This window comes from Armigeres subalbatus, chromosome 2, assembly GCF_024139115.2.
Source record: "Armigeres subalbatus isolate Guangzhou_Male chromosome 2, GZ_Asu_2, whole genome shotgun sequence".
In the NCBI taxonomy this organism is placed as follows: domain Eukaryota; kingdom Metazoa; phylum Arthropoda; class Insecta; order Diptera; family Culicidae; genus Armigeres; species Armigeres subalbatus.
The window spans coordinates 325,836,870-326,125,227 of NC_085140.1; the positions used below are offsets into that span (position 1 = coordinate 325,836,870).

General features: G+C 39.7%; 9 protein-coding genes, 1 long non-coding RNA gene and 1 pseudogene across 14 annotated transcripts; 3 read left to right on the forward strand and 8 right to left on the reverse strand.

The window, feature by feature from the left end:
• Nucleotides 1-1,691: 1,691 nt before the first annotated feature.
• Nucleotides 1,692-3,410, reverse strand: LOC134216873 (uncharacterized). 2 transcript variants are annotated; one of them, XR_009980857.1, is made up of 3 exons: nucleotides 3,396-3,410; nucleotides 1,943-2,462; nucleotides 1,692-1,878 (listed from the first exon to the last, which is right to left on the reverse strand). It is a non-coding gene; the product is annotated as an uncharacterized LOC134216873 (long non-coding RNA). The 2 variants fall into 2 exon arrangements; XR_009980858.1 differs by lacking the exon at nucleotides 3,396-3,410 and having other exon boundaries at nucleotides 1,943-2,592.
• A 12,315-nt stretch (nucleotides 3,411-15,725) lies between these two features.
• LOC134216874 (uncharacterized) lies at nucleotides 15,726-16,645 on the reverse strand. The gene is made up of 2 exons (XM_062695655.1): nucleotides 16,340-16,645; nucleotides 15,726-16,276 (listed from the first exon to the last, which is right to left on the reverse strand). The coding sequence occupies exons 1-2, from the start codon at nucleotides 16,556-16,558 to the stop codon at nucleotides 16,193-16,195; spliced, it is 303 nt and encodes a 100-aa protein (XP_062551639.1). The 5' UTR covers nucleotides 16,559-16,645; the 3' UTR covers nucleotides 15,726-16,192.
• A 30,391-nt stretch (nucleotides 16,646-47,036) lies between these two features.
• LOC134209937 (uncharacterized) lies at nucleotides 47,037-48,778 on the reverse strand. Its single transcript, XM_062685953.1, has 3 exons — nucleotides 48,469-48,778; nucleotides 47,553-48,422; nucleotides 47,037-47,506 (listed from the first exon to the last, which is right to left on the reverse strand). The coding sequence occupies exons 1-3, from the start codon at nucleotides 48,776-48,778 to the stop codon at nucleotides 47,037-47,039; spliced, it is 1,650 nt and encodes a 549-aa protein (XP_062541937.1).
• A 2,866-nt stretch (nucleotides 48,779-51,644) lies between these two features.
• LOC134209938 (uncharacterized) lies at nucleotides 51,645-52,356 on the reverse strand. The gene is made up of 3 exons (XM_062685954.1): nucleotides 52,222-52,356; nucleotides 52,013-52,130; nucleotides 51,645-51,942 (listed from the first exon to the last, which is right to left on the reverse strand). Exons 1-3 carry the CDS (start codon nucleotides 52,354-52,356, stop codon nucleotides 51,731-51,733), a joined length of 465 nt encoding a protein of 154 aa, XP_062541938.1. The 3' UTR covers nucleotides 51,645-51,730.
• Nucleotides 52,357-54,813: 2,457 nt separating this feature from the next.
• LOC134209939 (uncharacterized) lies at nucleotides 54,814-56,251 on the reverse strand. Its single transcript, XM_062685955.1, has 2 exons — nucleotides 55,639-56,251; nucleotides 54,814-55,404 (listed from the first exon to the last, which is right to left on the reverse strand). The coding sequence occupies exons 1-2, from the start codon at nucleotides 56,134-56,136 to the stop codon at nucleotides 54,814-54,816; spliced, it is 1,089 nt and encodes a 362-aa protein (XP_062541939.1). The 5' UTR covers nucleotides 56,137-56,251.
• Nucleotides 56,252-56,432: 181 nt separating this feature from the next.
• Nucleotides 56,433-58,558, reverse strand: LOC134209941 (uncharacterized). Its single transcript, XM_062685956.1, has 2 exons — nucleotides 57,944-58,558; nucleotides 56,433-56,832 (listed from the first exon to the last, which is right to left on the reverse strand). Exons 1-2 carry the CDS (start codon nucleotides 57,997-57,999, stop codon nucleotides 56,433-56,435), a joined length of 456 nt encoding a protein of 151 aa, XP_062541940.1. The 5' UTR covers nucleotides 58,000-58,558.
• Nucleotides 58,559-67,893: 9,335 nt separating this feature from the next.
• On the reverse strand, nucleotides 67,894-70,758 carry LOC134212720 (septin-interacting protein 1). The gene is made up of 2 exons (XM_062690806.1): nucleotides 68,728-70,758; nucleotides 67,894-68,552 (listed from the first exon to the last, which is right to left on the reverse strand). The coding sequence occupies exons 1-2, from the start codon at nucleotides 70,595-70,597 to the stop codon at nucleotides 67,960-67,962; spliced, it is 2,463 nt and encodes an 820-aa protein (XP_062546790.1). The 5' UTR covers nucleotides 70,598-70,758; the 3' UTR covers nucleotides 67,894-67,959.
• Nucleotides 70,759-71,954: 1,196 nt separating this feature from the next.
• LOC134209942 (general transcription factor 3C polypeptide 3-like) lies at nucleotides 71,955-74,761 on the forward strand (annotated as a pseudogene).
• LOC134216875 (protein gustavus-like) lies at nucleotides 74,559-77,502 on the reverse strand. 2 transcript variants are annotated; one of them, XM_062695658.1, is made up of 3 exons: nucleotides 77,483-77,502; nucleotides 76,284-77,190; nucleotides 74,559-75,103 (listed from the first exon to the last, which is right to left on the reverse strand). In XM_062695658.1, the coding sequence occupies exons 2-3, from the start codon at nucleotides 76,987-76,989 to the stop codon at nucleotides 75,075-75,077; spliced, it is 735 nt and encodes a 244-aa protein (XP_062551642.1). In that variant the 5' UTR covers nucleotides 76,990-77,190; nucleotides 77,483-77,502; the 3' UTR covers nucleotides 74,559-75,074. The 2 variants fall into 2 exon arrangements, with proteins under 2 accessions (XP_062551642.1, XP_062551641.1); XM_062695657.1 differs by lacking the exon at nucleotides 77,483-77,502 and having other exon boundaries at nucleotides 76,284-77,271.
• A 17,771-nt stretch (nucleotides 77,503-95,273) lies between these two features.
• Nucleotides 95,274-234,663, forward strand: LOC134212721 (neuroguidin). Of its 3 annotated transcripts, none has more exons than XM_062690808.1 (5): nucleotides 95,274-95,603; nucleotides 95,934-96,501; nucleotides 216,092-216,320; nucleotides 216,384-217,007; nucleotides 233,151-234,663. In XM_062690808.1, exons 2-5 carry the CDS (start codon nucleotides 96,493-96,495, stop codon nucleotides 233,294-233,296), a joined length of 1,008 nt encoding a protein of 335 aa, XP_062546792.1. In that variant the 5' UTR covers nucleotides 95,274-95,603; nucleotides 95,934-96,492; the 3' UTR covers nucleotides 233,297-234,663. The 3 variants fall into 3 exon arrangements, with proteins under 3 accessions (XP_062546792.1, XP_062546791.1, XP_062546793.1); XM_062690807.1 differs by having other exon boundaries at nucleotides 95,274-95,520; XM_062690809.1 differs by having other exon boundaries at nucleotides 95,276-95,436.
• Nucleotides 234,664-274,303: 39,640 nt separating this feature from the next.
• Nucleotides 274,304-276,145, forward strand: LOC134209944 (uncharacterized). The gene is made up of 5 exons (XM_062685962.1): nucleotides 274,304-274,610; nucleotides 274,670-274,880; nucleotides 274,941-275,292; nucleotides 275,353-275,451; nucleotides 275,885-276,145. Exons 1-5 carry the CDS (start codon nucleotides 274,304-274,306, stop codon nucleotides 276,089-276,091), a joined length of 1,176 nt encoding a protein of 391 aa, XP_062541946.1. The 3' UTR covers nucleotides 276,092-276,145.
• The last annotated feature ends 12,213 nt before the right edge of the window (nucleotides 276,146-288,358 follow it).

Consider the following 288,358-nt stretch of genomic DNA (forward strand, 5'->3'; position numbering starts at 1 on the left):
TTTAGTAAAGGCTTCCTTACACCTCGGGAAAATTTTCCGCCGAATTTTTGTCCCTGTGCATTTTAAATGGGGCCGGGATTTTGATTTTCCGTGTCCAAATCCCGAAAACATCGCATAAGTAAATTCCGCGGACCAAATTGACGAGGTGTGAGGCTACTTTAAATTCTGTCCATACACATGAAAGCAACATTTGCAAACAAGCTTCTGATGTGTAAACTTACCTTAAAGTACGTGAGGACCTTTAATCTAGCCTTTAATCCGACCAAATTTTCCCTCGGTTTGAAACCGACTTAAACTTGATTTTGTTCCGTTGATTTATAAATAATTTTTTAGGTCTCTCTTTTTTTACAGTGGATGATTTTGAAATATTTAAAATTATCCAGAAATACTTTGAATGTTTCTAAATGTTTCAAAAAGAATTATATGATTGAAAAATATGTGGTATCTAAAGCAGATTAAAAAAAAATATTACCTACTTCGGAAAATTCACAAACAATAATCGAACATGAACTTAATCTGAATATTAGAATGTCTGTCCCTGTGCTTTATTTTATTGACGTTGAGGCTTGATCTGATTTTCAGGAAATACTTGCCTACCTTATTCCGTTCAATCTACTGATGAAATTGGCCAAATTTTATTGCCTCCGGAATAAGCAGATAAAATCATTAAAATAAAACTATATGAAAAAATCTTCCAGGAAAGCACCTGTTGTCATTAAGTGTTAAAAATCTTAAGAAAAGTCGATCAATGGAAAATACAAAACGATGTAGAATAGCATTGTTTTAAAAGCAACACTAATTACATAACAGCTCACACAAGCCGAGGGTTGCAAATATCTCTAATAAAGACAAAACCTTTCTTTGTATTTGATTTTAGATTGCTGCCTGAAATTTTGAATTTGTTTGAATAATGTTTTTGAGCTCTTTGTAAGAATCAATGAAAATACGGGACAAATTGAGGATTTTTTAGATTACGACGGGACAGCACAATAAGGTCTAGAAAACGGGACTGTCCCGTTAAATACGGTACGTATGGTCAGCCTAGCCATTTGGGGCCACACATTTTGGCGATCTTGCCAGGTTATTTGTTGGATCCTGACGCTTATGTGCTGACGGTAATGTGCTAATGTGTTAAAATATCTGATGATTAAAAAAACACAAGGCAATGGGTTTGTATTGCTACAAAGCGCGTCTGGAAGAAAGCTGCGAAATGGATTGTGGTTTGGAAATATGGATCCACGACCTCCTGCGTATGAGGCAAAACTTCCTTTAAAAAACAAAACAAAACTTTAAAAATTTTCCAGCCTCCATCATACATATTAAAAGCGTACTAACGTGCACTGATTCACTTCAGTAGTGCTTTGAAACACAAAGGATCACTATAAATTGAATATGAATCCAAGCTGCAAAAGCTTTGACAATTTAATACACCAGGCTTCGAACAAAGAGGTAAATTTTGAGATTACAACAGCAGACAACAGTATATTAGCATGCACGTTACAGAATGAAGGTTGTATCACTCACGAAGAGCGATGGACACTGCGAGCTTTCTTGCTGGACTTGAATTGAAGATACTGCTACTCGTCGCTACTGCGGCATTTTGTGCTGCGACGATGACTATTGTCAGCCATGACTATAACACAGAAGAATTATATTGAAGAAAAAAAAACTACCCAGACTACATAAACATCATAATTACATCATAGTAAAAATTACTATATTTATTAACGCAAAGTTGAGATACAATTAGTAATACTAATAGTTATTAGCACCCCAAGCTTCTATCGATTCCTATCCGCTCCAAACAGGGCGACATTTTCCGTTATGGTCTGGCTTCTGTCCCTCGGGGCAAACGACGGGAGCATCAATAATGTTAACCTGTAGGAAACAAATCGTTAAATAAATGGAAACTTTTCTTTATACGGAATACCGAGAAACCAACCGGATCAATTTTATTTTCGTTTGCAGCTTCTTCAAAACCCTGCTCTGATTTGACCAGTGGAAGCTTCACGACCTTCAAAACATTTTCATCCGGAACTGCCAATGGGGCTTCTTCGGCGCACTCCTCACAGACAGGTCGACCTTGCACGGCCAACGTTACCAGGAAAATTCCGCAAATCAAAAGTAAAATTTTCATTGTTAGAGATCTTTTATCACCTAGCGGGCTGCTTCCTTTCACTGCTGGAATCGGTTTGATATGCGGAACACCTTCAGTCGGTCTATTTCTAATCGATTCGCAATTCTTGTTTAATGAGATAACGATAAGCGATATCCAAATAGGCCGGATGTATATAGGTAATCAAATCGTAAACCTAATCCCTTGACAATCAAACTCAGTAAGTGGTCAATCCTCTCCAAAGTGTCTCTTTCATGGACTGGCTATTTATTTTTCGCCCAGGGGTTCACTTCTCTAACTATGCTATCTTATCGTTAGCGTCAGCATTCATTGATAACAACCATTGCTGGAGCAATCGGCAGTAGAATAAAACAGATAAGATAAAATGTATTGTTCGAAAACAAAATGTGAGCTTGCAATTTGATGAAATGAGAAGGGAGTCAAGACTCAAGAGCTCCGTATATAGATCACGAGGTATAAACATCATTACAAACTGTGGGCTGCAGGGTTTGAATCCAAAGGAGAATGAGAAAATCTCTCACTTATCATGTCTGCAGACATGTATGTACATGAATACACGCATACCGTGACAGACGTTTTTCGGTAGCTGATTGGGGGGGGGGGATACGATCCATGATAAATTTCTTTTAATAGCCCTAATGGAACGTACACACGGTCAAGCAGTTTTGACCAACATTGACTCCACCTCTCGTTTGTTCAAACATCCATCAAGTTTTACCAACAGCGTCACGAACAATCAATTAATTCGACCAACAATATCACACACGAATGACCGAAGCGCCAACTTCAGCACCAACCATCGAAAAATATATGGTGGTTTGTGCAACTTCACTACAAATGCTCAAACATGTTCGGTGAACCTTGACTCCACCCCCGAAAACTCAAACCAAAATCAAACTGTTTTAACTTTTTCCAACCGAGCCGCCGGAAAAAATTAAAACGGTTTGATTTTGGTTTGAGTTTTCGGGGGCGGAGTCAAGGTTCACCGAACATGTTTGAGCATTTGTAGTGGAGTTGCACAAACCCCCATATATTTTTTGATGGTTGGTGCTCAAGTTGGCGCTTCGATCGTTCGTGTGTGATATTGTTGGTCGAATAAATTGATTGTTTCTGCCGCTGTTGGTAAAACTTGATGGGTGTTTGAATAAACGAGAGGTGGAGTCAATGTTGGTCAAACTGCTTGACCGTGTGTACGTTCCATTAAATGAGTGCAAAAGTATTATAAGATTGCTAATGTCGTTGCTGTTCGCATGACTACCGATGTTGGTGATGAAACAAAACATGCTCTACAACATGTTGCATGATAAACAGCCAAGTGAAGCTCGTTGAGAGACATTTTGGCAAAATACGTTTAATGACTAGCGCCACGTTGAGATCAGAACCAACAATAGTGTATTCGTGTTATGCTTCCGGTGTACTAAGCTGCTATCCAGCAATACCAGCAAACATCATCCCCCGTTTGAATTTTCCGCATATTAAGCATGCAAAAAGTAATATTTTTGTTTGACGTGATTGTCAACTTCATGGTTTATTTGGTTCGGTTAAGTATTTAACTACACTGAGATGAGGTTCCGCTGACCACTTGCAATCAATGCATTCTTTGTCGAGCGACCGTGCGAGACTGTCGATCGGTTTTGTATTGTCAGGATCACGTGCGGGTTGGAGTGTTTGTTTCCGAATATTAAATTTTGTTTCAGAATATAGGATAGAAAATATATCGAGATTCCAGGTTTTTGAAGTAGTGTAAAATACCGGTTTCAATCGATAACTTAAGATTAAATTAAGGAGATTAAACTAAATCAATATGAATACAAATCCTATTACATGTTTAGATATGTGTAAAGTTATAGAGTACATGATTAAATTTTGCAAAACATCCCTGATTTGCACAAATTTTACCCCACTAGTAGCACAATTTCAAACAGCAAAAAGTACGCATTCCATAGCCAAATCGGCTGAACATATGAAATTTTCGCAAAGAAGGACAATTTGCCCAAATCATGGTAAAAAGGGAAGACATGGAAACAAAATATCGAATACAAAACTTTATATTTATTTATTATCATTTTTTTTTCTACGGACTACATTTCTGAGGTAGGATAGAGGATAAAGAAACCAATAGCAGAATAAAAATTGTTCAAAAGATCGATACTCCAAACAAACTTTTCTTTAGTTTTGTTTTGTATGAGATATTGAATTCAAATAGCTCCACAAAACACCATTCGCTGTTCTGAACCTGTCAAAGATTTACCCAACCATCAGTGGAACTTCAAACCTTACTTAGATTCGTATCTTGAAGGCATTTATGGCCAACAATGTGATCTTCCGGATATTCCTCCCCTATTATTTGGTGGCAAGGCGGACAAGGAACAATAAAATTGTGGAGAACAAGATTGTCTTTTCAAGTAGTTTCCAAACAGTCTTTTCAAACTTAAGTTAAATAAGACAATTAGGGATCAGCAGGGCCATACAACTTTAATAAAACTATTTTCAACGTACCTATTGGATTTCACTGGGATTTCATATTGTTCAGAGAGTTGATTCAAGAGTATTAGATTGCTAATGTCGTTCCTGTTCGCGTGACTAACATCTTGGTTACTTCGATCTGGCAGCCAAAGTACCGGTACTACAAATGTCAAACCAATGTTGGTGATGAAACCAAACATGTACTACAACATGATGATTATAATTGTTGATGATTTTCATCAGGTAGCTGGGAAGATTGTAGCGTTGTAGTTTGTACACCAGGCCATCATGCCATACATTGTCAAATGCCTTCTCGACATCGAGTAAGGCCATGGCGAATGTTATTGAGACAAACTTGTTCCGTCTGAGGACGTTGGTAACTCGAGTCAGTTGATGTACAGTTGATCGACCGCGTCGGAAACCAAACTGTTCCTAGAACAAGATGTTGAGACTTTCGGCAGACTCAAGTAACCGGTGATGAATAGCTTTTTGGAATAGCTTGAATAATTCTGAGAGAAGGCTGATGGGACGATATCTTTTGGGGGAGGAAGGATTCTTCCCAGGCTTCCGGATGGGGATGACTTTCGCTGAGTTCCAGGACGATGGGAAGTAGCTGAGCCGGAGACACTGATTTAAAATCAGCGAGAGGTGCTCAAAGAACGGAGCAGTCATGTGTTTGAGCTCGAGATTCAGGATGCTATCGAAGCATGGGGCCTATACGTCAATTCGCCAGCTGAGATCTCCAACTCCTCCGAGAAGTCGTTGAGAATCAAATGGATGTTGCTAGCATGCTCGTTGACGGCTGCTTCGTGTGGACTGACGATGTTCTGCCCAAGATTGTGTGAGCTGACGAAGTGAAGACCTATTCAGCGACCTTCTCTGCAGGAGTTATCAAGCGATCCATAGAGCCATTATTGTCTAGTGGGATCAAAGGTGGAATGGGCCGAGGCTTGGATTTTACACGCAAAAAAAGCGTTCCCGAATTCAAGAACCATCAAAAATAATTCTTCTTTTTCTTCTTCTTCTTCTTCCTCTTCTTCTTCTTCTTCTTCTTCTTCTTCTTCATTGGCATTACATCCCCCACTGGGACATTGCCGCCTCGCAGCTTAGTGTTCATTAAGCACTTTCACAGTTATTAACTGCAAGGTTTCTAAGCCAAGTTACCATTTCTGCATTCGTATATCATGAGGCTAACACGATGATACTTTTATGCCCAGGGAAGTCGAGACAATTTTCAATCCGAAAATTGTCTAGACCGGCACCGGGAATCGAACCCAGCCACTCTCAGCATGGTCTTGCTTTTTAGCCGCGCATCTTACCGCACGGCTAAGAAGGGCCCACACCATCAAAAATTTACCGTGATTTAATTCATGGATTCGGGAACACCAGTCACGTTTTCCAGAACGTTCCAGAAAACGTGACTGTATTCCCGAATCCGTGACTATTGTTCCCGAAAAAATACACCGTGAACTCGTTAGTTCACGAATTCATGAACGCTTTTTTTGCGTGTAGAATTTTGGTCATTTTCCAGCACGGCTTACCTTAAAACAACCTACTCGTGCGTGAGGGACTTTTTATTTGATTCGCGTTGAAAATGTTGCGTGGATTTTGCAATAAACCCAATACAATTTCTTTTATCTATGGTAAGTTTTTAACAGTGAAACGGGAAAAAGTTCACTAGTTTTATCAAGCTTTGTTATGTGCTAAGACGCAAAGTCATGCGCCAGGGAAAAAAAAAACTTGGGCTACGCTCCACTTGTGTGCTGTTCAACATGTCACACTCTGATATTTCTCTAATTTAACAAAACAATGGATGAGAAAATTTACGATGATGTTACAAAATGTTTAAGTTTCAACTTATTGAAGAAGTGCTTGAATGTATTTTATTAGTCAATGTTGCTTGAATGCTCTGGTAGAGGATCTAGAAGAGGATTAGAATTTGTTCAAATTGCAATCCGATCTGTTTACTTGTTGATTAAAAGAAAGGAACTTTCTGGATCATCATGTTCGCACTATATTCTAGCACAACACAATTGCAACATGATAACAGATTACGTGTGGTTATTGGAAGTTGATCGATCGAAAAAAAAAACAACCAGAAATCGAGCAGAATAACATTTTAGGAGGAGGAGAAATGTTGAGCATAAAATGAAAAAAAAATGGATATTTTATTAAAAATCGAAAGAAATATATATTTACAAACTGAATAGTATCTCTATACTTCATTCAACATTTTCATATCCTAGTTCCTCTGGCCGCATGTTGTTGAATTTTTGGTGGCTTCGAACCACCCCCCTGAAATGAGATGTAGTTCTTGAAGCTGTCTACCGATTGGGTGGCGCTAGTGTTGCCTTTCCTATTTTAAGCTCCGTTCATACTGCCGCGAGAGAATTGGCGATTGGCGCTTTAATGTTGCATGAAGAAGAAGAAGCAGAAAGATGATAATCAAAAATATTCGCACGGGAAAACATACGAAGAAATTTTTGAAACTCTTCTTTAAAATTCTAGAAGCAATTTAATTAAAAACGGTAAGCAGTACGGGGTTAGGCTTGTTTTCTACTGCACAATAAACACAATATTTCAATTTCAATTTTTACTCTGTGATATCATACTTAATACACAGTACATATAAGAAAAGTCCAACCCCGTACTGTTTACCGTTTTTAATTAGATTGCCTTTAGAATTTCAGAGATATCTTTGTATGTTTTCTCGCGCGAAATTTTTTAAATATCATCTTTCTGCTTCTTCTTCTTCTTCATGCAACATCAAAGCGCCAATTAATCACGTCGAGAATCACGCAACAATGCAATACATCTCGTTGAATATAATTTAACAATACAACACATGCCGCTTACGCATCCGACTTCGACATTCTGACTTCGTGTGTTTATTGCCGTTTCATAGGGGTGCTTCGAACTGGTGGTGATGGCGTTTGCATGCAATTTTTTGAAACCGACTTGCATGGAATATTTTTAAATTAAATTCACTGAAATTAAATTCAAGGAAAACCGAATAGAAAACAATTGTAACGTGCAAATCTGATGGAAACTCATTAGATCAGATGTGCTTATACCGTTTCGGGTATTGCTTGACCAAAAATTATGTTTATATACTTCATGGAAGACCTTCGAAAAATGCCAATTTCTTCAAATGCTTCAAAGCTATATCTCAAAATTTGGACGTGTTAGACATATCTGAGGACAAGTTCGGATTCAGCGAGCCAAAATCTACTGAAGACACATCAATTGGTTCTGAGGACCCGCAAAAGGTTAAATTTTATTCCCCTGTGTAATTGTTTAACTTATGTACATACAAGACCTGACGTTCTTTTTTTCATTTTCAACGATAGGAGCAGAAAAAATCGCCAATGTTATAAAGTCTTTGAAATCCGGGGCAACAGTGGTTGTAGATAATATCTCAGTAAAATTTCTTCAAAAATGTACAAACATCATCACGCCGAAAATTACGGAGCTTGTGAATAATATGATTTAAACTTCGATTTTGAAATATTTTGAAAATGGCAAAGATTGTTCCGCTTTACAAATCCGGAGATAAGTCCAAAAAAACAAACTACCGACCCGTTTCTATTTTACCGGCACTTTCGGAGATTCCTGAATATATTATTAATGAACAAATAAAAAAATATCTTTTACAGCATGATCTTTTGAATAAAAGCCAGTTTGGCCTTTTACCCAAAAAAAAGTACTGAGACTGCTTCACTGGAACTCTTGCATTTCATAGTGACTGGTTTAGATCAAGGAGAGTACGTAGGATGCATTTTCATTGACTTGCGAAAGGCTTTTGATTGTATTCCTCATGATCTATTGTTAACAAAATTAGATATGTACTGTTTCACTTCATCAGCGGTAGATTTGATTAAATCCTACCTTTCAAACAGAGAGCAACAATGCCAAGTAAATGGCCTCGTTAGCGAACCATTAACAATAAAGTCCGGCGTGCCTCAAGGGTCGATTTTAGGCCCCATACTTTTCAATATTTTTATAAATGACATATTTAATGTGCCCCTAAGGGGAAAACTACAATGTTACGCAGACGATGCAGTATGTAAATATAAAACAAAAGATTTAAATATTCTACGATGCAATATGACCTTAACTTACTTCCACATTGGTTTCGTATGAATAAAATGGAGATAGATAGCAAAAAGTCTAATTATATGATATTCACTTTACAAAATGTAAATCCGTTTATTGAATTGTTTATAAACAATGAACCTTTATCTCAAGTTTCTGAAGTAGATTATTTAGGTCTTGTTATAGATAAAAATCTAAACTGGCAAAAACATATTAATAAGGTAAAAAATAAAATCACACCAATCGTTTTTGCTCTTGGGAAAGCAAGGAACTGCTTAAGTACAGCTAGTTGCTGTACAATTCTTTCATTTTGCCACATCTATCTTACATGATCACAATTTGGGGATCAGCTGCAGCAACCAATCTAAACGTACTAAAAGTTTTACAAAATAGAGCGATAAAAATTATTCGTGATCTTCCCCGACTTTCGCCCACTGTAAGTTTATATTCAGCAGAAGTCCTGTCATTGAATTTGCTACATATGTACAACACTTTACTAATTAAATGCAATATTGTTAAATCGAACATTAGATTAATTGAATTACAAGATATACATACTCATAGTACGAGAACGAGAGGAAATTTCTATGTAGCTAGACCAAGAACTTACTTACTTACTTACTTATGGATCCTGTACACCTCCGGTGGTGCAAAGGGCCGACTTGAAAGATCACCATACTGAGCGTTGCCCGGCTATCGCTTTAACCTGTTGCCAGGTTAGATTTCGGTCGACTTCTTTTATTTCTTTATTGAGGCTTCGCCGCCATGAGCCTCTGGGTCTGCCTCTACTGCGATGTCCCGCTGGGTTCCAGTCTAATGCTTGTTTACAGATTTCGTTTCCGCCCCTACGTAGAGTGTGGCTGACCCAGCCCCACTTCCGATCCCGAATTTCTGTTGCTATCGGCCTCTGGTGATAACGACGATGGAGCTCTTTGTTTGAGATCTAGTTGTGAGGCCACCAGGCCCGAATTATATACCGCAGGCATCTGTTAATGAACACCTGCAGCCGTTGAGTGTTCTCCACTGATACACACCATGTTTCGCTAGCGTATAACAGCACAGATTTCACGTTAGAGTTGAAAATTCGTATTTTGGTGCATTCACTTATCTGCTTGTTGTTCCAGATATTTCTTAAACTCGCAAAGGCAGCCCTTGCTTTCTTGATCCGTGCGCCTATGTCGATCTTGGTACCGCCGTCTGACGCCATTTGGCTACCAAGATATTGGAAGCTTTCAACATTCTCCACTGGTTGACCGGCTACTGTGAAACTGGAAGGAGTCACCGTGTTTACATCCAACGATTTGGTTTTGTTGACGTTGATGACTAAACCTGCCGAGGAGGAGCGCTCGGCAAGGTCGTTGAGCTTACTCTGCATATCAGAGCGCCATTGCGCGAGGAGTGCAACGTCATCAGACAATTCGAAGTCGTTTAGGTGCTCCATGGTTATAAGATGCCATAACAGCCCGCGGTTTGGTTCACGGTCAATCGCATCTACCAGAATCTCATCGATTACGATGAGGAACAGTAACGGTGATAGAATACATCCTTGCCTCACACCAGCTACGACCCGGATAGGGTCGGACAGGACCCCATTGTGCAGCACTCTACACGAAAAGGCCTCGTATTGTGCTTCGATGAGGCCGATAATTTTCTCAGGAACCCCCTTACGTCTCAGGGCGCCCCACATATTCTCGTGATTGAGACGGTCGAAAGCTTTTTCGTAGTCAATGAATACCAAGTAAAGGGACTCTTGGAATTCGTTGACCTGCTCCAGAATTATGCGGAGCGTGACAATATGGTCCACACAGGATCTTCCGGCACGGAATCCGGCCTGCTGCCGCCGGAGAGTCGCATCGATCTTCTCCTGAATCCGGGCTAGGATAATTTTGCACAGAACTTTGAGAACGATACACAGCAACATAATGCCTCGCCAGTTATCGCATACAGTCAGGTCACCCTTTTTGGGCACCTTCACTAAGATACCTTGCATCCAGTCGACCGGGAAAGTTGCTGTGTCCCAGATATTACGAAATAAACGATGCAGTAGTTGAGAGGATGTCATGGGGTCAGCTTTGAGCATCTCGGCTGATATGCGACCCAACAAACATTCACTAGTTTAACCAGCATCAGTGTGATGATTCAATTCAGCACTGTGTTGAATAATGTCTGTATTATTTCTTATCGCAACTTCTGTTCAGGCTTTGTTCACACAATTTTGGAGAAGTTATACAGCTACAACATCTAATTTTGGAAAACAACTTTATTACCTGATTTGTTAAATCTTTAATAAGCACTTTACTTAGCCTTAATTCAGCTACATGTAAATATTTCGAAAATAATAACGTATTAAGTATAACATCATCAAGATCTTTATAGAACGTATGTTGATGAAATTTGCTATTTTCATATAATCATTTTAAAATTTTCCTAAATCGGGTCTCGAAATGTTGACATTTGATCATCCGCCGGTAACGTTGTCATCCGCGCCATCCTTGATTTGTAAGTTATGGCCTTCTCGACGCAAGCATAAATAATCGTATGGCTGAATATGAATCATGATTGGACTCTTATTCAACTAGTCAATCTGTCAAACTACAGTTTGTTAATAACTGTAGAAGATTTTTATTTCTACCATTGTTCAGCCAGTCATAACCATCGAACACTTCGGAAAAATATATGAAAATAACGTCAAAACGATATTGTAGATCCAGTTGAAAACCGAACTGAGCTCTCGCGACAATCGTATCTTCTCCCATTTCCGGATGTCGCAACTGCATCGCGAGTAGTGCGCATCTATGCCACAGCCGTGCGCCATCCTGCGCACCACTCGCGATGCAGTTGCTACATTCGGAAATGGGAGAAAATGTGATTGTCGCGAGAGCTCAGTTCGGTTTTCAACTGGATCTACAATAAGTTTATGAAAATTTAATGGACTTATTTTCGAACTTGCTCGGAATCTCTGAATAACCGGCTGCGATATGATTGTGCCATCAATACCACACATGCAGCAATTAAATAACTACACATATCGAAATTTATTTACATTTAGAAAAACAACTAGTACATATAAAATCTGTAACAAATATGCAATATGGTCGATTTTATATGAATTTGTTTGTGTTCGTTTCCGCACAACTTTAAAACAACTGCATACATTTTTTTCATTGCTCCAGCAATTTTGTTGGTTATAATCTCCAACACCTTTATAGATCAGGAATTAATTATGTATCACGAAATAATTATGAATTGCCCCACGAATATAAAAAGCCTGAGTGTTCTTGAAAATAAATCATTATTTTCCTGTCCAAATATCATCAATTCCAGCCATCGCGATTTTCTTTCAAACGGAAAAAGCATAACCTATTACCTATAATGTTTTCTTCCACTGTGCGATAGATCCGACAAAGGTGAAATCCAATGGTTAAGAAGGACAAAGGTTAAGAAGAATGTCTAATGCTTGCTTATTAATCTACTTCTCAAACTCAATTCGACCACCCTTTTAGAGCATCACATCATAGTCGAACAGAGAATTTAGAAAATCATTAGTTCAGCACATTGATGAACTTCTCCAATCTGCTGAAATGTGATAAAACTAAAACGTTAGTTCGACTTCAAATAAAGGTGGTAAATAAATAAATAGGCCAAGTCGAATATTAGTTGAATCAAATGCTGAAATGAAACCTGTCTAGCGAATTATTCAGGATCCATTTTATTCATCTATGAAGATCATAAATAAACAATAATTCAACTTAGATGCTTATTTGTAGCTTGTCGTTGTTTGTTGGGGATCGACCCCTGGGGTTTTATTCGATTTCATGCTTTGGATGGCTGTTTGAATCTCTAGCAGTGATGGAGCTTCGGTATTGAGGCGTGTTATACGTCGGATCCTAGGCAGATCATGCCGAGGTGGTGATGGCCTGGCTGGCACTTGAAAAAGTTGTTCGAAGTGCTCGAACCAGCGTTTCAGCTGGTCAGTTGGGTCGGTCAATTCATCTTCGCCGCGCTTAAGCGTCGTGAGATATCGTAGAGGAGACGAATGTCTCCGGTTGCGACGGCTCTCTCTCCTTCGTCGGCCAGAGAGTCTGCCCACGCTCGCTTGTCCCGTCGACATGAGCGTTTTACTTCCTTCTCAAGAGCCGCGTATCGTTGACGGGCTAAGACTTTGGCTGCTCTGGTTTTCGATCGCTCTATCGCGGCTTTGACTTCTCTTCGCTCCTCTATCTTCCTCCAGGTCTCATCGGTGATCCATAGGGGAGGAGAAGACCACCAGCTGTCATCGAGAGAAAAAGTAGAATCATTGAAATTTCACACCGTGTGGTATAGGAAATGAAGTATATTTTTGTTATAAAACAAAAATGAAAGACGTTTCTCAAAAAAATCTTGGTTTACGGGGTTAGAATTTTAAAAGCACACAAAATAGACATGATATCTTGATTTTTATATTTTTCTCGAAAAAGCAGATAATCCTTAAGATTGTTGAATTTCTAACCCCACAAACTAAAAATTGTTTGACAAAAAATGTCTTTAACGTTCTAGAGACATTTTAATTCTCATTTTCTATATCATGCCATGTCAAATTTCCATGGTTCTACTTTTTCTCTAAACTTTTCCAGGTGGCAGCACTGATGAAGGAACCTCCCCCATTGTTTTCTCTGGGTGCGCAGTTCGCTCAGATTGTTCTCGACGTCAATCATCTAGACGTATGTGCTATGGAGTGTTGGTTCGATTCCCGCCCTGGCGAGGAGAAAACTTTTCGTGACTCGTAAATGCCCTGTCCATTGTCTCATGCTAGATGTTAAGTGTTCAGTCAGTACGACCTCTGGTCGAAGACGGTGATTCTCTCTTTTAATGTTACAACTCAAACATTGGGTGGCACGCCCACCTACGACGCTTGAATACTCCGTAAGGCGTATTCACTGAGTACATCTCGCTTTATTTTTCAAGAGGACCTAAGTAACATTTTTCCCATGAATTAATTTGAATAGCGCAATCAACAGAACAACATGAAAGCTTTTGATTGCAGTACTCAAACTATTTCATGAAAAAAATGTTACTTAGGTCCTTTTGAAAAGTTAAGCGTGACATATATGAAGCACTGGTGGGTGGAATAATCAGTTAAAGATTCATAAGGTGCTAATTATGAACTTCTATAGTCCAGTTCACTGAGTGTATTTATGGCGAAAATTAATTACGCATTTAAAACCGTCCAACTCCTATATAGTATTAGTACTAATACCACGTTGGATTTCGGACAGTTCGATTATGTTCAATCGATTTGTCGACATTTCATCAATTTGGACGTGCGCTTAAACATGCTGAAAGCAGGACATCAACCGGACAGATTTAGCTGTCATGTAAATGGATTGTCTCCGTAGTTTGAAAAAATGTTTGAAAATCGCGTTGGAAGATGGGTGATCCGATATGAAACCATATACATTATTCCGAGTGAAAATCATGTATGAACTTTGAGATCAAGTTACTCAGTATCATATGATAGGGCTCATAGTCTGAAAGGTGGGTGAGACATTATCCACTCGCTCATCCTAGACATATGATAAGCAAGTGTGATAATGGTACGCATTCTTAAAAACCACGATGTTGGGGATTCATAAGGTCAGATAAAAAATAATGAGGTTCCTATAAATAGCAAAAGATGTATTTCCCATATTTTAAATTGCACAGTTTATTGCAATCAATCATACTTTCAAAAAGTGATGCAATTTCTTCTGGTTTAGTCACAATTTGCTATCGTCCCGGTATAGAAATATATGCTCGATCAAAGTTCAGTACCTGATTCCTCCTCGATCAAACACCAATCGCGTGACCGAGATTTCCCCCCTGAAACCGACTGATAAAAGTACACATCGTATCTGCCCTACTTGAACTTTCAAGTTTAGTCGCGACGGGCCTCAATTACTTAGCATTTTTGTCTTTTTAGTACACCAAGGTGTAACGAAAGGCTGTACAATTACTTCAGAAACGAAACTGGAGTAGCCTTACAGGCAAGAACGTTAGATTGCCAATCCGGGGACGGTGTGCATGATTCATGATCGGGTCCTAGCTTTCGTTCGGATGGAAGGGATTTTCGACTTTCTAATCAATACGATCGGTACACAAGACATTAATGCTTGCAATGACAGACATAGATCGATTTTTTAAATTTCATAATGCGTTAGAAATAGTATATTAAAAAGTTTACCAAAGTAAAAAAATAGACCTTCGAAAGGAAATAAAGAAAGCAGATGGTAGCGAAGGTAAATAAGCATGAGTGTATGTACTCTACTTACAGCTTATATGATCCATGTGAAAGGCATCACCATCGCTGGGTGGATCAATCTGGATTTTTTTGTTTATTTTTATCAAAATATGCGGGAATCACCGTCCACGTTGTCTAAAATTATATTTGCTGCCTCATATATAGGTAGTGGTTTAAGAGCTTCATGTGCACGCCTTTTATAATTGGTTGCCCAGATGTTTGATGAATCAACATTTATTTTTGGGGCAGGATTTGCGGGGCTCCAGTGGGAAGATAGCGTGGCGCTCGATGACGCTTTTAAATTTAGGCACCCGTCGATCTTATCTGTCATGGTCCTAAAACCAGGTTCTGACTAAACTGGATTGGGAACTATCCTCAAATTTTTATCGAATTCGCGATTCATGAAGTGTCACGAAATGTTTGTTTTCTGATGTGACGTAGACATTTAACCACCTTCAAAGTTTTATGACGCTATAGATAGCTCAATACAGTTCGATTTTCGTCATCATTCTTTAAGTAAATATTAGCTATCGTCGATATGGCCGGAGCACGGCTCCAATATAAGTGGGTATGACTTGGGTAACTCAAATCAGTACAACATCAACTGTGATAAACACAACTGAATTGGAAATCAAACTTATCGATTAATTAAGTAATAATTGCTCTAGAAATGAAAACCGTTATCGTGGTTGTGGTCAGTGTCCAGCTGTTATTTGGATATCAGTGCTTCGTAATACCTCAAGCCAGTCAACCCGTTGTACCTCAACAGTATCATCACTACGTGCGACCAGTTGTATATCAGTTTAGCTATTATTACAACATCTATCCACAAGTGGAAAGCAGAACAACGGAGTCTCCTGACCTTTTGGAAGAAACACAAACAACAGTGTCACCTGAACGTGAAGCTGCGTCGGTTCAAACTGAAGACGAGACCTCAAATCTTCACATCCCAAAACCATTTGCACTATTGGACGGACCCGTCGTGTGCCCTACAGGTCAAGCACCAGACCGTAAGGGGAGATGCAAAGTTAAACACTAGGCCATTTGCTTCAATTTGTATTAAGAATCATTTGAAAGTAATCTCATTATGTGTAGATTTAATAAAACCGAACACTCTGATCCACGTCTTGCTTCTCAATGTAATCGAATGATGTCACACACTTGCCCATTATTAATTTTTTTTTTTTGAGGTCACGGTCATGAACATTAAATGAATAAGAAAATAAGCTCGTCGTGCTTTAAAACACGCTGACCTTCCTGCAAACGCCTTTTTGGTCGAGTTTATACCCCGTAGGACACGGAGCAGTTAAGATGTTAGTAACCTGGAAAATTAATTTATTAAAATGAAAAATAAAAACTGAAATAACTATCAAGTTCAAGCTTACCGCAATCCCATTCTCATTTAGTTCCCCATTCGTTTCGTCCGGAATGGTGGTGGTTGGCGAATCCAAATCATCTGAGACTTCTTCCGCGACAACGGTTGGATTCGTCGTGGTCAGTGCTTCAGTGACGGTTTCGTCCTCTTGTGCTAGACATTCCGGAAGCACTGTAGAGAGGCACAACAGCAAGAGCAGATTCAACACTATGTTCTTGTGGAGTTTCATGTTTCAACTGTTACAACGGCATAAACCAACTCTATGCTCTTATCTGTTAGGCATTCGAGGTGTTGGTGAACTCAGACACTTTTGTTTGAGAAGATAATTCATCGGCTTTTGGAAATTTGAGTGTCATTGGCTGTTGATTATTGAGTTTGCATTTTTTTTATTGGTAAGAGACGAATCAGCCTCGGTATAAAAATCTCTTTAATAAAGATTCATTTTGACGTAGGACTTACGTCTTTCTTTACTATACTGGGTAAGGTGGCTCAAAAAACACTTTTTCGAATTTTTTGATGGGCCTTCTTATTCGGTTTCATTTGATGCCCTGATGCTCTGGACAAAATTTCAGCCAAATCGGTCAACGTTTGGGCGGTGCTAAACTCGTTGGAAGTTTATATGGAAAAATGTATGCAGAAACATCGGAAAACAGTGCTTTGCAGTTAAACGGCACAATTTAGAATGCAGAACTATGACAGTCATTCAGAAATACAAAATGTTATGCTGAAAACCGCGAGAAGATTAGAGTTTATTAGGCAAAGATATTAGCATTTTACTAGAGTGTTGTATGGGTGAATTTATTTCTATTCAAAGGTAAAAATAACGAAATTTGCGAGAGAGATATACTAAAGAGAAATACTAATAACTTCGACGGGAAAACACTAATCTTTTCGCGGTTTTGAGCATAACATTCTGTATTAAATTCTTCATGATCTGAATGAATATCATAGTTCTTAATCTTAAATTGTGCCGTCTAATCGCAAATCACTGTTTATGGATGTTTCTGTATACATTTTTGCATATAAACTTCCAACGAGTTCAGCACCGCCCAAACGTTGACCGATTTGGCTGAAATTTTGTCCAGAGCATCAGGGCTTCAAATGGAACCGAATAAGAGGGCGGCCCATCAAAAAATTGAAAAAAGTTTTTTTTCATGCTGATTTGAGCCACCCTAATACTGGGTGTCATTTAGATTTTTGGAAATTGAGAGCGTTACGCTTAGGGTGGTCTAACCGGTACTACCGAAACCGGTAATACCGGTATTACTGGCCAATTTTGGGTACCGAAACGGAAAATACCGGTATTTTCGGTATTTCAAATTTTGCTGTCAATATAAAAAATCTCAAATTATTTTCACCTACTTTTATCAACTCAACTGCCTGTAATCGCATATCTGTCCCATATAAACAGGAAATCCAGCATAGATGAGGCAAATATTCGTTAACAAGCAGTAAAGACTCATCGAGCATAAAATACAGCAATTAAATGCGCGCATGAGCAACTTTGCCCAAGTAAGCACCATTGACGAAGTTTACGCTACAACAAAAATCGATCAATATCGTCATTAATCATACCTGTTGCTTTATTATCTTAGCCATCTATCAAACTGTGAATGACTTTTTCTTCAATGAACATTGTTGATATCGTCGAGAATTTTCCCGCAATGTATGAAACTGTGGAAAGGGTACGAGCAGTAGTAGTTTTTTTTTCAGAGACCTGTTTTCCTGTGAAAAACGATTTTGTCCGTTCTGAATTCGGAAAAGAATTTGAATTAGTGACTGATGCCAAGGCACGCTGAAGTAATTCAAGCCCTCGAACCTGTTCAAGCTGTTGTGGAACTGCTCTGTGAGTTCTGCACTCTATATGAAGCCGACGTGGCGTTCCAATTTACGTTGGAACAATTATCAAATCAAGCCACTATTTCGGACCTTTTAACTTTTAAGGAATATATCCAAGAGAGACGATCCAAATACGCCGATCTTTTTTTCTTTTTGAATAATTATGCCGTGAAGCAATTAATCAGAAACGATTTTGGCATTTTCTTCGAGGCATCCAGAGCTACTTTTATTAAGCAAGCAAATGGGATCTTGAAGCGTCTTATGATTCCTGATGCGATCGTTGAAACAGAGACAACGATCATACCTGCCAATCGGTACGAAGAAGATGCCTCTATGGATTTTTTTCTGGTTTATCGGTTAAAGAAAAAGTAGTGAAGAGACTATAGCAGAGCAAAACACGTGCGTTGCTGGTGGCAAATACGTTGACGCCAGGATCCTTGCATCCGTAAATAAGAAATTCTCCTACTCTAAATCGGAAGGGATTAAGGGCAAGTATTTGACACTGATTTTTGACAGTCTTGGAACCATTCGTCCTACTTTGGTTGAACCAGAGGGGGCATTCTCAGTAGTTGGCAACATTGCTAACAAAATCCAATGCGGATTGGGAGATGAGTCGCTCAGTATGTAATGTCTAAATACTTAAGTTTCGCTTTGCCCAGCTCAATAAGCAATGATATAAACATTTGAAGTTTGTCAATAAATATTGTTTTTCATCCAAAAAAACGGGCTTGGTGGTCATATGGCTACCGCTTCTGCCTCATACGCAGGAGGTCGTGGGTACAATCCCAGGCCCGTTCCATTCTCCTACTTTGTATCTTTTCATATATTTCTCGTGTTCTAGCAATCGCTAGAACTGGAAATGGGCTTTCATACCATTTCCATCTTCTATCCCCCTATAACTACAACTTGATTAGTTCTAGCAGGTAACTGTTAGAATTCGAAATGAGCGAAAAAGTTCGTTTCGGCATCGAATTAGAATACTACACCACCCTTTCATTACTATCACATTGGCAACCCGTTAACCAAGACGAACCTCTGCCATAAAAAAAAACTTAACCCAAGTTCCAATAAAATTCCGCAGGAACTCGTGGCGAGTGCAGAGGTGTTCTCGGCTTGCAGTGGGCGAGTGACTACATCATCAATTCCTTCCCATCCCCGATGACCGTGAGGACGTGGCCAGCGCCGTTATCGACCTTCCAAAAATACTAGAGCTCTCGGACTGTGCACATTGAGGTTGGAGTGCAAATCCCATGCTTCCATCCATTGGTTCCCTGTGCAATTGCGATTGTTCTGGTCGATCACGGAGTAGCAACTACGAAATGCACGGTCATCATGCTCATGCTCATGCTCATGCTCAAATATTGTTTTTCATCCAAAAGTCCAAATCGAAAGTTTTTCTTTTACTACCTGAAATTTTCACAAAAATCGGTATTCTACCGGTATTACCGGTATTGACTCCATCAAATACCGAATACCGGTATTTGACAAAAATGGCCAATACCGACCACCCTAGTTACGCTGTAAGGGAAGATTTTGAACGTTACTAGCGCCTTCATCTTTCGGTGGATTTTTAAGATTTATATATCAATCGACTCGGACACTCTCCAGCAATTTGTCAATTTCATTGAAACTTAAGGTTATTAACGATAAGCTATTGGAATTTTCAATGCTTGACAAGACCAGCAAAAATGTCATATGTAACCAATCCCGTACATTCCTAACACGGACATCAGAATGCGGTATGTCACGGGCCTTCGGGTCTACCGCAAGCTTTTCGTTGTGTATAAAAGAAGCAGTGCCTGCCGTGTGCGAGTCATTACAATTGGTGACAGCAGCATTGCGTACTGACGTGCTTTTTGCTCGCGAATTTTTCGTTCCATTCGTTCGTTCGCTGTGTTTACCTACTCAGCATGCAGTCGTCAGCGGTAGAGCTAACGGTGGGTCTGCGAATATGTATGAAAGATGTGGGCGCATTTTTTTGTCATTCTGTGCTTGATGATGGTCGGATGCAGTGGTGTCGGTTGCGATGGATTCAATCGCCCATCGCATCGCTCGGAGTTCACGGCTAGAGGCCGATGATGGCTGAGGCAGCGAGGGCAGCGGTGGTGTATGAAAAAGAATAAACTTAGAGAGATTTGGTCTGCTCATCCACGAAAAGTAATTGGTTCCATAATCCGCATAATACCTAAATGAGTACGAGTCATGTCATATGACTGACCATATGTTAAGTTGTGCTTGGTACTAAACGACACGTACATAAAAACATGGTTATACAATAACAGCTCTGATTCCCAGCAATCAACTACACTGATGAAAATAAAATTTTGATTAAAATAATTACTTATAATCAGCAATAGTGTTAATTGAATGTTAAATTAATGTTGTGGCCCTGCAAGTGGATTACCAAGGACGCGACCAACGCCATATACTAAACGAAGCTAACGTCAACACTAAAGCCCAGCTTGTAACATGCGAACTTCAACAACTAATGCAACGTCACGTACCTGAGCGGATAATTATGGTCAAGGATAAGCGGACACCATGGATTACCCTCGAAATTGAGCAGGCGATAGCTATAAGGGACTTAGCACATAACCTGTACAAACGTAACCCAAACAGGAGTAGGAGTAGCGAGCAGTGGAAGGATTACACAGTCAAAAGAAATCGAGTGGTGTCGCTAATTTCGGTTGCTAAAAGACGTTATGGCGAGAAATATTTCGGTCAGGATCTCCCAGCGAAAAAGTTGTGGAACAACATCCGGCGTGAAGGTATATACAACAACAGCAAAGCGAACCTGCAAAACGATCAAATAGATGTTGAAGAACTGAATACCTTTTTCTGCGTTGGTCATCAGCAGATGAGAACCGGTAATCGAACTAGCTCAGAATCTGCACATCCACCACCATCCACGGTTCATAACGAAAGGCAGGGTGAAAGATTCAAATTCCGCCGAACAACTGCTGCGGAAGTGGCTGTGAAAGTTATGGAAGTCCAAACAAGCGCAGAAGGAACAGATGAGATAACCATCTCTTTTATAAAAATGCTATCGCCTTTCATCTTTCCTCTGCTTGTGCATCTTTATAATGCTATAATAGATGCACAAACCTTCCCGGATATTTGGAAGAAAGCACATGTTACACCTATTCCTAAGGTCGCGAACCCCGGGAAGCCCAAAGACTTTAGGCCGATCAGTGTGCTTCCTGCTTTCAGTAAAGTACTTGAGAAGATTTTGCTAGACCAAGTAATTAATCACATCAACGGAGATGAAGCTAGACCAACTCTACTTGCCGATAACCAGTCCGGATACAGAAAAGGGTACAGCACGGTGACAGCTCTTGCTAAGGTTACACATGACATTTTCCATAACTTTGACGACAATCGCGGTCTAGTTCTTCTTCTTCAACTTCAAGGAAAGCTGTACGACGAGTTCCACTTCGATCGTGAGGCTTGTGATCTAATCCGCTCTTTTCTTAGCCAGAGGTCTCAAGCTATTAAAAGTGGTGACGTACTATCATCCCAGCTCCCAGTAACTGATGGAATACCACAGGGCTCCTGCTTAAGCGCACTATTGTTCAGCCTTTACATTAACAATCTTGCCTTAACACCCCAGTGCAACTATCAGCTATATGCAGATGACTTGCAAATTTACTTATAGGGGCCTATTCAGCAAGTTGACCAGCTTATTGCCATGATCAACACAGAACTCCAGCATATTGCGCAATGGGCCACACTGAATAATCTCTTTCCGAATCCTAATAAGACCCAGGCAATCATCTTCTCAAAAGAAAACAGTGCAGTTGTACCTACCGTCGACATTGTTTTCTGTGGATCTGTGATAGCTACTTCGGACAGTGTTATCAATCTTGGACTACGAATGGATAAACACCTCAAATGGGTTCCACTAGTGAACGACGTAACGGCCAAAGTCTTTGGAACGCTTCGTACCTTCCGGAGATTTGCACTCCCAACAAAAATGAAGCTCGTTCAATCGGTGATCCTGCCATATTTTACCTACTGTGACTGAAAGATCAACTTGACCGCTGCTTTAAAGCATCTGTACGCTTCGTACATAACATCAAGCGCAGAGAATCAACGTACAGAGTAATCAACACAATAATTGGTCATGACATACGAACGAACTACCACGAAAGGATCTGCTGCTTTATACGACAAGGCTTTGTTGGTAATCTGCCTGACTATCTCCAGCAACACCTTCTACGCGGACAACTGGAACGTGCTCGTGCTTTTGTGATTCCACGACACACATCATCTATGAGGAAGAGTGTCCTCATCGCAGGAACTATAGCCTGGAAACGACTCCCGTTGTCGGTAAAACAACAATACTCCACCAACGCATTCAAAAGTTCACTTAGGGCAAGCTTTCGATAAAATAGAACAAATCTATGTAATTCCAATTTCGCTGTATTACATGTAAATGTCTTAAAAAAGTCCGCAAAAAATAATTTCCAGAAGAATACTTAAACTTGAAGTAGACTCGGAGTTTGGAATCAAAACATTAAATAATTTTTCGTTAGCGTATTAGCAGTATCTCCTCTATTTTAGTAGCGTTACTGCTCATTGACTCATTTCTTATTGTTGTGATTTTTTTCAGCAGTAAGCACGCATGTTAGCAAAAAGAAGCAACGAAATTGATGCCTTATTTCTTTGTTTGGAAAACGGGACAGTTCCCCTTAAATAGCACATTTTGCCCAAGTCTGAAAATTTTATAAATAGAATTTTTAAACTTCAAATACTATCATCAATAAGAAATCTATAAATTCCCTATATTTTCTTGAGTAAATAAGGGCTTAATAATTAGAAACGAAGCAATTCTAATTATGTATTTAATTATTAGTTTTATTTTTAGAAGTTTTGACTAAACAATTTGCTAATAATTCTACACAGCATGGAAGTTGTCGTTTTCAATATGAATACCTATAATCAAACTCCATAGATCCAAAAGTTAGAAGTTAAATGTAAATATGTTACGTTTATACAAGTCCTACCTATACTCGCGGTTATGTTAAAAACATTACCCATTGCTCGTTTTTACTTTATTTGACCGATTTTATTTAAAACTAGTTGACTCAGAAAACATTGTCCTACTTAGTAGAATGCCTGGAAAAATCACAGGATGAGATAGTAAAGAAATTCCTGAAGAAATTTTTAAAGGAATCCTAGGTGAAATCATGGTATTCCTGAAGGATTACTTAATAGCTTACAATATATGCTTATTGCCATTAATGCACGAGATATTGGTATTGAGAGAGAAAGGTATTGTTCGACGAAATGATAATTTTGAATCGCGCCGATCCGAGCCGCCGCCGTTAGAAAAATGTGTTCACGCCGCCGCCGGTTCAAAGTGCATCGGCGCACAGGTCTAGTCTAGAGTACCCTTACCGATGCGCCGATACAAACGAAGAATCCTACATAACTGCTCGAACGCGTCCTCTGGGATATACTCTTAGCCTATATAACCCAACGGGTTTGTTATCAATACCAGAGTCTATTATATAGAGTTGCGCAAAGAGGATCTTCTTACACTTATTCTGAATGATCCTCTTGTTATTGTGTTTGCAAATTTCATTTTTGTTCAACCCTCAAAGTGACTTCTCGGGAGTGTTTACTGCTAAAGCTTTTTAATTCGATAACCAAGTTGAATATTGTCGTGGCCGAGCGAATATCCTTAGGACATCCGTCGAATATCTGAATTATCATGGGCTGTGTACTCGCAAGTATGTTCTGACAGAACGAGTAGCTCTAGTGATACATAGACGATGACCTAATATTCGGATTAGTATCGTCTCTTTCTTTGTTTCGTTCTGTCAATCGAGCTCATATTCGTGTGCTAATGGGCGCCTACTATTCGAACGCCGATTGCTTCGATTTAGAAATTCAAATCTCATTCAAATAATTCATGCTTTCATTTCGTATCTTCAATAATTCTTTAAACACAATCCACTACTACCACAATCCCGCTCACCTCTACTCTCTTCTATGATTCTATTTGGTTAAAAAAAATTCGCAAAACAACACTTTGTTAAATTTTCAATTCTTTGTCATGTTAGTTTTCCAGTCCCAAGAACATCAATCAAACTACAAAATCAGAAAATTTTCAACCATCGTTCTTTTTCATTGCTTTTTCATATTATTTTTGAGGCTCTACGTCTAGCTCAGCCAAAGACCAATTTTTTGTTCTTCTGTCCATCACTACCAAAGTTCAAATTGTTTCTTTTTCATTTGTTTTATTTTTCAGATCATCTTGTACTCTTGCTTCTCCTTTCATCACATTTTTCTTTTTTTTTTTGCTTTTTCTCATATCATCTTGTACCTTTGCTTCTCCGTCTATTTCCACCGGAGAGCATTTCTCATCTCTTTTTTTTCTCCTCCTACTTTCTCTCTTTTACACAAAAAAAATACCTCGAATCATGGCCAGCTACCAACCGCGCCATGTCGTGGCCGAGCGAATATCCTTAGGACATCCGTCGAATATCTGAATTATCATGGGCTGTGTACTCGCAAGTATGTTCTGACAGAACGAGTAGCTCTAGTGATACATAGACGATGACCTAATATTCGGATTAGTATCGTCTCTTTCTTTGTTTCGTTCTGTCAATCGAGCTCATATTCGTGTGCTAATGGGCGCCTACTATTCGAACGCCGATTGCTTCGATTCAGAAATTCAAATCTCATTCAAATAATTCATGCTTTCATTTCGTATCTTCAATAATTCTTTAAACACAATCCACTACTACCACAATCCCGCTCACCTCTACTCTCTTCTATGATTCTATTTGGTTAAAAAAAATTCGCAAAACAACACTTTGTTAAATTTTCAATTCTTTGTCATGTTAGTTTTCCAGTCCCAAGAACATCAATCAAACTACAAAATCAGAAAATTTTCAACCATCGTTCTTTTTCATTGCTTTTTCATATTATTTTTGAGGCTCTACGTCTAGCTCAGCCAAAGACCAATTTTTTGTTCTTCTGTCCATCACTACCAAAGTTCAAATTGTTTCTTTTTCATTTGTTTTATTTTTCAGATCATCTTGTACTCTTGCTTCTCCGTCTATTTCCACCGGAGAGCATTTTTCAAATCCTTTCATCACATTTTTCTTTTTTTTTTTGCTTTTTTTCATATCATCTTGTACCTTTGCTTCTCCGTCTATTTCCACCGGAGAGCATTTCTCATCTCTTTTTTTCTCCTCCTACTTTCTCTCTTTTACACAAAAAAATACCTCGAATCATGGCCAGCTACCAACCGCGCCATGTCGTGGCCGAGCGAATATCCTTAGGACATCCGTCGAATATCTGAATTATCATGGGCTGTGTACTCGCAAGTATGTTCTGACAGAACGAGTAGCTCTAGTGATACATAGACGATGACCTAATATTCGGATTAGTATCGTCTCTTTCTTTGTTTCGTTCTGTCAATCGAGCTCATATTCGTGTGCTAATGGGCGCCTACTATTCGAACGCCGATTGCTTCGATTTAGAAATTCAAATCTCATTCAAATAATTCATGCTTTCATTTCGTATCTTCAATAATTCTTTAAACACAATCCACTACTACCACAAATATTAGTCATTGAATATTTATGCACATTTTACAAATTGATAAATTATCTGAAATCTGAACACATTTCAAATGAGTAAAGTGATTTATCACACAGGACTGAATCCGATTTTCATCCGCGAGGCACTTTCAGTGATAAACATCAACATAAACAATGATAATAAGGTACCAGTCAAAACGATTAATGCAAGAGATGGCGTTTTTTCAGTGGTAGTAAAATCGAAATTTCATCACTATAAAACTACTAATCAGTGCAAACTAAGTGCAGGAGATAATCTTTTCACCTCATACTTCATTCCTTATCACTACTATCTTCTAAAACACTTCCATTTTCCATAAATTTGCAAAATACTTGATTTTCCCATACATTTTTTCGATTTCCAACTACCATTCTTCCATGAGCTCATGGTGGAAAATGTGAAAATCTCAGAACATAGAGTAGCAGGCTTAACAACACAGATAGAAACGCCGATATCGCCACTCAGTGACGAGTACCGTAAACATGGTGCACGGAAGGTTGTTGTCTACACTTTTTACGGCTGCTGCACCCTGGAAGTAAATGTCATCGAAGTAAACAGTCGGTCCCTTATTATGTTTTTTTCTGTACATAGTAAACACATTCAGTGACAGTCGAATGAATAGTGCTGTCCAATGAGAGCTTGAAGTAGCTCGAAGTTTCTTCCTGTCCTGCTCATGCCCATTTGTTTACAGGAAAGAACGAGCAGAACGGGAACAACTTCGAGCTACTTCGAGCTGCTCATTGGATAGCACTAATGAGTTCGTGGAGTAGTCGTCTGACTATGTCATTCTATGTTTTGAATATTCATGCGATGTTTGTCAAAATTCGGACCGAAGTTGCTTCATGAAGATGAATATTTTAAGCTCTGGTTAGAAGTTAGATGTAAATATGTTACGTTTATACAAGTCCTACCTATACTCGCGGTTATGTTAAAAACATTACCCATTTCATTTATTTAGTTAACATCTAAACAGATAACACTGAATCAACAATTTGACGCCACAATGCACGGTTCGGGGCCGCATCTCTCCATCCTCGGATACGCCCCACGCTCGCCAAGTCGTTTTGCACCTGGTCTGCCCATCTCGCTCGCTGCGCTCCACGCCGTCTCGTACCTGCCGGCAGAGATACATCTGAACACGAGAACGCGTGTTCGTGTTCAAAACGTTCTGAACACTGCACACTGTTCAAGAGCAGCACAAATTCAAACGACGGCATGCTACACATTTTTCGGCTGTTAATGGAACACGTGGGCATCTAACGGATAGAAATTAAGCATGCTCGTATATTTTTGCATAGTTCCAAATCTAAAAGATCTTAGTTACCATGTTCCTTTTGCTTGCGTACCAACCCAGTGCACACTGAACTGTGTTCAGAGTTCAAAACTAAGAACACCAAGGCACGCTCTTGGCTCATGTTCTGTTCAGGATGCATCTCTGCCTGCCGGATCGGAAGCGAACAGCGGTTCGCCGTAGAGTTGGGCGAGCTCATGGTTCATTCTTCGCCGCCACACACCGTCTTCTTGCACACCGCCAAAGATGGTCCTAAGCACCCGTCTCTCGAATACTCCGAGTGCTTGCAAGTCCTCCTCGAGCATTGTCCATGTTTCATGTCCGTAGAGGACAACCGGTCTTATAAGCGTCTTGTACACGAAAAAAACATTAACCATTGCTCGTTTTTACTTTATTTGACCGATTTTATTTAAAACTATTTGACTCAGAAAACATTGTCCTACTTAGTAGAATGCCTGGAAAAATCACTGGATGAGATAGTACAGAAATTCCTGAAGATTTTTTTAAAGGAATCCTAGGTGGAATTTCTCATGGTATTCCTGAAGGATTACTTAACAGCTTACAATATAAGTTATGCTAATTGCCATTAATGCACGAGACATGCTAATAATATTCAAAAAAAAAGGTATTGTTCGACGAAGCACTTTCTTTCCCCGCAAGAATATCCACAAGGCCACATGGAAATCACCTAATCAAGTAACGGAAAACCAAATCGACCACGTTCTAATCGACGGTAAATTCTTCTCTGACATCACGAACGTACGCACTTACCGCAGTGCGAATATTGAAACCGACCACTACCTCGTTGCAGTCTGTCTGCGCTCATAACTCTCGACGGTGAACAACACGCATCCGCCGCGTCTAAACATTGGGCGGCTACAAGACGGTAGACTAGGCCAAGACTACGCGCAGCAGCTGGAAGTGGCACCCCCAACGGAAGAGCGGCTAGGCGCAGCATATCTTGAAGATGGCTGGAGAGATATTCGATCCGCCATTGGAAGCACCGCAACCGCTGCACTAGGCACGGTGGCTCCGGATCAGAGAAACGACTGGTATGACGGCGAATGTGAGCAGTTAGTTGAGGAGAAGAATGCAGCATGGGCGAGATTGCTGCAACACCGCACGAGGGCGAACGATGCATGATACAAACGGGCGCGGAACAAACAAAACTCGATTTTCCGGAGGAAAAAACGCCAGCAGGAAGATCGAGACCGTGAAGAGACGGAGGAACTGTACCGCGCTAATAACGCACAAAAGTTCTATGAGAAGTTGAACCGTTCACGTAAGGGCCACGTGCCACAGCCCGATATGTGTATGGACATAAACGGGAACCTCCTTACGAACGAGCGTGAGGTGATCCAAAGGTGGCGGCAGCACTATGAAGAGCACCTGAATGGCGATATGGCAGACAACGGTGGCGGTATGGTGATGAACCTAGGAGCACGCGCGCAGGACATTCGACTTCCGGCTCCGAATCTCCAGGAAATCCAGGAAGAGATCGGCCGGCTGAAAAACAACAAAGCCCCTGGAGTTGACCAACTACCAGGAGAGCTGTTTAAACACGGTGGCGAGGCACTGGCTAGAGCGCTGCACTGGGTGATTATCAAGGTTTGGGAGGATGAGGTTCTGCCGCAGGAGTGGATGGAAGGTGTCGTGTGTCCCATCTACAAAAAGGGCGATAAGCTGGATTGTAACAACTACCGCGCAATCACATTGCTGTACGCCGCCTACAAGGTACTCTCCCAAATTTTATGCCGCCGACTAACACCAATTGCAAGAGAGTTCGTGGGGCAGTACCAGGCGGGAATTATGGGTGAACGCTCAGACCAGGTGTTCGCCATACGTCAGGTATTGCAGAAATGCCGCGAATACAACGTGCCCACACATCATCTATTTATCGACTTCAAAGCCGCATATGATACAATCGATCGGGACCAGCTATGGCAGCTAATGCACGAAAACGGATTTCCGGATAAACTGATACGGTTGATCAAGGCGACGATGGATCGGGTGATGTGCGTAGTTCGAGTTTCAGGGGCATTCTCGAGTCCCTTCGAAACGCGTAGAGGGTTACGGCAAGGTGATGGTCTTTCGTGTCTGCTATTCAACATCGCTTTGGAGGGAGTAATACGAAGGGCAGGGATTGACACGAGTGGTACGATTTTCACGAAGTTCGTCCAGTTATTTGGTTTCACCGACGACATTGATATCATGGCACGTAACTTTGAGAGGATGGAGGAAGCCTACATCAGACTGAAAAGCGAAGCTAAGCGGATTGGACTAGTCATCAACACGTCGAAGACGAAGTACATGATAGGAAGAGGCTCAAGAGAGGTCAATGTAAGCCACCCACCACGAGTTTCTATCGGTGGTGACGAAATCAAGGTGGTTGAAGAATTCGTGTACTTGGGCTCACTGGTGACCGCCGATAACGATACCAGCAGAGAAATTCGGAGGCGCATAGTGGCTGGAAATCGTACGTACTTTGGACTCCGTAAGACGCTCCGATCGAATAGAGTTCGCCGCCGTACCAAACGGACTATCTACAAAACGCTTATAAGACCAGTAGTTCTCTACGGGCACGAGACCTGGACGATGCTCGTGGAGGACCAACGCGCACTGGGAGTTTTTGAAAGGAAAGTGTTGCATACCATCTATGGTGGTGTAGCATCCCTTACATCTTTCGCCTTATTCAAATCTGTTTCACATTAACATCTTGAAATTCAATCCTAGAGAACGAAGCCTTAAATTTATAGTTTACATTCCGTTCTCAGTAGGTCATAAAATTCCATTACAAGGTCGCCTCGAACCTTTCTCTTGTTTACACACTTTTGCCTGTTGAATAAGCACAACTGTTTTTAGCCTTCCGCATGGGCGCAGCTATGCTTACGCTGCAGGGTCATATGGTTGTAATTAAATTGTTTTTGGAAACATCGCTGGTGGCTTGAGTTTGGGCAAGCATGAGCAAGTAGCCTTTAAGATATATGGTAAGCGAAATACACGAGCAGTCGAATACTGAAGCTGAAACAGAGAACGTGACATGTTATGCTATCATCCGAACTCCAAACTTTAGTTGGCATACCGTGACAGAGATCACTGAAAGTGTGAATAGTGATAGATTAACTTAGCCACTGAAAAGTGAAATCGAATCAAAGTCGCAAAAGTTGAACTACTATTGGTGAACAAACCTTAGTGGCAGTGCAGTGCACACACGGTGAAACGGATCGAGCAAGTGTTTGTTTCTTTGCCCAACGAAAATTGAACAATCGAAATGGGCTGGTTTAGTGACACATTTATCACCCACAATGAAGTAAGCACCACCGAAATACGTATCGTCGCTGGAACAGCAGTGATTCTGCTAGTAGTGCTGTTGGCGTACCTGTGCTTAAGAATGCATGGCAAATTCACAAACGCAAAAATACAAGATAGAGTGCAACGAGAAATACGACTCAATAATTTGAGCGCTAGTAACGTGGTGTAATGCAGAAATTATGCACGAACATAAAAACTCTCAATGTCAAAAACTAAACTCTTTGTGTAACGTTAACGAAAACCAACGTACATATAGACAATAGTGCAGTGCGTTAAGTTCAATGAAGACGAGTATTAGACAAAAGTGAAGTGCTGTAGCCAAAGACGAGCTAAATTATTATCAACAACAAGAAACAGGCGAAGAAAGAGCCAATTATGAGTTAATACGCAACGACGAAGATTGAACAGGGATGTGCCAAAATATCATCAACAACAAGAAACAGGCGAAGGAAGAGCTGATTATGAACGACGAAGATTGGCCAAGGAAGAGTCAAATTGTCATCAACACCCGTGGATTTTGGAGATCGGTGCGCTATGACCCAGCGCTATAGACGACGTTGCTGATGATGTGCTGTACACTGCGAGCGGTAAATTAAGGTACTGTGAATCTTGAAATGTAAATAGTGGATCCAACCTTGAATTGATTACTAGATTATATACCCAAACTAAAAATCATGTGCGATTTCAAGTGTAATGGACATAATAGAATGTAATTTAGCTCAATTAAAATTATTCAAACGAATTTTAGAAAAGCTCTAATCGGAAATATCGCAGAAGTACACTACTGAATAAACTTGCGGAAGTTCAAACTCTTAGAAATAATATAAATAATGAATTAATCGCCATTGAAAACACTATTGATATTGGAACATTTGATCAAATTAGAAAATAGAAAGGTCGATAACTGGGGAATTGCAGCTTACTATTGAACAAAAAATTAGCTAACCTGGGTGATAAACCTGATATAACATTAAAAAGCTTAGGAAAACTTATTGTCATTAGTTATCGGTTAACCAAATCTGCAAAATGGCAACGCTTATAGAAACAGTCAAGACTGTAACCGCACTTTTGCCTACGTACGATGGCACACCTAGTAAACTGAGAAATTTTTGGACGCACTTGAAGTCGTCAAACAGATTGCCACAAAAGCAGATCAATTACCGACGGTAATTAACATTGTTTTAACAAAATTGGAAGGGCGAGCAAGACATGCTTTCCGGCAGCACCTGCAACTATTGATGCAATCATCACCAAACTAAAAGAGGTGTCGTCACCGATTCCTCCCGAGGCTATCATTGCCAAATTGTCCTCTTGTAATCAGAGAAATAATATCGCTGCATACACTAAGGAAGTAGAAGAACTAACAATGCAACTTGAAGCGGCGTATATAGCGAAAGAAATTCCTACGGCCGTAGCTCAATCAATGGCTACGAAAGAAGGAATTAAATACTTAACTGCGGGACTGAAAGACGAAAAAACTTCCATCATTATTAAAGCGGGCCAGTTTAAATCAATTACAGAAGCAATTAACAAAACTCTTGAAGAGTCTCCTCAGAGCTCAAATGTGGTAACAGTACAGTATGCAAGAAGCCACCCTAGACAATATCAGTCTAGATGGCAAGCATCTGGAAATCAACAGTCCAATCGATTCCATAATTCAAACTACCGTGGTGGACGCTATAATTATCGCACCCAAAATAATCAGCGCTACCATGATCGCCCACAAAATAGTGAAAACCGTGAAAATCGAGATGGCAGAAACGAAAATTTTAACACTCATCGGCGGTATGGTAATAATCAATCTCGTGGGGAGCAGAGGTCGAGGTGGACCTCCTCCTCAACGAAACGTGTATGTTTCGGAAAACGGCAGAGGGCCTTCGGAAAATCCCCAAGCCGAGGCACGACAAAGCAACGGGGAGACAACATTTCCAAACAGGGAGTAAATGTGTTTAACTGTGACTTAAATTACTCCAATTTCGTTCAACTTAGACTAGATATGTGTGAGAAACCTGTAAATTTAACTGTAGACACTGGTGCGGATGTGTCCATAATTAAAGAAAATTTGTTAAATGAATTCCAAAAATATATATTAAACAAAAGTGCACCATTAAAGGGGTGACCGATGGGAAAATTGAAACTATCGGAAGCACGCCCACGAACATAATAATTGATAACACTTCCATACCACATAACTTCCAAGTTGTTACAAAACATTTCCCGATTCAAACAGATGGTATACTTGGAAGGGATTTCTTAGCCAAGCATGGATGCAATATTTGTTTGAAAACTTGGCTTATAACATTTGAAATTGGTCGAAAAGATTTGAAGTACCAATAGAAGATAAATTTAATGGTAATATAGTTATTCCTCCAAGGTGTCAAGTCATCAAAAAGTTAAAATTATCCCACGTAAAGGAAGACAGTGTAATTCTGTCCAAGCAAATCAGACCAGGAGTGTTCTGCGCCAATACCATAGTTGGTCCTGAGGCACAATATGTAAAATTTGTAAATGTTAATAATAAAGCCGAAGTAATTCCACATAATTTTGACGTTTTGAAAATTGTACCAATCAGAAATTACTCCACATTACCGCTAGATAAACATGAAAATAATGACAACGATAGGGTTCAACAGTTAATGAATGAACTTAATTTACAAAGCTCATTGCCAGAAGTCAAGCGGAAGCTGGGAGACTTTGCGCAAAATTTAATGATATCTTCGCATTGAAAAATGACACACTAACAGCGAATAACTTTTATAAACAAAAAATTCATTTGGAGAAAAGTAATCCAGTTTATATAAAAAATTATAGATTACCGGAGGTTCACAGGCAAGAAATAAATAACCAAGTGAACAAAATGCTTCATGATAAAATTATTCAACCATCCATTTCACCTTTTAATTCACCAATTCTTTTGGTGCCCAAAAAATCCAACACTGACGAAAAGAAATGGCGATTAGTCGTTGATTTTCGTCAGCTCAATAAACAAATAATACCGGATAAATTCCCACTTCCACGCATTGACGAAATCCTAGACCACATTGGACGAGCAAAATATTTTACTACTTTGGATTTAATGTCCGGGTTTCATCAAATTGAGCTCGACAATAAGTCAAAACGATATACAGCCTTCTCCAGTCCTGATGGACATTACGAGTTCAATCGCCTACCATTCGGATTGAACATATCACCTAACAACTTCCAGAGGATGATGACGATTGCGCTCAGTGGACTACCACCAGAGTGCGCGTTTCTTTACATTGACGATATCATTGTCATGGGTTGTTCCGTCAGTCATCACCTTAAAACCTGGAATGCGTGTTTACCAAACTACGAGAACATAACTTGAAACTTAATCCTCGAAATGTGTCTTCTTTGCATCAGACGTTACGTATTTGGGTCATCATATTTCTGAAAAAGGCATCCAACCAGATAGGTCGAAATTCTCCGCAATAGAAAATTATCCCACACCGAAAGATGCAGACGAAGTTCGTCGATTTGTCGCGTTCTGTAACTATTACAGACGATTTATTCAAAATTTTGCAGAGATTGCCTACCCTTTGAACAAACTATTACGGAAAAATGTAAAATTTGATTGGACCTCAGAATGCCAACTTGCATTCGATTCTCTGAAAAAGAAATTAGTATCACCTACCATACTACAATTTTCCTAATTTTAAAGAACATTTTACCCTGATAACCGACGCTTCGAAAATTGCATGTGGTGCAGTCCTTACTCAAAAGTATGATAATATTGACTTACCAATTGCGTTTGCGAGCAAAGCATTCACAAAAGGTGAAGCCAATAAATCAACTATTGAGCAAGAGCTCACTGCAATTCACTGGGCTATTACTCATTTTCGTCCCTATCTTTACGGTCGTAAATTTACTGTGAAAACAGACCATAGGCCGTTAGTATATTTGTTTTCAATGAAAAACCCTTCTTCTAAATTAACCAGAATGAGAGTAGATCTCGAAGAGTTTGATTTCGATGTACAATATGTGCCTGGAAAGACAAACTTTGGAAATGATGCTCTGTCTAGAATCAAAGTTGATACCGAAGTCTTGAAAGACATGTCTGTTCTTATGGTACAAACAAGAGCAGCAGCAAAGAAAAATGAAAATAATACCGATAATGACATACAAGTGAATTCCGGCAATGAAGAGACTGATCACCTCAACATCCGAGAGTCACTCAACTACTATGAAACATACAACCTTCCTAAATTAGTCATTGAGCGCTCAGCCACACGAGATGGCATTTTAATCAACATAATGGATAAAAGCTATAAAAGGGAGTTGACTCAAGCGTCAATCATCCACACAAAGCTATCCGAAGTAAATGAGAATCTAAGTAAAATCGTGAAACAAATTGAAGCAATTGCAAATAAGCTGAAGGTAAAGTTGTTAGCTCTAGCGTTGACTAACGAAATCTTCCGAATAACTGATATTCAAACTTTCAAGCAAGCTTGTAACAACGAATTGAAGAATTTAAACATCTTGATTTATCAACCACCACAGTTGGTTGTTAACAAAGATGAAATAGAAAACATAATTAAATCATATCATAATACGTGTATTGGAGGCCATGTTGGTTCAAACAGACTTTATCAAAAGTTAAGGTGCCAATACACATGGAAATATATGAAGAAATCTATTTTTGATTTTGTCAAAACATGTTCAAGTTGTCAGAAAAACAAACACACAGTTAAAACAAACGAAAATTTTGTCCTAACACCCACACCGCATAAACCTTTCGATTCAATTGCCATGGATACAATTGGACCATTTACAAAATCTAATACAGGAAATAGGTATGCACTTACAATACAATGCGACCTATCCAAATATATAATCATCAAGGCAATACCAAATAAACAAGCAGAAACTTTAGCTAAAGCGTTTGTGGAAAGTTTCGTTTTGATATATGGAACACCTTCAATCATTAGAACGGATCAAGGTACCGAGTATAAAACGAAATTTTGACAAAATCGCTGAACTATTACATATGAAGCAATCTTTCTCAACACCTTACCACCCACAGACTATTGGAAGTCTTGAAAGGAATCACCGTTGCCTGAATGAATATATAAGACAGTTTGTCAATGAATCACATAGTGATTGGGATGAATGGTTACCTTATTATTCATTTTGCTACAACACGACTCCACGTCCAGATTTTCAATACACTCCATTTGAACTAATTTTCGGTCATCAAGCAGTTCTTCCTCAAAATCTAATTGATCCAAAAGCAATAGAACCAATTTATAATTTAGATCAGTATCAGTTTGAACTTAAACAAAATTGCAAGCAGCTAGAATTAAAACCAAATATTTAATAGAAAAGGAGAAAATAAACGAATTCAAAAGCAAGGCATGAATAGTAACCCCATCGAAATTCAAGTAAATTATAAGGTAATGATTACAAATGAAAACCGAAATAAATTAGATGCAGTTTACAAAGGACCATATACAGTGGTTCAAATAAATCATCCAAACGTTAAAATCAAAAATGAAAAATCAGATATACAAGAAGTTCATAAAATAGATTAATTAAACTTCACTAAAAATAATATCAAAACAGGAAAAATGTTAAAAAAATATAATAGTTATAGCAATGTTATCTCAAATTCAAGCCAGCAACTTTTATCGGAACGCTCTGGGCATTCCTTCTCAAAGGGGATGGTGTAGCATCCCTTACATCTTTCGCCTTATTCAAATCTGTTTCACATTAACATCTTGAAATTCAATCCTAGAGAACGAAGCCTTAAATTTATAGTTTACATTCCGTTCTCAGTAGGTCATAAAATTCCATTACAAGGTCGCCTCGAACCTTTCTCTTTTGCCTGTTGAATAAGCACAACTGTTTTTAGCCTTCCGCATGGGCAGCTATGCTTACGCTGCAGGGTCATATGGTTGTAATTAAATTGTTTTTGGAAACATCGCTGGTGGCTTGAGTTTGGGCAAGCATGAGCAAGTAGCCTTTAAGATATATGGTAAGCGAAATACACGAGCAGTCGAATACTGAAGCTGAAACAGAGAACGTGACATGTTATGCTATCATCCGAACTCCAAACTTTAGTGTGGGATGCAGATGGCGGACAGTACGTGGAGGAGGCGAATGAACCACGAGTTGCATCAGCTGTTGGGAGAACCATCCATCGTTCACACCGCGAAAATCGGAAGACTGCGCTGGACCGGGCTCGTAGCCAGAATGTCGGACAGTAATCCGGTGAAAATGGTTCTCGACAACGATCCGACGGGAACAAGAAGGCAAGGTGCACAGCGGGCAAGGTGGATCGATCAGGTGGAGGACGATTTGCGGACCCTCAGCAGACTGCGTGGTTGGCGAAGTGCAGCCGTGGACAGAGCTGAATGGAGAAAACTTTTATGTGCATCACAGGCCACTCCGGCCTTAGTCTGATAATAAAAAATAAAAAATTGTTCTACAAAATGATAATTTCGAATCGCGCCGATCCGTGCCGCCGCCGTTAGAAAATTGTGTTCACGCCGCCGCCGGTTCAATGTGCATCGGCGCACAGGTCTAGTCTAGAATACCCTTACCCAGAGTGTATGTAATTAAGAGTGACGACACTGTCAGAATTGGAACAAAATTCATCTGTCATTCCCATACAAATTCGTGTTCCAAACGAGCAGGAGACCTTTCAAATTCGGCACATTACGCCACTCTTAATTACATACACTCTGCCCTTACTGATGCGCCGATACAAACGAAGAATCCTACATAACTGCTCGAACGCGTCCTCTGGGATATACTCTTAGCCTATATATAATCCAACGGGTTTGTTATCAATACCAGAGTCTATTATATAGAGTTGCGCAAAGAGGATCTTCTTACACTTATTCTGAATGATCCTCTTGTTATTGTGTTTGCAACATTCATTTTTGTTCAACCCTCAAAGTGACTTCACGGGAGTGTTCACTGCTAAAGTTTTTTAATTCGATAACCAAGTCACTCACAGAGTGCAAACACGTGAGTTTCTTGTTGCTACTTTATTGGGGGGTGTATTGAAGTTTTTTGAAGCTGTTTCTAGAACAAATCTAATACATTTCAATTCATGCGTTTTAATTCGCTATAATAATCATTAGGCGATAACAATACTTCCGCCTTACCAACAAGCATTTGTTTGCTTTGCTCTATAGGTAGACAGTTTGACAGTTCAATAGGTAGATTTGGCTTCACTCTTTGCGTAACTCTATAAGTAGACCCTGATCAATACATTTTTGAGGGTTGTTCGATTGATGGAACCATAAACTGAAGCACCGGCGCATACTCGTTTCTCAGCCGAAAACTTGGTTTGCACGGTTCTCGGTCCAGCTTTCCAGTATTAATCGTCATCTATTGCCATTCTGCCTGCGAAGTGCTACAACCAAATGTGTTTGGGCAAATTTTTCATTGTAAATCTTCAAATCCGCTCATAGTTCGCGTAAGAGGAAGAACAGTCACAAAAATAATCCGGTTGCCAGGGAAAAGTGCATCAGAATGAAAACTCCGGTGCTGGTGATGATGAGTTTCCGGACGTTGGCGCATTCCTTGACGATGACTTTTCTGATATTCACCAGGAACTGATGGTGTCGATAAGAATCAGGATTCGCCAATACTGGGCAATGAATCTACCGATGCGACTGGAACACTGGCACTTCAAATACGAATCTGAACTTGCGTCTCTTATGCCAAGGATTATTCTCTTGTCCGGCGTTCAACGAAAAATGAAATAAAAATAAAGAAAATAAATAAATAAAAAATAAAGATATAAACTTTGCACATAGGTTCTGTATTGATTGTTTTCAATAAAAATAAAAATGAAAAGTCTACGTGGACTCTTGATAAACCCCCCTGTCCCCCTACGTAGACAAACGTAGCCTTTTCGGGAACCCCTTCCCACCTCGAGAGTGTACGTGGTTTATGGACAGCCCCCTACCTCAAAATATAAAAAAAAAACTGTTTAATCTAAGGACTTTTCTAAGTTTCAAAAAGTGTGTCTACAAAAATTATACGCATACACACATACAGACATCACCTTAAAAACACTTAAAATCCTAATTCTCTTATCAAATTTTGATAGATCCCCTCGAAAATTCTTTATTTTCTTTCTTCTCGCTTCTCACTCATCACTATGCTAGTTCCCATCTCGTTGGCATTGCCGCTAATATTCTGTTCATGACGTGTCGAACATCCTTTCCAATGTTGCAATTTTTGTCTTACGGTTCGTACCAGTTTTTTTCCTGTTGATAAGAATGACAATAAGCCCTATGAATCAATTTCGAAATATTCCGAAATCCAATTCTCCAACAATAAACTTACTTTGTTAAGATAATCAAGACCTAATGTAGGAGATCTGTAAACAAATCGTTTAAGCTATATGTTGGTTTCGTACCAAAACATGCAAAGGTCACCCGCTTAACGTTCTGGAAGCCATACGAATCATTTTGGAAAATGAATACAATTCCATAACGGTCATCATTGCCATAATCGTAATCCGAATCAACCTCCCACCCGTCATCATATAGGTCGTCACTTGGATCGTCATGTGATCCACTTCTGATCAATGGAATAAGTATGACAAATTGCTGCAGTACGCTTACACAGATGAAAGTGAATAATGTTTGGTGTGGTGCCACGGAGATACGAAGCACACGGACGTGACAAATTATTCCCGGTTTCGACGTCGACCTCGTACACATAGGGCTACCCAAAAATGCAAGAATCAGGAGTACAGCAATCGACGGACGCAGAGGTGTAGAAATTGAATTGAATAACCGTCTCAAGTATGCGGTTTTAGCTCTAGGTGTTCTGCGTTCTGGTCGTGTATGTTGTTTGTTGGTAAAACGCACAGATTTTCAAGTGGCAATCATCTCGTTAAGATCCAATCAGAAACGTATAGAGGTATCTCCGTGCTCGGGTAAGTAAGGCGCAATGTTCTTGGTATATTCCAGATGTTTGTGGCAATAGCGTTTCATTCAGTTATTACTTTCGGTGGCGTTCACAAGTGTTTCTCTAAATCGTAATAATATTGGAAAATATGAAGAGGGAGATAATCATGTGGTTAACAGTGATGTTAGGAGTTCTGATGATCTGCGTGGTGGATTCGGTAGAGGCGAAGCGAGCATTCGCTATACGAATGCGTGGAAAAACGAACAGTCAAGGAGGAGGTGGCTTGTCCAGATATTCGAGAAAAAATTACCATCAATCAAATGTACAAGACAGTGCCGTAGTGAGGAATCCACCTGTGCCGGAGGTATCCCATGCGAGATCTATTGGAAATACGGGACCAATGGGACCGCCACCGGCATATCCCGGATTGGGTCATCAACCAGTCCCTGCTGGAGGGGCTCCTCCAGCGTACTCCAAAATCGCTCCACCTAGCTATGCTGAAGCCATGGGTTATTCGAGCTATGCCCACAACTACGGTTCATCTGGATCTCCCGGACGGCATTACGATTATCACTCGCATAACAATAACCTTCAGAGTGTCTATAACGACCACAACGTTGCAGGATATGGCTCCAACTACGGATATCATAGGGGCTCTAATCCTTTCAACGTGGGAAGTATCGTAGCCGGTGTCGGACTTTGGCATCTTGGACAAGGTTTAATGCACTCAGGGCACGACCATCACCATCGTCATCATCACCATCACGATGAACAAACCCCCAATAATCATCATCATCGCCATCACGTAGAGGAAGAAGGGCCTGCTCAATCTACACTTCCCCCGGAAATTGAGAATCCACACATTCAGGTGAATGCTGATTTCGACTTTGGTCCAACTGTTGCTCCAGCTGCAGAACCCGCTCAAAAGGTCCCAATAGAACCAAATCAGCTGTCTTCCCTAGATGGAGAAACAACGTAGAACAATAGTTGGAAAATCCGTGACCTCAATTCGCATGTGTGCTACATTTTCTGTATTATAAACTCAACTTCTCTACTATCTTCGTGGTAACATCATACAGCAGATAACTATTATATTTATTCACTCTGAAGAGAAACCAAGTGACAAACCGACAGACTGCATCCTACATAATAAGCGAACCCAAACAACAATCAGCTGAAATGAATCCAAATTTATCACAACGGCTCCTGTTGCTCTGATGGTTTGCACGCCATTCCATCGTGTAAGAAGTGCTGGGGTACATGCGACATTCTGGGACATCGAGGCACAAATCTCGAGAAAATCATGTCACGTGGATAATACAGATGGAATGGCAGCATCCCCCTTATAGAGGCAGTGGCGCGTAGTGAATGGATAGACCGCGTGCTCCCGCAGGCCCATTGTTGATCGTAGATTTAAATGCTAAATTGATTAAGTGCTATTTCACTTTTGTGTAGATATATTTTGTGACTGTAACTAGGTCTAAGTAGCGATAATAATAACGTATGTATAACAATCGAAATTGATAAATAAAGAGAGAACGCTCCTTAACTTATGATGATAGCGATTGTGGCGACTTGCATGAAGCGATGCCTCGGTTTCAGTTTCGACGAGTTGATTTAGTGGGTGATTTGTGGAACGATGTGTCGCTATAAATTTACGAATAAGAAAAATGTCATGAGTAAGCTTTAAGTGGCATTGCAACGTTTATATTTCTGAGCATTATTCAACCAAAATTGATTTGTTTGTGGACAGCTTCAGTCCGGTTTCAGGGGCAGTGTGATTTCTGGAATTAAAATGTTTTGTTGTAGGGTGGGTGTACCAATTGTCGCCATACATAAGGACTTTATATATCAAACAAAAGGTTTTATTTCCTGCATCTTAGAACAGCTGTGAAAACCACAATAAAATTTGTTATTATCCTTAAAATTGATTAATCCATAATAGGAACGCATGCACCAGTTGTGGCACTATTCTTAATTTTGGTTCCTTATTTGGCAAATCCCATTGTTTTCTTATGGGACTGGCCAAATAGGGACCACTAGTGCGACAACTGGTGCAAAGGACGTCAAAAATTAAGCAAAATCAATTTTTACAATTATGCTTTGCTTGTTTTGGAGGAAATAAAAGGTGTTATCATATCATATGAATATGCTTCATCGATATGAACTTGGTTTACGGTGATTTGATTGGCCATTTGGCATATAAAGCACTAGTGCGATAACTGGTGCTATAGCCACAACTGGTACACCTAGCCTAGCTCCGTAATTCAATTTACCGATCTCTATGTTTGGCGATAGCTCGGTAATGCACTTTAATATCCAGTTCAGGTTTTTTGGTAATATACATCATCTCTTGAAGTTTAATTCAGTTTAATTACTTATTTTTATTTATTTACTTACATTTTGAGTGTTTTTAAACTTCCCTCTATAATATAAGGGAATTAGTTTAGGAGAAAAAGTCTTGCATTCCGAGAAACCAATAAAACAATGTTGGTTTACGAAATAAGTTACGTCCAAATCGTAAAGTTCAGAATTATTGTATCCAAGCACAAGAAAATCAAAATACAAGGAGACCATTTGGATCGCTTTAGTTACCCGATCTACAGATTTTTCATGAAAGCGATAGCCCAATCTCACCCCCAGGCTCATTGTCACCTCCGTTGACAGTCTCATTTACATGTTAAGTGTTCGATCTTATGGCCGATTATCTATGCGTATTTATTTTTATAGTATTACATATGTTTCATATTCATATGGGATAATTAATATGCGATTACAGGCAGTATAGGTCTATGCATTCAATACTGGGAATAAATCTTACGATAGAGCCTACCATATCCATCACTTTGGTTTTTGAAAAAGCTTAAAACTACAATTATATAACATAACTGCTATGTACAATTGATCTGGTTTGAGCAACCTAGTTTGGAACTTGAGCTCGAATTAAGGCTCACCAAAGCGTTAATGTGAGGTTTTTTTCCTGGCCAGATGATAGGTGGGGCCAAGAATATCGAGTCCTAGATATTGAGAATCATCCTCATCCTTAAGGCGAAGTCAAAAATGGCAACCTAAATGGCCACCATAACCCGTATGGTCCGTTTACATATTTGCTAATCGCTAGTTCTAGCGAACAATGCACTATCCGACAATGTAAAGGTAGCCCCACACCTCGGGAATTTGGTCCGCGGAATCTTTCCCCAAGTATTTTTACCTATGCGATGTTTTTAGGATTTGAGCACGGAATATCAAAATCTCGGCCCTATTTAAAATGCACGGGACCAGAATCCGGCGGAAAATTTTCTTGAAGTGTAGGGTAGCCTTAAAGTGTATTATATAGGGCAACGGTTCTCTCTTGAGTGGTACCTCTTTGAACTTTTGCATAAATGGAGGTACCCCCTATGTTTTTATTGCTGTAAATGAAAATAAGCGTAACTCATAAGATATATAAAACATGGACCTGAAAACTAACGTAAGATATGGCTATTTTCATTTTCCGTGAAACTTCCCAAATCAAATTAAGTTCATGCATCGAGCATTCTACAGAACTTTTTTGACTATTGGAGGCTTCCAAACCTCTTGAAAGTACGATTCTGCGCCCCTTGAAAAAAAATTTCAGAGCCTTTTGAAGGAAGGCTTCCGAGCCTCTTTGAAAGCGGTTTTCGAGCTACTTGAAATGAGGCTTCTGAGCGTCTGAGCCGTATCCAGCTTTTTATTATAGCAACGGGTCAACTATGGTAATTCATTTTGACACATGCTGTGTACGTATTTTATAAACTGAGAAAAATTCCATGGTAACGGTTACTATTTTGTAGACTACGCCATGTTTTTAAAACAACCACAAATTTTCAGTTAAGTTAACCACGCATTCGGCCAAATTCACCACTGATTCAGTTCATGCAACAACATTCCACCAGAACCACAGTTGATTTTTACTGCGCGCATGGTAAAATCAAACGGGTTTGTTGTCTGCTGAAAATCGTCAGTGCGTATTCTTAAATTAACCCTCGGAATGGTAGTTTCGACCGCAACATTTTTTTACGTGTAGTATTTATCATCCTAGTAACCTTCGTAGATTCGTTCGGGTTTTGCTGAACAACTAAAACGTCAAAAAAGTTTTGTTTTGAAACCTGATGACCACCTATTTTACCAATTTTTTATTTCTTTTATATGATTTTTTAATATACTAATTCAAGACAAAATTTTCAAAACGACTTATCTGCTTTTGTAAACAAAGATTCAATCGACGATTTGACGAATCTGATAGCTCTCCCACCCAAACCAACACCACCAATAGGTAGGTGAAGGTTTCCGCTACCTGTTGATGGTGTTGGTTTGCGTGGGAGAGCTATCAGTTTCGTCAAATCATCGTTTGAATCTTTGTTTACAAAAGCAGATAAGTCGTTTTGAAAATTTTGTCTTGAATTGACTGTTTATATTTTAAGAGGGATGCTCATTCGTGGGCCAAAGAAAAGGTCATAGGTCACTTAAATACGGGCAAAAGGTCAATGTACAAAAAGGCAGAGAAAGAATGCATTCACGAAGTATAATATGACTGCTTGAAGTTCTGGATTGAGCGTCGCAAAGATTTTTTATGTTTTTGGCCGGATTTTTTATGTTTCGTGCCGAAGTCACCTAAATCCTGATGCCTCTTTGAAAATGTTTGATGCCAAATCTGCGGACCAAGTTCTCGAGGTTTGCGGCTACTTTAAGAGCCATTCAACAAATACGGACTATGACTCATTGATTGAAGACCTCCCTAACTTTCCTTTAGACGAATCGTCTCTGTGTTAATTTGTTTGGTAACATCTTACTAGCTCCGATTGTACCGTTTTGTAGTAATTAGGTTTTTTGCATGCAACACATACACGCGTCTTTTGACCAACTCCACCATCTCTCTTCGGTTTTTTTAACGATCCCTGATCCTAGGTGTCCTACATTTCAAGACAAAATTTTCAAAACGACTTATCTGCTTTTGTAAACAAAGATTCAAACGACGATTTGACGAATCTGATAGCTCTCTCACGCAAACAAAAGATATTTTAGTTACTAGATAAAGATTGTCGCTTCGGTTCCCTTTGTTCTGCTGTCCGAAACATGTGTGGTACATACCTATCAAATCGTATGGATTTTCCTTCTTTGACATTTAGCTCCCCTATCCTCGCCAGCAAAAGATGTTCCGGACAGCGACGACAGCGACAATCTTTATCTAGTAACTAAAATATCTTTTACGCAAACCAACACCATCAACAGGTAGCGGAATCCTTCATCTACCTATTGATGGTGTTGGTTTACATGGGGGAGCTATCAGATTCGTCAAATCGACGTTTGAATCTTTGTTTACAAAAGCAGATAAGTCGTTTTGAAAATTTTGTCTTGAGGCTATCGGGCCTCTTGAAAGTAGGCTTCCGAGGCTCTTGAAAGAATGTTTCCGAGCCTCTTAAATGGTGACTTGCAAACCTCTTGAAAGGAGTCCTCCGAGCCTCTTTAAAGGTGTCCTTCGAGCTGCTTGGAACAAGACTTCCGAATAGCGTAGAAGGATGCTTTCAATTCTCTTGCAACGAAGCAACTGATCTTTTCGAAATAAACCTTCATGTCTTTCAATTAAGTGAAGGCTTCCGAATCTGTAGACACCAAACAGAAAAAAAAATTCCGTGGTAAAAACTACTTTTTTGTAGACTACGCTCTGTTTTTAAAACTACCATAAAATTTCAGTAAATTCTACCATGGTTTCAGAGAAATTCACCACTGTTTCAGTTCATGTGACAACATACCGCATGGGCCACAGTTGATTTTTACTGCGCGCATGGTAAAACCAAACGGGTTTGTTAGCTGCTGCAAATTGTCGGTGCAAATTTTAAAAATAACCCTCGGAATAGTAGTTTCGACTGCAAAATTTGTTTGCGTGTAGATATAAGTTAAGAAGCATATTCTTAACATATTTTTTAACATTCTGTTTCGATCAAGCAGATTGCACAGCAAATTTTTAAAATCTGTTTACTCGGCGTTTTGTCCGTCTGATCTTTTGTCCCACAGCCTTTCATTCACTGTGCTGTTTGTGAATTTATTTATTTATTTATTTATTCAGACTAAGGCCGAAGTGGCATGTGCGGTATATAAGAGTCTTCTCCATTTGGCTCGGTCCATGGCTACACGTCGCCAACCACGCAATCTACGAAGGGTCCACAAGTCATCTTCCACCTGATCGATCCACCTTGCCCGCTGCGCACCTCGCCTTCTTGTGCCCGTCGGATCGTTCTCGAGAACCATTTTCACCGGGTTATTGTCCGACATTCTGGCTACGTGCCCGGCCCACCGCAGTCGTCCGATTTTCGCGATGTGAACGATGGATGGTTCTCCCAACAGCTGATGCAACTCGTGGTTCATTCGCCTCCTCCACCGACCGTCCGCCATCTGCACCCCACCATAGATGGTGCGCAGCAAGGAGCTAGACTTTACTCAGGTGGCGCAGATCAGCGCTGCGTGCCACTAGTTGTCACTTTTACTCTCCCGCTCCGTGACGTCACTATCTGCGTTGCATAAGATCAACGGATCAAAGTCTAGCTCATTGGGTACGCAGCACTTTCCTTTCGAAAACTCCAAGTGCGCGTTGGTCCTCCACGAGCATCGTCCAGGTCTCGTGTCCGTAGAGGACTACCGGTCTAATGAGCGTTTTGTAGATTGTCAGTTTGGTACGGCGAACTCTATTCGAGTACACAAATTCTTTTACCACCTCGATTTCGTCACCACCGATGCAAACTTGCGGTGGGTGGCTTACATTGTCTTCTCTTGAACCTCTTCCTATCATGTACTTCGTCTTCGATGTGTTGATGACTAGTCCGATCCGCTTGGCTTCCCTCTTCAGTCTGATGTAGGCTTCCTCCACCTTCTCAAAGTTACGTGCCATAATATCTATGTCGTCGGCGAAGCCAAATAGCTGGACGGACTTATTGAAAATTGTACCACTCGTGTTAATTCCTGCTCTTCGTATTACTCTCTCCAAAGCGATGTTGAATAGCAGACACGAAAGACCATCACCTTGCCGTAACCCTCTGCGGGTTTCGAAGGGACTCGAGAATGCCCCTCAAAACTCGAACTACGCACATCACCCGATCCATCGTCGCTTTGATCAACCGTGTCAGTTTATCCGGAAATCCGTTTTCGTGCATTAGCTGCCATAGCTGTTCTCGATCGATTTTATCATATACGGCTTTGAAGTCGATGAATAGATGATGTGTGGGCACGTTGTATTCGCGGCATTTCTTATTATTATTATCGTCTTTATTTAAGAGGTTTTCAGCCCTTGGCTGGCTCACCTATGGTATCAGAAAAAATATATAAAGGGTATTACATATTATTTTTACAAATTTGTTATTCTAGTTGTTGTTTGCGGCCCGGAGGGGTGCCGTGGCTAATTTTATCTTCTAGTGATGGTCGAGTGGCCCGGAGGGGTGCCGCTGCAAGATATTTAATGGCTTTCGGACCTGAGGGGTTCCGATGCAATTTTGTAATATTTAATAAAAAAGGAGATCTTCAGTGTTCCATCATGGATGGTGCGTATTCCGGAGGGTGTCCATTGTCGTTGCGGGGTCTATTGGGGTTCCAGGGTTAATTCGATTTGTGTTCCATTTTTTTGAGAGAGTAGTCCAATTTCGTTGCCGGGTCGGTTTATTTTCGAGGGGTTCAGGTCGTGTTCCGTGGTTTCTTGAGAATAGTCCAGTTTCGATGCGGGGGTCTTCATTCGTTGGGTTGTCGTGGTGTGATGCCAGGTTTTCTGTTATATTCTAGTGTAGAGGTAGGCGTCTTTGAGGAAGTTGATTGTGTTCCTCTCGTCCAGCGGGTTGTTTTGCAGGGCCGAGTAGGCATTGGAGATGTTGTTGTTGGTGCGGGCTGTGTGGTAGATCGGGCATGTGCCGAAGATGTGGTTGATGTTCAGAGTGCAATCACACTCCTCGCATCTGTTATGTAAGCTGGTGCCACCCAAGTTATGGGTGACGTTGGTGTGGCCCGTTATCAGTCTGGAGAGCACCACTTGCTCGCGACGGTTGTCGCTATCGTTGCCTGGTAGGGTCGAGTTCTTCAGCATGCGACAGAAGTTTCTCTGCCGTCGCCAGTCGTTTGCCCATGCTGTGGCGATTTCTGTTTTTACCCACAGTTTGGCGTCCGCTGCCGGGACTTCTCTGCTCATAAAGCCGTCGGTTCTTCCGAGATTGGCCAGTGCGTCTGCATATTCGTTGCCGGGTATTCCTGCGTGGCCGGGTACCCAGAGGAGCGTGGTGTTGCGGTTGGCTACTGATTCGATCGCTTGGATCCATGGATGCTTGCTGGCTGGTGACGCCAGGGACACTAGCCGAGTCCGAAACGATGAGGATCGGCAGTGTGCTGGGTATGGCCATGGCCCTGTAGATTGCGGCTGCTTCAGCTGAGTAGACCGTGCAACGGTCCGACAGTCGGTACGATTCATCGAGGGTGGAGGAGTAAATTCCGATGCCGACTCTGCCGGCAGCCTTGGACCCGTCCGTGAATCGGATGTCGTGTTTCTGGTACCTTTCCCGGATGCGGTTTTTGAAGGTTTCCTGTGCTACAGCTGGGTTTGGGTTTCTTGAGAGGCGTTCTTTGAGCTTGAGGTCTACTTTGGGAGGGGGGGTTTGCCAGTGTCTCGGTCCCAGGCGTCGGAGGCCGGCGATCTTGGGGATGTTTTTACCGCAGAGGTTGTGGAGAGCCGTGTTGGCGTTGTCGTTGAGGTGGTCGTGGTTTTGGCTTGCTTTTGTTCTCTCGGAGTGACCGATGGCCCTGCTGCAGAGGGCGGCGGTGGCTTGGAAACGGAAGGGTAGCACACCGGCCTCGGCGCAGGCCACATCCGCCGGGGTCGACGGGAGCAGTCCGGAGACTATCCGGATAGTCCTGTTATATGTTGGCCCTAGCAGGGCGATGAGGTTGTCAAGGTTGAGGCTGCTCATCTCGATGCCGTAGAGGAGTCGGCAGCAGATGATTGTATTCGCTACTCGGAGCCTACTTTTTGAAATGCTCTTTACGATATTGATTCTGGATGCACATTCACCCCGTACTCGGTTGCAGTGGTCACTGAAATTGAGTTCCCTGTCCACTGTGACACCGAGGATCTTGCAGGTTTTCTTGATAGGGATGGGAATTTTGTCGATGGCTATGGGTTGGGTTGGAACCATATATATGGGTTCGGGAACACTTACCCGCAGACATAACGTAACCAGCTGATTTGGCCCATTTGGCTATGTCGTTGACGGCCGCTTGTAGTTTCCGCCGCGTAGCCTTGGGGTGCTTTCCTGTAACCACCAGCAGGACGTCGTCGGCGTACACCAGGATGTATATCCCTTTCGGTAGTCGGTCGAAGACGCCTTCCATCGCGATGAGGAAGAGGGTGACGGCAATTACTGAGCCCTGGGGGACCCCGGTTTCTTCCTTGGTTGCTCTTGATGTTTGGTTTCCTACCAGGACCCTAAAGGTTCGGTCTGATAGGAAATTTTTGATGAACTGCAACATGTTGCCGGTGATCCCCCACGACTTCAGTTTTTTTAGTACACCGGGTGTCCAGGTGCGGTTGTACGCCTTCGAGAGGTCCAACGATGCCATTTCGACGTGGTGCTCTTTCCTTCTTGCGTCATCCAGTCATCATCCTTGCCTGGTCGGAACGCGTGTCGCCTGTTATCCAGGTGGCCGCCTTTCTCCAGTAGCTTGATGAGCCTTCGATTGGCCATTCTCTCCATTATCTTGGAGACTACGCTGGTGAGGGCGATGGGTCGGTAGTTGTCGACATCGTTGGGAGAGCCGCGGCCTTTCGGAATGGGCACGACGAAGCTGGACTTCCATTGTGTCGGGAGCGTTCCTTCTTGCCACTCCTTGATGATGGAGCTGAGGAGGGTGGTTTTCCCGTCGACGGGCAGATGCTTTAACATGGGGTAGCCCAGGTCGTCGGGGCCGGCTGACTTGCCCTTTCCCTTCTGGAGGGCGTACTCCAGCTCAGCGAACGTGAAGGGCCTGTTGAATTCTTCTCCGCTGTCGGGTGGGATCTGGATCGCGCTGATTTCCGAGGATGGGTCTCGGTGTGTTTTCCGGAAGTGATCCGGGTACTCCAGGTACGATGCGTGTCTTCCGAATTCGTCAGCCAGGGCGTCCGCTACGGCGGAGGGGTCGCGTTGTACGGTGCCGTTGATCTTGAGGGAGATGCCTTTTGCTTTGCGCTTGCCTTGGAAGCAATTCACTCGACGCCAAAGCTCGGCGGAGGGTTGGTTGCTGTTGATTCCGTCCAGAAAGTTTGTCCAGCTCTTCTCTTTTTTTCCCTGATGGTTTGCCGGCACTCGTTGCGGGCGGCTTGGTAATCCGTACGGAGTTCTTCGAGGTCAGGGTGTCCTGCTTGCAGTCCGTCTATTCCCCTTTTTAGCGCTCGAAGAGCTTTGCGCCTACGCTTGACGGCTTTCTTGGCGGTGTCGTTCCACCAGTGTACCGCCTTTCGTCCTGGGTTGTGGCTCGATTTTGGTATGCAGCTTTCGGCCGCTCGGAGGATGACTTCGGATAGCTCTGTTGCTGATGTTGGTGGATTTGCTTCCAGCTCGGCCTCGACTACTCGTTGGTAGCCGTCCCAGTCGGCGCGATCGTATAACCACCTCGGTCTTCTGGAGATTTCTTCAGGTTTGCCATTGAGCGCCAACATGATGGGCATGTGGTCGCTTCCTCGCGGGTCATCGTCCGAGGACCAGAGGAGCTTGCCTACAATAGCACTCGACGCTAGCGATACGTCGATGGCTGACTCCGTTGTTCCACGCCGGAAAGTGGGTGAGCCATCATTGAGAACGGTTAGACCCGTATCCGAAGCAGCGCTGAAAACTAGTTTGCCGCGGGTGTTGTTGGAACGGCTACCCCAGGAGTGGTGGTAGCCGTTCACGTCTCCGAAAATAAGCACCGGGGCTGGTAGGCTTTCGAAGGTACCCACCAACTTGTTGCGTAAGTCGTTGAGTTTCCCATTCGGAATGTATAGGGATGCGATGGTCAGTGGAAAGGGCCATTCAACTCTGACGGCTACCATCGGGATTCCAGCGTCGACGAGTATTTCTGTGGTGGGGATGTATTTTAGCACGCCAACAGCAGCCGATTGGTAGGCGTTCTGGTTTACGTCCGCGAACCACTTATAGCGACCGCCGAGAGCGCGGTCCATGGCAGTCGGCGTGGTCCTGTGGATTCCTGGAGTGCTATGGCCAGAGGTTCGGAATTGGCTACTAGCAGTTCCAGGTCGCAGATGTTGTTGAAAAACCCGTTTAGATTCCACTGCAGTGCCAGAGTGGTACGCGGCGGGCTGGTGCCGCGCTGGTGCGCTGCTCTGTACGGTGTTGTTCTGGTACGGGGCGTTGGTGGGTTGTTACCGGATGGAGAGGTCCGAGGAAACGTTGTGGGTGGCGTTGCTAGTCCGGAACCCGCAACCGGCAGAGATGGGGAGGGCGACGGGAAAAATGGGGTGATAGACCAGGTTTGTGGCGGGGGTGTGCTCCCCCCAGAGCTCTTCCGGAGGCAGGTCCCTCGCCATGGTCGTCTGTGGTAGCCGTACTTACGTGGGAAGGACCGGGCAGGATGACGGCGTTGGGGCCTGTCGTCATCTAGTGTCGAACTGGACTCCATCGCCACCGCCGTCAGTCCGTGCCCTTTTCGTACAACTCGATCCGGTTGGTTCGAGTCAAGGCCGCTTTCATACGCGTTGTCTGGTCTAGCTTCGTCCGGCTACCCGATTCGTTCCGGTTGGAATCGAATACTCCTAATCGCTCCGTCGACCAATTCGTTCCGGATGGAAACGAATTATTCACCGCTAAGCCCAGGTACTCCGCTGCCTTGGTGTTGGTGCGTCTCGATAATGCTGCCTCTCAGTACTGCCTCACCTCGGAGCTGGTTCGCTCCGGTGCCGCTTTGCTTCGGTGCTGCTTTGCTTCGGTGCTGCTTTGCTTCGGTGCCGCTTCGCCTCGGTGCTGCTTCGCTTCGGTGCTGGTTTGCTTCGGTGCCACTTCGCCTCGGTGCTGCTTCGCCTCGGTGCCGCTTCGCCTCGATGCTGCTTCGCTTCGGTGCCGGAATTACCGCCTTGTAAAATGCGTCACAAGAAATCGGTCCTAGTGAGGCAAACACGCCAGTTTTATATTTCTCAGACATGGATCCCTATCGATGCGTAAGCTAGAACTTCAGAAACTGAGCAGTGAGCATCTCAAGAAGACGAGAGCAAGAGAGAATGGGTGGAGAAATCTATTTTGTATGCCAATTGCAAATGTAAGCTTTTTTTGTTGAACAAAGCTTCGGATATTTCTTTCAATCATTCAGGGGTGTACTTAGGGGACGAATGAATGCTATTAATTTATTTTTTCTTTTTTTTTATTCTTTTATTCAATAACATAAAATTTGTTTTGTATTTTCTTTTTATCTTTTTTATCTGCTTCTCTACATGTCACCCCACCTCTACTCTCATTCAAAAATTGTATACAGCACCATATCATCAAACTTCCGTGGTTTTTGATGTGCACGTTTGGGTCTTTCATTACGGCCATCACTACTCGTCGAACTATCCCGATCCATAGCCTTATCGAATCGATCTTCTGGTGGAAAATCATAACCAGTTATCTGATTTTCGACATCATTTGTTGGATTGATCGCCAGATCGTTGTCCGTATTGAGTTCTGTATTCATAATATTGGGAAAAAACATAGTTTTACGATCGTACGTAATGACAAAAATTCAATTTCTTACCTGTCGCTATCTGCTTTTCTGTTATTTCACCTGCCCGAATTTCACCATCATTATCAACATCTTCCGTAATCCGTTTAGCATCTGCTACGTTTCTGGTGAACAGCACCCCTACGTACCACTATTTTGGCTCCGTCTCTTGCTACAATAGTGAACCTCTCGCTACCGAACATTGGGTCGGATTTAAATCGTTTCAGTTGAGTCAAAATAACTTTATCTCCAACGTTCAAATTGGAAATCTTGGCACCCCGCTTCGAATCAGCATAGTGTTTGCTTACCAATTTAGATAAAGCATCTTTTTCAGCAATTTCATCTCGATCCAAAGCTTCGGGTGTGCTCGTCCACATACAAGGAAACGTGCCTCTGAATTTCCTTCCCACCAGAAGCTCAAATGGAGTTACTCCCAACCTTGATAGCGGTCTAACTTTGTTGTGCACATGTACGTATTGTTCTAATGCTTGCTTCCAATCCGTATTATCTAGCTTAGATGCTGCTAGTGCTCTTTTGATGCCTTCGTTTTGCCTTTCCACTGCCCCGTTGGACTGTGGGCAGAGCGGAATCGACTTTCGGACTTTTATTCCTTTGTCTTCCCAAGTTTTCACGAATCTTGAACTTTGGAAAGGGGGGCCGTTGTCGCTTTGCAAGATCAACGGGTACCCCCAAACCAGAAATACTTTGTTGAGAGCTGCGTTAGTAGTATCAGCATCCATGCGTGACATTTCAATTACATGTATGTAGCGAGAATACGTATCTACTATTACAAGGAATTCTCCAGTGCCAAAGCTTTTATCCGTGAAAAAATCTATTTGTAAGATTTCCCAGGGACCGCTTGGGAGCTCTCTGCTACTCAAAGGGATAGGTCGATTCGATTTCGACAAACGCAGACATGTTTCACATTGCTTCAAACGGGTTTCCACATCCTTTGTCATTCTTGGCCACCAAAAGTGATCTCTCAATATTCTTTTAGTTGAGCCGACTCCCAAATGACCTCGATGGGCGGAATCGATGGCCTTTTGCCGCAAAGTACTTGGAAGTACTATTTGATTGCCTTTGTACACCAGAGATCCAAAAATGTGCAGTTCCTTTGACTGACTTTCATAGTGTCGTAAGTCTGGCTCCCATAATCCAGTTTCAATTGATTTTTTAACTCGAAGTAGCTCATCATTTTCTTGTGCGTTTACTTCGATGTCGTTCAATGATATTTCCATCATACCTGTATCCAAAAAATACAGCAGACGTTTTTCATCTGTGTCGTCAAAAGATTCTGCTACTTGAGATTTCGCAACTAGTCTCGAAAGGGCATCAGCCACGTTTAATTCTCCCGGTATTCGTTTCACATCAAACCTGTATGGCTGGAGCCTTAATGCCCAGGCTTCGGCTCTGGATACCGCCCTCCTACCGATCCTATGTAGTCCTCCGAAAATGAATTCGTTGGACTCAGCATCGGTTCGTACAGTGAAATTCAAACTCATCAAGTACATGGAGAATCGCTCAATACCCCATACCATAGCCAGAGCTTCCCGTTGTGTCTGCGGGTATTTTTGTTCCGTTTCCGACAACGTTTTAGAGGCGCATCCAATCACTCTTGGTACAGAACATGCATCAAATTGAACTAATACTGCACCTAAGCCATAAGGAGATGCGTCCACGTATATTTCCGTTCGATCATCTTTGTTGAAATACCCCAACTTACTAATGGCATCCAATGCTCCTGTCTTTAGATGTTCAAATTCGTCCTCCAGATCATGATTCCAATAAAAACGATCTGATTTTGCCAGCTCTCGAAGTTTTTGTGTCTTATCTGCCCGGTTATGGATGAAGCGATCCACGAAGTTTATCAAGCCCAAGAAGCTTTTAACTTCGGCTATTGTTTCAGGATTCCTGAAATCTTTAATAGCCTTGATTTTATCTTCCGTTATTTTCCATCCATCTGAAGAAACCGTGAACCCTATGAAAGTAACGGACTGCTTCCCGAAAACACATTTTTCATCGTTTATCCGAACGTTATGATTTTTTAAGCAAGCCATGACCTTCGATAGGTTCTTGTCATGTTCCTCTTTGGTTTTTCCTGATACCATAATATCATCCAGATCACGGCATACAAAAAACAAGGCAGGCTCATCACGTATGTAAACAATCAGTTTGAATGTAAACATGTGACGTCACTGCTATCTTCGCACAAGCTGGACCGCGACGATGCTCTATGGTCGTAGCATGCTTACTTTTGTACTCCAACATGTGGCGATAAAATATGCGTCACATTCGAAGTGTCATTTTTCTAACGAGTCTACCTTGTTTTCTGTATACCGTGATCCAGATAGTTAACCGTGCCCTCACATTCGGCCAGCACTACGGTTTGTAGCGTCTCCTGGAAGATATCAGGGGCATTGCATAGCCCGAATGGGAGACGTCGGTAACGGTACATTTGATCACCAGCAAAAAAATTGGTCAGATGGCGAGAATCTTCATGCAGCTCTACATGAAAAAAGGCACTACACAGGTCAATGGTCGAAAACCACTGTGCACCATGGAGCTCCAGCAAAATTGACTCAAAAGTCGGCATTTTAAATGGCGTCCTGTGAATGCATCGATTAGGACCACGGAGATCTGTGACTAAACGGATGTCATTTCTACCTTTAGGGACAACAAGTAAAGACGAACAGAAAGATCGATCCATATCCGTAGTAACTTTCTCAATAATGCCAGCCTATAGAAGATCATTCAATTTCTTTTCGTCAGTTCCTTGAACACAGCTGGTATATGAGTATATACATTTCGTGATGGTGGCATGCTTTTATCGCACTTCAACGAAATCGGGGTACATTAAATTTCGGAAACTCAGCCGTACAGTCTTGAATTTGATAACAGAAGCCTGTGTTTAGTTCACATTTCCATGGCGAATTAATATGAGGACCCACAGGAACATCTAATCCCACGGCAAGCACACTGTACCGGACTGCCGTATTGAATCCCAGAAGAGATCGAATTTCGTCGACAACATAGAACTTTTCAATCGTAGCGGGCCTGTCTTCTGAAATAAACAACTCAGCCGAAAAGTTTGCAATCACATTAATATCGACTTCCGAAGCGTAGGCCTTCAGCCGTTTATCCGAAGAATATTCCAAAGCTAGTAGACTGTCCTTGCTATGTGCGTTATCCAGATTTTTTTCAAAATCATGTTTGGTTACGGTGTTGACCTGGGCACCCGAGTCTATGAACAACTTGATGGGTGTCTTCGCTACGTAAGCTCTTATGTACGCTTTGTTTTCGGCAACTATACTCTGAATTTCATTGGTCTTCTCTTTCTGCTCCTCATATAGAGCTTGACTGTATTTTCCCTCATAATTCATATTCTGTTCTGAGCATGAAGATTCTGGCAACAACACAATAGTAGCCTGTAATCAATGAATTGTAGTTTATTTTAGTTTTTTTCTATGACTTAGTGCTATATTTATGTATTTTCACAACATCTTTGAATACAGTAAGACTTGTTAAACAATTCATTTGAAAAGAAACATCAACAAAAAAGTGATATTATTTCAATAATCCATTTATTACCAAGTATTCTTGATGTTTGAAAACACTAAAGAAAAAATAAATCAAGATAAATCATCAATATCTTCCCGTACCTCATCTTTCATCTCTCCATTTTTCTCGATAACAGCAATTTTCAAATCGTTAACCTCTTCTTTATGGTCATTTCTTCGCTTACGAGGTCCCGACTGTAATACCTGCTCTGAAACCTTCGAACATACTCGTGCGATATGGCCTAACCCACCACAGTTACGACATACTTTCTGAATCACCGGACAATTACTGGGCTGGTGGTAAACACTGCCACATCTCCAGCAATTACCGACAGATCCACTTGATCGGTTGTTGAGCGATCCACGATTCGACATTCCACGTCCTCTTCCACGGTTTGATCCCTGACGTCCTCTAACCCCGTAACGCCAGTGTTCAGAATTTTGATGCCAGTTGCCACGGAACTGATTCGGCGCTTCGTTAGTATACTGCGAGAAAGCAGCAATCGTTTTCATTTCCTTGTGAGTGTGACTTCTTTGAAATTCGTCTTCATTCGCTTTTTCCAGTTCACGATCTCTTACTAGATCGATGAGATCCTTCATCGATCCCTCCTTCACTCAATTCCTATGGGCCAAAAAACGAACCCTTCCGTCTAATGCTCCTTTGGTAAGCACTCTCACGACGGCTTCCATTTCCTCGTCCTCTGTGTAATTGCACAGTTTGGCTGCAGTTCCCACACGTCTTACAAACTGTATGCTGGTCTCTGTTCTTATTTGGGTCATGTTCATAAGTTTCCCTCTCTGCGCAAGGGTATACGTTCGAGAGCCGAAATATTCATCGAGTCGTTCCATAGCATTGGAAAAAGGGCTCGTGATCTCACTTGACATTCCGATGGTTGTTACTGTCGTTTGGTAGATTTCCCGCAATTTGGGTCCAGCCTTGACTTTAAAAGTCCAAACAACGTGTCTTCGTCAGTGGAATTAACCAACTTTATGGATGATATGAATGTGTCTTTCCAATACTCAAAGGCACTCTTATCGATATCAGTCTCTCCATCCGAAGGAGTACACTCTGGTATATTAATTGTACTCAAAGTCCAATTATTCATTGTAGCGAGCAAATTCGAATCATCTCTCAAGGCAACAGGACTATTCTGAATATCCTGTTGATGATTATCTTCATCATTCTCAGGCTTATTGCAAACTGATGCTTGCTCGAGTTGAGCAAGACGTGCTCTTAATGCGTCATTTTCTTCCAGAGCTGCTTTCAATCGCTTCTTGACTACTTTCTTCGATTCTCTGTAAATAAATCCAGAAACAAGAAAACGTCCTTTCAGTTTTTTTTTTAACTTCAAGCATTATCAATGTATTATTAAAGCAAAAAGATTCAGTCTTGCTTTACGGAAATCTTTCCAACCGAAAAAGTCTATTTGGATTCTTCGTTTCCGCCGGAATCTATGTCTCTTTTCCATCTGATTTCAAAACTTTTTAGATCAATTCCATTTATTGCTAACGAAAATATTATTCATGGTGATCGTCTTTGCTAATCGAAAACCAAATTGTTCATTATTGATTCTGTCTATGTTCCTCAGAATCAAATCACTTAGCTAGATTTCGTCCTCTGCCACCGAAATCTTTCAGGCAAAAAAACAACTATTGCTATTTCTGACTTAATGTGATAATATGTTTCGTCTATTACTAACGAAAATCGAATTTATGGTGATCGACTAACCATGACCGGAAACACCAAATGTTTATAGATGATTCCATCTCTGTCCATTGGAATCAAAGCCATTTAAACTTTTAGGTGATCGTCCTTTTCTACCGAAACACCAAATGTTTACAAATGATTTCGTCTATGTCCATAGAAATCAAATAACTTAGTTAGATTTCATCTTTTGCCATCGAAATCTTCCACTTGAGAATCACAAACTTCGTCTCAATAAGCCAATGGATTCCAAAAAAAAGTAATTAATGGTGATCGTCTTTCTCCACCGAAACACCAAACGCTTACAAATGATTCCGCCTATGTTCATCGGAATCAAAGCAATTTAAAGTTATAGGTGATCGTCCTTTTCTACCGAAACACCAAATGTTTACAAATGATTTCGTCTATGTCCATCGCAATCAATTGACTTAGTTAGATTTCATCTTTTGCCATCGAAATCTTTCACTTGAGAATCACAAACTTCGTTTAAGCCAATAGATTTAAAAAAAAATCTAATTAATGGTGATCGTCTTTCTCCACCGAAACACCAAATGCTTACAAATGATTCCGCCTATGTCCATCGGAGTCAAATCAATTGAAACTTTTAGGTGATCGTCCTTTTCTATCGAAACACCAATTATATATGGATAGGACATTCTGTCTATCTCAACCAGAATCTCCCACTACGTATCTTCTACTCACCTCACAACATGGATGACTGCGCCATTGTCGTCATCTAGTGTCGAACTGGACTCCATCGCCACCGCCGTCAGTCCGTGCCCTTTTCGTACAACTCGATCCGGTTGGTTCGAGTCAAGGCCGCTTTCATACGCGTTGTCTAATCTAGCTTCGTCCGGCTACCCGATTCGTTCCGGTTGGAATCGAATACTCCTAATCGCTCCGTCGACCAATTCGTTCCGGATGGAAACGAATTATTCACCGCTAAGCCCAGGTACTCCGCTGCCTTGGTGTTGGTGCGTCTCGATAATGCTGCCTCTCAGTACTGCCTCACCTCGGAGCTGGTTCGCTCCGGTGCCGCTTTGCTTCGGTGCTGCTTTGCTTCGGTGCTGCTTTGCTTCGGTGCCGCTTCGCCTCGGTGCTGCTTCGCTTCGGTGCTGGTTTGCTTCGGTGCCACTTCGCCTCGGTGCTGCTTCGCCTCGGTGCCGCTTCGCCTCGATGCTGCTTCGCTTCGGTGCCGGAATTACCGCCTTGTAAAATGCGTCACAAGAAATCGGTCCTAGTGAGGCAAACACGCCAGTTTTATATTTCTCAGACATGGATCCCTATCGATGCGTAAGCTAGAACTTCAGAAACTGAGCAGTGAGCATCTCAAGAAGACGAGAGCAAGAGAGAATGGGTGGAGAAATCTATTTTGTATGCCAATTGCAAATGTAAGCTTTTTTTGTTGAACAAAGCTTCGGATATTTCTTTCAATCATTCAGGGGTGTACTTAGGGGACGAATTAATGCTATTAATTTATTTTTTCTTTCTTTTTTTTTTATTCTTTTATTCAATAACATAAAATTTGTTTTGTATTTTCTTTTTATCTTTTTTATCTGCTTCTCTACAGGGCCGTATCTTCTCCGATGGAGTTTGTCATAGAGAGAGGCAGACGTTGATTCAGCTCCTTAATGTTGGAATTGCCGTTAATTTGGTGGGGAGTGAAAAGGGTAGGAAAAGGATTATGTTATGGGTGGTGGATGGGCACAAAAAGGCAAACTGAGGCTATTAAACCTATTATTTCACTTTTGGGATTGCACCACGCTTCGTCTTTGGGGCACCCATAGAAGAGTCGCTACTTACACATTGGTTTCGTTGTGCGCGGTCTCTCTTCGGCGTCGGATTCGGTGCGGTTTCCATGTCGTCGCTGCTGCTGAAAATGTCGTAAGCGATCTCCTTGACCTTGCTCTGCTCTTTTGCTTTGCCTTGCTTGTCCGTCTGGTTACCTTCGTTCTTGGCATCCTCCTTCACCCTCCTTCTTAGCCGCTCAATGATCTTGTCTTTGACCTCCAGGGATTCTTGCAGCTTGGTGATAGTTTCGGTCAGTTTGGCCACTTTACTCACCAGATCTTCGATTGTCCCGTTTTGTTGCACGGCTTCGATGCGGTTGGCTACCACCGTTTTTCGCTCTTGGTTGGCCTTTTGTAGCTGCTCGATCTTCTTCCGGAGATCCTCTATTTCGCGGTCCTTGCTTGCGACCGCCACATTGGCGAAGGAAGTTGTTGGACCGTATCCGGAGCGGGTCTCCACCTCCCTACGGACTGGGGGGTAGGAGATGCCACGGTCAATTTTTACGCGCTGAACCTCAACTTCCATCAGGTAGAGTGGGCATTTTCTACTTGATGTTGGGTGGTTACAGTTTCGACAGAATTTACAGGCTTGGGTGTCGGTGCAACGTTGGCGGGATGTTGTGGAGTTATCGTCAATGGTCATTCCTTCGTCCACCGGGTGGTGCTTACCACAGTTGCCGCAGATATCCACGGCGCTTGGACACCGCTTCCCGGTATGGCCAAAGTCCCAACAGCGGAAACACCTCATTTGGTTTGGGTAATAGGTTCTTGTTGGACATCTAGACCATCCAAAGTTGACGTGGCTGGGAACGACTGTGCCAGTAAACGTGAGAACGATCGCGGGTGTATTCTCCAGCTTACCCTCCGGTGTTCGTTTCTTGATTCGGTAAACCTCCTTGACCCCTTGGTCTTTGAGTTCCGACAGGAGATGCTCATCCGACAGCTCTATGGCGTCGACACATGACACCACGCACTTTGAAACATTTAGGAACGGGTGCTCAACTACAGAGACCGAGGTCCCGTCGCCAAGTTTGCTCATGGTCAGCAACTTTTGGGATTGCGCTTTGCTGCGTACATTGAGCGCGTACGTAGCTCCGCGGTTTTCTCTACTGGCTCCGTCTATGGTGCCCCCGAGGAAAGCCTCAACGGATTTGCGAATGACGAAGGGGTTCGCAGGTAGAGGCCCGTTGATGCCCTGCAGACGCATGACCTGCAGCGGACCGGACGTACCAGCTGGGTCCATGTAGCTTGGTAGTCTTCGACCGGTGTACTCGCCGTCGCGGCGATTGGATGCAGATTGGTTGCCATAATCGGGGCCCCCTGGGTCCCCTAGGCGATGGGAGTGGCCCGCGGCCAACTCCATTTCTCCCCCACACGCGCCGCCAACCGGCACGGGCGGTTATTGTTATTTCCTGTGCGAGACGACTACTTTCGGGTTTGGTCCCGAAAATCACCGAAAAATGGCAAACGGGGTTTGTCCTGAAAAAACCGAACTAACGCCTGTACTTTTCCGTCGCACTGACGAAAAAAAGTTCGTCTCACTTCAGTCGTTCAAGTCACCGCGTTAACGGACGGAAAAAGTTAGTCTCACTCCCGCCGCGCAAGTTACTGTTTGGGTTCGCCACCAACGCAAACGCACGGGGAGGGTCCAGCCACGGTTCAATTCCGCCTCTCTGCGAGGGGAAGAACCGGCCTGAATGGCCGAGCAGAATCACAACACCACCGTATCTCCGGAATCCGTGGTCGGATCGGCTCACGATTTGGTATCGGCCTAAAACGCACTGACCAGAACCAGTCCACCAAATATGAAGGCAATAACTCGACTTTATCACCGAAATAAACCAGCTCTAAAAGCACTCGCACACTCAAATAAATCTTTGAGGAAATTTCATAAGATTAGTCATTTAAAATGTACCATTTGTTCACCACATTTGCTTTATAGGGATCCCTATAATACACATTATGTGTAGACCATTTAAGAAAAACAATGATTAAGGTACAGTGGGGTAAGTGGGTAAATGGGGTAAGTGAAAAAAATGCAAGTATTTAATTGATGAAGCACAGAATTATTCAATTTCACTTCACAATCATACAAGGCCATTCAAACCAATGCGTTGAATAAGTGAAACATGAAATAATGAACCATTTCAACATGCGAGAGTAAAAGTTTATTAACCTTTCAAGTTTATCTTTTGCACAAGTTGTTTTGCGTGTCAATAAATACAAATATTTTTCTATGTTGGTTTCCATAACACATTCAATTAGTGAATTGATAAGTTGGTTTTCTTTGTAGTTTTGAATTCCAACCACAAAAATATTGATATGGACATCATAAATTTTGAAAAAAATGTTTTATTGCGTTGCCTGTTTTTTACCATGGGTGGGGCAAGTGAAAATTTTCCGACACTGAATGCATTTCTATATTTTTCCAAACTCAAATAATTTCTATTAAGCGTAGATAAACAAATGATACTAATTCGAACTCATTCGAAGGCTTTGGTTATTACAGTGATACGTGGTAATACTAAATCAGGAACCCAAAGTGCCAAGCGTGTCAGTGTTTTAAATTAGCCATGTTCGATAAACAATTCGTGAAAAAATGTTATTTATATAGCTTTAATACATGTTGATATATTTGCACTACTATTGCAAATATATCAACAATTATGATTTATTTAGTTGAAATTTATAATTTTGTTTTCTTTATTTGTTTGGTAATGTAGACTCTTCTACTGAAACCATAAGTGGATTGTTAATGAAACACAATATGATTCCAGGTTTGATGGATATTTCAAAGATAATTTCTCTGCATTATCGCCAAGGTTCATTATCTTACTATACACCTGAAATAGAAAGTAGTGTTAAACACAAATGGAGATGAGATATTAGATCTCAAAAAATTCAAGTAAAGAAAACATAAAAATATAAAAATCATTCAATGGAGGCACTGTAGTGCCCTTTGACTTACATGAAGTGTCAAAAAGCATCACAACAGATCACAGTTATGCTCTATTCAGTATAATTATCATTTGCATGAAATATATGAACAGAAAATGTGTTCTTATATTGAAAAATCCTCTTTTAAAATTATTTTTTCACTTACCCCACAAGTGGGGCAAGTGAAAAATTCAAACAGATTTTTTGGTTTTCCAAATATTTTGTATCCAAAAAGTATTTTTCAAAAATCTTGTTCGCAGGCATATAAAGATTGGATAGATGATTCGTTATGTCATAAAAACGATCGATTTCAATATTGTTTTCAACTTTTATGACTTGATGAACATGAACTATACGATTTCCTTTACCCACTTGCCCCACTGTACCTTAGTTCATATTGCTATTACATGTTATTTTCTAATAATAGATAATATATAGTTTGCACATAGCTTAGATAAGCATTACCATATTTATTAAAATAAATTGTTTCCTTAAAACATTATTGTAATCTTTTTTTTGCAGAAAATGAATTGTCCAACGTTTTTCAACCGCTGCAAGATGATTTCCATTCATTTGTCCGGAACCTGATGTATACCTTGTGCACATTACAAAATATAAAATAAAAACTAAATACAAAAATGAAAAATTATATTTCAAATTAATAATTGTTTTTAGAATTATTTAATTTGTCTTACTATGGATAACCATATTACACACCACAATACAGGTCGGACTCGATTATCCGGAGTATCGATTTTATTTTCACTCCGGATAATCGAATCCTCCGGATAATCGAATCACCAGAAAAAAAATCAAATCTGCAATTAAATAACGAAAAACTAATGTTTTTTACTTGCAGTGATGTTGTCAGAAATTATTTAGGAAAAACCCTGAATAATCCACCTAGCGGCATCGGTGACTTTCTGGTGTATTATAGAAAAATAGTAAATAGTAGCCATTTTTCAATATGCAATGATAAGACAGAATTCCCATTTGAATGCAACCTGTTGTTGGTTGAAAATACGTGTCAAAAAAGTGACAGGACTATTTACGCGCTTTTAGTACAAAAATATGATTGTGGCCGATATTTTTGATCCCAAAGTTTGATCTAGTCAATTTTCAACAGAAAGCTTTTGAACAAAACGACAGAAAGCAGAAACTTTTGAGTCCATTGTCCGATCCATAAAACTTTCAATAGGCAACAATGTAAAGGCACCCCCAGACCTAAGCGATTTCATCGCCACAACGCTCGATATTAATCGCCGGGAATCTATCATTGGGTCGCTGCAGGCAATGTTCTATTTACGCATCCACACCAACGCAACGGCGACAGAATCGCATTCGCTATAATAGCGTCGCGATTGTCGCGTCACTTGTGTTCGGAGGAACCTTAATAGGATTTCCCATTAAATGCAATTAGTTGGAAGCAAATCGAATAAGGATAAGTGCAAAAAAAATGGGTTAGATTTTGTGCACTCCAACACACAGACATCACTTCAATTCACCGAACATAGAAGGTCGGTATATAATTTAATGGTTCTATAAGGTACATTTTTGTCCGAGAAATACAAAAAGGGGTCTTGAGAATATAAAAATAAAGCAACGGACCGATAACATAACCATGGTTGAAAATGGTCGAGTTTTGCGTTACGAAATTAATAGATTATAGCTTAAGTAGGATATTCTGCAAGAAACCTCCAATTGCAAGAACATCGGGTCAAGTACGAGAAACTGAAGACGACCTTACAGTTGAGGACGAAATACGTATATGTAAAAGTGTTACGAGGTGGTGGAATTAAATGGAATTGTGCTAAACTCGTCGTATGACAGTGAAAACATTCCACTAAAAAAGAGCTAAATAATTTTCAAGAGAACATCGGTACTGATGACGAATTTCGACGTATTTTACACATGGTCCTCAATGGCAATTGTACAAGAATGAAGCGTTTTATCACAACGTTTATTTATCTGCCCCTTTTTTCGCTTGTGTATCAAGGGCGAGCATTTTTTCCTGTCTGGATATGATCAAAAAGCCTTATGCTTCTCGTCTATCGTCGTAAATTATCAATTGAGAGCGAAATCTGCGATACTTGTTATGCACGTTCTATGGTGGTGAGGTTACGTTTTCATCTTTCGAATGAGCGACTGCTTTGTCAGTTTTTGAACCACAATCTTCTTCTTTTTATTGGCATTACATCCCCACACTGGGATAGAGCCGCCTCGCAGCTTAGTGTTCATTAAGCACTTCCACAGTTATTAACTGCGAGGTTTCTAAGCCAGGTTACCATTTTTGCATTCGTATATCATGAGGCTAACAACGATGATACTTTTTATGCCCAGGGAAGTCGAGACAATTTCCAATCCGAAAATTACCTAGACCGGCACCGGGAATCGAACCCAGCCACCCTCAGCATGGTCTTGCTTTGTAGCCGCGCGTCTTACCGCACGGCTAAGGAGGGCCCCTGTTTGAACCACAATGGATTGATATAAATAAAAAAACTGAAGATTTTGTCTTAAATGCAACAGCTTAATTGACAAACGATCAAGTAATTGCATGGAAGAAAAAGAGAGGAAACGGACTACCATGTGAAAGTTCTTAAAGCGAGATGTTCGTGGACATGTTCTTAGAAAATTATTGATTCATGGAATTGAGATTAAATATTTAGAACACCTTTACTTCAGTCCCTCCAATTCCAGCTGGGTTCATGTTTCTTTATATAATCATATTTTGTATCAATATAATAGTAATATATTAATTTGAATTAGTGAATTTGATATACAAGCCTAGCCTATAATCAAATTTATATATACAAAAAAAAACCTTTTTCAACCCTTCCCACGCCCTAGATACGTCCCATATTGTTAAAATAATCATTGAATAGTATAATATTGAAATTTAAAAAAAAATAAAATTTAAAAAAATCGAAGAAAAAAAATACTTCGGATAATCGAGTCTAAAATTCCGGATAATCGAACCCCGGATAATCGAGTCCCCGGATAATCGAGTCTCCGGATAATCGAGTCCGACCTGTAACTATATAGTATTCAAATCAATAGCGTAAGGAGATCCTATGAAACTTATTAGGTTTGCATATAACTGGTCTAATGTGCTATGTTATTTTCTATGTTATTAACCAATAATCTTCTAGTACTGAAATTGTGCATAAAACTGATATAAAACACACATAATTTAAACGTGGTGTTCAAAATGTTTTATTATATGCTTTGCATATAACTTGTATCTAACTTTTTCAGTTTGTGATAGATGTTATGTGTGAATACAATAGTGCAAAAGTATATGCGTACCATATAGCATCTATCGCAAAAATTGGCTCAGTGCAGGTAACAAAACGACCGTCACGCTTGCTTGCGGCATTTCTGCAGTACTTGGCGAATGGCAAACAGCTGGTCCGTGGTGGAGCGTTCGCCCATAAAACCCGCCTGGTACTGCCCCACGAACTCCCTTGCAATTGGTGCTAGTCGACGGCATAAAATTTGGGAGAGTACCTTGCAGGCGGGTTTCAGCTATGTGATTGCGGAATAGTTGCTACAATCCAGCTTGTCGCCCTTTTTGTAGATGGGACACACGACACCTTCCATCCACTCCTGCGGCAGAAACTCATTATCCCAAACCTTGGTAATCACCCAATGCAGCGCTCTAGCCAGTGCCTCACCAACATGTTTAAATAGCTCTCCTGGTAGTTGGTCAACCCCAGGGGCTTTGTTGTTTATCAACCGGCCGATCTCCTCCTGGATTTCCGCAACCGTTGTTTGCCACATCACCATTCAGGAGCTCTTCGTACTGCTGCCGCCACCTTTGGATCACCTTACGCTCGTTTGTAAGAAGATTCCAGTTTACGTCCTTACACATAACGGGCTGTGGCACGTGTCCCTTACGTCTTCTTCTTCATTGGCATTACATCCCCCACTGGGACATTGCTGCCTCGCAGCTTAGTGTTCATTAAGCTCTTCCACAGTTATTAACTGCGAGGTTTCTAAGCCAAGTTACCATTTCTGCATTCGTATATCATGAGGCTAACACGATGATACTTTTATGCCCAGGGAAGTCGAGACAATTTCCAATCCGAAAATTGTCTAGACCGGCACCGGGAATCGAACCCAGCCACCCTCAGCATGGTCTTGCTTTGTAGCCGCGCATCTTACCGCACGGCTAAGGAGGGCCCCCTTACGTGAATGGCTTAACTTCTCATAGAACTTTCGTGCGTTATTAGCGCGGTACATTTGCTTCGTCTCTTCACGGTCTCGATCTTCCTGCTGGCGCTTTTTCCTTCGAAAATCGAGTTTTGTCTGTTCCGCGTCCGTTTGTATCGTGCCTCGTTCGCCCTTGTGCGGTGTTGCAGTAATCTCGCCCATGCTGCATTCTTCTCTTCCACTAACTGCTCACATTCGTCGTCATACCAGTCGTTTCTCTGATCCGGGGGCACCGTGCCAAGTGCAGCGGTTGCGGTGCTACCAATGGCGGATTGAATATTCATCTTCAAGAGACGCTGCGCCTAGCTGCTCTTCCGTTGGGAGTGCCACTTCCAGCTGTTGCGCGTAGTCTTGGGATAGTCTACCCGCTACCGTCTTGTAGCCGCCCAATGTTTAGCCACGGCGGACAACTCCGACGCGTGGTGTACACCGTGGAGATTTCTGAACGCAGACATACTGCAACGAGGTAGTGGTCGGATTCAATATTCGCACTGCGGTAAGTGTGGACGTTCGTGATGTCAGAGAAGAATTTGCTGTCGATTAGAATGTGGTCGATTTGGTTTTCCGTTACTTGATTAGGTGATTTCCATGTGGCCTTGAGGATATTCTTGCAGGGGAAGAAAGTACTTCGGACTACCATTCCGCGGGAGGCTGAAAAGTTTATGCATCGTTGGCCGTTGTCGTTAGATACGGTATGCAGACTATCCGGACTATCCGATGACCGCTCTATACATTTCCTCCCTCCCTACCTGAGCGTTCATGTCACCGATGACGATTTTGACGTCCCGCAGTGGTCATCCATCGTATGTCTGCTCCAGCTGTGCATATAACGTTTCTTTCTCTTCGTCGTGTCTCCCTTCGTGCACGTTGATGATGCTATAGTATGCTATAGAATCGGCCTTTTATCCTCAGTTTGCACATCCTTGCGTTGATTGGCTGTCACCCAATCACGCGTTGGCGCATTTTGCCTAGCACTATGAAGCCGGTTCCCAGCTCGATGGTGATGCCACAGCTTTGGTAGCCCCTCGATGCCCACTTTTCCACACTTTCTGTCATATCTACCAGATTTCCTGCGCTACAACGTCGAAGTTGCGGGGATGTAATTCAACGTAGATTATCCTGTCCCAACCTGCGAAGCCTAGCGATTGCAGTACTGCTTGCTAGAACTTGCAGTTCCATGTTCCAAGCTTCCAATCGGGATTTTTTATTCGTCGCCTAGGTGGTTGCCAATTGTATCGTTAATGAATACAGAGATGATAATTGAGAATTTTTTTATACTCTTTTGGATTCAAACTTCTGTTACGGTTCAGAAGAAGTACTGACCTGAAGAAGGCGAAAGATAGTCGACAGTTCAAGTTCCACTAGCTTCCGCAGGGGAAGCTTTCAGCTGCAAAAATCTCTCACGGGAATACCAACTACCATGATCTCACAATAGGCAACTAAAGTATTATGCCAAACTACAGCAAATAAGTTTGAACTAAACCGCCGTTCTTGAAATGGAATCTTAAAATGTGCTGCCTTCTAGTTGATTTCTTCGCAACGGTAGATTCGAGACTCTTGCACCATGCAAACAAAACAAAAATACTGATCAGCTATTAAGCACGCCGGTAACGCTTTCATGTTCCTATCCACTTTGTGGATTGTCGGAGACGGTTTCATGTCTTCTTGAAGCAAATTCAAGGTTGGTGATATGAAAATAAGTTTTAAGCGAGAGTGATATTAATCTGTATTAATAAATTACTTTTTCGAACAAACTTTCTCCCCTTATTTACTCACATTTTATCCACTTATGGCCCGTTCGATCAACGCCGTCAGCGAAATCGGCGTCCAGTTGACACCTCCGTCCAAGCTGACGATACAAACCGACCGATCGATGTAGCAAAACAGTTTGCCCACTCGGTACACCTGCTTCCCCATCTCCCGTCGGCCGGGCATCGGCGCAAAGATGATTCCCCGCTCGGCACACTTCTGCGACACCAACTCCTTGAACTCCAACGTTGGGGACGCATCGACGTGAATGTCGGAAATAATGGGCGGTTTTGGAGGTGGCGGTATCGTGTCCATCGGTTCCACCGTGACTGATGCCGAGGAGGAAGACGTAGACGACGATCCGGTTGTAATGCCGATCGAGCGCTGCATCAGTTCCAATGCCTTGCGGAAGCTTTCTTTGATGTTCGCTTGCCGAATGATGTCTTCGGTGAATTGAGACTTCCAGCCTTGGTACCATCGGGTGACTTGGTCGAAGTTGGGCGATTGATTCAACCAAAGCACTAAAGTTTGGATCCATTTGGGGAAGAAGAACTTGTCCAGAATGGACGCCATCTGGATGGTGGAGATCAGTTCGCTCCATTCCCATACTTGATTGAAGATTTCTGGAAGAAGAAAGAAGATTAGATCAGCATCGGCTGTTATGGAAAAATCAATTGATTTCGTAATGATAAGCAAATTAGTTTATCACTAGAAATCAAATGTTGTTCACAACTGTTAAGGTTTACCATACTGAAAAAGATATTTGTAAGATAAGTTGTTTTATAGCTTTAAACTCACCCAAGTCTTGCTGCAACGGGTTAATCACCAGCTCCGTCAATCGTAACTCCAGCTTCGGAATAATGTTCTTTGTCAAGAACACCTGCAGATCCTCGTCAGCCATAACACCTTTCCAGGGGGTGATCATCGCCCGTGCCGAACGATCCTCGGGATTCCAGGCCTTCAAAGCCTTGCTCAGTTTCTCTCGAATGGTCGGATAAATGTTGGATTCCATCTTCGAACCCAGTATTCCAGCCCATGGCTGAATCCAGATGTGAATCGGAATGGTGTCCGTCAGCGGATCCCACTCCCCGACAGCCGTAGTCAGCTTATTCATGACAATCTGTTCCAAGACATTGTCCAAGATCCACGACGGCAGTAGAGGAGCCCAAGCGTCCAGAAGAGCAATCATCGGTTGATGAATCCGGGGATCCCAAGTTGTAGCAGCAGAACGAATGCTTGGAATAACTCCAGACCAAATCAAACCCGAGTAAGGATCCAGAAGGTTACGTTTCTCCGTATCTGAAGAACCCAATATGGAACGCCATCGTTTGAACAAGTCTAAATGGAGAGTTGGGTCTATGAATGGATTCCATTCTTTGAGACGAGCAGCTATTAGAGGAGCAACAACTCCTGGAGCCAAATCTGCCAAACCGAATTCCCTATACTCTGCAGGGAAATCGCCTTGAATTCGTACGAAAATCCTTTCACACTCTTCCAAAGAAACGGAACCGCTTTCAGGTTCGACCAACGCCTTCACCAAATCCAAAGCTCCTTCCAAGGTTTGAATGTAATCTTCCTCCAGCTGTGTGATCCGAATCAAATTTTCCTTTTCTATTTCCAGCTGCTCCTCTCGATCTTTTGCTTCACACTTCTGCTTGTCTATAGCAATTATATCTTGTTCGCAATATTCGACGATCAAGTTCAAGTTGTGCACCAATTCAGGCAACCCAAAATTGGATGTTTCCTTCGTTGCTTTGGAATCGTAGAGATCTTCGTCCACCACTTTCGCCTGTCCCAGGGCATGATATCCGCTCAAAACTCTACTCTCTGGCCCGGTCATATCAATTACCTTTACATTACTTAGCTTCGAATTCTTATCAAATAGAGTGTACGTTCTCTTCCCTTTTTCAATCACATCCTCCACGCTTTTATAGAAGTATCGCCCTTTGTGCTTATCCTTCCTCCACTGTTGACTGGCATCTTTGTCCTTAATTTCCTTCGTATCTTCCTTCTCCTTCTTCAACTTCTGATCCATGACCACCGTTTTCTTCTCCGGACCATACGCTCCAATAGCTCCCCGGCCCTTCCTCAAGTGAGCCTCGATAGGAGCTGCAATTCCCTGCAAATCCTTACCCAAACCTTTTCCAGGCTGGTAACCCATCTGCAGTAGAAGCTTCGCCCCAATTCCTTTTGTGTGCTGCTCCCATCCGCCAACTCCCTTCCCAACTGATGGTCCACCACTTCGAGCCGGATACTTCCTAAATCCAGCCATCGATCGGAAATCGTTTGCCCTTGCCACCACTTCCGACTCGGATTCCGAACTGGTCCCGCTCGGGGCCCCTCCAAACCGCGGCCGATCGTCCTCATCATCATCCTCCTGCTCGCCATCGCTTTCCTTTTTTTCCTCTACCTTCTTCTTACCCGCCTGCTGGATACCACCGGCCACAAAACCAATCGGGGCCGTATAATCTTTTGGTTTCTTACCGAGGCGGCCACGACCGCGTCGCGAAGACCCTTCATCGGGATCTTCGTTTTCCGAATCCTCGTCCGCCCAAATGCCGTAGATTTGCTGGTGCTTGGTTGGACGCCGATTGCGGCGATTCGGATTGAACTCATTGTCCAGATCGTAGTCGGTGATCTCAAAACGCTCGTACTCCTCGTCTGCCATGGTGAAGATTTGAAGTTTATACCAAAATAATAATTATTACACTATCGTTACAACAATCTGATTTCCGATGAGATTGAATCGATTTTCAGCGTTTTCAGATGATGACAGAAATAAAATAAATTTTGGTTTGCTTTCCAAATTTTGTTTGCCCTCTGTTTACCTCGTTTACCTGCACGAAACCTGACAAAACGTCAAAACAAAATCGAGGAGTTGAAATATTTCATCGTGCGTGGCTCCATTTTTCCACAGACAAAAAGACGCCAGACTATGCCAGTCTTGAAATTGACCTTTGGGTTTGTTCAAAATATTACACAGAAAAAAATGTTGCGGTGGAAACTACCATTCCGAGGGTTATTTTAAGAATATGCACCGACGATTTTCAGCAGATAACAAACCCGTTTGATTTTACCATGCGCGCAGTAGAAATCAACTGTGGTCCTTGCAAATGTTGTTACCTGAACTGAATCAGTGGTGAATTTCTCAGTAATCATGGTTAATTTAACTGAAATTTCATAGTCGTTTCAAAAACAAGGCGTAGTCTACGAAATAGTAACTTTTACCATGGAATTTTTTTCTGTGTACGTAATGCAATAGGGGGTGGGGGTTTATTTATTTTTTGTTACGCTTTGTAACGCAAAATATGGGGGTGTGGGTCTCTCCAAATTTTGTTACGCGTAACAATAGAAAAAAATATTTATATATTTTTGAAAAGTATTTATTATTTTTAAATTAGCATGAAAGATATAAAAAAAACCCTGATAAATCCACCTAGCGGTGATGGTGCCTTTCTCGTGCATTATAAAAATAGTATTTTGGCCATTACTCTTGAGCCCATAGAGTAAATCGGTTAAGGATAAGTGCCTGAAAAATGAGTGACATTTATTTGCTCAATTTTTCTATAAAAAAGTGGTATTTTGACCATAACTTCCGAGCCCATAATCCGATCTGACCAATATTCAATAGGAAACAATGATGGAGTACCCTGCGTCGAATGCAACTTGTTGCGAGTAAATCGATTAAGGATAAGTGCGAGGGGGACGCCACTTTGCGATTGCACACTTAATCGCTGCGAGATCTTATAAAATTCTGGTCGAAAAGCCATCGTTTTTATTATCGCAACTAATCGCTAAGTGAATCGCATAATCGCGTCCCATCGCGCTTCATCGCAACTGCTTATTGCTCGAATCGTAAGTTGCGATCCATTGTTACCAGAGTAACCAACCAAACTTGTTTTGTTTATTTCGAGTAGGTGAATTCAGTGGCATCGGTGACAACTGAAACTTTTAATCCCCCGCAAGGACGTTATCACGTCCTTGGGCTTCGGCTTCTCGCTTTTGCCGGTAAATGCCCTAGCATCATGGTGACAAGAAAATTCGCCTTTGGAAGCGCTTTCGTAATCGTCGGTGGTATGGACTGCATGGCCACAATCGTCATATGTCAAAAGATGTTCCGGTGGATCTCGTACGAGTGAATCATATGTTCGGACACGGGCGATTAGCGAGAAACGATTTATTCAATTAACAATGTAGTTTACGTGATGATATGGAATAAACATTATGCTCAGTTAGCTTGCACTTTTTTTCAATTCACGCGAGCAATTCTCTAAATTATTTCCAAGAAGTTCTTCGGTAATTTCTCAAAATTTTCACTGTAAATCATTCGTACTTTCCACAGAACTACAAATTGACTATTTCCCATTTAAAATCTTGGACATTCTTAGGTAAACTTCCCAAAAGAACCCCTTCAAATTTCCAGAACGCACCGGAACCAGGAACTAATAACCGGGACCCGACACTCGGAATTTTTCGGTGTTGCGCTTAATTCTAAATCGGTGTGTATGAGTCCTAGGTATACAATTGAAAAGACACTAAAGACGCTGTCAGTTATCAGTTTTCCCCATATGTTTTTCTCACCGTGCATTATTTACTGACAGCATTGATGTTTTTGTTTTTCGCTTGTCATTCTCGTTTCTCATAATATCTCGGGTACTTATTCAAAAGGACGTATGTGATTTTGTAAACAAAGATTCAAACGTCGATTTGTCCGATCTGATGGCACTCCCACGCAAACCAACACCACCACCAGGTAGTCGAAGCCTCCCCCTATCTGTCTATGGTAATGGTTTGCGTGGGAGTGCCATCAGATCGGACAAATCGACGTTTGAATCTTTGTTTACAAAATCACATACGTCCTTTTGAATAGGGATCCTATAATGAGAGATATGCAAATACTTTTCCAGACGATTTAGCAACGCTGTTACTTTTGTTAGCAAACGCTTCCAGCACTTGCCGCAGCGCAAAGTGTTGAAGCTTGTATATGACTTTACATTTGATAACAATTTGGATTATGTTTGTCTGTCCACTAACAGTGTTTAAATAAGCTTTATCACTAAAATAAAAGTGCAATACAAACAGGCGAAACACAATACAAAAACTATATTACTTCTATTCGCGAAAGTAAAACAAATTATTTATTCGATGAAACTTTTCTTAAAATTTATCTCAATACCTCTCAACCTCGTCTCAATCTGCAACAATAACAACGTTCATTTGGCTCACGTTTTGACAGTTCTCAATAAGGGTTGCTGACGTTTAATCACCTTTCTCTTTCAAGCGCATACGAAGTATAGGGTTTGTTTTCATCGGGAAACGTTTCCCGATGAAAACAAATCCCTACCCTTCCTAGGCGCTTGAAAGAGAAACATGATTAAACGTCAGCAACCTCTATGCTCGATTGGCTTACAATGGCCGCTTTCGCATATCTCTCATTATAGGATCCCTACTTTTGAATAAGTACCCGAGATATCATCTGCTGCCGATCAGTCCGAGGCGGAAAGTGTCGTTGAGGAACTGGACTGGACGAGTTACAGCTGGACCCGCAGGAACTAGCCCAATTCGTCGAAGCCAATGAAATTCCCCTGCCGGGTGAACCGAGTACATCCAAAATATGGCTGCCACTCCCCGAAGATCACGCAGGCCCACGGTCGCGTCGACGTCGTTGTAGGGATTGAGACGGAGGAGACGGCCAGAACACGACAGTCGTCAGCCCTCCCGGAGTCGGAAACGGACGATGAAAACCCACAGCGGAACGAAATATTGATCAATAAATTTGTCGCCGGTGAGATCAGCTATGCGGAATATCAAGCCCGTATGCAGCAGGGCGGAGAAATGGACTTGGAAGAAGAAAAATGGGCGACACGGCGAAAGTTGGCCAAGAAGTCTTCCTGATTCGAAAAAGATTTTAAAGCGGATTGATGCGTTGAGGGGAAATTTGCAAGGTGAAGGTTGACGGCAAAACTCCGATGAAACGATACCGAAGGTTTTTGCCACCGGCTTTGCAAGGATCGATGGGACAAGCCATTTTTTGCTACTCGCGTGGACACGCCGAGGTGGCTAAAAAAGTTATGTTTGGAGATTGTGCGACAAATGCCGTTAGTGCACGAGCCGTTCGTCACGTTAGCTTAAATATATGAAACGAAAGATCCGAAAAAATTCCTACAGTTTTCGCTAATCGCGGCCATTGCAACCTTCAACATCCAACAGTAGGTTCGCTTTACGGAGATATCCGAGAATCTAGGTAATCTTAGCCGGGCGTTGATGTGCTACGCCCGGACCATCAAATAGGATCCGAAAAATTTTGATCTACGAATGAAACGTGTTCAGTTGTTGGAAAAGAAGGGTGAAGAGAAGCAATCTTTCAAATGCCTTTTGCTATGCTGCCGTCCATTTCGAAGGAGCGAAGGGGAGAGTTTTTGGTGGAAACGGCCTAGAGGCTGGCCAAAAAGTTTCACGAAGAGTAGCTATGAACACCATGGATCGCGCTTATGGAACATTAGACGTTCTAATGGCGCACACCAACGTAGAGGTTCATGAGATGGTCAACGAGGTAGAAGAGAATGATTCCAATGCCAACAAAGCGATTTATTCTGTGATCATTCCGAATAACATGGTACTGGACCAGTGGCTTAAAGTTGTTATCTTGGCGAACAATCTCAAGGCGGTCATGTCGAACCCGTTTTGCACCTTGTTTGCAGATGTCTACTACTTGGCTAGCCGTGCCCTTCTGCTCAGCTTACTGCGGGTCTCGTGTAAGGTCAGTTCACTGATGACGAGACTTGCCTTGGCCGCATCCGCATACTTGTGGCTTGTTTCGATGCTGCAATAGAGCCCTAGACTGGATTTGTTCCAGCATTTGTTTGTACCAATCCTTTTGATAGACCGTATCGGGTCATCTTCCTATCCGGCTGTACTGATCTCATCCGCCGGTACATGCCTTCACAACTTGAAGGCAAAAGAAAATAATAGCAAAATGGCCTGTACAAAAGGAACGCGTCTCCAATCTCATAGCTTATAAGGGCTTTTAAATTTCTGATGTGTTGAACCACTGCAACGATGATTGCATTCAAAATGTCGGATTGCCTCCACTTCGTAAATGGATTGGTTGCACGACTGATTTATCAGATTAGAGCTGAATTCATCTATGGTGGATTGCAGGAAGACGATAAAGCTGCAAAAAGAATAAAGTGTATGTCAGATGGGTTATGGATGTAGTTTAATAGTCAATAGTTTAGGGTTTTTGACTGCAACTTGTTGCGAGAAAACAGGATAAGAATTACTGTATGGAAAGATAGCAAATGTATTTCGGTTTTCGCATGCACACACGTTCAGATAGACATTTGTTCAGCTCGGCGATTGGTTTATAACATTATGGGTCTCCGAGCCTTTTATAAAAAGTTTGATTTTTGAGTGGAATGATAGCTTTTCGGTACAACGTTGTTGGAAGAGAAAAGCAAAAACATCAACCGAGGATTCTTGATCCAAATAACAAAATTGAGACTCGCCTTCTCTGGTAGCTCCGGTAATTTCCCATCACCGCAGATGTTCGTCCGTTTGGTTCCGCCTTATCCACAAGGCACGAGCCTTATACCGATTTTATTTAATTATGAGCTGATATGGTATGCATTTGGATTCGATTCTGTTTTTTTTATTTTCACTCCAAACGTTAAGAATCTCAAAGTCGCATTTAAATTTTCCAACTATTCGAAAAGCTATCCAATCACAACTATAGTTACGGAAAACAACTTTCAAAACTCGGTTTCTGAAGGACTTTTACCAGAATTTAGGATATATTTAGCTGACATTGATGCATTACAATAGTAATGGTAACCGTTCACCAAAATATCCGCATCACTTTCCCAAATCCGTCATTACCCACCGCGCAAGGATTACAACTCGTTCGTGCAAACCATTCCAACCGACGACGCCACCTAACTATTCCACCTATTTGTTTACATTGCGATCGGTCAACTCAAAATAAAAACAAAAATCAGAAAGTTATCCGACGCCCAAAAAGGATAGTTGCTTGACCACAAAAAATTAAAACCCTTTCGTTAAAGCAGCAAAAAAGTGATTCTAAACATGCTCATAAAGGTATCGATTGTTTTTGGTTTTGATCGATTTCGGCAAAATCAATTACCCACAAAAGCTTAACCTTGGATGACGCGAAGGCTAAGGTTCAGTCCGGCTCTCAATAAAAAAAACAAATGGAAAAACTGCTGCGCTCCGCCGGATCGCGTTGGTTGTTTGGGTCAGCCTGCGAATGGCGCCGCTCGAATCGAATGTCAAACTTTTGAGTAGTCGTTTTAAATTTCCAACGGCAATTGAATAAAAAGGGAATGGATACTTACGATTGAGGCCACCGATGTACTCCATGGTGATTTCGCAGTGCTCCCAGACTGCGGACACGATCGGGTAGAGCTTTCGTCCCTTGAGCCCCCGGAATGCCACCCCCGGATACTGACCGTCGACGATGAAACTGAGCGTTCCCTCGTCCATGTCTAACGCTACTAGGAATTTGTCCTGCACTAGGAAGGTCTCGTCTGGCTGAAGTATCGCTGGGTACGTGACGCCGGGGCAGGTTTTCGAATTGTGGTACAGCATATTGCGCCCCAAGTCCCAGCCCCAACTCTGGTCGTTCGAACCGACCAGACTTTGATAACCTACGGAGTGGAGTGGTGCCTCGGATGTGGAAACACCGATCACAGCATGCGTACCTCGCTGCCGCGTCGACCAGAACACTTCCCACACGTGCAGTCCCTTGGTGAAGCCCACCTTGCCCCGTATGCAGTCTGTGCTCTGTGCCACCGGGTGCCGGTGGAATGTCATCTTGTCGTCCTCCTTCACAAACACATTGAGCGAGCGGTCCTCCGAGTTCCAGGAGTATTTGATCGGCGTTTCGCGAGCGGCTGGTGGCATATCGAGCAGGAGATCTAGTCGGGCCGGACGCTGGAAGTGCGCCGCCAGTTCGCGCGGGATCTTCGGGATAAAGGGCGATGGTTGGTCACGGCTGCTGACCGTTTTGACACCTCCACTGATCTTTTGGCCCATGTTCATGCCAGGATGAGCCCCGCTATTAGTACGACTGCTGCGGTTGCTTCGGATGGCAACCTTGTACGAAACTCGAATGCGCTCAAACTCATGGGGATCGATGCGGTTCAGGACCACGCGGGGCAGTAACGTTGAGGTGGATGGCGATATACTCTGTGGACGGCGGCGATCGCTTGACCTTAGCACCGGACCCGGCTACTTTTGTATCTGCAAGGAGAACAAAACGGAAATGCTGTTAGTGATTTTTGTTAGCGTGGAAGTAATAAATAATAACAAAAAACTTTGTAGGAATTTTAGCGATCTAATTTAAATATTGCCATCCTATCGCAGATCGTCAGACAAATTAAAACAGGTTGATATTGGGTCCCAATTAGGAGTCAGTAAGCGTAGCCCTTGTTTACGGAAATTGAATTAAGTTTTAGCTTTGAAGCCATATAGAATTAACATTGAACAGCCTGGCGCAAATCAGGCAGATTAAGAAATGTTGATATTTATATACTTGCTTGAGATGGCCGTATGCTGAGACGAGACCTGCAAAGAGGAAAAAATGTAACTTCAGCTGCTGCCAGTCAACTGCTGTCACGAACTGTCAGGTGCAACCAGCAGCTTTTTGAGTGAAAGTATTGGTATCCCAAATAAAATATTCCACATCATTTTTGTTTTACCAAGACTTTTTTACTTTAACGAGTATTCCAAACCTTCCGTTTAGCTTGTTAATAATCAGTAATAAAGCTGTGTTTTGTTCCCGGTATAAAAATCCTTATGAAAATGAATTAACTATTTCGTGAATTGGATACACTTTTATTGTGCTCAGAAGGGTCCACCTGGGGCTTAGGTGAAACAGTCAAGTAAACAGTTGAAACTCGGTGGTCAACTGTGATGAAAAGAAGAACAAGTGTCAAAACAAGAGAAAAGAAGCAGCGTCTTTGCAGGTCTCGTCTCAGGCCGTATGGATTGCAGTTTTTACTTTAAACAACAAAAACAATTGGACAGCTTTGGACAGAAAACGTAAATAAAACGTGACGTGAGGAATCTGTCAAAACTCACAGCAAACACTTTCAAATAAATTTACCATAATTTGAGTAAAATACACTAGCGCCTCTGGCGGTGCTGGTCTCGTCAGCTCATCTGGGTTGCATGAATTTTAAATCGGTTCTTCGGGACTCCGATGTCCCGGTTATTAGTTCCTGCCGGAACATAGAAACTGACAGAAGCTTGCATTTTCCGTAGAGAGCCAAACAAGGGACTAACGAAACGCGGAACTGCAGACAAGCAGCAGAGAACACACCGGAAGGACCCGGAACTCCGTCAACTCAAGTAAAATTGCTATTGAAAAGCGAAATTGTTGTGAAAATATACTCACAGAGAAACAGACGTCTCACTTAGAACAAATTGCAATCCAAATCATCGTCACGAAAACAGTGTCGCCCAATGCTAAAATCCCGGTGAGTGGCCAAGCGGCAACCAGATGGCGGTAGTGTGCAAACGTCAAACACAAGCAAAATCGATGAAAGCGCCATCGGTGGCCGATTGACCACCTACAAAAAGTTAAATAAACCGTTAAAAAGGTGTACGATGGAACATATGTTGAGTGAGACGTCTGTTTCTCTGTGATATACTGATCGGATATCGGACAGCAAGAAATGTCATCATTTTTGACAGTCAAAATTTTCAAGCAGTTTTCTGCTGTCAACGCGTTTATCGCATCATTATCGCGCTATCATCGCGAATCATCGCGCTAATCGCAGGTGAAAAGTTTCATCGCAAAGAAAATCATTCTAATCGCGAAAATCTTAGTGACAAGGAAGCTTTATCTACGGCTCATCGTGGAAGTGGCTCACCCCTCGGATAAGTGCCTGACAAATGAGTGACATTTTTTCTCATTTTTGCCTTTCTCGTACAACAAAGTTGTACCTGAAAGGCTTTCATTTCACTCCCAAAACGTACTTTTTATAGAGCGCTTGTAGACCCATAGTATTATATACCATTCGATTAAGCTCGACAAACTGAGCAAATGTCTGTCTGTCCGTGTGTGTGTCCGTGTGTGTGTGTGTGCGTATGTGTGTGCACATTGAAACATTAGACAATTTTTTCTAGTACTAAACCTGAATCGATTTTGCTACAACAAGTTGCATTCGATGGGGAATGTTTTCTTCTTGTTCGCTATTGAATTTCATAATGATGGCACGGCTCAAAAAATAGTAAATATTCAAAGAGTTATGAGACATCATTATTTCGTAACAAATAAGCTATCGATTTTCTAGGTTATGTTCTCCCAAGACACAATTTATTCGAAACCGGCACACTGACAGCATAGAATACATAGCTTACACGGAAGAAAAAAAAACCTTCACAAAGAAACATAGAAACCCATTAATGAGTTAAAAAGTACTCATTTTAAGATTTCATGTATACACTGAAAATTCTAGTTTATTTTTTCAAAATGACCTAAGAAACATATTTTCATGAATGAATTTTAATATTGCGATCAACAGACCAATATGATAGCTTTTGATTGCGGTACACAAATTAATTCATGAAAAAAAGGTGACATATGTTCTTTTTAAAAGTTAAGCGTCATTTCTGCCATTTCTTTCCCCTATGGGCCGATGTGAGCAGTGAGAAGTGAAAAGTGAGACGTGAGAAGTGCGAAGTGAGGAGTGAAAAGTAAGAAGTAAGAAATGAAAAATGAGAAATGAAAAATCACCAGATGATCCGAAATGAAAACAAAAATGTTTTTCCAAATTTAATCTAGACTATCCTTTGAAAAGAGCTGAAATTTTTTGCTAATATTTTCAAATGGATATAATAGAAAAACGACGCATCCCACAAAAAAGTGTTGTATGGGTGACCATCGCAAAATCAGTCAAAATTTCTAGTGAAAATATCGGAAACAATCCAAATTGAGCCCTACACTGAAAAAAAAATCAGTTTAAAAATTTTAAAGTCGATTTGCGAAAAAATGCTCTTTTTTATTTAAATGAAATTTTGTCTCAAGATAAGTGATTATGTTCCCTACCAACCGTCCATACATCGCAAGCTGGGCACTTAAGGAAAAAAGTTTTTCTAACAAAAACTTTTTCTTGTCGGAATTATTTTCAGTGTATTTTCATCTGAAACTAAACCAATGAAAGCCATCGTTATAGAACCCCAAGCAAATCTATTTTTATGATACATTGTCTAATTTAGTCACTAAATATAGTTTGTTTTAAATTAAGAGTAATATTAAAAAGGGTTTATATCTTCAAAAAATATTATATTCCATTATTAGCTTCTTTAGTTGCGACCAGTTACGACCAAAACATTGTACTCTGCCTGACTGTACAGGAATACTTAATATGAGTATATATGTATACATATGTTAAATCCACCCTTAAAGACACTGAAAAATCAATTCCGTCAAGAAAAGGTTTTGTTAGAAAACTTTTTTCCCTTAAAAGTGCCCGGCTTGCGATGTATGGACGGTTGGTAGGAATATAATCACCTATCTTGAGACAAAATTTCTTCCTAATCAAAAAGAGCGTTTTTGCAAATTGACTTTTATTTTTTTAAATTGATTTTTTTAGTGTAGGGTTCTATTTAGAGTTTTTCAAAAAGTTTTATTAGAAAGTTTGAATGATTTTGCGACAGTCACCCATACAACACTTTTTTGTAGGAAGCGTCGTTTATCGATTATATCCATTTGAAAAAATCAGTAAAAACAAGTTTGACCCTTTTCAAAAGATAGTCTGCATCAGATTTGGAAAACCCAGAGTCTATTATATATAGAGTTACGCAAAGAAAGAAGCCAAATCTACCTATTGAACTGTCAAACCGTCTACCTATCGAGCAAAGTAAACAAATGCTTGTTGGTAAGGCGGAAGTATTGTTATCGCCTAATGATTTTTAATGGGGAATTAAAACGCATGAATTGAAATGTATTAGATTTGTTCTAGAAACAGCTTCATAAAACTTCAATACACCCCCCAATAAAATAGCAACAAGAAACTCACGTGTTTGCACTCTGTGGGTGACTTGGTTATCGAATTAAAAAGCTTTAGCAGTGAACACTTCCGTGAAGTCACTTTGAGGGTTGAACAAAAATGAAAGTTGCAAACAGAATAACAAGAAGATCATTCAGAATAAGTATAAGAAGATCCTCTTTGCGCAACTCTGGGACCCAGACTCTGGGAAAACCTAAGTATGCACTTTTCTTTTTACAGCACCTTTTAAGTATTGACCAATAAATTGACAAAAAGTCAACTTAACAATAAGAACACTTGCAAGTTCCCAAAAAGTCCTATTTGGCTTCATGCATTTCTATTACATTTCTCGCATAACTTTTCGAAAGGACCTAAGTAACATTTTTTCATGAATTCTCGCTTAACTTTTCAAAAGCACATAAGTAACATTTTTTTCATGAATTAATTTGAATACTGCAATCAATAGTTTTCATGTTGTTCTGTTGATTGCAGTAAGGTACCCCGGGGCAAGTGGAACCTAAAAAAACGCTAGTTAAGCAAAATTGTTAACGCATACTTAGAAAACAGGGTTTTACAGAACATTAACCACGGATACATCATTATATACTTCCTTTGTGGAAGTGTAGACGTGTTGGAAACCATTTATTCAATTACAAAAAATATTGGTAGTGAAAGAAATAAATTCACCTGTAGGACCCACTTACCCCTTCAAATGGGGCAAGTGGGACCTATTCTGCTTTATACTATCGAACGAAACTAATTAAAGGAATATATAATATTCATATTTATTTATGAGTCGTAGTATTTTTAGATCATGGATGGAGGTTGGTTGCTTGTTGGACTTGTGTTTTAGCTTTCTTGTTGCTTATAATGTTACAATGTTGTAATGAAAACAAGACAACAGCCGACTTACTGTTTAATTGTCTCCTGTCTTGCTTTCCATTAGCTTACTTTTGTACCAAATGTTTCAGGTGGAAAGGATAAGCAAATCTTTATTCACCATTCGAATTAATATTTCTCTGTTTAGAACTCGAATTATTACATAAATCAGTACTTAAAAAAAAAACGTTTTTATTCAGGAAATGCGCACTGCGCAGTGTTCTTAATTTGTAATAGAACGAAATTACCAATTAATGTGTTAAGCACTTTATTTATCTGAAAATCTGTAAATCTTATGCAAAGTTTGAAAATAACAAAACACAAAACAAAACCTGCTGACCTATTGTAGAATAAATTAATTATTTGCACTGTAAACGCAAAATATCGTATAGTCATAACGATTGCTCTTTCCATTCGGGAGATAATTTTTAGAATGTAAAATACACATTCTCTAATGAACTGTTCAGTATTTTTAACAACGAAACCAACGATATCAAACTGCATCTGATTCAGATCCGTATGATATATGAATGTCGGAGTGATTTTTCACTAGACAAAGATCTAAAATCAGTTAAAGTTGTTCTATCAAAACTGTTGTTCAAATATGTCCCACTTGCCCCATGTATGTTAAAACTCAACGGCAAGAGAAAATTGCAAATTTTGGCTTCAATTAAAAATTTTAAATCGTTTTCGATGTTACACAATCATTCAATTACTCAAACTATTCGCCTTCCACATCAATGACAAATTTTGAAACAACTATTCTGGTGGAAATCCATTGAATCAAAATAAAAGTATTAGCTTTTCCCGGTAGTTTAAAGTCATGATCAAGCAATAGCATTAGTATGGTGCCTCAAATAGTTTTGATTCCAAATATTTTTGTGTCGGGTGGATTCGTTGATAGTCCTGCTTCATCTTTCTAGGACATTGTTACCATTAAAAACGTTCATCGATTCATCGGCAGCCATAGTACCCACTTACCCCGTATTTTCACTTGCCCCGGGGTACCTTACTCAAATTAATTCATTAAAAAAATGTTACTTAGGCCCTTTTGAAAAGTTATGCGAGATTTATAGTACAGCAAAAAGCCATCTAATAGAAAATCTAGATGGATTATTCCATTGCTGACAAACGTTCATTTCGAACCAAAAACCGCAAGTTGCTGGTTGATTTTTTTGTCATATACTGTGTCTCGCTCAAACCAACAGCGAATAATCTAACGACTACTTTCACGAACACTTTATTTAAGGACCAGCCACTTTAACCGACCGTGTCCATTTAGCAAGTATGGTGTTGAATATAATCTGTAGATTAAAAAAACAGTTTAATAAAGTAAAAAAAACTCAGCAAGTAACCGCACAATATTGAGTAAAACAAATTAAGTGTGTAGCATTTCCACATTCAATGAATAAATTTCGCACCGTGTATACTGACAGCATTAAAGTTTGTGTTGCTTCTTTCGTGCTTTATTGATGATGCTAACCTCTCAAGCAAAGCTTTCCAAAGCTTCAAATGTGGAACACGAAAACTAACACACGCGCTATAGAGACCGAAGCCGATGACTTTATCCGCTCGCATCAACACAGTTGTAAAAATTTCATCGTTGGAAATAAAAATCGCATTCGTACATGCTTCTCGTGCGCTCGTTACGTTTGCTGCCATTTTTTTCCTGCTTTGGAAGGAGAGAAGAGGCGTGTCAATGAGGCTAACTGCTTATTGGGTTGGGTGGTTTGGGTGGAATGATGGTGTAGTTTGGGCATTTGGGTGATTGGAACATAACGTTCGTTTTCATACACCTCATTATTTCCATATTATGCGGCTTTTTTCCATTGATATTTATGTGAATTGTGTTGTTAATTTTCACAAATGTACTTGTACAATTATTACACAAAGGCATGCAAAATCAATGTATGACATACAACTAGTTTTATTGAACTTTAATATTACATTGGTGAAAAAACACTACGTGGGAATCGGCCCTAAAACAATTGTAGACGCGCTGTCTGGACAGTTAATCCTATAGATAGTAGAATCTATAGATGAGCGAAAGCATGGCTGAGTCGATTTTTTTGCCCGTGCACACGTGCATATGACGTCACAGCCCTTAACGTTTCCATTGGTTTCCATTGAAATCGTGACGTCATGCTCGTTTGGAGACACGTTTGACAGTTCGTTTGGAGACAGAGGATTTATCTTCGCACATCTATATATTCCACTATCTATAGTTAATCCATATTGTATTTTATAATGTATTTTTTAAAACGTGCCGCTGCGCTAATTATTGTACTATTTACCCACGATCGCATATTTGTAACATATGCATTTTTTCCTTTCTCGTACAACAAAGTTGTACCGAAAGGCTATATGATTGCTCCAAAAAAACTTTTGATAAAAGGCCCGGAGACCCATAGTGTTATATACCGATCTACTCAGCTCGACAAACTGCGGTGACGTCTGTTTTTTTTTGTGTATGTATGTGTATGTGTACAAATTTTGTAGACACACGTTTTAGAACTTAGGCTGTGAACCATTCCACCTATTCGTTTAACTTTTGGTTAAAATTTGACACTTCGATGGTTATTTTCCCATCGTGGTTAAAATTTTACTCCGGAGCCGACCCATTTGAGTTTTGACGGATTGGTAGTTATTCGGAACGAAATGGATTTGGCGCCAATTTTCTCGCGAACAAAGTTTAACTATTGAACTGTCAAATCTAACCATGCTCCGGAGCAGGGTTATTTTTAACCACGGCGAAATAACCATCGAACTGTCAAATTTTAACTAAAAGTTAAACGAATCGGTGAAATGGTTCACAGCCTTAGAATTATCCGATTTACTCGCAACAAGTTGCATTCGACAGGGAATTGTTTGCTATTGAAAATGGGCCCGATCATTGCTTTTCGGAATTATTGAAAAATCATTGTTTTTTCCCACAGGTCCCCCTTGGAAAAAAAATCAAAAAACAATTGTTTTTGAATGGTGGCAAGGCAAAAATATTAAAAATTATCGAAAAAATGTGATCTATTCACCCAAAGAGCTTTTTTGACCTTTTCAAAGTGATTTTTTCAATATATTTTATAATGCACGAGAAAGGCATCATCACTGCTAGGTGGATTAATCTGGGTTTTTCTATAAAAAAGTGGTATTTTGTCCATAACTTCAGAGTCTGATCTGACCAATTGTCAATAGGAAATAATGGTAGAGTATCCTTCGTCGAATGCAACTTGTTGCGAGTAAATCGGATAAGGATTAAGCTTGACGACCCCTCCCCATGGCCACTGCGAGTTAGACCGGGACCATCGTCCCTAACCCCTAATCCCAAGGCGTCAAGCGACCCGTGCCGAGGGGATGCATGGCCAGGGGCGTGAAATAATAAGCTAGGCTTTTAACGGAGCCTGTGGGGTACCTGGGCACCCTCCACAGTAATTGTCCCTTACCGCGTCATGCTGGGCTCTGGCGTGGTGGACCTCTTTTCCCGAGCAACTCGTGGGACCAAAATGGAAAACCAAGTCAATTCTTCAATTAGTGGTAGTAGTGTAGGCGACAACCCCTTCGCAAGAGGTGGGTTGTTCGGGTCTCCGCCTAGGAGGCCAGAGGCAATAGTCGGCAGCTCAGAGCGCAGCGCCAGCGTGGGTCACTCAACCTTCCTCTCGGCTAGAAAAACGCCGGTAGGGGTTATTGACGGTCCATGGCTTGTGGAGGCGATGAACCGCAAACGCGATGGGGTTTCAGCCTTCGAGGTGGCGACGGAACAGCTGGACGCCATCATCGACTTTGCGTCATCGAAGCATAATATCAGCAAGGACCTCAAGAGGAGCTTGCAGAAACTTCGAAAGTCGATGCTGGACGCCAAGCTGGAGAGGGCGGTCGGGACGGCCAAGTGTAAACCCGTGAAATCGGCGGAGTCGAGGTCTACCCAGACTGAGGCCCAAGGATTCGCGGACTCGGGAAAGGTCGAATCGATCGAAGGCATGCCAGCGAAGACGGTGGTGCCAAAGTCTACCCATACTGAGGCTCAAGTATTTGCGGGTACGTCAGGGTGACTGCTCCAACGGAGCAGACACAAAAACGGGGAGATAGTCTCCAGGGATGAGCTCCCTGGGGGCCGCTCCAAAACGCGGAGGGTTACTACCCCGAACAAGGGTAGTGGGGCTGGGAAGAGGGGAAAGGGAAATAGAGGGGGATGACGCCTCCTGTACCCTGGTCAAGAACAAGAGGAAACCGAAGACGTCAAGGGCCGAAAAGAAGGCCCAGGCGAATGAGGGTAGCAAGAAGTCTAGGGTAGGCGCCAATCGCTCCAGGGGCGATGCCCTAGTCATCACGGCGGACGAGGCTAAGTACTTGGATGTTTTAAGGCGATGAGGAGGACGTCAAGCTCGGTGAACTCGGCGCCGACGTGCGTCGAATAAGACGTACCCGGATGGGCGAGATGATCCTCGAGCTGAAGCGGGGCGTCTCGCAAAAGGGCGCCGCCTACAAGAAGTTGGCGGAGGAGGTCCTAGGCGAGACGGTCAAGGTGAGGGCACTCACGACGGAGGTGAATCTAAGGGTTAAAGACCTGGACGAGATCACTGAAGTCGAAGAGCTCGTCACGGCACTGTGGCGACAGTGTGAAGTGGAGACGCCCACCGCAGCCGTTCGGCTACGGAAAGGTCCGGCAGGGATGCAGGTAGCATTGGTTCGGCTATCTGCAGCGGACGCCTCCAAGGTAGTCAAGTTAGGGAGCGTCAAGGTGGGATGGTCGGTATGCCCTGTGCGCATATACGAGCAACCCAAAGTTTGCTTCAAGTGCCTGGAACCGGGGCACAAGCAATGGGACTGCAAAGGCCCTGACAGAAGCAATCTCTGCCGACGCTGCGGATTGGAGGGACATAAGGCACAATGCTGCACGAACCCTCCCAATTGTTTGATTTGTTCCAGCAAAGCTGTGAACAGCAAGCACCCCATGGGGGTTCGATGTGCCCGGCGTTTAAGCGTGCTGCAAAATCAAAGTGCAGGTAACGCAGCTGGCTTGCTCGGCTTCGCCCGAGTGTTTGGTGTGCGCAGGTTTAGAGGAAACGGCGGAACACGTGTTGTTCGTGTGCTCACGTTTTCGTGCAGTGCGTGACCACATGCTTGCCACATGTGGTCTGGACACTACCCCGGACAACCTAGTTCGGAGGATGTGTAAAGATGAAGTTGGCTGGAACGCCGTTTTATCGGCTATCGCCCAAATCGTCTCGGAGCTACACAGAAGGTGGCGCGTGGACTCAAGGATGGCTAGTTCAGGCGCAAATAAGAGGTGGTCCAAGGGATCGGAGTCGGCTTCATGGGTCATACCGGTGGTCATGCTCTGTGGTCGAACTCGATCCTTTTATCGAACAAGTGGCCGCGCGAAGAACAACATGGTATCGTCGCTTTCGCGGCGTCGGTCAACCGGACGGGTTCCGAGCCCGAGGACGGAAAGGGGTCCTCGTCAAGGCTGGGGCAGGCGTAGGCCTCGCGTCGGCAAGTCCCTCTGTGTGCTGGCGAATAGGCCCTATCGCAGAAAGGTCAATTTGGGGTGCACGCGGCATCATCATTCTTGATACCAGTCGTGCAGAGGGAAGCAGGCGCGAAGTCGACCCTTCCCACCTTCCGAGGACATAGGGCGTGGTTAGGCCACCTGGAAATCCGGCAACGCGCTGGCACGATACCATGGTGTTTTTCTAAAAAAGTGAGTTACGATGTTCGGTGCTGCAAGGACACGCAGCTAACCTCGAGGGTGCATTGTGCACTGGCCCCCCTTTGAAGCATTACTTTCTGGTTGTACCGAAGGGACTATGGGCGGCGGTAATGGAAACGGTTTAGCGGGGCGGGGATGTAGTCCTGCCTCCCTCGGTGATCCCTAACCCCGCACTTCCTGGTCAACCCAGGATGTCTGTTGAGCAGGGGGCTCCATTGTTTAGGAAGAAAAAACCCAGATTAATCCACCTACAGTGAGATTTTGACCCTTCCTTAGTTATAAGGAATTTTTTTCCAGACTCCAGTATTTAAAACGAGATAAAACTACTCAGCCTCCCACGGCGATTTACCGTGAAAGTGACAAAATAATTGCCTACCCAAAGGCGGATGTCTTGGGTTGAGTGACAACTTAACGAATGATAACATACTGTACTTCATGCTGCCTATCTATAAGGCGCTCGTCGGATTGAATAACTATTGTGACATGGTTAGCAACTATCGTAACGCTGGTTGCATATATTGTACTCGTAATTTCCAGAGACCTCGATATTAATTAATCCAGAACTAACTAAATCAGTCATTGATCTAAGCGAAACTCAATAGCGTTCAATAATAACATATATTTCACCTTATGGATGCCTAATTTGGTAAAACTAAACTTGTTCAATACCTTAAAATGAGCGCGATTTTTATGGTAGTAAATTTCAGAATTCGCACACATACGCACACATACATGCATACAAGTGATCTATTAGTGTCTCAAAACATGCTCACATTTACTATCTAGCTTCTACTGAAGAAATTTTTGAAATCCCTTTCAATTTTTTCCTTTTTTCTTTTCTGAGAAGATTTTTTTGTACATGCTTCTATATGTTCCTCAATAAAAATCATTTGTTTCTTTGAAACAAATCAGAAAAATAGGCATAATTCCATATCATATCATTTGTTATAATTATATTTTCAATGTCAAAGTGAATTTGTTTAAAATACCATACATTTTATTTAATAATTAACGAGATTTCTTGATAGATTAATACTATAGATAGTGGAATATATAGATGAGCGAAGATAAATCCACTGTCTCCAAACGAACTGTCAAACGTGTCTCCAAACGAGCATGACGTCACGATTTCAATGGAAACGTTAAGGGCTGTAACGTCATATGCGCGTGTGCACGGGCAAAAAAATTGACTCAGCCATGCTTTCGCTCATCTATAGATTCTACTATCTATAATTAATACGTAACACACCTACGTAACGCATACAAAGTGAAATTATAGACACTTCCGAAGGAAGGGTCAAAACACACACACACATACAGACAGACATCACCTCAATTCGTCGAGCTGAGTAGATCGGCATATAACACTATGGGTCTCCGGGCCTTCTATAAAAAGTTTGTTTTTGGAGCGATCATATAGCCTTCACGTATACTTAGTATACCCCGCATAATAAAAAACAACATGTTATATGGTCAGAATCATTATTACAATGTAAGATATAGCTTCACAGTTTACGTTGCGGTTATCTAATACTTTTCGATCGATTACACACTTAGAAAGAGCTCAAGAGTTCGGTAATTAAAATCACCGAAAGTTTTCGGTAATTTAGCAAATTACAAATATTTCGGTATTTTCACTCGTGTTGACATAGCATTTTGCTGAACTTCGGTAAATAACGATATATGTCATCATTTTTACCGAAAATAAGCTAAATCTCAAATGACATCGACGAAATAACCGAATTTTCGGTAACGTTAAACGTCAAGTACTTAATGTTCGTTTCTGCGTGGTTGAGAGCAGGAAATTTTTTGTTTCAAATGTTTCATCCCACTTGCGATATTAATAAATTTGTGCTTTGAAATGAATGGTGATAACAACGGTGATAATATTCAGAGTGAGTAAGTAATAATTCATAGCAACACAGAACAATAATTTTGCTTGTGATAGCTTTTGTTTTTTTTTCTTCATGGTCTACCATCTCCTATAGTCGAGATGACTTCCGTTGTTCCAGGTGATGCCTGCTCATACACTGGTTACATGCTGCTGATTGACATTTGGAATGAGAAAATGTAGTTTTTCGGCCAATGACTCGATCCCTGATATTTTCCGGCGTCTGCTCAGTTCTGAATTGGAGATTCCGATGCCCCTCCGATCGCAAATGGCGAGGCTCTACTATAGATAGTAGAATCTATAGATGAGCGAAAGCATGGCTGAGTCGATTTTTCGTCCGTGCACATGCGCATATGACGTCACAGCCCTTAACGTTTCTATCCAGCTTTTTACGCTAGCCATAAATTTGGTAAGGGGTAATTCAACTATGACAGATGATGTGTACATTTTTATAGATTCATCCTAGTAGCCATGAATTTAATGTTTGTTTTTCGTTCTGTCTAACTTTAATTCATGATATTATGTTTTGTTCCTCCACTTCACGGTAAATAGCTCAAATTATATTTAATTAATAAATCTGCATTTTAGATCCAAAAACCAGTAAACCAAGCGAATCAAGAAAAAATGCCAATGCACTATTGAGACTGGCAATCCCGGAAGGAGTCGCCTCTAAGCCATAAGAGGCCAACAGATACGCTTTTCATCTCCTGGGTTTCAAACAACTGTAACGACGATGCGGGAGAATTTGAATCTGGAAACAAAAGCTTGTCACGAAAACTATCCTCCAAGTCCGATTAAATACTCTCTCTCTCTTGACTGTACAAACCCGTTTGTAAACGGGATCAGGATCGACAGTCTGACATTAGTAAGGCAAAGGTATTTTGGAAATGTTTTACAGTCCTTTTAGTGCATTGGCGAATGAGGAGTCGATGTTGGTGGCCACCCGCAACGGTGGCAAATATACACTACACTTTCCATCGGATTGTTCAACTTGGCACTGATAGTTTAAAAATATGTTTCTTATGATGCCAAAAAGAAGGATCAATCTGGGATTATTTTTGACATTGTGGATCATCCACTTTTTTCCATTTTTTCCAGAAGAAAACTTGCGGAAATATATTACCCCTCTACTTCTCCTCATTAACTTTTATTTTCCCTTTAATTTATTGCTGAACGTCTGAGAACGGCAATTGCAGTCTATACATTTAATAAACTTGGAAACTTAAAATTGATGAAGACACAGTAAAACAGTAAAGGGAAAGTGACATGAACGTATACAGCATGTTGAGAGCGACCATGTCTTCGTTAATGGATTTCATTCGGAGGGAGCGCCTGTACTTGTGAGCCGGCTCCACATCCCTGTACTCTTCATTCTAAATCGCTGTAAAGTCTAGCATAACGAGTGCGTGGTCCATAACTCCTAGGGATTTCTTGATTAAAAACCCCATGTTGGTTCCACCAAGACCCTTCGGTTGCCTACTCGTGCATAGCAAATAATAATGGTCGTTAACAATGTACAATCAGCAGCTCTTGCGTCATCTGAAAAAAACATAGACTATTTAAAACAACAATTAAGAATCACTTTAAGAAAACATTCGCTTATCTGCCGTTTCCATGTGATTGTTGATTACTGTAACAGAGCATACTTTGATGGAATTATGAAAATTATAGTGGACACGCCTAACGTCAAAAGGGGTGATTCAAAGTTTATAGCATGGCCTGCGTAAAAAGCTGGATTGAAATCGTGACGTCATGCTCGTTTGGAGACACGTTTGACAGTTCGTTTGGAGACAGAGGATTTATCTTCGCTCATCTATATATTCCACTATCTATAGGCTCTACTTCCTTCTTTGCATGTTCTATTCTAAACAATATTATATAATGTTAAACTGTCGACAATACAATAAAGCATTTTTTGAAATGTAAGCATAAATAGAATAATCTAATTTTTTATATGTTTTCGATTTAATTTTCCAGCGAAAAAAACAAAAAGCTATTTTACAGAAGTTCGGTGCTACGTTACCGAACCATCGGTAAATTTGACAATCTTGCTGTTCGACACATTTTACAGGTCGTTCGGTAATCGATTGGTTTACCGAAGTCATTACCGAAAGTTCAGCTGTTGAGAATTCGGTAAATGAATTACCGAATTCGGTAATTTTTTCGGAGTGTGTATACACTCAACTAATCTTTCTTAGGGACATCATAAGCCTCATCTTATGAAGCGAGAAAAAATAGAAGAATTTCTTTTTCATTGAGCCTCTTATGATAATTAGTTACACTGTTATGAAATTCATTTTTATAGAGATGAGTGACGTTTAACGCTCGCACACTGATGTGCAATTCGGCATGTGTAAATACATGTTTGTTTTCCTTCTGCTCATAACCTCAAAATTGATCGAGTCATCACAATGGTTGCGAAGGAGTCAAAAAATATATGGAAATTTACTCATTTTTACCCAAACTTTGCTGAGTAGCACCATCTAGGAGTGTTTGTTTTCCTTTTATCGCCACTCACACATTCGGACGTGAGAATCTCAATATCTTATAAATTTCATAGAAGTTGTTTATAGGAAAAAAATCATAAGAGTTGTCTTATAATTTTCATCACTACTCTTAATGTGAAAAACTCATAAGACAATTCTTATGAAATGAGAACTCAACATTGCAGACTATCCAGTTGACGATAGTACTTTCCCATTGCAAGTTTGTTCGACGATACACAACGAAGTGCACGGACATCTGCCCATCAAAAAGAAAATATTATGTATCTTTTCTCAGATCGACCAGTTGTAGGTGTTTGTTGTTAATTGGAGGATCAGGAAGGTGAGTAAATGTTTTCTCTTGATATGATTTTCTTTTCTTTTTCACGCTTCTAAGATCATGATTCATATATTACAGAATCCTGTTGACGTTGACCAGCTCATCGATAAGAACGTGTACCATAACTGCTCGACAACATCACTAAATGTCAACATATAACATGCTGTCTCTAAAATGTTCTTTATTTCCTGCATTATATGTCAACATTTTATCATACTGTTGAGCGAAAATTTTGCACGCGAAAACAGACGATTTTTTATGGTGACATAACTTAACAACCTATTCAACATATTGTTATTTGTCAAATAACCGTACCACAAACTGTTAAAACTTTATATGAGATTGTTCATTTACAGTTGTCAACAGTAGAGGATACTGTTGTCGACCGCACGGGAAAATATCCATGTACAGTTTGTAATTATGCGGGACGAGAAAGGCAAAAATAAATTATTGTTTCGTGCTTCAAGTTGTATCAAAATTCAGATTTTCCCAAAATAGCATTTGTTACGCTTTACACATAGGGGTGGGGGTACTTTTGAAAAGTGTTACAGATTGTTACGAGGGGGTGGGAGGTTCTTGAAAATAACGTTTTTCGCGTTACGTAATATTTGAACAGGCCCTTTCCAGTCAAAATTTTTTATTCGCTCAATCGATGCTTTGGCTTAAAGACTACCTTACACCTCGGATTTTGATTCCCGTGGGCCCCCTTTAAAATACACGGGGACCAAATTCCAATGTACCCGAATAAAAAAACCCGCATAATTGTGGACTGTTACATAACTGTCTCCTATATAATTCAAAACCATTCCAAACAATACTTGTACAACAGTACGAATAATCTATCGCAACAATACGTCTACACTACCCCAGATTGTTTCAACAGTATGATAAATGGTATTTCATCAATTTACAATATGTGGAAAGGGCGGTTAAGTTATGTTACTATAAAAATCGGTCATTTTCTTGAACAAAATTTTCCACATGTTATACAACATAATGTTGAGATATCATCCACTTTAGGAGATTCGAACAATAAGTCTTATTTTGAAGTTATAATTGGAGCATATCAGGAGAATTTGTGCAACGGTACCCCTTGCGTTTAATTATTGCTTTAGATAATTATTTTCAATTTCTTTCAATTTAATAATATATGACATCTTTATACAGATTATTTCCAATCCTTTATATTGACAATTTAATTATAAATTAAAACCATTGTACCATTGGTACTTCGCGTACCTGAAAGAATAAAATAGACTCCATTTCGCGGTTCTCAGCCTCTTTTCCAGCAACGCCTATCTCTACCTTCCCGTAGTGCTGGCCGGAGTACGAAATCGAGTTGAAAATTTGGTATTGAACTGTATCCTAACCATAATTCCAAATCCCTGCACGGAAGAAATAAACTACCCAATAGTGAGTTTAATTCACCCAACCTCGAACATCCGCACGGGAAGCCAAAATTGAGTAAGTATGGTCGAAGTAGTTTGCCTTTACTCCCATGTTAAAAAAGTACCCATTATTTGCCCAAATGTAAGTTTAATTCACTCAATTTCGACCTCAGGTAATAAAACTCAAAATTGGCTTCCCGTATTGAACTGGCGTCGTTGAATTATTAGCTCTTTTGTTTTTGACAACAGAAGAAAGAGTGGATGAAAGAGAAGAGAAAAAATAACTCAAAAATAAGTTTAAAAAAAACTCAACGCTGGGTACTTTTTTTCTTCCGTGTGGCGTTCGATTATTCAACCTCACAAGATACGGTTGTGTTACTCTGGGACGGGACTTGCAAAGAGGAAAAAATGTAACTTCATCTGCAACCAGCAAGCGCTGTCACGAATTGTCAGATGCAACCAGCACCTTTTTGTGTGAAAGTATTGGTATCCCTCGAAAAGTATTCCGAATGATTTTATTTTACGAGTACTTTTTCACTTTGAAAAGTATTGTACAATAGCCGGACAGATTATTATTGAACAGTTATAAATAATGTTTTATTTCCGATAGGAAAATCTTTATAAAAATAAGTTTACAAATTCGTAAATTGCAAACACGTTTATTGTTCTCAGAAGATTCTATCCGGGATTTAGGTGAAACACTCAAGGAAACAGTTGAGAATTGATGATCAACTGTGATGAAAAGAAGAACAAGTGTCAAAACAAGGAAAAAGAAAGCCGTCTTTGCAGGTCTCGTCTCAGGTGTTACTGTGCTACTGTTAACAACCCATTGTTAACACTCCAAATAATCTAAACGTTGTTTCCACCTGAATTTTCCGGTACATTTTACGTGCACACGTTGCTGCAAATGCTTCAGAAAATTCAGGTGAAACTTACGTGTCCGGTGAATTCTATCCAAAACTCAGGTAGAACTCACCTGATTTTCACGTAGAATGAGAATTCTATCGAAAAATTAGGTAAAAGTTACGTGAATATCAGGTGGAAAAAATCTACGTACTTTTTCAGGTGGAAACAACGTGCAGATTTTTTTGGGTGAACGAGTCCCAGAAAACGCAGAAAACGGTTTCATTATGGTTGAAACTTTACCCAGCAACAGTTAGCTTATAAGGCCCTAGTAACCTTTCTGCTTATGGTTTTTAGTGGAACATTTACCGTGTTCAGTGATGTTCTTTTATGGTTTAGAATTATGCGGATACCCCTATTAATGAAATAATTCAATGCTGGTTCGAAAGCTCGAATCCTTTCTAAGAAGGTTTTACTGTCGTTGCCGGTACAGAAATGTCAAATATTCGAGCAGTTGGTTTGTTTGTGTTTACACTCACAAAAAACTCCTCATTATATTCATGAGTTCACACATGGATTTTTGCAATGGGGGTAGCAAAATGGATTCCATAGTTTCGACACATATATTCCATGCGCCCACATGCATTGCATGAGTGTTCACCCATACTATCCATGTGGGTCATAGTATCCATGTGTGAATTTGTATGCAATTAAGTATGTGCCGACACATGATATGCATATTTCAAAATACATGGATTTTTGCCATAAAGTATGTGTCGATTTTCCTGAGTGTACATCTGTTGAGAATCACAAAACAGCGTGTTCTTAGCTCGAGCGGTGTCGCGCGCTCGGTATCTCATTCCACCGTGGAAAATCTCCCCCTCTGTGTATTTATCGCATCCTTATATCCTTTCTGACGTGCATCCCGGCTGGCAGTGCTGCAGAAGGACTGCATATATACAAGTACGTGTAGCCGTCGTCGTTGTCGTCCTTTTCGGTCGCATATTCACAACAGATCGGGACCGTGCAGGAATAAAAAGTGTTCTCGTGAGTATTGGTTTTCTCGACGGTCGGTGTGTGTTGTCCCGAACTGGAATCCGCGTTGCTCCTGTTCCTATAAAGTCCTTGCGGTACAGTGTGTTATAGGTACAAGTAGGGACAAATTACCTGTTATGGCATAAATTCATTCTGATCGAAATGACCGAAATTTCTTGAGAATGTAACTTTGTAACGTAACTAAAATACTTTGTGACCCTCAAAAATTTCCTTGTAGATAATGTGTCGAGGAATGTTAAATCCATTTGCATGTTGTGAGGTAAATGTATCGCCTTGATCAATCACAAAAACGTTTCAATCAATAGTCATAACAGGCACCGGTACCCTACATAGAAAGGACCCGACTCCGGTACATGTACGCTTACGCAGAGATTTTTTTCCTTTCTATTTTTGTCCTATTGTAGGATTCGCATTCGTCGTCGGCCAGCAGGGGGAACAATCCGTGACTGGTCGCGCTCGTCGATTCAATCGTTCTGAAGTTCAAGTGGAAGTAAGACGCGATTTTCCGCGAGTCCCGGTGCGTGTGTTCGACGACGGGTCAATTTTTTTCTGCTGACTGTTGGATATTAAGCTTCTGGGGTTGCTGTGGCCGCCAGTGATCAAGCTCGCGGTGCTTTAAGTAGAGTGATTCCTAAACAAAGTGCACCCGGAAGAAGGTGAATGTGTCCTCCCACGGTGCTGGAGAGAATTGATCAAGAAGGATTCAAGTGAGAAACGATTCCCGAATCGGACGGATTAAGTCGTGTGCAACTTGCAGCAGTGACCACTGAAAGGTGCAAAGGATAACGAACAAGAAACGGCCGTATCCTAGAAAAGGGGGTGCCGTGTGCTTCACGCAAGTACCTAAGAGACAGGGGGAAAGTAAACAAAAACGCGACCGAATTGCAGTGAATCGGCGGCGAAGAGTGTAACCCGAGGCAATTTTGAAACCGAGCGGCTAGGAAGAACGCACGCGGCCAGAAGATGGTACAGGTAAGTTGGAATGGAGTTTTTTTTTCGGCCGTTTTCGGTGGATGCGTTTTCATCAGATTTTTTTTCCTGCGTTGCTGCTGGATCCTGGTCCAGTGGCTGCGGGTTATATGTTCCATTAATGATTACGCGTGAGGGATTTCATTACGTTCTGGTTAGGGAGAGAATTCCTCGTTTGTCCGGGTAGGTCAGGCACGAAAGGGGGAAGAGGGATCTGCTTTTATGATTAAAAGTGCGTTCTTTGCTTTTAAATCAGGGGAAGCGTGTAGCTAAACTGCGTTGTTTTGTTCAGTGGAACGAACATGCTCATAATTGTATGTACCATGTCATTTTTTGACACATACTAATAGAAGATATTCTTGTTAAAATGTAGCTATTTTTGAATACACTAATAACGACTTTGGGCAGGTTGGGGATAGTTTTATGACGAGAGATGTCAGTTAGAAAAAATGAACAGCGGCTTAACATTTCGACGAAAGTAGCACGTATGTGATTTATCTGTTGCAGAACGTTGTAATATATATTTTTATCAAAATAACTGAAATGTTCACACGCAGTGCAGACTTCAGAGTCAGTGACGATAAACCCTTTCTTAATGTATCGTTGAGGTGAAATAAATTTCAATAAACATGTTTAGTTTCTAAATAGGAATTAAAATAAAAATTTTATTAAATTTTCAGATTTAATCTGAAAACTTCCAAGCTTGTTTTCTCAGCTTGATCAAAATGTTACATTCGCGGATTTGACCCGAGATATATGTTTTACCTTTAATTCCATTTATAAAACACAAAGACATTCCCTTATATTTTTGCGGTTAAGGTGATTATACAATCAAGCCAAGTGGTGAATTTCAAATTCACCACACGATTTTCTACCCCTATTATCAAAAGTTTAAATCTAGCGTAATAATGTTTGTACAATGCTGAAATTAAAGTCGATTGTTTAGCATGAGTAAGCAAACGATCTACGAATGTTTCATCCTCATGGGCGTTGAGGTTCTCTCAATTCGTGCTCTTAGAAAATCACTAGAAAAAGCACGTGGTTTCCAAGATGGCCGTTTTGTGGCTTTATTGTATAACCACCTTAAACAATTGTGTCAATATGTCATCGTGATATCTGATCTTTTCCAGTTGCAGTTACAAGTTTTAGTAGTCCAACAAAGAAACCCTTACAAATCCTCAGTCATAAATAATCAGTCTATTAGTCATTATAGTCTAGTGTTTAGGCCTAATCCAAACAGTTTTTATAAAAAGTCTCTTTCAATATTTTTCAGAGTATTCAGTTGGAGTGGTTTTGCGACGAAGTAGTTTTTCCATCAGTAGCGTTTAAGTCATGTTCCCATCAATAAAAAACTGTAAAACTTCATTCAAATACTTAATCATCAATCGCGAGTCAGTCTTCATTAAATTATGTTGGTGTATTTATGATATAAGAAAGATGTATCTTGATAAATTTGAGTTCCTGACTATATTTCAAATTTCCAGCACTGCAGGAAATCAGATTTTATACAAATTTATTATAGCAACATTTATCCAATGGGGCAAATAGCCGCTTTGACACTTTTTATTATTTTATTTTATTATTTGGATTTGCTGCGATCGCTGTCTTTAATGGCCTTATAATGGCCTGCCTTGGGATCAGAGTTAGTTCCAGTGCTGGGCAACTAATGGTATCAGTGCGAGCGATGCTGCATTCGTGGTGATCTGATCCCAAAGATGGTGTCGACAAGGAACAACGATAGTGAGTTGTTGAAAAAGATCCATGAACTCGCCATCCCGAGCACAGAATGAAAACAAACTGAAAACTTATTTTGATATTTTGATACTTTCACTTGCAATAACAAATTTTGGTGACCATGTGGTCGAGTTAAAAGTAACATCAAAAGTTGAGAACTAAATGTTGTATCCAAATAAACAAAGTGATAACAATTTTTGATATCACGGAAAACAAAAAAAAACTTATTTTGATATCGGGCATTTTTTCTACGGTTTACATAATGAGTTTTCATTATGATATTGACTATATCGAGCAAAAACAAAAAAAAAATACTTCAATTTGATATTATTTTGATTCATATAGTGATATCAAAATACTGATACTTTATTTAGTTACTCGTTTGATCGAACACATATTATGCGATATCAAGATTTAGAAACTAGATTAGTTATTATTTAGTTATTTTCTATAAGTCTCCATATCAGAAAAATATCTTCAGAGACGAGCCAGCCTCGGACTGAAAGTCTCTTTAATAAAGCCAAAAAAAAAAAAATATCTTATTCAGTACCTATTTGTTTTAATTTATTTGAGATGATATCAAAATAAGGAAAACAAAATTAAATTTTTATGCCAAATGGCTCTAAAATCATTATGACTATTTTTCTTTATTATGTCAAATAGTCTTTATGCCAAATGACCCCTGGCTATTCAACTCGTTATGCCAAACGGACTTATGCCATATGGAGTAGCCCCGTGACAGTTACACTCCTGCCTCTGTGAGTTGCCGAATCAGCCTTGAGCGACAAAAGCCTCCCTTCTTCTACGCAATCCAGCTTCTTGATAATATTGTTCCGATTGATATGCTCAATTTTCAATCCATTCTCTACTTGGCGATAGATATGGTAACTGTCCTATTTTGGACCCCTAGAGGAAGTGCATTCCAATATATGATTATATCTATTGAAATACAGGTTTGATATGGGCGGAAATTACACCATTTCAAAGATGAAAGTCTTATTTATGAAATAGAAATTCAAAATGAGCTTCAGTTATTGATAAATCACTGAAATTTGCCATTTTCTGAAATGAAAATATTCTTCGTTTTGGACAGTGCAACATATTTTGGACCCCCAAATGTACACATTTTGGACACCCCCAATTTAGTCTCTTCAAAGTAGAATTTTCAAAGTAGAATTTTTCTTTACCCTGGTCAATTGAGCCGAAGCCAAGTATTATCTTTCGATTGGCATGCATCAATGAGAAGACTCCTGCGTTTTAAATTCACAATTTCGACAAAAACTTATTGTGTACGTTCTGAGATTTTCAGTGATGTATACTTTTAAGCGTAACGCTTTGTGACGCTCGCCTTCTTGAACAATCTAATTTCCTCGAAATTTCATCTAAATATCGCTTTTTTGCGCGGGAATCCAGTGAAACAGATGCTGAACAATAGTTATTTCCTGAAGTCAATGGGGGAATTAGCAGCGGCATTGTTCTTAGATCAGAAATCAGCAAATTGTCGCCAGGAGGGTCCAACATGTGTAGGGGTCCAAATCAAGTTGGTTACCCTATCTTCAATACCAGGTTTTTCAAAAACGTTGAAAGTGAACCCTTCGGCGATTACCATCTTGACACATACGGTTTCGAAAAAAAAATTCCTATCGATTTGAACTAAGGTCTTCGGCATGGTTAATTCTTCACAAAGATCCAATTCTTTCGCGAAGGCTGCGCTGTATGCATGAGTATCAAGTGACGCTTCATGTTACTTGTTAGAATTGAGAGTTTATGATTGTTAAAGACTCTTCGCATCTTATCTTTTTTTTGTTGCCAGACATTTCCGTATGATTATCCAACTAGGAATAAATTCAAGTTTATATCACACCACACCTTAACTTTGTCTGTGCCTTAACTAGCTAGATTTTTTTTTACCTTTCATCAACAAATAACAGAGAAAACTGGCTTCCCAAATGCAACGGATGACAGAGAGAACTGCTTCGCGTTGAACAGTGTACTGTGATCAAACAATCTCATAATTTTGAACACGAACACTGTGCTCGTGTTCAAACACTTTGAACAGAACATGAGTACCGGGTGCAGGATATACCTTTGTTCAAGTCGGCGATCTGTAAATTATAAAAAAGTAACATGCGCACGAAACTTTGGAGCATTTTGGAATTCTTCTTTATTTCCTTATGGAAGTGCAAATGGTATGATCCTAAAATATAGAACGGGGAACAATCACCCAGTTGTACAAATATCCAAAAAATATATTATGAACAGGTTTTGTCATTTTAGGCAATTACAAAAATCATCAATAGTTTAAAATTTGCATTCGCGGATTTGGTACCCCTCCTCCCTCTTTAAGCTGTCACGTAATAAGTGTACGGCCTCAAATATGTTTTCATGCGGTTTATAGAATACGGACTCTATTATTATTTTCAGTTATCAAAATAATATCAAAATATGATATTTGCTAGAGTACTCTGCAATTCTATATCAAAATATGTTATAGTTGTGATATCAAAAACTCAATTTGTTATCATTTTGATAATATTTTGATAGCGGACTCTGCTCGGGCAACCAGGTCAGGCCAACCAGGTCGAGCTGCAATTGAAACTAAAAATTTGTCCAATTTACCCACAAGAAACAGGTAGACCGGATCCTGAGCAAGTTTGCACAGAAGCCGAACGAAATAGTACAAAACAGTCCGAGCAATGCCTCACGCTCATTAATATCGAGAAGAAGATTAAGCTTCTCGAGTCGGGGGCAAACTCGCCTCCACGGTTGCTGCTAATATGAACAGTTGCCGACCTGCCATCAACAAAGTGCCGGTCAAAAAAAAATGAGAACGTTAGAGCCGTCGTCGAAAGCATAAGTCAGTTTCTTGGCGTGCTGCAAATCACCCTGCAACTGCTCTCATGTTTTCGAATACCCTCTAAACCGTCGAAGTGGAGCGATAGATCGATTACTCCTACTATCACCGTAGAGCAAAAGATGCCGTACTTCGGTGGTACTTTGAAGTGCACAAAGAAGCCAAATTGTGTGCTTTAGAAACTAGCTTTCCGCTTGAGTATAGATTCACGATAAACGAGGTGCTGTTAGTAAATACATTTCGGACTAGGTGTCCATTCGACTACCGGGCCAAAGAAGGTACAGCCCGATTCGAGACATGGAGCATCTCATCCAGATGACCAACAGCTTTGATGACGAAGCTCAAACTTCTGTCCGCTCAACAAGTTTTTTCGTCACATCCAAATCCCCAATTGACCTCCCCAACTGACGATTTAATACCACTATTATGTCTATACTAAACCTACGAATTGGGCACCTAAACGTTCGAGGCCTCGAATGTTCAATCGACAGTGTCAAGCTTGTTCTTGATAAACAAAATTATCATCTATTTGGACTTACAGAAACCAAGATGAAACAATCTTCCCCGATAGGAACAGTGCGAATTCCCGGCTATAACTTCATACGACATTGTTTACCAACCAAAAGAGGGCGTGGCAGTAAAACATTCGGTGGTATTGGCTTATATGTGAAAAAGGGATTAAAGCCACTTCTCGTTCTTAAGTCATCCTTCGACGCTGGACTGCCAATTGCTACACGGTTCGAATTTCAAGCTGTGCAAATCAAGAATAACAATCTTAACATATGTGTGGCAGTGGTGAACAATTCGTCCACCAGCTGTTTGCTTAGCTATGAGAAGTTGCTTCTTGATCTAGTTGATTTTGGTTTTGATAGGACCTTTATTATTGGCGACTACAATATCAACATGACCAACGGAGCTATAATGCAACAGCTTTAGGTGCGATCCACAACACCTTCAACCTTACCATTCTTGAAACGCCTGCCACTCGCATCACTGAATCACAGCTCTAGTACAATCTTGTCACCGATGTAGCACACACAATGTGACGAGCTGGATCTTCACCCGCCAGTGATATTTCCGACATGAAATCGTGTTTGTGATTGCCGACATACGAATCCCTCCTGCTATACCAATCCGTTCAAAAGTTCGCAGCCTCCGAAGGATCAACCCCGTTCGTCTCCAAGCCGATTTCTTGTCTAAGGACTGGGAATCATTCTATCGATCTGAAAATGTTGAAACTAAATCCGAACCTCTCACATCCCACCTCCAGTCTCTCCTGGACCAACATGCTCCTGAGCAAACAATAACGATTAGAGACAAGCGAAACCCGTGGATAACAGCCGAAATTGAAAATGCAATCGAAGTGAGGAATCTTGCTTTACTTGCTTTCCTCCCGCAACCCAATTCGACGAAGAGGAGATCTTCAATGGACTGAATACATCCGACAACGTGACAAGGTTAAAACTCTCATATTTGTTCTGTTGCAAAAAAACGCTTTTCATGTGACCTGCCAACCAAACAACTTTGGATCAATTTGAAGCGAGAAGGAGTCCACCATCCATACGGTGTTGAACTTAATCTAAAATTTAAAAAAACACCTTAACACGTTTGCTGCACCCTACCATCCCGCCTACGGTAGATGTAGAGAGTGCCGTCCGTAGCCAAAATCAGCGCTAGCGATTCCGTTTTCAACACACTGATGCCGAAAAAGTGTCTAAGAAATTATGGGACATCCACAACAACGCTACTGGCAGTGATAACATACCGATCTCTTTCGTTAACCCTTAAAGGCGCAAGGCGATTTTTTTTAGAAATTGTTGGAAATATTTTTAACGTTAATAACCATTGAAATCATTAACATATGTATACTAAACGTATTTTCGATTTGTTGTTTTAAAACAACATTGCGCATTTAAGGGTTAAGCACAACTTATATCCATCTGAAAAAAAAAACACCATCATCGATACTAAAATATTTCCCTCTCGTTGGAAAAAAAGGGATTGTCACTCCAATCCTGAAATCACCTAATCCTACTGATCCAAAGGATTTTAGGCCCTTCAGCGTACTCCCTGCGATTAGATACTAGAGAAAATCCTTCTAGTACAAATCTCCAACTACTTCGAATCATTCGATCCTGCCCTCTTTGCGAAATACTAGTCCGCTTACAGGAGCAGCCACAGCACTAACCAAGGTAGTGCATAACATTTAAGATGGCTTCAACGGGAACTGCGGCACTGTTATGGTATTAGTTGACATTTTCGTCGCCTTCAATAGTGTCAACCACCGCAAGCTAGAAAGGAAGCTCGAAAGTGAATTTGGACTATCTCCGTCAGCATGCAAAAGTTGGTGATCTCCTAACTGGTGAACAACACCTCACTGATGGCACGCCATAAGGATCTTGCCTAAGTGCACAACTTTTGTCGCTATATATCAACAGTACCTTTATTATTCTACAATGCAGATACCATCTGTACGCTGATGACCTCCAAATTTACATCACAGGACCTGTAGCGGAGGTAGACCAACTGATTTCTAGCATCAACACCGACCATGCTCCGATCGAACGCTGGGCTTTCCTCAACAGCCTAGTGCTGAATCTCAAGAAGACGCAAGTAATCATTATTTTTCCCGTGGAGAATCAGTTACAAGTCAGCGTGACATCGTCTTCTGCAATAAAGTCATCCCACCATCCGAAAGTGTGAAAAATCTCGGCCTTCACATGGATCGAAATCTCAAGTGGTGCAACCAAATGAAGGACGTGATAGCTAAAGTGTATGGTACCTTGCGTACTTTCTGCCAATTTTACCAGCCGATACTCGCTGCAAACAATCCGCGATAGCACCTTTTTTCATGTATTGTGATGTGATTTACCATGTTTCATCATTCCACCCTACTCAGCTCAACTAAGGAAAAGCGTGCTGGTTCATGGTGTCTGCCTATGGAACAGTCTGCCCCTAGAGACAAAGATGAAGCGTCCCATGTCAGTTTTCTTCAACTTGAGAAATATGCCGTTGAATTATTTAAACTCGTTTTATATGGAGAAATACAAAAAAATCTAATAAATCGATAGAACCTGCAATCTTTCTGAAAATTTGGCATAATATTCTTTAACTGTATACATTGCAATCGTCTAGTAGCTATAAAAGTTACTTCGGCTTCACATGAGATCAATTGGCATTTGTGATTGCTACATAAAGAGTCTTATAAAACACAAACTCTGCATTTCTGATTGTATGAAAAAAAAACAACAAATATTTGGAAAGTGCACACGAGTAGTAAGAGCTAAACACTTTGTTCCACCAAAATACATAGCTTTGAAATATTGTCATGCTGCTTGCTTACTCACAATATGCATGCTTACACATTTTCAGCTACATCAATCATCTTGAAGACGAAATATGCATTTCCGAAATCGCGAGGTGATAAAATGGATAGAGAAAAGATAGAAGAAATAACACGGGGCGTAGTCCCAGTCACTTTAAACTTTCCTTTTTTCCATGCATTTTTGTTAATTTGTCTTAGTACCATCACAATCAATCACTAATGGAGTACTTCATTTTTTACTTACGTGTTTTAAATGATCAATTCAAAGTTTTAATTCTTACTTCCATCCATGCCGTTTGTTTTTTATTGATAAACTAGAACTGTCAAATATTCTCTTATTATGGTCATCATCAGTGGCGTAGCCATGGGGGTGGTTTTGGACATAACCCCCCCCCAGAGACAACATTTTCAGAACAATTTTTTTTTTCGAAAAAAAATTATCAGAAAACTCCCCCCAGACCAATTTTCTGGCTACGCCACTGGTCGTCATATATCATGATCAAACGGCATTGGTAACAGCCAGTCGGTCTAGTAAAGAGACAATTCAGCATGATAATCGTTTTATAGTGGATTTCATTGAAGCAAAAGAATTTCGTAAAATCATCGCAGATGCCATCGCCATATTATTTTCACTACACATTTTCAGAGGTTTTATCTCCGACGAAGTTTTATATCGAAATATGTATTTATATTGCATAACATTCATGATTATATACGACATTTAATTAAATACATACATATGTACAGTACAGTGAAATGGAGATCGGAACATTTCCCCTAAATGATTTAAAAATGTGTGATAATGCGAGATTTATTAATAGAGTTATCTACTTCGAAAGATTTAAAATAAATAATTGAATATGCGTCGAAGCTGAAAAGGTCTTTCCGCTTTACACCCAATATTTTTTTTACACGGTAGGTATTCATGATTTTTTGGTTGACAGCTTTTTTAAATACCACCTGAATTTTTTTTTTATTTTTTTGTGAATTTTTTCATGGGTTTGACTCACAGTTTCAATTACGCCTAAGATCTGAATCGGCTAAAACCCACCCGTGTAAAAAAAAAGAACTGAGTGTATTTTATTATATTGATAGTGAGACGTGACATGTCCTGTTTTTCAGGAAATGCTTGTCTATCAAATTTACAATCACTGATAAAATTGACCAATGGCTAATGTTCCCTGAATCAGCGGGAAAAATTGAAATAAAACTGTATGAAAAAATCTCTCAAAGGGATTTACAACACTTTGTTGTAGGCTTAAATTTTGAAAACCTAAAGAAAAATCTATCAATCGTCCACTTTCGTTATATTTTTTTTTGTTTTCTGTGGAAACTCAACGTTTGAATAAAATTTCAGAGCTCTTTGGAAGAATCGATGAAAAAGCGGGATAAATTGAGAATTTTTTAAACGGGACAGTAAAATACGGCCTGAAGAACGCTACTCTTCCGTTACATACGGTACGCATAGTCAGCCTATACATCGGCGTCATCCGTAGAGCCATTTTTGTCCGTAAATTCAAAAAAATATGGCCAATGACACCATTTCTATTTGAGGAATTATCCGATCTTGTTAAAAGATGGAAAGGAATAATAATAAATGTGAATTGAAAACGCGAGCTACATAGATGATTTACTTTTCGGACCGCACAAAGCAGGACAAAATATTTCGCTCTCGCGATTGCTCTGCACGATCAATCGAACCAAATATCTCGAAAATCCTGCGTCCTATAGATGAAGCATGGCAATCCGCATTAATTAATTTAGTTTCCGACAGTACAAAACAGAGTTTGACACCCGTATCTTGCGAAAGTTTTGCGTTCGCTAAGAAATTTCATTTTTCGACAACACAAAACAGAACTTATCATCCGGATCACTCAAAAGCTCTATGTCCTCCAGTACAAAACATTATTAACCCTCTTTTTCCAATGGCTTTTTTCAAAGATTTCAATAGGAAGGTTTCACCTATGAAAAAATGCTTGAACAAAAGTTATTTGGTATAACTAGTAGTTAGCGAAAAAAGTTTTTGATTGTAATTCAATAGTTACTTGATTGTTTTCAATAGTTTCAATATTTTACCTAAAATTTGTTTAGCAGTCTAATGCAACCATAAATTTGTGCCAAATACTACTTTTTGCTGTACGAGGTGAACCGGCCCAGGGCCGAAAACCTCATTAATAAAGATAATAATAATAATACTTTTTGCTGTTGAAACAATTCGATGAATGTTTGAAGGTGCAAAAGCAAAATTTGATGGAGCTCTCATGATAACAAAAAATCAGAAGGGTTGTAGACACGGCCGCAAGGTAGACGTTTGACAACGTAATGATATTATTGTAACGTATTATTGTGTGTTGGTTAAAGTATGAGTATTTGAGATACATTTTGATCAAACATGTTGTGGATTGTGGAATATTCACGTCACAATTAGGGTGATCTTTCCCTAGCAGCACAATCCAGACCGATTTGGTTGCAGCAACTCAAATGTAACTAAATTTGGTTGCATATGTGTCACAGAAACTTTGTGAGCAACATGTGTGCTGCTTAGGTTATTTCTTATACTATAGATCGAATTCCCCACATGCCAACAGCATTCGAGTTACATTTAGCTTGGTGTCGCTGAGGAAATGAAGCGGATTAGAAAAGAACCTATCCTAGTAAAAAGAATTATTGTCGCGCTCGTGATTTTATTACTGACGGCATTACTGCTGTCGCCAGGCGATTACAATTAGCACTTTAAATAAACTTCGTCTCGGCTAAACCTTCGCTTCCACAAAACTGTGATCCTGAGAAGTGATTTACTTGCAATACTTACCTAATCACAAACTGCAACAAAACCAAATAAATATCTTGAGAAAATTGCACTTGGCTGGCACTGATGCCATCCATGCGAATACATATTTGTAGCATCTCCCTCCGACGCACCTCTTCCTCGTGATTAGGGTGGTCGGTATTGGCCATTTTTGTCAAATACCGGTTTTCGGTATTTGATGGAGTCAATACCGGTTTTTGTGAAAATTTCAGGTAGTGAAAGAAAAACTTTTGATTTGGACTTCTGGATGAAAAACAATATTTGTTGACAAACCTCAAATGTTAAAATCATTGCTTGTTTAGCTGGGCTAAACGAAACTTCAGTAGACATTACATACTGAGCGACTCATCTCCCAATCCGCATTGGATTTTGTTAGCAATGTTGCCAACTACTGATCATGGTTCCAAGACCGTCGAAAATCAGTATCAAATACTTGCCCGTAATCCCTTCCGATTCATAATAAGAGAATTCCTTACGGATTGCATGCAAGGATCCCGGCGTCAACCTATTTACCACCAGCAACGCAAGTGTTTTGCTTTGCTACAGTCTCTTCACAAGTTGTTCTTTAACCGAAAAACCAGAAATATATTCATAGAGGCATCTTCTTCGTAACGATCGTCAGGTATGATCGTTGTCTCAGTTTCAGTTGTCATCAGGAATGATTAGACGCTTCATGATCCCATACGCATGCTTAATCAAAGTAGCTCTGGATGCCTTGAAGAAAATGCGAAAATCGTTTCTGATTAATTGATTCACGGCATAATTATTTAAAAAAGCAAAAAGATCGGCGTATTTGGATCATATCTCTTGGATTTATTCTATAAAAGCATCGAAATAGTGGCGGAAATATCTGTGGCTTGATTTGATAATAGTTCCAACGTAAAATGGAACGACACGCCGGCTTCATATAGAGTGCAAAACTCACAGAGTAGAAGTTCCACAACAGCTTAAACATGTTCGAGGACTTGAATTATTTCAGCGTACCTTAACATCAGCCACTAATTCAAATTCTTTTCCGAATTCAGGACAGACATATTTTTGCAGAAAATCGTTTTTCACAGGTGATCTACGGAAAAGAACTACTACTTCTCGTACCGTTTTTCATAATTTCATACATAGCGGGAAAATTTTGGACGATATCAACAATGTTCATTGAAGAAAAAGTCAGATTTTTTATTCTGACAGCAAAATTTTCAATACCGAAAATACCGGTATTTTCCGTTTCTAATACCGGTATTTACGGTACCCAAAATTGGCCGGTACTACCGGTATTACCGGTTTCGGTACTACCAGTTAGACCACCCTACTCGTGATTCTGCTGCGGACAGCAACTTTCTGGCGTCGCAATGCGATTAATTTGCACTTTGAACGAAATTCTTCACACAACAACCTTCCCTTGTATAAAATGGTGGTCCTGAAAAGAACCAATTTATTGGTCCTGCAACAAAACCAGATCCAGAACCATGCAAGAAAATTTCACTGCAGTGCCGCTGACGCCGACGATAGCCACTCGATAGTTTGCCGCTTAATCGCTACAGATGCAGAAACCACCGCCTTCTATGCTAGCATCAACGCCATCGTTCTGTACGCTCTCCGTTTCCGTTCTCCGTGACCACTCATCGTGGATCATCGTACAGAAATAACGCGCGAGGGCGAATCATGGGCCTTTTTATACGCGGTAGGTCATAAGGCCCGTAACTTACATCATTTTGATGTCCGTGTTGGGAATGCATGAATGGGATTGGTTGGTTAGGATATTTTTACTGGGCAGGACAAGAATTGAAATTTCCAATAGTTTATCGTAAATAATCAAAAGTTTCAATGAAATTGACAAATTACTGCAGAGTTGCGGAGTCGATTGATATATAAATCTTGAAATTCCATCCAAAGATAAAGGCTCTATTAACGTTCAAATTCTAACATGATTTCGTAATGGTGCTCAATTTTAGATTCTGATTTGACACCCAGTACCTTCGAGTAAGACGTTGTCCAACGTCAAAAGGGTTAGTGGCGCATTGATTGATTTACTTCCCATTCCCACAAAACAGAACTAATTACCCGGACCTTAAAAAAGTTTAAGTAAATTAAACAGAACTAAACACATGAATTTCGCGTAAGTTCTGCGTCCGATACGAAACATGATTAACCGTGCACACATTTAATCAAATTCACATTTAACAATTTGACACATTTAACCAAATGACATTTTCGATCAGGTGGGTTTCGGCTTAAAGGTATGTTCGGCCAAATGACATATTCGATCAAACCATACTTTTTTCGGCGAAAACCGATTTGTTCAAGTGCAACTCGGCCGAATAACACGTTATGCCGAAAGTCATCTAGCCGAATTTGATATAGCCGCATTGAACGATTTGCCGAAACAGGTTAGGTTGAAAACGGTTTGGGATAAAATGTCATGACTGATTATTTAGCAGAAATATTTGTTTGCCCTGACAGGTCATTTGACCAAAAATTGTCATTTGACAGAAAGGGCCATTCGGTTTTTTCGGCCAAACAACGTTTTCGAAAAAATGCAGTTCGGCAGAACGGGACCTTCGACTGTGTATGTTCATTCCGACCAAATTGCCCTTTCTGCCAAACGACCTTGTCAATCAAACGGCAATTTTGGCAAAATGACCCATTAGACCAAACGATTTTTTCAGCTAAATGAACTTTTCGGTCGTATGTCTATTTCGGTTTTAGCCAAAGAACTTTAGGCGTTGTGGCATTCAGTCAAATGGCAAATGGAAATTCTCCGAAATTTCAATAGGGAATTCCACATGAAGGTTTTCGAAATTTAGACGGAGATTTTTTTTCAATTTTCAAGAGAAATTCTTTGGAATTCCCCCGGATTTTTTCTCCAGGATGTGCACTTTAATTCTTTAGAATTTCCATGATTGTTTTCCAAATTGTCAAAGAAATTCACCCGGGATTTGAACTTGAATGGTTTTGGAATTTCTAAGAAAAGGCTTTAGATTTCGGCTTGGAAAAATATAAATCAGCGGAGTGATCATCAATTTCAAGCGATGGCGCGCCGATGCAAAAATGTCGGCTGCGGCGCACAAATTTTATCAGTATCTTTATCCATTTGTTTACACCCGGAGAGTGCGAAGCCCTCCTTTTATAAGCAGTTTCGCTCGATTGTTCGTCTGACGTTTCCCAAGTTGTTTCCCAGTGCCGAAAATCTGTCGGCCCTTCGCATGGACTTCAAGAATACTGCTTACATGTGTTTGTCGATTTTTGCCAACAAGGTTTCGCATTTGTCTTCTAATTTTCTTGCAGAGTGATGAACATACGTCCTTCTTCTAACTCTGCTGTCTAGTTGCCAGGGATTTTCGGTCCACCGGACAACTGTCGCAGAATGGCTAACGCCACTTTGAGGTTTAGTGGACTGAACCGCTTGCTTGCCCGTTTCCCTCTGCTTCGCTCGATCGAGCACTTTCCCTTCTCTGGATGATTGGATGCTGGGGTAAAATCACTTGGCAGCTTGAACCGACTGTCAAAACTTCAGAAAGTTCTGTTTTAGTTCCTTGCTGATATTGTTTCGACCGCTCATGGACACGCTTCCTGGATATTGGATAGCAGCCTGTCGAGTGTGCTGACAGCTTGAGTATTACTCAGGCAATCGATCCTCCCCGCTGAGGAAGTGTTAACGACTACTGTGGTAACATCCCCCCTTTTGTGGAAGAAGATCTCGCTAAAATACTTCTCGTGAAAAATATCTCACTGCCTTTACCGCGCTCAAACTTGGCAAATTACACATATCGAATAGGTCTCTCTCACAGTTGCTATCGAATCCTACTGAAGAAGTCGTTCTTACTAACTTATGGGTGTCTAAGCAAACATGCAGAGAGGCCATACGGCGGTTGAAACTTGCGTGATCAGAGCAAGATAGGCGTTAGTCAGGTATTTCCATCTGAACCCACTTCCACCTGGTTACCCAGCTTGGCGGCAGGAGTTTTAGCAGACCCGCCATTTCAAGTTGATGTCACCCGACTTTTCTAAGGGAATAGAATGGCTAGGCTTTCAGTCCTCCTTTATACTTACAACAATAACAATAGCCAAAAACACTACCTTTAACGCACCTGCCAGGGAGCGTTATTGAGACCTTACTGACATTAGCCTTTATAACTGGACTTGACTATCTATGAGTTTTGGTGCGTTTTATATCTCGGCAACAATTTAGTAAGATTAGTAGAATAATTGAGGTGTGTCTGACGTGGAGAGGTAATAAGGAAGGTTTCCGGAATCGTATCAGGATCGGCATGTTTTTTTGTAGACATGCTTTTGTAAAGTACTAATACCGAACTACGAATAATCCCTCGACAATCAAACTGACTTGGAAGTTTCGTTAAGTGATGCTTCTTCTACCTTACTTACGACTCGATCGTTGGATCATAGTCTTCAAATTTTTAAAAATTCCTGCTCTCGTCAGCCAACATTGTTAAATATTTACGCCCAATACACAATGCCTTTCGTCGTCGAACATCATTGGCTCGTCATGGGCTCACAGCATTTGTACCCGTAATAAACTGTGGAACATAAAAAAAGAATACAACGTCGGTTGCAGAAAAATTCGATTCTGGACCGATTTCGCGTAGTGCCGTGGCTATGCACCGCATATGGGTGGGAAAAAAAGAGCAGAAATACGAGTGAGCGGGCGAAGGGAAATCGAAAATATCACATCAAATGGAAAGGATTTATTCGTCCTCTGAACCGAACACTCCTCGGTGAACGAAAACGTAAGTGATGGCCGGAGGTGGAATGGACGAGGGTGCGACCCCGTCCCGGGAACAACCGGCCCGTCATCATCATCCAGCAAGATTCGGTTGATGCGCGGTGGGTCATGCTTATGGAACGGTGTTTCAAAACTGAAAATGAATAGGAACAGTGTTCAAACCCATGGTCTTCAATGTGAAGTTTACAATGGCCAATTGCAGTAAATATAAATCTAATTATATCAATATTTTTTGTTTACTCAATGGTACTCAATGCGAACTTACAGTTGATGTCATATGTCATTGATTTCATTGCAGAATTAACTATCTGAAGCTCCAGTACTCGATTCGCGATTTTTATTTTTTTTTATAGATGTCATTCAATATGAACTTTGACGATGTGAACTAGGAGCTACAACCACAATTGCGATCGAAGCTCATTAAAACTGAATGTTGTTATCGGACAGTTATCGCATTGGTTTTTGTCTCGAGTTTTGTCGTTGCTTGTGCCACCGTGAGTTGTTGTCCTGATGCAAGTGAGATGAAGGGAAAAAAGTACCACGCCACGCTCGCTGGTGGGTTCGAGAAAGGGTTGAAGTGCGGATTCTGTTGAGGCAGCCACATCGCTCGCTACTGCTGCTGCTGCTGCAGCAGCAGATGATGAAAAGTTTTTTTTCCTGATAGGAACGGCGTTTGCTGCTGCTGGTGTTGTTTTTGCGCGCTCCAATGGAAAGTAGTTTTTTCGTTTGGATTTTTTGGTTCGTGCTGGATGGATCGGCTCTCGCCTACGCTTTCCCAGTTGTCACTCAAAGTCGCAGGGACGGTTCGCTCGCAGATTTTGATAGTACGGCAGGACGCCCACGTGTTTCGCACGAGCATTCATGTATCCTCCATCTCTCTCTGTAGGGCGATTACAACCCCTAATCGGGACATTGCCGCCTCTCAGTGTTCATAAGGTTAATTCTTAGTTGTTAACTGCAGGCCGTGTAAGATAATTTTTCAGTTTAGATATTTGTTTTTCATGCGGCTGGTAAGACACTATTTCCTAGCCGAATATTTTTTAAACCGCCTCCTACAGCATGATTTGGTTTGTAGCCGGGCATTTTACCGCGGAGTGACGAAAGGTTTTAAAAACTGAACAAGTATTGGAATGTCCTAGCAGTGGCATGGTTGCCAGTAAGAACTTATTTCAGAACTTATATCAGCTGTTTATTATGAAACTACCTATCAACTACCGTCGTTCGGGGTGACATTGGGCCTAGGGGGTAAGATTGGGCCAAAAACGAAAAATGTTTCAACTTCTAATATCTCAGAAACTGTTACGAATTTTGATTAAAACTTCAAACGGTTCGAAATTATATTAAAATTTACGTCTTGGAAATCACAAAACCAATTCCAAAGATTAATTGTGCTCGTACCATAATGCTTGGAATTTGAATGTAAAACTATTGATCGAATGAACCCGTATTAAAATAGTGTCAGTAATGCCCCACAAATCTATTACATAACTAAATTTTAGATCGATGGATACCTGGTGATCATGTTACGATAATCTGTTTGTTGTTTTATCGAATTTTATGAATATTTATTTAGCGGTCTTGTTTTTTTCGTAGCAACGAGCAATGCATGCTAAAAAGGGGTGAGATTGGGCCAAGCCTTTGGTTGATTTGCCATACATAGTTGGTAAAAGCCGTAATGTAGGCAATTATTTTTAATGAACGATTGAATCGTTGCATCGTCACTGCTGAACTTTATTGTATGTGGTCCAATGTCACCCCCTGTGAGGGGTGAGAATGGGCCAATTTTAAACAACATATAACTTTGAAGAATATCTCTCATTTATTATTTTTTCCTCACACAGTGGTAAATTTATTGTTCAAGCTTGTACCTAACTAATTACAACTTGATTCCAATATTAACTACTAGAGCTTTGTAACATTTACTTGGAGCGTACCACATGTTGGCCCAATGACACCCCCGTAGACGGTATCAACTTGTCACATGACAATTGAAAACATTCCACTAAAAAGTTTTAAGGTCACTCCTGACAGTATTTTTTTGTTCTCGGCCAGACGATGGACTTCCGAGACGTCGTTGGGAATTAAATGAATGTTGTTCGCACAATGGCTGCTTCGTGTGGATTATCGACGTACGTACTAGAATTTGCGAGCTAACAATCTATTTCGACGGTTTTCTCAGCCGGGGTTTCAAAGTGATCTTTAGAGCCATCGTTATCTTATGGGATCAAAGGTAGAATGGGTCGAGGCTTGGATTATAAATTTTGGTCAATTTCCAGAACGGATTTGCACAGGGTACGTGTTGTTCACGGGCCTGGGAAAGCGCCTCTTTGATGGAGTGGAGCTGTTTGTCGACGTCTTCAGTTGATACCGAATGACGCCCAGAGTGTGGATCTGGTCAAAATGGGATTTGCAGCATCGTAGACGAGCCGCAAGTTGACTGAAGATCGAAGCGGCCTACTCCGGTGTGTAGAAGGATGTGGAATTCTCCGGGGGTAGAGGTCTCTCCCCTTGTTGCCGGCGGAATCCAGCAAGAGAGAGCGACGACCTTTCCAGATGGACCAGATATTGTATGACTTGGGACTTTGGATAGGATCGTGGTTGCGACAGCTACCTACATGCAAATGTAGAGGTGGAAGGACCGTGGGGCGGAATTGCCAGAAAATTCGATCGTCGAACGGTGGAGAAGAGCTCCATTTTGAACGGTTTTTGGTGTTTGTCCTCACAGTTGACGTATTTGGGGTCCGCTTCATCCATCTGGTCGCATTTTCCGACTCCGTGGCCAAACAGTTCCTAGTTCCATGGCCGAGACAGAGACAGTTCGTGCACTGCAGTGCGGGCGGATAACGTCTCGATGCACTGATTTAAATCTGGTCCACTAGATGACAGTGCTGTTTATGACCTTGATCAGCTGGAGGTTCTTGAAGATCGTCTAAGCGTGCTCGAAATGCAGTAGGTACAACTAATTTCGATAGAGCCGGAATTTTTCGCGCCGGCCGGTTGTGTGTATATTGGATGGATTGGACCGCAGACCGCTGTCCTTTAGGCCTTCCTTCAGAACATTCACTTCGACGTCGTCGAAAACACACAGCAATACTTCGAGTGGCTAGCTGCCAGGATCATCGTGCATATAGTACTGGTACCGCTCGTGAGGAGACCTTCTGAGTCTGAAAGGTACACTTGAGGCTCCAAGCGATAAGCCTCCGTAGGTTGGGTCGCAAATCCGTTCATTCAACCTTCACGAATATCAGTGGGTACTTTTCCTTACGCTCAGGTGATTTTTTAGAAAACAGCAGCAAATTCTTCTGAATTTATTCGGGGAATGTTTCTGAACTTACTTGGAAGATTCTTTCAATTTTTCACAATGAGTGAGCGTCGTGTGTTTCATTTTATATTGTCTGTTTATATTTCATTTTAATTTCCTCATTTCCTTTTTTTTGAAGATTGAAGATATTAATGAGCATCCAGATAGGCTAAATTTGAGCCTGCTCTAGCGTACATTTTTTTATTTGACAGTCTTAAATATGTTAGTAAAAGCTGTGGTTTCTTGGTCGCGGTGTTATGTCTTACGGGTGGGACCTATGGTTGCGTTTTATGACGACGTTCAACAGGAGAAAAAACTAAGCATACCAACGACTATCATTCAGACCAATGCCAAGCCTGGTTAAACAGTTTCGGCCAAACGTTCAATTCGCCCTAATGGAATTTGACTAGTTGAATTTTGGATTAATTTGTTATTATTCGGAAAGCCGCCAAATTACCTTTTTAATAAACGACGAGAAAAGCTGTTTGGTCGAAAGCAGAGTGTAAAATAATCGAAAATTTTTGGTGAGTCCGCCTTTCTTCACTTGTCAGCTCACTTCCAGGCACATTCATAGTCGACTCTGGACTGTCAATATTCAGTTGAATATTAGTCATTGAATATTTATGCACATTCTACAAATCGATAAATTATCTGAAATCTGAACACGCTTTTAATGAGTAAAGTAATTTATCACATAGAACTGAATTCGATTTGCATCCGCGATGCACTTTCAACGGTAAACATCAATATAAACCATTTTAATTCTGTTTATTTCTGCACATAGTAAGCACACTCAGTGATAGTTGAATGAATGAGTTGGTGGAGCAGTCGTTTGACTATGTCATTCTATGTTTTGAATAATAATCATGCGATGTTTGTCAAAATTCGGACTGAATTTGCTTCATGAAGATGAATATTTTAAGCTCTGGTCGAAAGTGGTGTGGCCAATATGTCTTTTGACCGAAACCCTTATGGCCGAAAATGTCATTTTGCCGAAAATGTCATTCAACCGAATTGGGCATTTGGCCGAAAATGCTGTTTGGTCGAATTGGTGGTTTGACAAAAAGGGCCATTTGGCTGGAGATTTTTTTTTAACGAAGGTAACGGAAATCTGCAACCAGACTCCTGAGGAGGTGTACCCAGGTAGTGTGAGGATGGTATAACCACTCCTGACCCACTAAAACCAACTCCTTCATCTCCAGCAATTCCCCCGGCCCGTAATTAAGTAATACTTCGAGGGATGACGTACGCAAGTGCACGTATGCGCCTCAACTGTTCTACTCCCCATGCATCACATGTGCACAAGACATACTGGCACCACATGTGCCCCAACACTCACCTGCCTATGCCGCTATGCCGAGTGATTGCAAGAATCTTACAGGTACCCTGCAGGAGGTACCCCATGCTGCCATCTCACAACATAGACAGGGGGCACCACTTGTCTACCAAGCCGGAGGTGGCCTTAGGTTGGTGGCTTCTATTCCGCTCCTACCTCAGCTACGAGGCAGACCCACTCATCCTCTTCGTCCTGTCGTGGCAGACAGGGTGACCAGTGGAAGGGGCGGGCCACGCTGAATTTCTGCAGCCCCATCCACGACTGTCTGCCACGACATCTCGAAGTTCTTCTGCCTAGGCAGTCAAATCACTCCATGAGGGCATCAATGCCCTACTCTCACTCGCTTCCCTGATAATCGGGGACACTCCTCGTGCATCGCGTGCGCTCCACTCCAGGTGTGTGGGTACTACCCACTGCCACCCTTATCACCATTCGTACCATGCGAGCCTTATTTCCCTAGCAGCACACAAGTTTCACATAGGTTACTGCAACTCATATGTGACCAGATTTAGTGACAATCAAGTTGCTGCAACCATTTTTGTGCTGCTCGGGTTGTGTGCTCGCTCATACATTCCGTCCCTTTCGCTTGCACCACTTGTGCACCACTCCTCTGACATTCAGTCACTCGCTCCGTGGGGGTTGTAATACCCTTATCTCCCATTTGTTTCCACCCTGTCCACCTTCTGTGCATCATTTGGGCGTGGAACACCCGGCACGTCACGCTTGGCCAACACTCGCCTACCCGGGCTCTGGTACTGTCGACAGGGCGAAAAACGATGAACCTTGCAGGAGGTATCTTCCTGTTGACATTCGAAGCGCAGATAGTCCTCAATCAGTGTGGTGGTCACCCAGTCCTGCAACGGAGTAGCATCAGTTACCTTACATGTCTCCAATTTCTGAGGTGCCGCAGAAACTCCAGACACTCCTGCCAGGCATAACGAGACTTTCGTGTCCCCTAATTCTGATGTGCCGCAGAGGTATCTGCCCTCGACACTGCCCTCGGAGATGTGATTTGGCCGAAATGGATCTACGGCCGATCTACATATCGTTCGGTCGAACCTAGGATAGGATGTGACAATTAAATTTTGACTGCCTTGTTGTTTCTTCAGTCGGTTGCTTCGACGAGGTGGTGGCCAGTGCTTCCAAATCATTTAAATGCAAAATCCGCCAAATAAAATAATATCTTTTACGATGAATAATGGAAGAAATTAACGAAAAAACATCAATTTTAATAACAAATTATTTGGTGGATTTTGCATAAAAATGATTTGGAAGCACTGGCGTACCAACAAAAACAAGCTTTTACGTGGAATTAGATGAGTTTCAAAGTGAAAATGGTGAAAATATGGTCAATGATGCTTCAAATCGAGTGTTTTAATTAGCATTAACTTTTGAGAATCATGTTTATATCATTTACAGTCCAGCATAATTTCATTTTACACAAAAAATCAATAAAAAAAAACTTTTGCATATTTTTATGAATATCAATTTTATGCACCAGCAACACAGCCAAGTTAACAATAAGCTAACCTTCTGAAAATAGGGGCCCTCCTTAGCCGTGCGGTAAGAAGCGCGGCTACAAAGCAAGACCATGCTGAGGGTGGCTGGGTTCGATTCCCGGTGCCGGTCTAGGCAATTTTTGGATTGGAAATTGTCTCGACTTCCCTGGGCATAAAAGTATCATCGTGCTAGCCTCATGATATACGAATGCAAAAATGGTAACATGGCTTAGAAACCTCGAAGTTAATAACTGTGGAAGTGCTTAATGAACACTAAGCTGCGAGGCGGCTCTGTCCCAGTGTGGGGATGTAATGCCAATCAGAAGAAGAAGAAGAACCCTTCTGAAAATGTGCCACCTCCGATCGAAGTAATCGATTGTCATTTTCACCCAATCAGCAACGGGTACGATAATGACAGAAAATCAGTACGATTTTTTATGACTTGTTGGCACATCCTATCCTAGGGCCGAACTGATCCTTTGTCTGAAAAAGTTGTTTAGGCCGAACGGGTCGACATTTTTGATCATATTGTTCGGCTAAATGTCCTTTTCAGCCAAAAGTCCCTTCCGGTCGAAGGACTTTTTCGGCTAAATCGTAGTCGACCTAATAGACATTTCGGCCAAACGAAATTCGGCTAGATGATAAGTGGCATTCGGTCAAATGGCTTTCCGCTGAATGACTTTCGGCCAATGATTCTTCCTCTTTTTGAACAATTTACCGAGAAATTTTCGAAGAATTTTAAAACTGTCCAGAATCCTAATAAAGTTAAGCTCGCATTTCCAGAGGCACCTATCTCAACACAAAAGCAACGAATAACTGTCATCTTTTCATTTTAGCTTTGCTGTGTCACAAAGTTAAGACAAATCAAGACAAAATTTTCAAAACGGCTTATCTGCTTTTGTAAGCAAAGAATCAAACGTCGATTTGACGAATCTGATAGCTCTCCCACGCAAACTAACACCATCACCAGGTACCGGAAACCTTGAACTACCTATTGGTGTTGTTGGTTTGCGTGGGAGAGCTATCAAATTCGTCACATCGTCGTTTGATTCTTTGTTTACAAAAGCAGATAGTAAGTCGTTTTGAAAATTTTGTCTTTAAATAGTTTAACACAATGCTCGAACTCGAGTCCACTGAGTCTTGTCAGTTCATGATTTTTATGATTTTTTAACTCATGATTATGGGTATGCATTTGTTTCCGTGTATAGAAGTTTTCTTTGGAAGTAAACATATAGTTTTACGTACATATAATTTTAGTTTACTGAGACTGACTATGATTGCATACCAGTGCCATCTTTGCTGGATTTCCTATTCATATAGGACAAATATGCGATTTTTGGGCAGTAAACGAGAAACTAACAGCCAACATAATACGAACTTATAATTCTGGCAACCAATTTCCATATCTTTCACGCAAAAACGCACATAGGTAGCTGTTCTTGCCTGGGTCGCTGCGTCCAAGTTTGGTCGGCGTTCGCACGATTCGCGCTCTCTAGTACGCCGATACTATTATGTACGCGAACTTGTGAGTAAATATCCTAAACCAGATGGTCACAACACCTTCAACATTGGTCGCCTCCGCCATTCGCAAGACGTTTGCGCCCGAGTTTCATGAATGGATCATCTTTGAGGAATGATTTCACCACCGATCGCAAACTTTTCCCAACCCGTTTAGCCATTGGATTCGCAATTTCCTTCCATTTCGAAGCGAACCCCGGCCTACGCTGCACTTCCGTCGTGCACTGTGTTATTTTAATATGCGATCAATATTTATAATTTTTTGCCAGGATCCCGCGACGACCGGCGTTGACGACCGACGGACGGACCGACGACGGTGGACCTTCGCTGCAACAACATTTCCGCACAGGTCACGGTTCACTTGGTCCCGTTCGGTGCAGCGGTGGATGAATTGCTGGCTGGGCCTGGATCCTGATGAAATCCTGTTTTTTGTTTCCTGTTGCCAATTTCTTCCTTTTTTTGGTTTTTTTTCTCTCTCCGTATTTTTCGTCATCAACTCTGCCGCGTCGCGCCGCCCAGTTCGGTGGGTTTACGCGCGCCGCATTCGGCATTTGGTTGCGAAAATGGAAAATATGCATTTTTATTTGCGTTTCGTTTGCATGCAATCGTGTGTTGGTGCAGCTCTTGTTGGGTAAAAAAAGTATGTATCGTTTCCGTTTATTTTTTGTTCGCGCTATCCATCATTCAATTTTAATTTATTTTTCAGTTATTTCAGGAAGTTGGAATGTTTGCGTAGTTCAATAATAAAATTTTTATGGAATATTTTATTGGGAACAGGTGCGCCTGGCAGAGTGGGAGGCAAGCGCGAACGCTTGGTTGCATAATAATTTTCGGAATGATAAAAAGTAGACGTTATTTTCGCGAGCAGAATGCGACGATGCTGAGGGAGTGCAATCTTTCATCATGTTTTAATAAATAATAATAACAGGAGAAAAAACTTGGAATGGCACTCGTATGATAATAACTCTGAGCAAAAAAAAAATTCCCAGTCAGACAGGACTTCGTTGATTGGTACACAGATAAATGCTTCCGTTCGATGTTTTCCTGTTTATTTTATATGCCAATTTATTCGCTATTGTACATCCTTTATTTATATGTATGGCTTCGTTCGCGTCTGCACTAATGAGAAGATTTTATAAAAAAAAACAGATTCCACGATTAATGGATAATACACAATTATTCAAACAAATATTCACGCCTTGATGATATTTTTTTGCCCATATTTTTAACCTGGAAAAGCGCTAAAAAGATTCACGTAGGGTAACAGTACCAATAGTTTTTTTTAACTGCTTTTATACCTTACGCAATAGATAAACTAATGAATTTGCTAACAAAAATTGAGATTTTTGTTATTGACCATCAACATCAACAACTACCAAAAATGGGGTCTTCAGTAGTCTTGCGAGCAAAGACGTAGGATTGCCAATCCGAAGATGGCGAGTTCGATGCTCGGTCCAGCCTAGGATGTTTTCGGGTAGGAAACTTTCTCGACACCCTGGGCATAGTGTATCCATTGCACTTGCCACACAAGATACATACTCATACAATAACGGGCATAGAAAAGCTTTCAATTAATAACTGAGTAAGTTCTAATAGAATACTAAGTTGAAAAGCAGGCCAAGTTACAGTTGGAATATAGAGCCATTGAAGAAGAAGAAGAACTACCAAAATTTGCTTGCACCACTAATAAGTACACTGTTTCTTTAGTAGTGGTAAAAATTGATGTTGCAAAATCCAAAAGTACGCAAACCAGCGCCTAATAAATCAGCCGAAAGCCGAAAAGTAAAAATTCATTTAATTATCGTACGATGTTCTGTGCAATTGTTCTGGAACATACCAACTGCCCTTTTTGCAATTCTGAGCTCAATCGAGGAATCGGAACCAATTTCCAGATCGAATGAGTGACGGAGTGTATTTTCTTAGGGGAACTGTACCGGTTTTGGCCATGTTCCTAATTTGGCCAATTTTGCGAATAACTCCAAAAATAATCCAATTCGCAAGGGTTTTATTAGTTCCAACACGAGATATATCCCTTACCCTTCAACGCTGCTTTCAACTGATCGATTATTTTGGAAAAATATGTGTTTTTCAGGGTTGGCCAAATTAGGCACTAAGTTGGCCAAAACCGGTGCACTTTCCCTATATATTTTGGCTGAAATCCCCGTACAAATTTCAAATCAAATGTGCCAGCTTATGCAACAAGCGATTGAACTGAAATGTTGAGAGATTGATTTTTTCACCCAAAGACATAATCCTGGGGGGTGCCCCTTGGAATTCGACAACATTCTTTTCTACCCATACTAAACTGGGCCAGTCTAGTGTGTATGTGTACACATTTTTTAGACACACTTCTAGGAACTTATCATTGTTCGCATTACTCGCAACAGGTTTCATTCGATGGGGAGTCCTGTCCCATTGTTTGCTATTGAAAAAAATGACAAGATCGAAATATAGGATCAGAAGTTTTTTTTAAGTTTTTTGCACGAGAAGGGCACCAACACTGCTAGGTAGAGTAATCAGGGTTTTTCGTCACAAGTATGGCTCCGATGGAAACGTTTGACTCTGGTGAATTATAGGCCACTCCTGAAAAGAGACCGGCCGCTTGAAAAACTTGTCGCTGAGCAGTCGAAGAGTGTAATAAAGCTGCTGAGAAGAAGCCAGCTGCCAAATGGGTGCTCTCGTTAGTATGTGATGCTAATGCTAATAAGCCAATTGATAAGAAACCAGCGGCCGTCAATGGCGTCAAAAAGGTCATCGAGGCCAAGCTGCAGAAGTGTGCCGCTATGGCTGGTTCGCCGCTTTGGTGAGGGTCAGAGGGAGTAAGATCAAGTTTATCAAGAGTCCATTTGAAACAGCTCTGTGTAAGACTCACAACACGGCGGAATTGCCAGCATTTCGCGTCTGCCTCGCTATCCCAGAAGCTTTACGACAGCATAGCTTTGAAGATCAACACCGTCTCGAAGATCTCTGTTGAGGAGCTCGGCCACCGACTTTCTAAGAGCCACGGCATTGTCACACCTGCAGAAGTTGCAAGCTATGGAAGCTCCATAATAGAGCTATTTATAATGGCTGATGAGGAGTACTAGCTCCTCGCGACACTAGGGGAAGTCGATGCCGGCCATCGTGCGTAGAATCTCCTTCAGAAAGGAGAAGGATTCTGCATTTTCCGAAGGTGGCTGCGGCGAACGAAGCGGCATTGGGGCGGGTGATCGCCAGCGCACGGTAGCGAAAAGAAAAGATGCCTGTCTTGGGCAGGCAGACTCGGCTGATGCTGAGGGTATTAATCCTGAGGCGGCTTGAACATTATCATTCTATGCCTTGTAAATTTCATTCAAATATTTTGTAGTCGACTTGTATATAAGGGAATTATTTCCCATCTTAAACTATTTTTATATTCATCTTAGGCTGTTACAAAAATTTAATTAACATTATGTCCTATTGGTCTCCGGAAGGTCAAGCTGGGGGGTCGGTTTTGTGGCGGTTGCAATAAAAACTAAAATGAAAAAAAAAAAATAAAAAAAAAACTCATCGGATTTGTTAAAGAATGTTTTGAACATTCTTAAAATTATTTTGTTGCCCCCTCAAAATATTATTTTTGTGGAAAAAATCCGAGGGGGAGAGGGAGACAGAATAGTTTTAAAATATTTGTATCGGCCTTATTTACCTAAATGTAAACATAAAACATGAGTTGCGCTTAATTTGTTCATAAACTGGATCTATATTAAGGCATTATGAATTGAAACCTAAATCTCGGGTACTTATTCAAAAGGACGTATGTGTTTTTGTAAACAAAGATTCAAACGTCGATTTGTCCAATCTGATGGCACTCCCACGCAAACAAATACCACCAACAAGTAGCCGAAGGCTTCCCCTACCTGGCTGTATTGATGGTTTGCGTGGGAGTGCTATCAGATTGGACAAATCGACGTTTGAATCTTTGTTTACAAAATCACATACGTCCTTTTGAATAAGTACCCGAGAAATGTCTTTTCATTCGACATTTGTTCAAATCATTTTTAAGAAAATTTGGAAATCTAAATGTCCGGATGTAAACAAACGCCAAAATATCCATCGATGCTTTGGTATCCAACGATATGAGTCGATAAACTAAAAAGTAATAAAGGTGCAGTGTTCAAGATTGATAAAAGTGCGGTGTTCAACAGTAAAATTTGTAGTCGAAATATATAGGGGAACGCTTCGGCACTCCATCTCAAAGCTTCCATTTCCATCCCATTAAAAACAAAGCAATGAAAAGGAATTTGATTTGTTTTTTTATTTTTGTGATTTTTTTTCAACAGTTAGTGAACACGTATGTTAGCAACACGACGACGATATGCGTGCTGTATTTCTTTGTTTTGCGATGGGATGAATATATGTTCAATGAGATGGAAAACGGAACAGTTCCCCTAATTACGTTGATGGCTTTCTCTATCAGGAAACTTTTTCATAAATATTCATATCGTTGTAAATAATTTAGTGATAAAGATGTAGAAATGTTCATCTTCGAAATACTATATCAAAGTTTATTATTACGTTGATATCATACTCTGATAGGGGTCCTCCTTAGCCGTGCGGTAAGACGCGCGGCTACAAAGCAAGACCATGCTGAGAGTGGCTGGGTTCGATTCCCGGCGCCGGTCTAGGCAATTTTCAGATTGGAAATTGTATCCCTGGGCATAAAAGTATCATCGTGTTAGCCTCATGATATACGAATGCAAAAATGGTAATCTGGCTTAGAAACCTCGCAGTTGATAACTGTGGAAGTGCTTAATGAACACTAAGCTGCGAGGCGGATCTGTCCCAGTGTGGGGATGTAATGCCAATAAGAAGAAGAAGAATGAATGAATTGTGATAACGATTCATTAAGATTTGTAGGTATCATTTTTGGGAATAAATTAGAGTAAAGAAATACCGATAAAATCATTTAATTTTATGTAAATAACTTTGACGAATGGTTGGCCGGGATGGGATAGCAGTGCCTCTAGCGTTCTGATACGAGGTGTGCCCGAGCATGAGTGGTGTGCCCTTGAAATCGCGAGTAGAATTAAATTTGGATTCCGGGAGGCTTCTCCTTGAGGCACAATCCGCTGCTAGTACCGTCCTCCGTTGGGCCAACTCGGTAGACTTTACTATGCCAGCCAGAGCTTGAAGAAGCCAGTAGAAGCAGAAGTATCAGAACGCTAGAGGCACAGTGTACGAGTGGCCTAATCGGCCTAAACCATCAGAATGTCGTCTGCATACACATTGATATATTTATTGACGTGAAGGAAACGAAAAACTCCGTTTACAGCCACGAGGAATAAAGTGACGGCTAGAACGGAGCTCCAGTATACTCCGGAAAGGTCCACGAACTTTGATCACCAATCATAACTTGAAGAGAGCACCCTGTGAGAAAATTTCAAGGAGGTCGTCGGAAAATCTCTCTTTGTTCAACTGTTGTTGTTGGAGGTCCACGCTCTTGCCGTCGTTGTAGGCGATTAAGGTGGTTATACAACAAAGCCACAAATCGGCCATCTTGGAAACCACGTGCTTTTTCTAGTGATTTTTCAAGAGCACGAATTGAGAGAACAACAACGCCCATGGGGATGAAACATCCGTAGCTTACTCATGCTGAACAATCGACTTTAATTTCAGCATTGCACGACAATTATTACGCTAGATTTGAACTTTAAAAAAAGGAGTAGAAAACCGTGTGATGAATTTGAAATTCACCACATGGCTTGATTGTATAATCACCTTAATGCGTTCTCCAGCTGGATACTGTTGGAGACTTTCGAATAAAATATCGTCGAATATCGTTCTCCTCATGCTCACAAACTTTCATACGCAATATCTCTTACCTCGGATAACTTGTACGTCCATTTTGGATTTATAGAACGGTTGTATCAAAATAAACACTTATTAACAATAAATTAATGATTTCGTGTGTGTTACTTCTACGTGAAGTTAAACGATTTACAATGATATGGAAATGCTAATATCATCTTCCAAACTTGGACGTACATGTTCATGATAGCATTAGAGGCGAAAGTATAGAATTGATAGTTCCGTTAGGATACGGCAGGCATGAAGAATGTTTTTATAGAAGTCGATTTGAAAGCGAGCGGAGGGCAATATTTGTGATGGCACATATCACACGACCTTCCTTCTGCCAAGCTCCCGTATGAAGGGGGAGGGAAGAATATCAGTGTGGAAGCTGGAGATATATCAGCCAGAGCCAGTGGAGATATATCAGCTTCACTGCTATCATGAACATGTACGTCCAAGTTTGGAAGATGATATTAGCATTTCCATATCACTTATTAACAAAGTTTTTTGACACTCCCTAGTTGTTGGAATGGATGTTTTTTTCTGCAGAATGTCTTTAGCGATGTTCTGAACTTTGGTTTTCAACAGATTCCAAGAATCTTCAATAGAACTCGATAGATTTGTTGGAAATTACGCTTCGACCAGCCGAGATAGGATTTTCTGACGCACATCAGCTCTTTGGAGCAGTGCCAGATTAATCTTAGGTTGAAAGGTTGCATCTGGTCTAACAGTGGAAGGCATTGGCATCGAAGGATTTGAAAGGGTATCAAAGACGTTGCATGAAACCAATTTATGATCAGTGCGAACATCTTTTGGTAAAACGCACTGTAGCCGCCGTAGAAATAATCCTGAGTGCAACGAAGTTAGCAAATGGTCCACCTGGCTGCGAAGAGTTACATTTGTCCATGTTAATCGAAAACCCTCGTTTGAATTGAATTGAGTAAAGCAAACAGCAAGCGCATGTAAACAAATGAACATTTTCTTCAGTAAGCCATTTTCATTAAAATGTTCATGCCCGGCATACCGACCGATTAATTGCGCTTCGTTTGGATTTATTTGGAACTCGGCTGTTGAAGTCGCCTGCCTCAGTGAGACGATTTTTACTATGTATCTAGTTGTCGATTGAATAACCTATCGGATCCGTGATTAGGGCCGTGCACGTTGTCTAGCTCACAGAGATTGGAACCAAGCCGTCCAAAAGGAAAAATACAATAATAATACATTAATAATAGAGCCTTATCTGGTATAAAATGTGGGCATGTTGAATATTATTTAGACCCAGCATAGATACTCTTCTGGTGCACAGAATTCAAATCCCGACGAATCAAAATAGCTAAACCTCTTCTACTATTGTTCGCTCGTCTACTCAGTAGACTCGTTCCAGTAAAAGTTATTTGTTGTAGCAGACAGGCAATCTAGATTAACCTCATGCAAGACAGCTAGCTGAACTCGATATAACATTGGAGTCAATGGCGTTTCGTTTGTCCAAGTTTCTACAACCATTGACATTCAAAAACAAAATGCAATCCGCGCTTTTGAAAACAAAGAAGGTTCTGTCTAGCTGAGAATCAGCTAACTCTAACCTAGACACTTTCTGAGCGCTAGCCATAGTATCAGGCAAATTGCGGTGTGGGGTAACGATGCGACGATAGACACATTCGCTAAGACTTACACTTGCCAAGCCATTGGATGGATCATATCTTTGAATGCCGTTATGTACATTATGTACAATGATGGATAGCTTCAAAACATTCGATAAAACTATCAAAGTGGCAGTGCCACCGTTGGAATTAGTTGGAGTGAACTCAATACTGGTAACATCTTGATGCACGATTAAGGACACCTGGAAATCAATATGTTCACTATGTTCACAAAATTATGGTTCATTACTGAAAACCTGGAAATGATTAGACAAAGCGGCAATCGAATCGGATCCACCCCAATAACCGGTAGTTATCAACTTATATAAGTATTCCTCCACTTTATCAGAAACTGAACAATCAGGGGCTATCACTAAGCGATGCTTAGGTGTCATACAATAAATCTGATGGACAATCCAAAAAGGCAATCTCCATCACCAGGAATATTTAAAATCCAGAACAGGTTTCCACTGACGTCACTAATTTGTTCCATTCCAACAAATCAACGTGTTCGAAATAATGAGCTTAAAAACTTAGAAAGATCTAAACAAATTGTAGTTGTTTTAGGTTATGCATTACCTCGGTGGTGGTTGTGTGCGTGCGGGTGGGGATCTAAAGAAAGGTATCATCGATAGTTCAATATCAAATTTTCAAAACGACTTATCTGCTTTTGTAAACAAAGACTCAAACGTCGATTTGACGAATCTGATGGAACTCCCACGCAAACCAACACCATCAACAGATAGCAGAACCATTCACCTACGTCGCAGATAAGTCGTTTTGAAAATTTGGGATTGTATTCTAATGTTACATATGATCCGAAATCATAATTCGACAAACACACGATCAGACTGGGAATACAACATAATTAATTTCTATCTAAAAACACATATGAATGAATGAGAATATATGTTTTTTTTCTATTTCCAAGTGTATTTTTTCTTCTTTTAACATTTTTACAAAATAAAAGTTGAATAGTTCGTTACAACAGGTGTCGACTTAAGAATTGTTAGACACACAAAAAGATATGGAAATATGACAAATACATGGTATAAGATGAGACTCAGAGAATTCATTATTTTACTGCATCAAAAAATGAAGAGCTTGTCATCGTAAGGGGTCGACGTGTGCCAATAGACTATACCAGTTAAAATTGTTAAAAGTATGCTATCCTATCTTTTTAAAGTTGCATGAATCATATCACTTACCAAGCTGCATCCTGATCTCTGTAACTACACACCCCATCCCACTAACGAAAACCCCTCCTGTGACATCTGTGGAGATGCAGAGGTGATCTCGGCCTCTAGTAACAACGAATGTTACACTAATATTCTCTTCTATCCCAGATGACCGCAAGGACGTGGTTGGCGCCGTTATTGATTCTTCAATTTCTGAACTCTTGACCTGTGCACATCGAGTTCCCAAGCCCCCACTATTGATTCCGTGTACAACTACGAATTGAACGGTCGTCAAGCTCAAGCTCAACATGATTCTTTTTAGATCTCCTGTCAGTTGTTATCGTTTATATAACAGGCCTGGTAGCGGGTCACTTTTTAGTGACTTGGTCACTTTTTTCGGGTAAGTCACTAAAAAGTCTCTTTTTTCGAGCTCAAGTCACTAAAGTCACTTTTTCTCGTAAAAAGTCACTATTTTCAACTATTTTTATGTTCGAGACGAGCCAGCCTTGGGCTAAAAGTCTCGCTAATAAAGACAAAAAAAAACTATTTTTATCGAAACTAAAGTTTGGGTTCCAAGTCCAAGATTGATCAAAATTAAAGTTTCTTAAGGTAGGTAGTACATGGGAAAATGAATTTCAAATAATGTAACGCTTTATATACTTGTCGATAAAGCTGCTGGATGTATAGAAAATGAACTCCTAAGGCTTGTTAGCTCGAAAGTCGCTCTTAACTTCTTCTTGCCTTCAAATTTCCACTACAATCTGGCCAGTTTTAACTCGTTTATTAGCTTTTTAATTATAATTTAATGGACAAATTATGTGCCACTATTCATGAATGTTTATACTGTGAGGTAAGCAGAATGCGATCGACAATACAAACATATTCCAAAAACTTGTTATCTTCATAATCAATTGAATTATTCATATTTAATCTTTTTAATCCTTCATGAACTTCCTGGTGTTTCAAAGAAACCAGTAGTGAGCGAGGAACTGCTCAAATGATGAAATGATCAGTTCTTGAGGATTTCACAAAATATATTCTGATGATTGCATAAACTTTGAAAGTTCAAATAAAATAATTGTGAAATTTAAAATATTTTGACATTTTGAATTTGAACTACCGTTTGAAGCTTCTTTTTAACGAATTTCAGAAGCCTGAACAAACTATTTAAGTTTAAAAATAATGTTTTGGCCTACTGCACGAATCTAGGCTATGTTTACCACATTTAAGTCACTCATTTAGAACCAACATTTACCAACATTCCTAGATTAAGTATAAAAAAAACCTGATTTTTTTAGAGGAGATTCGAAAGTTTTCCTCTGCATGTTACTTCGAGCTTTAAATATCAAAAAATATATTCAAATGTATTATTAAGCTGGTTGCTGTTCAATATATTTTATGATTTCGCAATACTATTTCTGGCAACAGTCTATTTTTTTTAATGGCAACATTTTTCGATTTTGAAAAGTTTTTCAAAACCACAGAGGGACCTATTTTAGATTTATAAGCTTTTGTGAGCCAAAATAATTTAATATCTAGCAATTAGGCCGATACAAATATTTAAAAACTACAGCATCCATCCGCTAACTGGGCTAAAACATCAGTCCAGTTAACGAGCGCCGCTTTTTAACTGGGCTGTCGAGGGGATTTACGATGTATTGTTATGATCAATGTTTTACATGGAACGACAACAATATACCATTTAGTCTGCCCTCGCAGCCTAGTGTTTGTTTTTGTTTTTTGACGGATAACTGCTTTTTAAATGGGCTTTGGCCCAGTTAGCGAACGCCCAGTTAAAAAGCAGTTCAGTTAAAAAGCGCCCAGTTAGCGAACTGTTGCTGTATTTTGTTTCCCTCCCCCTCGCATTTTTTTGCCAGAAAATAATATTTTGAGGGGGCTACAAAATAAAATTCAGATAATTTTAAGGATTTTTAAAACATTCTTTTAAAAATCCGAGGAGTTTTTTGATTTTATTTTCACTTTAATATTATTTTTTTTTCCCCCTTGACTTTTCTGAGACCAGTAGGACTTAAAGTTAATTAAATATTGTAACGGCCTTATTTATATAATTTTCAAACACAAAAACATCTTTTCACATGCAGAGGTTATAGGAAGAAGTTCGAAGTCATACAATACATTATTCCCCACAATAGTGTAGATCTTGCTGCAAAATTGTTGTTTGAATTAAACACATAATTCTGTCAGAGGCGTCGCGTCCGCATGTGCAACCTGTGCACTGCCGCTAACCGCAAGTCGAGCACATCGGTATATGGGTCTCCATATACAGATGTGCTCGACTTGCGGTTAGCGGCAGTGCACTGCACAGGTAGCAATATTATCGCTAACCTTTAAACTCTCGATAGATTTCTTGTCATTTTTATCCAAATATATTTATGGATTATTTGCATCTATCATATGTTTTGTACAAATTTGACGAATAAGTAATGCATAATCGTGAAATATGCACAGATTTTTTTATAGGTTGCATATGATATGAACCATGCAACTGAAATGCTGCGATGGGGGCGCGTTATATCTTACTCTACGATACCGAACCGACCCACCGCCACATGTTGTCCATCACGTGCACTTTCAGCCGAGAACGGTTTGCCATGCATCATACACGCATTATTTTATAGGCTAGATGTACCAGTTGTGGCTATAGCACCAGTTGTCGCACTAGTGCACAATGGGGAAATCCGATTTCAAAGGTGGAAAAAATTGATAACTTTCTTCACCAACAACTTACAGAAGAGATCAAGACCTTATTCGAAAGGGAATTTTGCAAAGAATTCTGTGAGTGCTGTTTCATGGACGTGTAACGCTTCCGTATGTAGTTATTGAGCTCGTTTTGCCCTAATGCCCCATATATCGTGAGTTTCCAAACTATTTGTCATTTTATCTTTAAGACATTGTTCTAAAATTGTGTTTATCTCTTCACTGTGGATCCATAGAAGGGCACTAAATATATTTTGTTGGTAAAAGTTGGAAATTTAAGGGGTTTTAAGGTCAAATAAGCATCAAAGTGCATTTCATGTGCAATTTGCATGTATTTTGTAAAAAATAGTAATATTTACAGTTAAGTGTTGATATTATTGTCCCAAAGTGTTGAACAGATATTGACAAATGTTTGCTGAACGAAAATTAATGAAATAAATCGTTTCACAAATGTTTTATTTAGTTATTTGTTGAGTAAAAAACGATTTTTTAAAACTTTGAATAACACCGATGCCAAACATTTCCAAACCATACCCGATAGCACTACTAGACAAAAATAGTCATCTGTTATGAGTCTTGATGTGATCATAGATAGGAGGTGATGGGAGATACTCTTTTTTCTTACCTTTTTGCCCAAATTCCCCTATAAAATAATATAGCTCAATGATTTCGAGCAAAGAAATGATGTAGTAATGTTAATTTAGTCGATATTTTCCAATGATATAATGAAAATAACAAATAATCATATAATTCATTAAAAATATTGAATTATAGGGGATTTAGGGGTCATACAGCTCATTTAATGTAATTTTTTATTCAAAATAGGATAACACTTTTTACAGACGACACACATAGAAGATTAAGGGCTTATTCGAAAGGGAGTTATCCAAGAAATTCAGTGAGAAATCTCGCTTAACTTTTCAAAAGGACCTAAGTAACATTTTTTTCATGATTTAATTTGAGTACTGCAATCAAAAGCTTTCATGTTGTTCTGTTGATTGCGCTATTCAAATTAATTCATGTAATAAATGTTACTTAGGTCCTTTTGAAAAGTTGAGCGAGAAATGTTTTGTAGACGTGAGACACTTCTGTATGTAGTTATTGAACTCGTTTTGCCCCAATGTCGCATACATCACAATTTATCATATTTTTCGTGCTTTTATCTTCCAACAGGGTGTCGACTACCTGGAAAAACCTGGAAAGTCAGGGAAAGTCAGGGAATTTCATTTTGGACCTGGAATGTCAGGGAAAGTCAGGGAAATTTCATTGAGGTCAGGGAAAAAAATCACAAAAGCCAATATTGCAAATTTATGTGATTTTTTTAATTCGAGCAATATACTAAACTAAGGACACTTAGGGGCCCTCCTTAGCCGTGCGGTAAGAAGCGCGGCTACAAAGCAAGACCATGCTGAGGGTGGCTGGGTTCGATTCCCGGTGCCGGTCTAGACAATTTTCGGATTGGAAATTATCTCGACTTCCCTGGGCATAAAAGTATCATCGTGTTAGCCTCATGATATACGAATGCAAAAATGGTAACTTGGCTTAGAAACCTCGCAGTTAATAACTGTGGAAGTGCTTAATGAACATTAAGCTGCGAGGCGGCTCTATCCCAGTGTGGGTATGTAATGCCAATAAGAAGAAGAAGAAGAAGGACACTTATGACAATGAAATTCTGAACCAATTTTAATCCATTGAAAAAGGACCAATAAAAGTACTGAAACGTCGGATCGGAATTAATATAACTGCTGGTCATCAGACTGCATAGCCGATAAACAATACTCCGAGGCAGTTACAGTTGACAACCACCTCCACTATCAAGCTATAAAGCTTTTTTTTTTGTGTGACCGTTGGCAGTCTCTAGACCAAAAGTCTACTCCGTGCCCTTTTCATGTTCCGCATGGTAATCGAGTCATGTTGCTCAAATGGTCACTGTTGAGACCTGATCCAAATAGTTTTTTAAAGTCCTTTTTAAAAAATTTCGGATTATTTAGTTAGAATGGTTTTGTATCGGAGTCAATTTATTTTTTTTGCAGTTTCCTTATTAGTGGCGTTTGAGTCATGTTCCCATCAAACAAAAGAAGTTCTGAAAGTTCGTTCAAATACTTTGATGATGATTATCAATCGCAAGAGTCATTCCTTATAAAATAATTTGATGCACCTATGATATGGCAAAATTTCATTTAAAGCTCTAATTAACTCTACTAACTCTAATGAAAAATCTAATGTAGTACATTTCCTTTTGATAAAAATGTAACTCCCAAAAAAATTATGTAGTGAAAACGGTCGAAACTGAATCAAATGGCTGAAATAGGCCATAGCTCTGAACAGTTCAACAAAAAAACATCAAACATGTTCGACCTACAATCAACAGCTAGATATTTGGAAGCTTGTTAAACGAAAACCCCGAATAGTATCTTGGTTGACCTGTGACGGCACTCTACAGCATCGGCCTCATCTCCAAACATGATTCTGAGGGTAATATTTTAAAAACATTACGTGAACTTCCATATGATGATGGACTTATAAAGTCATTGGTCGATCCTCACGTCCTTAGGTGGGTCAAATTAATGGTCATGTAGAGAAAATGATAGTGGATAAATACATCATATGGACTACCTCATGTACGAAGGTGGCGATGGTCTAAATTAAACCACATTAAACGTTACTCGATATTCCATAATTATGCTCGGCCGCAAGAGGAGGATGATGTTGTTGTCAATGGTAATGTTTCAGTTTTACATTCGCTGCTTTTGATTTTTATAAAACAATTTTATCAAGAAGTATTCTGGTTGATCTTTAAGAATTTTGTCCAGAAATTACTTTAGAATTCTCACTGAAACATAAAAAAAATCCCAAAGGATTTAAAAAAACTGTCTGGATAGTTTTTATCCTGGAGTCCCTCGATGGATGTTCAGTAGATTTTTTCAAAAGCTCCGCTTCAAAAACTTGGTATGGTATTTACTCAAATTTGAATAGAATGTCTTCGTGAAGGGATTCATATAAAAAATATGCAAAGGAATCTTCTAACAGTTTGAGTTCTTTAAAAAACTCTGTTAGATGTTCCTTATTAAGTTTCATTGCTTGTTGCAACTCTCTATAAATAAAACATTGCTGGAACTCCAAGACCATTTTTGAAAAACAACTAAAAATCGATAAAATAAATAGAGTAGGTGTAACTCCCCTTAGCATTTGAGACTAGTTATGCCCCTTTAAAAAAAAACACCTATTTTTTGGATATTTTTCTATGGGACCATTACTTTATTTAAACCGAAGGCCACAATCGACAAAAATTTAACGACCTGACTGTGTTCAAACCAAGTTATTTAAAGTATTGCAGTGGTTAGAATATTTTGCTAGGCTTACTATAAGTGCTGCAAAGATTTATGTGAGCTTGTAGGGATTGCATTCATGATTATCTGGAAGATTGTAAGCAGTCCTTAACTATTTTTAGAAGTCCATAAACTCTACAGAGAGTGAAAAAGAATAAGTACTTCGTAAGTATACTTGAGAGCCATGGAGGTTTCTCGATGCTCACCTAATCCGTAAATTTTTTTAACGGCTCTAGAAGGATTTCTAAAAGCATCCACGATGGTTTGTAAAGAGTTCGAAAGTCGTGTCAAAAGATACAAGAGTTCACACACATTTCCAGAAAGATAATGAAAACGATTTGAAGAAGTCCGTCAGTAGTCTTGGAGGTCTATTGCGACTCCAGGGAGTCCGTGAGAATGGTGGATTAAGGCACTAGAAAACTTATAACATTAATTGGAGCCAATTTTGGAAACATGAATTATGAAACGTGAATTATGAAAATTTTCAGGAGTTCTGCGCATTAACTTTAATCTTTATAAATGACCAGATTTGCCTACGATATTCTCCAAATTCTCAATTTTCTGTTTCTAGAGGTGATTAGGCTCCCAGTAGCTCAGAAACTCACAATGGACTTCAAGGGTTTATACATGCAAAAATTTTCATGCGCTTCTAGGAAAAACAATTTTTTTTCGTACCTGGAATTTTTCGAGGAATGGTCTGGAAAGTCAGGGAAAGTCAGGGAATTTTATTCTCAAATTTGAGTCGACACCCTGCCAAGTATTGTACTAAAGATATGTTCTCCTCTTCATTATAGATCCATACATAGCACTATACATATTTTGTTGGAAAAAGTTGGAAATTCAAGGGATTTTGGGGTCAAATAAGTACTAAATTGCACTTTACGTGAACTTTTCATGTATTCTGTAAAAAATAATAAAATTATTATTATTCTCCCAAAATGTTCTACAGACATTGATAAATGTTTGCGAAACAATAACTAATGAAGTTAGTGTCGCAAGTGTTTTGTTTTTTAATTTATTGGGTAAAACATTTTTTAAATGCTCCTGAAAAGCGCCGATGCCAATAATTCCCAAACCATACCCGTTTGCACAACTAGATAAGAGTAAATATATAAGTCGATGTGACAATAGATAGGAGTAAATAGGAAATATTCTTTTCTCATGACGTTTTACCCAAATTTCCCTTATAAAATAATATAGCTCAATGATACTGGGTTAAGAAATGATGGAGTAGCATTGATGCTGTAGATATTGCCAAAATTGACCATATTAAGAGCTACTTAAATACTTACATGTTTTTAAACCACCGTATATTAACCCTAAATGATTATTTGACGTAATATAGTGCATATGATTTCTTGAGTATTACTATTTTTAACAGAATACATGAAAAATTCACATAGATGCACACTGATGATTATTTGACCCCAAAATCCCTTAAATTTCCAACTTTTTCCAACAAAATATGTATAGTGCTATGTATGAATCTATAATGAAGAGGAGAACACATCTTTAGTACAATACTTGGAAGATAAAAGCACGAAAAATATGATAAACTGTGATGTATGCGACATTGGGGCAAAACGAGCTTAATAACTACATACAGAAGTGTCTCACGTCTAAAAAACATCTCAAACTGAATTTCTTGGAGAACTCCCTTTCGAATAAGCCCTTCATCATCTATGTGCGTCGTCTGTGAAAAGTGTTATCCTATTTTGAATAAAAAATTACATTAAATAAGCTGTATGACCCCTAAATCCCCTATAATTCAATATTTTTAATGAATTATAAGATTATTTGTTATTTTCATTATATCATTGGAAAATATCGACTAAATTAACATTACTACATCATTTCCTTGCTCGAAATCATTAAGCTATATTATTTTATAGGGGAATTTGGGCAAAAAGGTAAGAAAAAAGAGTATCTCCCATCACCTCCTATCTATGATTACATCAAGACTCATAACAGATGACTATTCTTGTTTAGTAGTGCTATCGGGTGTGGTTTGGAAATGTTTGGCATCGGTGTTATTCAAAAGTTTTAGAAAATCGTTTTTTACTCAACAAATAATCAAATAAAACATTTGTGAAACGATTTATTTAATTAATTTTCGTTCAACAAACATTTGTCAATATCTGTTCAACACTTTGAGACAATTATATCAACACTCAACTGTAAATATTACTATTTTTTACAGAATACATGCAAATTGCACATAAAATGAACTTTGATGCTTATTTGATCCCAAAACCCCTTAATTTCCAACTTTTACCAACAAAATATATTTAGTGCCCTTCTATGGATCCACAGTGAAGAGATAAACACAATTTTAGAACAATGTCTTAAAGATAAAATGACAAAAAGTTTGGAAACTCGCGATATATGGGGCATTAGGGCAAAACGAGCTCAATAACTACATACAGAAGCGTTACACGTCCATGAAACAGCACTCACTGAATTCTTTGCAAAAATCCCTTTCGAATAAGCTCTTGATCTCTTCTGTAAGTTGTTGGTGAAGAAAGTTATCAATTTTTTCCACCTTTGAAATCGGATTTCCCCATTGTGTAGTGCTTTATATGCCAAATGGCCAATCAAATCACCGCAAACCAAGTTCATATCGATAAAGCATATTCATATGATACGATAACACCTTTGATTTCCTTCAAAACAAGCAAAGCATAATTGTAAAAATTGATTTTGCTTAATTTTTGACGTCCTTTGCACCAGTTGTCGCACTAGTGGTCCCTATTTGGCCAATCCCATAAGAAAACAATGGGATTTGCCAAATAAGGAACCAAAAGGAACCGATTGGGTGGCGCTAGTGTTGCCTTTCCTATTTTAAGCTCCGTTCATACCGCCGCGAGAGCATTATCGATTGGCGCTTTGATGTTGCATGAAGAAGAAAAAGCAGAAATATGATAATCAAAAATATTCGCACGGGAAAACATATGTATACGAAGAAATTTTTGCTCACTTCTTTAAAATTCTAGAAGCAATTTAATTAAAAACGGTAAGCAGTCCGCGGTTAGTCTTTTACTGCACAATGAACACAATATTTCAATTTAAATTTTTATTCTGTGATGTTATACTTAATACACAGTATAAGATAAGTCCAACCCCGTACTGTTTACCGTTTTTAATTAAATTGCCTCTAGAATTTCAGAGAAGAGTTTCACAAATATGTTTTCCCGTGCAATTTTTTTTAAATATCATATTCTGCTTCTTCTTCTTCGTGCAACATCAAAGCGTTAATTAATAAGGTCGAAAATCACGCAACAATGAAATACATCTCGTTGAATATAATTTAACAATGCAACACATGCCGCTTACGCCGCTTAAGCATCCGACTGTTCTGACTTCGTGTGTTTATTGCTTAACCGGCAATGTTTACATCCAGCACCATGTTGCAGCACCATGTTTTTGGCTTCAGGCGAGTTGTTCGTGGATGACAGCCGTTTCATGGGGGTGATCTTAAAGCGTCCCATGGCGAAAGTCATGGTATGAGAACAGCTCGGAAAGGCTGATGAAAATTATTCATCAAATGAATAAACTAAAAATAGAATAATTAATAATTAAAGAACGTTTAGATTATAAACTGGATTGTACAGACCCCATGTTTCTGATATGTATGACATGCAAATTACAAATGTGTATTAGCCGTCTAATCATTGTTAATATATTTCAATTTTCTGGATAACATATAACAATTAAGATTCGTCTCATTCTACGAAATAACTTTAAAATTCTTTTCAAATTAAAAGATACCGTTCCATCGAATAAATAGATAGATCCCTTACCTGTCATATTGAAAAGCGTAACGATTCTCATGGTGGTACTTTTTTGATTTTACGCACTGTCACTTTAAGTTTTAGTTTGAGTTTAATTAAATTTTTATCTAACTTCATTTTTGTGAATTTTTATACAGTGATCAGTTTTTCACTTAATTCGATAAATGTAGCTTAGAAGCAGATAGACGAAACATGGGAAACACGCTTGAAGATGAATCGTTTATATTGGATGTGTCATTTTAAGTCCCAAGCGTTTTTCTCAAAATATTTAACTTCAATCAAACGGTGCACAGGTTGAAGAATTGATCACGCGACGCCTCTGAATTCTGTGTAAAAAATTGTAAATCACTGCCTGCTTGTTAACTCCATATAAAAGGTAATTTTGATTATTTTTCTACAATAACAAGTGTTACTAGTAAAAGCATTCCAAATCTTATTCATCAAATTCTCTCGTGCGAGTAAACTCGTTTGCAATTTAAAAGGAGCTTGAGTTTTCATGCAAAACCGCTTCGTTTCACTCATTTACCGAAAAATCAATCGAGGCGAAAATACAAAAAATCCTAAGGAAAGTCATTTGGATGATTCGAATCATGCAAAATTTTGTCTTGATTCAAATCGTACATGAGTTTTGAGGTCATAAGTGTCTCTTGACCCTGACTGAAAGTCACTATTTGGTCACTTTTTCTGCAAACAAAAGTCACTATTTGGTCTCTTTTTTCGTCATCGTTGGTCACTAAAGTCACTATTTTGAGCAGCATTGATCGCTACCAGCCCTGAAATCAACAATTAATAAATCTGTTATTCATTAAATAACCTAATCAGCGTTTTTTCCACGGTGTTAGATTGATCTTGTAGGTATAGACTATAAAGAAAAAAAAATTGATTTGACATACGAACTATTCAGAAAAACATAGCCGAAAATCATTGTTACTTCTACAACAAAGAACAGAATACCCCATTAGTTTAGGAATTTCAGTCTGTGGTAACTTCACTTCATACTCTACAGACATTCATCTGCAGTTACATTCGCTTATTAATACCGTCCTCGATATACTGCGCAACCATTCGCAAAATCCTTGCAACGGCGAAATGAAAGTTCATATTCCAATGCACTCGGCATGCATTCATTGCCTTATCGGAAGCATTGAACAGTTTTCAACATATTAACGGCGTAATTGGATGAAAGCCTAAAAGCTTTCCGAAATGAAATTTTTCCCTAACAAAGTAAAAGCTGATCGATATTGAAAAATAGCAAACACACCAGTGAGTCGGAGTCGAAAATATAAAAAAAAACACACCATTCGAACAAAATCGAACGGATTTCCAGCCCCCGGAACGCTGGAATTACTTTGGGTTGGTGTGGCGTTCGATGGCTCGATGAACAAACGGCCTTCCCGTTTCCCGGGCTGCCTTACCTTACCTGTATAGAGTGGCGCACTACCGACCGATACCTACAACCATCAACGAATGCACAGTGTTTTATGAGGGCCAAATGCAAAATCAAAACTGTTTCGAGATTTGTGTGACTACGAATGGATTTTAGGCGATGCCATTTCATTTACATTTCTGAAAATGACCCAAAATATCCATGAAGTCTTCAAATGTTTTAACCAGCTATTGAAATAGTTAAACCATTTTCGATAACTGATTTCGCCCACCAGGTGAACGGTGGAACGTTTCAGCCCAGCTCAGGTTCTGGTTGCCGCTGAATCGTCCTGACCGATGGAAGCGATGTATGATGTCGTGACGGGCCTGGGCCTGATCGAACAAGTGCGAACAACGCAGCCGGTCGGTCCTCCGCACACGGCGCGGGAGTTCAAAGTTACCATTCGAACCATCCAATCATGTTATTGATTTAGAGCAACCTTTTTGCGCTCACCCCCGCAGCCACGGAACGGAGGTCAACTCCTCTATGTATGTACACGTGGATTGTTGGCTTGGAACGCGTTCAGCCCCAGCGCACGGAAAAACTGATGGTTACAGCAATACTCTCTCGCACACATACGCGGAACATCGTGCGGCTATCAGTGCTTCGGAGGCCACCAAAAATCCACCACCAGTCAGTCAGATTCGCGAGCTCTGGACAAGGGAACATCATTCCTAGCCCTATTTTTGTGGGTGTATCGCGCTACAAATTCTGGGAAAAGTATTGCTTTCTGCCCGAAAGATCTAAGTTCTTGGACGTAGCAAGCAAGTAACAGTTTTTATTTTGACTTGATACAGTAAATAATGCATTTTTCATGAAATTTTACATTATTATTGTCTTTTGAAAAATTTCATATTTGTTTGTTACCTATCATGATATTTATTTGGAAAACATTATCGTTTTACTGCAAATAAATGCGTTGCTAGAAGTTTTGTTTCCTTGACAAAGAGTTAGTTTTGCTTCCATTCATTTTCATCAGATTACAATGAATTTCATTTGATATAGACAAAGTGTATCATGTGTTTTTGTTCAAAATTACGAACTGTTTGATTCTAGTTAGAGATATTTGACACTAGTTATATAAGAGCGAGGGTGTTCGCAACAACTACGTCCATTTATTTAACAGCGGATTGATACCTCCGAATCTGGGAAAAATTATTAGACAGGTTTGCTGGCCCGTAATGCGGCTAAGGTTGGTCACGATTAAGGTTGGGCGCGGCCTGAATGAATCGAGGTTGAACACGGTGGATCTGGCGTGGCCGCCAAATACGTCCGACGTGTTTGTAATTAGGTCTGTTGTTTGATGGTTTGCTTAGAATCGTAGACATTCAATGGGTATGGTTTGATCGACCATGTTCCCCAAACCTAGGGTTGGACTAAAATAGAGTCAAGTGGCTAGGATCGTTGACGGAGGCGTTTGACGGGTTCGTATTCATTGGAACTAGAGTTGGACTCGATGAGCGGAGACATCCTACGGGTTTGTAGGCCTGAAACTCGGAACTTGGCCAAAGTGACTTAATGTAGAAGTTGTTTGTCAGGTTTATAAGCACAGAGCAATGGCGTGTGGCTTCCAATAACTTACATGCACTCCATAATTCTATTTCAAGCCTCTTCAACCCGACTGATCCCCACTGAAAAAATAAAGGGTGACCTTTAGAGACACGCTTCGCTGTATGATCCCCAATATTGGTAATAGACTGGCTCAGCTTAGTATTGGGAGAATTTTTTTTGTCGAATTCCACGGGGCAACCCCCAGGATTGTGTCTTTGGGTGAGAAAATCAATCTCTCAAAATTTAGCTTAATCGCTTGTTGCATAAGCTGCACTATAGGATTTCGGGCGGTCATTAATCGAAAATGTCATGTCTTCCGAATTATTTTAAAATATTTTCTCTCCATTGTCAATACTCTAATTAAGAGAAATTCTGAATTTGAAGTCTCTAGGTGCACTAGTTCCAAAGATATAAGGTGGCAAAGTCAGAAATGGGTAAAAAAGTTAGCAAATTTTCTGAAAAAATATTTTATTTTCAACTATTTATTGAAATATTTTTTAAATGTTTTTCTTCAATGTTAATACATCATTACAAAGGTTATTGTATAAGCTTTTAAATGGTGTGCAAAAACTAATGGTTACACTGTGAAAAAAATTGAAAAAAATGCGGAAGCAATATTTTTTCCAAAACGACGCTATTTTCAACTTTGATAGTGAAGAACTTTTTTTCCTCAGGAATCCCCGGGTTCTTTTATGATACACATCAAGGACAAAGCTTCGACTAAAATGTCCCGAAAGAATTTCTTGTCAGTATTTGCAATTAACAGAGTTAAGTCACTCTGATTTTTTTCATTTGTTTTTACCGTGTTTTGCCTCTCTCGTACTCCAAGGTTAATGCTCATTCCAAAACGAATGTTTGATAGAAGGCCCGGAGACCCCTAGTGGTATATATCAACTAACTCAGCGCGAAGAATTGAGGTGATGTCTGTATGTGTGTGCATGCGCGTCTGTATGTATGTGCGCAAAAGAACGCAATCGCCATTTAGACACTTATTTGTGTCCGATTTTCTCGCAACAAGTTTCATTCGACGGGAAATCTAGTCCCATCGTTTCCTATTGAAAATGGGTCAGACTGAACTATGCGCTCAAAGGGTATGGTCAAAATACATTTATTGGTAATAACTTCGACTTTATTTATAACCATTTGAGCTCATTTAATTAACTTTTCAAAGGAGTAAATGAATAAAACCCCCAATGCAATGTGCAGCACAACGGTAACGGAAGGATTTAACAGTTCGCTCATATATTTCCTGTCAAATTTTACTGTTTCCGTCGCCATTCCGCTGAAATGCGTTTGGGGCTTGAGTGGTTTGAGTCATTCTCTAAACCTAATTTTCTGAGCTATTCATTAGCTACTGATGGAGAACTAAATATGAGATTTCATAATATGTAAATATTTATAAATCTCCTGGAATCAATAATTCCCGACATGTTTATTGCAAAAGTAAAGACGAACAATATCTTAGTTAGAACGGAGCGTATGAAATTCCTGCTAGTGTTCATGAATGTCTGGCTAATGGTAGGGAAATATTTATTCACTCATCTACACTTTGAGGTTCACTGGCTGAACAACCAGCGGAAAGTCAATATAAACAGTTGAAGAAATTTAGAACTCATAATGCAAGAAAATGATCAAGAGAGGCAAATGTTGACATTTTCCTTCGTGCCTTACATGAATCAGATCCATTTTAAGCTCGATTTGGATAACGAGGAGACGTTGGAAAAAATTTTTCACTTAGTTATTCTTATGCCATGCGTAATTTTGTAATATTTGAAGATTTTCAAAAGTTCTTTATCTTCTAATACTTTAGATGAATTTATCTCATCTTCCATCGTTGATGGAATTGAAGAAAATATCATTGAAGACTTAAACCTTGACACAGAAAAAGAATGATGCTGTATATAACTTGTAGAAATCATGAAAACAAATCAAAAGTAATTCAAATAGTGTTGTTATTTAAATTAAAAGAATTTTGCTTTTCGGAAGAATGGAGCATTCTTACATTCCACAATGAATGTCCACATTTTTGAGAATATATTAATCTCATTTTTGAATAACTTGTACACGTAAAATGTCATGGGATTGCGATTTCTAATTTGCTAATACCCTTTTTCAAAAGTTATTTTCAATTCTGATTATTTGATTAACATTTAATGCTTTATGATCCTTCAGATCCTAGTACTTTGTCAAACAAATTGTTCTAAATACAAATTGTGAGGCATGAGAGTGAGAACAAAAATATCACGGAATGTCATGAAATTAATGTCATTTAACATGATCGCCGCCATAATGTCCATAAATTGCTGAACTTAGTTTTGTACAGCCCCTTCCTTCTCCTTAAGAAAACGCACGAAATTTCAACTTCCCAAATAGGTTTGCTTTGTCACGTTAATCGAACCTATGAAAAAAATAATTACGTAATTCATAGACGATCCCCAAAGGGGGTTGGAAATTGTATATTCATGCTATTTCGACCATACACAGCTAAAACTAAGTGGAAAATCACTTTAAAAGTCCAATTTTATTTTTGACCGCTCGCTTGTATGGGGATCCCCCATAGTGTTACGTTCATAAATAGTCAGACAGGTCTCATGCTAACTAACATCGTTATAGTTTAAAGTCATTTTTGTCATTTTCTTGTCAGAATCAAACTATTTTGTCAGTTTTTATGCTATTTAGACGTCTATTGTCATTGTACGCGCTCAAAATCGACCGAAGCAGTTTATTCGACTCACATGGAACATGTTGCCAATGCTTCATCGTAGAAACTGAGCCGGTTTTTTTTTATCAAGTATAAGAAAGTGTTCAATCCCCTGATTTATAAAAATGAAGTGTTAGTAACTTTTGAAGCCGTTTCCCAGCCGTACAAGGATCATGTCGTCCATTAAGACACTGTTGAACTGGCTCAAAAGACATTACATTTACAACTCTAATAGATACTCTCTCTCATTCCTAATCACATACATTTTTTTAAATCTTTCGTTTATTTTGGAGGCTCAATTGCCGAATCATATATATTGATCTGTACGATGTCATTCTTGTCTTTATGGTCAGAAGGTATGAAGTATGCGTTTCTTGAATTACTTTGTTTGCCTAAGTTATTGGTTCATCCTGTGTCAATACTATCAAACGCAATGTAAGTTATGTCTTGTAAAAAGTGGAAACTGTTCAGCATCTAGTCTTTTTATTGTTATTCCTTTGTCAAGGTATTACTATTATTATGTTCTAATAAGTAGCTTGATCGTTTCCAAACTAACTGTCATTATCTATCATGTACTAATGATCAGTTATGAGTCAGCTATAGGATTCACTTTTCGGTGGCAAAGTAAAGCTTCATCACGCCTATTCCCTACCATTAGTAAAAATTATCGTGAATGAAGCCGTCATAAGATTGTTCATATACCATCATTATAATGTGTGGTATTTTTTATTATTGCTCTTCGAAGTGAGGCATAACAAAATAAAACTGGCACCACGTTCCTAGTTTTGAAAAAACTTCTACTCAGTGAATCCAGCAGTCAATTCCCTACGAATGTCTTGAATACTTTGTTTTTTTAATAAATACCTAGCTAGCTAAATGTAAGCGTGGCTACGACTCATCGTCACAGGGAACGCATCAGAAAAGTATTGCCGAAAAGAAGAGAACTCACATCATTATCACTGATGAAAAAGGCCTCTGCCTGACTGCACTACCATTCAAGGCTCCAAGACACGATGTCCGTTGGATTACATGCATATGCCGTAAATTAGTGCGTCAATGCCAGATATGTAACGCGGCACCAAACAAAAATAGTCAACATGTGATACCACCACGACAGGATATGTCTTTGGTTGCCATATCAGTGCTAATGGCGTAAGCCGACCCACCGCGGCAAGGTAACATATCCGAGGGGAAGGATGTATGAGGATTTCAGCCAAATTATATAGGAAAATACACCTCCGTCACTCATTCGATCTGGAAATTTGTTCTGATTGCTCGATTGAGTTCAGAAATGCAAACACGACGGTTGGTATGTTACAGAATAATTTCACAGAACGTTGCACGATGATTAAATGAACTTTTACTTAGCTTTCGGCTGATTTATTAGGAGCTGTAAGTTTAGGTAAGGTTTAGGTAAGTTTACAACTTTGATAAATGCACTTATCTGGCCGTCTTTGGCGATGCCCTGCCGAGGTCAGTTCAGTTGATCTTTCCGGTTGTAACTGGCCTGGAAAGCACTCGAAATTAATTATAAAAATAAAAACATATTGTCAAGGTACATTTGTAGTGTTGACAATTGAAACATCTGATCATCGAATTCAGGAGGAATCTACTTAACTCGCTTAACTTTTCAAATAGGACCTAAGTAACATTTTTTCATGAATTAATTTGAATAGCGCAATCAACAGAAAAACATGAAAACTTTTGAACTCAAATTAATTCATGAAAAAAATGTTACTTAGGTCCTTTTGAAAAGTTATGCGAGAAATGTTCAATGAGATCGGAGAAAACATAGCAAACTGATTAACAATTGACCTTTCTAGAACAAAATTTAAGGAAAATGCTCAAGAACTTTAAAACGAATTTATGAAGGAATTTTCAATGGAACTCCTGAAGGAATTTCCAACATTCCAACAGAATTCCTTTGGGCATTACTTCAAGACTTCTTCAGAAATTCCTCCAGGGATTCCTTTGAAAAATCCTCCGATAGTCTTTCCTATCCTATCTAATGATGATCAAACACTCCGTGTTCTCCGGAGTAAAACCGAATGTAATGTCTTATTCCAGGTCGCTCGGTCTTGGGCCGCCAGTCGCCAGTCTTCCAATCGCACAAGCCGCACGCGCATCTTCCTTAATTGCGCACATTACGGGGTCTTAAACTTAACCGCTACAGTGCCGAGATCTACTGTGGTACTCTGCTGTACAGAATCCATACAGAATCTATTTTTAAATTTCCATTACTTGATGTTGTTGTCGTTAATTTCTCCAGATGTTCCTTCGAAGATTTAAAGATGGAATACTAAGAATTATTTCAGAATTTACCTTAAGAGTTCTTTCGGAATTCAGAGCTTTCCCCTGCAATTCTCATACTCATTCATTTAGAAGTATATTTCCTTTAGACCTTCGAAAATTCCGTTGGGAATTTATTCGGAAATTTCTTTAGGAGTTCATTCGGGAATTTTTTATAGGTTTTTAAAATAGGTGTAGGAACTTATTCAAAACATGGTTTAGAAAATTCTTTAGATTTTTTAATAAATTCATCTAGGAGTTGCTTAGGAAATTCCTATGAGAATTCCTTTAGAAAAACCTTTTGAAATTAATTCATGAATTTATAAAAAAAATCCTCCAGGAATACCTGTAGACTATTCTCCAGCAGTGATATCCCAGATCATCTTCCGTCGTCTGTCACCATTAGTGAACGAGTTTGTGGGAAGTTATCAAGCCGGCTTCGTTGACGGCCGCTCGACAACGGACCAGATCTTTACTGTACGGCAAATCCTTCAAAAATGCCGTGAATACCAGGTCCCAACGCACCATCTGTTTGTTGATTTCAAGGCGGCATACCACAGTATAGACCGCGTAGAGCTATGGAAAATTATGGACGAGAACAGCTTCCCTGGGAAGCTTACCAGACTGATCAAAGCAACGGTGGATGGTGTGCAAAACTGTGTGAAGATTTCGGGCGAACACTCCAGTTCGTTCGAATCGCGCCGGGGACTAAGACAAGGTGATAGACTTTCGTGCCTGTTGTTCAACATTGCGCTAGAAGGTGTCATGCGGAGAGCCGGGTGTAACAGCCGGGGCACGATTTTCAACAGATCCAGTCAATTTATTTGCTTCGCGGATGACATGGACATTGTCGGCCGAACATTTGCAAAGGTGGCAGAACTGTACACCCGCCTGAAACGTGAAGCAACAAAAGTTGGACTGGTGGTGAATGCGTCAAAGACAAAGTACATGCTTGTGGGCGGAACCGAGCGCGACAGGGCCCGCCTGGGAAGCAGTGTTACGATAGACGGGGATACCTTCGAGGTGGTCGAGGAATTCGTCTACCTCGGATCCTTGCTAACGGCTGACAACAACGTTAGTCGTGAAATACGAAGGCGCATCATCTATGGAAGTCGGGCCTACTACGGGCTCCAGAAGAAACTGCGGTCGAAAAAGATTCGCCACCGCACCAAATGTGTCATGTACAAGACGTTAATAAGACCGGTTGTCCTCTACGGACATGAAACATGGACAATGCTCGAGGAGGACTTGCAAGCACTCGGAGTATTCGAGAGACGGGTGCTTAGGACCATCTTTGGCGGTGTGCAAGAAGACGGTGTGTGGCGGCGAAGAATGAACCATGAGCTCACCGAACTCTAGTATCCAGTATCCAGAAGGTAGCTAAAGCCGGAAGGGTACGATGGGCAGGACATGTTGCAAGAATGCCGGACAGCAACCCTGCAAAGATGGTGTTCGCTTCCGATCCGGGAGGTACGAGACGGCGTGGAGCGCAGCTAGCGAGATGGGCAGACCAGGTGCAGAACGACTTGGCGAGCGTGGGGCGTATCCGAGGATGGAGAGATGCGGCCTTGAACCGTGCATTGTGGCGTCAAATTGTTAATTCAGTGTTATCTGTTTAGTTTGGAAGATGATATTAGCATTTCCATATCATTTGGAAGATGATATTAGCATTTCCATATCATCTGTTTAGATGTTAACTAAATAAATGAAATGAATGAATATTCTCCAGCAAACAAGCGTCCACTAGCGTCCTTTCACAACTTCCTCTAGGAGATCCGTTAAGCATGAGCATTATTCGCACAATTCGTAGTTGCTACTCCGTCTCAAATATTTAAAGTCAATAACGGCACCGGCCACGTCCTTACGGTCATATAGGAAGGGAAGGATTGTTAGTCCGACTCTCGCATACCTCTGTGTACCTCGCCTCGTAGACCGAGTATACCTCTGCATCTCCACGATTGTATTGGGATAAGATATGGTTTTAATTACAAAGGATAATTTATCTGGATTCACTCCGGTAAGCGATGCGATCTGTGGGATAGGAAATAACACTAATACGCTGTCTCGCGACGATCAAAAAGATAAAAAAGCGCGCCCGAACGGAAGCGCAGCACTCTGTACTCACTTGCTCGATGGCTACTGCAAAGTATTCAATATCGCGCTTGTTTCGACCGGAGCAAAACGCATTAAACGCAATACATGCGCATGAGCCACCAAACACCAAACAGATAATTTACCATTTTCGTCACGACTAAAGCTAGTCCACGTTAAATTTCGGACACTGATACAATATCCAACTGATTTGTAGCCATTTTATCTCTTTGACAAAAAGGAAACCCCACTGAAAGAATAACATAAAGCGGAGAGATTCAACTGTCGTGTAAATTGATCTCCTCAGTGGTTTGCGAAAATTTTTAAAAATCGCATTGGATGATGGGTGTCCGAAATTTAACGTGGACAGGCCTTAAAACATGCACTGCACTTATTTGCTCGATGGCTATTGCAAACTAAGTATTCAACTTCCTCCAGGATATCCATTAAGGAATTAGTCAGGACATTTGTCAGTAATTTTTCCAGCAATTCAGCCAGAAATTCAGAACTTCTTTAATAGTTTCATTGAAAATTTCTTTGATATTTTCTCGGAAATATCATCGGAGAATCCGGAAATTCCTCAAAGAATTTTTATGGTTTTTTGAGTTTTTTTTGCGAATTAATTTGAATTCCCTCGGAGATTCATTAAAAGTACCTTTAAGTGAGTTCTTTGCTAAATCCTTTTGGAATTTCTTGGGAAACTGTTTTAGCAAATTCCTTAGAACATTTGGTTGGAAATGCCTTACCGATATTCCTTCAGCATTTTTTTCGGAAATTGCTTCAGGAATGCCTTCGGACATTCCTTTAAGTATTCCCTCGAAAATCCCTTTAGGAATATCATTAGAAACTATTGCATTATTCAGTAGAGCTAATTTCCAGAAGAATTTTTCCAATTTCAGAGTTCTCAAGGATATTTCTGAATAAATTCTTTAAAAAAATCCTAAAAAAATATTTATTTCTTCAGAAGTTTTCCCAATTTATCAATTGGCGGAATCTCAGTTTTTGTTCAATTTTGTGGGTCATATGCCTCATCATGCCCTAGTTCAAATGCGCCAGTGAGCGCCGAAAATCAATTAACGATTTTTTAAACAGTGTGACGAAAAGCAAGCATTATTTCCTGTGCTTATTTTATAGGGGAACTGTTCCGATCTCCATCTCACTGTACATATATCCATCTCATCGCTAAACAAAGAAATACGGCACCAAATTCGTCGCTTCTTTTTGTCAACATGCGTGCTCACTGCTGAAAAAAATCACAAAAATAATAAACAAATCAAATTCCTTTCCATTGCTTTGTTTTTGATGGGATGGAAATAGGAGCCATGAGATGAAGAGGCGAACCGTTCCCCTAGATAATGAAAAATGAATCAAATTTTTCGGGTTCTTTTTCTCAATAACAAACAAGAACGTAGGAATTGTTCACAAGAAAAGCTGTTTCACATTGCTAGATGAAACTTATTGAAAAAATACTCACCCATAAAACAAATGGTAGATCAACATTTCAGTAGGATGATGATTCATATTTCGATATAACATACATTTTGATTTAACGTACAACTTTGTAATCAAAAATGTACGTTATCTCGAAGTTTACCTCTAGAAGGAAGAAAGAAGAAGATAAAAGGAAGAAGGATAAAAGAAGAAGAAAGGAGAAAAAGAAAGAAGGATAAGGGAAGAAGAAAGAAGAAATAAGGAACAAGAACACAGAGGAAAAAAGAAGAAAGAGAGAAGAATGAATAAGGAAGAAGATGAAAGAAAGAACAAGAAGGCAAACGGAAAAGGAAGAAGAAAGAAATAGAAGGAAGATTGAAGATGGTAGACGGAACATGGTAGATAGAAGATGGAAGATAGAAAATAGAAGATAGAGAAGGAAGAAAAATTTCAGAAAGAAGAAAGAACGAATAGATAAATGGCAAGAAAGAAGAAGAAAGTATAAAAAAGGAAGTAGGCAGAAAGAAGAAGAAATAAGATAAAGGGTAGAAGGTAGAATGAACAAGAAAGAAGAAGAGAAAAAGGAAGATGAAGGTAAAAAAAGGAATAAGGATGAGGGAAAATGTAAGGAAGTTGGGAAAAGAAGAAGGAAGTTGCAAGAAGAAATATAACGAAAAAGGAAAAGAGAAGAAATAGAAGGAAGAATGGAGAAAAAGGAATAGAGAGAAGGAGAATAAGAAAGGAAAAAGAAGAAAGAAGGAATCTCAATTTTTAATTATCAAATTTTATATCTCACAATCACAGCTCATTTATCACATTTTACATCTCACATTCACATCTTATTTGTTACTTTCCACTTCTTTCTTCTAACACAGCCCCAACCTTTTTTCTGGAGAGGTACCCCTTCGAGTTTTTACATCGATTGAGGTACCCCCACCCAAATTTTCGCTGTTCCGTGAAGCTTTCCAATGCAAATTAGGTTTATACATATTTTGAGAACTTTTGGAAGCTTTGAAGGTCGCGCGAGTTCTCCGCATCTGCTTAAGTAGGTATCTAATCAACACTTCCCACCCATATCCCCACTGATCGTAAGGACCTGGCCAGGTGTTGAACAAAGAGATCGTTGAATGAAAAACATGTCAAGTCCCAGGCTATTTTTTCTGGCGCATCTAACGTCTCTATCGACAGCCAACCCAGGATAGTGTGCGGTCAGCTATGCTATTTTGAGAACTTTTGGAAGCTTCCGAGTCTTTTGAAAGGAGGTTTCCGAGGCTCTTAGAAGGAGGCACCCATGCCTATTGAAGGAAGGCTTTCGAGGCTTTCAAAAGAAGGTACGGAGCCACTTGAAAAGGGGCTTCTGAGTCTCTTGAATGGAGACTTTTGACTCTTGTCTCTTGAAAGGAGATTTCTGACTCTTGACTTGAGATTCTAAAAAGGTGGCTTCCGAGTCTCTTGAAAGGAGGCTTCCAAGCTTCTTGAAAAGCTTCCTGAAAAGGGGCTACCAATCCTCATGAAAGGAGACTCAAAAAAGAAGGCTTCCTAAATTCTTGAAAGGAGGCTTCCGAATCTCTTAGAAGTAGACTTCCAAGACTTGATTGGAGACTTCCGAGCCTCTTGAATGGAGGCATCCAAGTTTTTTTTAATGAGGCTTCTGATCTCTTGAAAGGAAGCTTCCGTGTTTCATGAAAGATGGCTTCTAAGCCACTTGACAGGAGACATCCGAGCCACTTTAAAGGAGGCTTCCAAGCCTTTTAAAAGAAGGCTTCGGAAGCTCTCGAATGAAAGCTTACGGGCTGCTTAGAATGAGGCTTCCAAGCCTCTTGCAATCAGTGTTGGTAAAAACCCAAAATCTTCAAACTCATGAACGATTCAACTCAACCATGTGTTGAAATGCACCCAACTCAACACTAATGGCTGAGTTGAATTATCCATTTGAATCACCGTAGGTTTTCTTTTGTTTTTTTTTTTGTTAAAAACAGTGAATTTTCGCATTAAATGCGTGTGTAAACAATAAATTGCCCACTTGTCATAAGACGAGTTTGTACAGTCCCATTTAATTCCACCACTTAATTATACCTTGACAGATACGTATTTCGACCTCAACAGTAAGGTCGTCTTCAGTGTCTCGTACTTGACTCGACTTGACAAGAGAGAGAGCCCCCCTTCCAGAAGAGGGAGGGGTCACGAATCACCACAGAAACATTTCTTGTCTTCAAAAACCCTCACATGCCAAGTTTGGTTCCATTTGTTTGATGAGTTTCCGAATTATGCAGACATTTATGTTTCATTTGAATGAGAGCCCCCCCTTCCAGAAGGGGAAGGGGTCACGAATCATCACAAAAACATTTCTTGACTTCAAAAACCTTAACATGCAGACTTGCATTTGCTTGATTAGTCCTCGAGTTATGCTGTAATTTTTTTTATGTGGAAGCCCCCCATTCAGAAGGGGGAGGGGTCTCCAAGCATCATAAGAACCTTCTCGACTCCAAAAACCCCTGCATACTAGTTTTCACGCCGAATGGTTCAGTAGTTTCCGAGTCTATAATGATCAGACAGACAGACAGAAATCCATCAACTGCACGGATTCAGTAATGCGTCGTCTGTGGCATATGAGCACAGTACCTTCGTTAACTTGCCTCAAACGGCACCGTCACTATTCGAATAATCACGTCCAAGTCCTGGATAGTTTCTTCAGAGTCTTCGGAGCTGAAAAAGTAGAAAATAACTATCCATCATCTAGAGCTGTCAAATGCATTGAAGTTGAGTCACCTCTACGAAAAATTCAGTCAAGCGAAGCACAAATTAGGATCAGCTACATTTCGTTGATGAATAGTTGATGCCAATCGCGTATCCGAGGTACATCATCTCGCTCTATGTGGGATTTTGATTCCGGCCGATTTGATCTCTTGTAGGATGTTGCCAGCCCAACTCCAATACAAAAGGAGCTGGTTCGAAGGTCCTGGCCTCAATGAAATCAATTTTCTGTAAAAGACAGTTGATTCGTCACTACTTGAAGAACGGTCCACTTAATCCGTACCTACGCAAGGAAACCCATCGAGTGAAGTCTTCGGACTACCATGATCGTACCAGTCCGAGTTGCAGAATCGCGTGAAATGGACGGAATTGAAGAACAATATCATTGTCAATGGTCCTTCTCAAAGAAGAAAATGTATCTTCACTGAGGTGACCATTTGAAAAGTTGTAAAGGTCTTTCTCAGGACCAGTGTTGGTAAAAACTCAAATTCTCAAATCTCATCTACGATCCAAATCAAGCGCGAGGCAAACCTCACCCGACTCATGGCCCAGAAAATCGTCCATGATTCGACTCACGATTTGCATCATTGTGTGATTTTTGCGCGTTCTTCTTCGTTAAATTTATCGGAATAACTTTCTTTGCTGAAAACAATGAATAACAAATCCATACCTAAACACAAAATAAGCTTCGATTGGGTATTGCCACTTTTTGGAGCGAAATCATTTTTCGGCGAATGAGCGAAACGATGCGATTCTGCGTGAAAAACTCATGCGCGATGCACTCTATACAGAATCGCAAGCGAGTCAGCAGCACACATGTTCCACTTAGATTACTGCAACTTATATATGACCAAATTCGGTCTCAAACAAGTTGCTGCAATCATTTCTGTCTGACTTGTGCTGCTTGAGATGAGGCTTCGGTGAGTGAGATTTGAGCATGATTCTACCAACACTGCTCAGGACTGACAGCAGCATCCGAATCATTACGATCAAAATGGATGCTTCGATAGTGGCATAACGAAGATCTGTCACTTACCTATTCGGGACAACAAAAATTTGCAGCGAGCTTTCAATAAGCATTCTTCCTGTGCGCTCATTTCGAACCACATATTGCCAAGCCTATAATTATTGATGAATCCGTCAGTCTACAATTGGTGGAAGGCCAAGTCTCGTCAAGTAATGGTAATATTGAAGCTCTTCAGTTCAGCTTAGGGTAATGTGACCAGTAAGCGTCCTGCGAAACGTGGGATGCCTAGCCTATCTGAATTACACCACTGGTTTGGAAATGAACACGGCAAAAGAGCATTCCGTATAGATTTTTGGCTGAAAAAAAAAAATATAAAAATGTTTGTACGCTGCATAAGTTGATTCAACTTTGGAAAATGAAGTTGAAAAAGGCAGCGTCTGGTCACTTTAGCTTAGGGGAAAGCATCTATGTACGCGTATCAGAAATGAGCCAGCCTAGGGCTGCAAATCTCTATAATAAAGATAAAAACGCAAATCTCCTAAACTGGGGTGAACGTGCCCATGGAGCCGACGTTCTGATACCTGAAACGTATCTGATGGATCCGATGGAAAACTTACCGATCTGAGTTCTGAATAAAGGTGAGATTGCGAAATTCCAAACGTGATGGAATCAGATTTTTGAACAAAAACGTGTTTGGATGTCATAAGAAGATACAAGAATGTGTACATTAAAATTCTAGTACACTGACCCCACATATATGGGTCACTTTGTAACAATAATTAGTCACTTCAATTTGCATGTTGGTTAAATGGAAATGACTCATATTAGTGTATCACCCATGATTGTGGGATCACTGTATTTATGGCTGGGTGAAATCATTATTATCTTGCCTATCTGTCGAAAAGCCGAAAATAAATGAGTAACGCACCATTGAGAGTCAGTGTAAGCCTTTTCTTGAAGGCGTTCTGCACTGCTAGCTGTATAGGTTCAAATATATTGAGTTCTTTTTTTCCCTCACCTCATGACAACGCGATATGCTGAGGAACAAAATCCACCCAACCATCAGCGCGAAATCCTGTCCCATCCTTGCTGTTCCCCTTCCCCACTTCCACAGCCGCACCAAGCACCGGAAGGCTATCATCAGGAAGTGTCCATCCGCGCGCGCGTCCGCGAGCTATACACTAGTCAGCATCCAGTTTCGCGCCCGGCCTTCGCATACCCTCCCCCTCCCAATTGCTCGTTGTATAATCCATCGTTGGCTGCCGCTGCTCTCTGCCGATTGCCACTTGCGCCTATCCACCGCTCCCTATCCGCCCGCGGCTCAAATTAAATGCTTTTTGCTGATGGATTCCGGCGTGGTCGTCGTCGAACTCGCGCACAAATGACAACGATCGCTCGCGATATCCACCGCAGCAGCGATACTACTTTCGCGACTTCTTTACGGTTCGTTTAGGAGCGGTCGTGGTATCACATTTCTTAATAACATACATAATGATTGGAACAACAGACTAAAATAGTAGATGCTATTATACAGTTTGTTTTTTGAGAATTTCTAACAAATTTTGAATCTCAAGAATGATTCGAACGTAACACAGCTAGATTGAGCATCCGCATATTTTTTTTTCTCACTTACCGCTCGCGAGAATCGACCAACAAACCGGGATGTTCGGTGTCACATGGTTCACTGAAGATAAATGGTAGAGGCGTGTGGTGGTGGCGGGCGGTTGATGAGTGGGAGGCTGGTCGCGAGTCCAGTCCACTGACTGATGCGATGGGGGGAAAAGGTGTGAGTATGATGGAAAACTGTCCAACCCGCAGCAGGACCCCGACTCATCTGCTCATTCGGTCCGTGGGTTCCGTTCGTTGTCGCCCTCGTCGTCGTCATCGTAGCCGGTCAGAGGTGGAATGGTTGACAATGTTCGCGAATTTTATCGCGACGTGATAAAGTAAACATCGCGCACAGCACACCGGATTCGCTAGAAGTGGCCTTCGCTGCCCACCTGCAGGAGGACTGGTCCGAGCCCGCGGTGGGAGACTGTTCTGGTGCAAGAAGGACGAGATAGTGAACTTTTTTTTGTTGTGTACCAGGCTTCGGAGTTGCTGCACTTTAATTAGTAGTACATTACTTGGGCGATAATTGCAGTCGTGATTGGATGATTATTTATATTTTTGGGGAGCTGAATTTCAGCTTTTTTTGGCAACTTTTGTCGTTATGAAAGTGGACAATAATTGGGATGGGAATAATCATTTATTACTGCTGCAGAGGTTTTTGTTCAAGTGTACCTATTAATGTGTGTGAGACATCGGTTTTTTCCCATAATTATTTGAAATCATTATTGAAAAATGCAGGTTAGTACCTCCTAGCTACATAAAAAGACCCATTGCGAACCGAATTGGAAAGATATTATTCAAGAAGTTATGATTCTCCCAGTCCAACGGTTGTGATGGCAATGCTCTTACTAAAGCACTTGATGCTTCTTACTTGACAATATACATAACAATCAGTAACAGATCATTGAATACTTGTGAAGGAACTAGTAAGGGGTCGTACACTTATTACGTAAGCAATTTTTCTGGGTTTTTCGACCCCCCCTCCCCCCATGTAAGATTTTTTTCATACAAATGAGATTTTATTTATATGGAGCGTAAGATATTGACCGACCCCCATCCCCCCATAACTGCTTACGTAATATGTGTACGGCTCCTAATCAACAACCGAAAGTTTGAGGTACATTCAATGGCAAAATAACATGCAAGTATGTTTTTTATGCTGAAACGATTATTTTTATTAAAATTTTAGGTTTCAACACTCGAATAAATTTATAAATAGTCCACTTAGTTCTGGATGGTATCTGAAAATATTTGAAGAATAATAATTTTTTTGAGCCAAAGTTGATAAAGTTCATCACTGATAAATAAGTGAAGGTGAAAATTATCAAAATGATAGAGAACAGGACCCACATCTAAGTGTCAGAAGGACACTCTTGTTCCGTTACGATTCTATATGTTGAACGAAGAAATAAAATTCATTCAGTTCAAAAACCGAAAACACTAAAAATACTCCAGTACCGACATTTTTCCTGCACTACCAGTACTGGACTTCTCAGTACCACAGAACCGGTTTTACCGGTGTCGGCACTAGGAACCCCACTGAGCACTGTGGAATTGAAGGTAACGAAAAAGCAAATTTTTTAGCAAGACTTAGATTATCAATATCTATCCTATAGGCCAAGAACCATTTGGCGAGCCTCAACATGGAACTAAAGAACTGAGAAAAATGTGATTAATGAAATCTAAAAAACAATGATAGCAAGAGAACCTAAAAGGTTTATATCATCCAATTATAGTGTTACTAAAATACTTCTCTGCCTATCTAAAGCAGATTAAAATACCTTATGCGGATAAATGCCTAAAATCAGTAAGTGGAAATCACTCAAATTCATAGTGATATGACATACTGATAAGGCACAAACATTACAACGGAACCTGCCACAATAGACCAACCAACTGGTCGCAGTAAAAATGTACCAACAGGAAAAACAAACCTCAGTTGTTAACGTATTTTCGTAATTAGATTTTCAGAAAAAAAAAACATTAAGGTAACTATACCTTCGTTCCGGTAGGGTAGTTTTGTAAATCCTGTTGAAGAGGAATGCTTTTCAGAATCTAACTAAATAGCAATTTTTTCTCTGAATACGAACACTTGAAACACGCAATGGTTGTGATATTCTCTTTAGTTATAGTCAACACCACTTTGAACTTTTCCTTTTCTGTTGGACTTTAGAATTTACTTTGTTTTAATTATTTTATTGATAGATTCATACAATAGTATTTAATATGCAGCCAACTTGTTGCTGCCACCAGTTACAACTATTGTCGCTTCATTTTCACTCAAGCTCACTACCGTTCGTTAGCTTCTTTATAATAAATTGTCCACAGTTATGTTTTCCAAAGAATATTCAGAATACACATAACATATAGTTGACTCATAAAACCATTTTTTTGTTTCAATATTCCGATGTAAATTAATTTATTTAAACGTAAATCTCGATTCGTGCACTAGTCACGAGTGTCGATGTGTCTAAGGGACAACCCTGTTTCGATAGGAGTGTTCGGTAGGCTGAGCGCCGAATGCTTTTGAATATTTGGGACTGGTCGTACATTTTCCGACTGGCGAACAATTTTGAACTGATCCGATGCTTATAAAAGCGTACGTTATTCATATTCAATCCGAGTTCATGTTTTCTAATATTAAATTTGTAAATATCCTAAATATTGATATTCCAATCATTAGATACGAAACTTTGCATTCTTTATCTTATGGATGTACTCTGAAAATTCTCTTGAACGAAGCGCGTGATCAGTGTCCGTGAATGCCGTAACAATTTCCCTTCATCTGAATCTAATTTCTTGTCATAGATTATCTAATTCCGTCTAAATATCGGGCTTCCATACTTTACGAAACCTTACCCACTTTTTAGGGCCAATGCTCACGTAGCGTTTTTTCAAGCTGCGTGCACGCCGCGTCCATGCAAGGTACACAGCATCAAATGTAGTCGTGCACATACAGTTAAAAATTATGAAAATTACACGCCATGAAATATTTGAACTCATATTTTTTTGTTCAATGGCCTCTAATTTAACATCCAACTTTTTCTTGTACGCAATACTCAATGCAAGCTCCATAGTAATGACGACCTTTTGAAAAGTTATGGAAAAATGAGACGAATTGAATGGAGCTTTTTTGTTACATCATATATGCTGTAACATTTTTATACTGTGCACGTATACCTGTACATTACTCCATTTCATGCTGGGTACCTTGCGCAAAAAACGGCGTACATACAGCTTAAAAAACCGCTACGTGGACACCGGCCCTTAGATGATCCCTTGAAAACTCTCTTGGTAAAATTCTGTTCTCTTTTCTTTTCTCTAAAATTCTCTTAACTCAAGCACACATTCTAGTGGCTACTTCAAATGATTAGTGTATAAATTCTTAACTCTCTTTATATGAAAAGTGAGTAGTATTTACGACCTTTACCTTTCGTTGAACCCCAATTCGAGCATTGCTATCTCATAGCATATTATTCAATAAGCACAAAATGTATTATTCATGTTCTTATGCTGCGTGGTAATACTAAATCAGCGGAATTGTAAAAACTTCTGCTAGAAAGTCTCTATTCGAACGCAGCATGGGTTATTCGTAAAACAGCGCATCATACTGCTGAGCCTCATAAAGCTATCGATTTTATGTGTAGAAATTATTCTCAAACGGTTCTAACTTATATAAAAAGAAATGCATTACCCTTCGACTCTTTGTTTCCGATAGTCAAATTAACTATGGCTGAAACTTTTTTCCGCTCAATTACCCCACCTATTATTTCTCTCATTCTCTCAGTAATTCCTCAATCGATCAATCAATCCATCAATTGATTAATCAATAGTTTTCTCTTTCTTGCCACTGGGCCCTTTTGCATTACCCCCAACTTGTGTGTTCTCTTTTTACATTTTGTAGTCTCTCGCTAAGCCCATATCAATTAGAATCCCCGGTCTCTGCACCCCTACATGAACTCAGCCCTCCAAATGCAATTTGAAGTATGGCAGTCTCATACATAAAGAAAACGAAAATAACATATGTTATTACAAACGTCGCATTTTTTGTTTGTCGGTTCACGCCTCTATTTTCAGCCCGAAAGATCAATTACGCTTCGCATTTTAGCCGTCATTGAATTAAATATTGTGCATTTAGACCAAAACTGTTTGTATGACGCTGATGAACTTCCGACGAGATTTACACGGAAAAATAAAATAAATATCCAGCACTGCACGGTGTTATCTGTCACACAATCTTGTTTTGTCGCTGACAACGTCGCTGGCACCAAATTGAAGTTCGGAAGTCGATTTCCGCACTTCCGAACGCTCTTCCGACAATGTTTTGGTGGCAAACTCAAATTTTGTTCTGACGTTCATGATGTCGGAAGTAAGTTCGGAAGTAAAACGTCGGAAGTCGGAATTCAATTTAGTGCTGGCGACACAATATTCTCGCGGGTTACCGCTTCCATCGGAACCACCCGAAGCCCTAATTCACTACCTACCTAATTCACTTTCCTTCCTCGTTTCCCATATGACTAAAATAAAAACTCCTCCTAAAAAATTAGAAATTTTCCATAAAAAAAATTGGAAATTGCTAATAAAGAAATCATGATATGAGCAACAAATAAATAAAAAATTTCCCCGAATAAAATTGCGATTATAAAAGAAGAATTTTCCATAAATAAACCAAAATGTTTCACGGAAAAAAATACAAAATTTCCATAAATAAATCAATATTAGCAATAAACAATTTCAAAATTCTTCACGAAAAAAAAATATTTTTTCACCATAAAAAGTTGAAAAGTTTCCACAAAATAATCAATTCGCCTATTTTTAATTGCTCTTTATTGATTAGTTTTTGGATTTTTAAAAAAATATTTCATGGAATAAAAAGATCCTACTACATTATGTAGAAATCATTTGCAAAACAAGTAAAATGGGATTATATTTGAATTGGGATTATATTTGATTATATTTAAATTTTATATTCGAATAAAAAAGTCAAATCTGGTGAGACGTCACACCTCACGGGGAGATGCCGCAAGTGGGAAATGTTGGAAAAATGAGATTATAATTTATTTTCTGTCGTTGAACGTACTTTTTTAGGAAAGCATAAACATTTATATTTGTATATCAATCCAAAAAGAAAAAAAATCTTCGCGTTAACTATTTCTATTAATAGGTTTTTACTGTGTTGTTTTTCTTCTACAATCAATAACATAAATCTTCAAAAATTGCACATATTGCGTTCTTCTATATCCGGCGTTCTATCAACTTGCTTGACATTTGAGGGTGGTCTAATATTCTTCATTGCAATGCTTTTCCATGCCTGGTTTCCCTTCGTGAGGTATCTGCTCTTGTAATTCATAACCTGAATTCATATTGAAACCGAAACAAAAATAAATGGGGCACAAATTGATTTGTTTCTCATTATTGTGATGTTTTCAGTAGTGAGCACGAGCACGCATGATAACGTTAAAAACCCACACTGATTGAGTCGAAATCATTCCTTGTGCAAATATCATTGATTTCGGAGCATGTTATTAACAAAGAAACAATTAGCCAAGAACGTCTGGATTTTTGGGGCAGGATTCTCCTCCCAATCCCTTGCAATATCTTGGTCTTTTTTTTACATGATTTTCTCACTTAATAATAATATCTCATTTAAGTAGTAAGTAGGTGTGGCTGGGTACTATGCATTAGACAGAGCAACCCATATCGTCTTTCATTTTGTTGAATTCTCTCGAAATCATTGGAAACCACTGGAATACCTTATTTTAGTCGGTTGAAGACTTGCTGGTAGTGTTCGCTGCGGTATTGTTACAATACTTGCCATTTCTATTTGAAAACAATGACATATGACATATGAAAACGAAGCAAGAACTATCTTAACTTCATTAAAAGTCGTCACACCAGAAAACAAAAGATTCACAAAAAATTGTAACCGTTCTCAAAGCGTCTGAGATACTTATTAAACTTTGGTGGCTTTAGCGCCACTCTCGCGTGCGAGAGACTACCAATCTGTTGATTTGCCCGACTATCTTGAGACAATTCTTCGGGGGAAATCCACGAACAGTTGCTGGCTGAATGTTCAAAATCACTCGCTGAATCCTATTAGAACCACACTACAATCCTTTGCCGTAGTTACCCTCGTAATCACTCAAGCTCGCTCAACTAAAACGCAAAACCAATAGAGGAAAAGAAATCTGAGCTGCAATCTACCAACGGGATAAAGGAAACGTAAAGAGAACAGCAGGTTCCCACGGAACTGCCGAAACAAAATCATTTGACTCTCAGAGCTTCTAATTCGACAGATTTATTACTCCATGACTTCATTCGGGTTGGACGGAATTTAAGTACTAGCTAAGTTGTTGTCCTTGGATTCCGGCGGAGTGCCGAAGACTGTAGACTTTCCGGCGGAGCGTCGAAGACGTAGGTTTTTTCGGCCGGACGATGATGGTTTGCCAGTGGGCGATAGTTGCTCCACACGATGGCGGCTTGAGCTTGTGTCAAAATGGCCGAACTAAAGACGCAGAGCGGTTGGCCAAATTAGGCACAAAGGTGACCAACACTGGTACACTTACCCTATGTTTCATTATTTTGGTTTGCTATAATAGGACACAACTTGTAATACAATTTGTTATAAAAAGGTACATAACTAAGTAACGCGAATTCAGAATGAACTCTTGGAGAAATTCAGAATTAATTCTTGGGGGAATTCAGAACGAAGTAATTTAGAATGAATTCCTAGAAGAATTTAGAATGAATTCCTGAAGGAATTCAGAAAGAAATCCTGGAGGAATTCAGAACGAATTTCTTGAAAAATTCAGAACGAATTGCTGGAGAAATTCAAAGTGAATTCCTGGGGTAATTCAGAATGAATTCTTGGAAGAATTCAGAATGAATATCTTGGGGAATTAAGAATGAATTCCTGGGGGGAATTTAGAATGATTTCTTGAGGGGATTCAGAAGGAATTTCTGGGGGAATTCAGAATAAGTTCTTGGGAGAAAAAAGAATTAATTTCTGAGGAAATCAGAATGAATTCTTGGGAAAATTCAGAATGAATTACTGGGGATGAATTCAAGGTGGACTCCAGGATGAATTCCTTTAGATATTCAGAATGAGGAGGAATGAGGAATTCAGGAAGGATTTCAGGATGAATTCTTGGAGGGATTCAGAATTAATTTCCAAACGAATTTCTAGATGAATTAAAGATTAGTTCCAGGAAGAAACGAGGATCAATTCTTGGATGAACTCTTCTCCAGGAAATTATCTAGAAAATTGGAGGTAGCTCCAAGATGAATTCCTGGAGGAACTCGAGAGAGAGCTCCAGGAGGAATTCCTAGAGAAGAACTCCAGAAGTAATTTCAGGAGGAGCTCCAGGAAGATTTTTTGGCTTCACGATGGATTCATGCAGGAACTCCAAAAAGAATTCATGTTAAACCGTAGAATTATTGTAGGGAATCTAAGAAGAATTACTGAAGACAGGCCAGGAGGAATACCTGGAAAAATTTCTGAAGAAACTCCAGGAGGAATTTCCGATGCAGCTCAGCTAATAGAGAATGCCTTGATGAATTTTCGGAAAAACTCTTATATGAACTCCTGGAGGAACACCAAAAAAATTTCCTAGAGGAGTAATATTTGGAAGAACTCCAAAAGAAATTGATGTAGGAACTCTAAGAGAGTTTCCTGAAGGAACTCCAGGATGAATTATGATAAAAGTTCTGGAGTAATTCCTTGAGGAATGCCTGGTCTAACTCCAAGATGATCTTCTCGAATTGTGAAAGGAGTTCTAGGAGGATCTTCAAAATGAATCCCAGAATGAACTCTTGGAAGCATTTCTCTAGGAACTTCGGGAAGAATTCCTGAACTAGCTCCATGAGAAATTCCTAGATAAACTGCAGGAGGAATGCCTGGAGGAACTCTTGTTGGAGTTCCTTCTTGAATTTGCTTTTTGAAATTCTTTCATGAGTTCCTTCTGCAGTTTCTGCCTGTAGTTCCTCGAAGAATTCCTTTAAGAGTTCCGCTATGAGTTTCTCTTGGAGTTCCTCACGAAATTCTTCATGGAATTTACCCAGACGTTCTTTCTAAAGTTCCTCCTGGAATTCCTTTTCCTCTTGACGTTTCTCTTTGAATTCTTGCAGAAGGTCCTCCGGGAATACCTCCGGCTGTTTCTTCGGAAATTCCTTTCTAGAATTCCTTCAAGTGATCCTCCACGAACTAACATATAGGTTCTTTTTGGAATTCATTCGAAAGTCCATCATGCTTCGTCATGTCGTCAATGTCGTCATGCTTCTCCGAATTTTTCTGAGAGTTCCTCCTGGAACTCCTCTAGGAATAATTCTTGGACTTTCTCCGATTATACCTACTGCAATCTCTGGAAAAACTTCTCATGTAAATCCTTTTGGAATTTCTGTAGGAATTCACATGTTTTCCCTGGAATACTTTCAGGTATTCATCAACAAATTGCTGCGGGAATTACTTCAGCAATATCTCCCAGGAATTCCTTCCAGAATTCTACTAGGTTTCAGGAGAATCAATGAAAGTTCCTCCAACAACTTCAATGGGAATCCATCCAAAAATTCAACTGACTTTAAGATCTTCACTGAAAGTCCTACCTGTCTCAATAGAACAAATTCCCCATAATTTCAAAAAGAAAGTCTCCATAATAGAATTATATTACAATTATATCGATATGTGTTACAATTCACAGTCAACACAAAATCGTATATGATGCAACAAAAGATGCTAAAGTGGAGGCGATAAACGCACATGTTATAAAGGGGAAGTACCTATATCGCCTCCACTTCAGCATATTTTACGGCATCATATACGATCTTGTGTTGACTGGGTAACAATATCAGTAATATTTTTTTTTTATAAATTCCCTGTCCCGGATGAGGAAAAGAAATTTCCATGATGGGCATGACAAGATTATAACAAAATGTGATATAAGGAAGCATCCATAAATTACGTAACGCTCAGAGGGGGAGGGGGTTGCCCGAAGTGTGACAATCCATACAACATTTTCAATGATTCATACAAAAAGTGTGACATAGGAGGGAGGGGGGTTGAAAATGGACAATTTTTGCGTTACGAAATTAATGGATCTTCCCTAATTAATATGAATAGCAATACTTGTAACACAACCTGTGACAACGTTGTTCTTTCGAATAACATAATTTGTAATAAGTTTAGTTATTTGTATCATTTTTCATATACAGTCAAACCTCCATGAGTCGATGTTCTATGACTCGATATCGACTCATGGAAGAAAATTATTGCATACTAAAAAATATGTTCTGGGTTACTGTGATGGTCCCTCCAAAGAGCTTTTCAAGGATTTTCTATTCTACATCTCGATATTTCCATGAATCGATGGTCCCTTCAATATCGACTCATGGAGGTTTGACTGTAACACATCGAGTATTGTTGTTCAAATGAAAACATATTCATTAACGTTTTTGTTAAAATTAGACGAAATTTTGTTACATTTTTTGTTATTTTAACTGTAACTGGTTCATGTTTTATAACAACCTTTGTTATGATAAATTGATGTACAAGTTCGGATATAAATCAGTTACCTTCGGGTAGTGGTCGGGTTTTTTCTCTCGTTTCGCTCAACTAACTAACGAACTTCACTCTACACCTTTTGAGTACCTCGAAAGGCAGGCAGTGGTGGAAATACTCGCTTCACGAGTAAGAAAAGAGTGTAATTGGGCCTACAAAAAATGCCACACTCGCGTGAACCTACTGCCTGCATTTTTCTGGTGCTTGCTTTGTTCGCGAGTACGGGCAGAGCAAAGTAAAAAAGCAGGGCAGTATTTTGTTCGGGAGTAAAAATCACGGTCGCGAGTATTTGTGGTTATTTCGAATACAATGGGTAAATTTCACTTCTGATAAACACAATAACTATAAACAAAGGTATTCTTGCTCGAACACCTCGAACATCTGTGATAAACATGTTCCGAAGTTGTTTTATGACATTTTGCAAATTAACCCGAATGACTCGCGAAGCTTCACGAACATTTTACGGGGTTCGTTTTTCTGTTTTCTCTGCGAGCAGTAGGTAGGCAAGAAAAAGGCAAAACAAGTGTTCGTGAGTATTTTGCATTGCCTACTTCTCTTTTTGTGAGCAATGTTCACAGATTTCCACCACTGAAGGCAGGCTTTACCGGGACACGCAAGCTCAACTCGGTCGGAAAACAATTCCCAAAAAATAGAGTTGTGTTCACCAACAGATGTCAGGTGTTCAATAACAGATGCCTGCAGTGCATAGTTCATGCTTGATCACCAGAGGCCAATAGCAACATAATTTCGGGATCGGAAGTGGAGTTGGGTCGACCGTTTATTACGTAGAGGCGGAAACGAAATCTGTAAAGAAGCATTAGGCTGGAACCCAGCAGAACATCGCAGCAGAGGCAGATCCACTTGGCTCATGGCAGCGCAGCCTCAAAGAAATAAAAGAAGTCGACCGAAATATAACCTGGCAACAAGTTAAAGCGATAGCTGGACATCGCTCAGGATTTTTTTCGGGGTGAACCACTGCGTCCATTTCATTGAACTTTTATAGTAATCGCTCAGGATTAGGGTGGACCACTTTTAAATATATGAAAAATCGCGCCATATAGCTATTCTACGTGCAAAAATCAATAGGGACGTTGTGCTTCGATTTACTTCGTTTGTTCGATAAAAGTTTCGAAAAATAATGGAACTACTGGAGAAATTTTCGAAGAAATTCCTGGAAGAACTTTCGGAGACATTCCTGGACGAACTTCCAGAGGAAATCCTTGAATAAAGCTATGTCCATTTAGAATCCGGAATCATTTATTGTATTGCAGCGGCACGGAAAGTGACCGCTGCAAGAATTCTTTTACAGCGGTTTGTCTACCTAGGCGCCCACTTGCTGTGGTATAAATTTCACGAAGTTTCGTGCAGCGTGTCAAAAATTATTCCAGATGGGAGCCGAAAGGAGAAAAAAAAGTCTGCACACCCACGTTGATAATCCTGCTCATCGACGATGGAACCTACGTCAAAATGGATTTCGGACAGCTTCCTAGCCAAAAATTCTACATGGGGACGGCACGAGGAGTAGTTCCTGCGAAGTTTAAGTTTGATTTTTGGACAAACTTGCAAAAAATGGATGATTTTGGCAAGGGATATGCAGCTGTGGAGCAAAAACCTAAGTGTTTGTGATGAATAAGACGATGGACTCGAAGCTGTACAAGGAGGAATGTCTCAAAAACCGCGGTCGACCTTCCAAAAAGCCCATAAAGGTCCCGTGAAGCTTTGGCCAGATTTGGCGAGTTGCCACTACAGCCGGGAAGTCATCCAGTGGTACCGCGATAATAACGAAGAATTCATCGATAAAAACATAAATCCACGCAACTGCCCACAGCTCCGGCCCATCGAGACATTTTGGGCAGTAATGAAGCGGAAGCTTAAGAAAAGTGGAAAAAATGGAAAAACAGCACGGGACGCGACTCAGATGACCAAAATGTGGAACAAATGTGCCAAGGAAGTTGACTCCGGAGGTGTGCAACTTTTGATGAGAGGAATAAAGAAGAAGGTGCAAATTTTCACTAGAAACAAGAAGAATTTTCTTTAAAGTACAGTGAAGTACCCTTGTTTTGATGTATTAACCTTCTTTGTACGTCAATCCGTTACCGAGATACAGAAGATTTTATTATTCCGGATTCTAAATGGGCACAGCTTTAACTTTTAGAGGAATTCCTTGAGGAACTCCCGGAAAAATTCCTTGAGAAGCTTTTAGTGGAATTGCTTTTAGTGGAACCTGGAGGTACTTCTGGTAAATTCCCTGGAGTAGCTTCCGGAGGAGTTTCATGTGGAACTTCCGAAGCAGTTCGTGGAGGAACTTCCGGATGCGTTGCTTTTGTGAAGGAACTTACGGAGGAGTTCCTGGAGCATTTTTTGGAGGAACTCCTAGATCATTTTTGGAGGAACTTTCAGAGGAACTTCTGGAAGAACTACCGGAGAAACTCTTGGATGAACTTCCGGAGGAACTTCCGAAGAAATCCGGAGAATTTATGCTGCATGGAATTAGCCCTATGAGGGCTATGAGGAGACGATTTTATTGGTGAGTAATTCATGAAAGGGGGATGGTGTGGAGGAAGGAGTGCTGTTTAGAAAATGAACAATTGAGCCTAGCTTTTGACCTCCCCCATTTCAACCAAATTTGGTACTCATATTCTTTATCCTGGGTAGACAATCATAATCTTCAGGAAAAGTTGTGGTGGAAGATGTACTGATTAAAAAATGATCGTCGAAAGTGGACCAGTTTGTCGACGGCTAGCTGACGGTTTTGGATTAAAATTGTCCTCCAACATCATCTTGCAGTGCTGGTGCTCAGGGAATTGTGGCATGCTGTAGGAAGAACATGTGATGATCCTGGGCAATCTGTCGTTCTGTCTATCAGTACTGTAAGCTCCTTTAATGCCTACGTTTGGCTACCAACGTTGCAACGGTAAGCAGCGTTCGCCAGAAGGCTGTTAGACACGCTTAGAGCGCGCCTTGGCTTACGCACGCGCAGTCGCAGTTTGCACCATCGTTGTCTTGCACATCGCCATTAAGAAGTTCTTGGCAGTGTTTAGCTTAGCTTGGCTTAGCTTGATTGACTGTAAACATCGTAGTTGCCGGCCACGTCCTCACAGTCAATTAGGATAAGGGGAGGAAAATTAGTTCGACACTCATTGCTACAACAGACCGAGGAATCCTCTGCATCTCCATGAGCGCACTGGAAAGGAATAGTATGTTATTTGGGAAGGAAATATATTGGAAATCGCCTTGGTAAGCGACCAATTATTTCTTTTGAACAACGCCATATTCATGATGATACAAAAACGGAAAAGCAACGCGTGTCTCACGTATTTTCCTAAAGACTGATTCTATATCGCAACTACTTCGCGACGACTAAAACACGCACTGCACAACGCTTGCTCGATGGCTACTTACTGGAGAAACACGACTGGACAAGAAACAAACGTTCACTTTAATTTTTTTTCAATAAGGGAAGATCCATAAAGAACGCCACGCAAAAAATAGTCATTTTTAACCCCCCTCCCCCCATCGTCACGCTTTTTGTATGAATTCCCTAAAAAATGTATGGATTGTCACGCATCTCGAAACCCCCTCCTCCCTTGAGGCGTGACGTACTTTGTGGATGGCCCCTAACTATATTCAGTTAAACACAACGCTCCAAATAATTTCTGGAAATATTAGCATGTTTCACAACTTCGATGTGCCTAACGAATGCAGCAAGCTCCATTTACTGGAGAAAGCTACTTCATCGTTTTGTATTGAATTGGGTGACAACCAGTTACTGCTTTTGAAAGTTATACAAAAAGGTCGGCATCATTTTTTTCATTTCTCAGAGTTGATAATAACAACTCTCAACTGAACTATTAATTAGTCATCTAGCATGTTCAAGCGATAGAATAAAAGTTCATGCCTATCATAAACCTAGCAACTCTGATGCATCGTCCTGAAATAGCCATCCTTTCCAATATTGAACATACGTTCTGTTCTTCGTCCGCTAGATATTGCCATGACAAACGATTTTTTTCCCAGGCATATACAATCGTTCATTTTTTTCGATCACAATCTATCATCATCGGAGCGACTCCACAAAATGCACCATGCAATCAATTTAATTGAAAATATGATAATACGAGTCACTCCCGTCACTTTCGTCAAACGCGTTCGATCCGGCTTATTATTAATTTAATGCAAAGAGTCGCCAAATTGACCTCGCCTCATCGTGTGGTGCTGCTTCCCAAATAGAAAAAAAAAAAAAACATTCGGTCAAACTCTTTCATCTTGCCACCACCAGCTACGCTCCCATAGTTTGTCGCACGCTCCCCCCGTCCCCGTCGGTAGTGGGCCGATGATCAAACTGAATTGCGAACAAATCATGCAGCAGCAAAGAATAAAACAGTTGAAAAACGTAAAAAAGCGAATATCGGGATCATCAATGCAAAAACTGCGCGATGCTGCACTGGATTTCCCTCCGATACACGCAAATACAGCAATAGTTTGCGAGTATATCCCCCGGAAAAGGGTTGGGGTGGTTATTTTTTTAAAACACAGTGCACGATGGAGTTGAATTTATGCAGAAATGTAATATTAGTTGCAATTTGCTGTTAAACTTTGTTCGATAAAAACCACTTGGATTGATCCACCTACAGATGGTGATATTTGCTGACCGAGATAAGAATAATTTCGCCGTTGCGGATCTCAATGGTGTAATATTATTTATTTAACTTTATACATGTCTCAAATTTTGAAACATCATGCCTCAAAGAAACAAAAACAGCCTTGTAGTTCAAAAATTTAAAAACCGTGTCCCATTACTCTCCACTACAAGCTATAATTTTAAATTATTAAACTAATTTCTGATAAAATGGCCCACTGTGTACCGCTCGTAATGGGATGGGATCGTGGAGGGCCACCTGAATTTTCGCCCCCGTGCTCCCAGCATCATCCAATCGGACCATGGGGGCTAGGTGGATAAACATACAACGCGGCAAATCATGTATTGACCATCCCCCCAAGTACTCCACCGCGGCGTGCCCGGCAACAAACATAGGCAGCGGAACAATGCGCGTGTCGTAAGGGGCGAACGCGCGCGGGCGGGTGGGATGAATATGAAAAGGCGGCATTCGTCGGGATCGGGATGGCATCGGCACACAATTCGATGAAGAGTGGCTCACCGTCGTCGTCGTCGGGCCGACTGGCAGCGCAACACATCAATGCAGAGAGCAAAAGGTTTTTGGCCATCATCAGTGCCCTGGCCTAGACTGCTAGAGCCGTATTGACGACGAATGTCGGGCACGATATATGATGACGATGGTGATATGAATTGGTGGGCAAGGTACCGCAAGTGGTGCAATCCGTAGAGGGGGCGATTTCGCGGAAACCGAACGACGACGGCGACGGCGGAAGGCTGGATACGGTGCTGTCAATCCGCCTATATTGCAACTGACCACCGACACCATACCGTCTGCCGTCACGGGAAGTGGCACTGTGAGAAATGGTCGATTATTTGAAACGAGTTTATCTTGCAATAATGTCAAGATTACATTATTAGAGTTCTTTTCGAATTTATAAAACAACTTTCTTTTAATTCTAACGACTGTACTAAATCTAATTTTATCTTTTTTCTTTACAGGTATGTGACATTAAACTTTCTTTCATTGAATCGTTATTAAATAAAACATGTAATGGTAAGTTTTAATTTGATAAAAATCATTGATTGATGAAGTAAAACATAGGGGAACAATTCGCCACTTCATCTCATAGCTCCTATTTCCATCCCATCAAAAACAAAGCAATGGAAAGGAATTTAAATTTGTTTATTATTTTTGTGATTTTTTTCAGCAGTGAGCACGCGTGTTGACAAAAAGAAGCGACGAATTTGGTGCTGTATTTCTTTGTTTAGCGATGAGATGGATATATGTACATTGTACAGTGAGATGGAGATCGGAACAGTTCCCCTAAATAAAAACCTTACAACTGTCATATTTATATCTGTATGAAGACAATCAATGCAATTCGATTGTCCATTGGCCTTACTGAAGGGTTCGGATCAAAAGATGAATCTAGAGGTGTGCGCCGGTCCGATATTCAGCGGCGGCGGCGTTGGTCCGAATTTTGGTCGGCGGCGTTTTCGGCGTCACGCCGAAAGCCATTTTAGCCGGTGGCGGCGGCGGCGTGAATCGGCGTGGCGATTTTTTTAATACGTTCCTTTGAGATTTTTTTTTGCTTTTTTTCGGGAACATATTTTCAAGACATTAACGGAACAATCTTTCGAATTTCGCCTGAAAAATCTGATGAACTTCTTCAAAAAATTCTTTAAGTTTTTCCAAAATATTCATTTGGAAATTAATTTCGGATTGTTCACGGAAAATACTTTGAAGTTTAGAGATTTTTTCGGAATTACCAACAGAAGCTCTTTGGTAATCCAAAAGAAAATTGTTTTGAATTTCAGCAGGAGATTCTTTGGAATTTACATAAGAAATTGTTCCAAATTACTACAGGAAAATGTTCAGATTATCCGCGGAAAGTCCCTGCTGAGTTTCTGTTGAATATTTTTCGAACAAGGTTAAAATACTTCAAACTTCCATTTACTTCCGCTATATTCGGAATATAGCGGAAGTAAATAGAAGTTTGAAGTATTTTAACCTTGTAACATTTTCCACTAAGACGCTCAATATTAATTATTTCAATATTTTTCGAAATTTACTCGGAAAATTCTTCATAATTGTAGAAGAGTGCGGCTAGTAGGATGTGTGTTTTAACGTTAGCTTCGTTTATTCATTTATTTAGTCTACATCTAAACAGATAACACTGTCCGGCATTCTTGCAACATGTCCTGCCCATCGTACCCTTCCGGTTTTAGCTACCTTTCTGGATACTGGGTTCGCCGTAGAGTTGGGCGAGCTCATGGTTCATTCTTCGCCGCCACACACCGTCTTCTTGCACACCGTCAAAGATGGTCCTAAGCACCCGTCTCTCGAATACTCCGAGTGCTTGCAAGTCCTCCTCGAGCATTGTCCATGTTTCATATCTGTAGAGAACAACCGGTCTTTACGTTAGCTTGCTCAGTCTAGAAAAATTAAGACGGTTAATTTGGCATGGCCATCGTTAAAACAGAAAATTCTTCAGAATATCCGCGGGAGACTCTGGAGTTTTCATAGGAAATTCTCTGAAATTTTCACGAGAAATTCTCCGGAATTTGAATGGAAAATTCTTTAAAATGTCCGCGCAAAGTTGTTCAAGATGTAGATTTCAATAATAAAATATTTGTATTTCAACGGAATATTGCTCGGAGTTTTTAAGGAATTTCGTTGGATTTCCAAGGAAAATTCATTGCACAGCAGACGTTCGATATTTCCAAGTCTTTTCGACTGTAATTCAATTGTTGCAACAGTTTTGCAGTTATCGAGCCTCTGAACTTCAAAACTATTTCAAACATAATCGATAATAGCTGCATTTTGCTGCACAGTCAGGTGCACTTCTATTGCATCTGACGTCGACTGACAACCGTTTGATGTCTAGAATGCGTTGCAGTTATCGAACGACATTCGCTAACTGAAACGTAGACATGTTGTAGTTATTTAACGACTAATCTACTGTCCATAAAATTCTTGGGAAATTCCATAGGGTGAAAGCCTCGGTGAAAGCAAAATACGAACGAACTGGTAATTTGACCAAAAAAGTCGTTTTCCCTAACAGGTCGTTTGGTCGAAATGGTCATTTGGCCGAATAGGCCATCAGCCCGAAATGCCGTTTCGACGAAATGGTCGTTTGACAGAATAGGGAGTTTAGCCGAAAATGTTGTTTGGCCCAACTAGTCACATGGCCAAATGTCAATTACTGAACGGATATGGTCAAAAATATCCACCCATTTGGCCAAATGATATTTACGGCGAAATGGCCTTATTGTCAAAAGATCATTGAACGAAATTTCGCAACCTCTCTATTTTGTAAACTGATTTAAGCCAAAAAATATTTAACCAAATCACATTAAGCCGAATTGAACTGCTTTTTTTTTATTCGTATATTTATTTGGTAGGCACTCTGTGTTCTTAACCGCTACTGTGCCGTGATCTACTGTGGTACTCTGCTGTACAGAGTCAACACAGAATCTATTTTTAGATGTCCATAATTCGTTATTGTTGTCGTTGCTAGTCCATATCATCGTGAGTCCATTGTATTCATTTGTCCATGTGGTGAATCCAGTGATCGTTGCTTTGTTCGGTTGCCATTAATCGAAGAACGTTGGAGGAATGCCTCCGAGAAGAACAGTTTTGTCAGTCGTCATCAGGCAGCCGTGTCGGTGAGGCGCGTTCCCCAAAACGCCACCGTACGGACTGCGTTTCTGGCGACTGACAAGGGTTTGGTGGAGGGGCTGGGAATCGAACCCATGACCATTCGCTTATGAGGCGAACGTGTAGCTAACTACGCTACGGGACCCCCCTTAAATTGAACTGCTATTAGGTCAAAAATGGTTTGTCCGCAAATGTTGTTTGGTCGAAAACGACATATGGCTGAAAGGGACATTCGACGTAGTTTGGCTGAAAAATTGTTAAACTATTTTGAACAAATAACACACCCAACAGAAAGAATAGATTGCGATCTATCAGGTAGTAATGTCAATTGAACGAAATATGACAGAGAGTATGCGTCCTTTCAAATTTCAAGGTCAAATACAGTTAAGCCCCAAACGCAATTCAGCGGAACGGCCACGTAAATGGAAGATTTGACAGAAAATATACAGACAGAAAATATATGTCATATCTGCCATTTTCGTCGCCGTTCCGCTGTATTGCGTGGGGGCCTTTTACGCTTATTTGAAAAAAGTTCCTAGATTTGACCAAAAATATGCCGTTTGGCAAAAAAAATCATTTGGCCCGAAAATGTCCTTTTTGCAAAACAACCCTTTTGGCCAAACGGAATTCTCCGTCAAATGACCTACTCGGCTAAACATTTTCTTACAAAATTTAATTCTTACCAAATTGCATTTTTGGTCAAATGATCTATTCGGTCATGCCGCATGCGACCTTTTCGGACGAACGGCATTTTAGTCGAATGTTCCTTTCGGCTGTATGTTGCTTTCGGCCAAACTACATTACCGGTCAAACAATTTCCGACCTGATATCAGTTAAGATAAACGTTCACTTCGGCTTGGCTAAATGAAAATTGGTTAGATGACTTTTGGCTTAACGGCCAGTATCGGCCAGGTCACGGAATTGTGTTCAACTGTCATTTGACAATTTCGCCTACGAGTGGCCATTTTCTTCCATATCTAGGAACTTTATTCAAATGGACCTAATTGATTCTGACCTAGATTTTTGGAATAATGATTGTGCTCTTAATAGGGCACTGCACGGACTTTCGTTCTTCATAAATTTTAACGTTTACAGGCTTTGTTGTTTTCTAATTTCTTTGTACCGAGAAAGAGACAAAGCAGTCCGTGCAGTGCTAGGGCATTTTGGTCAATTCATGCACCCAACAGAAATAATAGATTGCGACCTATCTGGTAGTAACGTCAGTTGAGCAAAATATGCTGCATAGAGAAAGTATGAATCGTTTCAAATTTCAAGGTTAAATATAGTTACGCCTATTTGAAAAAAGTTCCTAGATATCATCCATTCAGTAATTGACATTATGCCAAATGTTGTATGCCAAATAACATTTTCGGCCAAATGGCCAAAAGGCATTTTTGTCTAATGACTTCTTATGACAAACGATCATTTTGGTCAGACAACTTGTTAGGGCAAACGGCTTTTTCAGGAAAATTACCAGTTTGGTGCTTTCGACCAATCGAATTTCCCAAGATTTTCTTATGCACAATGCAAAGAACTTTTTGTAGAAATCCAAAGAAAATCCTTAAAAAAGTTCGAGCAATTTTCTGTTGAGTTTTCCTTTTTTTAATTTACATTTTGAATAATTTTCCGCGGAAGATTTGAAGATTTTTTGGAAATTCCTGGGAATCTCCCGCGGATATTCCGAAGAATTATCTGTTTTAATGTTGGCTATGCCAAACCAAACTGGTCATCTTCATTAATGTAGATTGAGAAGATTAATGTTAAAGCATCTTCCAATCACAAGAAGCATATTCCGTATACATTTTGAAGAGTACTTAAAAGAAACTCAACAAAAACTTTCCGCGGTTATTCATAATATTTTTCTGTAGAAATTTGGAACAACTTCTGATTTCAACAACAATATCCTGATGAGATTCTCATGTAAAATCTGAAGAACTTTATGCTGAAATTCCAAACAATTTCCGTTGGGAAATCCAAAAAGCTCCACTTGGTAATTCCAAAGAAGTTTGGAAACTTCAAATTAAAAAAAATATCGGAACTTAACGCGAGTTTTTTCTTAGTTTTCACAGGTTTTCACAGAGAGTTTTTAGAAATTTTCAATTCAAGAAAATTATTTTGAGCTTTTTAGTGGAATGTCTTCACTTGTCATAAGACGAGTTTGTACTATCCCATTTAATTCCACCACTTAATTGTACCTTGACAGATACGTATTTCGACCTCAACTCGACTTAGTCGAGTCAAGTACGAGACACTGAGGACGACCTTACTTATGACAAGAAATTGTATTAAACTTTCAATATAATTATTGGTATTCTCTTCAAAAAATTCTCTGGTGTTTCAACGAGATGTTGAAGAGATCAAACAGAAAATTTTACAGACTTCTTCAATATTGAATCGGCGTGGAAAATTGTAGATTAGCGGCGTGACAAATTTTAAACGGCGGCGCGCCGGTGCAAAATTATCGGCGGCGGCGGCGTGCCAGAAACTACGGCGGCGGCGTGGCGCGGCGGTGCACACCTCTAGATGGATCCCCCGTTAGCCATGCTTGAATTTTTTTTTGAGTGGTTCCACTTTTTATAAAAAGTGAGTAAAATTTCTGTGGGAAAAAAAGAGACGGCAATACAAAACTACTCACTATTGAGTAGAAAAAAATGAGCGTGTATGGACACCCTAGAAAGAGGAAGAAAAGTACAGCAGGCAACATTCGTTGCCAAGATACGGAACAACGAAATTGATTCTCCGCAGTTGCTCGCGTTATTGCACTTGCACTTGGTGGGCTACAGCTCTTCGTAGAACCTACGCCAAATGGAGTATCCTCCTCCACTGGACTCGATCCTGGGCCAATCGCATCCAGTCGCCTTGAACATTGAGCGCCCTCAGGTCCTCTTCAACTGCAAAAAGCCATCGTGTACGCGACCTTCCACGAAGCCTGCGGCCTCTTTCGGGTTCTCTACTAAATATTATCTTCGCTTGACGTTCTTCCGGCATACGAACAACGTGACCAACCCACCGTAGTCTGCCGTGTTGTATAAGCTTAACAATATCCAGCCCTTTATCGCGCTATTGGACTTCCGCGCAATTCAACGTCCTCCCCGGCAACGATCATTGCTACAAGACCGTTTTCTTCGAACAGCATTCAACTTCAATGAGCCGCTAGTGTTGGTGATCCGGATGTCCACGGTAGTTGAGGTTCTTTTCAACCAAATAAGCACGTGTTTCGAAAAGAAAATTTGACGTCCGTCATTGCTGTAGGCGAAATTGTTCGTGTGTTATAACAGTTCAATCAATGTTATTTGCTTATTTTCCGGATATTCGAGCACCCGACTTGGACATTAATTTACAATGTTCTGAAATTCAGATGTGAATCTGTACATTATGTGGAAGAAGTTGATTTGAAAACCATTTCCTTCGATGGAACTCGAACCCATGATCCTCAGTACACGAGACTGGTATTTTTAACCAACTGAGCTAAGAAGCACCTCTGTCGGCCTACGCAACTTAGCCTTTCGCCGGTACAACTTTACCGACACTTTTCGTGGCTGAAGGACCGTCTAGAGGAAAAAATGTGGATGAAGACTAGTATATTTCCAGAGAAGTCCCAAACCGCCAACTTTCTGATTACCAAGGGGGTCCGAGTGCTGATGAATGTCTTCGAGATATCCGAAGAGACAAGGTTGGGATGTTTTCTCTGCTCGATGGCGTTCTGGAGTACATCCCCTAGACTAGCGAAGTATGAAAGAACGCATGTTGTTAAAAACCAAACCTTCCGTCATACTCCAACATCTCGCACAAATGTTTGACTAGCCTTTCAAATACTTTGGTAAGAAATGAGGTTAGGAAAATCGGTCTAAAGCTAGAGATCCCGACCTGAAACCTGGTTTTCTGGGATCGGGATCGCAAAGATTTTTCCTCGGTCAGCCGGGTAAGTCTGATCACCCCATATTTGGTTGATTAGATTCAGAAATGGACAACGATCACTTCGGGAGGATAGGAAATAGTGCGTCCGTCATCCATTTTTTTCCCCGTACGGTGACTTTTCTTCATAGCTTGCTGACTGTTTATACCAAATTAACTGAATTGAGGAATTCTTCCCATTGCTTCCTCTTGGCGTCTCTTCTAATGATTTGGTACTGCTGATGTTACTCCTTATCAGAGTGTAAAATAATCGAATTTTTTTGCTGAAGTCCACCTTTCTTCACTTGTCAGCTCACTTTCAGACGCATTCATAGTCGGCGCTGGACTGTCAATATTCGATTGAATATTAGTCATTGAATATTTATGCACATTCTACAAATTGATAAATTATCTGAAATCTGAACATGTTGTAAATGAGTAAAGTAATTTATCACATAGAACTGAATTCGATTTGCATCCGCGAGGCACTTTCAACGGGAAACATCAATAATATAAACAATGTTAATTATGTTTTTTTCTGCACATAGTAAACACACTTAGTGACAGTCGAATGAATGAGTTCGTGGAGTAGTCGTCTGATTATTTCATTCTATGTTTTGGATAATCATGCGATGTTTGTCAAAATTCGAACTGAAGTAGCTCCATGAAAATGAATATTTTACGCTCTGCTCCTTATATATTTTCAGGGCACTTACCTTAAAAGGGTGGTAGGGGAAGCATCCAAAGTGCGCGGAAGACCTTTCTCCTAGCTTTCATAGCTCTTCAAGTTCTCTTCAGAATGGGCAGCATTTAGGATGACACGAGTGGACCCGGAAAAGGAGATCGTAACGTGTGTTTGTATCAAGTTACGTAGAAGATGCTGATAGTCTGGTAGTCTTCGTAGGGTTAGGTTAAGGAGACAAAATGTTGTCCAAATTCAAATCAGTTTAACTTTCAAACTCAAAATAAATTGCAGATTTAATCGAAATTTGTGAAATGATTTAAGTGTGTTGCTTAAATTAATCCGATTTCGATTAAACCGGGACCATCGGATGCAGAAACTCTGCTAGTATCATGTCCTTTTCCTGAAACTCTGATCGGTCCCTGAGCAATAGAGACGTTTCGGGTTTACCGAGGGTATGTTGAAAACATGTATTTTCTTCTACTTGTCATTTTATATTTGAGGTTCACTTTCATCATGTTTTATGCTTTCTCCAGAAACTAGAACTCATTTGCCGACAAATGATGGATGCAGTTCAAGAATCCGTCAAGAGCACACAAAGATATTGCCATAGTTATCGTATCATGACTGGGAATTTTCGAAGACCACTAGAGTTTTATTCAAGTTTGAACAAGGCAGGCAACCAATACCCTTGTCAAAGTACTTTTTATGAAAATCTATGCGAATCTTTACGAGTTGTGTCCCGGCGGCTGTGCCGCCCTGGAACATCTTCCCCCAATATGATGTAGGTGCTTATAGTGAAAGTGGCTTATAAACTTCCATACAGCTTCCAAAAATTGTAATACCACAACAATTCTTGCCGTGCCATTTCGGGCAAGGCCACGGCGTGCACAGCACATAACGATGACGAGGCTCAACATTGGCCATTGCAAAGTGAATGAGCGAGTGAGTGAGTGAGTGGCCCACCTCGTTGTCAGTGGGAAAAATGGAGATTCCAGCGGAACAACAGCGTCAAGGGAAAAAATACCGTGAAATCGGATGGGGGAAAAAAACTCTCGCAGGATTTTTTTTGTCCTGTTGTGTTTTCGTTCAATATGTACAGCCCTTCGTCGATGAGTATCACCGTCGGTACCGTACCCTGCCCGGTCCAGGATTGAGTTCATATGTGCAACGGTGCGGGAGCTACAAACGGGATGTGACGCTCTAGCGTTGGAGACGGTGCGAAGGGTTCACAGGGGGGATCGTGTTCGATTCTTGCCTGTATTGACGACCACGACGACGATGAAAATGATGATGACGATGCCGCGCTGCAGTTTGGGGTGCACAGCAGCACATACACTGGAGTACAATTGGGATATATTGAGACGGATAACTCTAACTGCACTGTCATCCGCTACAGCAAGGTAGCACTACTTTATTCTACGCAGAATGTGGTCAGGGTGAATGGAAACGGTCAATGGACGCGCGGGAAAAATCTTTCACTGACTCGAACACGAAATTGCTGCGTACCAGTTGAGTCATCTTCAAAAGATCAGAAGGAAATTGGGAGACGTTGCGGTTAACCCACATCGCATTCGAAGTGACGTTTTAATTGAGACCTTGATTTTCTACGTTTTTTTATGTAGTGCTATTTGAATTGGAACATTGGATGGGTCGAGCGTTGATTTTTGAAATGGGTAAAAGTATTGACTTACTGTTACATACTTTGCTTCTAATGGCATGCGACAGCTGATAAAATGGAAATGAACTTGACACGGAGGCGAATTTATATTGATATGTGACCACTTCAGATATAACTTTTTATATAGATAGTATTCCTACAATGTTATGATCTTGTTATATTCTAAATATTTGATTTGGTTTTGGAACTGTTTAAGATACATTTCTAAACCAAAAAATATTTACTACTATTACACTTATGAAGAGATTGCAGGATTTGCAAGGTTTTTATATAAGTAGCATGTGGAACTAATTCTTGATTTCGAGGTTTTTTTGCCTTTCTCGTATACTTAGTATACGTAAAGGCCATATGATCACTCCAAAACCAAACTTTTGATAGAATGCTCGGAGACCCATAGTGCCAATCGACTCAGCTCTAATTGAAGTGAAGTCTGTTATGTGTGTATGTATGTATGTATGTGTGTGTTTGTGTGTATGTGTACAAAATTTTGTAGACACACTTTTTGGAACTTAGCATTGGGCGAATTACTCTCAGCTAGTTATAATCAATGGGGAATCCTGTCCCATTGTTTGCTATTAAAATTAGCCAGATCGAACTGTGGGATCAGAAGTTATGGCCAAAACACTATTTCTCACGCGTAAAACACGCTAAAAACACTCACTCATAGTTTTTAGTCCTTTTTTCACGAGAAGGCACCAAAGAATTAATCAGGTTTTTGATGATGATAGGATGAGTTTAATAGCAATGTCTGGTGCGTTTTTTCGGCATGGCCGCACTACACATGCATTTTGAACCAGAAGGACTTTCTTGTACTTACCGGTTATCGGTACTCGACTGCGTTTTTGCCTTTCTCGTACAACAAAGTTGTACCGAAAGGCTATCATTTCACTCCGAAAACGCACTTTTTATAGAAGCCTCTGAGACCCATAGTGTTATATACCAATCGACTCAGCTCGACGAACTGAGCACATGTCTGTCTGTCCGTGTGTATGTATGTGTGTATGTGTGTGTGTATGTGTGTGTGTATGTGTGTGCACAAAAGCTAATAAAAACATTAGACAACTTTTCGTATAGTAATCCTTAACCGATTTTCTCGCAACAAGTTTTATTCGACAGAGGACAAAGCCTTGTTGATCACTATTGAATTTGATAACGATCGGTCATTGCGTTTAAAAGTTATGAAGAAAATGGTACACCGAACCATATAGGCCCCATATAAGGTTGGTGTCTTAACTAATTGCGAGAAAGGCATCACCAACGCTAGGTGGATTAATCTGGGTTTTGCCTTTTTTCCTATACTAATGGATCCATTCTTGAATATATGATAGGCTCTTGCATTTATTAGCATGATCTGAGAATCGATCAGTCCCACTCACTGGCAGTACCGGCGGAAATAGTTGCCGTAAATGTGCAGTGCAGTCAATATTTCAACAGCAGGTTATTAATTTATTATTGTGGTACCTGTCGCACTACGTAAGTATGGCAATTTAGATACTTGTATTTGTATTAGTAAGAGTTTGGTCAATTGCGGTTTGGCGGTACTGTGAATGAATGGTCACTCTCATTCTAAGATACACCTTGGCGTGCTCCGGTCACCACATATTGGCGACGAGGTGAAAGTTTCTCGGAAAATTTACAAAGTGAAGTTCAAATTTCAGAAAATTTGGTTTTATTTGGTGTGGTTTGTGAATAAGTTTTCTATTCATAAAAAGAAAAAAAGGAAAAAGGTAAAAGGTGTGATGTTTAATGTTAATTTGAATGAAATGGAAACTCTCAATTGGTCAGTGTTGCGGCGGCCATATTGGCAGCGTGGGTAGCGTGGACAGTGAAGAAAAGGTGAACGGATTAAACGGTTGAGTAGAAAAATAATTTTATAATGAAAAAAAAATGTGCTCGAATTAAGGAATGAAAATGATTTAAAAAAAAAACCGGTAGATTTTATGCAGAAGTTTTTAGTGGAAAAAGTGTGACTAGCTATGAAAAAAATAAAATCAGAAAGCTCAACGAATAACGACCAGCAAATGTGATTCGAGAAAATTCTAATACATCTATTCGGCCAAAAATTGAAGAATACTTGTGAGAAGATGAAAATGTGAGTCAGTGGCTGAAAGAAAAAAAAAAGAGTGATCGAGGTGCATAACTACGTGCACATGAGCAATGAGGAGTGCAAAACACGTATGTATGGGTAGGCTCATTGAGTAGCCCTGACTAGTGATCTGACCAGACTGACCAGACCATGCTGTTTCTTTGTGTAAGATGTTACTTTACCATGATTCAGGTACGTACATGTGGTTGTGGTTTGAAATGGAACATTTTGACAAACTTTTGGATGATTCGGAGATTCTAATCAAGATACTTTATTAATAATGCCGACTTTAAACAAGAGTACCAATATAATATTCAAATATTGCTGATCTTTTAGATCTGCTTGTTAGATTATTGTATTTAAATTCATTTATCTCAATCTAGTTGAAACATACAAATAGATGTATCCATTATTCAGGAACCAATATATTCCATCTGGTTCTAGTGTGCTACAGAGAATGAAAGAAGAATCGATTTATGAATGAAGACATTCACGCTGTGCTATATGAATGGTTGCCATACATATGCTTGGAAATATAAAATGGGGTAGTTCATAATTTGATCTGTTTAGTTGTGTTGTGCATATGTTGAGAATGGTATAACACAAAATGAACGAGTGTAACGGTGGCAGGGTGGCAGCATCAATGCGACTGTTCAGCATCGAGTTAGCCTTTACAAGGGCTCGTTGTGGAGGGGAAATATATGTAGGTATGTGTTAGTTTCTTTTCGCTTCGAACAGTCGCTGCAGTGCGCGAGCCAGTTAGATTGGATGCGCTCTCTTTAGCAATTAGGTGTTTTTTTTTCTCTCCGGCTTAGCATGAGTGTCGTTCCAACGCCAACGCATTGATAATAAGGGAGAATACATATATATGTGTGTGAGTGATTCAATTCACTATAGATAGCGGGAGCTGAGTAAAAAAGTAAAAGCTGTATGTGATTGAATTCACTATGAAGGGAGAGCCTCACTATAAATAGCAAGAGCGGCGCAGAAAAGAAAAAGCTTGATGTATGTGATTCACTTGGAAGGGAGAACTGAGAGCAAAGCAAATTATTTGGGTGTGTGATTCAATTCACTGTGATGTGCGTTATGAATGAATTTGAAAATGGAATGCATGTGATTTAATTCACTCAAATACGGGAGAAGTATGAAGTAAAGTAATTGATGACGTGATTAAATTCACTGATTAGGAAAATGTTACCAAAATGGGTGTGATTCAATTCACTATGATAAATGCCTGCCTACTCTGCCGATTGAGAGTTTTCTATGTTGTAAGGATTGTATCTAAATAAAATTCATCTTTAGGCAAAATGGTAGATTCCGTGGAAGAAATCGTTCAGCCGACATCGTTTTTCAGTCCTGCGTCGTATAACTTGCCGCAGTTTAAATTCTTGCATCTGCCATCATCGGAGATCAGAAATGCTTGGATCGGGTGGATTCGATGGTTCGAGAATGTCATGGTTGCTACCAATATTACTGAAGGCAGATATCGAAAAGCGCAATTACTGGCAATGGGCGGTATTGAGTTGCAAGGTGTGTTCTATGGATTACCTGGAGCGGACATTGATGGTATTGATGGAAGGGATCCATACCTAGTAGCTAAGGAGATGCTAACAGAACATTTCTCCCCTAAACAACACGAAAGCTTTGAGAGGTTTCAGTTCTGGGCGATGCGTATGGATAAGGACGAATCTATTGAAAAATTTCTATTGCAGAGTGCAACAAAAGGCGGAAAAATGTGCTTTTGGTAGAAATGAACACGAATGCCGTCAAATTGCTGTAATTGATAAGGTTATACAAAATGCTCCAGAGGATCTTCGTCGAAAGTTGCTCGAAAGGGACCAACTGAAACTTGACGACGTATCGAAAATTATCAATGCTTATCAATCTATCAAACACCAAGCGTCCCAGATGACCACTGGACCCAATTCTGTTGATGTGAATAGTTTGATTGTCAAGGGATCAGGAATACCGTTTTACAAGGACACTGGTATTCCTGCCTATAAAGCGAGATGTTCACGTTGCGGAAGGGTACAACATCAGAATATAGAAAAATGTCCAGCAGTGGACAAATCGTGTCATCGTTGTCGGCGAGTTGGTCATTTCCAAACAATGTGTAAAGCAAAATTGGAGAGAGAAGTAAATTGTAAAACTGTTTCGTTATCGTAAGATTTCCAATATGTTTTCTTTTCATTTAGCCTGCGAGAGTGCAAAAGCGAAAGTACTCGCCACCGAGAGGTGGTTCCAACAAACGATTTAAATTTGTACGACACATTGAGTCACGCGATGAGAGTGGTGATATTAAGAAAGAAGATCTTCCGGTGTATAAAATATCAGACGAACAAGATGAGTATATCACTTGCTGTGTAGGGGGTATTGGCATAGAAATGCTAATTGATTCTGGGTCGACATACAATCTCATAGATGACACTACCTGGGAGCTATTGAAGCTTAAAGGGGTGGAATGTCATTCGCAAAGATACGATTCCACAAAGCAATTCCTTGCATATGGAAAAGTACCGCTAAAGCTCATCACGGTGTTCGATGCGGAACTCGAAATCAAAGATGGTTTTGAAACAATTTCCTCCAATACAACTTTCTATGTGATCCAAGGAGGACAACAATCACTGCTGGGGAAGATCACAGCGCGAGAATTGGGATTGCTTCGAGTTGGATTACCTAGCACTGTCAAGGAAGGCGTCAACCGGGTAGAGGAACCGAAGGCCTTCCCTAAAATAAAAGACTTCAAGTTAGTTCTGCCCATTGATAGAACGGTGCCGCCTGTTATCCAACCACTTCGCCGGTGTCCAATTCCCATGCTCGATCAGGTGAAAACGAAATTAGATGAATTATTGTCAATGGGCATCATCGAACGAGTAACAAAGCCATCTTCCTGGGTATCTCCCCTGGTACCTATCATGAAGGATAACGGTGAGCTGAGGTTATGTGTAGACATGCGGCGCGCAAACCAGGCGATTCAGAGGTTGAATCACCCCCTACCAGTTTTTGAAGATCTATTAGCAAGGTTCAAAGGAGCGAAGTTTTTTACGACATTGGACATACAGCAAGCGTTTCATCAAGTGGAGCTCGATGAAGGCAGCAGAGATATTACCACATTCGTAACGAACTGGGGATTGTTTCGATACACGCGGCTGCTGTTTGGTGTAAACTATGCACCAGAATTCTTTCAAAATCTAATGGAAAGTATACTTGCTGGATGCAAAAATACAGTAGTATTTATCGATGATATTTTCATGTGGGGTTCGTCAGAGGCAGAGCACGATGAAGCGGTTAAGAAAACGTTATCCGTGATAGCTTCACACGGCTTATTGCTCAATATTCGGAAGTGCAAATTTAAAAGGACAGAAACTGAATTTCTTGGTCATAAGCTATCAGCGGACGGAGTTTTGCCATCGGATTCTAAAGTTAACTCACTGTTACAGTGCCGTGCTCCTTGCAACAAGGAGGAACTACGCAGTTTTTTGGGTCTGGTTACGTACGTTTCCAGATTCCTTCCCGATCTTGCAACCCTAAGTCATCCGTTGAGAGAACTATTGAAAGATTCAAACAATTTCTATTGGCTTGCTAAGCATCAACATTCGTTTGAATCTCTTAAACGACAGATAGGACGTATTGATCACTTGGGATACTACGATTCTAACGATCAGACCATTTTGGTAACAGATGCTTCAGGTGTTGGCCTCGGTGCTGTATTGGTACAGATACATCAAAACAAAGCTCGTATAATCAGTTACGCTTCCCGAAGCTTATCGGAGACTGAACAAAGATACCCACCCATAGAAAAAGAAGCGCTCGCGATCGTGTGGGGTGTAGAACGATTTCGAATATATCTTTTGGGGATATCGTTCACTCTAGAAACCGACCATCGTCCTTTGGAAGTTTTGTTTACGACAAAGTCACGCCCCACAGCACGTATTGAACGATGGATGCTGAGATTACAAGCGTTTAGATTTAAGGTCGTCTACAAAAAGGGGTCATCTAACATTGCTGATACTCTCTCACGCCTTGGATCACATGTGAATGATCCAAGCTGGCAAGAAGAATCTGAGGTGTATATACGAAGAACTGCCGCTAATGCCTTAGCAATACTGCATAATGACCAATCGAAAACTGATTATGACACAGATACCGAGATCACGATTCGTGCTATTCAGGAAACGGCTGCTATTGATATATCGGAAGTAGTTGAAGCAACGAAGAATGATGAAGCAATGCAAGCTGTATCATCTTCCATCATGGAAGAAGACTGGACTTCAAGTATGGTTAAACAATATTCCCCGTTCCGCAGTGAACTTTCGTTCGCTAATGGCTTGATTATGCGTGGATCTAAAATAGTAGTTCCATTGAGTCTCAGAGAAAGAATGCTAATGCTTGCCCATGAAGGTCATCCGGGCCAAACGTGTATGAAGCGACGATTGCGAGATCGCTGTTGGTGGCCAAATATGGATCAGGAAGCAGTCAAAGTTTGCGAAAAATGCGAAGGATGTCGTCTTGTGCAAATACCGGACCCACCGGAACCAATGGTGCGTAGAACTCTTCCGGAAAAACCGTGGATTGATATCGCGATCGATTTTCTTCGTCCTTTGTCAACAGAACAACACATATTTTGGGTGTGGTTGGTTACTTTAGCAGACATGTTGACTTGGAAATAATGATGTCAATAACTGCCAAGGAAACTATCAAGCGTTTGTCAAAGATTTTTGGATTGTGGGGCGTGCCTCGCACAATCACGCTGGATAACGGAAGACAGTTTGTTGCTACAGAATTTGAGGATTTCTGCAAAGTTAAAGGAATATATTTGAACTATACCACACCGTACTGGCCACAAGCCAATGGCGAGGTGGAGCGCCAAAATCGATCGCTTCTGAAACGTTTAAAAATTGCAAATGCCCTTTACGGCGACTGGAGGTCGGAAATGACACAGTATTTAGAGATGTACAACAACACTCCTCATTCTACAACTGGAAAGTCTCCGAATGAGCTTCTACAAAACCGACGACTACGATTCAAATTTCCAGATGTAGAAGATTTATCTACGGCTGTTTCGTCAACAGAATATAGAGACAGAGACACGTTTAATAAATTCGTGGGAAAGGAAAGAGAGGATGCTAAGCGTAATTCGAGATCCAGTGATATAGGTCCAGATGACATAGTACTTCTACGCAACCTGAATCCAACAAATAAGCTCTCGACCAGCTTTCTAAGGGATAAGTTTTTGGTTGTAGATCGAAGTGGAACAAACGTCCGTGTTCGTTCAATGGATACAGGTAAATCAATTGAATTACTTTCGATTATTTCAGCAAGCATAATAACCCTATCACTTTTATTAATTATTTCCCTCAGGCAAAGAATATGACAGGAATGTTTCTCATTTGAAAAAGATTCCAGGTACAACAACTGATCCATGTAATAGCAGCTTATCAAATGATAAAAACGAATCAGTATTACTTCGTCGTTCTGAGCGTATCCGTAAACTTGTTGATCCTTAAGTGTTCTGTTCGGTGTCTCAAAGAAATCAACTAACTCATTACAGTACTAACGAAAAATGTGTTCAATAAAAACAAAAGTAAATTACCCGCATTATTAATCATTCAATTTAATTATAGAAAAGGGGATGTGGTACCTGTCGCACTACGTAAGTATGGCAATTTAGATACTTGTATTAGTATTAGTAAGAGTTTGGTCAATTGCGGTTTGGCGGTACTGTGAATGAATGGTCACTCTCATTCTAAGATACACCTTGGCGTGCTCCGGTCACCACAATTATTATTATCATTAGTATCAGTGTTTTCGGAGTATGGGCTATGGTCGTAGAAGAACCGAACTTTGATGCTCAATCTCCATATTCTCTCATCTCATCACGCGATTTTGCATATCGCCCATCACTATGACGGCTGTTCCCAGCTGCTATATTCTGATATTATTTACTTCTAATCGAGCGAACTAGGGACTTTCTGATGCTTAAAAATATCTATATTTGATTAGATATGATTGTTGGTACTGGCAGAACTGCTGCTCAAGACTTTATGACATCCTAATACAAACGTGACGGAAGACGTCAGGATGACGGCTCGAACGTCAGATCTTCAGAAAAATCGGTGTAAAGTGCGATCGTCTCAACGGCTAAGAAAGCATGGTACAATGTAATATTGGCCGCATCTGGTGGCACTTCGCATGTGGTGGAATAACCGATTCGATCGAGAATCATGCATGGCCGTGTACCAAGTGCCAGGTAGATTAAATAGCCAGTGTCGCTTCCGGTTCACGTGCATCCCACACCTCCGATAAATCCGGAAACTCAGCGAAGCTAAATCTGTAGCTTGAGAAGCTGGAGGAGCAGATCAGACAGAGACTCCCCCTGAAAACCAACAAAAGCAAGTCTTTTAACCATGCCGCCAGCATCCTCCAATTGTACCGCACCTGCTAGTACTACTGTAATGGCCCCTGGAATTCAAAGTGCAATGCAGCAACTAAGCTCCACTCTACAGAGTCCTTCAAAACACCCTGATCTGTCCAACAAACGATCGACAACAATACAAACGATTTCCATGCAAGCGCCAGAGGATTCGAAAATAGCTCCGAAACAAGACAAAGCTAAAACTGGAGTCTTCAATGAGGTTACCGGTACAGTGCCGTTGGCACAATCCACCCCAACGCAAACTCAATTTACCGCATTAGTGGCGTGTCCGGACCAGGGTAGAAATATTTCACAGTCAATGCAGTGAAAAACATGGATCTCAGTATAATCTGCAGTCGCCTTCATCGCCGCCGTGGTGAGTGCGACTGGGTGCAGCCGAAAAATCATTTCCAACACCGACAGTTCAATTTCGCATTCAGCCACTCACAAGTCGCTCTGACAGGCTGCTCAGTTCGCGCCTTACCGTATGACTGTGAGTGGCCCATTTAAACGCGTGGTGAATTTTTTCAATTTGCTGAGTGAATGTGTACATTTTGCTGTGGTAAATTTCATCTTCGCGGCGCAGTGGGTGATGTGAGTTCTGTTGTTTACTTTTCTGCCTCTCCGGGAATGTGAGGTTGATTTCAAAGCAGGAAGAAAATAAAAACCCAAATTAATCCACCTAGCGTTGGTGGTGCCTTTCTCGCATTTAGTTAAGACACCAACCATATATGGTGTTTATATGGTCCAATGTACCATTTTCTTCATAACTTTTAAACGCAATGACCGATCGTTATAAAATTCAATAGCGATCAACAAGGCTTTGTCCCCTGTCGAATGAAACTTGTTGCGAGAAAATCGGTTAAGGATTTCTATACGAAAAGTTGTCTAATGTTTTTTATAGCTTTTGTGCACACACATACACACACACATACACACATACATACACACGGACAGACAGACATGTGGTCAGCTCGTCGAGCTGAGTCGATTGGTATATAATACTATGGGCCTCAGAGGCTTCTATAAAAAGTTCGTTTTCGGAGTGAAATGATAGCCTTTCGGTACAACTTAGTTGTACGAGAAAGGCAAAAACATGATTTAAAAAAACATCACCTTCATCCAGTGCTGCCGAAAATTTACAACCCTGGTCCGGACACAAGCAAGCCCCAAACGACATCAGTATATTATCCACCAGAATTCTCGTCTGGTGTACCGAAAAACCAGCCAATATCAGCATTAGCCCCTAGCCGCCAATATTTGTTTCATCACATCGGTGCTACCGCTACAGTCGGCACTTAAACCTACAGCATTGCCTCGACCGTGTGCACCAGGAAATGCATCGGTTTGGACATCGATGCCACATGTTCTGTAGCCGGACTTACATGGGCGCCTCCACTCTCATCGGCATTAGAATATACGACGCTACCGCTACCACCAGGAATGTCACTGCCGTTCTCAGCGTCGGCTGCGCCTCCACTTAGGACAAGCTCGGTACTCTTCAGGCCCGCATATGTATCCCAACCTGCCTTACTGAACTGGTCTGAGCCAGTATCAGAGTTTGTACATATCTCCCTCCTCGCATCTTTCTCCGAGCGACCAGGTAAGCCAGATAGTAATCCTTTACAACCATATATACCACAAATGCAAAATGATTGCATCCTCAAACATCTTATGAAGCAACTTGGTAGTATTGCTTTTCCTGCAACCTGGTTTAGTATTCATTCGTAGTTTTATGAATACCACCCTTGCTTGTGGTTGCTTGGGTGTGGGTGATTCCTGTGCCGAGGATCTATGCCCCCTTCAGCGAAGCCTTAAAGGCGCAGCATACGAGGCTGTTCAAAGCGTTTGCTGTTACATGCGTCTGTACCACATATTATAGAAACTTTGCATTTGCTTTATGGTAGTCCTGAGGAGTTAACCTCAGTCCTATTTGAAAAGGTACGATCAGCTGTATCGCCGAAATTGGAACTATTATAGATTTTGGAATGTTAATACAATGTCTATGCGACCGTTTTGAAGTTTCGGTTCAATCTGTCCACCTGCCAAACCCTTCGCTTATCGCGGAACTCGTCGCCAAAATACCATCGCATCTACAGATGTAGTGGGGATCATACCTTCAAGGATTCTCGGAAGTGAATCTTCGGTTCCTCCATGTCCAGTGTAGTTAGGGCCGTAAGTAATGTGACCGTGCTTTCCAGCGTAAACATTTAGTGCTCCCGTGATAAACAGTTCTAAAGCCAGAGGAAGTTTCAATACTCATCATAGCGACTAGAAATTGATCGTAAATTCGAAATCGTCTTACATCTGGGAAGACGTGAAATCTTGTTCAGCTTGCAGGAAGAATGCCAGTGACTCTGCATGGATCAAAGGGGTCGAAATACTTTCGCATTCCTGGATGATGGATCATCTTTAACACTCCTTCAAGAAAGCCTTGCAAAGGAACTTGGTGTTGAAGGTAAAACCATGCCATTATGTTTGATGTGGACTTGGAACGTAACCAGAGTCGTGACCAGAGCGTGCTGTCACTGATAATTTCGTCGTATTCTATAGATGAAGTCCAAACGGTGAAGGAATTGTCACTACCTCTTCACACTTCCTCTTAAGCATCTATCGGAACAGTATCCATACATGGAAGGGCTTCCTCTCGTTAGCGATCCCCAAACTTCTAATTGGGGTCAACAATTTGGATGTCATGGTGCCGTTCAAAACAAAGCGACTCTGAACGGGTACTCGGACTGTTGTGGGTGGCACAAGAAGACGTTTTCTGTTTTGCGACTGAGGTAAAGCCGGATATCGCTGATTCGGCAAAGGGCAACCAACGCCCTACAAAAAGGCATATGCTAAAATGTATAATGCTGCTTTTTGATCCGTTAGGTCTGCTGAATCTTTACGTGGCACGGAAAGATCCTCTTTCAAGAAGTTTGGAGATTAGGGATACATTTGGAGGATAGAATAAACGACGATCTGCACCAAAGATGGAAAAATTGCACAAACTTGCTCGAGGAGGTACGCCGACTAAAACTTCCCCGCTGCTGCTTCTTGGGTGCTACCAAAGAGCACTACAAAAATCTCCAATTCCACATGTTCGTGAATGCCTTTGAATCTGCATACTGTGCGGTGGCCTACTTCCGGACGTTGAACACCATCCTGTTCCATCCTGGCTCTGGGCCAATCATCAAAGGTATAAATAAATTATGGTATGGCAACTGATAACAATCTCCGATGCTAACACCTGGCGCTGGGTTTCTCTAAATAAGATCCAGCAGACGTCGCGATAAAATGGGAAAACGGCCCGAAGTTTGATGCAAATAGTGTCTGGTTCAAGAATCCATTATTTCTATGATTAACGGAGGGAGATTGGTCAGCTCACAGAACACCGACGTCACCTACGGAAGAAGAGCTACGACCATGCTACACTCACGAAGTGGCTTATGTTCCGGAACCTCTTGTTAAGTTAAAGCGATTCTCTGAACTGATCAGAGCAATACGTATTTCGTTACCTTCATAACCTCAAGCGAAGCATCACATGACAGGAAAAAATAATTGGTCCACTAACATTAGAAGAGGGCCTTCCTTAGCCTAGCGGTAAGACGCGTGGCTACAAAGCAAAGGGTGGCTTGATTCGATTCCCGCTGCCGGTCTAGGCAATTTTCGGGTTGGAAATTGTCTCGATTTCCCCTGGGCATAAAAGTATCATCGTGTTAGCCTCATGATACATATACGGATGCAGAAATGATAGCTTGGCTTATAAACAGCGTAGTTAATAACTGTGGAAGTTCTAAATGAACACTAAGCTGCGAGGCGGCAATGTCCCAGTGGGGTATATAATGCCAATAAGAAGAATAAGAAGAACACCATAAGAGCTCCCGGAACCAGAAAGTCTTCTCACCCAAGAAGCACAGTGGCAGAAAGAGACTCCCTTGATGAAAAATAGTTCTCTTTACCAGATTTATCCATTTTTGGATGAACGGAATATTCGACGTCTGTCTAAGACGAGTTTAGTACTTTCCATTTAATTCCACTACGTTTGGAATTCCAAAACGTAGTGGAATTAAATGGAAAGTACTAAACTCGTCTAAGACAGTTAAAAACATTCCACTAAAAGAGCTTAAATATTTTTTCTGATATTCTACGTGTTGATGGCAGAATCTTAGCGGCGCCGAATGTGGATTAATAATACTAAGTTTCCAATAATCCTTCCTGGAGAGCATCCTTCACAGCTCTAATCTTGGACAACTATCACCGTAGATATTTGCACGGCAATGCAGAAACCGTAGTGAATGAAATTCGCCAGCGTTACCACGTCGCAAGACTCAGAACAGAAGTATCCGGGGGTGGCCAATTGTGTGTGTGTGTGTCATCCTCTATCCCTCACCCAGCTGGGGGTGTTGATCAAGTAGTACTACGGATAATTTGATCAGATCTCATGCTCCGTAATGGTGCCCTTTTTGTTACGAAGACTAGTACTACAAAAAGGATTCACTTCTGAAGCAAAAAAGATTTCTTCAGGAAGTGTTGGGAACGGGATCTACTAGTTGATCATAACAGGTACAGCAAAACTTCACAAGGACGCCCTTATTCGTACTAACTACTAAGGAAGTAGAAGGGCGAGAAGAGCCACCGTTGCTTACTGAAGCGTGAACCGGATACCTGGGACTCCCATAATATCCGCGGCAAAAGCAGCAAACGATGCCCTGTACGTATTTAATGGTAATTTTTATGAATATATAAATTTATAAAGTGATGAAGGTAGGAAAGATAAAGAGCTAAAACGTGCTACAATTTAGATGGTCCACTATCAATAAAGTCAAATTCAATTAGTTATGAATACAATGGGAAGTTTTCTAATTACATTTTAAACATTTAAAAATAATAGAAATATAATGAATACAGTCAGATCTGCAAGAATTTAATTAAAGGTTCTTATAAATATTAAGATAAAGAAGTAACATAGGGAATACAACAAATACAAACACTTAATAAAATTGAAGAATACAATGTTCACTATGAATGTAATAAGAGTGTCAGAGAATATATCAAGCTACAGAATATAGAGTAAAAGTTTATTGTATGAAATATATGGAAAATTCTATTTATTTTAATAAAGAATAGATTGAATGGCAAAAAAACTAAATTATAAGAGGCCCTTTGAACATTTTTTTTCGACCTCCAGACTGTCGGTGAGAGCGATGATCCATTATCATGACGGGAATAAATACTGCTAGTATTGATAAAACTAACAAGAGATAATTTATTAAGAAAGATAATTATGACTGTCCTACAACAGGTTTATGAAGAGACATGAAAACAACATATAGTTCATTCAACATAAGGCTACAAGGATAGATCTCACCAAATTTTCCAAGAGCCTTCAGGTCTTTCCACTATTCACCACAGAGGTTTTCTGGATCGAGGAAAATAATCCTAGTGTGGGTACACATAGCTTGAAATCGATGTGCTTTACTACAGGTGTGGCCCAAACCCTCAAGTAGTATTTGTTCAACAAAAATTCGCTCTTTTGAGAGAGAAACTCTCAGCTGGGTTGCTGAAGATGGCCGAAGGCGACCGAATGTGACGTCACGTCTGGCATACTCAGTACAATTTTTATCACAGACGTGATGTTTCACTCCGCCCGCCCACTGTGGGTGGCATTATTTACATTATTTTGCCGACTACTACAGACTTAGAGGACTTTGGCCCACACCTTTACTGAAGCACATCGGCTTGAAATGGAATTCTTTTTTGACGGATCAGCACTGTATCAACAGCTATCACAACATGAAACAGAAGAAAAAGCCAAGCAACTTCGCTTTTCTTCCAAATATACACAACACATACATTGACGGCACCAGTAGAAAACAACTAAGGAATCATTCAATTTGATTTCGGAAATTTCTGAATTTTCTTTCATTTTTCACCTTGCAGTTTTTCAAATCCATTTATAAATGCATTTTCCTTGAGCCCGAATAATATACACGATCATGTGGTAGCGTTCGTGGTAGTAACAACATAACCTCGATGAACCAAGGATTCCGGAAACTAGTTATAAAATACCCCCAAAATTGTCACTTTTTCTTAAACGACATAAAAAGTTTAAACTGATATAAAAAGCCCCTGATTGTCACTTCGCCACACTATCTTTGGAATCACAATCGGCCGAATCTTATTATTTCGCCGATGATTTGCAATCGCGCGATTTTGACACGAGATTTTTTTTCACATCCGTTCGCGGTGCTTACTACGATCGTTCTTCAAGTATCCGGGGGTGGCCAATTCAATCGAAAATCTTATTTAGCCAAATCATGAAGTTTGACATGTCGCAAGGTGGATTGCGAAGCCGATCTGCGAGCGGCAATTTTCTTCTGGATGGAGGTAACTCCAGTCCTCCCGGAATATATCCGAAACCACGGTAATTCCACAAAAATTGACCTTGGTTCCTAAAACTATAGGAACTTTATGATCGATTCCAGAGGATTGCTTGAAAATCCGTTAGAAACCGGCCTAGCTGAATGGTATTGAATTTTGAGTTTTGCCGTAAACTGGGGGTTGGGGACGTACGTGTTAACTGTATTCCAGAGAGGCCTTTAAGAGGGGCCCCATCGAGCTCACCCTCTTCCGGCAATGTTGCGTTGACTCGAGATGCTGCGCGTATGCAGTCGCGACAACAGGTTGCTTCAGTCGCTCTAGGTCGTACCGCGTCGGTCGTCGGTACCGAACATTGTTGATGACGGATAGTTTGGAGCGCAGATTAACCATCACTAGATAGTGGTCAGAGTCGATGTTAGCGTCACGATATGTCCTGACGTCGATAATGTCGGAGAAGTGCCGTCCATCAATCAAACCCAAGCTGCACAACTTGTTTCACTACTGAACGTTTCACTGTGTTGCAACTAATCGGAAAGAAACAATCTTTACGTATGTGCCATCAAATTTAACTCTATTGCAATCTAAAAAGCGCAAGGGGTGGAGCCTACAAAAACATCCTTCGATTGCAGTAAAATTGCAATAATGTTGCAAAATACTACAGCGGTAAAAAATAAAATAAAAACTCGATTTATGGATCATGTGATTGATAATCCTTCAGGCCTTTAGTCTACCACAGCACCATTCAACACTTCGAAGGGACTGCATGTTGACTCACCATAAAAACCATACGATTATAAAGTTTTTTACTCGGCTTTCCTGTTCCTTGATTGCACCACCACCGGAATAAATTGTGAGTTGTCAAAACGTTAAACGATGGTAAATCAATCATGAAGATACAGGCAACTTATCTGTAACTTAATTTAAACAAATAATTCAATGTTGAGAGACGTATTGAAGTTACATTATAAAGAATATGCAACTTAATGGTTTTGTTTCGTGTATGCAACATTCAGTGCAGTATTCTTTGGTTGTTTGTTTCCAAATGCCAAACGAGTACTGCATTGCAATGTTAACGGAACATTAATCACAATTCGAACGTTTTTGACATCTTGATGCAACTTTTTCGTGTTTTGATGTTTTTTCAATGCTTTTAATGAAACAAGATGCTTTTTGGAAGATATTGCGTGTGCTACTTGGGAAACGTGGTCAATTTGTGATTCTGTTTGCAGTGGTGATCTTCAAGTGTACCGATACGGAATACTGTGCTGGAAGTAGGTACTGCGAATGGCCACATTCTTGAAGGCGTTGAACTTTCCAATAGTCGGTCTAAACTACTAATCTTGGCCAACCTAAGCGTTTAAATCTCTTATGATGATTTTGATGTCGTGGCTTAGCTATCATTATCAGTGCTTTCCCAGTGTGGGCTACGTGCGTTGATTATGATAAAGTTGAAGAACCGGCCTTTGAACCTCAACCTGCACATTATCTCATTGAGCGGCCACCACCCGATCACGCGCCTTTGCATATCGCCCACCACTATGAAAGCTGTTCCCAGCTCGTGTGTGTTGCCAAAACTCTGGTAGATGGTAAACATTCGCACCATGATCACTTCCACCAAACCTCCTGCAGCGCTACGATTCTGAATCCACGGTCCTTGAGCACATCGGCGATGAAGTAGATAGATTTGCAGTTCCACGAACTGAGTCTCCAATCGCTAGTCCCTTTTCGTCGCAGTGGTCTTTTGGCCGATTGATGTTATGTATTAATTTACAATGTTCTGAAAAATTCCGATGTTAATAATTACGATATTGCGAAGGACCTCTGTTGGCTTCACAGTCGAAACACTCACAATCTATTTTCCAAACCAACGCTAACTCAAGTGTGTACTCGGGCAGAAGCCATGAACAGAATAACAAAACATGATCAAGTATTGATATAAGAGATAAAAGAACAGGCAACAATATCAAAAATTTGCACCGAAATATCATTTCAATATCAAGATATGCTATGGATAAGAACAAATCAATGGCACATAATATTGATCACTTATTACAAACAGCATAACTTGATCTCCTCATGATATTTTAGTGCAAAATATTGATATTGTCGTTTGATATTTTATCTCATATCAATTATGTCCATATCTGATTTTGCTATCTTATCAACATTTGATATTATTGAGATATTTTCTTCTACTCGGGTAGTACAAATTCACGTTAGAGTGAGTGAGTTATATTTTCTGGCAGCTACACACATTCTTTATCAGCAAATGCACTGATCACTGACTTCGAGGGCCTGACATTCCCTAAATTCCCGGTGGACCATAGTGCACAAGAGTGCTTAGAGTCCCTCGTTGGTACTCGGACGATGATCAACCGCCCTTGACATGAAGAACCTCCGGAGAGAGGAAAATCCCCCAACCCCCCCATCTCCTTTACTGTCAGCATACGACCATAGTTCCCACCGGGGTTGGTTCTTCGATCTGCCCTAAGGTTGCTCGTATTCCAGCCAGCCGGCTCCACGGGTAAGTAGGGATAGGAGTTGCTGAGAAAGAGGCTAAGGACCGCGAGATGGGGTCTAATTTATTCCTTGAGATATGCGAAGCTCCAATGGTACCCATTATGCTTCTTAATTCGTTCAATCAAAAGCAAACATCTTCGTACAAAAGTTTGCTTAATGCTGACTTTTTTTTCCTAATTGGATCCATCCTATTAGCACTGTCATTTGTATATACCACGTAAGGTGTTATGTTCACCGTTCCCGACATTCTAAACTGCCGTATGTCGTGTTACCCTAACATCTGGTCCAGTTTATATTGATGCGAGAGGTGCTTTGTAGTGTTTCCTTTAGTTGTAGGGTAAATCGAGCAATTGTTACTTACACGCAGTATCAAAGTCATTCCTCAGAATTGTTGATTTAATTGAAGAACACACTAAACGACGGTTTACCCTATCCTCCGGATTTTTTTGCCCCCACTTTAGCTCATCATGAATCGGGAGCAGAACTCCTTTCGAAAAAAAAAAACAAAGCATAAAATCGTGTGCGCGGAAATGCGAGTCCAATCTCCTCTGTAGTGTTGTGTTGTGTGGCAGCGGCATATCGACGAGCCATGCAGGCAAAAAATAGAATAACATGAAATGAATGGAAATAAATCAATAATGCCGGAGGAGTGTACCGGGAACGTTCCTGAGTCCTGATCGGACCGCGCGCGCTCTTTTCCATAAAGTTGGGCTACTGCTACGCGGTGAGGACTATACTGCTGGTAGGATCCTTTTTCGGGAGTTCAATTTATATTTTAAAATTGGAATCGTAATATTTTTACTGACTTTTTTTCTCGCTAGGTGTTCGCGATATTTCCGCGAGTTGAGAGAATATATATTTTTTCCTAAGTTTGGTGGATGCATCGTGGGGTGCGAGTTCAACGAGTGAGCTTTATTGTTTTACTTTTTTTTGCGAGGGGATATTTCAGCTTGATCCGAAAAATTTGGTAGCTGGGATCTGAATTGGTAAACGGTTCGCTGGTTTTTGGAGAGAGAAAGCGTTCCTGCCTGGTGAACCTGATACTGATGGTGACCAATTGGTACCCTTGGCCGATGCTGTTTCAATCCCGGCCATTGTGCTGTTTGCGGCGGAACCGGCTGATTGGATCGTTGATTTTTGGAATATTGTGCTCGACGTTCGGGGGGTGAGGCGTACGCAAATGAACGCTTGGTGGATTTTTATGTATATATAAAACCGAACTTTGGGACTCTGGAACATTGGTGGTTGTTGGAACATTATTATAGTAATCGAAAAGCATTTTTTTATTCCCGTTTGCACCTTTTGCTGATTGAGATGCATCGTATCTACTGTACACTCAGCATATGTGCAATGTGCATCTTCATGAGGCACATCATTTGGTATTGTAAATAGCATATAATACATGCGTACACATTATTTATATAGCTTAAGATACATTTTAAACCAAAAGCATGTTCGTAAATGTGGGTGGAGCAAATTATGGATTTGGTAAATGGGTGTTTTATAATGTTTTCACCGGTTCAAAAAATTATGATAATGAATTTGTGCGACATGAATTTGCAGAATGTTAAAAAAACAAGCATATATGCAAGAATATAATAAATAAAAGGAATATAAATAGAAGTAGTCCTTGAGGATTTGTATTCAAACCCATTGGGTAAACATCAATAGATTGGAAAGGCAACCTTTCTTAAACTTCATAGACATACATACAAACGGGTAAATTGGCACAACAATTAAAGCAAACGCTAAAATAAAAACATTTGCGTTCCACCGACCTACAAATGCTAATTGAACTACTATTATTTAGGTCATGTTCAATTTAACATTCTAATTGAATTACATCAACACCTTAGATATTGGTGGTTAATATATGAATTCGTTACCAATTCCACCAAAACTGCACAAAGGTTATTACCTCGCTTCGCAATTCATTTCAAAGCGTCCCACTGTGCCCCCACCATCCCGAACTTTCGCGCGCTGTTTGTCAGCTTCATTGGCTTTGCCGTCGATGCATTTTATTATTTTTTCATCCCGGTTTCGCGCTCCCTTAGCTGTTTTTCTATCGCGTCTGTCCTGCATATACCTATTGGTCAGCCGGTGCTCTCAACAAAACCATTCTCGGTACGGTTCGGTACATGAGCAGTGGACACGGTGGGTCAACAATTGTTATTAATTTCAGAAAGACGATCGACATTTGAAAGATTCTACTATATCTAAGTCCCGTAAGTTAAAAAAAATGTTTTAGTTTGTCAATAAATTGTTTTTACTTTATTATTATTATATTATATAAATTGTTGGGATTTTTTATCTACTTCAGATTTCAAAATCGTCAGCCAATCAATTGAATCCTGCTGTAGCATTTGCACGGAATGTGATGGCTCAAGAAAAAAAATCCTGAAGTAATCAAAAACAAGTTTCCGAAGAAATTCAGAATATTTAGAAGCATATCCTTAATCCAGCCGGGAAATTTTTTTTATCGAAAATTAAAAAAAAAACATGGGAAACTAGGATGAACTTTCGGAGGAAATTGAGGCAAACCTACCGAAAAAAATGTGGAGATTTTTTTTTAGAAAAATCAGTGGAATTCATCGAGAAGATTTTACTCAAGTACAGTAAAAGAATTTCTCAACAGCCGCTAAGGTTGAGAATGCTTTGATAGGAAACTTAGAATCTGAATACTGCTTCAGCTTCCTCAACGAAGGTAGTTGAAGCTACACTGTGCACTAAAGACCGAAATTTAATTATTGAATAAATAATTTCTTTTGACCCCGCTGCCGATTTTGAATAAAATAGAAATTCAACTTTGAGTATTGCGGTGCCTTGCGTTGCGCTATAACGGAGTACTTTACAGATTGCATATTGATACTTGATCATTCTTTTCGCGTTCCTCGTCTTAGAGTCGAACAAATGTGCAATCTGCTGTGGAAGTTTGTCTGCTGTTTTCCTTGTGACTACGGGACTTGTATTGGTTGTAACCTTTTTGGGAGGATGTTGATAGTTACATTGTTGTTGTTGTTTGTTTGTTATCTTTTTGATTTCCTACGGTTTTCCTCAGGACTGACTTCATTGATAGATTATTCTGTTATCTGTTTTCGCATTTCGCGCATTGTTAACGTGTTTTTTAATAAGCTCATTTTGTGCTTCCAATTTTCGAATTTTTGCATCTATACTTCGGATCTGCTCTAGTAGTTTGCTGATTCTGTATTCTTTTTGATTGCTACGCTCGATTATTCCGTTGAGCTTTTCCTCCGAGGATTCCTCCTCCTTTAGCGCGATCAATCTCGCATGGTCATGTCTGGGTTGGGCTGTTTCCGGCTTAGACTCTTTTCCGCGCTTCGATGTAGGATAGATTTCCATCAATTTTGGTGCGGATAATACATAGGGGAACTGTTCCGTTTTCCATCTCACTGAACATATATCCATCTCATTGCAAAACAAAGAAAATCAGCGCCAATCTCGTCGCTTCTTTCTGCTAACACGTGTGCTCACTGATGAAAAAAAAAACATCACAAAAATAAGAAACAAACTAGATTCCTTTTCATTGCTTTGTTTTGGATGGGATGGAAATAGGAGCTATGAGATGAAGCTCCGAACCGTTCCCCTACTTCTGTTTTGTAGATTTCGCATTGTCGACTGCTTGGACGATGAGGTCCTTTGCAATTGTGACAAAAAGGATCAGCTGCACAATCATATTTATATTCTTGATTTTTCGAACAATTGTACCTTTTTGATTTATATTCCGAACATAAGTACATTTTTCACTTCGGAGGTCATTATGGCACCTAAATTAACATATTTTAATAGATCAATTGTTTCCATCGGGTAGCGAAAGAACAGAGCGTTCATATAAGTACTTGATCATCATATTTTATTGATTGGAACTATTGATTCTGAATGATTTCGTTCTCCTAAACTTTGTCTCAAATTCCAAACACGCATAGTAAAAATTGTCTCAAATTCCAAACCCTTCGATTCAACTTCCGAACACCACCATAATTGCACTAAAATGAAAAATTTCAATGTTGTGTCAATGTAGGATAATTTTAATGTCCTTGACCTGCACGCCTTCGGAGAAAATTCGTTTATCTATTGCAAAAAAGCAAAATGTTTCAAATAAATCTTCATGCGGAATATGAGTCTGTTCGGGATTTAAGTCAAAACGGTAGCATAGTTTGTGGTTCGGACAGTTTGCTCGCGGATCGCCATATTCGAAGCATTTTATTAGAAGCACAATGAAGGGTTCGGGTAGTAGACGTGTTTTTACTCGCAACATGCCTATTTTCACGTTTTTGGGATAAATTAATTGGTTGAAAGTGAGGATGACAGCTGGAGATTATTGTTCTTTGCTACTTTTTAGAATTCTTCGTGCTGCGATGACTCCTTCATCGCACAATGTATTAGCAGTTTCCTCTTCGCCCTTCCGGATGAGATCGAAACTCGATATAACACAGCGACCCTCCCTGGACAGCAGTCACCTGCTGCCTACCCGTAGCGATGGATCAAGATTAAGGAAAGGGATACTAGCAGAAAGTATTTCGATTTTTGCAAAATTCACGCACTCAAAATTGTACTATCTCATTATAAGGTTTGTCGAATCACAGCGTTTAAGTCTCTTCAATGACTGTTTGCTACGCGGTCACTTAATTCAATGGAGACGCAAGGTTAATTATGTTTATAATTACTTTTGCTGGAACTGGTATCTTGGCTCGGTACCAGCGCATCGAATCGTGTATCATGCGGATGCATTCAATGTAGGTATCTTGGTCGAGGTTTGGGTTGCAGAGAGGCATAGCACTTTCCGAGTAGACGAAAATAGCTCAATAATTACAAATGTTGATCAGATAGCAAAATAAGATATGGACATGATTGATGTAAGAGATAAAAGATCAGACGACAATATCAATATTTTGCACTAAAATATCATGAGGAGATCAAGTTATTCTATTTGTAAGAAGTGATCGATAGCATGTGCCATTAGTTTGTTCTTATCCATAGCATATCTTGATATTGAAATGATATTTCGGTGCACATTTCTAATATTGTTGCCTGTTCTTTTATCTCTTATATCAGTCAAGTCCATAACATGTTTTGTTATTCTGCTCATAGCTTCTGCCCAGGTAAAGATTTGTATTAGCTCCGGGTGGCGTACTGCCCATGATTTCATAGTTGACGCATCAACCATTCAAAATTTCAACGAATTTGACTTATTATGCGTTTACTAAGGTAATTTAACTGCGCAACATCGATAGATTGCTTGTTCCAAACCACATTATAGTGCTTACGGACTGAAATGTTTCAAATTTGCGATGTTTGTCTCTAAATTATTCGAAATATATGCAAAAATACAATAGTTGTTACGTCATCTATGAAATAATGGGTAGCCCTACTTGAACTAGCGAAAAGAAATAATCTTCCAACAGCCGGGGATTAATTTCACGACCGATTACCTCGGATGGTCAACGTGAACTGAACGTTTGACGTTTAATTGCTCTTAACCGTTTCACGAAGTCGCCGGCCCATATCTGGTTCTCTGTTGAATACTCTTTTCGCTATTCTTTCTTCCGACATTCACACTAAGTGACCAGCCCATTGAAGTCTGCCGTTTTTTATACGATTCACAATATTTTCTTCTTTGTATACACACCAAAAAATTATTAATGTTACAGGTGACGTGATTGAAAAAACTGACACAATAACGCAAGACGTAATATGAATTGAGATGTATTTTTCAGTCAATTTGGATGCACACGAAAGTTTCAGTCCAATCGCCACAGTTTCAATGAAAAACAAACTGAAATTTACATCCATCGAACCCGAAGCACAGCAACCGGTACGATGAACGTATGAAATGACAACACACGCGCCCAACACCCAAGCAGCCGACGGGTTGATGCAATGAACATAACATACGCGCAAGAATGTAGAACTAGAGATGTCGCAAATTAATCGATTACTTCGATTAATCGATTCATCGTTGTGATAATCGATTAATTTTGAATCGATTATTACCCAACGATTAATCGATTCAATAATCGAGATGAATCGTGAGTAATCGATTAGTTACTAATCGATTAATCAGAATTTTACGACATCATAAGGATGTCGAAAATTAATTGATTATTTCGATTAATCGATTCATCGTTGTGATAATCGATTAATTTTGAATCGATTACTATACAATGAATAATCGATTCAATAATCGACAAGAATCAAGAGTAATCGATTAGTAACTAATCGATTAATCGGGATTTTACGACATCTCTATGTAGAACTTGTTTTACTTTGATCTCTGCTCCTTCATGAAGCGGTGATGGCTGGGTGGTAACGTGAGCGGCGCTCACGCAGCGGACCAATGTGCGATTCCCGTCTGGTACCGTCATTATTTTTGTTTCAATAATACAGCCGTGTAAATTTAAAAGTGAACCTAGTTTCACATTTATCATGACACAGTTTCGCATCAATAATGCTCGTGGGTGTCGGTCTCGAAGCATCTAAAATTACATGGCTTTTCGAAGTGTGTACTTGATACAGCTCATGATTCATGCGTCGGCGCCACCCACCATTTTCTAGTTTCCCTCTGAGTTATTGTACGAAGCTTTTTTCGCTCGAAAACCCCGAAAGCTCTCCGGTCCGCCTCTTTTAACGTCCATGCTTTATGTCCATAAAGGGCCATTAGTGGCGGACTGCCTAGAATTGCAAAAACGTTTAGATATCTTCAATGATTGGTGTGATCGAAACATGATGGTTCTTGCCATCGCTAAATGCAACGTGATAAGCTTTCGTCGCACTGTAGATACCATGATCTTCGATTATAATATTGCAGGTACTACTCTACAACGTGTCGACCATATCAAAGACCTCGGTGTCATATTGGATGATAGGTTAACCTACAATCGTCACTTATCTACTACTATTGACAAAGCGAATCGCCAGCTCGGATTCATGTTCAAAATTTCCAGTGAATTTCGAGATCCTTTGTGTTTCAAAGCACTCTACTGCTCATTAGTGCGGTCTCATTTGGAATTTGCTTCAGTTGTTTGGAATCCTTATCAAGCCGTATGGACGGCTCGTTTGGAAGCTGTCCAGCATAAGTTCGTCCGCTACGCACTACGCCATCTCCCTTGGAGGGACTCGCTCAATCTTCCACCATACGCTGATCGTTGTCGCTTACTAGGACTGGATACTCTTGGCAAGCGGAGGAATGTGGCTCAAGCAGTTTTTATCGCTAAATTATTGCTCTCTGAATACGATGTGCCAGATTTGTTGACAAAGATACAACTTTACGCACCCTCTCGTACACTCCGGCCTAGAGATTTATTGTATGAAGCAGTTCAAAGCACGAACTATGCCGCCAACAGCTGCTTCGTCGCTATGATTCGTCGCTTCAACGAAGGAGCCATTTATTTCGACTTCAACATCAACGCATCTAGATTTCGGTATTGTTTGACAAGATATTTTAATGACTGACAATGTTCCAAATAGTAATTAAGTTTTCATGTAGACCATACAGTCAGATGAAATATAAATAAATAAATAAATAAATAAATAAATAAATAAATAAATAAATAAATTAGTAGAATCAGAGTTTTGTATAGAGCAAATTTCGTTTCGGTCTGCACTTTGCGGGACCTAAGCTGGTTACGTAATTCGTAAAAGGCCCTATTCGCAGCAGCAATACGTCTTTTCACTACACGGGAAATGTAAACGAATTCTTCAACAACTTCAAACACATCCCCATCAAGCACTACCTCAGCACAAACACCACTAGGTCTTCCTCTATCTCTACCTGCCACCATGTACTTTGTCTTAGTAGAGCTAATGGTTAAGCCTATCCTCCCGCCTCCCTCTTCCGTAGGCCAAAGCCTCCACTACTGCTCTAAATCCAATGAGGTCGATGTCGTCCGCAAAGTCCAGGAGCATATGCGACCGTGTGATGATAGTGCCATTCCTCTGCACGCCAGATAGCGCCCTCGAGTGCACTGTTGAACAATAAATTCGAAAGTGCATCATTCTGCTTCAATCCGTCTAAGGTCACAAACGAGGTTGACACTTCGTTTGCAATCCGAATACTTGATTTCGAGCCATCCAGCGTTGCACGTATCAGTCTAATCAGTTTCGCCAGGGAACCATGTTCGGATATTATCTGCCATAGCTCGTTTCTTTTTACTGAATCGTACGCTGCTTTGAAATCAATGAACAGATGGTGAGTCTGCAAGTTGTACTCCCGGATCATCCGCAAGCTAAACATCTAATCCGTCGTTGATCGGCTCTCACGAAAACCTGCCTGGTATTCGCCGACGAAGGACTCCTCAAGCGGTATCAATCTGTCGAACAGGATGCGCGACAACATTTTGTACGCCGAGAAGGGTTGTCCCTCTGTAGTTGGCACACCGTAGTCTGTGCCCTTTCTTATCGATTGGCAGTTCTTCATCCGCCCATATTTTCTGGATAATGTGGTGGATTGCTTGATGCAGCTGTTCATTTCCGTGTTTGAGAAGCTCGACCGGGATCTCGTCCTTCCTAGCAGCTTTGCTGTTTCCAGCTCGTTTAGAGCCTTATTTACCTCGTCTAGCGTTAGTGGTTCCACAGCTTGACCGTCGCCGACTATGTACATCCTGCTCCTTAATACACCTTCGTTTTCACCGTTCAACAAATCTTCGAAGTGCTCCTTCCACCTGGCTGCCACCATAGTCTTGTCTGTCAGCAAATTCCCTTCTCGGTCATTGCACATGACGTGCACTGGCGCAGTCTTATTATAGCATTCGACTCCTAGCAACATTTTCCTCGTCCGTCACTCGCTGGCACTCCTCATCAAACCAACCATTTCGTTGGCGAAATCCATCCGAGAAATGTCGTCCGTCCTTCAGCACGTGGTCTATCTGTGAGCAAGTGTCTCCACTCGGATGTTGCCAGGTGTGTTTGTGGATATTCTTACGTGCGAAGTAGGTACTGCTGATTGCCATCCCTCTAGCAGCAGCAAAGTTTACAAGACGCAGACCATTACCGTTGGGCAAAAGAAACTTTCTCTTCCGAGCGTGTGTTGGGTACTTTCCGTAGGTCTTATCGAGACTCTCATAGAACTCATCCTTCACGTCATCCGACTTATCGTTCGTTGGGGAATAGATGCTGATCAGGTTATAGTTGAAGAATTTGCTCTTCATTATCAACACGCAAATGCGGTCGCTTATCGGCTTCCCCATCACCATGAAGCCAACTCCTCGTTCTGCTCTGTCACCTCCGCTATAGTAGATGTGGTAATTGCATGAAGTGTTCGCTATGGGATCCACCGCCCGGAATTCACGTTCTCCAGTTCTGGTCAACCGTATTTCCTGTATTGCTGGCACACACTCACGCCGACTTTTGCAGCTCACGAGCCAGGAGCCCAACACGTGCGGGTTCATTCGTTGTCCTACTTTTGCCTTTCTTGGTAACTGTAAAATCTTCGGTAGTATACCTTACCAGGTTTGCGCTACCTACACCTCCGGAGAGGAGCAAATCCCACCTTCTCTGTCAACATACGACCATAGTTTCCACCGGGGTTGATTACCTGATCTTCCCTAAGGTTGCTCGTTTCCCGGCCAGCACCACGAGGAGGTAAGGATAGAAGTACAGCGAATAAAATTGAAAATGATTTTAAAAATTACAAGCTGGGAGTTTTTTTAAATTTTTTTTTGATGATCCACTCAAGAAAAAACTTAACAATAAAAATTAACAATCAAGTAAACATATGTAAATTATAGATAATCAAAAATCTAACATCGCGCCTAAAATTATATTCAAATAAACAATATTTTGAAATTTTAAAAATTATTTGGAGAATTGCATATATTGTTATAGAAATTTTTTCGTGATTCTACTTTTCCTTTTGATGACAGCGTTAATTCTTCATCTAGCGTATTAACTTTATTGTTACTACACAGAAAAAATAAAGAACCTAAATTCAATATTGGAGTTAAATAATAGCCTTTCGGTACAACTTTGTTGTAACAGAAAGGCAAAAACGTGAAAAGCATCAATACCGATAGGTGAATTAATCAAATGTTTTCTTATTTTAGTCCAATCACCACTGAAATTACAATCATAACAAAGAAGGAACATGTTAATATTCACAGAGCTATCAAAATAAACCCTGGAGGGAAGGAAAAAAATGCGTGATAATAACATTATCCTTTCTTTCATACTAGCGGTACGTGTTAAATCTTTAAATTATTTGCTTTCATTGTACAAACCACTACAAATTGAATGCGTTTAGTTTAATTGTATAGGGGCCCTCCTTAGCCATGCGGTAAGACGCGCGGCTACAAAGCAAGACCATTTTCGGATAGGAAATTGTCTCGACTTCCCTGGGCATAAAAGTATCATCGTGTTAGCCTCATGATATACAAATGCAAAAATGGTAGCTTGGCTTAGAAACCTCGCAGTTAATAACTGTGGAAGTGCTTAATGAACACTAAGCTGCGAGGCGGCTCTGTCCAGTGTGGGGATGTAATGCCAATACGAAAAAGAAGTTTAATTGTATTATAATGGTCACCTGTGAATCAACTTCTTCTTCTTATTATTCTTGACAATACATCCCTAAACTGGGACAGAGCCGCCTCGCAGCTTAGTGTTCATTAACCTTCCTAGTGCATTAAAAAAAAGTTACACATTGTGCATTAGCGGGTCAAAAATGACCCCAAAATGAAATCGCTCCCAAAAGTTCATTTTCAAACCGATTCTCAATCTTTTGGAACCAAATTGAAGGTATGGATTCCACGGATGTCATTACGGACAGATTTTTGCACTTTGGCCATTCTGATTCCCAGGAATCGATGTTGAAGGAACATAGATTCTTAGGCCAATTTTTGGCGTGATCTCTTGCCTTTCGAAGGGTGATTTTGGAAATGCTCATAAATTTGCGTAGCAATAATCCTAATAGAATGTGGCCATTGTCCATTTCCATGGATCAACACAATTCTTGATTATTTCACGGTCCAGTGTCCATCCGGAAGACCCGGAACATCCGTAGAAGTGATCAATTCATTGAACTCATCCTAGAAGAGTGCAGTTTTCACAAAGCTTTTGATTATCGTAATTTGAGTAACAAATGATTGTGGTGACCCATTTTGGAGGAACTGGGTGGCCACCGGAGGTCCTCCGGAAGATCCGGAACGTCCGTAAAAATGGTCAATTCATGAAACTTATCATAAAAGAGCGCGGTTTTTTTCTAAAGCTTTTTATTATCGATCTTTGAGTAACAAATGATTGTGGTGACCTATTTTGGTGGACTTGGGTGGCCACCGGAGGTCATCAGGAAGATCCGGAACGTCCGTAAAAATGGTCAATTCTTGAAACTTATCATAAAGGAGCGCGGTTTTTTTTCTATAGCTATTTATTATCGATCTTTGAGTAACAAATGATTGTGGTGACCCATCTTGATGGTCTAAGTGGCCACCGGAGGTCTTCCAGTAGATCCGGAACGTCCGTAAAAGTCAATTATCAAACACATCATAGAAGAACACGGTTTTTTCCAAAGCTTTTCTTTATAGTACTTTGAGTAACAAATGATTGTGGTGACCCATTTTGGAGGAACTGGGTGGCCACCGGAGGTCCTCCGGAAGATCCGGAACGTCCGTAAAAATGGTCAATTCTTGAAACTTATCATAAAGGAGCGCGGTTTTTTTCTAAAGCTTTTTATTATCGATCTTTGAGTAACAAATGATTGTGGTGACCCATTCTGAACGACCTGTGTGGCCACCGAAGGTCCTTCAGAAGATCCGGAACGTCCGTAAAAGTGGTCAATTTATGAAACTTATCATAGAAGGGCGCGGATTTCGACCTATTTTGGTGGAACTGGGTGGCCACCGGAGGTGCTCCAGAAGATCCGGATCGTCCGTAGAAGTGATTAATTCATGAAACTCATGCTAGAAAATTGCGTTGCGTTGAACGCTGGCCATTTTGATAGACCTGAACGGCCACCGGAGTTCCTTCAGAAGATCCGGAGCGTCCGTAAAAATGGTCAATTACGAAACTTATCATATAAGAGCGCGGTTTTTTACAAAGCTTTTTTTTTTTTTTTTATTTGTTTATTAACAAACTCCATATAGTAACACAAATAATCACCTATTGATTCTCAAAGCTTATGCTACTATGCAACATCTAATACCAATGACTATACACTAAATAAATTATTCAAATTTCTTTTAAAAGTAGAAAAACTTCTTTCACTCCTTTGATTTCGAGGTAGATCATTCCAAATTTGTATGGCTCGTAAACGATAAGATTGTTTTAAACTATTTGAAAGGCATCTAGGAACGATGAGTAATGAACTTCTTGAAGAGCGCGCATGTCTGAAGAAATCTCGAAGGTAAATTGGAGGGTCGTTTATAATTTTGAATGTTTGGATACAGATTCTAAGCTTTAAATGACTTGTAAAATCACATCCAAGTATTGCCTTTTTATAATTAGATATATGGTCGAACTTTTTCAGATTAAATGCATATCTGGTGACTGCATTGAACACCTGGTTAAGTTTTCTTGAATTTTTCTTAGTTACAAGGCCAAACAAAATATCTCCATAATCAAACAATGGAACTAAGAGCGACCTAACCAATTGAACCCGGATATGTTGGGGAGTACAATGTCTCAGTAAGACAAGCGAATGTAAGGCATTATAAATTTTACTGCAAACGGCATTAACCTGGGATGTCCAGTTTAAGTTAGAATCCATCATTAATCCAAGATTTCTGACTACATTAGAATATTCAATGATATCGTTACCTACTCTTATTGATGGTACATTAACAAGAACGGCACGTTTAGTGTGAAAAATAATCGTTTGAGTTTTTCCTCCGTTGAGTATCAGTCCGTTATTCTCGCACCATAGCAAGATACTCTGAATGTCAGAATTAATTCGATTTACCATTTCAGATATTGTATCAGGCACTCCTGATATGTACAATTGACAGTCGTCTGCATAAAGATGAAATCTACAATATGACAGATTTAAAGGTAGATCATTGATGTACATCGAGAAAAGTAACGGTCCAAGAATTGAACCTTGTGGCACCCCACGTAGGACAGGAATCAGTTCGAATTGTTGGTTGTTGAAATCAACGTATTGCATTCGGTCGGATAGATACGACTTAATCAATTTTATGGAAAATTGATCTATGTAGAAATTATACTTCAACTTGTTACACAACTGTCTATGATCAATAGAATCGAATGCTTTACTGAAATCCAGAAGAGCCAATAAAGTGACCATTTTGTTGTCTAATGCTTCTCTAATGTCGTTTTCAATTTTAATAAGAGCAGTCACAGTGCTGCACGATTTCCGATATCCAGACTGGAGAGTACATAAAAGTTCGTTGTGTGTCAAATACTCATTTAGTTGCTTAGAGAGTAATGATTCGAATATTTTTGATAGTGCGCAAAGAATACTTATTGGACGATAGTCTTTTTCAGTAACAGGGTGATCAGTCTTACCTATTGGAAATACTTTTGCGATTTTCCAATCAAGAGGGAAATCTGAGGAAGTAATACAATAATTAAAGATGTTTTCAATGTATTTGAGAGTAACACTTAAGGACATTTTTAAAACATTGAGCGGAATTAAATCGTTTCATTATCGAAAGTTGAATAACAAATTATTGTGGTGACTCATTTTGATGGATCTGAGTGGCTACTGGAGCTCCCCCAGAAGATCAGGAACGTCTGTAAAAGTGGTCAATTCATCAAACTTATCATAGAAGAGTGCGTTTTTTTACGAATCTTTTCATTTTCAAACGCTGAGTAACAAAGGATTATGATTAATTGCATATTATTCGGCAACTCGGTCGTACGAAAACAATTTTTTTGTTAAATATCGTGGCTGTGCATATGCACATCACATGTTTCGAAATGGACAAATTGATATGAAATTTGCGTAAAAGAATCCACGTGTCTTGGAGGGACTCGAACCCTCAACCTCCTACTCTCTAGATAGGCGTGGTAACCCCTACACAACAAGACTACTCAAAGGTCACGTTTGCGTAAAAGCCATCAGAATCTGAGTACCAACCTCCACCGTGGTTAGCTGTTTTTTTGCAAATTGAATATCTTTCGGATGCTTGATTTGTCCAATATCCACATGTGCTTTACTGTTGTATATCCACAGTCAAGCGAGTGCAAGTTGTTTATTAAACGAGAGTATCGCACTATAGCCCCCAACAACGGGCTGGGCGGATTGTATAGAGTGCGAATCAATCACACAAATGGTTATGGTGACCCCGTGTGATAGACTTGAGCGGCCACCGGAGGTCCTCCAGTATATCCGTAAAAGAGGTCCGTAAAAGAGGTCAATTCATGAAACTCATCATAAAAGAGCACAGTTCCTTCCTAGCTCTTCATTGTCGTACTCTGAATAATAAAATATCCCATAAAGTGGTCAATTTTTGAACAGTCAGCGGGGTCTTCCAGAAGATTCGGAGCATCCACAAAAGTTATCAATTTAAAAAAAATCATCCCAGAAAAGAGTATGTAAAAAAATCTTTCTATTGTCGAACTCTGAGCAAGACACGAAGGAATGTCGTGACCAGTTCTTATTTACCAAAGTAACTATCGGAGGTCTTACGGAAGATACGGAACATCGGTTTAAGTGGTTAATTGATGTAATACATACTAGAAGAGCCTATTTTTTAAATTTCCTTGTCGTACTCTGAACATGAAATTATTGCCGTAAACTTTTCTCACGGATGTGAGTAGCAACCAAAGGCCCTCCCGAAGATCCGTATCACACGTAAAAGTGATCAATTCGTAAAACCCACCTTAGAAAAACACGCCATATAAGAGATGATGAAGAACACGATTCTTCTTAAGCTTTTTATTTTCCTACTTTTAGTAACAATTTATCGTGACCAATTCTCATGGATTGGCTACTGCTTGTCTTCAGGTAGATTCAGATCATCCGTAGAATCGGTCAATTCATGAAACTTGTCATCGTCGTATCCTGGGTAATGTATAATCGTCGTAAATTATTCTCAGGAACGCGTGTAGTCCCCAATGAAGCTTCGTAAGATAAAAAAAATGTAATTATAGTCAATTTATAAAAATTATGGTGACACTAATTTTTTTTTTGAAAGGACGATCACATTAACCCAGAAAATATTTTCAAGTATGGTTAAATTTGCTTCCATGAATCGATATTTAGTCATAAATCATCGAATCATGAAAGTTTGACTTAAAATAAAAATTTACTTTGGTTGAATCTTTTGACTACTTTTGGTCAAAAATTTCTTGCAATACAACATGTATCATAAAAAACCTATCTCATAATTTTAAATTTTTATTAACAGGGAGTCTATAATGGCAGCAAAAAGGTTCAACTATGATAAAAAGAGCACCTGAAATTTTCATAAATTTTTAGGGTGACAATATCAGGTCAAATATGTGATAAAATCGTGTCGAAAACGAGAGAAAATCGAGGGTAGACAAAATCGCGAAGTGACAAAACCGGGTCGATACTGTATTATTAGGCTAACATGATAAAACTTTTATGCCCAGGGAAGTCGAGAAAATTTCCAACTTAAAAACCTGCCACCCTCAGCATGATCTTGCTTTGTAGTCGCGAATCTTACCGCACGGGAAAGGGGGCCCCCGCTGAAAGCATCACAACAACCTTCATGAGATGATCAATAAGTAGAATAACAAACACTTTCAAAAGATCGTGTTCTAGTAGGATAAGTATCAAGTGTTGACCAATCCGTAGGAACTTTAGGAGGACATCCAGTGATCACTTAAATCATGTATATGGATCACGAGAGGGCCTTCACTGACCATTCAAGTCCAGAACTGAGGGTCACGACAAAAATGTCTTACTCAGATTGCGATAATAGATTCTTTGTAAAATCATGCTCCTATGATTCGAGATTCGTTAGTTTGCAGCTTTTAGGAATATTGTGGGCATTATTCATAAAGGAGTGACCGCTCAGGTCCATAAGTATGGGAGACGATAATTTTCAATAACTCAGAGAATGTTAATGAAAAGCTTTGGAAAAGCCTTCTATGGTGAGTTGCATAGAATGAACATTTCTACGGATGTTCCGGATCTTAGAAAGGACCTCTGGTGGCCACTCAAGTACATTTAAATGTGTCACCACGTTCTTTTGTTACTCAGAGTAGCTTTGTAAAAATTGCACTCTTCCATGATGAGTTACCCAGGGCCTTCAAAAAGGGTCATCATAATCATGTATTACTCAGCGTTCGGTGATTCAGCTATTCTATGGTGAGTTTTATGAATTGATCACTTTTACGGATGTTCCGGATCTACTGGAGGAACTCCGGTGGCCACTCAGGTCCATCACAATGGGTCACCATAATCATTTGTTACTCGTAGTTCGATAATAAAAAGCTTTGAAAAAAAACCGCGCTCTTCTATGATGAGTTTTATAAATTGACCATTTTTACGGACGTTCCGGATCTTCCGGAGGACCTCCGGTGGCCACCCAGGTCCACCAAAATAGTTCCCCACAATCATTTGTTACTCAAGGTACTATAAGGAAAAGCTTTGGAAAAAACCGCACTCTTCTATGATGTGTTTCATAAATTGACCACTTTTACGGACGTTCCGGATCTTCTGGAGGACCTTCGGTGACCACACAGGTCCATCAAAATGGGTCACCACAATCATTTGTTATTCAAAGTACGATAATGAAAAGCTTTGTGAAAAAACGCGCACTTCTAGGATAAGTTCCATGAAATGACCATTTTTACGGATGTTCCGGATCTTCTGGAGGAACTCCGGTGGCCACTCAGGTCCATCACAATGGGTCACCATAATCATTTGTTACTCTTAGTTCGATAATAAAAAGCTTTGGAAAAAAACCGCGCTCTTCTATGATAAGTTTTATGAAATTGACCATTTTTACGGACGTTCCGGATCTTCTGGAGGACCTTCGGTGACCACCCAGGTGCATCAAAATGGGTCACCACAATCATTTGTTACTCGTAGTTCGATAATGAAAAGCTTTGGAAAAAACCGTGCTCTTCAATGATAAGTTTCATGAAATGACCATTTTTACGGACGTTCTGGATCTTCCGGAGGACCTCCGGTGGCCACCCAGGTCCACCAAAATAGGTCACCACAATCATTTGTTATTCAAAGTACGATAATGAAAAGCTTTGTGAAAAAACGCGCACTTCTAGGATAAGTTCCATGAATTGACCATTTTTACGGATGTTCCGGATCTTCTGGAGGAACTCCGGTGGCCACTCAGGTCCATCACAATGGGTCACCATAATCATTTGTTACTCTTAGTTCGATAATAAAAAGCTTTGGAAAAAAAACCGCGCTCTTCTATGATAAGTTTCATGAATTGACCATTTTTACGGATGTTCCGGATCTTCCGGAGGACCTCCGGTGGCCACCCAGGTCCACCAAAATGGGTGACTATAATCATTTGTTACTCAGCGTTCGATAATGAAAAGCTTTGGAAAAAACCGCGCTCTTCTAGGATGAGTTCAATGAATTGACCACTTCTACGGATGTTCCGGGTCTTCCGGAGGGACACCGGACCGTGAAATAATCAAGAATTGTGTAGATCCATGGAAATGGTCAATGGCTACATTCTATTAGGATTATTGCTACGCAAATTTATGAGCATTTCCAAAATCACCCTTCGAAAGGCAAGAGATCACGCCAAAAATTGGCCTAAGAATCTATGTTCCTTCAAAATCGATTCCTGGGAACCAGAATGGCCAAATTGCAAAAATCTGTCCGTAACGACATCCGCGGATTCCATACCTTCAATTTGGTTCCAAAAGATTGAGAATCAGTTCGAAAATGAATTTTTGGGAGCGAATTCAATTTGGGGTCATTTTTGACCCGCTAATGCACAATGTGTCACTTTTTTTGTTGTGGCGTTCCTAGAGGTCGCTGAAAGCTGGTTATCACCCCAAAATTTTCATTTCCAAAAGTAAGGAAAAGTCAGAAAATTTCAACATCCTATCTCATTTGATTACAAAGCTACAACGTTTTTAAATCATCTCTGGGCCAAAATAGACCCCAATGCACTAGGAAGGTTAAGCACTTCCACAGTTAATAACTGCAAGGTTTCTAAGCCAGGTTACCATTTTTGCATTCGTATATCATGAGGCTAACACGATGATACTTTTATGCCCAGGGAAGTTGAGACAATTCCCAATCCAAAAATTGCTTAGACTGGCACCGGAAATCGAATCCAGCCACACTCAGCATGGTCTTGCTTTGTAGCCGCGCGTCTTACCGCACGGCTAAGAAGGGCCCCTGTGAATCATTGAATTTGTATAAAGGGACAATGTGTGAAAATAAGAATTGATTTTATGAATGCAAAAATTAATTTTTCGCGAAACCTAATGACAGTTTAAGCGTTAACCGTGTTAGTGTATGTATTATACAGATTTTAACGTAGTATTAGTGTAAGTATCAAAGTATATATATGTACAATTCCAATTTTCCGAGTCGATTTTTACACTTACCCCCTTTTTCCACTTTTCCCAGTGTACCTTATCCGTTTGGGTGTAGGTACAAGTGTGCAACTTGACCCACCATTCGTATTGTTGGTAACCATACTGTCTGCAATTGCATATTTCAGCACCAACATTTCAAACGGGGGAAACTGCTTTGTAAACAAAAGCTTCTCCTATCGCTGCGCTGGTGAGCTAATTTGTGCCGACCAACGCAATTCAGTGCCATTTATTGAAAGTATAAAATTTGCTGCTTTCATCATTGATGTTTGTTTACGTTGGTGGGACTTGGAAACACTTGTTTAAAAAAGCAGTATGGCACTTTTGAAATATTGAAGCCGATTTGCCCCGTCTCTGCTGGGTTTTCTATTCATATGGGACAGATATGCGATTGCAGACAGCATAGGTGTTTAAACTTGAGTTGATTAAGCATCTATGAAACTTGATGGAAAGACAATTCCATACACAGTAGAGGTTGTCTACGAATTTTAATTCGGTCTACGTTATTTTCTGAAAACAAAAATTTCATTCAAAAATTTACATTATCGTTGCATTGATATCATACGGGCTTCCGAACGATATAAAGCATTAGAAAGGATTTTTCAACAAGTAAATCGCAGTTTTAGGCACACCGTTCTACACAACACTTTCCGCATCTCAAACCAACCGAAAAATTTCGATCCCATACAAACTGCATGCATGAACGTTCAGCGCTCAACGATTCGATAGGTAGACTTCTATGCTTTGGTAGGGAAAAAAACTGTTTGATTGATATTGATATTAATATCAAGGCTTTTTATGTGGTGCTTTGTTGGCTCTTGCACTGACCGTTCATATTCGTTCGGTTCCTACATGACGGACAAACCAACGGAATCGCATTTTTTTCTCCTATCATCCCCCTCTCGTGGATCCACGGATCGACGGACGAACGGACATCTATAGGTGGCTTTGTATTCTGGCTGACTATTCGAGAGTCGAGCTTGGAAAATCCTGGCCATTGTTTGGCATCCACAGCTATACGGCGGAATGTGTTCCGGATTTCATCATTTATGAAATGCACTTTATAAATACAAATCCATCGCACTGAACGTTGATGCCTGCCTCCGCTCTGCCGGATCATTCCTACATGTCAAAAAATGGTTTGGAACCGTCACTAACGATAGAATAGAAAATTAGTTTTTTTTACTCAGTCTGTCTGGGATCGAACTAACATAAAACTTTTTCTTCCTGTTTGGATTTTTCATGATTAGGCACTAGACGAATACGATATTCAACCGGATCTTCCGCAGGCCCTGCGACTGTTGGACGAGATGAATAATAACTTCCAACAGGTTTCGGACCTCGTTGGCAATATGCTGCAGCGAGTTAAAACAGGTGAACTATCCACAGAGTACGGACTCAACTTTCTGGAAATAAAATATCACATGCTGCTTAACTATCTGATCAACCTCACATACGTCGTGCTGAGGAAGTGCTCCGGTAATTCAACATTTATTTTAATAGTGCTTGTTTCCAAGCTAATCGAATACACTACCATTTTAGGCCACAAGATCGAAAAAGACCCCTCGATCGATCGACTCATCGAAATCCGCACAGTGCTCGAGAAGATCCGCCCGATCGACTACAAACTACGCTACCAGATAGACAAACTGGTCAAAACGGCAGTAACCGGCGCAAGTGTTGCCGACGATCCGACGTCTTTCAAAGCAAACCCAGCTAATTTGATGTCTCAGCTTCCGGAAACGGCTGGCGCCGATGACGATGCCTCCTCCGGTGGCGATGAATCCGACGATTCAGCCAGGGTGATGCAAAAACTTCGCAAAGCAAAGGCAGCCAAGTCGGGTCTGAGCAAACCGGAAGCGAGTAGTACAGGCGACGTGTACGTACCGCCCAAGCACATGGCTGTGCCGTACGAAGAAGAATCAAAGTCCGATCGGGCGCGGAAACAGCTGGAACGGGCACGGAAACGGGCGCTGGGGTCATCGTTGATCCAGGAGCTGAAGGAGGAGTATCTGGATACGCCGGTGGAGATTTCCTCCAGCTCGCGAGCGTTGCAGAAATTGTCCCGCAGGGAACGCGAACGAGAAGAGTACGAGGAGAAATATCTGACCCGTTTGCCGATTACCAAGGCCGACAAACACCGGAGTCGGAAGTTGACAACACTGGGTAAGTTTTTTTGAGTGCGCTGTACATGTAGTTAATCGGGTTGGGGATGTAAACTTATTGCCTTTTGTTGAAAGTATTAAATCAAATTGCCCTTCAATTTATTTAGAATTTGAACTAAACAAACATGCTTGAAATTTTTGAAACCTTCCATGGCATTTTTGTTCAATAACAATGAAGTTTGTTTGCAAGGCATCATCTGACATTAATATTTGTTGGTGAATGCGCAAATTCGATAAGATGTATGTCTCATACAAGGAATAGCATAAAATCAATTTTATAATTCACAGGCGCTAACATTCAAAAATGTTGTGATGCAGAATCACACGGATTGCGCGCATGTAAGTCTTAATTGTGCAATGCTAGTTACAACTAACTCTCCCAAGAAAACATTTTGTACTCTCACCAGAAAAGATGTCCAGATCGGTCGTGCAGCGCTCAGATAAGTATCAGTTCTGCGTAGAACTCTTAAAATCCTATTTTGACATCACTTGAAAACATTTTTTATTTTGTTGTATTTGGGTCATAGTGTCAGAAAGCAATTATCTACCGAATATGCCAACCGGTTATCTATTCATTAAACGATTAATTCCGACCTGATTGACTGTAACTTCGATCACAAATTATGGCTTTTTTCCCTTGAATTTTTCAAATTAGCATAGCGAAAACAGAATAGTACAATCAACATCCTATTTGAATAGATGCTGATGCCAAATTCAAAATTTAGAGACAGAACTTGTCAATAGAAATCTTTCCGCACGCTATGGTATATGAGCATATCAACCCACCTTACTTTTGCCACTGGAGAGATATCAGTTTCCATACTGATACTCTTCCTTCCCCCTTCACACGGGATTTTGGCAGGAGGAAGGTCGTTAGATTTATACCCTCACAAATATTGCCCTTCGTTCGATTTCAAATCCACTTCTTTAGAACATTCTTCATGCCTGACGTATCCTAACGAAAATATATCAAATCTAGACTTTCGCCTCTAATTCTATCATGAACATGTACGTCTAAATTTGGAAGATGATATTATCGTTTCCATATCATTTTCAAATTTGTGGACAAATGGACAAAAAACATATAATGCTAATAAATTCATAAAATCTGCAATCTCTCTGAGTACTGGGCCCATAACCTTTTGGAGCAAAGGGAACCCCCTTACAAAAAAACATAAAACTAGCATTCCTTTTACTCCATGGCTACTAACTACTAACTAATGCTTCTGCCCACAAACGGTTCAGGATCCATTACTTAGTGTCGATGGGTTAGCCACAATGTCGTAATCCCAATCGGTGTAATCGCATGGATCGGCCGCGTAAGTCGCCTGGCGCCGTGAGACATGGTAGCGTCGTATGAAATTTATCGGGAGATAAGCTTGGTAGGTTACTGGCTGATCAGCAGGAGACCAAGAGAAGCTTTGGAAAAGTGTGACGATCCATACACAATTTTCAGATCGTTCATACAAAAAGTGTGACATAGGGGGGAGGTGGGTTGAAAATGCTACATTTTTGCGTTACGTAATTAATGCATCTTCCCTATGGGGGGTTACACAAGGTCAAGCATGTTTGACAAACATTGGCTCAGCCCACAGGAAATTAAATAACTTGACGTTATGTTTGATTATGTGTAGAGTCGTTTGAAAAACCGAATTGACCAACATGGTCCGTCAAACAGCTCTACATACGGTCAAATGTTGCACCATATTCTCTTTTTCCCTGGAGTCGGAGCCAATGTTTAACGAAGATGCTTGACCATTTGTAGGGGAAGAGTTGTAATAATGCTCTCAGTATTGCATCTTTGGCTTGAGAGTAAATATATGAAAAATATCAATTGATATTCAATAATGGTGCTTTAGGCATAGAAGTGGAAATAGTGCAATGTCATGCAAAGTTGTAAAATGACTCAACATCTCCAAGTCCATCATGTGTCTTTTTTCAAATTTTGTCTTTTGAACCATGAACAAAATATTTTGGCCAATATAAATAACGGCATATTATACCGTCATACCCTAATCAAGGAGCATTGCAAAAATCCGGATTGTCTTCCAGATTATTCAATATCATTACTTTCATCACATGGTTGCTCAAATCCCCGAAACGCCAATGCGTTAAGGCTCAAATTACCGTCATCCAGTCATTGACGAGAAAGACAGCCACGTGCTCGTACCACCCACCGAGGAGAAAAAGCAGTCTCCAGCTGGATGGGGGAAGTATTTTTGTTTCAAAACTACATCATCCAATGACGAAGACATAATTATATCCGGTGGATGCTTCATTTGGTTGTATTTCGCTGTAGTTTTGCAACATTTTTTCCCAAGAGGGGAAAATGTTTTACAATCAAAAGAGACCAAATCAGAGGCGACTCGTCCATACGTTCTACCTGTTCATGGAACAGGTAACCATTTTTAGGTCAGAAATAGGAAATTAATGTCTTGGACGTTAATTATTAGGGCAAATAATTTACTCAGTAAATTTTTTAAACAAAGTTTCACGTAATATTTCCAATGATTTTAACATCTAAACATCTAAAGAAACAAAATATTTCGTAGGCAGATCAAGTTAACGATAGCGTATACAGTCAAATTGCAGCTAAATGTGTGTTTCCCCGACACACCACACCCCATCGCATAGAAAGTCGTACGATCCATAATGAAGAACCAACAGCAGCGCTACCAGAAGTCAAATTTAAAGTTTTGCGCTCACTCGTTCTCCGCGCGCAGAGAACCAGCGTGAGCGTTGCCAGCTTCCTCCGTTTCCTCACATCATCCTCTTTCGCATGCGAAGCAAGCACGTTTAGATGCAAGTTCTGCTATGCGCGCAGCAGGAGTCAAACCCGTTCGACGCGCTGCGAGAACAATCAACGACGCGACGCACCTTCGGTTAGACTCGATCGTAGTATCGGGCTGTGCTTTGCCGAAAGGCGCACCGCGCACGCTTTCGTTCATACATCGATGATTGGAAACAATTTGTTTTTCTTTTTTCTCCTGATGAATATGCAATGCATCAAGAACAATATTAAATTAATGTTTGTGTTTTCAAAAGAGACATTAAATAATGCTTTTCACGAATACTCAAAATCAATCAACATAGAGAAAAGGTATAGTTTTTACTAAATTTGAAAAATTAAATAACTGGAACACATTTCAGCTTCTAAATGTGACTCATTGGTCGTCACAATCTGGGGTCGCATCAAACAATAATTGTATAATCATATACTAATTATATACTATAATTATTGTACTAATAATGGTTAATAACATTTCTTTCATAGCAACAAAATATGCGAGAATTTAAATATTAGCGGCGGACCCGTTTACCCCGAATGGTGGAATGAGCCGATTTGAAAGATTCTATTCTGAACAATATCCAGTTATTGCCAACTGTTACCAAGTTGGATTTTAGACGATTTGCGTGAGTTTAAAATTTTAAGTGCATCTAAATTTAAAACATTTTTGTAACAAAAGAGATTAATAAGCTATTTATTGTTTTGTAAATCCTTTCCATTTGAATTGTTTTTTTTTCTAAAATTTGGTAAGTTGTACAAGAAAAGGTTGTTATATTAGATTAAATGCACAACTTTCATTCGAAACCACTCAGCTTGATCAATATTTTTTTATCATCATGGTAGAACAGGTGTAGCCAAAGTCCACGAGACGCCCCTGGACCAAATACATTTGAAAAACATGGATCATATTAACGACAAAACGTGGAATAAACTAATTTAAAAAATCTTCAATGCGTTAAAAATCTTCAATGCGTAGATTGAGACAAAATGTTGAATAATAAGTTAACCTTTTATAAGGCAGACGAATCTAAACAATAAATTAACAAAAACAACAATAGGACACAATGTTGACATGGTATTAAACTCAAATGTATGTTTGTTATACATTAAACAGTTCAGAAACATTGAAAAATTGGTGGCAATATAGCTGCCACTGCCTGTCAAGCGGGACAACATTGGTGGCAATATAGTTGCCACTGCCCGGCAAGCGAGAAAACAGGCAACAACAAAAAAATGAAAGATTTTGAAAAATTAGGTTTTACGTAAAACCAGTCTAATCAAGGCACGTTACATTTTTTGGTGAAGAGTCCTAATCGGAAAACGCATTATAAGTGAATTTTTTTTGCGATTTGCGAAATCCAAACACCAAATATACAGAAAGGCAAAGCTTTTGTCACGCTAATCAGATAATCATCTAACACAGGAGATTCAAAATAATTAATACCAACGGGAGAATATATATCTTTGTCGTTTTTTTAACGAATTATAACTGAAAATTCTTCTTCCATTCGAAACTTACGATCCGTCCGTAAAAAAACTGTTTTCAAATTGACATTTCATTTTTTTTATGGCTCAAATTCATCTGGGGTGTTACTAGGAAGCAAATAAATGTAGTGGAAATAATAAGTAGAGCTCTTGTTAATAAATAGAAAAACATAAAATTTGTTGGTGGCAATATAGTTGCCACTGCCTTATAAAGGGTTAAGAATTTATTGTTAATTATCGACTGGAATTAAAGTTGTTTATGGATGTGGCTTACTCAGTCTGACGATAATCATAATCTAGCCGTTTTGATTATTCTCAGACTGAGAATGCCACATCCATAAGGTATTTCTGTATTAGAATCAAGAATCTAAAGGCGAAAGCTTCCATTTAAAAGACATGAAGGCCTTTTTTGTAAGCCTCAGTAGCTTCGTTACAAGATGCTTGGAAGTCTCCTTTCAAGAGACTTGGAAGCCTCCTTTCAAAAGGGTCGGAAGCCTCCTTTCAAGAGGCTTTTTAGCGATATAAGTCCATCAAAATGTCACTTTTTTCGTCTCTATTCATACCATTTCGGTAGATTTGTATATAAAGATTAAAACAGAATCAACCGTAGTGAGACCTGTTCCAGAAATGACCAACAACAGGTTTCTTCGAAGTGTTTATTTTTTTTTTTTGCGATATTGGTATCAATCTTCAGTATTTAGCAAGGCAAGTTGGATTATGACATCCGCATATGATTCTGGCCATATTGACCACCCTGGGGTCAGTTTCGAGGCCCTTGGTGAAGCCTCCGGAGGTATCAAAATCGGCCATTTTCAAAATATCACAAACTACTATGACAATATGGGTATCAAACTTCAGTATTTTGCAAGACAAGGTAATATCGGAGACCTACTTTCAAGAGGCTTGCCTTCTTTCCAAAGCTCAGTAGCCACCTTTTTAGAGGCTCGAAAGTCTCGTTTCAAAAGGCTCGGGAGCCTCCTTTCAGGAAGCTCGAAAGCCTACTTTCAAAAGGCTTCGAAGCCGTTTTTCAAGAGTTTCGGAATATTCTTTCAAGAGATTTGAAAACCTCATTTCGAGGGGCTAAGAAGCGTCTTTACGACATGCTCAGAAGCCTCCTTTTAATATAGGCTCGATATAGGCTCTAAAAGTCCTCAAGGTCTTGTAGGAAGTTTTATATATAAACGTAATTTGAATTGGAAAGTTCCACTGAATAATGAACATTTTATAAAAATTTTTGGAGATCCATATATCCCGTTAGTTTTCAGGTCCATTTTACATATCTTGAGAGTTACGTTAATTTTTATCTACAGCGTAAAAAATAGAAGGTACCTCAATAAATGTAAAAGTTCGAAGGGGTACCTCTAAAGAAAAAGGTTGAGAACCGCTGGCTTATCTAATTGCTTCTTGCTAACACTCTTCTCTTTGGTAGCTTTTTGCAACAGTCTTTCAAATTTCTTTTTCTGCTTCGTCAAATCGTCTTCTTTCTTCCGTTTCTCAATCTTTTCAATGTACTGTTCATAAGCCTTACTAGTAGCCATGGAAGGAGGCTGAATTCAAAGTTTTTTTGGTTTGGAATCTTGTACCTGTGTTGGTAAAAAGGTAGTACAATAGTTTTTATACCTTGGACATTAACTTCAGCTTCCGAGAAATGCATAAAGGGCGGTACTTCATCCTCCGAGAGCTCGAACTTGTTTCACCCGATTTACCTGCTGTATCATCTCTTATTCGTTTCCATACCGTGAACAAGCTTGTATCTTCCATGTCCAGTCCTCCAATTCCCAGTGAAGGTGAACGGTACTTTGGGAAAATTTCTAACCAACAGCCCAGGACCCTGGCAACCTTCTGAAAATATCGCCCTGCTGTATAAGATTCCTTGTCAGAATTACCATCGCGCGCATGTACATGGTGGCAAGGATGTTATCGATCATTCAGTAATTCGCGTTTGATCATTTGGTAGTTTGTCAATATCTCATTCCAAAAGCTGAATTTCAAAATGTGGTGTATGGTTGACTTCTAGTGAAGATTTTTCTGCAATCCTGCCTAATGGAACGGATTAGCCTTCGCGAACCAGAAGCAACTTTTTCTGGACCGTGCTGCTTATACTTTGAAGACGGAATCGAAGACATTCTGGAAAAATGACGTAAGCGCAGGGAATCAATATTCGGGCAACGCCTAACAATATACTCTTTGTCATCAACAGAGTTTGTTACTGACAAACGCACCTAGCGACAAACCTTTATCCGAACCCGAACAAAATATGAAAAGAATCATTTGCCTTGCATGCTCTTATATTTCCGCTAATACGATGCTAATTTTCTAATTATTGTTCGATTCTCGAATATTTCCATAAAAGCAGAAACTATGATAGCATAAAACCGAAATTTGCTCTAGAAATAATGCAAAATAACGAGTTGAAAAGTTAGCGACAATGTTGCCTTCTTTTTTGTTACTGACAATTTTTTTCGGATCTTTGTCATTATTATCTCCGACAAAAACAAAGCTTGGTTCGCTTTTGTCGCTTGCTTCGCACGCGCATTCCAGAAAAACTGATTCCCTGCGTAAGCGTAATTTTTCATGTGCTTAATTTCGTGCACCAAATTTAAGCAAATATATATATTTGAATAGCATTATTACAAATACGTACCTTCCCGAGTAGACGAAAATAGCTCAATAATATCAAATGTTGATAAGATAGCAAAATGAGATATGGACATGATTGATATAAGAGATGAGTAATTCTCGCTGAAACCGGGCCACTATTTACACGAGGTTCTTAAAAGTGCCTAAATTTATATTCTTTCGAAAGCTTTCGGCGAGTATATTAAGGATCCGAGGTAAATTCTTCAGAAATTATTAGTTAAACACGAAATCATTTTAATGGACCCCTCGATTTTTGTCAATTCCTGACTCACCAAAGCTGTCATAACTCCAACATTTCTCAACCGATCATAGAGATGAGCATATCGTTAGAAAGAGGAAGAGTGTATCCTCAATTTGCAATAATAAAAATATAAGCAGCCATATTTAATTTGCCCGCAATCTGTTTTTTTTTTAAAACCATTTTTCCGCCAGGTTTGCAACCACCGATTTTTAATATTAATACATCTATGGAAAGCTTAGCTTATATTGTGCATTGTGTCCGAAAATCTCAGGTGTATGTTTTTTCTATCAAAAGTTATTTACGATTTACCAAATTATATTTTGAAGGGCCATCTAACCAACGAACATTGTTTTTATGGTTAATATGGCACTACGGCGTCAGTTCCTTGATTTCATACACTATTCTAAGCCAAATATGTTTCAAAAATGAAAAGCATATCCACAACAGTATTTTATTTGATGGGCTCAAAAGTTTTGAGCATAACGGAGCCGTATTCAGGTTATTGTATTAAATGATTCAAGAATTTTGGTATTGGTAAATAGTACCCAACTTTTTATAGAAAAAACATACACCTGAGATTTTCGGACGCAATGCACAATATAAGCTAAGCTTTCCATCGATGTATTAATATTCAAAATTGGTGGTTGCGAACCTGGCGGAAAAATAGTTTTCAAAAATAAATCCAAGATGGAGGCCAAATTCAATATGGCTGCTTCCATTTTTATTATTGCAAATTGAGGATACATTCTTCCTCTTTCCAAGGATATGTTGATCTTTATGATCGGTTGAGAAATGTTGGAGTTATGACAGTTTTGGTGAGTCAAGAATTGACAAAAATCGAGGGGTCCATTAAAATTATTTCGTCTATAACTAACGAGGGGTTCATCTTTCTGAAGAATTTAACTCGGATTTCTAATACACTCGCCGAAAGCTTTCGAAAGAATATAAATTTATACATTTTTAAGAACCTCGTGCAAATAGTGGCCCGGTTTCAGCGAGAATTACTTACTGATTAAAATCTTCAAAAAACAATAGTTTTAATTGTATTTTTTTGTGAAACAATACAATATTTTATTTTTAAATTAGGCCTGTTTTAACGTTCAACAATGAAATTTAAGGAAAAATAAAGCATATTGCAGAAACTGACGCTAGACAGTGTTGTCTTTTGAATTTACTCCGTCTAAACGATTTTATAATCTTAACTAAGTAAGTGCAACTACTAGAGGGTTATTTGAATTTTCTAAATGTCATGTCAAACTGTAAAAAAAAATGCACGCCAGAGCCACAGGAGCGCGCGCACTGAAAATACACTGGAGTGTATTTTCAGGAGGTTGAGGGTTCGAGTCTCTCCAGACACGTGGATTTTTTTTCCGCAAATTTCATATCATTTTTTCCCCATTTCGCAACATGTGCTGTGCATATGGCATGCACACAAATTAGATCAAATATTGAGTAAGGCCATAAACGCCTTATGGATAAATATGACAATCTTTGGTAATAAATGGGGACCTTAGCCAAAAATGATCCACTGGATATAACCGGCTATAGTAAGACCCAGAACGACTTATGTATCGTTAATCTAAAGTTAAATTCATTCAAAAGAAGTTGGAAAAGCTCCAAAAATTGGCTACAATTTCTATTACAGGGGCTATACGTAGTACGTTTACTAAAGCACTAGATGCAATGTTGAATCTCCTACCCTTACATTTACATATTTGTACATGTAGAAGCTGAGAAAAAACGCACTAAGATTGACAAACATGCCATAGCATAGTTTCGGTGTACTTCGTAGATTGGACACTAGTGATACTCATGTTTTTCTTTTGAAATCCTTATTCAGATTGATATCAGAAATTAAGGTGGGTGTGGTCCTTGATTTCAATTCAGGATAAAAATCACAAGAGCATGAGATTACTACTCCTGACCACGCCCGTATCACCGTAACTTGGGAGGGGAAGGAAGTGTTGATGTAGCACTTACTTAATGAGAGGCCCCCAACTCAGCGACAACCTCATAAGTACCTCGGAGTTGGATATTGGGGAAGGTATTCGTTGGATCAGGATTTTCCTGTAGCTGACAATGTGACCATGGTAGATCTTACACCGTAACACACCACGCAAAGTTATCTACCCAGCGTTACGGGGAAGAAAAACGCACTAAGATTGACAAGAACAATAACATTGTTTGATGGAGACCTAAGGGGTCATCTTAGTATTTTGAAAGATTTTAAAATCAACCCTTTAGTCACTCGTGAAAACTAGATGGAAAGGGGATATAATTTTGAACGACTTTTTAATGTGACTTTCCCAAGTCGTGTTGAGTGGGAATCTGGGGGGAGGGGCACTACATTTTTTCAAACTATCGGCTAAGATTTTTTAGATAAAGCATGTATGTTCATGGCAAAAATGAAACTACAGATTTTGGAAAAACTATCTCTCTGAAACTTCACCAGTCAAACTTTACTCGCTGCTCTAATTGGCATTTCACTAGTAGCTAATTGAAGGATGTGTTACGTCACAATTTATAATACATAAGTCATGCAAGCAGAAGACCTGCCGATTTCGAGGTTTTTAAAACTATCAAACTTTATACAGCAGGGGAAAGTGGGGAGACTTGACCCATTGGGAGACTTGAACCTCCCCTGTTTTACCGAGAACTAAAGTAGTTTTGTTATAGCGTATTTTTATAATAGATCCTCTAGACAAATGATCGTTATGTGACGAGTTATTTTTTGGATTTTTTTATTATTTACAGTGTTTTGTCACTCCTAAAGATTTTTTTAGTGGTCACGCAAAATGACCAAATTCATTTCTTCAAGACATGGAATCATTTCTTCACAGCACAAAGCCATAAATATGCTAAATGACCTGTACTGATAAAAATGCCAACATTCCATCACAATTTCAGGATATTTGGATTTTAATTTTTGTAAATTTGACAGATGTAACGAGGCGAAAAAAATATTAAGTAGATATCATAGAAAAGGGATCAAGTCTCCCCAATTTCTAAAATTGCATGCGCTGTCGAATTCCATAGCAAAAATCGTTCATGAATACGCACAGCAAGTCGCAAAATCTGCGTATTTTGGAGGAAAAATATTTGAAGTTCAGCAAGTTCTTGGAGAGGAAACGATTCCTTTGAATATTTTCAAATTAGGCTTAAAACAGAAAAATGATTTATCACAAAACTCGCGCTTAGAATCATAGGAGCGTAACTGCATAAATCCAGTTCTATTCGTCGATGTTTATTGTTTAAGGTACAGTGGGGCAAGTGGGTAAAGGAAATCGTATATTTCATGTTCATCAAGTTATAAAAGTTGAATATAATATTGAAATTGATCATATTTATGACATAACGAATCATCTATCCAATATTTATATGCCTGCGAACAAGATCTTTGAAAAATACTTTTAGGACACAAAATATTTGGAAAACAAAAAAATCGGTTTCAATTTTTCACTTGCTCCACATGTGGGGTAAGTGAAAAAATGATTTTAAAAGAGGATTTTTTAATATAAGAACACATTTTCTGTTCATATCTTTCATGCAAATAATAATTATACTGAATAACTGTGATCTGTTGTGAGTGATGCTTTTTGACATACCTGTGATCTGTTGTGATGCTTTTTGACACTTCATGAAAGTCAAAGGGCACTAGAGTGCCTCCATTAAATGATTTTTATGTTTTTATGTTTTCTTTACTTGAATTTTTTGAGATCTAATATCTTATCTCCATTAGTGTCTAACACTACTTTGGCGATAATGCAGAGAAATTATCTTTGAAATATTCATCAAACCTGGAATCATATTGTGTTTCATTAACAATCCACTTATGATTTCAGTAGAAGAGTCTACATTAACAATGTAATTTTTTTTATAAATTTCAACTAAATAAATCATAATTGTTGATATATTTGCAATAGTAGTGATTATTGTATTTAAGCTATATAAATAACTTTTTTTCACGAATTATTTATCAAACATGGATTATTTAAAACACTGACACGCTTGGCACTTTGGGTTCCTGATTTAGCATTACCACGTATCACTGTAATAACCAAAAGCCTTCGAATGGTTTGTTTATATACGCTTGATAGAAATTATTTGTGTTTGGAAAAATAGAAATGCATTCAGTGTCGGAAAATTTTCACTTGCCCCACCCATGGTAAAAAACAGGCAAAGCAATAAAATATTTTTTTCAAAATTTTTGATGTTTATATCAATATTTTTGAGGCTGGAATTCAAAACTACAAAGAAAACCAACTTATCCAATGCACTAATTGAATGTGTTATGGAAACAAACATAAAAAAATATTTGTATTTTTTGACACGCAAAACTATTTGTGCAAAACATAAACTTGAAGGTTAATAAATTTTTACTCTCGCATGTTGAAATGGTTCATTATTTCATGTTTTACTTATTCAATGCATTGATTTGAATAGCCTTGTATGATTGTGAAGTGAAATTGAATAATTCTGTGCTTCATCAGTGAAATACTTGCGTTTTTTCACTTACCCCATTTACCCACTTACCCCACTGTACCTTATCTAAGATTTGTTGGTTTGGTGTGATCTTGCAAGATCTTAGACCCCCTCCCCCCCTAAAACCTGTGACATCATTTTTGAACGACCCCTTTCTTTCCCAACATTCACTTTGATCAATATTTTAGAATATTCCAAAATATATAATAATGATAATTTATACATTTGAATTGCATAAATGTAGGAAATTCCAATATGAAAAATCGTGAATTTTTATTTAGATTTTGTAACTAATGTATGTACATATTTTGTAATTAACTAATCTATTAGATTTCGATAACTTTTGAATTTGAAAATTGTCCTGCATTATAAACAGTAGGTCGAGCGTTCAATCCCAGGCTCGTTGTACCTTGTTGTACTGTTGTATGACGTACCTGAATCTTCATAATGCCTGTTTCGTTTTCTACCAAAACGATCCGTACTGTTGTTTCTTTCGCACTAAAAATTCCAAAAACTTCCGTGGCACCTATGACAAATCGTAGAGTTCTCTGCATTTTTCTCAAGTAGGTGTTCAGCAAATCCAGTGATCGTAATTTTCACTCATTCTCACGTGAAGAAAATGCTCATCCAGGCAGATTTTTGCTGTTTTGTTCACTTCCAGTGGCGCAAAAATTTGATTTGCTCGCAGGACTACTAATAGTTTTGAGTAGTCCCGCTTTTGATTTCCAGTGGGATAAAAAGAGAGGACAATTTTAGTTAGTCACTGAGTAGATAAAAGTTAGCGTAGATGATTTTCGTTTCTCTACTGAGTTCGTTCTAAGAGATTCTGCTTCGACCCAAAAACGCTTGATTTCATCTCATCGAACTTGCAACTGAAACTGAAAGTCACTATTTGGTAATTTTTTCTGCAACGGGAAGTCACTATTTGGTCTTTTTTTCGTCAGCTTTAGTCACTAAAATCACTATATTGAGCGGCAATGGTCGCTACCAGCCCTGATGGGTAGATGTCCAACTGTATTTCAGACAGAAATACAAGCAATAATTGTATGTTCCTCGGTTTGTTTACAACGTAACTATATAAATGTAAACGTTTGTGTATTTTGTGACAGTCAATCTGCCCTAAAAGCATTGAAATCTTCAACATGTACTTCTAAACTGGCTTGGGAATGCATTCAATCACTACAACAGGTGCCTAAAAACAGTTCAGTAAGTGTATTGTAGCAAGACTTGGATCACCAAACCTTTCCTAGGCCCAGAACCAATTTGTGCGGCCTCAAAATGTACTTTCAAAAAGAAACTAAAGAACTGGGAAAATGTAATTGATGAAATCTGAAAAAAAAACAATTACAGTAAAACAATCTAAAAGGTTATATCACCAAACAAAACTGCTCAGCCTATCTAGGGGGAATGACGGCTTTGGCAGGTTTTGTTCTATTATTGTCAGGGGGGTTTTTTTATGACTGATTATACTCAAATTTGGCCTAAACATTCTTTGCATATCGAAGAATATTGTGGACAAGTTTCATAAAATTTGGTCGACAAAAACCCCACTGCCAATAATAGAACAAAACCTGCCAAAGCCGTCTTTTCCCCTACATAAAAAAGATCTCAAAACCTTTGCGGTTTAATAACAGGACATTGACCGAGTAAATATTATTTGAAACAACTATGTAAAGTTCAAGATGTGAATGGGACAACGAAGATTCGGAACATTTTATTGTGTACTTGTGAAGCACTTTTCCAAGAAAGTCTGTATCTGCCGAACTAAACCGTCGAACACCAACAAATGCGGTCTCATTGATACGTCTCGCTTCAATTTCAGTCGATTAATTTGCGTCCTGATTTGGTTACAAAGTTGGCTTTAAGAACAAGCCTCCCGGAATCCAATTTTCAATCTACTCGCGTTTTCTTGGGCACACCACTCAATATGGAAGCAACGCACACACAACTGTCCTCCGTTTATTTCAAACAAAAACGAACAGTGGGTAATGTCTGTGACATAACCGCTAAGTGGACGTAGGACTTGACTTGACCATGCCTTTAAGATACATAATATGTCCAAATTTCTCACATCAACTATTTTGGATAAATAATCGGCGTTGCATACCATTCCTTGGCAAAATCTTCTCATCAAACCGACACAGAAATCAAATCTACCTCGAACAAGAATCATCAAAAAAAATTCAGGAAGTATCTGTGCGGTCACGAAATATTAGCCTCGACAGTGGCAACCTTCCCACTAGGACTGCCTGAAATAAACCACAAGTTGGTTCAGCAGGGGATGTAGACTGTATCTCAGCCCTTCCACTGAAGAGCCTTCTAATCCGTGCGATAGCGACTGAAGGAGAACATTATTTTTAACTCTTAGAGCCTTGAAAAAGGCTGTTTGCTTCGGCTAAGTGCAAAAAGTAAGAAAACGATCTTTTCAAATAACCGCGAATTTCCAGTGATGGTATAAAAAAGACTGAATCCTCTGCGAGCGAATACTTTTTTTTATACCTTATTTTGAATCTTCTCTGCTTCCCAATTGGTGGGCCAATCAGCTAGTGTCTTGTATCCCGCTTCTTTGTCAGCCAAAGCGTCATCATCATCAACGCGTTCGAAAAGGGCTTCTTCTTTTTACGCTTGTTGCTCGCTTCTGGCGTATATTTCCTTACGGGACTTTTCGCCAGATACAGGCCAATAAGCCGGGCAAGCGAGCTTAGAATTGCAGTTCAGGTGGGAAGTACGTGTTCTTTTCTGAGACAACATTGTTAGTAGTAGAAGGAAGGAAACACCCGGACATGGGATTTCGGGTGATAAGATTTAGAATTGGTAACATGGGACGATCATTCAGTCACGTTCGCTTTGTGTGCGGTCAGTATCAAACAATGTTTTTCTACATATTGTTTTATCAATGCCAAAAAATCCAAAATTAGATGAAAAATCGATTGATAGTTTATTAATGTTTGAGCTGTTATCGGTGTTTTTTTTAATCCAAATAAGATTATGTGAGAGATTTGGACATCTTATGAATCTTTAAAGGCATGGTCAAGCGAAGTCCTTAGTCCACTTCGCGGTTAAATCAGAAAAATTATCCACTGTTAGTTTTGACGCTATTTATGAAAATCACGCATAAAATTTTATCTCTAGAATATTGGATTTGGCACCCAAGTACAATTTCTATCCCGAAGGGTATTGAAAGCATTGATATTGATCTATATTATTGTCTCTCTGAAGAACCGTTTGTTTTTTGGACATACATGCTGCATCATGTGGCTTTTCTTCAGCCTGTCTCGGCTCAGCACCGATGCCGGCCGGTCTCGGCTCGACTCTGCTGCTGCTGCCGGTATCTGCTCAGCATTGCTGCTTTGTCGGGTTTGTAGCATGGACTGCTGATGTACTGGCTTGGTTTCGCCTGATGATGGTTGCTTCGATGGTGTCGAGCCGAAAAAGCGGTCGGTGCAGACTTCATTCCCTGCTTAAAGGTGTGAGTGCTGTTCAATCGGTGATGCGGTTGCTTCGCTTGTCCCGGTCAGAATGAAAGGAAAAAATCATGTTGCGCTATTTTATGGCGTCTCGGCAGACCCAGCGGCTGCTCATTCGCTGGTGTCTGCACCAATCAGAACGTGGTAATGGAATGATGCAAGAATTATGCGGTACCCATATTTATAGGTTCCCTTGATCTCAATGTTTTCATTGAAAACAGTTTCATGCCTATTGAAACAAGTTCTTCGGGTCTTATCAAGCATGGACATGGAAGGCATACTTGAAATCTGTCGATTGAGGGGCTTACCGCAGAAATTCGTTCACTGAGACGAACGCTATCAACGTTTAAAATCTTTCAACACAGCGTAACGCGGTCGCTTTGAATATTTTGAAATGACACCCGGTATAGTAAAGAGAGACGTAAGTCCTACGTCAAAAATGTGCTCCAATTATTTGTTAGCGTTTGTTATTGATACGGATGCATTTAATGAATTCAAGGAGCAGTTACCCTAAATGCTCTTCCATTAATTTGAATTAATTATAAGTTGATTATGCTTTGAAACGCGAATCTCAGCTAAGAAACGGAAAAGACAAATCATCTTTGCTAAATTTACCATTCATATGGGACAAACTAGCAACCCTATAACCAGAGACCGGCGGAGTGAAAAACTGTCGAAATGGCAACATATGAAAAGGTGTGATATCGTGGAAATAATACTGGCATCACTTGAACTTTTGCTTGACTCTTATGGGTGAAAAAAATAAACAAGTCGATTTGGAACCCCTTTTGACGGTTTGATTGGAAACAAGATGGCGTCTTTGCCGATCTCTTATTCTAGTATTTCTAAGACAAACATGCGATTGGGGGCAGTACATGTTTTTAAACTTGCATTCAATGTTTCAATTCTTGGTTCAACATTCTGTGCGGGTTCCTGCTCATTGATAGAAACCATTTTACTGCGCATGCTCCCATTTTTAGTACACACTCCCTGAGCTTTTATCTTTTAAAAGTGTTTTTCCCTTTGTTAATCACATTCTAGGCACTCTGGGCGATGAACTAACGAGCTTTGGCGACATAAGCGCTTTGGACGACGAGCTTCCATCGTCGTCCGCTTCGAAGGCCGGCAAAAAGCGCAAAGCTTCCAAAGGCGGTAAAAAGCATGGTAAGAAACGACGTTTCCGTTAAAACGATGACCGGCCCCCCGATTCAACTGTGCATTCGGGTATCAATATGTTCATACGTTCAAATTCAATATATTGGTTTACATATAAATGTTTCAAGTTTATCTTTTTGATTTAGTAATGATTCGATTTTTCCTTAAGTTTTCCATTTAACAGTCGTTGATTTTCGCTTTGATTTAGTTTGGTTACAGCTAGATGAATATTATTATCACATAGATTTAGTATCTTTACATGATTCTTACTTATCATGTACAAATAAAACACAAAATAGCACGATGAGAGTAAAACTAATAAGAAAACTTACAACAAGTTACTGTTGCTGAAATAAGAATTATTGATTTTTAAATGAAAATACACTCACCAAGAGCCTTTATGATATATTTATACGAGAATATTTTCAAGTTTCTTCCAATCAATGAATGACTCTGGGCGAGAATTAGGATTGGAGATCTTTCCTGGCGGTTGAACTCTGCTTCCACCGCATCCACAAATATATACAGAACGGTATTGATACCAATGGAGTATGACTACAAATACCGATTAAGCGCAACCATAGTTACAAATATACAAGCAAGCATAAACTGAGAAATAGTTGACGACTATTGGTGAACAACGATTCATGTTCGCTGAACCAGAAACACAATTGTTGCCTTTTATATAGTGAATTATAACGAAAATATTCTTTTTCTATAGACAAACATACAGATACAGATAAAACTCAGTTGACCAGTTTTGTGTTAAATAATCAAATGCATACAAATATAAACGGATAACCTCAACTAACCAAGCTTGGAAGGTGGCGGTGGGATCGGCGGGAACGATTTCCATGGCATCCAAATTCTGTTCCGTAAAATCGCCCAGTAGTTCGAAATAAAAACAAACAATTTAAAGAAACTTCATTTCTTACAACCGATACATAGGAGTTGTATTGGCAGCATCAGAATAAAGAAAAGAAATACTTTATAACCATTAATCAGATACATTTTTATGACGAATCAAATACAAAACAAAACAGATAAAAACACTCATGAATAATATTCCTATCAAACGCAAAAGAGTTACTACAGTTGAAATAATAATAGAAATAACCAGAACTAACAGATGTAACGTCCAAGAGTGCAGAGAAATGAAATCAAAATAATCCATACACGACGACAGAGAGTTTAATGGGATGCAACAACAACACAGGACCGAATGGAGGACACACGCGAGGAGCGTCGTCCGTAGGATAGATTAGTCGATTAGGATTGTGGAAATATTCTTTGATTTCTGTTAACCATTGTGTTGTTTTACATATTTCCTGGTTAGTTTCCGATTAAGTTTTCGTTTTCATAATAAAATCTTGGTTTAAGTTTTAGGTTAACCCCAATATTTCCCGTTTTTCCTCAGTTGGTTTGATAATATCATTTCCTTTTGTTTGTCAACCGTTGGAAGTGTTTTGTTTTAAATTCATCAATCATAAAATAATGATGGTGTGTGATAGTTAATGCCACTGTTCCGTGCAAACAAACCGATCTCGGTCAATCAGTTGCTGTTGGTTTTTGCAGTTTGGCGGCTGCGGCGGCAGGTGGCGTTTTCCATCAAGTTGATACAATTGCATTGACTATTGTTACATTTGCGCTCTGGCTGATTTTTTTTCCTATTTCGTGCACCACAATTACCCAACCTTTTTGTCCGTGAATAATTTAATTTTGATTTATGGTGCAAACAAATGACTATCCGCGCGTGGCTTACCTGCGGAACTCCGACTGCAACTCAGTAACAATAGAGCAATAAATGCATCGACCGGTTTCGTCCTGCCGACGACGAACGATGGCGTTCGGTGCAAGAGGTGGGCGGGCACTCATAGCGCTAATATATTCATATGATAATGGCTATCGGATCGTCATCTTCATCGTAAACAATTGCATTGTTTGGGCGGTCGGCAGGAAAAGCGATTCATTTTTGCAACGTAATGAGCTTGACCCTTTTGGGTGCATCGATTATTGCGGGTTTGTGTAGCGTTTAATGCTTCCCATTATTAGTTATGGATGGCATACATTGGCGGTTGCGATTAAATCTTTCAGCCAGGATAATTTAATGCCATTATACATAAGAAGTAAGCAGGGAGAAGCGTAATAATAAATTCTATTAACGATTAAATAACCGCCATCTAGACATTGATAAGTAAAACAATCACGTACACTCATACACCCCCGAAAAAAATCGACCACCTAAAATGTATTCACCAGATGAATGAGAAAGTATTCTACATCAACATATGACGAAGACATTTCTATATCCATTGTTGTATTTCGTAATATTTTTCGTTAAAACTGCTATTTTGAAGTTGAAGGTCTCTTATACTTTCTGATGTTCTAAAATAGTCTTTTAGTGGTGTATTTTGTTTTTTTATGTTATGCTTTATCTATTGATTACTAATAATAAAACTGGCAAATGTATAGAAATATTGCACTTTATGCAGGACATTGAAAATAATGACTCCCCTGAATTGTAAAAAAAGACGGCTTTCATACCCAATGTAGAGCATCTATTTATTCACAATTCAATTGTTGAAAATGTTACGCTTTCCATGCCAACAGAAAGAAAACCATTTGTGTGGTCATGTGAACAATCGAAGGGCTACCTCTAATTTATCGTAAGGTCACATCACTACACGATCTGAAGGTGACTATCTGGTGCTTAATCAACGCACAAAATTTCGAATATTCAAATCTAACGTGAAATGTTTGTTGTTATACGCCAGTAAGATTTTGACTTTTTAAAAGTAGAGATCACGCAGTAACGGAAAGTATTTCTCAATCGATGTTTACGTTTTACAATTCGGTCACTCACAACTGGATCGCGAATTTTGCACTTCATCGACGATGTCACCAAAAACCGAAAACAGAAATTCAAGAACGTAAATTGACGCCTCACATTACGAAGAGCGTGGGAGAAATCTGCAAGCAAGCGTAGGACTGGAACCCCAATTTATTCATTTCTTTGACACCATTTCAAAATTGGGAATAACCAATCTGTTTTCTAAATTGGATTAGCTTTGACCAGTCTTCCCAAACGAACATCGAACACGCTGAATATAGCTGTTCGTATACTCCATCTGTACCCTTGCTTCGTGTTTGTACGCATACGCACGAAAAGTATACTTGTACCCGAACTTGCGTTCGAGTTTCATTTTGTACAGATGTACTGTACATCTGTACAGTACCGTGGAGGCACCATATTTGACGCAGTTAAGAAAATTTTTAAAAGAATCATTATTTAAAAAATAATTTCAATATGGATTCGCTTAATATTCTGCATAACGAGCTTACTACTATTATAGAATGTGTAGAAATAATGAAACTTCGAAATATAAGTGTATTTCTTAGTTTTTTAATCTGTTTTTATGTAGTACTTGAGGTGCCCAACTTGACGCACTAATTTTACTATGTTCCTTATTTGACGCAAAGTTGTTCCTAATTTGACGCACTTTAAAACTATGTTAAAACTCAATCAATTAAATGCCTTATTTTTTTATTATATAAAGACAGTGTAATAGAACTTGGTACGATATAAAATAAAAAGTTTATTAATTATACAAAGAGGCATTTTATTTTTTTTTGTTCAGTTGTTCTGCAAGTTATATGCTCTGTGGGATGTAAGTGTTTTGTTAGTTTCATGAACTCTGCACATCATTCAAAATGCTTCTTATTTAGGTGCAAGAATCATGTCAAAATATATATTTACGGGAAAATTAACTCTTACATTTCATTACATAACCAGCCTACCATGGTCTGTTGTACAGTCGCCTCTCCACATCTCGATATTGAAGGGATCATCGAGATAGGGAGAGATCGAGGAATGGAAGGAAAATTTAAATGGGTACTAGATCCAAAAAAGCTCGTTGCTATGAAAAACGACAACAAAACAAATGTCGTTTCCTGTTATTGATGTGTTTGTTATTGTCCAAAGATGGTCTAGTAGCCTAAAAATTTAAACATATCGAAATAAAGAGAGTGAATCATGAACAAAATATGATCAGAACCCATCGAGATAGAGAGATATCGAGATAGGGAGGTTATCGAGATGTAGAAAGCCCAAATGTATGCAGATTGAAGGTACTGAGGAAACCATCGACATAGGGAGAGATATCGAGATATAGAACATCGAGATGTAGAGAGTCGACTGTATTTGTAATAAAAAAATAACTTTCTTTGGTAATCTGCAATTTTGAATCTATAAACTGAGAAGTTCGTATAGCTTCTGTCTAAACTGAGAAGGATACAGAAAACGCAACTTGTATATGAACGCTTTTAGAACCACATTGAAGCTACCAATCTGCAAGTGTTACGTGACCGGCAGATATATCTCAAAAAATATGAGCTGCCCATCTATATACATTTTTTCAATGAACTATTAACATAAACTGAAGCTTATATGAGAAAGGCAGCCATATTTTTGTTTGATTTCATATTCAGGATTGCACGACTAGTAGCGACAGGAAAGCGACAGAGTAACAAATTGAAAATGTGTTCATTATTTTGGTTTGTTAGAATTTCGTACAAAAAAAGTAAATTGAATTATATGATACTAATTTATATTAAAATATTGTTTATTCGCAAGAATTCTAAAACTAGCTTATAAAAAGAGCATAATTACCAAATACCCGTAAGAAACGCGTTAAATAAACGCATCAAAATCGAAAGCAGTATAAGGTATACTATCATGGGCTGGACACTTAGTGGAATGATCCAATGTTGACTGATATTTAAAGTAGTTGAGAGTTAGTTAAAACTTAATGACCTCAACTGCACTGCCTTGTCTATTCGTATGATAAGATTAATTAGGAACATCACAATGCATTGTGGAGCCTAATTTGACGCAGAACATTTTGGGTTGAAAAATGCGATCGAATGTTGCAATGTTCAACGTAAAAGGTAAAGCTTACTCATAATGCTCAGCTGTTTGTAGGTAGGGGTAAAAGATTCTCACAAAAGTTATTTTGCGTGAAAAAATGATCATTCGATCCTTAGCATTGTGGCTAAGAACAAAAAAAATTGACGCATTATGAGTATGACTTCCATATATTTTATTCGGGTATGTTGATTCTTCATTAATAATATGCTTTTTATGCCATATATGCAAAGAAGAAGAGCAAATAAAGCTATCTAGCTTGATTCGTTGATATATTTTTGGCGAAAATAGGTTTTCTGCATCATTTGATTTAAGAGTGCGCCAAGTTTGGACCTGCGTCAAATATGGTGCTTCCACGGTACCATGTATAAACCTGCTGTAAAATTTTGCCGCTGAATATAATTCCAGAAGCTTCTCGAACAAAACAAATGTAGACAGTAAACAAAATCATAGATGTGCGAATATGAGAAAATTTGGGTTCTCAATATTTTCATGAGTTTTGGTACTTTAGAACGCTCAGTGAAATGTTCATGCTAAAATAAGGTTTATATCTTTCAAATGTTATGCTCTCTCCGCTTTGAGTAAATTCATGCCTTGAATATGCCCCCTCCCTAAATACGGTATTTATTGCGAACTCATCAAACTGCGATTATTTGTATATTTCAAAAGCAAAACAGATGACTATTTTTAGGTCACCATATTGAAAACCAATAAATTCTTGACCGAAAACACCATCAGTACTGTGACTATAATAACAGTGTCGTCAAGTGTCAGAATTGGAACAGAATCGCCTGTCAGTTTCATACAAATGCGCATTCCAAACGAGCAGGAGACCTGTCAAACGTAACACTTGACGTTACTCTTCTTATAGGGCTCTAACCATCAGAAGCCGGTCACTTCACTAGATGCGCGGAAAACAATCATGTTGTCCTATTTTGTAGCATTTTCTACATTCGGGGCCGTACACTAATAGCGTGAGCAAATTTTTCGGGTTTTTGAATGCTCCCTCGCCCCAGGTAAGATTTTTCCCATACAAATATTTTTTTATTTATGTGGAGCGTAAGATCCCTTCCTTGGTTGTAGCCTGTACAGATTACAAATATAGTCATTTGATGACATTTTAAAAGAAAATGAGGCGTGTGATCTTTGATATCAACCTATACTTTTTATTAAGTCATAGAGATGGTAGTCTGTGAAGGCTATTACGTAATATGTTATAAATGGTAGTTTTCAACACGATGCCGGTTTTTGACAATACAATGCGGTCATGCGGTGCATCCATGAGGGGTGTTCATGATTTACGGGACGCTATAGGGGGATCCAGACAAAAGATTTAAATTGTCCATACACAATGTGCTATAAAGGAGGGTCTGCATTCGCCCAACTTTATGTTACGTAATTTGTGAGCGGCTCCATAGCGAAACGCGAAATGCTTTCTCCCGATGAACAATATACAATTTGGTTTTATTACGAAAACATTAACGGAGAGTCGAGAAATTGTTCCGCTGATCTATAATAATTATAATTATTATGCGCTTTCTATTCCTTCTCTGTGGGATGTACACGCTCAACTAAAGTTGTATAGTGGCATGTGAATCGAAGTCAAATTTATCAACATCTTCTGTTCTCTTAATTATTCTTACGTGATGTTGAAAGCCCATATCAGTTGGTCATTAACGTCACGAAAAAGTTCTGCATCATTAGAAAATTATTCGCAAAAAAACCTTTCAGATCCACCCATCACTGCGCATCTCATTTCAGCGTGTATAGTTTCCGAATTCCATTTTGTTCTTTCTCTTTGTCTCTTACTCTATCGACTCTCGGATCGCTCGGAACTGAAAGCAAGTTTGTACATGTGTTTTGTACTTAAGTACAAGTTTGTTTAGGCAGGTACTGGGTATCCCGTTGTACTCGAGTACGTCAATAATTCACGTTCTGTGTTCAACACGAGTTGGTGAAAATGTACTTGTGTTGAACATCACACATGTTCGTGGGAAGACTGGCTTTGACTAATGACAAAAAAATTATAACTCTCCATCGAAATACCTAATACATAATATCGCTATTAGTAGTTAGTTTTAATACATGCTAATTAACGGTTCGAGCTATTTCTCGTACTTGTTGAGTCACCTCTGGTAGTCACTATTGATCCTGCAGATCTGTTGAATTAAAACCAAATTAAAAATAAATTATCATTCATCACCGTACGCGCCGCCATCCGACCACCGACAATACATTTTATTTACGTCGGATAAGCATCCTGCTCGAGTGGATTACACGCTTAAAATGACACATCGCACGAAGGGGGCGGCAATAACTATCACACACCATGGTACATGCTTTATTATTCATTTCCCCCCACCTATCAACCAGTTCCCTCGCGAAGGGACACCTCCACCCCAGAGGTTCACATAGATATCGCCCGTAGATTATTTCCCACTGATTAACTTTAATCGTGAATCACGATCGAATTATTTAAAGCAAAACCGTTTACAATCAGTGCAATCACTTTTCATTTGAATTGCTTAATTGGGCGATTGGGGCCCAATCAGCGGTGAGTATTAGTAAGGATAAGTTAGAAACGAAATTTGCATTTTTCGGCCAATCGAGTATTGATGATTTATTTAGGACAGTAAGTAAAGTTCGAAACATTCGCGGCATTGTATATTGTGTTTAGTATTAAAGTGGACCAAAATTTGCCTCGACATTTTGAGATCCAAAATTGTAACAATCATTCCGCAATAGTTCCCGTCAACAAGAAATACTTCTACTCTGCGGTAAAATGCGTAACTGTCCCATGGTTCATTAGAATCTCAGCAAACATGGGACAGATATGCGAACAGCGGCAGCAACTGGACGACCTAAAGAAAGATTAAATATTTCAAAACACCCAGCAAAAAATAAACGTTTCGGTTTGTTGAGAATATCTCAGAATTCAAAATGAAATTCCTAATTTACATATTGATGAATTGTTTATATTAAGCGTTTAGTAAAAATATGAATAATCATAATTAAATTTACTTGCAAACATGATTGTAATTTATTATAATCGAGTTATATTATTTGTATTCGGAAGTGTTAAACTGTGTTTAGTATACATACAATCTAAAGGAAACATAATTCATTAAATCGCCTACAGGTGACAGGAAATTGAATCAAGACTTTGTAATTGTAGAACATTCAAGTAGGGGAACTGTTCCGATCTCAATCTCACTGTACATATATCAATCTCATCGCTAAACAAAGAAATACGGCACCAAATTCGTCGCTTCTTTTTGTCAACATGCGTGCTCACTGCTGAAAAAAATCACAAAAATAATAAACAATCCAAATTCCTTTCCATTTCTTTATTTTTGATGGGATGGAAATAGGAGCTATGAGATGAAGTGGCGAACCGTTCCCCTATATGACAACATTTAATATAGTGCGCATCATTTTGATAATTACAATATGAATATATGATCGATCAGTGGATATACCGAAGATGGAAGACGATGAGCGACAAGTAACAAAGATCTTGATGTGATCTGAAAGTAAAGTTTTAGACCAACATTTGAAAAGGGCGTAAAAACCAAAATTTATTCCTTTTCTTCATATATAGTTATATACGTAGACGAAGAATCAGAAGGAATGATTTTTGGCTGTTACGCCCTTTTCAAATGTTGGTCTAGAGTAAAGATCATCGGCCTCTATTCGGTGCTGGTGAAAACTTTTTATTCTCCCAATCGAATCTTTAATTTATGTAAGGTCAATTTTCCAAGAGAATTCATATTTTTATGCATCTGTTTAAAAAAATTTAAAACGAAAAATAAAAAAGAGTTTTTCGGGTTGGCGTAACAATTTTGAACCAACATTAGACCAATCCACGTGTGAGCACTTTTTCAATATTAGATTTCTATTTTAAAAATAGTCAAAGGCTTAAAAAATATGGGTTTTTAGGATAGCTGACTTTTTTTTGTTGGGGCGTGGAACCACTGCGTGCATTGAGTTGAACTTTTGTGGTAACAATATACTGCCGTTGGACGCATAAATGTCACATGTTACATTTTAACATTTTTGAGATTTTGATGTCTAACGTCATAATTTGATACGTATTTTTAAAATATTTTGTCAAAACATAGGTTTTATTCTAGAAAACTCGAAAAAAAAATCTGAAATCAATTTGTCACATACGAACAACTGGATGCATACTTGTCACACCGGGATAAATGGACGCATGTTTGTCACACTAAAAAAAGAGATATAACAATCACATAAAAAGACACATAGCACTGCGTGATGTGTCCTGAGGACCGTCCATAAAATATACCATGCTTTTAGGGTCATCTACAATCCACGTGGATAATTTAGAAGGGTGGCTAGTAAGTATGCAAGGTCTTTCAGTACTTCCAGAATTTATATGGACGGTTGTCCATGAAAGAAGAGGGGAGGTATTATATTGTCTAGAACCTCTCCAAGTATAACGTGAAGAGGAGAATGAAACTGTGACATAATTAAAATGTTCAATGACCATAACAATGTGATAAAGAGGAACCCTTTAGCAAACCCGTTTCTTTGTGAAACTCAATTATTGTGACATGTTATGGCGATAAAATTTATTCAAAGTATGAAACAAGAACAAAAATTAATCAGAACCTTCTTACTTCATCGGACGATCAATAAAAAACGATTTTTCCTCTTCGGTAACAACAGGTTGAACCACTTTCATTAAAGAAGTTTTTTTTTTCTTCTTAAATTCATTGAGGAGCATTTTGCCAACGTACATTTGTATCAAAAAAGGATGAATCCTTTATAACCAACTTACATTGCTTCTTGGAAAACAATTAGCAGTATTTAAGGTCTTTACTGTTGATATTGTTTGCGTATTCAAGTTCATAACGACCTTTTTCCAACACCAATTTTCGCATGGAATCCACGTACGGGCGTGGCTTGCAGTGGTTTATCGCTACAAAACGGTGAGCTTTGAAGAAGTCAGTTACTTATATATCAAGTACGTCAACATTGTTCTTTGCATTGCCAACCACAGACTTGAAGTTTTCACAACTGACGACACATTCATGGCGCATTTTGGAATCAAACGCCGCATGGAAAGAGTCAGCGGCATTCAACGTGTGTCACGATTCAAAGTTCTCCAACAAAATGCCGTTGATCTGAATTTCATTACTGTCTAGTTCCTATTTTGCGAACAACTATTATCCAACCAAAAGATAATTGTCTTCAGGTCAGCGTACTTCATATTAACTTTGAAGAAACAGCTGAGGATTTCGTTAGCTGTGCGACTGACTCGGACCAAATGCACGCAGACAATGGGAATGCTCGTATGTACGGACCAACAGGCGCTCACTAAAGACCAGCAGCCTTTACGAGAAAATAATGCTCTTGAAGCAATCCAACCAACAGTGGAAGCCGTATGACCTAGAAAGTAAGTTCATAACTTACAAATAATTGAGAACTTTTTGCAAATCCACAAAAAAACTGCTTCACCTGGTCACCTTTGTCACTATCATCTCGATAAGACAGTCGTGATTCCTTTGGACGTTGAAGATGTAGTGCATGCCCTTGTCCCGGGTAAGAAAACTACGCCACTGCCGCTAAAAACCGGTTGTTCAACCTCTTGGACCGGTAATGGAACGTTTGCCGGCTCCGCAAACAGAAAACGATCACCTGTTTCTTTTTTTAAATCGAACCCGAGGAAGTCCTCTTCCGATTCCGCGCCACTGGATTGTCTGTATTGGATATTCCATTTCCGGTTCCACTTCGACCGACAGCAAAAAATCACACCAAAGAAAAACAATCGTCGCTCGCAAAATGTAAAAACAAATTAACAACAACTATTTCTCAGTTTACGGTGTGACAAATATGCGTACATTTTCCGCCCGACCAGTGAATTTCGCGGCATAAGTGTCACATTCGGGGTTTGATAGAAAAAACGTGGAAAAAATAGTTGTTTTTGGCAATGTTTCAGTCCGGCCCAACGAATATGAATATTCTTCTATAGTTTATTGCGTTAAAATCAATAAAAAAGCGAAATTTTGTGATAATAGGATGAATGCATTTTGAAACTTCAAATGTGCTTTTCTCGTTTGTAACATGTGACATTTATGCGTCCGACGGCAGTATACCCGAGCAAAGTTTGAAATCAAATTGAAATCAAAATTTGCTGTCATGATGTCAAATATTTGATTACTTGGGTTGATCTCGTTTTGTATGGATTAACGGTTAACACAGCAGAAATGAGAGCATATTTTTATTTGATTTTTGTTTTTTCTCAGTCCACGCCTCCGGAAATAGTCACTGGAAAAAAATAAGGTCGCGAAGAGCTGCTTACGAAATCTCTAGAATGCCCTATTCGTAGCGGCAATACGTGTTTTCTCTTATCGGAATCTTTTTTTTTCAGCACTCCTGGATAAAAATAATTAACAACTTGTTGACGAACTTCACAAGGTTTACTTCTATCTCTACCTAAATATTTTGAAAGACTAACAACATTTTTCATTTCTAATAAAAATAATCCAGTACTCTGCCAACAGCAACAGTGTCAACAAAAGTGATTATCATCCTTATGACGATTTCAATAAATTTTGACCCTCATTACGATATTCGCTATTCGTTCTTCTCGTTCGTTTTTAGAGCAAATGATCTACAAATTAACGAGATCTCTTTTCCTACTGGCTTATATTCTCACCTGTATAAAATACTCCATTTGAAAACCAACGATTCTGTAAATCTAATCAATTCGCAAAATTAAAAACAAAAGAGTACCTCGATAAAATTCATATGTGAAATAAATTTGGAATAATAGTCATGCTCCATGATTGCGAACCGATATCCAATTACAACAGCCGTGCTCAAAGTCCGATTTACGATTACGATTTATCATTTAGCTAGCCTGTAACGAGAGCAGTCAATTGCAAATTCGTAACCACGTACAATGCTCCTGCGAATATGTCGGTCAGTCCCTCCCATTGTGTGTTCATGTAGTTTTAATTCGATTAATGCCTTTTGGGCACTAGCAGGCGTCGCACGCTGTCCCTTTGTGCAACCGATATGCTTGTATGGCTCAGTTGAGTATGGTATTTTTTCCGGAAAATTATCAACACCTAATCGGTAAATGGGATGTAGTGGGTGACTGCGATGTAATTAAAAACAGATTTCAGAGAAATAGTTATTCCACCAAATAGTTTTTAATCATGTGAATCGAGTCTTTTGCATAATTTCATGAAATTAATATGTCTGTCCTAGGGATCATGGGCCCAAGTGAATAGTGATTGGACATAAGCCTCGACATCACGCGAATGAAGCCTCGACTTAAGTCCTCACCTCTGAACCACGCTCGCGCAGAAACTTTAGGAACTATAGAAAATAGCCACCGTCCAAGTTCGTTGTGTGACCAATTTATTTGCCAATTTTGAAGAGTACTCTGACGGACTAATGGGAAAAACTCGTTGTTCGAGATTTGTCTATCATAAACTTCACCTTCCTTTGCGCCCACCTTTGCTAGCGTGTCCGCTTTCTCATTGCCATAGATTAGGCAATGGGATGGGACCCATACAAAGGTAATCTTGAATGATCTTTCGACCAAATCACGCATCTGCTCTCTTATTTTTGTAAGAAAGTAAGATGCGTGCTTAACTGGTTTCATCGACCGGAGTGCCTCGATAGAACTAAGACTATCCGAGAAGATGAAGTAATGGTCTACGGGCTGATCGGAAATAATCCCCAAAGCGAAGTTAATTGCTGCCAGCTCAGCAACATAAACCGAACACGGTTCCTGAAGTTTTCGGAAGGTGGTTGAATTTACATTGAAGACACCGAAGCCAGTGGATCCGTTGATGCGAGAACCATCAGTGAAATATCTGTTGTTGCAATTGACATGTTCATATTTTTCATAAAAAATAGGAGGAATGGAAAGATTTCGAAGATGATCTGGAATTCCTTGAATTGCATGTTTCATGGACAGATCGTATTCAATGGAGGAACTGTCGTTGATGAAGTTAACTCGAGGTGGATTATAACATGGAAGACAAAGATCTGTCGATATGTAGTTGAGGTAGACCCTCAGGAATCTTGACTGACGAATCAGTTCAAGGATATTATCGAAATTTTCTAAGACAGGGGTGTTACTTGTCCCACATTTGATCAGTATTCTAAGTGAGAGTTCCCAGTAGCGGTGCTTTAAAGGAGTGACTCCAGCAAGCGCCTCCAGGCTCATGTTATGCGTTGAATGCATACAGCCAAGAGCAATACGCAAACAACGATATTGAATTCGTTCCAATTTAATTAGGTGGCAATCAGCTGCTGAGAGGAAGCAGAAAGAGCCGTACTCTAAAACAGAGAGAATTATCAGTGGTTCTCTATAAATAGGGGAAATGACGGCTTCGGCAGGTTTTGTTCTATCATTGTCAAATTTTATGAAATTCGGCCACAATATTGTTTGATATGCAAAGAATGTTTAAGCCAAATTTCAGCCTAATATGTTATATAAAACCCTCCTGACAATAGAACAAAACCTGCCAAAGCCGTCATTCCCCATACCAAAAAAAAATGATCGGATATTTTCTGGGAAGTTGTTTGCAGTAACCTATTGTAGAACTGATCTTCTTTGATTTTTTGGTGTTTTAATGAGTAAAAGAACAGTTATCTATCCACTTACCTCAGACATCGTCATCATTTATCTCTATCAGATCTCTATCTAGAAACGTTATGAATTTTTGTAGAGAAGATACCGCCAGTTGTTTCGCTATCTTCACTTCAGTCAGGGACTTACGCTCTGTTGTTTTACAAATCGTTTTTTTTACCAGCTGCCTACCAGCGCGCATCTAATTGCAATATCAGCTTTGCATTTAATATAAAAGTTTGATTCATGGGTGATCGTCATTGTTTTTTTAAATCAGCTCCATGTAAGGGGCCGTACACATATTACGTGAGCACTTGTGGAGGGAGGCGGGTCTGTCGTTTTCTTATGCACCATTTAAATAAAAAAAATTATGGAAAAAATCTTACATGGAGGATCGAAGAATTCAGAAAAATTGCTTACGTAATATATGTACGACCCCTAAGTTATTTCGTTACCTGTTTACTGTGGAATGCTGTGAAATTCTCTCCACTCCGTTCGTTCCATAGCCGTCATCTACGTAGGGTTCGCGAATCATTTTCCTTCTATACTTCACCATGTTGAAAAACAGTGATTTCACGCACACGTCCGTCGCCGCTAGATGGCAACAGCGCGGCTGCGTCAAAGCGAATTGAAGTTCGGAAGTCGATTTCCACACTTCGGAACGCTCTTCCGACAATGTGTTGCTAGCAAACTCAAATTTTGTTCTGACGTTGATGATGTCGGAAATAAGTTCGGAAGTTAAACGTCGGAAGTTGGAATTCAATTTAGTGCTGGCGACACAATAATACACTCAATCCCTTTTTTACAGCACTGTTTTGCCTTTCTCGTACAACAAAGTTGTACCGAAAGGCTATCATTTCACTCCAAAATCGAACTTTTTATAGAAGGCTCGTAAACACATAGTGTCTTATACCAATCGACTCAGCTCGGCAAACTGAGTAAATGTCTGTCCGTCCGTGCGTTTGTGTATGTGTCTACGTGTGTACACAAAAGATGAAAAAATTGTAACCAACTTTTCATATAGTAATCTTTAACCGATTTTCTCACAACAAGTTGCATTCGAAATGTGGTAAAGTCCTGTGCTATTGAATTTGATAATGGTCGGTTGATTGCGTTGAAAAATAAAACAACAATTTTGAACCAAATTGAAAAAGTTGGTGTCTTGACTAAATGCGGGCAAGGCAGTACCATTACCTGGTGGTTTGATTTGGGTTTTTATCCGTCACTCCGTTTTACGTCCGTCTTACTACAGCACGTAACATAAAAAGAATTTCAAGCATTATTGTCATTCAAAAGTAAACCTATAAGAAGGCACCCTTAGAAATCCAAAGAACTAAATAGCTGTTTTGCATCTTCAACAAGTGTTCCATTACAGGTCGTCGAAGAATTCCCTAGAGCAACGGTTCTCAACCTTTTTCTTGAGAGGTACCCCTTCGAACTTTTGCGTTAATTGAGGTACCCCTACGTTTTTTGCTGTATGGTAATGATCGTAACTCTTAAGATGTATGAAAAATGGACCTGAAAACTAACGGAATATATGTTCTTCATAAACTTTTATGAAATTTTAATTTTCTTTGAAACTTCCCAATTCAAATTAAGAACTTTTTTTACTATTGAAGGCCTCTGAGCGTATTGAAAGGAGGCTTCTGAGCTTCTTGAAACAAGGATTCCGCGCCTCTTCCGAGCCTCTTTAAGAAAGGCTTCCTAGCATTTCGAAGGACGCCGCTGCTTGAAAGTATGTTTCCAAGCCTCTTGGAAATAGAATTCCAAGCCCCTTGCCGAGCGGGTTTCTAGCCTCTTGAAAGAGGCTTCTAAACCCCTTCAAGGGTAGTAGGCTTCAGACCTCTTGAAAGAAGGCATTCGAGCCTCTTGAAAGGAGGCTTCCGATCCTCTAGAAGGGAGGCTTCCAAGCCTCTAGAAAGGAGGCTTCCGAGCCACTAGAAAGAAGGATTCTAAATATCAAAACGAAACTTCTGAGCCTCTTAAAAATACGCATCCAAGCCTCTTAAAAAAGAATTCCGAATTCTCGAGCTCTTGAAACAATGATTCCAAGCTTCTTGAAAAGAGTCCTCCGAGTCTATTGAATGGCGGCTTTTGAGCCCTCTGAAAGGCGGCTTCGGAGTATCGTGAATAAACACTTATGAGCCTTCCGAGCCTCTTGAATGGCGGATTTTAGCCACTTAAAAGCACGCATTGGAGTATCTTGAAGGGACGCTTCCAAGCCTCTTGAAGGAAAAAAATCAGAGCCTCCTAAAGGGAGGATTCAAACCTTTTAAAAGGAGGCTTTCGAACAACTCGAAAGGAGGCTTCCGAGACTCTTGAAAGGAGCCTTCTAAGCCTTTCAAAAGAGTCTTTCGGGCTTTTTAAAAGAAAGCTTCCAAGCCTCTTGAAAGAAGGCTTTCGAGCTTTTCAAAAGAGCTCGAGTACCACATGTTACACACGATTTTCTGTAACTCTGTAACTTCTGTAAAGAAGGCCTTTGAGTTGTTTTAAAGGAGACTTCAGAGTATCTTGAATGGACGCTTCAGAGAATTTCGAGAGTAGGGGAAGTGGGGGTAGCACGCCCATAGGGGTTAAAACGCGCCACCCCTGAATAAGGTTAAATATCCCCATTTTGATTATTTTCAATAGTCTATACGATAAAGCAATGAAAAATATTGCCATTGGATACATATATTTCATGATTTTTCTCTAGTTATACATGAAAAACTCGAAAAAACGATTTTTGCGTGTTTTGATGCAATTCTAGCTCGGTGGAATTTAGTCTTTCTGTCGCTGTTATACATTGATAAATTAATAATTGAGCCATGAGCCATACTGCTTACTCGTGTTCTTTATGTTCCACACGAAATCGTCGTCAAAATGGTTTTAAAACGATTTTATGGGCCTTCAAACTTCTGAGGTCGGTGTGGGGCATTACGCCCATGCTCATTTCTGTATGACCGAAACAGCTGAAACATTCGGTTAATTGCCTTAATGTAGGCAATTAAAATGAAAATCAGTACGATAAGCACATGCGCGTTTTAACCCATCCACTGACGCATCTCACCCCGCATGGTTTCAAAATCATTTTTTTTCGGGTGCTTTTTAAAAATCAAATTTCTGTGCAATAAAATGGACAATTAGATATCTGTTATCGGTAGTCAGTCGCAGATATGCTGTTCTTCAGTATGCGCTGATGAAAACTGGCTGAAATGGTGGTTTTCATTGATAAAAATGGCATTTTCCTTAACGTGGGCGTCCTACCCCAGTTCCCCTACGGTTCCAAACCTCTTGAAAGAAGAATTCCGAGTTTCTTTAAGGGAGGGCTTCCGAGCATCTTAAAACCGAATTTTTAAGAAGAAAGCATAAAAGAAGACTTCCGGGCCTCTAGAAAGGAGATTTCAGAGTCTTTTAAAAGGAGGCTTTCGAGCCTGTTGAAAGATGCCTTCCGAGTCCCTTGAAAAGATCCTTCCGAAGCTTTTAAAGGAAGCAGAAAAAAGGATAGTTTATAGAAAAAAGCTTAAAAGAAGGCTTCCGGGCAACTTAAAAGAAAGTTTCCGAACCTAAAATAAGACTTCCGGGAGACTAGAAAGGAGGCTTACGGGCCTCTTGAAAGGAGGCTACCGAAACTTTGAAAAAAGGCTTCCGAACCTCTTGAAAGGAGTCCTCCCAGCTGCTTGGAAGGAGGCTTCCGAAAAGCGTCGAAGGATTCTTTTGCAACGAAGCAACTGTGCTTTCCGGCAAAAAGTTTTCATGTCTTTCAAATGGAGGCTTCCGAATCTGTAGACTCTAGATTTTAGTCAAGAAACATATTCTTAACATATAATTCAACATTCTGTTTTGATCTGGTAGACTGCATAGAAGATTTTTAAAATTTGTTCGTTCGGGGTTTTTCCCTTTTGATCTTTTGTCATGCAGCCCTTCATCCATTGTACTGGTTGTGGAGGACAGGATTAAATAGGCCATGATGTACTAATCGCCATGCATATTATGTACAAGATACAGCTCTGAAATAAAAAAAAACACAAAATTATCAAAACTTTTTCAATAAGTTTTTATTAAAATTGTAATTCATCCGCCATTACGCATTTTTGTACGAGGTGCCCCCTGGGCCCAGCGAAGGTACCCCCAGGGGTACATGTACCCCAGGTTGAGAACCGCTGCCCTAGATTCTACACGTGTAACCAAGACCTTAGGATCTACATACATAACCGAAGGATGGATATCTCTTTTTTAAACTGGTTCATGTCCTATTTGATCCATCAAACCAAAAAAAAACAAGCAGTTCAATTTCAGGTCATCCGAGAATTGCCTGGCATATAGGACTTAAGGTCTACACACGTAACCAAAGGCTTGCTAATTCTTTTTGTCACGTACTTCCACGTGTGTTTATTCATCTGGAACCTTGAATCGGTGAAGCTGATGGCCCAATGAGGATATTTACGAAATCGAGCTCATGGGTGCCGTTCAACGACTCTCTACTAGTGATCATGCCGTATACTTCCAAGTGATTTTGGCTATTAACGTGATTTGAGTAGTCGAACGGCACCAATATGTTCAATTCCACATATTTTATGGATCCGGAGATGGCAAGTTAGGGAAAAATTACATTCTGGGTTACTCTAGGTACCACATTGGCTTTTGACCTCAATCCGGCATCATTACGAAAATTCACGTCTCCAAACCATTTCCTGCTAACATATTAAATGTTCGATTCAACCATGCCTGTTTTTTCTTGAGCAATTAAGCAATACATCAGGAGGTTGTCTGCTGGTATAAAAAGGTTAATAAGAACGAATAATTTTTTCACTGTACGATGATTAATTTGTATTTTATGAGCAGTTCCAGTATGTTTCCAGCGACTCATTATCGTTTTCATAGAAATAATTTCTTTGGAATTTTCCAAAATGCAACATACCTATATGTGCACAACAATAACAATGCAAAAAAATAAATATGTACGGATCAGATTGCAGACGGACTGTTAAAATAGCACTACAACAGGGCTTGATTCGATTTCCTGGGAACCAGCAACGCGCCCCGGTGGGCATCTATTATTAACTTTAATTATAATTACCTGGCATACATGTTTTATCATTATCATTAAATTCGGGCCAACAGCGCGTGGCACTGTCAAAAGCAGTTTGAGTATAGGCGCGTTTTGGTTTGAGCATTTTCCCTTTTTTTTGTCTTCGGCACAGACTCGCGCCCGATAGTCATTATTCCGCGGAATACATTATTATCTAATTAAAATGATAAAATATTCAATAAATTTATGTATAGTATGTTCAATGATTAAAATTATATCAGATGACGGTGATGACGAGGTCGATGATAGCGATGGGAGATGCTAATGAGCTGTGAGGGTCTGTCGGCGAGGTGTGCGAACCGGAAAGTAGGACTGACCGGAGTTGATCAGAGCGAAAAGTCCACTCGGAGCGTTGTTTGAGTGAGCCCACTGAAGTGTGAATGCGGTGCGCTACTGTGGAATTGTTTATGCGGCTCAACGGACGCAATTCCAACTAATTAAATTCAATGGATATCGTGGCCTATAGGCTAGACCGATGATGACCGGCTATGAAAGTGGATAAGAGCGTTGAAAATTAGGTTAACCTAGCATCGAAAAGGACTACGGGGGCTTTTTGAAAATTGGGAGCTTCGTTATCATTAGATTTGGTTGAATTCCCTTCGAAACGATGGACCGTCGTGTTGGGGACATAATCTACCGTTGTGGCGTGGTGTCATCGGTTGGACATAGTGAGAGAAAGTTGGCGGTCATTGTGGCTGGTAGGGTTGCTAGAGAAAAAGTTGTAATTGGCCTTGGAACGGCAAAAATATTTTTTGCATACACCATCTCCTTTGTTTTTGTCCCATTCAACACCAAAACACCTTCCTCAGTGTCTCAGCTTAGATGAAGATTATTCTTCATTTGTTAAATTATGACACAAAATTTGACCAAATACAAGAAATATGTCAACCGTCTAAGACGAATTAAGTACTCTCCATTTAATTCCACCAATTAATTTTCGATATCTTTGCAGATACGTATTTCGACCACAACTGTGTGGTCGTCTTCAGTGTCTCGTACTTGACTCGACTTAATTCGTCTTAGACGGTTGAATACATTCCACTAAAAGAGCTTTATATATTTTTTCTGAAGAAACATGTATTTAATTCCGTATGAATGAGCTCCCCGTGGTGAATTAGCGAACTATCAAAGCAACGTAAGTAAAAAAATACGCAGAAACTAAATTTCTGGCACTTGACATTATAAATGTTTCCCTGGCAACCCTACAAGCACATAGATAACCAAAAATCAAATTTATGCAGATGAAAGATATAGCCTGGCACAGCGTTATTCCAATATCAGCAAACAGTCCTTGACTCCACAAACTTGAGGCAATTAACGCAGCTCTAGATATCATTTTGGACAGTCTCATATTAAATTGAAAAATTCACCCTAGTCAAGTTGACCACTTTTCGGTTTCATCCATTTTATTAAGGATTAATTAAAAGAAAAATGCATTATAGTAGCAGTAGCGAAGATGATGAATAATGGAAGACAACAATTGAGTGATTAGCGGAGTGTCTCACCTCTTCCAATTGAAAATAATAAAGCGCGAATGATTTTTAACTTTTGGTTCTAGTGTGGAAATGTGAGTGCGAGAATAATTTTTTTAAACAGAGGTCGTGAAAAACGCGTATTAAACGAGGAATCAAGTGGAAAGTAAAATAAACGAAAGTCGTATACACACGGAATAAAGTGGGAACTAACAGTTTTGAGCCCAATATAGATGAAGAAGCTTAATATATTTGCTAAGAAAACAAAGAGGAAAGAAAAATGAAGCAAAAAAGATACGGCAAAACAGTGGTAAATCCCTTCGGCACTTTGGACATACTTTTGGACATAATAAGAATAAAAATAAAAATGTTTGGCACAACAAACTTGTAAAAACGTAAAATTTTCTGGAACATAGTGTTTAAATGTAACCCAAACAAACAGAGGGAAAATATGTAAAATCTAAGTCACCGAAATTAAAACTTTGAAATCGTAGTGTTTAGAACAACAAAAAGTATAAATTATATCTAACCATAACGTTTTGACGGATTTCGTTTGGCATTCAAAGGTTTGGCTGGTAGCGGTGTTCAAAATTCAAAATTCATCATAATGCTAAAAAGCAGTAGAGTATAACCAAACATAAATATAATCAAAATTCAAAATTAAACTTATCACTGTACTTTTGCGTAGCGCTTTCCAACGCAGTGGAGGAAAGTCATTAGATGAGTGGTGCTCACCAGAAAGAAGAACAACAACAAAAATAAATGGTGGAGATCATCAATCGAACGGAAATGGAGGAGAGCAAGAAAATAATATTATGATTGAATTGTGAGATCGACTTTTCAGAATCCTACCTAATTATCATTAGTATGTTGTACATTGGATGATCGAGAGCTTAAATAAAATTGGCGGTAAGTTTTGTCGCAGTGGATCTGGATTGAGGTTTCAAAGGTTATTTGATTTGTTTTGGTGGCGATACCGATGTTGCAGTTAATCAGATAAAAATGTAAGGAATGCTTTCGGTATTGGAAATTTGTATTTCTGTTTTATTATTGATTAGGGTAGGTTGATTGGTACTTTCAATTAGAACAGTGATATTTTATCGAATGTTTCGCTTTGAATGAAAGTTTTTTTGTGTTCAGAATTCAATTCGTTCGTTACTGCATTCTGTATAGTCAATAAATCATTCAACCACCGATTAAAAAACTGTTCAGAAAATTGAAGCTCATTGCATTTCTGAAAAAGCTTCCATATAAAGTAAAACGTGGAATGAAAATTTAATAATTGATGATTTAATTGATCCTAGAAAATATTCAATATCCACGGAAAATATGTTGGAATTAGCACGGATATGCAATCATTTTGAACAATTTTGTATGTAATTGTTTCAAAACAAATACTTCAAGCGTTCCACGGGAATTGGATTGAGTTGCTACGTTAAATTTTAGTTAAATTTATTCTATACTTATTGTGGGTTTGTGCGTGGAAAATTTATTTCTAATTTAATTGGAGACTCAATTGTATTTTTTTCGAAAAATTCGAGAATCTATTGAAATTTTACAGGAACATCCTTTGAATTCTGTTTTAATTTCTACGGCATTTTTTATCAACTAAAAAGATGCCTCCGTATATCAATACTACAACGTATATCAATATGTTAAAAACATTTATTTAAATGATCATGTTTGAAGACTCGAAGTGCATATGCACAGCATGTGCATGTCTTTCTTCAGCTGGGGTTTAAAACCACGACTCCAGTTTGCTAGACAGGAGCTTTCCCTACCGGACTACGAAGGACTTCCGTCCTTCTCCACAAATTAGCGGGTACTGATTATCATTAAGCAGTTGACACAAACTTTTAGGTAATACCTGTGAGCTGCGAATTCGAACAAATCCAATTTTCAAGATGTTTTGCTTGAAACCCGCAAATTTCATATCAGTGTACACGTTACGATTTTCTCAAATTCAATTATCATTATGTTTATCTTTTTTGATTTAATTGCGAAGATTTCGTCGATTCACTGCATTGTAGAAATTAATGTGCCGTATGTAAAAGATCATATCTCATTGCCTTGGTTAGCGACTAAAACATTTCATAATGAGTCGAAGATTCATAAGGCGTCATTTATGGATTTCGATAGTCCAGTTCGCTCAGTGTACGTATTATGACGCTAACACGACGATACTTTCAGGCCCAGGGAAGTCGACAAAATGTTCAACCCGAAAACTACCTAGACTGGAGCGGGAACCAAACCTTCAACCACTTTCAGCATGATTTTGCGTTGTAGCCGCGTACCTTACCGCTAGGGTAAATAAGTCGAGTGGTGAATGAGTATAAGCATGATTCATCGCTCATGGCTGCTAATCCGTTATTGCCAGGTCAGCTGTAATTACATAGAGAACAAACAGATCATGTTTGGGACTAACAAAATCTTCACTGTGAAGGAACTTGTGAACCACATTTCAGCAGTACTAGCGCGAGCGCCGCACTATGGGGGATCCCCATACAAGCGAGCGGTCAAAAATAAAATTGGACTTTTAAAGTGATTTTCCACTTAGTTTTAGCTGTGTATGGTCGAAATAGCATGAATATACAATTTCCAACCCCCCCCCCCTTTGGGGATCGTCTATCAATTACGTAATTATTTTGTTCATAGGTTCGATTAACGTGACAAAGCAAACCTATTTGGTAAGTTGAAATTTCGTGCGTTTTCTTAAGCAGAAGGAAGGGTGCGGTACAAAAACTAAGTGCAACAATTTTTGGACATTATGGCGGCGATCATGTTAAATGACATTAATTTCATGACATTCCGTGATATTTTTTTGTTCTCACTCTCATGCCTCACAATTTGTATTTAGAACAATTTGTTTGACAAAGTACTAGGATCTGAAGGATCATAAAGCATTAAATGTTAATCAAATAATCAGAATTGATAATAACTTTTGAAAAAGGGTATTAGCAAATTAGAAATCGCAATACCATGACATTTTTACGTGTACAAGTTATTCAAGAAATGAGATTAATATATTCTCAAAAAATGTGGACATTCATTGTGGAATGTAAGAATGCTCCATTCTTCCGAAAAGCAAAATTCTTTTAATTTAAATAACAACACTATTTGAATTACTTTTGATTTGTTTTCATGATTTCTACAAGTTATATACAGCATCATTCTTTTTCTGTGTCAAGGTTTAAGTCTTCAATGATATTTTCTTCAATTCCATCAACGATGGAAGATGAGATAAATTCATCTAAAGTATTAGAAGATAAAGAACTTTTGAAAATCTTCAAATATTACAAAATTACGCATGGCATAAGAATAACTAAGTGAAAAATTTTTTCCAACGTCTCCTCGTTATCCAAATCGAGCTTAAAATGGATCTGATTCATGTAAGGCACGAAGGAAAATGTCAACATTTGCCTCTCTTGATCATTTTCTTGCATTATGAGTTCTAAATTTCTTCAACTGTTTATATTGACTTTCCGCTGGTTGTTCAGCCAGTGAACCTCAAAGTGTAGATGAGTGAATAAATATTTCCCTACCATTAGCCAGACATTCATGAACACTAGCAGGAATTTCATACGCTCCGTTCTAACTAAGATATTGTTCGTCTTTACTTTTGCAATAAACATGTCGGGAATTATTGATTCCAGGAGATTTATAAATATTTACATATTATGAAATCTCATATTTAGTTCTCCATCAGTAGCTAATGAATAGCTCAGAAAATTAGGTTTAGAGAATGACTCAAACCACTCAAGCCCCAAACGCATTTCAGCGGAATGGCGACGGAAACGGTAAAATTTGACAGGAAATATATGAGCGAACTGTTAAATCCTTCCGTTACCGTTGTGCTGCATTGCATTGGGGGTTTTATTCATTTACTCCTTTGAAAAGTTAATTAAATGAGCTCAAATGGTTATAAATAAAGTCGAAGTTATTACCAATAAATGTATTTTGACCATACCCTTTGAGCGCATAGTTCAGTCTGACCCATTTTCAATAGGAAACGATGGGACTAGATTTCCCGTCGAATGAAACTTGTTGCGAGAAAATCGGACACAAATAAGTGTCTAAATGGCGATTGCGTTCTTTTGCGCACATACATACAGACGCGCATGCACACACATACAGACATCACCTCAATTCTTCGCGCTGAGTTAGTTGATATATACCACTAGGGGTCTCCGGGCCTTCTATCAAACATTCGTTTTTGGAATGAGCATTAACCTTGGAGTACGAGAGAGGCAAAACACGGTAAAAAACAAATGAAAAAAAATCAGAGTGACTTAACTCTGTTAATTGCAAATACTGGCAAGAAATTCTTTCGGGACATTTTAGTCGAAGCTTTGTCCTTGATGTGTATCATAAAAGAACCCTGGGATTCCTGAGGAAAAAAGTTCTTCACTATCAAAGTTGAAAATAGCGTCGTTTTGGAAAAAATATTGCTTCCGCATTTTTTCAATTTTTTTCACAGTGAAACCATTAGTTTTTGCACACCATTTAAAAGCATATACAATAACCTTTGTAATGATGTATTAACATTGAAGAAAAAACATTTAAAAAATATTTCAATAAATAGTTGAAAATAAAATATTTTTTCAGAAAATTTGCTAACTTTTTTACCCATTTCTGACTTTGCCACCTTATATCTTTGGAACTAGAGCACCTAGAGACTTCAAATTCAGAATTTCTCTTAATTAGAGTATTGACAATGGAGAGAAAATATTTTAAAATAATTCGGAAGACATGACATTTTCGATTAATGACCGCCCGAAATCCTATAGTGCGCCGGCTATGTCAGAATGCAGGCCAATTATGGAATAGGCAAGAACATGTTCACGTGATACTTGCTCTGGTGGAATCCGACGAGTCATCTGCTTTTCAACGAGACATCACGGGAACATTGGATTTGTAGGGCAGAGATTGTAGTAAGGTCCGACTTGGTTAATGGTATGCCGAGGGTAGCATATAGTTTTATTAAACAGAAACAAATCGAATGCGCACTAATTAGTTTACTTACTGATCGCTCAAAGCAGAACAAAGTATTCCGAAGTTCTCGCGATTGTTCTGCGCGCTGAAGAAAACACGATCTGAAGCACGCAAAATTTTACTTGCTGATTGACTTGCATATCCGCACAACGAAGAACAAAAAAAAATCGATAATCACGCGAACGTTCTACGTGCTGAAGGAAACACGATCGGACTAATTCAATAGACATAATACATAACAACGCCAAAGTCGATAACAGCTGCTTTGTGCCAAATGTGATGCACTCTTCTTGGATCTTACGTCGACTGACAACCATTCGACATCTGATATTCGTTGCAGTTACCGAAGATATGTTTTTTTTTAATTTACCTGTTGATCTATTGCATGTCATTGACTGTTTATGGATATAAAAAAAATCTTGGAAACTACACCCGTAATGCTGGGTAGACACCTATACGTGGTGTGTTACGGGGTAAGATCAACCACGGTCACATTGCCAACTACAGGCAGATCCTGACCCTACGAAAACCTTCCCCAATTTCCAATTCTGTATTGCTTATGAAATTGTCGGTAAGTCATTAGGCAACTTTCCAGATGCTTCCCGACCGCAAATAGTAATATTTATGTCCCTGTAATGTTTTTCTTAGATTGGAATCAAGGATTAAACCCACCCTTGATTTCTGATAGCAGTCTGGAAAGCATTTAAAAACTAACATGAGTATCACTAAAGTGTCCAATCTTCTAATGTAGTGCTAGTGCTTCTTTTATTTTCAGAATTGTCATCACATCTGTCACCGAGGAAAGAAGCTGACGTTATCGTCTACTAATGACGATTTCCTTCTTTTCTTATTCATAGTGACATATTTATTCTGAACACAACGTCAACAATCATTTGCCGAATTGATAATGTGGCCAGCAAGCGTCCTGCGAAACGCGGGACGCCTATCTGGCTTGCGTCGCTGACTTGAAAGTGGATTCTCCAAAAGCGCATTTCGCATAGATTTTGGCCCAAAAAAAATTGGAAAAATATTTGTAAGGCTGTATGAATTGTAATAAATTTGTAAAACGAAATTGAAAAAGGCAGCGTCCCGCGAAACGCGGGACGTCTGGTCACATTACGAATGGAGCATTTCATAACTATTAAATAGCTTCGCTCCCAACGAAAAACTCATTTATATAATATTTGATTACAATTTGTACTAACTAGAAGCGTTTGGTACGGGAGGTCCACGCTTTCTTCCTTTCCACTCGATTTTATGGTATGAATCGACTAAAAGGGTCTACAAATTCTGAAGTCGCTCAGTATCTAGAAATCATCTCTGCGGTACATAGTTGTGGTGCAATCTAAAGGATCCCAGTCTCAGATCAGCTAAATATTTTTTTAGATACAGGCAGTAAAGCTAAAACATCATATTCCTATCCAGCATCAGCAAAACACTTCTCGACATATTAGCGTCTTTCCCGCATTTTTAAAACCGTTTGATAAAATTCTGCTGTCTTGAATAACTGATCATCTCGAGTTAGGCAATCCCATTCATAAAACATCCAGTCTGGAGAACGAAAAGCGCACATCAAAACAGTAGTGAAAATAACTCACGATATGGCTAGGGCTCCGATGCATGGCAAAAAAACAGAATCGGGTGTATTACTGTTTTGAGTTTCGTATTTAATGAGATAACTCTCAACCTGAGACGAGATAAGACTTCTCATTGTCTTTTTTTGAAACCATTTCGCTGTCAAAAAAGGACAGTTTTGATTGGGAGATTCGACAGACACCGGAAAGCTCAGCGTTGCTTTATTTTACTGGTGGGTGCTTTCTGATTACTTTCGCGGTCTTGCTAGTAGTTGGGGATTTTCCAACGTAAGTTTCTAAAGAAAAAAGTAAACACGAATAAAATTTTTCTTTCATCAATTGCATCGAAATAACGATGCATGATCATTTATTCAAATGAAATAAGGGGGTCAAATGCAAAGGGATGTAAGTGACAAAAAGTTAGTTTTGAGAAAAATGGGTGAAAAGTTTTTCAATATTTTTTTCGCTCCATACAAATTGTGTGGAAGTTCAAAAAAATTATAATTTTCCATGAATTTTCACATTTTTAATAAACATCGTACAAACTATATCACATATTGCCGCAAAGCTCGAGAGTCAAAGCATTTTTTGCTGTAGCCAACTCAATTTTGACAAAAATGTCACTTGCACCCCTCTGCTTCTAACCCCCTCAACTTTTGTTCCGTTTTTCGATCAAAAAGTTAAAAAAAATACACGTATTTGAAAGTGCCCCATTTCTAAACGATCTGGTCTTTAGGTCACGAATATGATCTGGGCGTTCGGGATGCTGATTTAAGTATAGTTATATTTGATTGGTCGCAGTTTCCGGTGAAATGTTATGAGGTTGCATTTTGCAATACTAAGAGTCAGCTTATTCTTAGAGAACCAATCAACGAAAACATTCAACAACTCTTGTAGCAGACGGCAGTCTTGGGTGCTGTTGTTCACAATGAAAATTTTCACGTCATCTGCACAAAATAACCTAGGGGTAATAGCCTGGACAGTTCGTTGATGATGATTCAAAATAGCAGTGGACCTAGGTTGCTTCCTTGAGAAACGCCGGACTAATTTGCGAAGAATGATTACCGATTTTAACGCTTTCAGCTTATTACGGTTAGTGAGATAGGATTCAAAACAGTGAACCAGATTAGAAGAAATACCCAGCTCGTCCAGTTTTGCAAGTAATATCCTGAGATCCACTCGGTCAAATGCTGATATTGGATCAGTATATAGGGTAAGACGGTATAATGTTCCCCACCTGGCCAAAACGCCCCCCTTTGATTTCTAGAAAACTATAATTAACTAAGGGTCAAAATCAGTTGGTACCTATAAATATTTGTACAACTATCATACTATGTGAATGTGGAAATATTTTTGTATTACATAAGTTACAGTTTTGATGTAACTTTCAATGTTTGTTTGCTTAACATTCTGGAGCGACGCTAGCGCGGCGAGCTTGCATCAGTTGCTTCCAAATTATATGGAAACTATTAAATGTAATTCAAACCTGCTTAAATGTACTTATGTTAGTTTTTCATTATGGGATTGATAAAATACTAATGAAGGGCTATGAAACGTCTTTGATTAAGGTGGGTGTGTTGCCCAGGCACTTTTTTAAAACCAATTTTTCACGACTTTTCAAAAAAGCTTTATTACGTGTTATCTGTAATATGTTTATATGGCTACTCACAGGCAATGCATTTGCGACTTCCTGGACTACCATATAACACAAAGTTTGAATAAATTGCGTTGAAAGTAAAAAGTTATCAAGAAGTTACCTTTGGGGGGCATATCATACCGTCTTACCCTATTGCGTACACAAAAAGAGGAAAAAATGCACAAGGTTCGTGGACACTGATCTTTTGGGGTAGACATCATATTGATCCGAGGAGATAAAAGTTTTGCAGCTTGCAAACAGTAGCTCGTAGATGATGATGTCAAATACTTTCGCTATATTTACGATAGTTTTCTACATTTTGTTTGTCCCCCTTTCGAAATACTGGGATCATTGTTGTTGCTGTAGTTGCTGCTCGCATGGTTGAATTGCTGCTTGACATATGGACAGTGAGTTCTGCAATACTTCCCTAAGTAATTCAACCTGATGCGCTTGAGTTTCCTTAACCTTTTGTCTGTGCTCTGGGGTAAATATGACCCCAGGCCACTTTGAGTGGCTGCCATTTTTTAGTTTTCAATCGATTCTCCTAACTTTTGGTAGTTTGGTAAAACTCGACGAGATCTGTCTCCTGGGTGCAAATTCGCTTGAAAAATCTTGAAAATATGCGCTGCAGTGTACTTTTTTCAAAAAACTTACGTTGTCTGTGCTCTGAGGTCAAATTGACCCCAAATTGAAATTGCTATAACTTTTTTAATGTTTGGCCAATTTGGGAATTTTGGGGCTGTTTCGAAATATAATTTAATCATCTTTCAGGTCGTTACCAAAGATGGACTATAGGTGTACGGGTACATCGCGGGGAGGGGTTTTCGTAAAAAAAGGTACAAAAACAGTGATTTTTTATGATTATTTTACTTATATCTGACCATCCTACCCATTTTGAACTGCACCTTTTCAAAAAGGTTATGCAGGAAGGAGTGTGCTTTGACATGAGGCATTGATTAGTTTAGAGCTTTGTCGTTAGGTGGCGGTATATTTGAATTCATTATTTTAGACTACTAAAATAATTCCGATATATGGAGTTTTTCTCATTGTAAATATTCTTATCGCACAAATTTGGAATTTTTAAAGAAACGTCTTTAACAAAGTTCGTCTAGTGGGAATGGACTGTCATATGACGGAATAAATAATTAGGAAATTTACAAATAGGCGGCGCTAGTGCACTTGCAATATTCTTGCATATTTGAAATATTGCTTTAGCTTGAGATCCCTCATACCTACACCCAGTTGTATTAGGCAATATTGCTGAGGATGTCCAGAACTACAAAGCGGCGCTCAATATAATGAGCACTTATTCCAAGATGCGGCGCTAGTGAGCTGTTATATTTGAGTATATTGTTCCATGTGAGATCTGAAGTATTTTGGTTTGTAGCATTTTTGGCAAGCATGAATGTTGTGGTAGAGTTCATCAAAAGTTTTCTTTGAATTCAACCTGCTCCAGCGATGCTGCAAATAATAGAATTTGTTCACAGAATATATTTTAGGTCATCCAAGAAAACCCTGGAATTAAGGCCTTTGGGTCTACATGCGTAACCAAAGATCAGCCAATTTGCCGCCTATTCGTAAAATTCCCAATTATTACTTCTGTCACAGCACAGTCCATTCCCACTAGACGACCTTTGATCAAGACGCCATTTGAACACATTTTAAATTTGTGCGATAAGAATATTTACACTGAGGAGAATTCTATATATCGGAATATCTTGAGTAATCTAAAGTAATGAATTCAAATATACCACCACCTGGCGGCAAAGTTCTAAACTTATCAACGCCTCATGCCAAAATACACGCCTTGATGCATAACCTTTTTAAAAAAGGTGCAGTTCAAAATTGGTTGGATTTTCGAATATAAGTAAATAATCATGAAAAATCACTGTTTCGTACCCTTATTCACTAAAACCTCTTCCCGCGATGTACCCGCCCACCAATAGTCAATCTTTGGCTACGACCTGAAAGATGATTAAATTATCTTTCGAAATAGCACCAAAAATCCAAAATCGGCCAAACAATAAAAAAGTTATAGATATTACAATTTGTAGCCAATATGACCCCAGAGCACATAAGTTTTTTTAAGCACAGACAGAAGGTTAAGCGAGCATCAACCCGGGCAGGTTTGTGAGTGGGCATATAGACTGGAACATAATGAAACAAGAAGAAATAATAATCAATGAAGAATTCCTGACCAATGTGAGATCGAGAATTTTCCCGTTTCTATTCGATATTCCATTGATTTGATTAAAACCATTTAGACTGAAACCATCAACAAGTACGGCGCATTGATTTCTATATATGTGATTCTGATCGTTTAATATACAGACAATTTCGTGCCGTGTCGTGTTACCAAACAAGTGCAGATTGGTTGTAGGGGAACTGGGGGTAGGACGCCCACGTTAAGGAAAATGCCATTTTTATCAATGAAAACCACCATTTCAGCCAGTTTTCATCAGCGCATACTGAAGAACAGCATATCTGCGACTGACTACCGATAACAGATATCTAATTGTCCATTTTATTGCACAGAAATTTGATTTTTAAAAAGCACCCGAAAAAAAATGATTTTGAAACCATGCGGGGTGAGATGCGCCAGTGGATGGGTTAAAACGCGCATGTGCTTATCGTACTGATTTTCATTTTAATTGCCTACATTAAGGCAATTAACCGAATGTTTCAGCTGTTTCGGTCATACGAAATGAGCATGGGCGTAATGCCCCACACCGACCTCAGAAGTTTAAAGGCCCATAAAATCGTTTTAAAACCATTTTGACGACGATTTCGTGTGGAACATAAAGAACACGAGTAAGCAGCATGGCTCATGGCTCAATTATTAATTTATCAATGTATAACAGCGACAGAAAGACTAAATTCCACCGAGCTAGAATTGCATCAAAACACGCAAAAATCGTTTTTTCGAGTTTTTCATGTATAACTAGAGAAAAATCATGAAATATATGTATCCAATGGCAATACTTTTCATTGCTTTATCGTATAGACTATTGAAAATAATCAAAATGGGGATATTTAACCTTATTCAGGGGTGGCGCGTTTTAACCCCTATGGGCGTGCTACCTCCACTTCCCCTAATCGCCAAATAGAATAGCATGATCCTGTATTCCAAGATTGTTATGAATAAATTGCATGGACTCGATGTGTCTGTAAATACTTGGCATGTCATCCTTGCGGTTATGAGACAGGTAAACAATACCAATGCTTATTCTTTGCTTTAACAGTCTGCGAGTAACACCCAGAACTGTTCAAGAGAACTGTCAACAGGAGTATGGTTAAGTTAACAGTTTAAACCAGCAGATATAGCAATGAGTTGAATCTCAACCACCTCGAGACTTGCACCTGTTCAACTAGGTTCGATCATTCCTGAAAACCGAAAAGTTGCGCATAAAAAATCTTGTCGTCGAGCCATGTTTCTGTTAGAATAATAATATCGTAGCACGCTTCAGTAACTGCCAGGTAAAAAGATCAATTTTCGACAACAATATTTGCACTCGAGCAGTTTTGATGCCACATTTCTAATTGGCGGCGCAGAAACAGCTATTTTAGATCTTCGGTGAGATTCGTATGGACTACGAAGCCATGAAGTTACCCAAACAGGTCGACACATAATTCTGGTATCACCGGAGCCTGCCGATCTCCGTTAGACAAAAATCTTGGCTTACGCCTGCGCTTTGACTGTCGGGCCTGCTTGACTTGTACAATATTTTATGTAACTGACAAGTTTGGGTATTGCTTATTACGAAAATATGCAAATGAATACAATGTCTGACTAAGTATTTGAAAGGAAAATTGTTTATGGTAAAGTGACTTCTGCGAATGTTAATGTTTTTAACTTGTCTGACTGAACATTGCAAATTAATTGCAGGATGTTGTGCAATTTAGCATCGCGGGTATTAGTCACCCATCATGTTTGCACTGCTCGCACTCGCAAGGAAGATGGGATTAACTAACTGCGAATCTGAGATCTGCGAATGTGTATATTGTACGATGGCTGCTATAATCTGTCATGTAACTGAGGAACATATAGTCGGGATTCTGCCAAATCGCACCAAGCGTTAATGAAAAATTACCCATTTTCTTGCACAAGTTTTCGTGTAGCAAAATCCAGTTGATCACTTATCATATCGAATATTTTTCCACCATATAACTGAGGATATATAACAACAAATGTACGAATGAATTGATATGAATTCATTTACATTTTCATTCTACGGACCAAATATAAAAACCCCGACCATATGTATGTTAGCCTGATTCATGATAAAATGCCTGTCCATTACACAGTGTCCAATACCATACATAGGTGAACCAAAACTTTAAACTTACGCTCCGAAAATTGTCATCGCCTCATAAATCCAAAATGTTTTAAATCCAAATTTAGAAATGGCTATTTTTCTGCGGTTTCCCGGTCTGAAGCCAAAACTGAAAAATAATTGCAGTTTTATTAAAGTCTCTTTAATTTTTCCAAACCTATTCCAATTTTTAATTACATTTTTCCTAGGTATTTTAAATCCTGTGTGTGGCAGGATTTTATTGCGAATATATATCACATCTACGCCTGTTTGCAACGCCTCAAACAGACTTGATTCCTCTTCCAAGGGTATAGAAAGTCTTCAAATAATAACTGTCTCAAGAACACTAAATTCTAGAAAACAAGTTTCAATAAAAACACCGAATCAAGAAGAAATGGAAAATGATTAATATTTGAAAGCTCAATCCAGCTCTCCGTCAGTTCATAATTATTGAAAATAGAGTAAACTAAATGAATGATGAGAATTACCTAAATATTGCCTTCAATTATACAATATTATTGAAAGAAAGTATAATTAAATTAATTATTATTGCAAATCACAATTAAAAATACATAAAAGTAACACTAAACTATTGAATTTTTATCACTTTTCCCACCAAACGGGTAAGTGAGGTCCGATATTTACCATAACTAAGAAGATACAGAAAGGGTGAACAATTAACATACACATACAAACAAATCCAAGTTAAACGTGTTTTTATTTATTTTTCCATAAGCATACAACAAAACAGGAGCAAGCGGTAACACGCATGCACCAATCGAAATGAAATTGTTTCAATTTTATACAAAATAGAACTACATATAGCAACAAACAGAGATATTTTTATTGAAACAGAGAAGCAGCAAAGAAACTGATAATAACAATAGGAAAACTAACAAATATGGAATCACACAAGCAGACAAAAGCACTCTCAAACTCCATCGAAAACAATAGACTGGCCAAATTTTTATTTACACAGCAACCAGACGAGCAGCGAACCCTCATTCAAACGATTGATGAACAAAAAAAAAATGTTAAAATAAAACTGTACAGAAAGATTCTTAAAACTTCGAGCTTGCATACGGATTAAAAACAATGTAAATGAAAATAATACAAAATTACCCTATCTATAGAAAAATAAAACCGAGTAAAAATTCAAAATTGTATAATAATAAGAAACATTTGGCTATTGTAACATTTGATCAAACAATATAGAATAAACTCACATGTTTGGCTCTAATGGTAAAAAAAGAAGAAAACTTAAAAAAGAACAAAAAACAATCTATGTAGCGTTTAGCGGTTTATTGAAAACGATATTTCCGGAGATCAATTTAGTATGTATCCTTTTCTCTCACGCGCGAAACAATGCTCAACAATATCAATCTGGATGCTGACAAAAAAAAATCGTGAAACTAAATTTGGCACTTTTTGTAAAGCAAACGCATAAGAGAACTACGTGTGCAAATTTATTATACCATTCGGCATGAGTGCATGTGCGAGCACAGGGACTCCTTGGAGGCATCGCCGCGGCCAAAATCAAACACGTGATCAAATTGGGACTGATTAATCGAATAATAATTAGCTGTTAAAATGAGGCGAACCATTGGTGAATCAAAATTTTTACATGTATCGTTTAGGTAGTGCATTGGCGGGATGTCACTGGGGAAGCTCGAGTGAGACGAAGAATACGACATGAGTGGAAACGGAATAGAGCATAGAGTGCTGATTTTGTCTCGGTTCATTTTTCGATGGTCGTCAATGTTTTTTCTTTGTAAGAAAAGTAACAGAAAATGGAAATACACGTTTCGATCAAATGCTGTGCTGACATGTTCGTAGTTATAATGTATCACGTCCCCCGCGTAATGATTATTTTGACAATGGTATCACTAGGTATCACTCAATTTTTTGAACTAAGTCATTTGACTCACGTTCTCACGACTTAAAACCCTGGCAGTTAATAACATTGAAAGTTCTCAATAAACATTATGCTTCAAGGATTCTATGTTTAAGTGGGAATATTATGCCAACAAAGAAAGAAAAAGGGTTTTAATAATTCATTAGCAAATTCCAGAAATTCCTCTTGCGGTTGGAGACTCTCCAGGGATCAATCGAAAAATTCTAAAAGAAAATGATTAAGCTCATTTAGTGGAATGGCTCGGAAGTCGTGTCAAGTACGAAACTTTGAAGACAGCCTTACAGTTGAGGTTGAGATACGTATCTATAATGATTACAACCTGGTGGATTTAAATGGAATAGCGCTAAACTCGTCTTATGACAGGTAACATTCTAGAAATTAAAGCATTGCTTCCCTTAGTTCTTAACTTACTTTCAGGACCTAAGATAATTGCTCCAAAATGGAAGAGGTTTTTTAAAAACAATAGAATTTCAAATAAACTCCCGGAGAAATACTCTGAATAGGTCTTGAATTTTGAAGCATTTTTTGAACAACTCCTGAAGAAATTATCAGAAGTATGCCTGGCGGAATGTTTAAAAGAACTCCTGAGGGAGTTAAAAAAAAACCACTCCTAGAGAATTTCCAGATGAACTGGAGGAATTCTCATAAGAACTCTTGAGGCAATTCTTAGAAGAACTCCTAGGTTTCTTTAGGAATTCCACCGGAAGTTCTATCAGAAGTTCCACCGGAATTTCCTTCAGAAATTCCTCAGGAAATTCCTACCAGAATTCCTCGGGAAGTTCCTCCCGGAGTTCCTCCGGCAGTTCTCTTGGAATTCCTCCGGAAGTTCTCTTGGAATTCCTCCGGAAGTTCCTCTTGGAATTCCTCCAGAAGTTTCACTCGGAATTCATCCAGAAGTTTCTCTCGGAATTCCTCCAGAAGTTGCTCTCGGAATTCCTCGGGAAGTTCCTCTTAGATTTCCTCCAGAAGTTTCTCTCGGATTTCCTCCGGAACGTCCTCTCGGAAGTTTTTCCCGGAATTCCTCCGAAAGTTCTTCTCGGAATTCCTCCGGAAGTTCCTCTCGGAGTTCCGCCCGAACTTCCTTTCAGAATTCTCCCCGAGGTTTTTCTCGGAACTCCTCCCGAAGTTTTTCTCAGAATTTCTCCCAAGGGTTTTGGAACTCCCCAGGAAAATCCTCTTGGAATTTCTCCGGAAGTTTCTTTCGGAATTCCTCCGGAAGTTTTTTTTTTCAGAATTCCTCCGGGAGTTCCTCTCAAAATACCTTTGGAAATTCCCCTTGGCATCGCTCCGAAAGTACCTATCGGTATCACTCCGAAAGTTCTTCCCAAAATTCTTTCCGAAGTACCTCTCGGAGTTCCTCCGGAAGTACCTCTCGGAATTCCTTTGAAAAATGTTCTCGGAATACTTCCGGAAGTTTTTTTTTTCGGAATTCTTCAGGAAGTTCCTCTCAGAATTCATGCAGAGTTTCCTCTCGGAATTCCTCCGGAAGTTCCTCTCAGAATTCCTTTGGAAGTTCCCCTTGGAATCATTCCGAAAGTTCCTATCGGTATCACTCCTAAAGTTCCTTCCAAAGGTCCTCTCGGAATTCCTTTCGAAGTTCCTCTCGGAATTCCTCCAGAAGTTCCTCTTGGAATTCCTCCGAAACTTCCCCTTGGGACTCCCCCGGAAATTCCTCTTGGAATTCCCCCGGAAGCTCCTCTCGTAACTCTTGGAATTCTTTCGTAAACTCCTCTCGGAATTCTTCCGGAAGTTTCTCTTGGCATTCCTCCAGAAGTTCCTCTCAGAATTCCTCCGGAAGTTCGTCTCGGAATTCTTCCGGAAGTCCCTCTTGGATTTCCTCCGGAAGTTTCTCTTGGATTTCTTCCTGATGTTTCTCTCGGATTTCCTTCGGAAGTTCCTCTCGGATTTCCCCCTGGAAGTTCCTCGGATTTCCTCCGGAAGTTCCTCTCAGATTTCCTCCGGAAGTTTCTCTCAGAGTTCCCCTCAAAGTACCTCTCGGATTTCTTCCGGAAGTTCTTTTCGGAATTCCTCCGGAAGTTTTTCGCCGGAGTTCTTCTGGAAAATGCTCCAAGAAACCTTCCGATAATTTCTTCAGGAGTACAGAAAAACTCCTGAAGGAATTTTCAAATAAAAAAAAAATTAATAAAAAAAGAATTCCTGAAGGATTTCCATATGAACTGGAGGAATTCTCACAAGAACTCTTGAGGCAATTTATAGAAGAACTTATAGGGAAATTTGCTGAAAAACTCTTGAAGAAATTCTCAGAAAAACTACTGAAATAGTTCTCAGAACTTCCGGGCCAGACAGAGGAACAGAGGACGGAAATTCCTCCAGAGACTCCTGATGAAAAAACTCCTTCTGGATCTCCTCCCGAAGCTCCTCCGGAAGTTCCACCCTGAGTTTCTCTAAAAGCTCCTCCCGGATGTCTTCCGAAAGTTTCTTAAGAAATTCCACCGGAAGTTCTTCCAGGAATTTCACCGGAGGCTTCTCCAGGAATTCCTCAGGAAGTTCCTAACAGAATTCCTCCGGAAGTTCCCCCAGGAATTCTTCCGGAAGTTCCCCCAGGAGTTCTTCCGGAAGTTCCCCTAGGAATTCTTCCGGAAGTTCCCCTAGGAATTCTTCCGGAAGTTCCCCTAGGAATTCTTCCGAGAGTTCCTCTTGAAATTCCTCCGGAAGTTCCTCTCGGAATTTCTACGGAAGTTCTTCTCTGAATTCCTCAGGAAGCTGTTTTCGGAATTCCTCCGAAAGTTGCTCTTGGAATTCCTCCGGAAGTTCCTCTTGGTATTCCTCCGGAAGTTCGTCTCGGAATTCCTCCAGAAGTTTCTCTCAGAAATCCTCCGGAAGCTCCTTTTGCAATTCCTCCAAAGTTTCCTCTCGGAATTCCCCGGAAGTTCCTCTCAGAATTCCTCCAGAAGATCCTCTTGAAATCTCTCCGATAGTTTCTCTCAGAATCACTTCGGAAGATCTTCCCAAAATTCCTTCCAGAATTCCTCCCGAAGGTCCTCTCGAAATTCCTTCGAAACTTCCTCTCGGAATTCCTCCGGAAGATCCTTTCATAATCTCTCCGAAACTCCAGGAATTTTACCGGAAGTTCCTCCAGGAAATTATACGAAGGTTCCTCTGAAAGTTTCTCTCGGAATTTCTCCGAGAGTCCCTCTAGCAATTTCTCCAAAAAAAAGTTCTCCAAAAATTTCTCAGAAAATGACTTCAAGAACTTCTTTCGCCTCGGACTGGAAGTCTCGTTAAAAAAAAAAAACAAAACAAAAATCCAGGGAATTCCTCCCGAAATTCCTCTATGAAGTTCCCAGAATTCCTCCGGAAATTCCTCTAGACGTTCCTCCTGGAAGTCCCGCGAAGGTTCCCTCCGGAATTCCTTCTAGTTCCTCCCGAATTTCTCCGGAAGTTCCTCTTGTTGAAATATCAGGTAGTGTGAGACGCTTCGCTGTGGATCGAAGATGGTTAAGAAGCAGGCGCCAGTTAGTTGTAGTTGCTCTTTGGTATAGTTTGATGGAATGGAGTGAGATGGAATAGGTTATGGGCCCAGGGACAGTTCCACATCTATTTCTTAGTGGGATGGATTGACCTTCGACGTTATAGCAGTAGGATCATGAATCCTACCATGTAAGTCGTGGGTAGCGTAGGACGGAATTCATTAGGAAGTACGTTGGGTAGGATGATGGCTGGTCAGCAGGAGTCCAGGAGGAGCGTCGGAACATTCAGAAGCTGGTCAACAGAGGGTGCTGTGCAAACATCGGATGGATGCCATTTCTACTTGCAACGCATTGGGTCAGGTTCGGCGAGGGGGAGCTCAGGACTAGAGGCTCAATGTTAGGAGGAACTAGGAGAGTGGCGAGGCGTGCACACTAAGGAGGAGTGTTGGAATATCAGGTAGTGTGCGACGCTTCGCTGTAGATCGAAGAGGGTTAAGAAATATCTCTAGGACTTTCTCCGAAAGATCATCCAGGAATTTCTCCAGAAGTTCCTCTGAGAATTTCTATGCAAATTATTTCAAGAATTCCTTGGGACGAGATGGGCTAGCCTCGGACGGAAAGTCTCGTTAAAAAATCTAAGGAAATTCCTCCAGTAATTTCTCTGTGGAGCTTCCAGAATTCCTCCTAAGTTCCTCCCGGGATTATGCTGGAATTTTCCGAAATCCTCCAAGTAATTCCCTGAATTCCACCAAGTAATGCCCAGAACTCTTAAGATTACCATAATTACTGGAATTCGTATAATTCACCCAAAGCAATCTAATCCAAGTTTTTCAATACCGCTATTTCTACTAGCCTTATTACCTCCAGGGAATCGCAAAATCTGCTGCAGAGTGTCACAAGAGTACTTCACGGGAAACAATCTCCCAGCATTTCTTCACGATAGTTCCAAAACATTTTAGGTGTTGTGGATTTTTTTTTTGCTTTATTTATTAAATCGCAACTGTAGAAGTTACAAAATTAACTGTGTCCAGTCTCTCCAAAAGTATTACACAAATTCAAGCGAGCAAGCTTTTAAACTACTACTACTTAAATCTACTTACAAACTAAAATCTTAATTCATAATAAAATTCAATTATTCATTTAGATACTTTTTGAGGTTTTTTTATAAGATGACAAATTTGTTTCTAGTTTCAAATAATTTGGAAGTGCATTAAATTGAGTTACTCCGGTATAGAAAAAATGTTTTAGAGCGAGTTCAGTTCGTGGTCTAGCTACATAGAAATTTCCTCTTGTTCTCGTACTATGAGTATGTATATCTTGTAATTCAATTAATCTAATGTTCGATTTAACAATATTGCATTTAATTTTATATATAAGAAGTAAAGTGTTGTACATATATAGCAAATTCAATGACAGGACTTCTGCTGAATATAAAGTTACAGTAGGCGAAAGTCGGGGAAGATCACGAATAATTTTTATCGCTCTATTTTGTAAAACTTTCAGTACGTTTAAATTGGTTGCTGCAGCTGATCCCCAAATTGTGATCATGTAAGATAGATGTGGCAAAATGAAAGAATTATACAGTTGCCAGCAACTAGCTGTACTTAAGCAATTCCTTGCTTTCCCAAGAGCAAAAACGATTGGTGTAATTTTATTTTTCACCTTATTAATGTGTTTTTTCCAATTTAGATTTTTATCTATAACAAGACCTAAATAATCTACTTCAGAAACTTGAGATAAAGGTTCATTGTTTATGAACAATTCAATAAACGGATTGACATTTTTTAAAGTGAATATCATGAAATTAGACTTTTTGCTATTTATCTCCATTTTATTTATACGAAGCCACTGTGGAAGTAAGTTAAGGTCATATTGCATCGTGGTTTGTAGAGTATTTGAATGCTTGTAGGTATCTGAGGATCACACCTGGTTCAATTCGTAGTTGAATTGATTGTGATTTTTTTTTGTTAAAACCACTGGTGGAGTTCCTAGTTAGAATGCTGAAGAAATTACTGGATTTTTGGAGGAATTGCTAATGAAGTTCCTGAAGATATCCTTGGAATAACATCTTCCATGGAAGGATTCCTGGAGAATCCCTGTTCGCACTTCTGGAGGATTTCTGGTGGAATATCTAGAAGAGTTGCTACATGAAAACCTGCAGAAACCTCCGATGGAAATCCTGGAGGAATTTTTGTTGCTTTCTCTGGAGGATTTCCCGAAGACATTATGTTGGTCTTCCAGGGGGAACTCTTTGTTAGGAATATTCAATATAATTGTTGGGAATATTCAATTTAGTTGTTGTTAAACCTAAAGCCTGTCCACTTTAAATTTCAGACAGTATGACAATGTTCAATCGATTTGTCACCATTCCATCAATTTGAACAAAAGCTAAGAGATGCTGAAAGCAGCAGTAAAGCGAAGAGATTGAGCTGTCATATAAATAGATCTTCTCAGTTGTTGGTAAGTGGATATCGCGTTTCGAGATGGGTGTCCGAAATTTAATGTGGACAGGCTTCAGTAAATTTTGAAATTCACTTCCGATTGGAAACCTGGAACACTTTCCGGTTGAAATCCATGAGAAATATTTGGTTCGTTATTTATGATTTCACTATTTTCGCACACTTTCTTAAAACACTGCAACGTGAAAATTAGCTCCGGGCTTACCGAACAATGTATTCAATTTAAATCCGGATTAAATCTAGTATTATCCTCACCGTCGTTAGTGTGAAAAAAATGGTAAACAAAAAAGCGCTTCATTTGTCTGTGCCAATATCTATATCGATTACATTTGCGAACGTTGTCATAGTTCTGAGAGATGTCCAACACTTTTCTTTTTCTCACAGTAATTAAAAGCTATAAAGATGATGTTTCAATTGACATGTAATGATCGACGAAACGATATGGTAATAATCCTTAATTGTGTCTAAATTGTTCGACTATATCACGCTTATAACAATTAAGTATCATTCCACAGATAATTTGAGCCAATATTTACTAACGGCATTTATAATTCCTACGTTGTGCTACCAATCGTGTCATACAATAAGCTTGGCTCAAACGAAATACCCTCATTTTTTGAGTGCACCCTCGGCCTATGGCATTCTTCGATACCGACGACATCACAGCCGTGATGCCATTTACCCTCTGGATGTTGAAGATACTTGGCGTGCGTGGTTCCCGATCGGACTTCCGGAGGTACCAATTTGTGGTTTTCTGGATCTGCTTCGTAACTGTAGGGCCCAAGACGTTTCTGGGATACCGAGACGATGTAGATCTGATCATTCGTGGCGTGGCGGAGTGGATACTTGAGAGTATCATCGTTATTAAGGTGGTAATCATCGGTTGGAACCGGAATGAGTTTGAGCAAATGCTAGTACTGATGCGTACATGGTTTAAGAAAAGTATGGCTTGTAAAGAAACAATTCAACTGTAAGGTTCTAATTGGTGCGTTGTATTTCAGCGTTTGCCTCTAGTTACATATCTGATGAAGCCACACTCCTAGCGGAATGTAATCGAGCAATCGATCTGTTTGCTAAAGGATATTTTACATACTGTATGATAATGGTGAGCTTGTTCAATGCTGGTCCAATGATTCAATCAACGTTGCTCTATTTGAATTATGATCAAAACAATAGCTCTAGACCGGAGTTCAAGACTCACATGGAACAGGAGTAAATATTTGTTATATTTCGTCACATTGGTATTTAGAGTAAAACTTTCTCATCCAACAGATTCTATTGGCTGGATATTCGGACCAACTTCGTACACTACACAATCTACTCCGTGTGCGCAATGGTGTCCTATTTGCTCTCTTCTTACTTGTGTGCCGTAGAAGCAGTATATGTCTACAGCTGCTGCAAATGTTGCTCCCATATGTTCGATGTGATAGCAATAAGATTGAAAAGTATGGCTTCAACTAAATCAACCGATCAGCTCAGTGGGGAACTTGCCGATATCATAAAAATGCACGTTGACACGTTTCGCTGCGTTCAGCATTTGAACGACATTTGCCTGTTTGCATTTGCCATTCAAATATTCAGTTGTGTGTTGATATGGTGCTCGATGGCCGCTTACTTAACGAGAGTACTTTATCTTCAGTGTTCATGAAGACCATAATTAATTCATAGTTTGATTGATTTACAGAATGTCGACGCCAATGCGGTGAATATAGTTGTGTTGTTCGTCGTAATTACCGCTGAAACATGTGGACTTTGCTTCCTGGGAACACAACTTGCTTATAAGGTATAGAAGATAAAAAATGCTCACAATTGTCAATTTCGTACTTCTAGGAAACGCAACGATGGACAGCGATTGGCAAAAGACATGGTTTTGATTTTGGTTAGATTATCACAAACTTTTGTTTTAAATCTTTTATTGTTTCTTTATTCAGCCAAAAGTCGTTTCCATTCAGCTCATTTCATGGTTCCACGGCACCAACGACTTTAAAATCTACTTTCTCTATCAAATCTTGATGAGTACCGTGCTCAATCGAAGCCATTTCAATACGATACTAACGCTTCTAATTTGACGATTGACAGTTATTAGCATTTTTAAATTTTTTTAATTGTTATCTTCACGCATGAAGTAATTAACCTGAAGAGTAAAGCATATAATCGCCTTCGCTTCGCGATCCATTTTTTTGATTTATTTTCTTTCTACACTTTCTAATACTTAGAGCATAAACGTTCAAAATTCTGTTTACGACTACCCTTGGTATGATGCACCAATTGCAATACGGAGAAGTTTACTTCGAATGCTACAGAGGGCACAGAAACGCACCGGAATAACGGCAGCTGGATTTTGCTTCGTGGACTTTGAGCGTTTCGGTAGTCTTGTGCAGACATCATATTCAATCTTCATCGTTTTGAAGGATACTTTGTGATTCCTGTGTGGCTGATATTTGGATCTTGTATTGATGTATTCAATTTCAGATAATAAAAGCTGGCTTAAATAATACAAAATCTTCTTCGTCTTCTAGATATCTGATTTATTTTGAAAAAATAAATAAAAATAAATAGAAAGCCACAGTTTTAATTGAGCTATTATAACTTAAACCAGTTCAAATTTATGAATGTGAATATCAGTGATTCTCTGTATTTTAAGCATTATTATCCTTAGATTGTTTTTTACACAATGAACATAAGATTACTCTTAAAGTGTTACAATTATAATTTTATAATGGGGCCCTCCTTAGCCGTGCGGTAAGACGCGCGGCTACAAAGCAAGACCATGCTAAGGGTGGCTGGGTTAGATTCCCGGTGCCGGTCTAGGCAATTTTCGGATTGGAAATTGTCTCGACTTCCCTGGGCATAACAGTATCATCGTGTTAGCCTCATGATATACGAATGCAAAAATGGTAACTTGGCTTAGAAACCTCGCAGATAATAACTGTCGAAGTGCTTAATGAACACTAAGCTGCGAGGCGGCTCTGTCCCAGTGTGGGGATGTAATGCCAATAAGAAGAAGAAGAATATTACAATTATAGTTTCGATTTATTTATTTGTTTAGTATTGGTCCATCTGACTACATTGTCTTAATGAATAAAAAAATAAATTGTTTGCCATATCACACGAACAATTACGTCTTCAGCAATGACGAACGACAAATCTTCTTTTTGAAGCGCGTGCTTGTTTGATCGAAATCGTAAAGATCTTCATCTACCGTCAATGTCCAGATCATCGTCGATCATTGTAGCAGAATGCTGTTCGATGGAATCGGTCCTGTAGCAATGATCGTTGCCGGAGAGGATGTTGAATTGCGCGGGAGTCCAGTAGCGCAAGCAACTGCGGAGAATTAATCTCGTTGTTCAGTACTTTGGCCTGCTGCACTCTTTTTCTTCTTCTTTCTAGGGCAGCGGTTCTCAACCTGGGGTACATGTACCCCTGGGGGTACCTTCGCTGGCCCCAGGGGGTACCTCGGACAAAAATGCGTAATGGCGGATGTATTACAATTCCATTAAAACTTATTGATAAAGTTTTGATAATTGTGTAATTTATTTATTAAAAAAAACTTTGGCTTGTTCATAATATGCATGGCGATTAGTAAATCAAAGTCTCTCCAAAACCAGCACAGTATATGAAGGGCTGTGCGACAAATAATCGAAAAGATAAAACGTTAAATGAACAAATTATAAAAATCTTCAATTCTATCTTCCTTTCCGAAACAAAATATTGAATAATATGTGAACAACATGCTTCTGAACTACAATCTAAAGTTTGATGGTACGGAAGCCTATATTTGAGAGGCATGAAGGCTTTTTTCCGAAAAGTTCAGTTGCTTCGTAGCAAGAAAATTAGAAGCATCCTTCTACGCTTCTCGGAAGCCGAAGCTCAACGCTTCGAAGCACATAGGAGTACGCAGTGTAAAAGCGTGGCCAAAAGTATGTCAATCATTTTGTCGTCTGCAAGTGCGTTCAATAGAAACAGTAAGGTATATTTTTTGTTTTTATGTTGTTTACATTCATCTAGCAGTGAAGTATGACAACTGGCCGCGTCAGTTATTGTTTTTTGATAGAGCACCACTTGGCGCAAGAACGCTGTCTTTGAGAACTACAGCGTGCTTGCAACGAGTGGTGCCCACATCTGGCTCCGTCAGTGAGTATGATCTTCCTTAAGTTAATCTTCATTCTTTGATTATTACTTACTAAATTTTCCGAAAGATGTACTTTGTTTGTTTACTTCAACTATATAAATTTGTCATCGAATCATGTTAAAGTCCCTGTATAATGTTTTGTAATATCAAATGGAGCCAATCTAATAAATACGAAATGCAAATCAACCGCTATGTTTCTTAATAATATTAACATCAGAAAAATGCGTACGCTTTTATGGATCGGTAGTTTCATCAAAGTGTCACTCTTCTTTGGAAGCGAAACATAATTTATGTGAGCTTTAGCACTTAAAACCATGATTTTTTCTTGCATTTTTAACCAAACTCCACTATATTAAAATTAGAATAAGTCACGATTGCGTGAGTATGCGTGAAATGTTTTTATGGAGCTTATTCAGGAAACTCCAATTTTTCCAACGCTGAAAATTTTGTTGCTTGGACTGGTTTGGAACATAATCAAAAGTTTTATTTAGTAAAACGTATTATTGTAAAAAGGTAGAAAAAAGTTAGCAATCAATATAATGATTATGAATCACCTGAAAAAGGTTTCAAATCGAATCATTCTTGAAAAAGTTTTAAATAACTTATTATTGATACCTGTATTGATTTTCATCTTGAAATTCATTATAAATCAAAAAAACATGATAAAACGTGAACATTTTTAATGCACAATTGCGATAAAACTGGCATTGAAATTATGGTGAAGTTTTGACACCCAGCATCGCTTACAAGTAAACAATATTGTTTCAAAAATCTCATGGCAAATTAGTATCACTATTTGAGAATTCAAAAACGATAAATAATATGGACATATCTGAAATTTTTGTTTTTGACTTTTGGCCAGGATTTGGGATGAAATACTCCTCAGTGCGAAGTCTCTTTCATAGAGCCTCTTATCAAGAGGTTCGAAAGCCTCCTTTCAAGTGGCTGAGAAGCATCCTTTCAAGTGGCTTGGAAGCTTCCCTTCGAGTTGCGCGGAAACCTACTATCAAGAGGCTAAGAGGCGTCCTTTCATGAGGCTCAGAAGTCTTCTTTTGTAGTGGCTCGAAAGCCGCCTTTCAAGAGGCTCGGAACCCTCCCATCAAGTGGCTTGGAAGCCTCTTCAAAAGGCGCGGAAGCCTACTTTCAAGAGGATCGTAGTTCTTAGGCTTAGAAACGTACTTTCAAGATGTTCCGGAGCCTCCTTTTAAGTGGCTCGAAAGCTGTCTTTGAAGAGGCTCTGAAGCATCCCTACAAGATGCTCGAAAGACTCCCTTCGAAAGGCTCAGAAGCCTTTCTTCAGGAGACTCGGAAGCCTCCTTACAAGAGGCTTGGAAGACTTTTTTCAAAACGCGCGGATGCCTACTTTCAAGAGGCTTGGAAGCTTCCCTTCAAGAGGCTCGGAATTCTTCTTTCAAGAGGCTTGGAAGCATACTTTCAAGGGGCTCAAAATCCTCCCTTTGAGTGGTTCTAAAGTCGCTTGAAAGAGGCTCTGAAGCCTCTTACAAGTCGCCTTTCAAGTGGCTTGAAAGCCGCCTTTCAAAAGGATCTGAAGCCTCCCTTCAAGAAGCTCGGAAGTCTCCTATTAAGAAAGCCCCCTTTCCAGAGCTCGAAAGCCACCTTTCAAGAGGCCCGGAAGCCTTCAAGAGGGACAAAAGTCTCCTTTCAAGAGGCTCGTAAGCTTCCTTTTCAAATGGGGTCGTAAGTCTTTTTTCAAGAGGCTTGTAAGCTGCGCTTCAAGAGGCATTAAATTCTTCTTCCAAGAGGCTTGGAGGCGTACTTTCAAGATGCTCAGGAGCCTCTTTTTAAGTGGCGCGAAACCCGTTTTAAGATACTCTGAAACCTTACTTCAAAAAGCTCGGAAGCTTCCATTCAAGAGAATCAAAAGCCTTTCTTCAAGAAGCTTTGGAGCCCCTTTTCAAAGGATTAAAGCCGCCTTTCAAGAGGTCCAGAGCCCTTCCTCCCGGAAGCTTGGAATTCTTCTTTCAAGTGGCTTGGAAGCATACTTTCAAAAAGCTCAGAAGCCTTCTTTTAAGAGGCTCTAAAGTTGCTTTCAAAGATGCTCTGGAGCCTCCCTTCAATAGTCAAATAAGACCTGTAAAGTCATGTCCATTTAGAATCCGGAATCATTTATTGTATTGCAGCGGCACGGAAAGTGACCGCTGCAAGAATTCTTTTACAGCGGTTTGTCTACCTAGGCACCCACTTGCTGTGGTATAAATTTCACGAAGTTTCGTGCAGCGTGTCAAAAATTATTCCAGATGGAAGCCGCAAGGAGATAAAAAAGTCTGCACACCCACGTTGATAATCATGCTCTTCGACGATGGAATCTACGGCGAAATGGATTTCGGACAGCTTCCTAGCCAAAAATTCTACATGGTGACGGCACGAGGAGTAGCTCCTGCGAAGTTTAAGTTTGATTTTTGAACAAACTTGCAAAAAAAAAACGGATGATTTTGGCAAGGGATATGCAGCTGTGGGGCAAAGACCTAAGTGTTTGTGACGAATAAGACGATGGACTCGAAGCTGTACAAGGAGGAATATCTCAAAAACCACGGTCGACCTTCCATAAAGCCCATAAAGGTCCCGTGAAGTTTTGGCCAGATTTGGCGAGTTGCCACTACAGCCGGGAAGCCATCCAGTGGTACCGCTATAATAGCGAAGATTTCATCGATAAAACAATAAATCCACGCAACTGCCCACAGCTCCGGCCCATCGAGACATTTTGGGCAGTAATGAAGCGGAAGCTTAAGAAAAGTGGAAAAAGTGGAAAAACAGCTCGGGACGCGACTCAGATGACCAAAATGTGGAACAAATGTGTCAAGGAAGTTGACTCCGGAGGTGTGCAACTTTTGATGAGAGGAATGAAGAAGAAGGTACGAATTTTCACTAGAATTAAGAAGAAATTATTTGTATCAATAATTTTTCCTTAAAGTACAGTGAATTACCCTTATTTTGATGTATAAACCTTACTTGTACGTCAATCCGTTACCGAGATACAGATAATTCTATAATTCCGGATTCTAAATGGACATAGCTTTAGGAAACTTGAAGTATAAATATTCGTTAAATTGGAAATTTTCACGGAATAATGCGAATTTCAGTCAATTTCATGGAGAGCTATACTGCCGTTCTACGCATAATTGTCCCATGTACATAGAAAATCCCACATGGGACAAATATGCGCATGACGGCAGTATATATCCCGTTAGTTCTTAGGTCCATTTTTAATATATCGTATCTACGCTTATTTTCATTTACAGCAGAAAAAATAGGGGGTATCTCAATTAATGCAAAAGTTTGAAGGGGTACCTCTCAAGAAAAAGGTTGAGAACCGCTGTTCTAGGGTATCCATACCAATTAGTTTACATCTATCAGGGTATGCTGGAAGATTCATTGGATCACGCCAGGGCAAACTGCGTAATACCAACCGAATGAACCTCCGCTGAACACGTTCAATCCTTAGGGACCATGATACATTGATACATCATTTGGCATCCACACAATAGAAGCGGTCTCAAGGATAGGTCGTACAAGCGAATAATAAAGAGACTTAAAGCAATATGGATCGCTAAAATCTTTGGCAATTATAGCAATAAAGCCCAGCTGACAATTTGCTTTAGAATATCGCTGTATAGTGAGAGTTGAATGTCAGCTTTGGATCCAACATGACTCCAAGATCGGAAACCATCTCAACTCTCGTAATCGAACAATATTGGCTCTTTCAATCTATGGAACGTCATTACGGAACATTTCGGAACACTGATAATAAGTCGGTTTCGATGACACCAGGCAACAAAGATATCCAGCAAACTTTGTAATCGGCGACAATCGTCAGCCGATCGAATCACCAAATAAATTTTCAGATCGTCAGCATAAATGATTTTGCAATCCAGTCATAGTTTTGCAGCGACATCATTGAAGTATAACGTGAACAACAATGGTCTCAAGTTCCGTCCCTGGGGTACACCAAATGCACTGCAGAAGGACGATGAAACACAGGAATCAATTTTCACTCATAGTTTCCTTCCAATTGGGTAAGAGCTCAAGCATGATGTTAGGTGTTAGTAAAAATTAGCAAGTTCGTAGTAACCGACCTTCCTGGCATAAAACAGTGCTGATCTGTTGAGATGTAATTCTTCGATGTACTAAGAATCACCTGACTAACGATTGTTATCCCCCTGTAGTTTCTGTTCTCCTGTAGTTCCGTTCTGTCACCATTTTTGAAGACAAGAAACATATAGGATTGCTTCCAAATCTCCGGAAAGATGCCATCATCGAGTTAGCGGGAAAAAATTGAAGCGAGAGGCTCGGCAAAAACAGTGGCACAGCGAAAAAATAAAACAGATGGAATCCCTTCTGGATCCGGAGACAGAGAGCTTTTCAGCTTCTAGGCGGCTGCGATGACCATTGTGGGGGTGACCACGAATGTTGTTAGGCTTATCAAGTCTAAAAGAATGTCTAGCGAGGCGGATGCAGCTTCGGCATCTGTAGCAGAGGTTTGATTGAATACGGATTCAAAAAACCTAGCGAAGAGTTCAGAACACTCCGCAGATGCTTCCGCTTCAGAGTTGTCATACACCACATTCTTTGGAATAGATGAGTTTTTGCTTTTACTGTTAACGAACTTCCATAAGGTTTTGGTATTACGTTTGAGATTGGTTTGCTCTCTCATAACGTGGACCTTATAATATTCTGAATTCAAGCTGCGGTAAGAACACAAGGTCCAATGTACGGTCGGTTTGATTACGATGGTAATTAATCTGCGTCATATTAATGAAGTCCATTCCGTCAAACAGTGCCGCACTTGATGCAGGAACAGTTCACGAATGGAGGCTGCATGTTCGTTCAAGCAGTTTCACATGGAGGCTACGATCAGGCAGAGTATAGACGTCACCATCCAGCAGATGACGACGTCCAATCGTAATATCGGCAAACACTTGCTCAAGTCTTTCACCAAAGCATGTGCGGGTCAGCTCGGGGTGGCAAATACATATTGTGAAATCTGGTAATTCAAACGAATTTACTACGAAAATTCGAATAAGCTTCCAGTTGAAAAACAAACGAATTTGTTATACAACATCTGACGAATTTTTCACGTTTTTCAAACGAATTCCTAGTAGAACGAATTTCTCGCACAAGTTCTGACTTATTTCTCTTGGAAATTCAGATGAATTTCCATAATAATACAAATCTATTATTCTTGTGACACATACCTTGTATATGCGCTGGACTTAAATAAAATTCTTCTTTTTTTTAAATTCATTTTTCAGATTACGGCAGTGTTGCGCCCCACTCGCCAAATCGATTTGTACAGGGTCCGCCCACCTAGCGCGCTGTGGTCCTTGCTTGTACCTGATAGGTAGGAAACGAGCACCATCTTTACAGGGTTGCTTTCCGGCATTCTTGCGACATGCCTTGCCCATTGTACCCTTCCAGATTCTGACAATCAGTTTGTGCAGACAATTGGCCAGCTTCTCCGGGCCCATCTTGCTGAGTCCAGCTCCGACACAATCCATATCAGCTGCTGTATTGTTCTTGAGCTGTTGGATAGCATCCTAAACTTCTCCTAAGGTGGGAGCTGGTTGGTTTCCATCGTACGTTGAACAGGCGTAGTTGTCTCCTCCGCTGCCTTGACCATCAGTGCCATTTGGGTGTTCCTCAAAGTGCTGCTTCCACTTTTCGATCAAATCTTGTTCGTTAGTAAAGATGATCTTCTCCTTATTCCTGAACATCTCGTCTCGCGGCACAATGCCTTTGCAGAATGCGTTGAACTTCTGATAGAACTTGCGTGTTTCTTGAAAACGACTGAGTTTCTTCTCTGAGAAAATAGAGAAAAAATGATTTTTATTAAAATTTAAAAATCATTTTTTCTATATTTTCAATCCAGTAGACCCGTCTCCTTAGTTAGAATTGGAAATTTATATTCTATTGAAATTGTTAAAGACAGTTAAAGAACTTGTCAAAGACAGTTCTTGAACAAGCTTTAAGAAATCTGCAATGTGTAGCACTCTAGTAGTAGTAGTAGTACAGAAATATCCCGATTTTATCACACCCATGGTGAATTTTGGGGTGATAAAACAGGGTATGTGACAAAATTGGAAAAAAAAATTTCCATTTTTTTTATTCATTCCACTACTATGAATCATTTTATGCCTTGGAAAGGCCAATTGCGTGAACGGTACCCGTTATTTCTTGTCGAAATTGCTTTCAGAATATTTCCCAGGTAGGATAAAACGACCTATTATGGAGGGGTTAAGCAGCGTGTCAAAACCAAATTGATTACAAAAATTCTTCAAAAATTACCTGTTGGTCGATTTCCATATTGTAGTAGTTGAATAGGATGCTCGTTAACTATAGTTTCGTAAATATTACGTCAATTGTGCTGTACTTATGTTGTTTTGTTTTTATCACAATAAAAACAAACTACCGCAATAATAGGACGAAGTTGCCGATATTTTGCGATATTTGCGATATTTTTTGAAGGTCAGTCCTATTGTTGCGGTATTGCATGTAATTCTTATGGGGAGCGATACCGCAACAATAGGATCTTAGCACTACCGTAATAATAGGCTCAAAGGATTCAAACTTTTAACGAAAAATGTTGATTTTTCATCATTTAGAACGGAATTTTGTCAAACAAAAGCTGTTCTAGTCGTTAATCCGAAGAGTTGTAGTGTACCCACAATTGTTTTCAATGGTATTATATCCAAAATGGAGTACTTCGACACTACCGCAACATTAGGGCATACCACAACGATAGGACGTTGTACCCTACTTAGAAGTCGTTCGTAATAAACTACAGGCGGTGAAAGTTATTTCATGAAAATCAATGATGTTTGTGGTATTATTTACGTAAAGAAAAAGAATGACAATTTTTTTTGGGGTGACAAAATCGGATCGAAAACGTGATGATATCGGGTCGTGATAAAATTGGGTCGAAAACGTGATAAAATTGGGTCGAAAACGTGATAAAATTGGGTCGAAAACGTGATAAAATTGGGTCGAAAACGTGATAAAATTGGGTCGAAAACGTGATAAAATTGGGTCAAAAACGTGATAAAATTGGGTTAGAACGTGATAAAATTGGGTCGAAAACGTGATAAAATTGGGTCGAAAACGTGATAAAATTGGGTTGAAAACGAGATAAAATTGGGTCGAAAACGTGATAAAATTGGGTCGAAAACGTGATAAAATTGGGTCGAAAACGTGATAAAATTGGGTCGAAAACGTGTTAAAATTGGGTCGAAAACGTGATGAAATTGGGTCGAAAACGTGATAAAATTGGGTCGAAAACGTGATAAAATTGGGTCGAAAACGTGATAAAATTGGGTCGAAAACGAGATAAAATTGGGTCGAAAACGTGATAAAATTGGGTCGATAACGTGATAAAATTGGGTCGAAAACGTGTTAAAATTGGGTCGAAAACGTGATGAAATTGGGTCGAAAACGTGATAAAATTGGGTCGAAAACGTGATAAAATTGGGTCGAAAACGTGATAAAATTGGGTCGAAAACGTGATAAAATTGGGTCGAAAACGTGATAAAATTGGGTCGAAAACGTGATAAAATTGGGTCGAAAACGTGATAAAATTGGGTCGAAAACGTGATAAAATTGGGTCGAAAACGTGATAAAAGTGGGTCGAAAACGTGATAAAAGTGGGTCGAAAACGTGATAAAAGTGGGTCGAAAACGTGATAAAAGTGGGTCGAAAACGTGATAAAAGTGGGTCGAAAACGTGATAAAAGTGGGTCGAAAACGTGATAAAAGTGGGTCGAAAACGTGATAAAAGTGGGTCGAAAACGTGATAAAAGTGGGTCGAAAACGTGATAAAAGTGGGTCGAAAACGTGATAAAAGTGGGTCGAAAACGTGATAAAAGTGGGTCGAAAACGTGATAAAAGTGGGTCGAAAACGTGATAAAAGTGGGTCGAAAACGTGATAAAAGTGGGTCGAAAACGTGATAAAAGTGGGTCGAAAACGTGATAAAAGTGGGTCGAAAACGTGATAAAAGTGGGTCGAAAACGTGATAAAAGTGGGTCGAAAACGTGATAAAAGTGGGTCGAAAACGTGATAAAAGTGGGTCGAAAACGTGATAAAAGTGGGTCGAAAACGTGATAAAAGTGGGTCGAAGTAGTAGTAGTAGTAGTAGTAGTAGTAGTAGTAGTAGTAGTAGTAGTAGTAGTAGTAGTAGTAGTAGTAGTAGTAGTAGTAGTAGTAGTAGTAGTAGTAGTAGTAGTAGTAGTAGTAGTAGTAGTAGTAGTAGTAGTAGTAGTAGTAGTAGTAGTAGTAGTAGTAGTAGTAGTAGTAGTAGTAGTAGTAGTAGTAGTAGTAGTAGTAGTAGTAGTAGTAGTAGTAGTAGTAGTAGTAGTAGTAGTAGTAGTAGTAGTAGTAGTAGTAGTAGTAGTAGTAGTAGTAGTAGTAGTAGTAGTAGTAGTAGTAGTAGTAGTAGTAGTAGTAGTAGTAGTAGTAGTAGTAGTAGTAGTAGTAGTAGTAGTAGTAGTAGTAGTAGTAGTAGTAGTAGTAGTAGTAGTAGTAGTAGTAGTAGTAGTAGTAGTAGTAGTAGTAGTAGTAGTAAAAGTATTATAATATTTAGATGAAATTTAGATCCGTTTATCATTGAAATTTGATGTTTTTCCCGAAATTAGAAGCCAATACTGACGAATTTCTCGAACTTGAAGCTTCTAAAATTTTCGCAAGGAAATTCGGAAGAACATATGGAGTAAATTAAAAAGAAAATAAGAAAAAATCTTTCGGGAATGTCATTATGTTCAGGATTTTCATCTCATGGTTCCGATTTTCATCCCATCGAAATCAAAACAATGGAAAAGTATTTGATTTGTTTCGCATTTTTGTGATTTTTTTTCAGCAGTGAGCACGCATGTTTACAAAAAAGCGACGAAATTGATGCCGTATTTCTTTGTTTCGCGATAATATGTTTAGTGAGATGGAGATCGGGACAGTTCCCCTATATAAGTCCTGAAGCGATATCTGGTAAAACACCATAAGTGCACCTGCGGGCCTAGTACGATGTTAGTGGTTAGGATGAAAGGATGAAGGATGAAAAAGATGTGACGTTGAACTTTCAAAAAGTGATACTAGTAAAATTGAAAAAAAAAAAAAATTAATATATTTTCGAATTGATCCTTTCATCCGTTGATTCTGATGTAGCACTTCAATAGATGGATTTGGTAGTCATATGGCTACTGCTTCTGCCTCATACGCAGTAGGTCGTGGGTTCAATCCTAGGTCCGTTCCATTCTCCTACTCTGTATCTTTCTCTATATTTGTCATGTTCTAGCAATCGCTAGAACTGGAAATGGACTTCCATACCGTTTCCATTTATTTACTATACCTTAAACTTGACTATTCTAGTAGAAACTGTTAGAATCGGAAATGAAGTAAAAAGCTCGTTTTATCAATATAATAGGCAATCATCCGCACATAAAATAATTATTAACAGATCCTTGCTATCTCTACTTGGTGTCAGTCGTGTTTCCGTTTGTTGCTGAAGATTTCTTCGTGGAAATTCATAAGAACTTCCGTGTTACTTCAAAAATATTTCCGGTGGAATCACGGTGTGAAAAAAATGATTATTATCGAAGTTTCATGTAGGTGGAATGACGGCTTTGGCAGGTTTTGTTCTATTATTGGCAGGGGGTTTTTTATGACTGACTAGGCTCAAATTTGGCCTAAACATTCTTTGCATATCAAAGAATATTGTGGACAAATTTCACAAAATTTGGTCGACAAAAACCCCCCTGCCAATAATAGAACAAAACCTGCCAAAGCCGTCTTTCCCCCTACCTCTGATTTTGTTTTCACAGAAGGTTGGGCAAGGCCACTAGAAATGAGGTACGGGGTGTTTAAAAATATTTCATCGGCGATTTTCTGAAAAAAGTGATTTTTATTGTTTTCTTCCTTAATATATCGTCTGAAAAGTCAATTGATAACTCAGCAATGAATAAATTATTTTAATTAGCCCTCAGAATTAAAAATATACATTTTTGTTGCCTTTTTTGTATAGAAAACCTACCGTAAAACGAATATAAAATTTTGAAAAAATATGTTTTTTTCTGTGAATTAAGCGTTTTTAAAGAATGTTTTCGGATATTTGTTTTATTTTTACTTTATTGACATTTTTTTTCATTTTTTCAGCAAATATCATTTATTTCCAGCCTTGGTTTTCTGTTGTATTCATATTTTTTTCTTCCGACATTCGCACTCGATGGACAGCCCTTTGTCAGTTTGTCATATTTTATAGAATTCATAATATTTTACTCTAGATACAGTGTCTCATCATTACTGTGGCACACGCCATGTACAAGACCCACACAGAATATTATTTCCAGCACATTTTACTTGAAACCCATTAATCTTCCTGGCTTTCTTCTACGTGAACTCATACATATTAATATAAAAATCATGCTAATGAAGAGTTAAAAAAAATCTAGAGGAAATACTTGATTTATGGAATTAAGAATAAATATATGGAACACCCCTACTTCAGTCCCTTCCATTCCAGTTACGTTCATGTGTCTTCAAATAATCATGTTTTGTATGA

Excerpts from the sequence above, each read along its gene's own strand:
- LOC134216874 (XM_062695655.1), bottom strand. The coding sequence starts at position 16,558 with ATGAAACTCCACAAGAACATAGTGTTGAATCTGCTCTTGCTGTTGTGC. Across the intron at positions 16,277-16,339 it reads TAAATGAGAATGGGATTGCG|GTTACTAACATCTTAACTGC; the intron begins GTAAGCTTGAAC and ends TTAATTTTCCAG.
- LOC134209937 (XM_062685953.1), bottom strand. The coding sequence starts at position 48,778 with ATGTTGCAGTTCATCAAAAATTTCCTATCAGACCGAACCTTTAGGGTC. Across the intron at positions 48,423-48,468 it reads TGGTTACGTTATGTCTGCGG|CCATCGACAAAATTCCCATC; the intron begins GTAAGTGTTCCC and ends CCCAACCCATAG. Across the intron at positions 47,507-47,552 it reads GGATCCAAGCGATCGAATCA|GAATACCCGGCAACGAATAT; the intron begins GTAGCCAACCGC and ends CCGGCCACGCAG.
- LOC134209938 (XM_062685954.1), bottom strand. The coding sequence starts at position 52,356 with ATGTGGACGAGCACACCCGAAGCTTTGGATCGAGATGAAATTGCTGAA. Across the intron at positions 52,131-52,221 it reads ATTTGAACGTTGGAGATAAA|TGGTACGTAGGGGTGCTGTT; the intron begins GTTATTTTGACT and ends GAGCCAAAATAG. Across the intron at positions 51,943-52,012 it reads AGAAAAGCAGATAGCGACAG|AACTCAATACGGACAACGAT; the intron begins GTAAGAAATTGA and ends TTATGAATACAG.
- LOC134209939 (XM_062685955.1), bottom strand. The coding sequence starts at position 56,136 with ATGAAGGATCTCATCGATCTAGTAAGAGATCGTGAACTGGAAAAAGCG. Across the intron at positions 55,405-55,638 it reads ATGGAGAGATGAAAGATGAG|GCTACTATTGTGTTGTTGCC; the intron begins GTACGGGAAGAT and ends CATTGATTACAG.
- LOC134209941 (XM_062685956.1), bottom strand. The coding sequence starts at position 57,999 with ATGGAGTCCAGTTCGACACTAGATGACGACAATGGCGCAGTCATCCAT. Across the intron at positions 56,833-57,943 it reads GCAGTCATCCATGTTGTGAG|AGAATCGAAGAAAGTAGTCA; the intron begins GTGAGTAGAAGA and ends ATTTATTTACAG.
- LOC134212720 (XM_062690806.1), bottom strand. The coding sequence starts at position 70,597 with ATGGCAGACGAGGAGTACGAGCGTTTTGAGATCACCGACTACGATCTG. Across the intron at positions 68,553-68,727 it reads CCCGTTGCAGCAAGACTTGG|AAATCTTCAATCAAGTATGG; the intron begins GTGAGTTTAAAG and ends TTCTTCTTCCAG.
- LOC134216875 (XM_062695658.1), bottom strand. The coding sequence starts at position 76,989 with ATGAACATGGGCCAAAAGATCAGTGGAGGTGTCAAAACGGTCAGCAGC. Across the intron at positions 75,104-76,283 it reads GTACATCGGTGGCCTCAATC|CTTTATCGTCTTCCTGCAAT; the intron begins GTAAGTATCCAT and ends TTCTTTTTGCAG.
- LOC134212721 (XM_062690808.1), top strand. Across the intron at positions 216,321-216,383 it reads CGTGCTGAGGAAGTGCTCCG|GCCACAAGATCGAAAAAGAC; the intron begins GTAATTCAACAT and ends CTACCATTTTAG. Across the intron at positions 217,008-233,150 it reads TCGGAAGTTGACAACACTGG|GCACTCTGGGCGATGAACTA; the intron begins GTAAGTTTTTTT and ends ATCACATTCTAG.
- LOC134209944 (XM_062685962.1), top strand. The coding sequence starts at position 274,304 with ATGGCATTCTTCGATACCGACGACATCACAGCCGTGATGCCATTTACC. Across the intron at positions 274,611-274,669 it reads GCGTACATGGTTTAAGAAAA|CGTTTGCCTCTAGTTACATA; the intron begins GTATGGCTTGTA and ends GTTGTATTTCAG. Across the intron at positions 274,881-274,940 it reads AAGACTCACATGGAACAGGA|ATTCTATTGGCTGGATATTC; the intron begins GTAAATATTTGT and ends CTCATCCAACAG.